The sequence below is a fragment of the Aquarana catesbeiana genome, linkage group LG04, assembly GCF_042186555.1.
Source record: "Aquarana catesbeiana isolate 2022-GZ linkage group LG04, ASM4218655v1, whole genome shotgun sequence".
Taxonomy (NCBI): domain Eukaryota; kingdom Metazoa; phylum Chordata; class Amphibia; order Anura; family Ranidae; genus Aquarana; species Aquarana catesbeiana.
This window is the reverse complement of record NC_133327.1, coordinates 611,474,823-611,763,180: the sequence shown is the minus strand read 5'-3', so window position 1 is coordinate 611,763,180 and position 288,358 is coordinate 611,474,823. Positions and strand designations below refer to the sequence as shown.

The following is a 288,358-nucleotide window of genomic DNA, read 5'->3' as shown; positions in this document are numbered from 1 at the left end:
TCAGTGAGATAAAACTTGACAAACAGAGAAAAACTTTGTCAAATCCTCCCCCTTGCTGTGAGTGACAGGTGATTTACATATCTCGTGCACTAGCCTAAGACATGCATTATTTTTTAATTCCCCCCCCCACTCCTTTCTTCAGCAGCTCTGCAAGGATTGGCTGTTCCACACCTCAGCATGATTTGGCATGCTGAAGTCATGTGGTTACTTCCCTGTCTTTTCACTGGATGTTAGAGATCACAGCAGAAGTTCAGTGTAAGAAATACACAGGAGAAAATGCATATTGACAAGGGGAGTGTAGAGGTGGGCGGGGAGTCTACTGACATCACGACTCCACCCACTGAGCTCCAGACAACAGACCCGCCCACAGAATCTGCAGTTTTTCGGGTCTCATAACAGACAGAGGGGAGACATTTGACAGGTAAAGATACATGCAGGAGGCATGTATATCCTTATAGATAACCCCTATGGCAGTAGTTTAGAAAGGATGACATTGGGTTTACATCCACTTTAAGGATTTAGAGAAGATCTGTAAAGAAGAGTAGACCAAAATCGCTCCTGAGATGTGTGCAAACCTGGTCACCAACTACAAGAAATATCTTACCTCTGTGCTTGCCAAGGATTTCTCCACCAAGTACTAAGTCATGTTTTGCTTGGGGATCAAATTATTTTACTCACTGAACTGCAACTCAATTTATAACATTTGTATCATGTGTTTTTTTTCTGGATTTTTGGTTGATATTCTGTCTCTATCATTTAAAATACACACACACACACACACACACACTTGTGCTCATAAGTTTACATACCCTGGCAGAATTTAGGATTTCTTGGTCATTTTTCAGAGAATATGAATGATAACACAAAAACATTTCTCAAGGCCCGTACACACGATCGTGTGTACGCTCCATCGGACAAACTTTTTCTGTTTTCATCGGACTTTTGTTGGCTGTGCGAACGCACAAACTTTCCGGCAACAAAAGTCTGATGGAGCAAAGTCTGATCGTGTGTACACAAAACCATCGGACTTTTGTACAAACTACAGTACACAGCCGCGAGAATGTTTCCAGCGTGATCCCATCGGCGACAGGGTACTGTACATCTCGCGATGGCTGCAATAGGTAAAACACATTTTTCTATTGCAGCGAGCGCGAGGGGGAATTCCCCTCTGGGAGCATACCAGGCCCTTAGGTCTGGTATGGATTTTAAGGGGAACCCCCTACACCGGAAAAACGGCATGGGGTTCCCCCCCCAAAATCCATACCAGACCCTTATCCCAGCACGCAGCCCGGCCGGTCAGGAAAGGGGGTGGGGACGAGCGAGCGCCCCCCCCCCTCCTGAACCGTACCAGGCCGCATGCCCTCAACATGGGGGATGGGTGCTTTGGGGGAGGGGGCGCCCCGCGGCCCCCCCACCCCAAAGCACCTTGTCCCCATGTTGATGAGGACAAGGGCCTCTTCTCGACAACCCTGGCCGTTGGTTGTCGGGGTCTGCGGGCAGGGGGCTTATTTTAATCTGGGAGCCCCCTTTAAAAAGGCCCCAGATCCCGGGCCCCCACCCTATGTGAATGAGTAGGGGTACATCGTACCCCTACCCATTCACCTAGGGAAAAAAGTGTGAATAAAAAAACACACTACACGGGTTTTTAAAGTAATTTATTAGGCAGCTCCAGGGGTCTTCTTCCGACTTCGGGGGTCTCTCCGGCCTCTTCTCCCGGTGTCCGGCTCTTCTCTGCTCTCTCTGGCCTCTTCTCCCGGTGTTCAGTTCTTCTCCCAGTGTTCGGTTCCAGCATGCCCCGGGTGGTGACGTCATAAGGGACGTGGTCACCGGATGACATCACCCGGTGACCACGCCCGATGCCTATATAAGTCATTGCGAGGCGCTCACACAGCATTACAGCGGGAGAGAGCATTGTGTCAACATCGGAAGAAGAGAAGAGGGAAGAAGACGACGAAGACCGGGCCACCGCTAGCAAGAGAGTGGCAAAAGAGCAGAAGATAGCGGAGGAGCCCGGCAGAAGAACCGGACACCGGGAGAAGAGGCCAGAGAGAGCGGAGAGGAACCGGACACCGGGAGAAGAGGCTGGAGAGACCCCCGAAGTTGGAAGAAGACCCCCAGAGCTGCCTAATAAATTACTTTAAAAACCTGTGTAGTGTGTTTTTTTATTGACACTTTTTTCCCTGGGTGAATGGGTAGGGGTACGATGTACCCCATACTCATTCACATAGGGTGGGGGGGCCGGGATCTGGGGGCCCCCTTATTAAAGGGGGCTCCCGGATTCCGATAAGCCCCCCGCCTGCAGACCCCGACAACCAATGGCCAGGGTTGTCGGGAAGAGGCCCTTCTCCTCATCAACATGGGGACAAGGTGCTTTGGGGTGGGGGGGCCGCGGGGCGCCCCCTCCCCCAAAGCACCCACCCCCCATGTTGAGGGCATGCGGCCTAGTATGGTTCTGGGGGAGGGGCACTCGCTCATCCCCACCCCCTTTCCTGACCGGCCGGGCTGCGTGCTCAGATAAGGGTCTGGTATGGATTTTAGGGGGGCCCCCACGCCGTTTTTCCGGCGTAGGGGGTTCTCCTTAAAATCCATACCAGACCTAAGGGCCTGGTATGCCCCTGGAGGGGAACCCATGCCAGTTTTTTATTTAAAATTTGGCGTGGATTTCCCCCTCATGATTCATACCAAACACAGTGCCTGGCATTGGCAGGGATCCAAATCAGATCCCCGCACCAGTGTGAACCCGGCTCAATCTCGCCGATAAAAGCGGCGAGATTGACAAAATATCCTACAATACAGAAGCTGACCAAAGGGTGGTGATAAAGAGCTGAAAAACCACGTGATTTGGTGAAAGTTGTCTGAAAAAGTTCTGCCGTGTGTATGCAATACAAATTTATGGCCAATGCCCTTTGTACAAAAAGCCACGGGAAAGTTTGTACAAAGTCCTATCGTGTGTATGAGGGTTTACACTCATGGTTAGTGTTTGGCTGAAGCTATTTAGTATCAATCAACTGTATTTTTTATCTCATAATGGCAATACAGCCACACCACATGTTTTCAGAGAGTCCTGTATTTCACTTGAAGTTATTTGTGGTTTTTTTTTGCATCCCAAACAATTGTCCTGGCAGTTGTGGCTAAAATTTTAGTTGGTCTACCTGACCGTGGTTTGGTTTTAACACCCTCATTTTCCACATCTTGATTAGAGTTTGAACACTGCTGATTTGCATTTTCAATTCCTTGGATATCTTTTTATATCCCTTTCCTGTTTTATACAGTTCAACTACGTTTTCCCGCAGATCCTTTGACAATTCTTTTGCTTTCCCCATGACTCAGAATCCAGAAACATCAGTGCAGCACTGGATGAAAGGTGCAAGGGTCTGTCAGGAGTCCAGAAACTCATTGACCTTTTATACACACACACACAAATTACAAGCAAACATTTTACAGGTGAGGATGGTTACCTTTAATAGCCATTCAAACCCCTTTGTGTCAACTTGTGTGTATATTATCAGGCCAAAATCACCAGGGTATGTAAACTTTGATCAGGGTCATTTGGGTAGTTTCTGTTGCCATTATGATTTAAGAAGAGCAAACACAATTGATTGATAATAAATGGCTTCAGCCAAACACTAACCAAGTTTTTTTGTGTTATCATTCATATTCTCTAAAAAATGATCAAGAAATCATAAATTCTGCCAGGGTATGTAAACTTATGAGCAAAACTATATATCTATCTATATAAATATATATATCTATATATATATATATATATAGAGAGAGATATATCTATATATAGAGATATAGATATATCTCTATATATAGATATATCTCTATCTCTCTCTCTCTCTCTCTCTCTCTATTATATATATATACTGTGACCATATAACCTTTTTAAAGAGGTGTAACACCCAAAATCAAAAATGTAATATAATGCAGCTTACCAATCGTTAAGGTCTCATGCACGGGGGGGGGGTTGTTAGCTGAAAACACCTCAAGCATAAAATACCTGGATCTTTTCTGTGCCTGGGGAGCCGCAGGTGCTGCATACAGCTACTAATACAAGTGAATGGCTGTATACGGCTGTACTTGTGTAAACGCTGATTGCTTCTACGTCAGAATTTACTTGTACGTGCATGTATGGCGAATTTTCCTAAACATACCACTTTATTGTTTGGGGAAATATGCCATAAGCATGTGCAAGTGAATGCAGATGCAAAAGAGATCTGCTTTTACACGAAAAACAGCCAAAAATAGCCATTCACTTGTTTTGGTGGCTATGTGCGGCACCTGTTGCTCCCAGGGTGCAGAAAAACATAAGGCATTTTACACTTGAGGAGTTTTTGGCTAATCAATGTCCATGTGAGTTCGTTTTTTTTTAGGCATTTTTTCATTAATTTTCATCTGGTAATTTGGCCAGTAAGGCCAGGTTCACACTGGTGCAACAAACGCTCCGACATTGGGAGCTCATGTTGCATGACGTGTGAAAAAACGGCGTGGGGGTCCCCCCAAAATCCATACCAGAGTGAAGGACCTGGTATGCTCTTGGAAGGGGAATCCATGCCGTTTTTTTATTTAAAATTCGGCGTGGAATTCCCCCTCAATATTCATACAAAACACAGTGCCTGGTATTTGCGGGGATCCAAGTTGGATCCCCGTTCATTGAAGTTGGACGCACCAGTGTGAACCCAGCCTAACTGTCGTAGGGCGGCTTCGCTCTGGATGGAGAAGCAAAGAAGACACATTTGGATAGCAACTTTGTCAATCTAATGCCCCGTACACACGGTCGGATTTTCCGATGGAAAATGTCCGATCGGAGCGTGTTGTCGGAATTTCCGACCGTGTGTGGGCTCCATCGGACATTTTCCATCGGATTTTCCGACACACAAAGTTTGAGAGCAGGCTATAAAATTTTCCGACAACAAAATCTGTTGTCGGAAATTCCGATCGTGTGTACACAAATCCGACGGACAAAGTGCCACGCATGCTCAGAATAAATAAAGAGATGAAAGCTATTGGCCACTGCCCCGTTTATAGTCCCGACGTACGTGTTTTACATCACCGCGTTCATAATGATTGGATTTTCCGACAACTTTGAGCCAACATCCATCGGAAAAAATCCTAGGATTTTGTTGTCGGAATGTCCGAACAAAGTCCGACCGTGTGTACGGGGCATAAGGAGACGGTAGTGTTAAACTGGGTGTACACTAGAATTTCAAATAAAATTCGTACAAAAATTCTCAGAACATTCCAATGCTGTTCAAAGTTCAGATTCAAGTTCAGTTCAAGATTTAATTTGCTTTTAACATTCAATTTTGGAATGAATGGACTTTACCAAACAAATACCACATTCACTATTAGAAATTTCTACATTTGACAAAAAATGTTCATCCTGTTCCTTTGACCCTCCGGTCAAAAACGAACATTAAGCTGACCCTACTAATGATTAGAAAAACAAACGTTCTTACAACATTTTTACAACGAAAAATGTCAAACAAATTTCTACTAGTGTACCCAGCTTTAGATGTACTAGCAAATTTAGATTTGACTTGACATACTGCCAAACTCCAGCTAAACCTTTTTAAGCAGTTACAGCTACAGTTTTTACCTTTGAGATAAAGATTTTACAAGAATGAATAACACCCTATTCACACTTGTGTGACTTTTTATGCAACTTTGGACATCAAAGTCGCATCACAAGTCGTACCCATGTTTTCAAATGATAACCATTCATATATGTGCAACTTAAAGTCGCAGCGACTTCAGAGTAGTTCATGTACTACTTTGATCCGACTTTAATAAAACATGATGGCCATAGACTTCAATGTTAAACCTCAAACGTTACATGAAAGTCATACTTGAATGTTTTACATGCAACAGTGGGTCCGACTTTGCAGTGGGACAACATGTAACATTCAAGTTGCACCCATCCAAAGTTGCATCAAAGTATGAACAGAGTCCAAAATAGGGTGACCAGACGTCCCCAGACTGAGGTCACTGTCCCCGGAGCGAGTCTGTCCCTGTTTTTGTCCCCGGATTCAGGGCTGTCTTTAACAGCTGCCCATTGAGCCAGCGCTGTCACAGATTTTAAAAAAGCTGTCACGGACAGTGCTGCGGGTGCCTGTACAGAGATCTGGCTCTGCCACATTGGGGCAAGCATGACAGGAGCTCACAAACAGAACAGAAGAATTGTCTTGCCGAGAATGTTCCCTCGGCGGATAAGTTCCCCCCCTGTACTGCGCAGGCGCAGCACCTGCGCAGTACATACTACTCTCAGCTGCCGGAGATAGCCGAAGCTCAAATGCTTCAATCAGCTGTACACGGCGCCTGCGCTCTGGGTCCAGGTTCCTTCCCCACCATCCAAGTGGACCTAGAGGGGGAATCTAAAAGTGCAGAGCGCAGAGAGGCCGTGCCCGAAGCGTGGCGAGCGAAGCGAGCCCGCGAGGGGCCCTCTTACAGGCGCCGTGTCCAGCTGATTTTCAGCTGTTCTTTTTTCGGCTATTTCCGCCGATACCTACTGCGCAGGCGCAGTAGAGGGGGGAACTTATACGCCGAGCGGAACTTTCTCGGCAGAACACCGGAGACCAATCCCTCTGCCTACCCCTTCCCCCAGCAGCTGCTGTTCAGGCACTCTCGTTGGTGGGACTCGGGGAGGGGATGTGGCCGGCCTCAGTAGTGCTGCTGGTGTACATGTGAGGCTGCAGACTGAGAAGTTGGGAAGTAAGTTATTTCTGTGGCAGACTAGCCGTTGAGTGCTGGATCATTAGGTGCAGTATAGAGGAGGTGGGTGCATTATGGAGGTGGGTGCAGTATAGAGGAGGTAGGTGCACGATAGAGGTGGCTGCAGTATGGTGGTGGGTGCAGTATAGAGGAGGTGGGTACACTATAGAGGTGGCTTCAGTATGGCGGTGGGTGCAGTATAGAGGAGGTGGAGGTGGGTGCAGTATGGTGGTGGGTGCAGTATGGAGGTGGGTGCAGTATGGAAGTGGATGCAGTATAGAGAAGATGGAGTTGGGTGCAGTATGGAGGTGGTTGCAGTATAGAGAAGGTGAAGGTGGGTGCAGTATAGAAAAGATGGAGGTGGGTGCAGTATAGAGAAGATGGAGGTGGGTACAGTATGGGTGTGAGTGCAGAATGGAAGAGGTGGAGGTGGGTGCAGTATGGATGTGGGTTCAATATAGAGGCGGGAACAGTATGGAGGTGGGTACAGTATGGTGGTGGGTGCAATATGGAGGTAGGTGCAGTATAGAGGAGGTGGGTGCAGTATGGAGGAGGTGGTGGTGGGTGCAAGGTGGAGGTGGGTACAGTATAGAGGAGGTGGTGATTGTTGCAGTATTGAGGTACTAGGTGCAGTAAGAAGGATTTAGGTGCAGTATGGAGGAGGTGGGTGCAGTATTGAGGTACTATGTGCAGTATGGAGGTGGGTGCAGTATTGAGGTACTAGGTGCAATATAGAGGTGGTGGGTGCAGGATAGAAGTACTAGGTGCAGTATGGAGGATGTGGGTGCAGTAGAAAGGTACTAGGCATAGTATAGAGGAGGTGGGTGCAGTATAAAGGTACTATTATTATGTATAATGCAGTCCTGTGCCCTGTGCTCTGTGTATTTTGCAGTCCTCAACCCAGTGCTCTGTGTATTATGCAGTCCTGAGTAAAGATGTAAAATTTCCGGAAATTTTGAAGCTCGGAAAAAAAACTGTTTTTTTTCCGTTTTTTGGGGGAATAAAAAATGTAAATTTTTGGAAAAATTGAAAAAAATGCTACATTAGCACTTTTTTGTCTTTTTAAGATTGAAAGTCATTCTGTTACTTTAGGAACATAAAATATGACTATGGACAATTTGCCTTGGCATAAAATTATCACAACTAGCATATTAAAAAAATAGTGTAGCCAAACAATTATCACAAACAGAATTTACTTTTTTATAATATTTATTTTTAACAAAGGGAGCAACAATCTCCTGAACTGCTTACTAGTTTATGTGGAACAGCCAAAAAGCCTCCACAAAACAATTTTCAAAACCAAAAGTAACAATTTTTCATATTTCCTCTCCACAGTATTAAAGGGGTTGTAAAGGTAAAAGTTTTTTCACCTTAATGCATTCTATGCATTAAGGTGAAAAAACATCCGACAATACCAGCCCCCCCAGCCCCCTCGTTTTATTTACCTGACCCCTCGAAAGTCCAGCGCTCGCCCCGACATCCTCTTCGCCGCTCAGCCTGGCTGTTGATTGGTTACAGTGGATGGATTGAAAGCAGCGCAGCCATTGGCTCAAGGGGGCGCCGTGGCGGGGCCAAGTGATACAATGAGCGACTATGGCCGCCGGTTGTATCACAGGAGTGCGCCCGCAAGCACTAAACACCATGCGAGGGAGCTCGCATGAAGGTGTTGAGTCCTTGTGGGGCGGCAAGACAGCCACAGAGGGACACCAGAAGAGGAGGTTCGGGACCACTCTGTGCAAAACGAGCTGCACAGTGGAGGTAAGTATAACATGTTTGTTATTTAAAAAAAAAAAAATTATCTTTAGTGATCCTTTAAATAAAAATCCCATTCTCATAAAAAGAATTGAAGATGGGGGGAGTGTTAAGAAGAAATGTCTCCCCTCTGTCTGTTATGAGACCCGAAAAACTGCAGATTCTGTGGGCGGGTCTGTTGTCTGGAGCTCGGTGGGTGGAGTCGTGTTGTCAGTAGACTCCCCGCCCACCTCTACACTCCCCTTGTCAATGTGCTTTTCTCCTGTGTATTTCTTGCACTGAACTTCTGCTATGATCTCTAACATCCAGTGAAAAGACAGGAAAGTAACCACATGACTTCAGCATGTCAAATCATACTGAGGTGTGGAACAGCCAATCCTTGCAGAGCTGCTGAAGAAAGGACTGGGGGTGGGAATTAAAAAATAATGCCTGTCTTAGGCTAGTGCACGAGATATGTAAATCACCTGTCACTCACAGCAAGGGGGAGAATTTGACAAAGTTTTTCTCTGTTTGTCAAGATTTATCTCACTGAACAATAAAAGAGGATTGCTCAGAGCTGTGTGGCAAGACTGGGCTCAATTGATAAGAAATCTTATACTCTACATTATGACATCAAAAAAAATGTTTTTTCCGGGTTTACATCCACTTTAAGGTGAACACCTTGTCTTAAAATATTTTATTCATCATGTTAAAATAAAATATTCCACTATTTTTTTTTTCTTTTTTCAATTTTTCCAATTTTTTTGGAAAAAAACAAAAAAGCCTTCAGGAAAAAAAAAACAGAAAAAAAAAAAAGTTTTTTTTCCGAATTTTTCTGTTTTTTTTCCGGGCCTTCACATCTTTAGTCCTGAGCCCAGCGCTCTGTGTATTATGGAGTCCTGTGCCCAGCGCTCTTTGTATTATGCAGTCCTGAGCCCAGCTCTCTGTGTGTTATGCAGTCCTGTGCCCAGCTCTCTGTGTGTTATGCAGTCCTGTGCCCAGCGCTCTGTGTATTATTGCAGTCCTGTGCCCAGCGCTCTGTGTATTATGCAGTCCTCTGCCCTGTGCTTTGTGTATTATGCAGTCCTGTGCCAAGCGCTCTGTGTATTATGCAGTCCTGTGCCCTGTGCTTTGTGTGTTATGCAGTCCTCTGCCCTGTGCTTTGTGTATTATGCAGTCCTCTGCCCTGTGCTTTGTGTATTATGCAGTCCTCTGCCCTGCGCTCTGTGTATTATGCAGTCCTCTGCCCTGTGCTTTGTGTATTATGCAGTCCTCTGCCCTGTGCTTTCTGTATTATGCAGTCCTGCGCCTTGTGCTTTCTGTATTATGCAGTCCTGTGCCCTGTGCTTTGTGTATTATGCAGTCCTGTGCCTTGTGCTTTCTGTATTATGCAGTCCTCTGCCCTGTGCTTTGTGTATTATGCAGTCCTCTGCCCTGTGCTTTGTGTATTATGCAGTCCTCTGCACTGTGCTTTGTGTATTATGCAGTCCCCTGCCCTGTGCTTTGTGTATTATGCAGTCCTCTGCACTGTGCTTTGTGTATTATGCAGTCCCCTGCCCTGTGCTTTGTGTATTATGCAGTCCTCTGCCCTGTGCTTTGTGTATTATGCAGTCCTCTGCCCTGTGCTTTGTGTATTATGCAGTCCTCTGCCCTGTGCTTTGTGTATTATGCAGTCCTCTGCCCTGTGCTTTGTGTATTATGCAGTCCAGTGCCCTGCGCTCTGTGTATTATGCAGTCCTCTGCCCTGTGCTTTGTGTATTATGCAGTCCTCTGCCCTGCGCTCTGTGTATTATGCAGTCCTCTGCCCTGCGCTCTGTGTATTATGCAGTCTTGTGCCATTTGCCAATAAGAAGAAAAAAAAACCTGTCCCAGATATAATTTTAAAAATCTGGTCACCTTAGCCTAAAAGCTGACCATTATAAGCACCAGTGGTGACCCGTAATGCAGGGCGCAGGTGCGCCGCCCCCCTAGTCCATGTGTCTGGCCTCCTAATGTCCCCTATTTTGTATGTGTGGCACCGGACGCAATGATTTTAATGATTTTAATGTTTTTTGGGGTTTTTTGGAAGCATGTGATTAGAGCCTGAGGCTCTAATTGGCTTTAAAAAAGGGTGGTCTCAGGGCACAGAGCACTGCGCAGATTGTGAGTTCCTACTAGCTAGGAACAGCGATCTCTCATCTCCTCTAGTCAGTCCCATCCCCAATACAGTTAGAACACACACATAGGGAACACAGTTAACCCATTGATCATCCCCTAGTGTCAACCCCTTCCCTGCCAGTGAAATTTACACAGTAATTAGTGCATTTTGATAGCACTGATCGCTGTATAATTGTCAATGGTCCCAAAAATGTGTCACAAGTGTCCGATGTGTCCGCCATAATGTCGCAGTCCCGATAAAAATCGCAGATCATTGCCATTTCTAGTAAAAAAAATAGTAATAATAGAAATGTCATAAATCTATCCCCTATTTTGTAGATGCTATAACTTTTGCACAAACCAATCAATATACGCTTATTGCAATTTTTATTACCAAAATTATGTAGAATACATACATCGGCCTAAACTGAGGAAAAAATATAGCAAAAAGTACAAAATATTGTGTTTTTTCCAAAATTGTCACTCTTTTTTTGTTTATAACGCAAAAAATAAAAAACGCAGAGATGATCAAATACCACCAAAAGAAAGCTCTATTTGAGAGAAAAAAAAATTTGTTTGGGTACAGCGTCGCACGACCACGCAATTGTCAGTTAAAGCGACGCAGTACTGTATCGCAAAAAATGGCCTGGTCATTGAGCAGCCAAATCTTTCGGGGCTGAAGTGGTTAAGTGTGTCTCTAGTGCCTTAACATGACCATTGTCCATACACTAGCCAGTGACGGCTGGTGGTCATTTTTTTTGGGGGGGGGGGTGGCAAACAGTACACCCAACAACCACCCCCCCTTGGGTTGGGTCGGTCTGCTCGGTTGGTGCACTTACCTCAACCATGGGCGGCTTCCCAGGCTCTCCTTCCTGGGCATTACGAGCAGGCATCTCCTTCCCCTACTCGGCAGCTTCCGTCTCCTCCCTCCTCCTCGGCGGCCAATCAGCACTGATAAGTGACACTGATGGGCACTGAAAGGCTGCACTGATGGATACTTATGGGTGGCACTGATGAGCACTGATAGGTAGCACTGATTGGTGGCACTGATGGACACTGATGGGCATCACTGATAAGCAAGCACTGGCAGGCATTAGTGATGGGCACTGATTGGCATCATTTGTGGGCACTGATTGGCATCATTTGTGGGCACAGATTAGCATTCCTAGTGTATGACCATTGTCCATACACTAGCCAGTGACGGCTGGTGGTAATTTTTTTTTTGGTGGGAGGGTGGCAAACAGTACACCCAACAACACCCCCCCCCCTTGGGTTGGGTTGGTCCGGTCGGTTGGTGCACTTACCTCAACCATGGGCGGCTTCCCCGGCTCTCCTTCATGGCATTACGAGCAGGCATCTCCTTCCCCTGCTCGGCGGCTTCCGTCTCCTCCCTCCTCCTCAGCAGCCAATCAGAATGCTTCTCCTTTCGGCCAATCGAGAAACGCGTCTCACACCCACACTTTCTGATTGGCGGAGATGCGATTCAGTGCTAGAATAGCGAACATTCATTCGCTATTCTAACACACCTGGGTGGGCTCCGAGCACAATGCTCTGCGTCTGGAGCCCACCCTATTTTGAAGCCTCTGGCTCTAAAAAACCCCGCCACTGTAATTCATGCGCTCGGCATCCTGAAAGGGGCAGGACGAATGAATAGGGGGTGGTGGCGGCGATGGAAAGTGGAGGCGGCGCCCGTGCGCCCTTAATATTGGCCTCCCCTGACAATAGCTGTACCTTTATCAAAGCTTCCCTTCCCAGTAAATATGCCAAGTGTCTGCAGTATATATAAATTCAATGGGCCAAAGGCAATACCAGGCACTTCCTGTCCAAGCCAATTTTCAGCTTTTAGTGTTATTGCTTTTTAAATGACAATTGTGCGGTCATGCTACACTGTACCCAAACAACATTTTTATTATTTTGTTCCCACAAATAGAGCTTTCTTTTAGTGGTATTTGATCACCTCTGCGGTTTTTAGTTTTTGCTAACCAAATAAAAAGAGGCCGAAAATTTTGAAAAAAAAAAAAAAAGTTTTTTTTTGTTTCTGTAATAACATTTTGTAAATAGGCATGTTTTCTCCTTCACTGATGGGCACTGATGAGGCTGCATTGACAGGCACTGATAAGGCGGGACTGATGAGGTGGCACTGATGAGGTGGCACTGATGGGCACTGATGATGGGCACTAATATGCAGCACTGATAGGTGGCACTGATGGGCACTGATATGCAGCACTGATGGGCATTGATAGGCAGCACTGATTGGCACTCATAGGTGGCACTGATAAGTGACACTGATGGGCACTGAAAGGCTGCACTGATGGGTACTTATGGGTGGCACTGATGAGCACTGATAGGTGGCACAGATAGGTGGCACTGATGGACACTGATGGTCATCACTGATAAGCAAGTACTGGCAGGCATTAGTGATGGGCACTGATTGGCATCATTTGTGGGCACTGATTGGCATCATTTGTGGGCACAGATTAGCATTCCTGGTGGCCATGGGTGGCATATCTGGTGGGCATCTCTGGTGGTCCTGGGTGAGCATCCTGGGGGGGGGGCTGCGCTGATAATCAATCAGCGCAGAACCCCTCGGTCAGGATAGCAGCCGATCGGCTTTCCTCTACTCTCGTCTGTTAGACATGATAGAGGAAAAGCCAATATGTGGCTTTTCCTGTTTACACCGGGATCAGCTGTGATTGGACACAGCTGATCACGTGGTAAAGAGCCTCCGTCAGAGGCTCTTTACCTAGATCAGAGTTGCGGTGTGTCAGAGCGATCGCCGCACTGCGTGTCCCTACGGGCGCGCACCCTGAGTCTCTGTGCCCTATGGCCCCTGCATTTGTTTTATTATGAAGCAGAAACGTAAAGCTCTCACTACAAGGGAAGACAAATTTTCCTTGGCATTGCGGAGTAGACAGAGTTCTCTTTATTCTTTGGATGACAGTTAGCCATTACTGGAAAGTTCCTGAACGAGTTGATCCTGAATTTCTCTAGTAGTGTGTTTACTGTTACTTCCCTAATTCCAGGTAAAAGAACAACAAATCAATAGATAAAACATCTGAACACCAATTGTTTTTTTATTCTTCTAAATATAGATCTCTAAGTCTGTCATCCCCATTACAAGAATAAAGTCAGAGTTTAGATTTGGAACTGGAAATACCTGTTCTCCGTCATGTGATAAGGGCAGGTTTACACATCATCCATAAACTTGTTGGTCACATGCACCTATCTTCCCTTCCATACAGCATGTTACTTCAGATAAGACAATCAATATATGGGACTCTTCAGAGATAGTAACATATGGACTGATATACACAGAAAAGGAGAGACTTATCTCTAACCTACTGTTACTTCTCCGCGTGATTTTCCGTTTATTATAGTCTGTCTAATCTATTATCCATTTTTCTTATAGCACAAGATGCACTATGTTAACCTCAAAAAGGATTTAACAAAATAATATATGTATGTTCATGTATGTAATAAAAAAACCTAAGGAACAAAAGCAAACTGTTCATAGGTAATGGATCTAGCAGCTAGCTGGGCTGTATGATCTGATGGTAATGATGGTAGTGGTAATAATGGTCTAATGGTCACGATGGCTTTAGCTGTAAGTTAACATTTAGCGAAGTTTGCTTTCTAAAAGGATAGGGCATGCGCTGATGATTGTGTCTACTGTTTTTTGTTGAAAAGCCACTGAATGTAAAATGGTAACAGACATACACTATATTGTCAAAAGTATTGTGACGCCTGCCTTTACACGCACATGAACTTTAATTGCATCCCAGTCTAAAGCCTTGTACGCACGATCGGATTTTCGACAGACAAAACCTCGGACTTTTGTCCGAAGGCATGTGCCTGGATTTTGTCTTGCATATAAACAGTACACAATTGTCAGCCAACAAACACGAACGTAGTGACGTTCTAGATGTACTACAAGCCGAAAAAGAGGAAGTTCAATTATCAGGTGCCACCCTTTGTACTCCATCTGCTAATTTGGTGTTAGTAGAAGTTTGGTGAGTGTTGATTCGCGCTTTTCATTTTGCACTTTTCGTTTTGCACTTTTTCAGTTAGTTTCTGAACAGCCATTCGTCAACCAGACATGTTGCGGAATCGGAGGAGATAATGTGTTATTTATTATTGGCCTTGGAGTTATTGCTTTGACACAAGTCCAGTCCAGGAACAGGAGGAGGAGGATTTCTTGAACCAAAAATTGGTTGCTTTATTAATCGTGACCAATTATGTCATATGCCTTTGCTGCGGGAGCTCCAGGAGAATAATCCAGATGAATTTCGGAATTATCTCCGGATGAAGGACCCCTGCTTTCACCAACTCTTGGCAATGATGACCCCCTATATTAAGAAGCAAGATACATGCATGAGGCTTTTATTTTATTTTTTGGTTGAATAATAATGATTTGATTTGGTATATTTTCTATATTTTTGGATGCATAGAATGCATTTTTGGTTAAGTTCTATTGGCAAATAGCAATTTTATTTGTTTTCTTTTTTAATGCACAATAAAAAAATTTTGGTGAATACTTGGCTATGTGTTTTACTTGAAATGACAGTTTGGGAGTAGGCAGTTACATTTTAAAAAATACAATGTAAAATTAACAAGGGACACCAACATAGTTGTGTACACTATTAACATAGATGTTAATTCTCCATTACGAACGCTAGTTTACAAGACCGACCACTTCTGGCTCATCCTCGCTTCCGAGCATGCATGTTTGTACTTTGGACTTTTGTCCAACGGACTTGTATACACACGCTCGGAAAATCTAAGAACAGACATTTGTCCGCGGAAAATTTTAAAGCCTGCCATCCAACATTTGTCCACAGAAAATCCGACAATTGTCTGATGGAGCGTACAAACCAGTCATATTTTCCACCAACAGCCTTTCATCCAACATTTCCCATCGTGAAATCCGATCATGTGTACGGGCTTTAGTCTGTAGGGTTAAATATTGAGTTGGCCCACCCTTTGCAGCTATAACAGCTTCAACTCGTCTGAAAAGACTGTCCACAAGGTTTAGGAGTGTATCTATGGGAATGTTTAACCATTCTTCCAGAAGCGCATTTGTGAGGTCAGGACTGATGTTGGACGAGAAGACCTGGTTCGCAGTCTCCACTCTAATTCATCCCAATTCATGTGCAGACCCGTCAAGTTCCTCCACCCCAAACTCGCTCATCCATGTCGTTATGGACAAGATAGTTACCACCGCTCTAGGTGACCGGGTTCAAGCTTCCCGTCCTCCGCTGTGTGGATGATTGTGAGAGTCCCAGGTGCCGGCAATTGCTATTCCAATGGTATGTGTGTGATGGAAAAATCTGGACAGCCGCACTCCGGATTGGAAAAGTGAAAAATAAAATCCTCTTTATTGAAAAAGTAATAACATGATTAAAATCCGTACATGGCTTTGTTGGGATAATGCAGCATAACCGCTAACGCGTTTCACGCTTCCATAGAGCGCTTACTCATAGCTGGTTTGTACAAAAGTGATCACGACTTATATACACATAATTTGTCTACCACATGACTACATATTGATTATCTGATTCTAAACAGCTGGTCGTTAGTCTGTGTGGGATTTTTTTGGCATAGATGTGATTGGATGTGCATCCTATAGTGGAATCACTAATGAAGACATGAATATATAAATGAAATGTGTTCATGTTGACAAATGTCAACATATATGAATGATAAAAAATTCTTTTCAAGGTTTTCGAAAAAACATATTTGTTGTTTTCCAAAATCACAAGAATGAGATGAGTGCTGGAATTTGACGTTCAAACGTATAAATTATCATACGGATAGGCGCAAGTATGGGCAAACTATGTGAACTGGTGGCTGTGGTATAATGTAAATGGTGTATAGAGTGAAAATTGGGTCTATATGCATGTGGTAAAAAAAAATGTGCATCCAACACCACTAGCGGTGTCAAAAAAAAAAAAAAAAAAACTGAATATGTGTGTATGGTGCATATATGTAAAAAATTAAACCACATAAAAGGTAAAAATATAAATAATAATAAAAAATAATAATAAAAAGCAATTCTTTATATATGTGTATGTGTACGACGATTTCAGCTTTCAAAAAACGTGATAACGTATGTGAATTGGAAGTTGGACAGAAAACTAGCGTCCTGTCACAATGATGCGTCCAATAATCTCCTGATTTGCAGGAGTCTATGTGTGAATAAGTGCTTTTGCTTCAATTCCTACATGTGTGAATTTTAATCTTTGCAGCATATAAAAGATTATGAAACTTATCACTCACTGATAACCCCGCCACTCCAGTTTCACAAAAGTGCTCATTTAAAACCTTGCATCATTCCGTATGGGATGCATTCATCCCAATCAAGCAACAACATTAACGTTGCTGAACGTCTTTCTTTGAAGCAATCACATCTCTCGATGAATTGTCTTCAAGTGTATGGGCAGAACTATATGAGGTGGATAAAAATGGGACAAAATACAGTGTTTGCGCACCAGTCACTATTCTTTATGCATAGTATAGTATTGGCAGTAACCATATGACCGGTTCATCCAATATATGTGTTTATATCAATGGATAAGTTACAATCTCACTCAACCAATTATTATGTGAAATAAACAACTGATCTACCCCTTTGAAGACCACAGCTCTTAAATCAACTCAAAACACATGAGAACTTTGCAGAGAAAGTAATAAACCATATACACATATGGTAAAAAACATTTGTACAAACATTTGTGCAAAGTTGGTGTTGTGGTCTACCTACAGCTGCCATCAAACAATAATGTCTAATTAGAGACGAGATTCAAGTGACAGTAAATGCGAAAGATATAATAAATTGTTTCTTTTTTAATGAAAGCATATATGCATATCACTAGTCATTTGCTCGTATGAGTGGGGGGATGTGTGGCCCAATAAAATGGATCGATTACTGGGGATATGTGTAAACTCAAAACACATGAGAGTTCAATCAAACCACAACATTAACGTTGCTGAACGTCTTTCTTTGAAGCAATCACATCTCTCGATGAATTGTCTTCAAGTGTATGGGCAAAACTATATGAGATGGATAAAAATGGGACAAAATACAATGTTTGCGCACCTGTCACTATTCTTTTATGCATAGTATAGTATTGGCAGTGACCATATGACAGGTTCATCCAATATATGTGTTTATATTAATGGATAAGTTACAATCTCACTCAACCAATTGTTATGTGAAAATAAGCAACTGATCTACCCCTTTAGGCCCCTTTCACACGATCGGACCGTTCAGGTCCGCCTGTCAGTTTTGACGGCGGACCTGAACGGGCGCTCCATGTTAGCCTATGGAGCCTCGGATGTCAGCGGAGACATGTCCGCTGACATCCGACCCCGTCCGATCCGCTAAAAGCAGACGTATGGCTCTACGTCCAGATCCGTCGCTGGCGGATCGGATCGGGTGAGATCTGACGAAAACGGACACGCTGTCCGTTTTCGTCCGATCCCTCCATAGGCGGCAGCGGCGCCTGACAAGCCCCTCCCCGCTCAGTGAGCAGAGAGGGACCTGTCATCCGCCGGCTCAGTGGAGATCAACGGACAGATCTCCCGCTGAGCCGGCGGACCGAGGCGGGCTCCGTAGAAACGGAGCCCGCCTCGTGTGAAAGGGGCCTTAAAGACCACAGCTCTTCAATCAACTCAAAACACATGAGAACTTTGTTCATGTCGTTATGGACCTTGCTTTGTGCACTGATCCAAATCATTTGGTGGAGGGGGGATTATGGTGTGGGGTTGTTTTTCAGGGGTTGGGCTTGGCCCCTTAGTTCCAGTGAAGGGAACTCCTAAGGCGTCAGCATACTAAGATATTTTGGACAATTTCATGCTCCCAACTTTGTGGGAACATTTTGGGGATGGCCCCTTACTGCTCCAACATGACTGCGCACCAGTGCACAAAGCAAGGTCCATAAAGACCTGGATGAGTGAGTTTGGGGTGGAGGAACTTGACTGGCCTGCACAGAGTCCTGACCTCAACCCGATAGAACACTTTTGGGATGAATTAGGGTGGAGCCTGCGAGCCAGGCCTTCTCATCCAACAAATGCGCTTCTGGAAGAATGGATAAACATTCCCATAGACACACTCCTAAACCTTGTGGGCAGCTTTCCCAGAAGAGTTGAAGCTGTTATAGCTGTAAAGGGTGGGCCAACTCAATATTGAACCCTACTGACTAAGACTGGGATGCCATTAAAGTTAATGTGCGTTTAAAGGCAGGCATCTCAATACTTTTCACAATACAGTGAACATTTTGAATGTTTTCTGTACAAATACATTTAAAGGACAATACTGATCGAAGGACAAGAGGCCTTGGACAATTTAGAAGGAGACGGGGTGCAGATAGGATATGACCTGAAACCTATGCTGCTTATGTGGTTTATTACTCATGATGGGGGGGGCTCACTTTGGCTTTATTGCTCTATGTATAACCACGCTTTTTTGACATTAGACAATTTGTCAATTTTGTTACCATAGGGAACTCTCAGACTATGGTAGAAAATAATTGAAGCTGGCACATCTCATTGTTTACAAACCCATTCTTACCATTCATGCCACTACTGCCAGCACCAGTAGTTTTATATAACTAGCAAGGGTCCATTCCATGCCAAGCTTTAAAACATATCTAAACTCAATAACTAAAACTGTATATATTGCAGCTTACCAGTCCTTAAAGAGTCTATATATAAATGTTTTCACACAAGATTCACCCAACTTTTACCCAGGATTCACACATGTTTTCCAGCTGAATTTCATTAGAAAAATGTTTTATTCTTGGGTGAAAGTTGTGGGACTTTTGTGTGAAAAACATTTATGGACTCTTAAATGTTGTGAGAAAAGAAAAAACCCAAACTTGGCAGCGTGGGACTTTGTGGAGCTTATTATATTAAAATTATTGTATGACAACAAAGTATGAGAAAATAAATTATTTTATTACAACAACATGAAAAAAAGAGACATAGACAATGGTCACACTAAAAAGGACAAATGTCACTTGTTCCATACAGTGTATCCAATTGTATGTTCAATTTTCCACACATGAATTCAACATGTTTCGCCATATGGCTTCCTCAGGAACATGCATGGACATTTTTCTCTAATAAATAGATACAAATATATTAATTATGCAAATCTCCAAAAAAGATACAAAAAGTAATTTGAACAAATTACATATATACATACATAGGTGCATCCAGGAAGTGTGACTAAGAATTCTCAAACAGTGGACTCTGACTCCAATGTTTCCAACGAACTGGACCCGTAGAAACCACCCCCATTTTCACAGGAGCACTGTGGAGAACAATGTGCTCCCGTGGAGATGGAGGTGGTTTCTGCAGGTCCGGTCCGTGGGTGGCGCTGCCCTCTGGGATCCAGCCCTGTTCAGGAGCACTGTGGAGAACAATGTGCTCCCGTGGAGATGGAGGTGGTTTCTGCAGGTCCGGTCTGTGTGTGGCGCTGCCCTCTGGGATCCGGCCCTGTTCTCTCATGCCTTAGTATCTGTGTGCGGGCTTTGGGGATCAGACGGGGTGGTACTGCAGCCTTCAGGCACCTCTCTATGGGTGCGTCCCTTGCTGGGTCTCCGTGATTCCCTGCACCTGAGTGGGCTTCTGGTGGGGTGGAGTGGTAGCTGCCTCCCACATCTGTGGCGCCATCCGACAACGTTCGTTTTGCGTTGTGCAAACTGTTTGCGCTATATAAATCCTGTCAAATAATAGCAGCAGTATACTGTCAAAATGCATATATACTTATAACCACTATGTGCAACAATCCAAAAAAGAAGCAAATATGCAATGTGCTAGTGAGAGGGTTTCACCACCCCTGCAATGCTGTAGTGTATAACACACAGTCTTTAAACTCACAGCAATACCTTAATATTTTATTGAATATGTGACATTTTCCAAATAAAAAAATAATAATTAATAAATAATATAATTGAATATTTATATTCAATATGCAAGTGGGAGGGTTCCACCACCATTTCAATATTGTATATGTAACACGCAGTTCAAAAATTCAAAGCAGTTCTTTGGCTACTAATACACTTGTTGCACATGTTTTCTTTGCACATCTACATCCACCAATGGGATCACTCTTCAGTGAATACCACCTCCAATTACTCTTCGCACTCACCTTATTGTTTTGACCTGATATAGGTCACCACGCGCTTTCCCCTTTCAGGGGTCTTATTAGCCACTCCGGAAATCCAGGTACTTCAGCTAAGCCAGCGCTCCAACATCAATGCCACGCAAAGGCAATAGAAACTACACATAGTGTTTTATCACTTTAAAATGACCATAAATAGTTATTAAAGTGGATGTAAACCCAATTTCATCCTTTCTAAACTACTGCCATAGGGGTTATCTATAAGGATATACACGCCTCCTGCATGTATCTTTACCTGTCAAATGTCTCCCCTCTGTCTGTTATGAGACCCGAAAAACTGCAGATTCTGTGGGTGGGTCTGTAGTCTGGAGCTCGGTGGGTGGAGTCGTGATGTCAGTAGACTCCCCGCCCACCTCTACACTCCCCTTGTCAATATGCATTTTCTCCTGTGTATTTCTTACACTGAACTTCTGCTATGATCTCTAACATCCAGTGAAAAGACAGAAAAGTAACCACATGACTTCAGCATGCCAAATCATACTGAGGTGTGGAACAGCCAATCCTTGCAGAGCTGCTGAAGAAAGGAGCGGGGGAGGGAATTAAAAAATAATGCATGTCTTAGGCTGTCACTTACAGCAAGGGGGAGGATTTGACAAAGTTTTTCTCAGTTTGTCAAGAATTGTTTAACTGAACAATAAAAGAGAATTGCTCAGAGATGGATTAACTCTGTGTGACAAGACTGGGCTCAAATGAAAGGAAATCTTATACTCTACAGTATGATAAAAAAAAAAAATGTATTAAAATACACTCACAATGTTGGTGCAGTAATCCTCAGTTGTGCACCACCTTAACCATAATTTTTTATATACAAGGGGTCTTCAAAAAGTTTCCACACTTTTATATATATAACAGAGTTTTAAAAAAAGTGCGTAAACTTTTTGAAAAACCCTTGAATATAGGTACATGTTCCCTTAAGGGTAAGACCACAGAATCACCAGTCAGTGTGAATCCAAGGAAATCCTTCCTGGTGGCATAATGAGGTCATTAAGCTCCGGATGCTCAGGATGCTTCGTATTTCTGTTACTCTTCACAGGGCTTTGTCACTAACACCAGGAGGAGAGTCGCAGTACCCAAACGTGGCTTACAGTTTCTAATTCACTTTCTCAGCAAATAGCAGCATAGCTTATAGCATATCCTTTCCCAACTAGGGGCATAGCAGTTCACTATGCCACTACGTAGTAGTACTTTCCTAGAAATGTGGATCTTCTCTGTTTTTGATGGCAGCCATTCTGTCTGAACCACATCTCCTCTTGCCAAAGAGCCTTATATTCCCCTAGGGAGTGTGGCTCATTGGCCTAGCAACCCCTGGCAGGAGTATACTATAAAGGGCACCTATATCCCATTACATGCAAAAACAGTTTTCCTGTTCTAGGGTGACAACACTCACACACTTCATTTATCTACAGCAGCATTATCAACCTAGGTTGATCTCCTGATTTGGATTTCAACACCCTCCTGTCTGCTCATCTCCATTAAGTAGGGAATAGTGGAGTTCAGCACACAGAAAAGTACAAGGATACAGGATTTCTTTCAGGATCATCATGTATTTTTCTGTACTCAGCCAGATAAAAGAAAACATAGACCTGGTAAGCTGCAACATTTTTGTTCTTGGGTTTAGATAAAATTCAAGTATCCCTATTGGGGGTGCAGAGAGGATAACTAGTCAGAAGAAGAAAGAGCCCACCAATAATTGAACCTCTATGTCTTATATAATCCCCATCCTTCCCGTATTTTTCTGATTCTCCAACCTCCTTGTCATTTTTGGTCCTTAAGATGGTAATAGATGGATTGAAATTTCCTGGTAAGGAAAGGGTAAGGGGATTCCCCCATCCACCTCGCTTGTGTGAATAGAGGAATCTATGGCTAGCTTTACACAGCAGCACAAGCCCCGATTGTCAATGACTCCTTGCTAGGCACATACAGTGCTTGTGAATTCCTCCAATGAGTTCTGTGAGTTATCAGTTTCTCATAATACCAGCCCCAGGGATCATTTCTTCAAAAAAGTGGTACTGGAGTTCTTAAAAAAAGGAAGTATTGATAACCTTCAAACAAATTGTGCTGCAGTTCTCTAAAGCAGAGGAAGTATGTAGTTTCATATATACAGTATATTTCACTGGCAATATATAACATGCAAAAAAAAGTTAATGTATTTTATATTTAACAGATATAATTTGCTATAATCATAAACAATATACAATTATAATATTAAAGGAAACTCTACTGAGAGAAAATTGGAGGCTGCCATTTCTTACCTCTCTGAAAATTCTAGTTGCCTGGCTGTCACGCTAATCTAATCAATTCAATGCGTCCTAAATTACTAAACCTGTGATATCAATAATAATTTCTTATTTTACTGTGACTTTACTGACTGCATGCATGTTTAGGGTCAATGACTAAGCAACTAGCATTTTTAGAGCAGCCTTTACAATTCTCTAGGCATAGGTATCCTTTAATTTATTAACCTTACATAATATGTATTTCAAATATTAAAGAGATTCTAGTAATTGGATTTACATTACTTAAATGCCAAGGCGACACCAGGAGGGGCACCAGGGCAGATGCTGCCAACATATTCATACAACACACATTCACAAGCTAAATAATTTGACATTTGATTATTGATTTTCAAATATTCATCAATCAATATCTGGTACACATGGTGATTACCTGTGTTAAATGACACAGTCACCCATCAGAAAGAAAACAGTCAGGGGGGTTTCTGGAAAAACTGGCTTCTATATAAAGGTTCAACTGCCATTTCACTTCCATTTAAAGTTGGCCATACAAAGATGGTAGAAAAATATAACTATCCATCCATCAAGATTGTTTTGTTTCCATTAACTACTTCCGGACCGCCCACTGCATATATCCTTCAGCAGTGCGGCTGAGCTGTGTGAAATAATGTACCTGTACGTTGTTCGCTTCTTCCGGGTCTGGGTGCTTGGACACAGTGGGAGCCAATCATTGGGACGCGACGTCAGCCGTAAACACGATGATCGTTCATAGGGAGGCAGAACGGCAGTGTAAACAGGAACACAAATCTCGCTCTTCCTCCAGTCAAACCATCCCCCACGCACTTAGCAAGCACCACCTAGGCACATATGTATCCCTTTGATCGCCCATGATGTTAACCCCTTCCTGGCCAGTGTCATTTATACAGAGACAAGGCATTTTTACTAGCACTGATCACTGTATTGGTGTAACTGGTCCCCAAAAAGTGTCACTTAGTGTCAGATTTCTCCGCCGCAATGTCGCAGTCTCGCTAAGAATCGCTGATCGCCGCCATTATTAGTAGAAAAAATAAACAAAATAAAAAGTCCATAAAGCTATCCAATAGTTTGTAGACACGATACCTTCTGTGCAAACCAATCAATATACGCTTATTGGGATTTTTTTTTACCAAAGAATACATATTGGCCTAAATTGATGAAAAAATTTGATTCTTTAAATTTTTTTATTGGATATGTTTTATGGCAGAAAGTAAAAAATATTGTTGTTTTTTTTTTCAAAATTGTCGCTCATTTTTTGTTCATAGCGCAAAAAATAAGGTGAGGTGATCAAATATCACTGAAAGAAAGCTCTGTTTGTGGGGGAAAAAAAGGACATAAATGTTTGTTTAGGTACAGCATCACACGACCGCACAATTGTCAGTTATAGCGAAGCAGCGTCGTATCGCAAAATGCTCTGGTTAGGAAGGGTGTGAAACCTTCCAGGGCTGAAGTGGTGAAAGAGGAATTTCACCACCCCCCAACCCTTCTTATCGGTTATGCTGGGTTCTCTACAGAAAACATACTCACCTTCCCAGGCAAATCCAGCGCTGTCCTGTAGCAATCCACTGTTCTACTACCACAGCAGGTGCCCCATGCCGCCATCTTTGCCTCTTCAGTCACTATATAGTAAAACCTGTCCTGATAGTTATGGTGAGGTGCAGTGCCAATCCTGAACTCCCTGGGGCCCTAAGCAAAATTCTGCTAAGGGGCCCTCTACCTGACCCGTGATACCGTGAGCTATGTAAACCATTTGCCATTGCCACACAGTCACACCTGACAGAGTCTCCCCCTACATCATGGTCCCCATAGAGCCTCCCCTTACATCAGGGCCCCAGAGAGCCTCCCCTTACATCAGGGTCCCCAGAGAGCCTCCCCTTACATCAGGGTCCCCAGAGAGCCTCCCCTTACATCAGGGTCTCCAGAAAGCCCCTCCTTACATCAGAGTCCCTAGAGAGCCCCCCTTACCTCAGTGTCCTCAAAGAGCCCCTCCTTACATCAGGGGCCCCAGAGAGCCTCCCTACTTACATCAGGGTCCCCAGAGAGTCTCCCCCTCCATCAGGGTCCCCAGAGAGCCTCCCCTTACATCAGGGTCCCCAGAGAGCCTCCACTTACACCAGGGTCCCCAGAGAACCCCCTTCTTACATCGGGGTCCCCAGAGAGCCCCCCCTTACACCAGGGTCTCCTGAGAGCCCCCCTTACACCAGGGTCCCAAGAGAGCCTCCCCTTACATTAGTGTCCCCAGAGAGCCCCTCCTTACACAGGGTCCCAAGAGAACCCCTCCTTACACAGGGTCCCCAGAGAGCCCCCCTCTTACGTTAGTGTCCCCAGAAGGCCCCCTCTTACATCAGTGTCCCCAGAGGGCCCCCTCTTACATCACTGTCCCCAGAGGGCCCCGTCCTTACATTAGTGTCCCCAGAGGGCCCCCTCTTACATCAGTGTCCCCAGAGGGCCCCTTCCTTACATTAGTGTCCACAGAAAGCCCCCCTCTTACATCAGGGTCCCCAAACAGCAGACTCCCCCCCCTTGCAGAGGTTCCCCTGTACCTGGCTGGTGGAGGTGGAAGGCGGAGATCGGCAGCTCTATGGTGTCCACAGGCAGGGGGATCACCCTGGGGCTAGTAGTTATATCTCCGAATGTATACAGCAGAGAGGGGAGGGGCCTCTGACCCGGCCATCAACAACAGTGTTCAAGCAGAGTGAAAGTGAAACTGATACCTGCCGGGTCAGAGGCCCTCCCTTCTCCTCTCCACTATATACATTGACACTCGAGGGAGTACTACAAGCCCCAGGGAGATCCCGCCGCCCACACAGGCACCATAGAGCTGCCGATCACCGCTTTCCACCTCCTCCCACCTCTCCCTACTGCACTCTTAACGGCCAGCCAGAGGTGCAAGGGGGGATGCTGGGTCTTGGGGTGCCCCCCCACAGTGGTATAACGGAAGGGCCCAGTCGCAAATGCGACTGCAGCTATCCCTAAAGTTCCGCCACTGGATGTTGTAAACATTAATTGACGCACTATGACATAAGGGGGGGTGGGGCCTTGAGTAATTTGCGGGGCCCTACGCAGCTTGCGTAGTGAGCGTTTAGGGCGGATCGGCTCTGATCCCAATAATCAGTCTGTACCTGATACTGGCTTCTGGGAGGGTATATAACTTCTCCCCTAGTTTCTTTTAGGGCTTCAGTGTTTTGCCTGTTAGCTATACCTGGTTGCTGATTGTTCCTGATTCCTGCTGTGATCCTGTTCATGTCCAGTACCTGTATCATGTACCCCGCTACCTCATGTCTGCTCCCCTTGTTCCTGATCCCCTTCCTAATTCCTGTGCAACTTACCCTGTTTGTCAGTGCTTCCTATTTGTTTCTATAGATTATTTATAGTTAGTTGGCTAGTTGGGTTTTCTGTCATTTGGTTCACTGTCCATGTCTTGTATACTGTTAGATGGTGCATAGTTGCCAACATTGTAAAAAATTAGGGACAATTTTTTGGCTGTAGGCGGAGTCTTATTATAATTAGGGGGCAGACCATGCATTTGTAGGCGTGACATAGCGAAAAAATAAAAATGCGGCGCGCTAGGTGCCGTGCGCCGAAAAATGGGTGTGGTTTGCATGGGATAGTGGGCGTGGCTTATGTGGGAGTGGTTCAAATAGGTTGGTTAGAGTCTGAGATGAATTAGAGAGGGAGAAAGAAAGGGGAAAAAAGGGCGGGTGAGAGAAAGAAGGAAAGAAGGAGGGAAGGAGAGAGAAAGAAGGGGAGAGAAGGAAGGAGAAAAGGAAGGAAAGAGGGATGGAGGGACAGCAGGCCCAGATCCTACACCACAATAGAAATGTGTATTCCACAGTTTAACAATCAGCAGATAAAGATACTCCAAACACTTGGTGTTAGCGCTTCAATCATCCAGGCACCATGGTTGTTGTGGTGTCAGGATGACTGAAGCGCATTATTACTATTATTACATTGTAAAATAGAATGAAATCATTCGGAGATGCTTGGATGTTGGGTGGCGGAGGGAGGAGCCGGATGTGGGTGGCTAATTGGACCAGCTGCTGATCCCGGGATGCCGGACGTCTCCTCCTCCAGCTCCGGCGTGCGGCTGAGAGCAACCCTGTCCCCTCGTTAGATGCGTCCACCCCCCCCCGTGTTGGAACCAGGGAGCCCCGGAGCTCGATGACCCTCGCCGTGCTGCCGCTTATCCCCCGCTTATCCCCCGCTAATCCCCCGTAGGATACCGGGTACGAACCCCCCAGCCACACCAAAAGCACCCCTGGCAAGTGCAGACACGCCGGGAGGCAAAGGAAGCAGACAGTAGCCAAGCTGGGGGAAAACCGAACTGAAGGGCTGCACCGCTCGTAGAAGCAGCTGACACAGGAAAAAGGAAGAAAAGAAAAAAAAAAAAAAAGAGCTTGGTAAGACCGTTTAAAAACCGACTGAGGGGGTAAGTGCCTTCCTTCTTTTCTCAAACAACCTGTGAGATCCCCCCTTTCTGCAGGGGACTGGGAACTATAGACTAAAATCGTGAAAAGTAATATTATAACTCTGTGAATATGCTAATGCAAATTATCCCCTCTGTTGATGGCAATCACTTTTCTATGACTTATAATTGATCTTATTCAGCGACAAAACATCTGTAGTTAGTCTCACAGTCATACATATGTTTGATAGAACGGGCCCCCACAAGCTGTAACTAAAGCCAACCTGCCCCATGCAGTTTAATAGTGGACATGTATTGCAATCTTTGTGTATGTCAGTGCGGCCAGCCCATGCATAAAACGCACCCCTGATGATAACCGAGAACGGGACTTGCTGGGATCGTGGTGGTTGAAGGTGGCTGACCGGCAGGTCTTGTAGACTTGTAGAAATTGCCTACTGAGAGGGTCACCGAGTTGGAGGGTCTTCCCCCCTCTCCCTCCTGATCGCCCCCCCCCCCCCCCATCTACCTCTCCCTGGGCCTACCGCTCTCTCCTCTTCAGGAACTTAAAATTATAGTAAGGGTACTGCCCCACCACAGGGAGTAAGAGCTACCCTTAGAAGGAGCAGGGGCATACGAAAAATACCTGTCCCGAAGGGGGAGGGATCTCAGAAGAAAGCAACCCATCGGTGACTGCAAACTGTACCGGAGAGGGGTGGAATATAGAGTGTATCAATACATAGGGAAGTACACCGGAAGGACACATATACTTACCCCGCAGGAGCCACAGGGTTAACAGCATAATGAAGGGAAGGGGAGGGAAAGCGGTAGCGGCCAATATGGCTAATAGTAATAGTAGTAATAGAACCAGTGTGAGCCCGGGCACTATAAGGAAATACATGGTCCAAGATGGGAATAAAGGGAGCCCAGGGAAGGCTGGCGGTTCTAAATGCAAAACCCCTGAACCCTTACCCAAAGTCAGTACACGAAGACAGTTAGCGGAGATGGAAACCAACACTCTAAGTACAGAGACAAGGGCAGAGACCGCAGAGGCCCCCCAGGAAGAGAACCAAATAGCAACAAAAAGGGAGATGGCAGAAATGTTCGCAAGGCTAGAAGCAATTATCAAAAGTGAGATCGGAGCAATCCGACAGGACATGGGCCATACACTAAAAAGAGTGGAAGAGCTGGAAACAACAACAGACACTCAGGGAACGGAGATAAAAGTCCTCAAACAGCAAATAGAAGAAATTCAAAGAGAACAAAGGAACCTCCGGTACAGATTGGAAGACCAGGAGAACCGCAACAGGAGGAAGAACTTGAGGATAAGAGGTCTGCCTGAAAAGGAAGGGGGGAAAGAAAATCTCCAAGAAATAATAGATCAAATTTTTGGAGATCGCTTGGATCCCACTGAAAACAGATCTAAGATCAAGTTAGATCGGGCCCACAGGATAAGGAAGCCAGCGGAGATCAGGGGAGATGCCCCACAAGATGTAATTGTCCGATTTCACAATTTCCAAGACAAAGAAAAGATCAAAGCAAGTATAAGAGCAAACCAACAAGTGAAATACGGAGAGGAAAGCCTACAGATCTTCCCGGATTTATCTGCAGAGACTCTAGCCAGGAGAAGAACTCTCAAGCCACTTCTAGCCCATCTCAAAGCAAATGACGTTCAATACTCATGGGGCTTCCCGGCATGTCTGACTGGACACAAGGAGGGCCGCTCGGCGACACTTAGGTTCCCAGAAGAGACACAAAAATTCTGCCAACGCCTGGAAGTGCCACTGGTGGAAATTCCGGGGTGGTGGGAAAAATCCAAAACTCAAGAGAATAGGGAGGGGATACCTGTCTGGAAACCAGTTACTAATATGAGGCGACCGTAATTAGGAGACACAGGATTGTAATATGCCCATAAATAAAAAGAAAAAAGAAAGAAAGGAGAGAAAGAAGGGACGAAGAAAGAAAGGGGGGGGGGAAGGGGGGAGCGAGAATGGCGGGGGGAGGGTTGGCGGGTGCGGGTTCTAGGGGGGGTGGTGAGGGGGAGTAGGGAGGAGGGCGGGAGTCGGGTACTTAGGGGAAAGTAGGCAGATCCAAGGATGGTACCCCCGAGCTCAACCTCTAGGGGGAGAACCGGGGGGCCAGGAGGAGTTAGTGGGGCCACGGTTAAAAGGGCCAGGCGAAGGTCCGTTACCCCAAGGGGGGGGGGGGGATGACAGGGGGGGGATGGGGGAGGGACGGGGGGGGAGGGGGGTAAGGGCAAGACCGGTTGGCGTGACACTGCTCCCCGCTCTCCAGATCTGAAAGAGAGGTTCAGCCGACGAGGAGGTGCGCCAATAGGATGGCCGGGATAAACTTAATCTCATATAACGTGAGGGGCATCAACTCTCCCGTGAAGTGCGCAAACATAGTTGGGGAGTTGGGGTTCCTCAAAGCGGAGGTAGTCTTCCTGCAGGAGACGCACTTCCTCGTGGGTAGGAATCAAAGAATACGTTCGAGGGACTTCCCAAACTGGGAATACGGGGACACCCCAGTTAAGAGCTCAAAGGGTATAGCGATAGGCTTTGCTAAAAACATTAGGTTTGGTGTAGATGAAAGAATGATCGACCCCGAGGGACGGTTCCTATTCCTCAGGGGCAAGTTTAATGGGGTGGAATGCACGCTGGCAAACATCTACTGCCCAAACACCAATCCCGGGCGGTTGCTATTGGGCACCCTTTCAAAACTGGAAAGCTTTAAAAAGGGGAGGACCATCATTGCAGGAGACTTTAATATATGCCTTGATCCAGGGAAGGATAGTACGTCGTGTGTCCGTGGGACCGGAGGGACATGGATGAACAAACTTAAAAGGAAGCTGCATCAATACCAACTGTTAGACATTTGGAGGCTGCAGCACCCGAATAATAGAGATTACTCCTACTACTCCCACGTACACTCGACGTACTCTAGGTTAGATTTCTTTTTGGTGGAACACAGGCATGTGGACGAGGTAGAAGCCACAAGAATAGGGTCGATTACATTTTCCGACCATGCGCCAGTGAGCCTTCTGTGGAAAGTAGTTAAAGGAGGTCAGCCTTCCAGCAGCTGGAGATTAAATGAGGACTTATTGCACGATAGAGACATAGACCAGCGCATTAAAGAAGGACTAGAACTCTACTTTAAAACTAATTCGGTTGAGGAAACTTCAGAAGCTGTAGTTTGGGAGGCCCATAAAGCCTTTATCAGAGGCATCTTAATAAAAGCGGGCTCAGAAAGAAAGAAAAAGGAGGCCAAGGAAAGAATAGCCATACAGAAAAGTATTCATGAGTTGGAACAACGACATAAGCAAACGGGAGAAGAGGAGATATTGGTAGAATTAAAAAATAAAAAAAGAGAGGCCATGCGAGAGCTCATAGAAATAGACAACCGTAAGGTATATAATCGGGTAAAGAAAGAAAGATATATAGGAGGCAATAGACCCGGGAGGCTCCTGGCTAGGGTCCTAAGTAAAAAAAAAAATAATAATTATATCGAAAAAATAAGAACTAAATCAGGTGAGACGGCCTATAAAGACAAAGACATTGCTAGGACCTTCCAGGAGTTCTATGGGGGACTGTATGCTATAAATAAAAAAATTAGCACTGAAGAGAGGGTAGAAAAGCAAGGGAAAATCAAAAAATATTTAGAAGACAGTGGCCTGGCTAAACTTTCAGAAAATGAACAAACTAACTTGGAAGCCCCATACACGGAACTTGAAGTGAGGAAAGCGCTTAAAGGGTTGCAAATGGGAAAAAGCCCAGGTCCGGATGGACTGACGGTGCTCTACTATAAAAAATACCAGGACCTCCTAATACCAAAAATGTGCTCCTATATGAATGACGCCGGGGAAAAAGGGGAACTGAGAAAGGAAGCCTTAGAAGCTATAATAGCAGTTATCCCAAAGGAAGGCAAAGACAACACAGTATGCTCAAGCTACAGGCCGATCTCTCTCCTAAACGTCGACACGAAAATTTATGCTAAGGTAATCGCGGACCGACTAAAACCCATAATAGAAAGGATAGTGCACCCAGATCAGGTCGGGTTCGTGTCAGGCCGACAAGGCAGGGATAATAGCATCAAGACCCTCCTGGTGGTACAGCAGATGAAGAAAAATGGAGTCCCAAGTCTACTCTTGTCAATAGACGCTGAAAAAGCGTTTGATAGGGTAGACTGGGACTTCATGATGGGTACACTAGAAGAGATGGGTTTCGGGATCAAGATACAGAGAAGAATAGGGGCATTATATTCGGGACCCACTGCTAGAGTAAGAACAAACGGAGTCCTGTCAGAGCCGTTCGAGATGCATAATGGGACAAGACAGGGGTGCCCGCTCTCCCCCGTCTTGTTTGTATTGGCCCTAGAGCCCCTATTAGAGATGATCAGGCGGTGCCCGGACATTAGTGGGGTAACGATAGGTAAGGACCAATACAAACTAGCCGCATTTGCGGACGATATCCTCTTATACATATCACGCCCAAGGATATCCCTTCCGAATATAATGTCAACCCTATTAGAGTATGGTAAGCTCTCTAATTTTAAAATAAACCCAAATAAATCGGAAACACTAACCTTTAACACCAGTAAACTCAGAGATCATTCATATCAGAAGCACTTCCCCTTTTTATGGGGGCAAAAGGAGTTAAACTACCTGGGGATTAAGATCACAACCTCGTATGAGACGCTTTTCCACGCCAACTTCATACCACTTCTTAATGAGATTAAGCAAGAACTCAGTAGAATTCACCTAGGACAATTGTCCTGGGGAGGGAGAATAAATATATATAAAATGGTCGTACTGCCAAAAATTACCTATATAATGCAAATGTTGCCAGTGGCACTTCCAAAGGCATACTTAAGAAAACTGCAATCAATTTTTCTAAGGTTTATCTGGAGAGGGAAAGCACCACGTTTAAAATTTACACAATTGACAAAAGCGAAGGGCCATGGGGGATGGGGAGCACCAGATGTGTGTAAGTACTATGAAGCTATAGCTCTAGCCAGAGTAATTGATTGGGTAAAAAATAAAGCAGATAAACACTGGGTGAAAATGGAGAGGGAGATTAGTAATGCAAGGTTGAATAGAATAATCTGGATACCCCCACACTTAAGAGAATTCAGTTCCGAAACGCACGAGATTACTAAACACGCACTAAAGATATGGGACAAGGTTCACAAGAGGGAGCACTGGGGATACAATTCCCCTTTAATGTCACTTAAGGATTCAGCATACTTTGCACCAGGGAGGGGGGAGTGGTTTGGGAGTTGGCTATTAGATGAAAACATACAGTTAAAAGATGTTATGCAACAGAACAAAATATGCACATATCAAGAATTAAAGGAAAAAAGAAGTTTGCTGGTAATAAATACCTGGCGGTACAACCAACTGAGTCAGTTTATCAGATCCCTCCCAAAACCAATTAGATCAATGGGAAACCTATGTCCACTGGAGAAAATTTGCCTGGACAAAGACAGGAAGGGGGGGTTCTCCCAGACATATAGATTACTGATAGGACTAGGGAACACGGAAACCCCCTCTTTTATAAAGAAGTGGGAGAAGGAGCTGGGGAGGGAGCTTACTCCCCCAGAGGGGTCATTGATCCTAAGCAGAGCAACAGCTACGTCAGTCAATAGTAAAATTCTGGAGTTGAACTATAGATGCCTAACCAGGATGTATTTGACTCCAGAACGCCTGAACAAATTCCAGAACGGACCCCCACAATATTGTTGGAGGGGGTGCAAAAAGGTGGGATCAATGACCCATATCTGGTGGCAATGTCCGATAATAAAAATATTCTGGACAGAGGTGAGGGGATTTATTAAAGACATAACAGGGATCAACATTCTAGACGACCCCTGGGTTTGCCTATTTCACCTGAGCGAAATGTCCAATAAAGCCTATTTGAGATCGTTACTGCCGCATCTTTTAGACGCGGCTAAAAGCTTGATACCCAAATATTGGAGAAGAACAGAGAGACCCGCTATGAAGGATTGGCTAGAGAAAGTTAATGAAATACACAACCTAGAATATTTAAGATATAGTGAGGGGATGAAAATGGGCGCCTTCGAGGAAAAATGGAAAAGGTGCGAAGAGTTTAAAATGTCCCTGAGAGCGGCAGAAATATGGACAGCCTAGGTAGGAAGAAAAAGAGATAAAGAGACCCAGAGATAAATAGCTAATTGACCTCGGAAGCTGAAACAGAGGGATAGGATAAAGACAGGGAGAGAAGGGGGGGGCAGGAGGGGACGCACGGTCTTGGGGGGGGGTTAGGGGGGGAAGGGGGGGGATGGAGAGAAATGCATAATGGTAAAACGTTTAAACACAACGGAAACAAGCTTTGCAAGACAAAAAAAAAAAGTACAATCAGCATTACCACGATGATGAGAAGCAGGAACGGGATGAAGTTGGAAGTACTGATAACTGAAAAACGATTCCCAGACAAATAATCTTGCTGAGTGGAAAAATATAATCCAGAATCAGTGAGACTCCTGAGCGTGTCACCTGCCACCAGATGCCATCAGGTGCCCCCAGCAGAGTCCGTCCTTACATCAGGTTCCCCCAGAAGCAGAGGCCCTCCTTACAGATCTGTGTCCCTGGCAGCGAAGCCCTCCTTTACATCTGGTGTCCAGAAGCAGTGGAGCCATCCCGGGAAATTATTTGGGACGAGCTCTGATCGGGACAAGGCAGGGCAGTGTACGGAGGTCAGCAGGTTGCAGGGCGGTGTACGGAGGTCAGCAGGTTGCAGGGCAGTGTACGGAGGTCAGTAGGTTGCAGGGCGGTGTACGGAGGTCAGTAGGTTGCAGGGCGGTGTACGGAGGTCAGCAGGTTGCAGGGCGGTGTACGGAGGTCAGCAGGTTGCAGGGCGGTGTACGGAGGTCAGCAGGTTGCAGGGCGATGTACGGAGGTCAGCAGGTTGCAGGGCGGTGTACGGAGGTCAGCAGGTTGCAGGGTGGTGTACGGAGGTCAGCAGGTTGCAGGGCGGTGTACGGAAGTCAGCAGGCTGCAGGGCAGTATATGGGGGTCAGCAGGTTGCAGGGCAGTGGACAGAGGTCAGCAGGTTGCAGGGCAGTGTACAGAGGTCAGCAGGTTGCAGGGCAGTGTACAGAGGTCAGCAGGAGGTCAGCAGGTTGCAGGGCAGTGTACGGAGGTCAGCAGGTTGCAGGGCGGTATATGGGGGTCAGCAGGTTGCAGGGCGGTGCATGGAGGTCAGCAGTTTGCAGGGTGGTGTATGGAGGTCAGCAGGCTGCAGGGCAGTGTACGGAGGTCAGCAGGTTGCAGGGCGGTATATGGGGGTCAGCAGGTTGCAGGGCGGTGTACGGAGGTCAGCAGGTTGCAGGGCGGTGTACGGAGGTCAGCAGGCTGCAGGGCGGTGTATGGAGGTCAGCAGGCTGCAGGGCGGTGTACGGAGGTCAGCAGGTTGCAGGGCAGTGTATGGAGGTCAGCAGGAGGTCAGCAGGTTGCAGGGCAGTGTATGGGGGTCAGCAGGTTGCAGGGCTGTGTATGGGGGTCAGCGGGTTGCAGGGCAGTGTAAGGAGGTCAGCAGGTTGCAGGGCAGTGTATGGAGGTCAGAAGATGGTTGCAGGTCAGTATATGGGGGTCAGCAGGTTGCAGGGCAGTGTATGGGGGTCAGCGGGTTGCAGGGCAGTGTATGGAGGTCAGCAGGTTGCAGGGCAGTATATGGGGGTCAGCAGGTTGCAGGGCAGTATATGGGGGGTCAGCGGGTTGCAGGGCAGTGTATGGAGGTCAGCAGGTTGCAGGGCAGTATATGGGGGTCAGCAGGTTGCAGGGCAAGTATGGATGGTGTTGGATTGGGTTTTGTCATATTATTATTAAATCTTATTTAATCGCACCCAGTCTGGTCTCTACTTCCTTAAGTGCAGAAAACCGATCTTGTCACCCTGCTGTTGCAGTATACCAGCACTCGATATCCTAAAAAATGTAGCCACCCTTGCACCGTGCTAGGTGCTGCTTGGGAATGGGGATCGTCCGAGCAGATTGGAGCTCTGGGGTTCTGCCGAGAAAGGTCCCCCCGGCGGATAATGACCCCCCTGTACTGCGCAGGCGCAGCGCTTGCGCAGTACTAACAACAAGGGAGCCGCCGAAAATATCTGAAGCTGAACAGCTGTGAGTCAGCTGTACACGGCACCTGCACAATGAGCAGGACATTGTGCCCGATGCTGCCGCACGCTCCTGATGCTCGTGCTACTCTGCAAGGGGCGGGTGTATTACTGTGATATTGTGTAAGGGGCGGATGCTACAGAAGAGGCCAAATATGAAATTACTGGGCAGAGCTGTTTGCGGGGTGTGTTTAAAGAAATGAAGGATGGGTTTTGCAATGTTGATGGGCGGGTTTACCTGCCCCTTGCAGATTAGCAAGAGCATCGGGAGCGTGCAGCATTGCCTGGTAGCATCGATAGCGTGCGACATTGTCTGTTAGAATGTGGTGTTCAATGTGGTCTTCATTGCACAGGCACGGTGTACAGCGGACACACAGGTGTGTATGTTCGGCTATTTTCAGCGGCTTGGTAGTGCTTCGTACTGCGCAAGCGCTGCGCGTGTGCAGTACAAGGGGGGAGTCATTATCTGCCGGGGGACCTTTTTCGTCAAGACACCCAGGAGCAGAGCCGATCCGCCCTTGGGGCCCCCCCCCCCACAGCAGGGGGGCCCTACGCAGCTTGCGTAGTGAGCGTATAGGGAGGATCGGCTCTGGTGAGGTGGGCTGAAAAGAAGAAATAATCTCTTCTGTTAAACAGAAGGTATTTTATGTTTCATTCCATAACCCCCCCACACACACAAATATCGGGATTCTTCTGCATTTTGGGATAGCGGGCAGAGCCATGCAAATGAATACTTTATGGCCCTGTGGCCAAATGCACATCCAAACCTGTTGGTTTTGTAGCAGAGCGTTCCAGAGAGAGCCAGGAAAAGTCCTGTTTGGGGTTTATACGTCTCCCAGGCTCCTCTCATACACGTTCAGGGATCTCTGATCCATGGTCCAGTTCAGGTCTTGGTCCTCTCCCCCAGGCTAATTTAAACTCACCTGAGATAGACAGCCAGTGCTCTTGGCCTAGGAACCTCAGACAACTTCTCTCTAGGAGAGCAAAATGTTGGTAAAAGCTATGTATGTGGAAGCTGACAAGCTGTAGGCTTGCTCAGCCTGGTAGTTAGAATCTGTAAATATTGTATAGTTAGTGCCGAGACACGGCTAGGTTTTTGTTTTGGCTATTTCTGTTCCTGCACCTGTACAGGGAGTCCCCAAGTTACAAACCTGTTAGGGACTGCCTGCTTGTTCTTAAGCCGGATTTGTTCATAAGTCGGAAGTGCATGCGCAGAACGACAGAGATGTCGTTTTGTGATGTTCTGTTAAGTAGCCGTGCATGCGCAGACGTCGTTTTCCGATGTTTTCCAATGTGCCCGCCATCGAAAAGTGGCCGCATTGCACAAAATGTCACCTGCCTCCTGTTCGTAAGTAGGAGTTGTTCGCAAGTCGGAGGTTCCTAACTCGGGGACCCCCTGTATATAGACTTGTATATATCACAAATAAACACCGCACTGTTTGTCACTACTTCACTGGATTTGGTATCTGTGCCTGAAAGACTGCTCATCCCAGGGAGCTTTGTACCTGCTACCTGTCCCCCAGGTTACATATGGTGGAGGCTGTGACCAGCAGTAGTAAGTTACTACTTAAAAGGCCAGTACCTAAAGTGACAAAACATGGAGGAAATCCTCAAACAAATGGTGTTATCCAATGCTGCACAACAGCAAACTAATGCTATTATACAGGCGCAAACACAGAGGCTGTTTGAATAGCTAGCCAAAGGCCAAAGGCAAAAGCAGATATAAAAACCCTGACTAAGGTTGTGGAGATGCCAGCACAGTGGTCACCTGCTAAAAATGATGTTGGAGACAAGCCCTCAGTCATCCACGTGGGTCGATTACTTTCCAAGATGACTGCAGATGATGATCCAGACGCCTTTCTGCTAATGTTTGAACGCACCTTTGAGAGGGAAGGTTGGCCTAAAACCCAGTGGGCAGGACTGGTCGCCCCCTTGCTTTCTGGAGAATCGTGGAAGGCCTACTATGATCCGGAGTCGGCAGAAGCAGGAGACTATTAAAAGGTTAAGCAGAAAATCTTGGCGTGACTCAGTGTCACCTTGGCAGTTCGAGCACAGTGGGTCCACAGCTGGTTCTTCCAAGACGAGAAGCCCCCAAGATCGCAGATGTTTGACCTAATCCACCTGGTGTGGAAATGGCTACAGCCGGAGTCCCTGTCTGGGCCACAAATAGTGGAGCGTGTGGTCATGGACCGATCCCTGAGGTCACTATAAGTTCCCCTGCAGAAGTGGGTGAGTCAAGGAGACCCCAAGTCGGCAAACAACATGGTGGGGCTCGTGGAGAGATACTTTTTGGCAGAGAGCCTGGTCACTCCCCCTACAGCTGCAAGGACTTTCCACCCAAAGCCACGGTCTCCCCAGACAACCAGTAAGACTGTTCCAGGGGAAGTGGGTGGTAAGTATGGCAAGGAGATGGGGGGGGGGGATTTTTGGTGCCAGGGCTGAAGTTTGGTATCCCAAACAAGGGAAGACACTGCCTGTCAGCAAATCAAACTGGGGCAACATCAGGTGTTTCCATTGCTAGGAATTGGGACATGTAGTAAACTGTCCATTGACAGATGAACCTATGCAGTGTGATGAATCTTATAGAAGGCAGTCTATGTTTGCTGCTGTTTCATGCGCTGCAGCGCCAAGTGTAGGAAAACACATGTGCCAAATGACTGTTAATGATAAGCCTATTATGGCATTGCTGGACTCTGGAAGTCTAGTGACTTTGGTTAAAGCTAGAAACTGTGAATTTTCATGAGAAAAATGTTGCTCTGATCTGTGTACATGAGGATACCTGAGAGTATCCTACAGCCACTGTTAACTTTAAAACTGACTTAGGTACAGTGACCCATCCGGCCAGACTTGTGCCCCACTTGGTGCATGAAGCCATCATTGGTAGGGACTTCCCTAAGTTTTGGTAACTCTGGGATAGTCCCAATTGCAGTAACTGACTCAGTGGCAGAGCCAGAACTCCTGGCCGGTGCCGACAATGTGGGTTCAGGGGTCTCCTCTCAGGGTTGTCCGGGTTTTCCTTTCGGGGGGAACTGGAGGAGCCTGAGGAAGTCCCCACAACCAGTGAAGGTGGACAGCGGTCTGCTGACTCTGAGGCTATATTGGAGTTTGCTGACCTTAATGTGCATAAGGAAAACTTTGGTACCAAGCAGAGAAAAGACCCTACCCTTGCCAGGGCGTGGGAAAATGTAGTAGTGATTAATGATGTACCTGTCGAACCAGGGGACAGGCCCTGTTTGCCTTATTTCAGCAGCAATGAGGATTTACTGTATCGTGTATGTAAAAAGAATGATGAAATTGTTGAATAGCTGGTGGTCCCTAAGCCATACATATGGGTGGTGTTGGAACTTGCCCATGGGCACTTTCTAGGAGGTCATTTAGGGATTGAGAAAACCACAGAAAGGGTGTTGCGCAGGTTTTACTGGCCCGGGATACAGAAATATATTGAGAATAATTGTCAATCCTGTCCTGTGTGTCAGCCCCACTACCCCACTTCCGAAGTCCTTTAGTTCCCTTACCCATTATCGAAGCACCCTTTGAGGGGATTGTCATGGAACTGGTGGGCCCACTCCCTAAGTCTGCCCAGGGTCATCAGCATATTCTTGTAATCATGGATTACGCTACCCATTACCCCGATGGCAGTTCCCTTACGCACTGCATCTGCTAAGAACATTGCCAAAGAGCTGTTCATGGTGTTCAGTCGTGTTGCAATCCCTAAGGAAGTTTTACAGACCAGGGCACCCCATTTATGTCACGAGTAAGCAGGGCTGGTGCAAGGATTTTTGACACCCTAGGCGAAACCTCATATTGCCGCCCCCTTGACTCCACCATCTTTGCCCTGCCCATGTATACGCATACCTCCCAACTTTTGAACTTGAGAATGAGGGACACCAGGGAGACAGTGACTTACCTACTGAAGGGGGCAGGCAGTGAGAAAGCCAGTATCACTCCTGATAAGGAATATAGAGAAATTTTCAGTTACCTGGCACGACTTCAGCAGTTCAGCATGATATTGTTACTGAACCTGGGGTCCGTGTCAAGCTCAAACTGTACTGAATTCCTGAAGCTAGAAGAAAGGACATCAGTGATGAAGTTAAAAGGCTGTTGGAGCTAGATGGTCTAGCCCCATCGTGTTGGTCCCAAAACCGGATGGCACATGGAGGTTCTGTACCAACCTCCGGAAGCTTAATGCAGTGAAATTTGACACTTAACCCAATGCCCAGGGTAGACGAACTTATAGACGGACTTGGCAAGGCCCGCTATCTGACCACTTTGGACTTGACAAAAGGGTATTGGCAAATACCCCTGAGTGGTAAATGCCTTTTGGGTTGCAAAATGCCCCTGCGACATTTCGGAGGGCCATGGACAGGACCCTTAAAACCCCACCGATGGTATGCAGCAGCCTATCTGGACGATATAGTGGTACATAGCACTGACTGAGAGTCTCACTTGCCCCGTGTCCAGGCTGTCCTTGATTCCCTCTTCAAGGAAGGTTTTACAGCAAATACAAAAAAATATGCCATTGGTTTAGAGGAAGCCAGGTATTTGGGCTACACTATTGGCCGTAGAGTCATTAAACCACAAATGAATAAAATAGACGCCATCCAGGAGTGGCCACGTCATGCAAACAAGAAGCAGGTCAGGGCCTTTCTTGGGATTGCGTTGTATTATAGAAGGTTTATCTTGAATTTTGCAACTATAGCTGCCCCACTGACAGACCTTATGAAAGGGAAAGACTCTGTAATGGTGAAATGGTCCCAAGTAGCAGAGGAATCTTTCCAAGTCCTGAAGAAGGCTCTTTGTGCACAGCCAGTAATGAATTTCCCTGATTTATCCAAATACTTTTTGGTTCAGATGGATGCGTCTGATGTAGGTATCGGGGCAGTATCGTCACAGGTGCACAATGGGGAAGAACACCCTGTTGTGTACCTAAGCAGAAAGCTCAAGGACCATGAGAAAAAGTATGCAGTCATTGAAAAGGAATGTTTAGCCATAAAGTGGGCCATAGATGCGCTAAGGTACTATTTGTTAGGGCGCCAGTTTGATTTAATAACTGACCATGCTCCCCTGAAATGGATGGCCCAAAGGAAGGAGACTAATAGCCGGGTGAACCAGTGGTTTCTGGCTCTATAGGATTATTCCTTAACTGTAAAATACAGGCCAGGTGTTGAGATGGGGAATGTAGATGCCCTGTCCCGTGTTCACTCCTGTTGGGCTACAGGTGTTCCAACCCTGGGGTTGAAACAAGGGGGGAAACAGGGGGGGGATATGTAGCAAAGCGTCCCAGAGAGGTTCGGGAAAAGTCCTGTTCAGGGTTTATTAGTCTCCCAGGGTCCTCTCATACACATTCAGGGATCTCTGATCCATGGTCCAGTTCGGGTCTTGGTCCTCTCCCCCAGGCCAATTTAAACTCGCTTGAGACAGACAGCCAGTGCTCTTGGCCTGGGAACCTCAGATTTGGTATCTGTGCCTGAAAGACTGCTCATCCCAGGGAGCTTTGTACCCGCTACCTGTCCCCCAGGTTACAGTTTGTAGTAGACATACAGCCTGTAAGGCCTCTTGCACACTGTTGCCTAAAAACTTGCCATTTTTAGTCATACAGGCTTTTTTTGCCTATAGATTAAAAAAAAATCTTAAAAATATTTTACATGCGTATGTGCGCAAATACACACATACGCACGTAAAATTTTAATTATGAAGAGGTTAACCACATGATCTCCGATTCACCATAGCAAGTCACCTAGGAAACAATACCAGTGATTAATTACACAAAATCCACTTCAGCTCTGGAAGATTTTACCCCATTCATGACCAGGCTATTGTTTGCTATTTAGCACTACTTTAACTGGCAATTTCGCAGTCATGCAACACTGTACTCATACAAAACTGATATAATTTTTTTCACACAAATAGAGCTTTCTTTTGGTGGTATTTATTCCCCACTGGGTTTTTAATTTATTATATTAAAGAATAAAATACAGAAAATTTTGAAACAAGAACCATTTTGTTTATTTTCTGCTATAAAACATATTTAATAAACAAAAATCCAATTTCTTCATAAATTTTAGGTCAAAATGTATTCTGCTATATGTCTTTGGTAAAAAAAAAAAAAAAAAAGCCAATAAATGTATAATTGTTTTTTGCGTTAATGTTATAGTGTCTACAAACTTAGATAGACAGATATTATATATACTGAAATTTTTTATTATTTATTTTAGTAATGGTGGCGATCAGCTATAGTGGGACTGTGATAGTGCGGCAATCTGACACTAACTGATACTTTGTGGCAACTGAATATCTGCCACTGATATTAATACAGTGATCAGTGCTAATACTATACACTGTCACAGAACTAATGACACTGGCTGAGAAGGGGTTAATATCTAGGGGCAATCAAGGAGTTATTTGTGTGCCTAATGCCCTGTACACACGATAGGATTTTCCAACAACAAAATCCACTTTTTTTTTCCGACAGATGTTGGCTCAAACTTGTCTTGCATACACACGGTCACACAAAGTTGGTCGGAAATTCCGAACGTCAAGAACGCGGTGATGTACAACACGTACGATGAGCCGTGAAAAATGAAGTTCAATAGCCAGTGCTGCTCTTCTGCTTGATTCCGAGCATGCGTGGAACTTTGTGCGTCGGAATTGTGTACACACGATCGTAATTTCCGACAACGGATTTTGTTGTTGGAAAATTTGAGAACCAGCTCTCAAATTTTGTGTGACGGAAATTCCTATGGAAAATGTCCGATGGAGCCTACACACGGTCGGAATTTCTGACAACAAGCTCCTATCGTGTGTATGGGGCATTACAATGTGTAATATGGGCTGCTTTTTACTACAGATCAATTTGTTTCTTTTTCCTGCTTTGCAGGTGTACATAAGTAAACTGAATTTTAGTTTTCAGAATGCAACTTTAACCACTTAAGAACCGAGCCTCTTTTTGAGATGTGGTGTTTAAAACAGTTAAAAACAGTTTTTGCTAGAAAATTACTTGGAACCCCCAAACATTATACTTTTTTTTTTCTAACACCCAAGAGAATAAAATGGCTGTCGTTGCAATACTTTCTGTCACACCGTATTTGCGCAGCGGTCTTACAAGCGCACTTTTTTTGGAAAAAATACACTTTTCTGAATTAAAAAATAAGACAACAGTAAAGTTAGCCCATTTTTTTTGTTTTTATATATTGTGAAAGATAATGTTACGCAGAGTAAATTGATAGTCAACATGTCACGCTTCAAAATTGCGCCCGCTCGTGGAATGGCGACAAACTTTTACCTTTAGAAATCTCCATAGGCGACGTTTAAATTATTCTACAGGTTGCATATTTTTTAAGTTACAGAAGAGGTCGAGGGCTAGAATTATTGCTCTAACGACTGCGGCGATACTGCACATGTGTGGTTTGAACACCGTATTTATATGCGGGCACTACTCACGTATGCGTTCACTTCTGCACGCGAGCTCGGCGGGACGGGGCGCATTTAAACATATTTTTTTTTTTTTTTTTTTTGCTTATTTATTTTACTTTTATTTTTACACTGTTTTTTAAAAAAATAAATTGTGTCACTTTTTTATTCTTTTCACAAGGAATGTGAACATCCCTTGTAATAGAAAAAAATCACGACAGGACCTCTTAAACATGAGATCTGGGGTCAAAAAGACCTTAGATCTGATATTTAAAAAAAATGTCATAAAAAAAAAAAAAGAATGGCCCTTTTAAGTGTTGTGGGCGGAAGTGATGTTTTGACGTCGCTTCCGCCCTGCATTGTTATGGAGACGGGTGGGGCCCATCTTCCCCTTACTTGTCTTCATGCCCAGCCAGGGTGAAGATCCGACGGCCCCGGTAAGCGGTGGAGGGCACCGGAGCACGGCGGGAGGGGGGCCATCTCCCGCTGCCGATAAAAGTGATTTTGCTGCGAATCCGCTGCAGAGACCACTCTTATCGGAAACTGGAATGCTGGCAGAAGAAGAGGATACTGGGGTTAGGGCAGCTAGCTGCTGCCATAACAACGATATCCCCCTTCAAAGTCAGGACGTATATCGACGTGCGGCGGTCCGGAAGTGGTTAACTGCTTGCTTACCTGTCACAGTAGGAGCTCTAGGAGCAGGCTGTATGACTGAAGGTGGGGGTACAGGTAAGTCCTTTGCCTGAATATTATGTACTGATATAGGTGTTCTTGTATCCCAATACAAGTAGGAAGGTGTGTAGAGGGACAGACAGAGTATGGTTAATGGATGATAAAACAGAGGGCAATTTCCACCCTCACTGAGCTATGTTTATGCTTGGGCTAATTTTTTACTAAGTAACATTACAAGGCTCATAGACAAGTATTCATTTAAAGACCTGAACTGTAGTTACTTTAAAGTTGGATTGCACCCAAAAGCGAACATTTATTATATTGCAGTATACCAATCGTTAGCTGTGGTGGCTGCATTTGTTTTGTTTTTAGGCTTTTTTTCTTTTACTTTCATCTGGTGATCCAGAAAGTAAATCCGTGTACACACGATCAGATTTTCCAACGGGAAATGTGTGATGACAGGCTGTTGGCGGAAAATCTGACTGTCTGTACGCTCTGTCGGACAATTTTTGTCGGATTTTCCACGGACAAATGTTGGAAGGCAGGTTTTAAAATTTTCCGTGGACAAATGGGTGTTGTCGGATTTTCGGAGCGTGTGTACACAAGTCCGTCGGACAAAAGTCCAAAGTGCAAACGCGCATGCTCGGAAGCGAGGACGAGCCAGAAGCGGTCGGTCTTGTAAACTAGCGTTTGTAATGGAGAATTAACATTCGTGACGCGGCAAAATATGAAATCTACAAATGCAGCGCACAATTCTCTTCTTCTTTAATGGGATAATAATGAAGCTGCTTTGCTGGTGATACTGATGGAGTTATTACAAACGAATTTTCAAAGGCTTTTTTTTTTTCTAGTGATATCAAGAATATTATTATTATTATTATTCAAATTATATATATATTTTTTTTTTAATTATTAATGTAAAACCTTTATCCAAAAAAACACTGTTGCCGAACTACAATTCCCATCATGCCTTTGCCTTGTCATGCTTGTAACTTCAGCCTTGTAACACCTCATGGGACTTGTAGTTTGGCACCTATGCATGTAACTGCTTGAGTAAATTCTTGTTACTGCATGTGTATCTGTCTGATTTGGACTTGTTCATTAAAGCAAAATGTTATATTCCCTTACACTTACAGTATTTACATATTCTTAACAAGTAGTAAAAGTTTTAAAACGAGACATCCCTAACTTCAGTAGCTGCATGTGTTGTGGAGTAATTTTGTCTCTAAAAGATAATTCCAGGTTTACTTTTGTTCACCTTAAAGCGGGGTTCCACTCAAATTTTTAACTTAATCTTACCCCCTTCAGTTAATTGCATAGATGTTCAAATGCCGCACGAAAAATTTTTTTTATCGCTGTAATTACCTTTATATTGTACTTTATTGTGGCACTTCCTGTCTCTCCTCCCATGGGAGTAGGCGTGTTTATTGCCTTTCCCCGGCGCCGCACTGTCTCCTGGGAGCTTAGTGTCAGGCTTCCCAAGATTCAGTGCGGGAACAATGATCATGCGTGTGAACAAGCTGTGAATGAACAGCATTCACCGCATCCAGGAAATCAATGCTTGTGGGCTTCACATGCCCACAAGCAAGATGGAAACAGCCAGCATCACATTTTTAAAGTTATTCTTCAGTACGAACACAGACAGAGGTGGAAATATTACACCCAAACTGTGAGTATTATTTTGGGATTAGCAAAGTGTCTCAATGACCTAAAAAAAAAAAGATTGGTCGCCGGACTCCCACTTTAAGGGGGATTAGTAAAGGCAAATATTGCAGAAAAAAAGAAAATGTAATATTTCCCCAAGGAGCCTGCAGAGCATTGCACCCACTATCAATGGATCGCAATTGCAATGTCAGGCACCTACAGACATGTTTGCGTTTTCAGCATCCTCGCAGTTCATTGAGAACCGAACAAGAGAATGGAGAAATCCCCAATGACAGCTATTGTATTCAAGCAGCCACAACCCCTGTAGCTGCCTAAATACCCAAACTGTGATTGCATCTGGTAGGATACAGTCATTGTTTGGCTGCCAATTTACCACCTGGCCCAGTCAGTTTATAAATTGGCTTTGGTTAAGCTTGGTGGGTGCTGGCAGGGCCACCCACATCCCAAATTCTGGTCAATTCAGTAGGAAATCTGATGAAATTACAGCATTTTTACACACATTTGATGGCTGGATGACAAGTGTAGCACATCAACACTTCTGATTGTTATAGTCAATAGTACTTTCATTTTTACAGAGCTATACATCAGACTATGCTTGCCATCTGTCCCTGTTTGCTGGAGACAGTCCCTGTTTTCTAGATGATGTCCCCAGCAGTGTAGTCCTATCACATTGGATTATTGTGGCACATGTACAATCTAAAAGCTGGAAAAGGAAAGCCAGCCCACCTCTAAAGATGAGTGTGCAACTGGCTCTAGCAATGTCATATTGGGGTGGCGCAGGGTAATACACTTTGGTCTACACTGCTATGGACATTGGAGCGGTGCCTATACAGTGCAATAGGACTACACTCCAAAGACAACATTTGGATGGGAGAAATGCCTTTATAAATGGAGTGGAGTGGAAATATAAGACATCATGCTAAAGAAATAGGCATGATTTTGATTCAGCCCTCTGATGAGCTCCTTAACACAGCCCAGTGACCACCAGCCTGTGCCCAACTCCAACATAGTGACCACTGGTCTGCTTCTGACCACAGCCCATTGACCACTGGTCTGCTCCTCAGCCTAGCCCAGTGACCACCAGTCTGCTCCTCAGCCTAGCCCAGTGACCACCAGTCTGCTCCTCAGCCTAGCCCAGTGACCACCAGTCTGCTCCTCAGCCTAGCCCAGTGACCACCAGTCTGCTCCTCAGCCTAGCCCAGTGACCACCAGTCTCCTCCTCAGCCTAGCCCAGTGACCACCAGTCTGCTCCTCAGCCTAGCCCAGTGACCACCAGTCTGCTCCTCAGCCTAGCCCAGTGACCACCAGTCTGCTCCTCAGCCTAGCCCAGTGACCACCAGTCTCCTCCTCAGCCTAGCCCAGTGACCACCAGTCTGCTTCTCAGCCTAGCCCAGTGACCACCAGTCTGCTCCTCAGCCTAGCCCAGTGACCACCAGTCTGCTCCTCAGCCTAGCCCAGTGACCACCAGTCTGCTCCTCAGCCTAGCCCAGTGACCACCAGTCTGCTCCTCAGCCTAGCCCAGTGACCACCAGTCTGCTCCTCAGCCTAGCCCAGTGACCACCAGTCTGCTCCTCAGCCTAGCCCAGTGACCACCAGTCTGCTCCTCAACTTTGTCCAGTGGCCACCAATCTGCTCCTGACCATTGTTTAGTGACCACCAGTCTGCCCCTGATCGTAGTGCAGTGACTACCAGTCTGCTCCTCAACCCAGCCCACTGACCACCTGACTGCTCCTCAACTTAGCCCACTGATCAGCGTTCTGCTCCTCAGTCTAGCCCTGTGATCACCAGTCTACACCTCAACTTAGCCCAAAGTCCACAGAGCACCAGTGTGCTCCTGAACTTGGTCCACTGACCACCGGTCTGCTCTTCAGCCTAGCTCACTGACCACCGGTCTGCTCTTCAGCCTAGCCCACTGACCACCGGTCTGCTCCTCAGCCTAGCCCACTGACCACCGGTCTGCTCCTCAGCCTAGCCCACTGACCACCGGTCTGCTCCTCAGCCAGCCCACCGACCACTGGTCTGCTCCTCAGCCTAGCCCGCTGACCACTGGTCTGCTCCTCAGCCTAGCCCGCTGACCACCGGTCTACACGACAACTTAGCCCAATGCCCACAGACCCCCAGTGTGCTCCTCAACTTAGCCCAGTGACCATCAGTCTGCTCCAATCTGTTGGTTGGAGTGTCACACATTATTTGAGGGGACATGATTTTGTGGGTAAAAGGTCATGAAGTGATGTGAAGTGTTGGGACGTCTGTCCCTGGATGAAGTGATTTGTCGGGACTGATGTCCCTGGAATGAGGTGTAGGGACTGATGTCCCTGAAATGAGGTGTCGGGACTGATGTCCCTGAAATGAGGTGTCGGGACTGATGTCCCTGAAATGAGGTGTCGGGACTGATGTCCCTGAAATGAGGTGTCGGGACTGATGTCCCTGAAATGAGGTGTCGGGACTGATGTCCCTGGAATGAGGTGTCGGGACTGATGTCCCTGGAATGAGGTGTCGGGACTGATGTCCCTGGAATGAGGTGTCCCTGGAATGAAATGATGTGTTGGGACTGATGTCCCTGGAATGAAGTGAAGTGTTGGGGGACTGATGTCCCTGGAATTTAAATGTCGGGACTGATGTCTCTGGATGAAGTGAAGTGTCCCTGGATGAAGTAAAGTGTCCCTGGAATGAAGTGGTGTTGGGACTGTTGTCCCTGGAATGAAGTGAAGTGTTGGGACTGTTGTCCCTGGAATGAAGTAAAGTGTTGGGGGACTGTTGTCCCTGGATGAAGTAAAGTGTCCCTGGAATGAAGTGAAGTGTTGGGACTGTTGTCCCTGGAATGAAGTGAAGTGTTGGGACTGTTGTCCCTGGAATGAAGTGAAGTGTTGGGACTGTTGTCCCTGGAATGAAGTAAAGTGTCCCTGGAATGAAGTGAAGTGTTGGGACTGTTGTCCCTGGAATGAAGTGAAGTGTTGGGACTGATGTCCCTGGAATGAAGTAAAGTGTCCCTGGAATGAAGTGTCCTCCTGAGCCGGGACTCGGGGGGTGTGTTGTCGGCACCCCCATGCCGGGACAGAGGTGACAAGAGGAGATCTCCGGTCAGTCTTGCCTGTAGAAAGGTGAGATATCGGAGAGGGGGATGAGGAAGGGCCAGTCCTCCTCCTCCTCCTCCTCCTCTTCTTCCTCCTCCTCCTCCCCCTGCCGGGCCCGCCACACCCTTCCCCGGATAATCTTGACAGACGAGTTGTCTACCTGTGTGCTCCGATCTATGGATCTATTACATGAGTGCGCTACAGCCTCTGCTGCCGACACCCTCTCCGCCATGGCCGAGCCCCGACCTCGCTCCAATCACTGTAATGGGACACACAAGTCTCCTCCATATCATCTCAATGGACTGACCAAGAGGAACGGCTTCTCCAAGACCGTGCAGGTGAGCCGGGCACACAGGTGTGGGCGGACTTCATGGATCGGAGTGCCGGGAGAAGTCTTAGGAAATCTGCTGTGCCAGATCCGGTGTACACTGTGCGATCTGATTGTACGATCTCCTCCATCCACCATTAACTATGTACTACAAGGCCCTTATGGGACGCAAAGATAATGGATTGTTTTGAGTTGTTAAGTAAATCACTATTCCTGACATTGCTTTGAATGTGAATAGATTGTACAGACACAGAAAGCTACTTTGTCATTGCCAAGCAGATGAAGGGCAACATCTGGTTGCCATGGGTTACAGCATCATAGAGAATATCTGGTTGCCATGGGCTACAGAAGCAGAGGGAATATATTTAGGACATATCTGGTTGCCATGGGTTTCAGAAGCATACCAAAATATCCCGTTGCCATGAGCTACCGAAGCAGTGGGAATATCTGGTTGCCATGGGCTACAAAAGCATACCAGAATATCTGGTTGCTATTAGTTACTGAAGACACCAGAGTATATGGTTGGCATGAGCTACAGAATAATAGGGAATATCTGGGTTACATCATCACTGATGGTTGAGCTCCCTCAACGCATGAAGCCATGATGTTAGCCATGGACATGAACTTTGTGTTCTGGGTGATCATGTGAGATAATGAGGAAGCTGTGATAAGTATTTTCAGTTTTCAGATGAGTTGATGTATGGAGAGTGTAATATAGGAAATGTTTCTTGTTGTCCATAGCAACCAATCAGCTGTCATTTGTCCAGGTGTGAAAATGGAACGCAGAATTTGATTGGATGGACAGAGCCAGCAGAAGTTTTCCTTTCGGCGCTCTTTTCATAGTCAGCCGCCAGTTACTCGGTTGTTGTTTGTTGGCATCAGAGCTGTGCGGTGGCGTCACTCTGCCAATCATGATGAATTGCAATTTACATAAACACGTGCTAAAGCAAATCTTTCTTTTTTTTGTTTTTTGTGTTGCTGTACATGTCTGCTGACCAGTGACTTGACTATGGTCCATAGGCACAGTATTTATGCGGATTCCAAACCACGTGGCAATCGCTGGAATAAGTGTTTGGGTGCCATTCTCTCTAAATGGCAGTGCGATTATGCTGTGATTGGCGTGTGACAGAAACGGGTATCAGTTGCTGCAAAACACGCCTTTAAAAATAGTTTTAAGCTTGTCACCCAGAAAGGAGCAGGAGCTTTTTTTGGGTGACAAGCACACATAGGGCAACCCATTGAAGTGAATGAGCTGCCCCATGCACAACATTCTGAATCGTGTTAAAATCGCCCCCATAAAATTGCGCGATTGACTTCCTGCTACATAAGTATGATTGGGGTCTTGTATTTGCCATCTACTATGTAGTGCAAGGCCGTCACTGATTTGATACAATATATTGCATAAACCCATCCTAAGGCCTGGTTCACATGATAAATTGCATGTGAATCGCACAGGAACCGCACCACATTTCTGTGTGATTCAGTGCAGTGCAATTGGAACCCATTCATTTTGAATTGGCTCAAAACGTACCGCATGGCACCAAAGACGTGGAATCAGATTGTGATTCCCATGTGACATATTGATTATGTTGTTGACTCAAATGATTATTCCTGGGGAGATATCAATCAGAAAATAAATCGATCATTTATTGCAGTGTGTATGGCCACCAGTCGCCATCACCTTCCCCTTCCAGAATGTAAAATAAATGTTTTGACTTTATATACACTTAAAATAGGGCTTTAATATACTCATCAAGCACCTGAAACAATGTCTAACTGGGTGGCTCACAGCCACCAATCAGAGTATCTTCTTCATTTTTCCAGTCTGTCTATCCGGATGAAAGGGAGCATCCAGTTGGTTGGTATGGGAACACAGTAGGGCTGATTTTACAAAAACTGCAATATTGCTGGTAGCAACCAATCAGCGCAAATTTTTCAACTAATGGCAAGAACATGGGCATCAGGAGAGGTTCCGAGACTGCGGACCTGGTACAGGAGAGGTTCAGAGACTGCGGACCTGGTACAGGAGAGGTTCAGAGACTGCGGACCTGGTACAGGAGAGGTTCAGAGACTGCGGACCTGGTACAGGAGAGGTTCAGAGACTGCGGACCTGGTACAGGAGAGGTTCAGAGACTGCGGACCTGGTACAGGAGAGGTTCAGAGACTGCGGACCTGGTACAGGAGAGGTTCAGAGACTGCGGACCTGGTACAGGAGAGGTTCAGAGACTGCGGACCTGGTACAGGAGAGGTTCAGAGACTGCGGACCTGGTACAGGAGAGGTTCAGAGACTGCGGACATGGTACAGGAGAGGTTCAGAGACTGCGGACATGGTACAGGAGAGGTTCAGAGACTGCGGACATGGTACAGGAGAGGTTCAGAGACTGCGGACATGGTACAGGAGAGGTTCAGAGACTGCGGACATGGTACAGGAGAGGTTCAGAGACTGCGGACATGGTACAGGAGAGGTTCAGAGACTGAGTCCCCCAACTGGAGGGGAAGTCGGGCACAGGCAGCCGCGGAATCGCATGGATCTCTAAGCCAGTCTGATGCCCCCAGGGTGGTGGGCGGTGGCCACGGGCACTGGAGAAGGTGGGTGGAGATTGAAGATCAGTCCCTCCCTGCCTGCAAGTTGCTGGGCTCCACGTCTGGAGAAGGAGGTGGGTGGAGGGAGTGAGACAGTCTCAGGACGCAGTGAAGAGTTATATAAATGCAAATACTCTTGCGCACAGGTGTGTAAGCTAGATGATCCAAAAAATTCAGAATGGCCAATGAGTTTCGGCCTTGCTGCCCTCCAGGACGGGGATATCCTAGTAGTCAAACAAAAAGAAAGAAAGAGGGCGCACCAGCCTAGTGCATTATCCTTTAGTATATTTATTTAAAAACATGATTAAAATCCCTTCTTTTTCAGAGCCTTAAGGCGTCAGCCAGCAGCGGTTCATACATCCTTTCCCTAGGACCTGGAAACTGCTACCAGTGGACTAACTGCCATAAGATTGCTATAAGCGCAACTTTCTTTCTACCCTTGTGAGTAGATTTTAATCATGTTTAAAAAAAAAAAGGATAATGCACTAGGCTGGTGCACCCTCTTTCTTTTTTTTTTGTTCGCAGTGCAGAGTGCAGCACTAGATGCAGGCCTCGCTCCACTCGGCCTCACTGAGACTCTGATTCTGACATCACTGGTTGCTAGACGCCAGGAGGAGCAGCCCTAGCAACCAGTGCCAAAACTTCCAGAAATCAGTTAGTAGGGTGTCCTGTGTCCTCTGTTTCATTCTGGGACACTGTATTGTCCCGGAATGAAGGTGCCCAAGACCAGGGACACGTGAATTGCTGGTGCTGCTGCTGAATGTAACAGGAAGTCCTGATCTGATCCCTCAATCCAGGAGAGGGGGGGGGGGCATTTGCCCCCCCTTGCAGACGTCCATGGCCAAGGAGCTGATTGGCTGCTATGGTCAACTGCTTCAGTTTTCTTTGCTCCAGTATTTTAAAAAAATCAGACTGTCGGCTCTTATTTTTTGGACACTTTAAAAAATCAGGCCGACAAATTAATTAAATTAAAAAATTTTGTGAAAATCATTGTCACTAAAGTGTGCGTTTTGACGCTTGAAAACTGATCGGGAGCTTGGTTGAAGTAAATCGTTATTTTAATAGACGTATTCTACGTGCCTGGAAGGCTTCTCTAGGTTCCTGTAAATCTGAACTTCTTGTGAATTGTTGCCATTCTGGTTTTACTTCCCAATTCTTTCCTCCTTTCAATTGGCTGTTTCCAATTGTGTACTGTTGCCATAGTGACCGTGTAACTGCCTGTCTGATAATGAGTATTCCTTTAGGCTACTAATTGCATACACTGACCTCCAAACTGCTTCCAGTATGACTGCTGTACAAAAGAAATGTGTTTGTCCCATAATATTGTGTTTTGCTGCAATACAAACAAACATTACATGTTTAAAGCAGCAAAAATTTCCAATGATTGTGTAATATGTATATGCATGATACAATGTTATAGTTTCTTTAGTTTATCTACACTTGCTGCCACCCATACTCATATTGACAGGCAGACAAAGCAAGTTATCAATGTCTTTATCTGTATAGTCCTGGCACACGCTGGTTACACTCCAGCTAGTTTTAAAGTATGTGTGTCTGATTATACGGCATACCTCCCAACTGTCCCTGATTTCGAGGGACTGTCCCTGATTTGGAACAATGTCCCTCTGTCCCTCATTCCTCCTCATATGTCCCTCATTTTGGTCTGATCCATATAGATGTATATAAAATGCACTATTTATCTTTCAAAAAGTGCTCCCCAGTGCTAAACCTTTCATTTAGTAACTAAATTGCTGCATTTGTAAACTTCACAAGCCAATATAAATGAATAGTAGTGGTAAAAATAAAGCACTTGTGGGTTTAACTAAAATTTTTTGTTCAATGCTCCTGTAGTCTCCCTGGCGGTATGATTATGTCCGATTTTTGCGTCTACTATTGTTTGGCATAGAAATTTGGCGTTTTATATTGTAGGCCGTTAATTCTTAGCAATAACACACTTAAATCTGTCCAAACAAGAGTCTAGAAAACATCCCAGGTATAATAAAGTTTGAAACACAAAATCATAAATTATAATATAATAAATAACTATAAATAATTATAAATAATAAAATAAATTTCCCCACGATTCACTATCGTTCAATTCTGCAAGTGTTCTGATTTTACTATCACTGTTTTTTAGCTGGTCTCAAACCACTTTTGACATAAAGGGACACTTTTTGGTTGCCATGGACAATCTCAAGTTTCCAGGCAGAAAGATCAGTATATATAATATAAAACTGCATGCAGGGCACCGGACAAAGCACTGGGGACAAAAGGGGTGTGAAATGATTTCATACAGTAATGTAATCTGTAAGATTACAGTGTACTGCACGTGTTATGTATTTTCAATTTTTTGAATTTGCCGCCAGGCTCCGCCCTTGTGTGTCGCAACGCTCGCAGGGAACGGAGCCTGGCACACAGAGGCATCGGGCGGAGGACAGAGCCCACAGACACAGCGGGGGACATCGCAGGATCCTGGGGACAAGGTAAGTATACTGTACCAGGATCCTGCAATGCAATCCCAAGTGTGGCTCGGGGTTACCGCTAATGGTACTGAAATTTAACCCCGAGCAAAGCTCAGGAAAACCACCAGGGAGGTTAAGGGGGCGTGGCAGGGTGTGTGTCCTATGCCTACATACATTTGCTAATAGGTGCCCCTCGCTCCCATCTCAAAACGTTGGTAGGTATGTATATGGTATAATGTCAGCCGAATGTAAAATGGGAATATTCGCGTGTGTAGTAAAAGAAATGGCACCTGGCCTTGTCCCTGCTAGGAATCAAACCCAGAACTTAAAGTGGTTGTAAACCTCAGACATGAAATATGAACAAAGCATATCCCTCTATAGCAGTGGTTCTCAACTTAGGTCCTCAGGACCCACTAACAGGCCAGGTTTTATGTATTACCTTGGGGAGATGCAGACTAGAATACTGCAATCACTGAGCAGCAAATGATATCACCTGTGATGTATTTCAGTTATCTTGCAAATCTGGCCTGTTAGTGGGTCCCGAGGACAGGTATTGAGAACCACTGCTCTATAGTGTGTGCTTGTCTCAATCCAGAGCATTTAGTGTCATTTCTGTCTGCTGCATCATTCCTCTGCTACCAGCATGAGTCACTTCCTCAAGTTTTGCTGACACCAAGAGAAAAATGGTGACGGAGGAGGGACCTCCAGCTGATCGACAGCCTCCGCTCTGTTCCCGTGTGATGTGAGGAGGGCCCCCCATTCAGCTGTCGAGCTCTCCTCACTGAGCTCTGCAGAATGTAACTTCAACTCTCTGTCCCCTTTTTTTCTGAATTCCCAGACAAGCTTATAAATTGAGAACTTTGAACGGATGCAGAGAAGACTGCAAATAGACAGGTATAACTTTTGTAGGAGAATTTGTTTAGTCTCTGTGTATCACTTGAGGCTATTCAGTTTACTGAGTATATGGAAGGGATTACAACTACTTTACAAGGTAACCTTTTCAGAACTCGTATGCCCCGTACACACGGTCGGACTTTGTTCGGACATTCCGACAACAAAATCTCAGGATTTTTTCCGATGGATGTTGGCTCAAACTTGTCTTGCATACACACGGTCACACAAAGTTGTCGGAAAATCCGATCGTTCTGAACGCGGTGACGTAAAACACATACGACGGGACTATAAACGGGGCAGTAGCCAATAGCTTTCATCTCTTTATTTATTCTGAGCACGCGTGGCACTTTGTCCGTCGGATTTGTGTACACACGATCGGAATTTCCGACAACGGATTTTGTTGTCGGAAAATTTTATATCCTGCTCTCAAACTTTGTGTGTCGGAAAATCCGATGGAAAATGTGTGATAGAGCCCACACACGGTCGGAATTTCCGACAACAAGGTCCTATCACGCATTTTCAGTCGGAAAATTCGACCGTGTGTACAGGGCATTATTCCGTGTTTGTTTTTTTTGTTTTTTTTGTTTTTTTTTAATGGTTGGGCCGGTTTCACACTGCTAAGCTGCGGCTTGGCCACAGCGCAGGTGTACCTGCTATTTTCATACAGTCATCCCGCAGTTTTCCAAAAGCTTTCTGTTAGGTTGCGTGTTTCCTGAAAGCGCACCAACAGTGCAGCATGCAAAACTTTTGGTGCGCTTTCAGAAAACACACCAAAAATGCACAACCTAACCACTTGAAAACTGCGGGTACACCCGCGCTGCGGCCAAACCACAGTGCAGCTGTGTGAAACCACATGCTTTTTGGCATTCAGTTTTGACCGTAGTGATGAGAAGATTGGAAGGAGCGGGATGGAATATTTTTCTCAAACAAAAATTAGCGTTGCACCGATACCCAGCATTTGCACGAGTACTTGTGCAAATGTTCCAATACTAGAACCAATACCTGAAGACTTGTTCACATATGTGCAGGCCAGTTTGCAGTGCGATTTCAATGCCTGGTCTGGTCTGATTTCGTTCCAGAGGTTCAGGTGCGATTCCAATGCAAATTGAAGGGTATGAAATTAGAAATCGCACAGAAATCTTTTTCAAATGGCACTGCGGCCAGTCCCAACATATGTGAACAGGCTGTAAAAACCCACTGAACTAGTTCCCTTTTCATTCTTTGTGAAAAGCTGAACTTTTTTGCCATTATTTGAGTCAAATAATTTAATTTGAAAACCCTTAAAATTTTGTCCAGACCTGCTTCAAGTGGAACCCCAGCTGTATTAAACAGGTTTCATTATAATATGTAAGATATTTTCCTGAACAATAGCCACATTCATAAAATTTTGTCCCACTGACACCAATGATGGGGCACTATTCCTTACACTGATACCATTGATGGGGCACTGGTCCTTCCACCGGCACCATTGATGGGACATGGTTTACTCCCACTGATGCCAGAGCATTTTCTACTCCCCCACAGTCCAGCCCCTAAAGCCTGAAGGACAGTGAACTGGCCCCTTGTTTAGATTTAGAAGTTCGGAGACCCCTGTATTAGAAAATTGAATGAACGTTCCAAAACCTAAAATTTTCTAACGCACTTCTACTGGTGTATGGCCAGTTTTAGAAGTGCAGAAAGTGTTATAAACCTGTTGCCACTCTGGCTAATATTTCCCAGACTGTAAGATCATTTATAGGCATATTATATGGTTCTACAACCATATAAAAGCAGATGACCTCAGTCTGGGTGATTTTCTATCGGTCACAGAACTCCAGGGGATTTTGAAATGTTCTTGTAAAATTCCGTAAAGCAAACACTTAACATGTATGTGCATGATAAACTCCAGTCTTAAAGCAAAACTTAATATAAGAAAATGCAAACAGGTAGGCTCCTTATTGTAGAAGAGACGTCCAAGGCACATCTTCGTTTACATTTCCGGCACAGTGCCAGTGTGTCGGGATGAATGTCCCTCCACTGGCTTCCGCTCACCCAACAAAATAAAATGTAAGATACCAACAACAAACTTACAAAGCCAGCCATGTCACTAACCTAGTCTCAAAATGCCAACCAAGTCATTTATTTTTTACCTTCCAAGACCTCCTGCTCACTTGTCACCTCCTCCCATGCTCACATCCAGGACTTCTCCAGAGCTTCTCCCATCATCTGGAACGCCCTACCCCAATCTGTCCGACTATCTCCTACTCCAGTGATGGTGAACCTTGGCACCCCAGATGTTTTGGAACTACATTTCCCATGATGCTCCACTACACTGCAGAGTGTATGAGCATAATGGAAAATGTAGTGCCAAGGTTCGCCATCACTGACCTACTCTGTCCACTTTAAGACGATCCCTGAAAACTCATCTCTTCAGAGAGGCCTATCCGGGCCCCACTTAACTGTACTTTTACAGTATTTTCTTTATCATCCCATCCCCCACAGTTATGACGTTTTATGTATCTATTGACCGTCCCTCTTAGATTGTAAGCTCTAACGAGCAGTGCCCTCTGATTCCTCCTGTAATAAACTGTATTGTAACTGTACTCTCTGCCATTATGTTGTCAAAACTATGTACAGTAAATCCTGAATAATAATAATGAATGACTCCCGAACATGCACTGGAGTGACATTTTCCGCACCAGCCAATCAAGACGGTTGAAGACCGGCACCCAGAAGAACCCGGGAAGATGTCGTCAGTGCTGGTGGTGGGCTTCGGACCGTTGGAGAATAGCTGAGTATTCCAACCCTTAGTTGAGCTTTAGTTTCCATCTTGCCCAGTTGTACAGACTTATCTCCTGAATTGAGTTTGCTCACTTTGAGCTTCTCACAGTGGGCATTAGAAGCTGTAACAAGTCAGAGCCTTATTTCCTGCCTGGAGGACATCCAGCATCATGGAAATCTTTACTTCCCAGCCTCATTGTGCCTGGTCCATTCCTTTCATTCATTGAATGTAAGCTCTTTAAACCATGGAGGCCAGCATCACATGTGGGTGTTACCACGGCTTGCCGCTGTCCCCACCCATCAGCTGTAATCTGCCTGCATTTTATAGAGCAGCACAGAGACCTTTAGACCCAGTGATGTAATTGGGTCTAAAATGTAGTATGCAATGAAAATGGAAATATTATTTAATAATTGTTTTACCATGTTAAAGAGGGCGAACGCAACAAATAAGCAGATTAAACTTTAGCTTTAAAGGATAAGTGCACTTTAAGTGCATTTACACTCTTATACTGTCTCCATCCCGCCATCCCCAACACTTCTGAGCTGTACTTATGCACTTGACTGGCTGAGAGTGGATTTCCATTAAAGAGAATGGTGACCGCAGCAAACATACAGTACATGAGTCCAGCCCAGAGGATGTTACAAAGATAACATCTGGGCAGCCCTGTTGCAAGTAAATAGTGCTAGATACTGAAAGTGCTGGGGTATAGTGTTTATAGAATAGGATATGTACACAAAGGAGCTGATTTACTAAAGACAAATAGTGCAGTTGCTCTAGATCTGAGGGGAACATGCAAGGCAAATAAAAAAAACGGCATTTTTGCTTGCACATGATTGGATGATAGAAATCATCAGCAGAGCTTCCTTTCATTTTAGAGCTTCCCCTCAGATCTAGAGCAACTGCACTTGCAGTGCACAGTATGTTTGCGTAAATCGATCTCAAAGAGTGCTCTAATCCTTTAAAGTTTTTATCTCTAAGCAGATCTTTTTTTTTTTCCTCTACTATTGTCATCTAGAAAGTGAGGGGAAATATTTTAAAGCTGTCCCCAAAGGAAAGGGGAAATCTTCCAGTGTTGCCACCTGCTCCTCACTTTGGGAGATTTTCTCTAACTTCCTGTTGTGTCTCTGGGACAGAAAATGAATGGAGATATTCCCAACAGTACACGGGCAACCAGAAAAAAAAAATACTGGCTAGGGTTTTAACCCATCTTTACTTAAAAAACATAGTATTTATTTTGTACATACATCTTTTACCTGCAATGGTATAACTATTAAACGGGATTCCACAAGACGTGAATATGGGATATTTGTGAGATATTTCCACAGCAATGAAATTGGGGGGGGGGGGGATGTAATTATTTTGGTAGGTGGCTGCCACTCAGAAGGCTTGAGGGGAAGATTTAAAGAGCCCATTCTTATGAAAAGGGGGAAGAAAAAAATTTGGCTGGACCTGTACTTGTAATAACTTGACTTTTTAAATTATTCAGCTGTATGCTTTCAAAAAGTGATTGTAAAGCTTCCATCTTTTAAAAAATTAAAGTAACAATGGCCAATGACTCCCGCTGCTATCAATCTGCCCAGTGAGGAAAGACAGAGCCGGGAGAGCTGCTGCTCTTGTGTACAGCGCATGGTGGAGGTCAGGCTCGGGTAAGTATAAAGGGGGGGGGGGGGGGATCCTTTACAATAGGGATTTTACCTTAACTACCTCAATACCGGGCACTTACACCCCCTCCTGCGCAGACCATTTTTCAGCTTTAAGTGTTGTCACATTTTGATTGACTATTGTACGGTCATGCTACACTGTAACCATGTGAATTTTTTATAATTTTTCTTCACATAAATAGAGCTTTCTTTTGGTGGTATTTAATCACTTCTGTTTTTTTATCTTTTCCTAAAAATAAAAAAAAAAGACAGAAAATTTTGAAAAAAAAAAAAAGTTTTTCTTAGTTTGTCAGTAAATTTTGTAAATAAGTAATTTTTCTCCTTCACTGATGGGCGCTGATGAGGCAGCACTTATGGGCACTGATTAGGTGGCACTTATGAGGAGGCACTTGTGAGCACTGATATGTGGCACTGGGGGGTGGCACTGATGGGCATTGATGGGTGGTATTGATGGGCAGCAGTGATAGCCAGCACTCACTGCTGGCACTGGTGGGCGCTTTATTGTAATCAGGCCAATGATGATCAGTGCTCTGATTACATGCCTTGATGTCCTCTGTGAGGAGATGCCGCTGGTCGGCTCTGCTCTCCTCACACTCTGTCAGTGTGAAGTGAGGAGCGCCGATTACCGGCATCTCCATGTTTACTGTGATTAGACACAGCCGATCACATGGTTAAAGAGCCGCGGCTCTTCACAGAGATCGGGGTCGCGCTGTGTCCTAGCAACACGGTCACCGTCATGTGACATCCACGCAGAAGGAGAGCCGCACCGCCCCGCCGTCATCTGACGGTGGGCGGGAGGCAAGGGTTAAAGCTAAACTCCAACTTTCTGTTCAATATAACTGAATGGAATGATCTGTCCCAGCATAAATCATACCTCTGTACCACGCTGCTCGGATGTCTGAAGATCCCCTGATATTCTGGGTTTAGTTGTGGCTTTGTACCATGTGACACTCTGAATGTACCTGCTGATAGATTCTGTCCCTTTCGTAGCAACTTCCTGCAGCAGCTAGAGTCTATAACACTCCCCTTTGTAGTCTTTCAGGCTCTGCAAATAATGTAACTTCCCTCACAGCTCTAATGGTGGGTGGGATTAAATACATCCTAATTAGCATTCCATCCCGCCCTGTCACACCTACAGGAAGATTTAAAACCTCTCAAGTCCCACCTCGCAGATCACGGCATTATTCAAGATGAAACTTCTTCATACACAGCCTGTTCTGAAAGCTAGCTGTGCTTCTGCTGGAAGGGATGAATAGATAGCCCTGGTTCACACTAGCACTACGTGAAAATCACATGACCTCCAGCACAACTATCGTTCCTATGCAACTTTGATGGGTCAGTGGTGTGGTGTTTGTTTTTTGTTTTTTAACCCTCACCTCCCTGGTCATTCTTGCTGCCTAAAAAACTTCCTCCCAGGCACATTCCATTTACATCGCAGCGTAGCAGAAACGCATGTACCCGCTCAAGGTTTCTTGCGCGCTTTTCAAGCGTGCACCTAAATGGGCTTCCCTACATGTGACAAATGCCCCGAAGTAGCACTAGAACATGCCCAGAAAATGCATGCTTTTTCTTGCAGGTTCCCCTGCGTTCAGAAACATGCAGATGTGAAAGAATTGAAACTCAAGCTCGATGCGTATTGCTGTGTGTTTTCATAATGCACACATTTTCTGTGCAGGCTGCCGTTTGTTTGGAAATGTGCAGATGCGAATGCAGCCTAAATGGTAACGCAAGCGTGATACACATTGCTACGCATTTTCAAAATACATGGCAAAGCATACATTTTCTTGCGGGTTGCTGTTGCTGTACGTTTTTGAAAAGCATGGTATGGTCTGCATTTTCTTGTGGGCTGCTATGCGCTTGGAAACACGCCAATGCAAACAAGTAAAAAAACTAGCGCAATATGCGTTGCCACGTGTTTTCCATCAATATTTTTTTTTTTTTTTTTTTTTTGCGGACTGACGCGTGTTTAGAAATGCGCGGGTGCAATGAATGGACTTTACCGGGAAAAAAAAAAACACACACACACACTGTTAGAAATTAGTTCATTCAAGAGCATTTTTTCATCCTGTTCTTTCAACTTTTCTTGTCACTGTAATCAAAAATGAACACTGACTCAAATGAGAGAACAATCAGATTTGTTTCGGGGGCCAATCACACACCCCGTCATCAGGCCGTATGGAATTTGGACTGTGCTTAAACAGACTCAGATAAGCAGATACCAAATTGATCTGCACTGTGATTTACGGCTTGGAACGGATTCAGGAGGGCAGGTTAAAGTGGTTGTAAACCTTTGTGTTTTTTCACCTTAATGCATCCTGAATAACTGACAGACCTGATTGGTCTGTCAGTGTAAAAGGGGCCCATCTTGGTTGAGCCAGTAAAATCCGTCCAAGAGCATTTTCTCAAAAGAGGTTGGCCAGCCCAGAGGTCTGGACAGGTCTGGATAAGCCCTGAGGCATACAGTAATTTTGTTATTTGTGTAAAATGGTCTTATATCTGTGTCGACCTGACTGTTGTATAACAGAGGTAACTCTACCACCACTTATATACCCCAACCTCTTAACCTTACCGTATTAATTGAGACCACACCAAGGTTGGAGTTAACAAGGCCGTAGCAGCCTAATTTATTTAAACAAATATATATATTCCAATTAACATAAAACATTGAAACATCTGTTAATCAACCCATCAATCTCCTAGCGTTGGTCTTTGCAGGAACTTCATAACCATCTGTGGAAAAACAATACTGCACTGCGGTACCTCTCCAAGTGTATTAATAGGCCTCAAGCCGACATGCTGGCTCAGAGACAACCACTAACCGCAGTGCCCCCATTAACACTTTCCAGCTAATCTCCATTAGCTGGAAACCACCATCAGGACCCATAGCAACGATAGTTCCTGAACTCTTCCTTCTGAAATATCTTCCTTCCCCTGCAAAGACCAACACCCGCCACTGCCACGACATTGCAGGATTCAACGAACCTGTCCGAAATGAAAAGCAAGAAATACAAAACAGCCAAAAACAATGAAACCAAAGGGAGGGTGGGCGGGAACTTTTCCCTAAACTGTGATGACTCATAGGGAGGGGCCTCCCTTTTATCTCCTCTCCAACCCCTCCCCCCAGCACCAACCTGATACACTCCCTCTCCTGATACTATTACCCTGTTTCCCCAGTCATGTAAGCCCTCCGCCTATGTCATTTCATTTGCTTTGCTCCGGGCTTTTCTTGACTGTTGTATAACAGAGGTAACTCTACCACCACTTATATACCCCAACCTCTTAACCTTACCGTATTAATTGAGACCACACCAAGGTTGGAGTTAACAAGGCCGTAGCAGCCTAATTTATTTAAACAAATATATATATTCCAATTAACATAAAACATTGAAACATCTGTTAATCAACCCATCAATCTCCTAGCGTTGGTCTTTGCAGGAACTTCATAACCATCTGTGGAAAAACAATACTGCACTGCGGTACCTCTCCAAGTGTATTAATAGGCCTCAAGCCGACATGCTGGCTCAGAGACAACCACTAACCGCAGTGCCCCCATTAACACTTTCCAGCTAATCTCCATTAGCTGGAAACCACCATCAGGACCCATAGCAACGATAGTTCCTGAACTCTTCCTTCTGAAATATCTTCCTTCCCCTGCAAAGACCAACACCCGCCACAGCACCCAAAGGAAACACCTTACCTATGGGTGCCCCTCCACACCCGAAGTGCTCTCTGAATACCCTCTTGTAATCCGAACACCCACATGTCAATACCCACCTCATGCAAATACACCCCATCTGCCCTCAGGTATCTCCCTTTCTCAAACTCCAATTCCACATGCCTAATAGCCAATCCCCCATGCCTAACCATGAACTTGCTCACATCCCTATTAATCTTTCTCCTGGCCCTACTAACCCTTTCCACCGACCTGGCCATCCGCCATGTTGTACGAGCCACCATGTCCGACCAAAACAATGACCATGCCAGGAAAATCCCTCAATAACCGCCGCACATCGAATTTGATGTCCCACGTAATGTCCAACATGGACCTCACCCCGAAACCGTTGCCGCCCACGTGCAAAAACGTCGGGCAGCCTGTCCCTTTTTTGCATACCGATGCACTTCAGTAACAATCCTACCCCATAACATCCCAGGGACTCCCAACCACGAATACAGCCTACCATCTATACAAACCCATATGCCTGCCTTCTTACCCAACATCACCCCTCCTGGCCCCCCAGAACACCTAGGAATGACCCATTATCCAGACCATTCCTGCCACCGATTCTGAAATTATAAGAGAGCAAACCCAACACCATGACCAAATAGTATTCCATACCACGCAGGGCCTAACATCAAACTCCTCCCCACCCTAATACTTCACAACCCAACCACAAGTTGAGGCCGAACTGCTGTCTGGGACCTCCTTGATTCCCACCACCCAATACGCTTTTACCGAATCCACATCCAGTCCACTTCTGGCTGCCTCCGTAGCAGCCCCTATCCAAAATGAATGAGAGGAAAACTCCTTCTCTACCCACCCCAATGCCCGTAAACATTTTCTTACAAAAAATCATCAACAATATGAAAGCGCGATACAGTAGATCCATCTACATGAGGCACAGCAGTGATCCTGGCACTGGAGCACCTGTACTGACCTCCCTTTTACCCATTTGATCGGTCTTCGATCTACGCAAAAATAAAGCCAACCCGTCATCTCCACATATAACCTCGTGACCCCCAATTCCCCCACGAACCTTTTTAAGGACTGACCAACTCCTCTATCCGAAACACCCCAAAGAACGCTAACAAAAAGGGCCACCTTGAACAAGATGGCCTGGTATTCAGATCAACACACTCCCCCAAATATGCTACCATACCCCGCATCATGACAAAGGTTACTGGTCTCCTGGCATCCCTGCGGGCCACCGATCGCCGGTAACTCTTAATCGCCCGTCTCACCCCAAAATCTTGTGTGAAATCAGGTTGACCTTGCAATTTGAATAGGAAAGCTAAACCAGCTAACTTCATATTCACAGCAGGAGTGGACACACCCTCTTCCCTATGCCTCACCTGAAATACAACACCAGTAAACGAACTGCCAGGCCAGCTGACCCTTCACCAGCCTTTTGAACGAACGCCAGCCCTTCCTTCCATCCCCTTCAGATCCCTGAACGAAGCACCCCACAATTTCACCGCCAGCCCCACCAGAAACAATTCCAGCAACACTAAATTCTTCCTAACTCCCGCTTCAAGCCATGACCACGGCCATGGTCCAGCACTCCACTGACCCTGGAATAAAAAACCCCAAAACCCGTAGAGCCAACAGTATCTGTAATAATTTCAAATGTCAAAATTGCTAACGGGCCCTAAAATCCATAGAGCCCGTCCGTGAAAGGATTCCCAAACAAAAAAGGTATGCCATACCCTCAAGTTCTCCCTGTGCGCTTTAACCAAGCGCACAATGCTCGTGGGAGACCTGATCCCGGCTGTACTTGCCAAAAACCAATGATAGAAAAACCCGCCCCCATTGGCCGAATGTGACATGCCAAATTCCGCTTACCCCCGAACGATTGCAGTACTCGCAGCTGACTTTGCGTAAACTAATCACACCTGCAATTTCTCCTTTTAAATTCGCCAGCTTATCTACCGTCAACCTGCGTTCCATTGCACCCGAGTCCAAGACAACGCCCAGGAACGTGATGACCACGCTTAAACCAATCACACCTGCAATATCCCCTTTTAAATTCCCAGCTTATCTACCGACAACCTGCGTTCCATTGCACCCGAGTCCAAGACAACGCCCAGGAACGTGATGACCGTGCTAGGCCCCCCCGTCTTCTCAGGTGCCACCGGAATTCCAAACCGGTCCGCTCTGTGTTCCCACGTAGCCAGGAGCCCCGCGCAGATTCTGGAAGAAGCTGGTACCATGCAAATGAAATCGTACAGGTAATGGATGATCGAATTCCCGCCCGACACATCCCTTACCACCCCTCCCACAACTGAGCTAAATTGCTCAAACAGTGCACAGGAATACATAGCAACACATCGGTGGGCATTGGACGACGCAAAATTACTCATTCCAATGACACCCCCAGCAACCGGAAGCTATCCGGGTGAACTGGGGGTAGCCGAAAAACTGATTCCACCTCCACCTTCGCCATCATTGCCCCCTTGCTGTAATGACGCACCCAACCCACCGTAGCAGCGAACGATGTACTACTCACCGAACATGTCTCCTGGTCAATGGCATCACTAACCGACCCCCTTTTGGAAAAGAAAGTGGTGAATCAACCTAAATTTGTTGGGCTCCTACTTTGGCACTACTCCAAAGAGGAAACTACCAAATCAGCGAAACAGTGCAGACGGAAAGGGGCCCTCCATGCGACCCCATGCAACTTCCCTACTAAGTTCCTCAGAAACTACATCTGGCTGTCGCATGGCCGATCACAAAGTGCAAGACACCGTGGAATCACCTCTAAAATACATGGAATCCTAACGCCAGCTGTGAAACCTGAATCCCGCAACTGAGCCACTTTCCAATCCGGATACCTACCGAGAAAACGGCCACATCCTTTTCACCATCACTGTGGTCCTCCCTCTTGTGTCCAGCCTCTCCAGCACGACCTATTCCTTGCTTGCAACCTCTGGACGACTGATGAGACCATCCACCCCTGAACACTAGTGCTTGTACCGGCACATCCCTCTGAACGTGCAGGTCCTAGCATTGTACTGCCAGCATACCCCTTTTTTGTTGCCGGCCGCCTGTCCCTGAGCCGAAAGTCCACCGGCCTCCCCTGAAAATTAACTGGTGCGGAGCCCACGCAGCCGTCCTCAAGCACAGTCACAGGCTGATGTCCTTATGGTCCCATCTCAACGCCGGCCAGATAACTCTCCACTGATGAAAATGCTCAACATACCTCAGCCACTCCGTGCCCCCATAAGCTTTATCCGCCTCCCCTATCAAATCCTAGTAACATAAGAGTGCCGAACAGTATTCGGGGTTCTTTTTCCCCACTCACCCTTGCACTGATGGTAAAACTCCTGTAGCCAGTTGGCAAATGTCGTCGGGATCAACCGGTATCCCCTCTACTCTCCGTCCTCCTTTGAATGATCCGGTTTAACCCTATCCAGGTTAAATTTTTGCTAACTGCAGCAGGGAAAAAATCTCCGCATACTCCCCCTACCACATCTTTTCTCATACTTCAGGCTTCAAGTGCGCACCCAATGGCCCCTCATAGTAAACATAGACCTCGCATTTTGCAGAACCAGCTAGTCTGATGACTTCCTGTCTGCCCGCAGCTTCCCCGCCACCACCACCTTGGTCGTCCCCTGCGTAACCCCACCTGTGTTACCTGTGACGGGCATGTTGTCAAGGCCGGAACTACCGGAGCTACCGCACCCCCCAGCAAAATGGCTTGGCCGACTACTTTTGCTGGTGGGACCCAGGCTGACACCGGCCCAGCGGGGGCTCTAGCCGCATGCCCCAACTTTTGCATCAATTCCTATGTCCCATCAAGAAAACCCAGTAACCCCGCAGCCCCCCCCCAGCTGCCTCAGCCACCGCCGTCCTTCCCGCCGGACCCATCTGTCCTGCCCTCTTGCCCTATGCTAACAGACAATCCCTCATGATATAAGTGTAAAGGTGACTTACCGGGCTGCACAGGAGTTGCCCCATCAGCCGACCATCTGCTTTCCAACGATGTTGCACTGCACTGCTGGAGGGGGGAGCAGCCTCTTCTTCCGACTCCCAGTTCTCCTGCCGACCTCTGTCCAGACCCCTCTTCCTCTTCTGATGAGAGCCCGCCAGGCATAACAGCACCAGCTGCCGATGGTTCCGCTGACCTCCGAACCCCCCCGCATTGCGTACCCGCTCACCGGCTTCTGGACGGCCTTACCAGGACCAGTGTGTGGGGCCTCAGTCCTGCTGGCCTCCGCTTGCCTGGAAGTCCTCCCCGGCTGTCCCCCACTGCTCCTCCTAAGGTCCCTTGGCGGTGCATAAGATAGCCCGGGAACCCCTTCTGCTTTGTTCCTCAATGGTAGGCCTCAGGCCGACTGACGTATCGCTAGGGGGCCTGTGCCCTCCTGTTTCCACCGCCTAGTAGGCCGCAATGCCGCCCCGGAGCTCCCAGACTGTCCTCCTGGTGACCTCCTGTGCTGGAGGGGAGACCGCACAGGACTCCCCCCATCCCGCGCTGTTGCCCACTAGGCCGGGGGTCCCGTCGGGAGTCCCTGACAGGGTACCCCCCGACTGACGCTGTGGCCTAGAGTGACGGTCCGGTGAGAAAATCGCTCCAGCGGCCTGGGCCTACACGCCCGATTGCCCTACCTCCCCCCTGTAATGTCACCTGCTGCTGTTCGTGTTAGAATAAGCCCCAAAGTGTCCTGCAGCCAACCAGAGACCCTGAAACGCTGCTTCCTCCCTGAGCTGGGCCAAGAGCTGCTCCACCTCTGACATGCTTCTGCTGAACTTTTCCCTAAACTGTGATGACTCATAGGGAGGGGCCTCCCTTTTATCTCCTCTCCAACCCCTCCCCCCAGCACCAACCTGATACACTCCCTCTCCTGATACTATTACCCTGTTTCCCCAGTCATGTAAGCCCTCCGCCTATGTCATTTCATTTGCTTTGCTCCGGGCTTTTCTTTAACCCCGCTACACTAGACATGAGTACCTCATGGAAACCGATCCCCGGCTTTATCATTTGTGAACACTATAAGACCCCTTTCACACTGGGGCGGTTTGCAGGTGTTATTGCGCTAAAAATACCGCCTGCAAACCGACCCAAAACAGCCGCTGCTGTTTGTTCAGTGTGAAAGCCCGAGGGCAGGAGAAGAAAAAAACTCCTGCAAGCCGCATCTTTGGAGCGGTGAAGGAGAGGTGTATTCACCGCTCCTAAACCGCTCCTGCCCATTGAAATCAATGGGGCAGCGCGGCAATACCGCGGCTATAGCCACGCTATGCGAGCAGTTTTAACCCTTTTTCGGCCGCCAGCGGGGGTTAAAACTGCACCACTAGCTGCCGAATACTGCCGCAAAAACAACGGTAAAACAGCGCTAAAAATAGCGCTGTTTTACCACCGACGCCCCCACCGCCCCAGTGTGAAAGGGGCCTAAGGCCTCATGCACACTGGAAAATGTTGATGCTGCTCCTGCAGCTGTGCATAGTAACCAATCAGCTTCTAGGAGTTAGCCCAGGTTCACATTGACAGCGGGAATGAAATTGTACGCTGAACTCGCACAATTTCATTCCCGCATGTCAGTCCCGACTTCGGCGATTTCAGAGACATCTTTGCGGGTTACTGCACAGATGTCAATGGAAATCGCATCGTAGTCGCCAAAAGTAGTACAGAAACTACTTTTGGTAATCGGTGCGGCGCTGCAGTGATTCAGACGGTGCCATTGCTGGCAATTTCCGACGATTTGACTTGTCAAATCGCTCCATTGTGAACCAGGGCATATTGTCAAAACTTGATTGAACAAGCAGATGTTAGAAGCTGATTGGTTACTATGCACAGCTGCATCATTTAATACATTTTCACCAATGTGCCCATACACACATAAGATTTTAGAGGCAGGGAAAAAACCCCACTGCCTGTGCATCCAGGAGCAGTGGCATTTTGGCAGAAAAGTGCTTGACTCGTGTGAACCATGTTATTGCGTCCAAACGCACGTTTAGCTCATGAGCACAAATTCATTTAAATGGCCAGAATAAATTATTATTCTGCCCAATGAAATTAATTAATTCCCAAACGATGGACACACCTACATGCGTTACACGTGTTTACAAGCACATGTTTTTTATGCCAAAATACCACTGCCAGGAGGAAAGGCATCTAGGAAAGATGGCAAAACTTCCCAATGTGCATGTTCGTTTTCTGTTCTGTTAGAGTATCTCTGGAATTGTTTGTATTGCACATGTTTCTTTTATATGGGTGCCTTAAGCTGGCCATAGACAGTACAGAACAGGATTGATCTGACCAGCCCCAGACAACACTGCTGGCCACTGGTCCTACAACATAAACACACATTAGACCATTCTTTGTGCTATGCTTGTGGAACCAGGAATGATACTATAGACACTAGCTTATCAGGGGCAAGACATTTTCTATCAGACAGGGTTTTTATAGACTTTTATACCAACAATTCAAATGATCTTGGACTCTTAGCTGGTTTTGGTCTGGCGCTCCTTTCTATATTTCAATTTTATTTTTAACCTGTTGGCTGCAGCCACAGATCAGTGTATTCTGACAGCTGTGCTTAGGCTTTGCCAGAGGTCGAGGTACCCAAATTGGGAGAAATCACACACAGTCCAGGATATTATATAGTTTCTTGCATACTGTAATATAATTAACATAAGTAGATATACTTAGTTGTTTCAGGCACTAGTATCCAAGTAACACACTGTTGGTGTACATGCAGTTTTAAGAGAAGAGTCAGTAATGGCACAGTGTTGCAGCAATAGTATATTCGGTAAAGCACAGTATTGCAACAGCAGATTACTCAACAATGGCTCAGTTTAGCAGCGGTATTTCGCTCAACAATGGCACAAGCAGGGCTTTTTTTCTCAGAGATTAGGTACTGGAACTCCCACCTACTGAGTCACTTCTTGTCTCTGCCCCCTACCCACCTCCAAGCAACATCTCTTGGTTCCACCCCTTACCCACCTCCCAGCACCATCTCATTCAGAGAATACAGAGCCAAGTATGATTATGTCATGCTATGCTAAAGTAATTTGTGTGGAAATTGGTAATGATAACAAGAAAAGCAGTACAATAGATCCCCTGCAGCCAGCAGCAACCCCCCCCCAACAACAATAGACCCCCCAGCAACATAGGACCCCTGCAACAAAATATCATCCCGGCATCAATAGACCCCCGGCAGCAAGACCAGATCTCCCAGCGGGCAGCATCAATAGACTCTCCAGCAGCCAGAAACAATAGACCCCTCCTTTAACAGTAGATCCCTTCCAGCAGCAGTTGCCCCACCAGCAACATAACCACCCCCAGCAACAATAGATCCCCCCACCAACAACAATAGACCTCCCCAGCAACAATAGGCCACCACACAAAAACAGATCCCCTCCAGCAACATTAGATCTTCCAGCAGCCAGCATCAGTAGACCCTCCAGCACACCGCAGCACCCCTTGCCATTAGATACATTCAGTGCTGGAGGTGCCAGAACTGCGTTCCCCAGCGTTTCCACAAAAAAAAAGCCCTGGGCACAAGTATTGCGATAAGGCAGCTTTTCCGGCTTAGCCTGATTTAATAGAGGACAGCATCTGCTGGAGGTGTGGAAGAATGTGACATAAGGTGGCAGCACTCTATTATGTTGATTAGATCTATATCTATTATGCGGACCAGATACCAGAATGCCTGAGGAGAGACCCAAAGTGTCCCTGCACTGCCTCTACTCAACCAGAAACCTCTCCCTGCATGGTTACTCTCCCTAAGAAACGGGCTCTTCGTCCCTCACCTAACCACTCATGCCAGACACACCTGAATGGGATGGGCACCCTAATTTATATAGTCCCATGCCAAAGATGGCTGCCAGAGGTCATCAGAAGTTGTAGCGTCCATTTAGACAGAGTCTCTCAGGGAACAATTTTACTTTAGATAGTTCTCTCCATCAGTACAGTGGCACAACACCACCTACTGGATGGAGGGCAAACTGCACCTGCCTACATGTGGGTGTCACAGTCAGAATACAATGATCCGGCGCAGGGATACCCCCCATCCACCCCCCTGGCTGAACAAAAAAAAACTGTGTATGACCAGCTTTAGCTTGTGGTGTCTGCAGGTACCTAAAGCCACAGGCCGAATGTTGGGCGACATCGTCCGGTTCTATAAAAACCATCTGACATTCGGCCTGACATTGGCCGGCTTCTGTCGGACGAGCATGGTGGAAAACCAGCAGCCGACTGGCGCCCGATCAGTGGTCTCCGCCAATGGCGGAGAGCGCTGATCAGAGTGTTCTGGTGGGGGGCCGTCCCCTGTTAGAACACAACAGCTCAGCAGGGGAGATCCTGCTGGGTTGAACAAAAAAATACTTGTAGTGTGTACCAGGCATAATAGACTTTACATTGTTACCTGATCTGCCCAAAAATCAATGTTTTTCTAGGCATCATTAATTATATAGCTGAAAGGGGTCCATTTCAATGCTTGTAGTAATGCTTGTAAGTCTCTATTCTTCACAGTGCATAGGAATCCGGAATTTGTATCCTAAAAGTTTCTTATCTCCAGTGGAATGCCCACACCTCTCCTGGACAAACATAACCGGGAGTTCCCGCAGAACAGTGACCTGACTGTGTTTGGGAGGGTAGTCAGTCTTTAAATCTGTCCAAACATGTGAGGATTGCTTGATAAGTCAGCATTATTACTAAACTGTACATCATTGGAGAACACAACCAATATAGTTTAACATTTTTTTTTCAGTCAATTTGAGCAGAACTTAACCAAACCATAATTTTGTGCACAAAAACAAAACACTCAACTCTAGAAGTGTATTTGCTAAAATTGGAAGCAGAAATTAGAGGGCGGTTGGAGATGATCTAATGTCTTTGCGGCATCTGGAGACCCCACTGACCAAGATTTGTCAAGACCAAAAAGTGATGGACCATGTTGCAAGTGTTTGCACAGTCTTTGTTGCTTTCTTCCTGATAAACTAGTATCAGAGGTGTCTACAGCACTCTTCCCAGCTGATATCATTAGGCCAAACACATAATGGCAGTGTTCGTGTTTTAGGGTCTTGCTGGCCTGCATGAATGTTTTTTAGATTCGACATGTGTGCATGTCTACCAACTGCAACTATGGTGTCTTTAAATCCTATATGAATTTTAAAAAAAATTAGATAATAAACTTGATGCATTACTAACCTTTTCCGCTGTCCTATTTCCCACTGGAGCCCTAAAAAAAAACAAGCCTTGTGTAAGGTACAAGTTAGTTTGGTCAGAACTTCTAAAGTGCTAAGGACCAGCCCCATGTGACAGAGAATGAGGCTGACGATTGGCTGCTTATGTGATGCATTGTGGGAGTCAGCAAAGTGAGTCACATGCATCCCCATACCTGAAAGTACAAAGTATTTCATGGAACTCTGGACTGTGATCATGGGGAAAGTAAGTATCCACAGTGGAGGGAGTGTACATGCCTGTAACAAAATGACTTCCCAGTGGTCAACTCCTGCAGGTATGCCCCAACTCCATCTCGTGTATGTAGCTGGGAAATCTCATCCTCCAACCTCTTTCTCCCTGTCCTCCACATCAGTTGTTATTGGTAGTGCTCAATTTGGATGTACGATCAGCCTTGGGTTTTTGTCCACATCTTGACAGATACATTTTAGTGGTGGCACATACAGAACAACTGCCATGCACCTCTGTGATAAATTTGGTCTATAGTGTACATGAGGTACAGTTTTATCACACTTATTTTTACTGAGATTTGCTACAATGCTGACCTGCTGCAATTGTTTAAAAGTTTACCCCCTTTCACACATAAGCTGGCCATACATGGATTGAAATGTGGCTGGTTCAGCAGGGACCAGCTGATATTCAATCCATGTATGGGTGAGCTGATTGTACCTGTCAACCAGCCTGACAGATTTTTCTACATGCAATTACTGTCAGCGGCTAGACCAGTAGCAGTATTTGTGTTCTGCCAGCCATGAAGGCTCCCTTTGCCCCCCCCCCCCCACGGCAGAACATAATAGCAATAGCGCTGTGGGGGGATTCCCCCATCAACACTTACAGCTTCATAGGAAGCCATCTTTGTCCTGCTTCCCCTGATTTCCTCCTGTATTGTATTTTTGCTGCTGTATACTCTGCATAATCCAGTAGAAAGGAGTTAGACGTTTGAGTAAAATGATTGAAATTTATTTTCTCAGTCACTATAAATCATAACTGTGTATCGTTGGACAATTGCCACTTCAATCTATGTCTTCCTTTCATCTACTTGTACTGGAGAGGAAAGGCCTTTTTTAGATTGCCTACTTTCGAAGCTGGATATCAACACCTTTTTGCTCTGCAGTTTGAGTATCACATGTTGACGCAGTGTGAAAATGTCCAGAGAAATAACAGGGATAACTAATACCTTGCAACAACATTAGGAGCTCAAAGTCTCCAGGTAAGAAGGAAATGTTGGCTTATGGTGAGAAATATTCCAATATGGGCCCAGTGGGTCTGGAATAGACCAGGAAATCTTGGTGGATTACTGTTCGATTGCAGTAAGGTCAGTGCATGATGGGAACCTTGTATTTTGGCATCAGAAACCGGTTGGGTGGTTTAGCTGATCAGCATCTGCCAAAAAACTGAGTTATCAGCTTCAGGGCAAAGTGACAGGTTTTCTTTAAAGCTCACTCCTAACCCACTGATGGAGCTCTCCCGCTGCTCTGTTCGTCAGTTGGTGCTCAGTGTCGGACCTTACACCGAGTAATGACTCTCTTGCCAGTGTTTAGGCCAGGTCATTGGCTGCTCAGGCATGAGCACTGTACCCTGGGAGTAGGGGGACATTTTTCATGCTTCCCTGTACCCATTAACACCTGTTATTTTCAATGTCCAAGGTGGGAGGCTTTTAAGAGAACCTATTGTATTACTCTAAATGGGAAAAGTGACAGATTTCCTTTAAGAGTACTGATCCCTTGCCACAGATATGTTTTACAGTCTTAAAGAGTACCGATTCTTTTATGTATACATCTCCTCCAGTGTATACTGCTCCATTTAAAAAAAAGTGAAATAAAAACTTATATATCAAACACACATATGTGAATCCACAGTAGTACAACAATATCCTAATTCCTTCAGTGCTCAATACAAAAAAAATGTGCAAAAATAAATAAAAAAAAAAAACAAAGAAAGAATTCCAATAACAGTCCTCTTTTGCCAATGACAATTTCATATAAAATGATAAATCCTAGTGATGTCCTATTAGGGAAAAAAAACACCAAAAATGATCCACCACTGCTGTGTGTCACATCTGACCCACTCCCATTAGATGGAAACTCACCAAAGGGCTGTTGCTCACCGTTCTCATGGTTAGACAAAGGCTCGATTCACACAGGGGCAACACGACTTCAGCGCGACTTTGCAAGGCGACTTCAACGCGGCTTCAGCGCGACTTTAAGCAATTTACAACGCGACTTCAAGTCGCCTCCAGGACAGGCGACTTTGGCTGTGGCCAATCACAGAATAATCAGCTCTCTGGGAGGGAGGGGTTTGCCTGGGCAAACTAATTTTTTTTAACTGTAGTCGCTTCAATATAGATGGAGATCCGACTTGGAGGCGACTTCCATTGAATTCTGTGGTACAGGTCGCCTAGAAGTCGGATCCAAGTAGTACAAGTAGTACGCTCTGAAGTCGGAGCGACTTCAGTAGTGTCAATTAAGACGCTCTCGTACACTGTAATGCAAATCTTACAGTAAAGCGACTTGAGGGCTTACAAGTCGGATCCCAAGTCGTTCTAGTGTGAACCGACCCTAACACGCTATAAGAGTCAGCTGTTAGAAGATTCCTTAGTAAGCCAATCCAGGTGTTAGGTGTTTTTCCTAATAGGAAATCACTGGGATATATCATTTTGCATAAAATTATCATTGACAAAAGAGGACTGTTATTGGACATCTTTTTTTTTTTGCACACTTTTTTATTTTATTGTATTGAGCCCTTTTCCGACCATTAGCCATGGTCTGCGGGGTATTCTCAAACGGAAGGTGGAGGAGTGCAAGGTCTCTAACATCTACCAGCTCCATGATGTCGTCATGGATGAGTGGAAGAGGACTCCAGTGGCAACCTGTGAAGCTCTGGTGAACTCCATGCCCAGGAGGGTTAAGGCGGTGCCCAATTGGGCCCAATTTGGACATTTTCACTTAGGGGCGTACTCTCTTTTGTTGCCAGCGGTTTAGACGTAATTGGCTGTGTTGAGTTATTTTGAGGGGACAGCAAATGTACACTGTTATACAAGCTGTGCACTCACTACTTTACACTATAGTAAAGTGTCATTTCTTTAGTGTTGTCACATGAAAAGATATAATAAATTTACAAAAATGTGAGGGGTGTACTCACTTTTGTGAGATGCTGTATGTGTTTTGGTATATATGTTTTTTTTATTTCACTTTTTTTGAAGTTTTATGTTTTTGAAGTAGCAGCATTTGTTATATTGCATTTTATATATTTATGTATTTTAATTATTTAGAGCACGGGAGGTTAATATATTATATACTGCTCCATTCTTCTTGTAGTCAGCTGTGCACTGATTTAGTACATAGTTACGTAATGAGTAAGAGTGAATAGGAGCAGGGTCAATCACGCTATGTCGGCCACTCCCATGTCACCCCACTGTTGACCTAGAAGAAGACTTCCCTGCTCTGCATGATATCATGTTACACAAGTCAGGTGGTGAGCTGAATCACAAATGTCACTGTCACTTTCCAGAAATCTCATATTTATACTTCCCCCAGAAAATGGGAGGAACAGGAAAAAAAAAAAAAACAAGATTTTCAAAGAACAAATCCACCCAGAATTGATATCCCAATTTAGGGTGGATCAGGACAGGATTCAGAACCCCACCCCTTCCATGTGAGTCTTCCATGCTGTCCAAACTGCCATTTCCAAACAGAAAAGTTGTGCTAGTTTCCATCTGTTTTTTTTTCTCTATATTTGGAAATAAACAGTGCTGTATGTGAGATGGGGTTCCCATTATAAAATAATTAAGAGGCCCCCTGTCTCTCTAATCTTGGAGGTAATCCCTCTGTGTTCCAAGGCAGCCAGCAATTTAGTCATGGCTGGTATGTTATGGCTTCTCTTTGTTGAGGGCTCAAGGGTAGCCCATGAGTTGGGTACAAAGCTCCATGATAAGTGGCTTGGATAACCTGAACTTCTGCAGGGTATCGGCATCCGTGCATTGATCCAGCAGTGTGCGCTACTTAAGGCTGGATTCACACCGAAGACGGATCCGTCGCACAGCAGGGGTCATAGAGAGCCAGTCTTCTGCATTGCTTTAAATTCCAGAAGACTGGATTTAAAGGGCTCCATCATCTTTGCTATGCCGTCTGTCAGCTTCCAGAAACAACTCCTGACTAAAATCTAGCTGACACCTGCTCCAGTTTCCACTTTTCCACCTATTTTGTAAACCAATCACTGGCCATTGCCATAGTTATCGCAAGCTTAGACCGGTACTTAATTACCGCATGCATTTATTTATTTCCTTTTGTAAATTGATTTAATGCCTTTTTATGCAGTATCTAATAAGCGTTTTTTGGTGTTTGCACTAAATACCGCATACGAGTAATAGTGAATTTACATTTTCATTATCAGTGATTATAAGTGGTCACGTGACCGTCTTAACGCAATACGATAGCCTTTAGTGAATTGTGCCCAGTGTGAGGTATTTTACTCATGAAAACATTTTGGTATCTTATCTCATGACATGCTATTCAAGTATCCCAACTCGCAAGTCAATTAGGTCCCTGCAGCATATGTATTAATACAAAAGAAAAAAAGGTAACTGGAACACCAGTCAAAAGGAAGCTGCTTTCACTGGACACACATGATGTATCAAAAACAACTAAGCTAAAAGAGAAGGCCAGCCTAACACTAAAATCGCTACATCCATAGGCATCCACGATCTAACACTAACCTATCTAACCCTGTAAAGAAGAAATCAGTATACATACCTTTTTTGGAGCCGCTCCATTCTAGTCCCCAGTGGCAGAAGCTCTGCAAAAGACACAGCTGACAACGGCTGTGAAATGAATGGGGAGAGATGTCACCCATAGACTTACTATGGGGCTTCCGTTGTCAGCTGTGTCCTCTGCACCCACCTACATAGCGAAGGCACGGCTGACAGCTCAGCATGGGATCGGGTCAGAACAGCTTCAGAAAAGGGGAATATATACTGATTTCTTCTTTACAGGGGTAGATAGGTTAGTGTTAGATCGTGGATGTCTATAGATGTAGCGATTTTAGTGTTAGGCTGTACCTCTTTAACCACTTCTCGCCCGGCCTATAGCAGAATGTCGACCGGGAAGTGGTTGTCATCCTGACTGGGCGTCATATGACGTCCAGCAGGATAAGCCGAGATTGCTCGCCCGGCGATCGGTGTTGTGGTGTGTCAATCTGACACACCACATCTCCGATCTAGGTAAAGAGCCTCTGACAGAGGCTCTTTACAACATGATCAGCTGTGTCCAATCACAGCTGATCAAAGTGTAAACAGGAAAAGCCGTGTATCGACTTTTTCTCTACTGGCACTGACAGATGCGAGTAATGGAGAGCCGATCGGCTGCTCTCCTGACAGTGGGGGTCTGCATTGATTATCAGTGCAGCCCCCCCCTCCGAGGATGCCCACCCATGGCCACCAGGGATGCCCACCCATGACCACCAGATAAGCCCACTAGAGCCCACCAGGGATGGCAATCATTGCCCATTAGGGAAGGCACTCTGTGCCCATCAGTGATGCCTGCTAGCCCCTCTGATCATTGCCGCCTATACGTGCCCTCCAGTGCCACCTATCAGTGCAGCCTCATCAGTGCCCATCAGTGAAGGAGAAACTAAGAAAAACTTTTTTTTTTTTTTTTTTATCAAAGTTGATCAAATACCACCAAAAGAAGCTCTATTTGTGGGAAAAAAATGATAAATTTTGTTTGGGTACTGCATTGCATTTCCACGCAATTGTCATTCAAAATGTGAAAGCACTGAAAGCTAAAAATTGGTCTGGGCAGGAAGGTGTATAAGTGCCCTGTATTCAAGTGGTTAAATTAGGTAAATACAAAATATCTTTGTAAATGTCAAATATTGAATGAAAATTGTTTTAAAAATCACACACACAAACATATAAATCCACTTCTTCTGCCAAAAAGAAAGACAGCTTTGTCATTGGGGAGATTTCCCTTCACTTCCTGTCCCATAGCCAAAACAGGAAGTGAGAGGTAATCCATCTCCACTGTAACCAAAACTTAAAAAAATAGAATAAAAAATAAAACGTTTTGCCTTTTAGTTATACTTTAGGTCAGGGATATGCAATTAGCGGACCTCCAGTTGTTGCAGAACTACAAGTCCCATGATGCATAGCAAGACTCCAAGCTACAAGCATGACACCCAGAGGCAGAGGCATGATGGGACTTGTAGTTTTGGAACAGCTGGAGGTCCGCTAATTGCATATCCCTATTTTAGTTGAATCAGCCTGACGATTCTGTGTTTTTCCATATTTAGGTTTATTTGCATTTCTGTTGAGAAACTGATCCAAAAAGGTAGAGGCTCCTCCAAATTGCCTATTATATTTTTACATTCCTTAAATACGTCATGCCTGGACCACTACTTAAAAAACATGCATTTTTTTTTATGTATTTCCTTAGCGAATTGACTAAGGGCTCATGCACACTGCAGCTCAAACAAGAAAGCTGCTTTTACAGGCATTTGAGTTTTTATTTCGGCTTGAAGAAGCTTGTGCTTTTTTTGTGCTCTTTTGTAGGTTTTTATTGAGCTTTTTTTTTGAGCTTTTTTCAGCAAAAGGCTCCATAGCACACTGGAGCTGATAAACTGCAGTTTATTGGAGTTTGGGATTATTTATTTAAAACCCCATAAACTCCACTGTATGTTATCCTATGTGTCCATGCACACATGGACGTTTTTTAGCTTTAATGAGCAGTGGAGTTTATGGGCTTTTTTCTGAACGCCAGAAATTCGCGTTCAAAGTGCTGTTTTTCTCACCACCAAAAAAACGCCAAACGCCGATAAACGCTCATAAACACATGTTAATTAGCGTTCGGCGTTCTATTTTTTCAATGCATTGTGGGAGTTTGGAATGCATTGTGGGATTTTTGGAGTGTCCTCTGTGTATTTTTATTAAAAACGCCCATAAACACTAACGCTCACAAACGCTAGTACAAAACACTGTTAAAAGCACGTTTTTCAACCAGAGTTTTCTGCCAGCAATCTGGCGTCCCGAAAAAGCTTTTTTGAGCTTCAGTGTGCATGGAGCCTTAGCTTTTTTATTTATTTATTTTTTTTTTTTTTTCACAAACCTTCCCCTCAGCTTTTTTCCTTTTTTTTTTTTCTGGAGCTTCTTTGAGCTTTTTTCAAGCTCTTTCATATTTTTCGTGCTGTTTCGCCCGTTTTTAGGGACTTGAGTGTCTTTTCTGCTTGAAAGCTCCTCTTAAAAACGTGAGTTTGGTGGGGTTTTTTTCTGCCTGTAAGGGCAAATGCCTGTAAACTCCTAAAAAAGCAATTTTGTGCATGGACACATTGACTAACATGGAGGGGAGCTTCTTTGAGATGCAGTGTACATGAGCTAAGGATGTTTTATGAGTTATTTACCTCATGTTTTTGGTTTGTGAGGTAAATACTGTAAGTCATGAGGTGATAGTGAATTGACATTTTCAGCATCTCATGAGATAATTGGAGAAAATGTGTTGTCACGTGATTCAGTTATCTCACGAGATATTCTTTAGTGAATTGAGCCCTCAGTTACAGTTGTCACAAGGGCTCTGTTCACACCTGAGTGTACTGGAATTGCGCAATTCTGCCTGAATCGCAGCAAAACATGGGATGCGTTTGCAATGCTATTATTATTTAATGGCACACCAAATGCGGTGCACTTTTGCCACGATTGTTGAGCGACAAAACGTGCTAAAATGGAGGCAAAAACCACAACGCCAAACGCTTCTGGCTCTGTGTCAAGATTTGGTACATGAGCTTCTTTGGAGCATGTTTAGAGCGGAGGGAAGCCCATTCAAATGTGACTGTCACCCACTGCTACAGGAGGCATTTGAACAGCGGCTGCAAACGAAGCTCCCGAGCTCGGCTCTCATCGGTCCATGGGCGGTGCCTGCGTCAGCGAGAGGAGGGAAGAGAGAGGTGGGCCCGTGCGGTGAAATGATTCCTGTGCATGTGCCGCGATTGGTTGCTAGGCTCGGCTAATTTGCCTAGCAACTGAGGGTATTGAGGCGGGGGCCACGTGATGTTTCTACGCATGCGCAGTACGGAGCCGCAGAAGAGCTGAGGTTCCGATCAGCTGTTTCGCGTTGCCGAGGCACGTTCATGAAGGTGAGGGGAGGATAGTTACATGATACATAAAGGTTCTATGCTGCCAGTGTGAATGAGGCCTACGTTTTCCATAGTAAAGATGTAGAAAAGTGTGCTGTTGCCAAGAAGTACAAAGCTGTGACTACACAGGGTGCTGGGCAAATAAGGGCAGGGTTTCCTTGTACTGACTCTCATTATTATATATTACTCAGTGCCAGGACATAAGCTGCACACATGGCACACCGCGCCATCACTGAACATGGTGAAGTCAGAGAGGACAAAAGAAGCCTGAGCCATGCCCCAGCTTCTCCGGCCATCCAATCACTGTCATACTCTTCTGTACACCCACCTCAATACGCTCAGTTGCTAGGCAAATTAGCCGAGCCTAGCAACCAATCGCTGCGCACGCACGGGAATGATTTCACCGCACGGGCCCGCCTCCCTCTTCCCTCCTCTCGTTGACGCAGGCACCGCCCATGAACCAATGAGAGCCAAGCTCAGGAGCTTCGTTCGCAGCCGCTGTTCAAACGCCTCCTGTGGCAGTGAGTGACAGTGCAGGCAGGCTCAGTCGGGAGATTGTGCCGCACTCGCGGGTGTCCGTGAGCCCACTGTCAAATGCGGGAGACTCCCACGAGTCGCAGGAGACTTGAGATGTCTGGACTCCGACATAGTCAGCAGGTAAGAGCTTATCCTGAGTGTAATGGTCTGTAGGTGTTGATCTTTTGAGGACAAAAAGGAGAAACTTTACTCGGCAAAGCTCCAGACACCAATCCAATCCATTATTTTAGGATGGTGGAATAGCAGGTCCCCACACTGGTTGCTCCAATTCCTCCTGTTTACCTCTTGTTACTGAAGGCCATGATAGTAATGTAGGGGTCAGCAGTAGAAACCCAAAAGTGGGGCTAGTATCGATATCAGGAACTCCGTTACACTCCGTTAAAAAATAAGACAACAGTAAAGTTAGCCCAATTTTTTTTTATCTTGTGAAAGATAATGTTACGCTGAGTAAATTGATACCCAACATGTCACACTTCAAAATTGCGCCCGCTCGTGGAATGGTGACAAACTTTTACCCTTAAAAATCTCCATACGTTTAAAAAATTTTACAGGTTGCATGTTTTGAGTTAGAGGAGGTCTAGGGCTAGAATCATTGCTCTCGCTCTACTGTTTGCCACGATACTTCACATGTGTGGTTTGAACACCGTTTTCATATGCGGGCGCTACTCATGTATGCGTTCGCTTCTGCACGCAAGCTCGGCGGGACGAGGCGCATTTAAAAAAATTTAAAATTTTTTAATTTTATTTTTATTTTTACACTTCTTTTAAAAAAAAAAAAATGTGTCACTTTTTTATTCCTGTTACAAGGAATGTAAACATCCCTTGTAATAGAAAAAAAGCATGACAGGACCTCTTAAATATGAGATCTGGGGTCAAAAAGACCTCAGATCTCATATTTAGACTAAAATGCAAAAAAAAAAAAAAACCCTTTAAGAACTTTGGGTGGAAGTGATGTTTTGACGTCGCTTCCGCTCTGCAATGGTATGGAGACGGGTGGGCTGCCATCTTCCCCTCACTCGTCTCCATGCCTAGCAGGAAGACGGCTCCGGTAAGCAGCGGAGGACACCGGAGCCCCCTCCCGCCACCGATAAAGGTGATCTTGCGGAGAGCGATCACGTGGTAAATGGCTGCTGTTAGCCGGGGGCGCGCGCGAGTGCAATTCTGGGGGGACGTCAATGTACGCCCTCCCAGAGTTATCCGACTGCGCTGCAGCCGTCATTCAGCTATAGCGCGGTCGGCAAATGGTTAAAGCCATATTTTGTGCTCGGCATTTAGAAGCAGGAAAAAACCTTCTGGTTTGCGTTTCTGGTTGGAGCGGCTAAATGCGCATTCACGCCAATGCAAAATCTAAAAACGCGTTTTTTCCAGCCGGTTTTTCCTGGTGTCGGTACTGGCTTTGCAGCTTGTTTGTTTAATGCCCTGTTTGCATGAAGCCTTAGAGTATATACTACATATAGTATCTCACAAAAGTAAGTACACTCCCCACGTTTTTGTAAATATATTATTATATCTTTTCATGTGACAACACTGAAGAAATGACACTGCTACAAAGTAGTGAGTGTACAGCTTGTATAACAGTGTAAATTTGCTGTCCCTTAAAATAACTCAACACACAGCCATTAATGTCTAAACCGCTGCCAACAAAAGTGAGTACACACCTAAGTGAAAATGTCCAAATTGCGCCAAAAGTATCAATATTTTGTGTGGCCACCATTATTTTCCAGCACTGCCTTAACCCTCTTGGGCATGGAGTTCACCAGAGCTTCACAGGTTGCCACTGTAGTCCTCTTCCACTCCACCATGACGACATCTTGGAGCTGGTGGATGTTGGAGACCTTGCGCTCCTCCACCTTCCATTTGAGGATGCCCCACAGATGCTCAATAGGGTTTGGGTCTGGAGACATGCTTGGCCAGTCCATCACCTTTACCCTCAGCTTCTTTAGCAAGGCAGTGGTCTTCATGGAGGTGTGTTTGGGGTCGTTATCATGCTGGAATATTGCCCTGCGGCCCAGTCTCTGAAGAGAGGGGATCATGCTCTGCTTCAGTATGTCACAGTACATGTTGGCATTCATGGTTCCCTCAATGAACTGTAGCTCCCCAATGCCGGAAGCGCTCATGCAGCCCCAGACCATAACACTCCCACCACGCTTGACTGTAGGCAATACACACTTGTCTTTGTCCTCCTCACCTGGTTGCCGCCATACACACTTGACACCATCTGAACCAAATAAGTTTATCTTGGTCTCATCAGACCACAGGACATGGTTCCAGTAATCCATGTCCTTACTCTGCTTTTCTTCAGAAAACTGTTTGCAAGCTTTCTTGTGCATCATCTTTAGAAGAGGCTTCCTTCTGGGACGACAGCCATGCAGACCAGTTTGATGCAGTGTGCGGTGTATGGTCTGAGCACTGAGAGGCTGACCCCCCCCCCCCCCACCCCTTCAACCTCTGCAGCAATGCTGGCAGCACTCATATAACAACAAAAGCCTGGGGAATGCCCAGGAAAAAACCAAAGCCTACTTATCACCAGCTCGCAGACAACCGAATAAAGCTGTATAAAAGTATGCGTTAAAAACAGGGGTTTAGTCTGCATGTATTTGCAAACGCATGCGTGAGCTACGTCACCGCACCCTGGTATCTGTGGTCCTAACACTAAAATATGAGTGTCCCCACAGTGGAGGCACATCCATTCTGATGGATAAATGAGGGCACTCATACATCTATTTTCCAAAGGCAACTTCTGGATATGATGCTGAGCATGTGCACTCAGCTTCTTATGTTGACCATGGTGAGGCCTGTTCTGAGTGGAACCTGTTCTGTTAAACCGCTGTATGGTCTTGGCCACCGTGCTGTAGCTCAGTTTCAGGGTCTTGGCAATCTTCTTATAGCCTAGGCCATCTTTATGTAGAGCAACAATTCTTTTTTTTTTAGATTCTCAAGGAGTTCTTTGCCTTAAGGTGCCATGTTGAACTTCCAGTGACCAGTATAAGAAAGTGAGAGCGATAACACCAAATTTAACACACCTGCTCCCTATTCACATCTGAGACCTTGTAACACTGAGTCACATGACACCGGGGAGGGAAAATGGCTAATAGGGCCCAATTTGGACATTTTCACTTAGGGGTGTACTCACTTTTGTTGCCAGCGGTTTATACATTAATGGTTGTGTGAGTTATTTTGAGGGGACAACAAATTTACACTGTTATACAAGCTGTACACTCACTACTTTACATTGTAGCAAAGTGTCATTTCTTTAGTCTTTTCACATGAAAAGATACAATAAAATATTTACAAAAATGGGAGGGGTGTACTCACTATTGTGAGATACTATATATAAACCCCCACATGAAATAAAAGTGCTCTTGAACAGTAGGCATGATGACAGTGCAAGAGTGTACTTGCATAATAAGGTTGTGGTAAATCTAGTAGTAATTAGTCACATTCAACTGGACTTTTGTAACTTCCTGAATATGACTTAGTAACAGCCTCTTGGAGTCCCAGTACAGCAGAACTGAGGCATGGCAAAGGAGAAGCAGCACAAGGAGCCAGGGCTGGTGCAAGGATTTTTGACACCCTAGGTGAAACCTCATTTTGCCGCCCCCTGCCCTGGCCCCACCCCCTTTTCCCTGCCCATGTATACCCCACCTTTTTAATAAAGCACCCATCAAATGCAGAACCACCAGTGCCCATCGATGCAGCCTCACCAGCGCCCCTCAAATCAGCCTCACCAGCGCTCATCAAATGCAGCCTCACCAAATTCAGCCTCACCAGCGCCCACCAAATGCAGCTTGCTGCAGAGAGAATAGAGTAGGAACACCAGTGGCCGGGCGCTCTAGGCAGCAGTGCACCCTAGGCGGCTGCCTAGTTTGCCTAGTGGTAGCGCCGGCCCTGCAAGGAGCCATGATGCAGTGCAAGGAGCATGCTAAAAAGAGGAGAGAGCGGAGAGGCAAAGCAGCTCCTCAGTGTGCTGCTTCTCCTTTCTCTGTCTAGTTGCAGGAAAGGTGTAGAGGAGACACCAGCAAAGAAACATCAGGTCTTTTCCTTAGCTAGGCAGGGAATGTGTTGTGTGCCAAAGTTGTGTTAGTTTCAGAACTGGATGGGCAGAAATACAAATCCAGTGGCAGGTAGAACAGCTACCTTATATGTATTGCATCTGCATAGCTGTTTGCTTGGAGTTCAGCTTTATCTGCCTTTGGGAGGGAGTGCATTGTTTCCAATAAGTCGGCCAACTTAAAGAACGACATTGTTTAAAAAAGAAAGCAAAGCATAACCATTGTGTAACTGCAAAGAAGGAAGCAGTTTGCGTAAAAAATGAGCAATATGACTACACCCATATACATATAGAATTACGAAATATACACATAGAAACATTACCACACATTGATAATCTAGTACCTGTATATCAATCTGATCTAGAAAAAGAAAACAGACAAAACTTAAACCACTTCAGCCCCTCTTAATGACCAGGCCATTTTTTTGGGATACGCAACTGCGTCACTTTAACTGACAATTGCACAGTCGTGCAACACTGTACCCAAACAAAATTGACGTCCTTTTTTCCCCACAAATAGAGCTTTCTTTTGGTGGTATTTGATCACCTTTACGGTTTTTATTTTTTAGGCTATAAACAAAAAAATACAATTTTGAAAAAACAATATTTTTTACGTTTTGCTATATTAAACATCCCCAAATTAAAAAAAAAAAAAAAAATCTTAATCAGTTTAGGCCAATATGTATTCTTCTTCTATATATTTCTGGTAAACAAAATTGCAATAAGCGTATATTGATTGGTTTGCGCAAAAGTTATAGCGTCTACAAACTATGGGATAGATTTATGGCATTTTTATTTCTTTTTACTAGTAATGGCGGTGATCTGGGATTTTTAGCGGGACTGCGACATCACTTTTGACACTATTGTTGGACCATTGACATTCATACAGCGATCAGTGCTGTAAAAATGCACTAATTACTGTGTAAGGGGGTTAACACTAGGGGGCGATCAAGGGGTTAAATGTGTTCCCTCGTGTGTGTTTCTAACTGTGGGGGGATGGGACTGACTGAAGGGAGACTTTTCTCTGTTCGTAATTACTACGAACAGCAGATCTGTCTCTCCTCTGTCAGGTCATGTTTACATACACAAATCCTCGTTCTGCCTCTCGTGCCCATGATCGCAGGTGGCTGGCGTTCATCGCGCCCGCCGGCCATGTGCATTGTGTCCCCCGCCGTGCAGCATGCGCCTGCTATGGCTCTTAAAGGAGCCAACATACCCATACGACGATTTGCGGGAACAAGCCACTTTGCCGACGTATATGTATGTGAGCTGCTCGGCAAGTGGCTAAAGCGTTTGTTACCCCAAAAGTTCATATTCCTAATATGTGCCTGCTGTACCATGTTCTTGTATGAGAAAATATCCTGTTCTCTGTATTGCTTCCTTTGTGTGAAAACACGGGTGTTTCTGCCAGTCCCTCTACTTTCCTATCAAACCCCCCCAAAAAAAAGAAAAGTTAGCCGCTACAAATACTGTAGCGGCTGACTTTTACTATTGAGGAACTCGCCTGTCCAGGCATCCAGCGGTGTTCTCACCCGAGCCGATTCTTGAATCGACTCTCGAGTGCTGCTGCCGCTATCTTGGCTAAGGTAGACAGTTTCCTACTGTGCATGCGCGAATGGTGCTGTGTTTTCTCAATGGGCTGGCTGCAGGGATGAAGGAGGAGGAGCAAACTTCTGGCGTACTACTTTGCCGCAGCAAAGTGAGCCAGAAGTGGGAGCGGGTAGCTGTCCCCCCCCCCCCCCCCCAAAAAAGGTGCCAAATGTGGTGGGGCGCAGACAAACGGAGCTTCCCATTTTTAGGTGGAGCTCCGCTTTAAGCAGGGAAACACACGGTGGTCAGTTCTCTAGCTATGCTGGGAACAAACCTGCTCTCCTCCAATGATCAGACTTGTCCCGATATGCCTCCGCTGCACAGCCATTCACTGGGAAGCTCAGTGTGCTGCTGCTTCTCCTCCCTCCAGCTCTTATGCAGCTGAGAACAGAGGGAATGTGATCACTTATAAAAAAAGGTTTTTATAATGTATTTTTATATCAATACACAAATGTTTTGTCTCATTTCCATTTTAAACTGAATGAACTGTTTTACGTGGTGATCGTTAAAGGTGATCGATCGTTAAAGTAATTAAGTACAAAGGTTGCTGTGAATTGTCTTCTGGTTTGTTTTTTTTTTTTGTTTTTTTTTTTAAGTGGTTCTAGGTTTTTAGTTTATTGCATTCTATTGATTTAAAGCAGAGTTCCACCCATTTAAAAGTCAGCAGCTACAAAAAGTGTAGCTGCTGACTTTTAATAATCAGACACTCACCTGCCCCACGGTCCAGCGATGTCGGTGCAGGAAGCTCCGCTCTTCTCCTTCTCCTCTCCACAGCGCCGGCATTGTGATTGTGGGTGCCCGGCTGAGGCTCCACAGCCAGGCGCATACGCGAGCCGCGCTTTGATTGGCTGGGAAATCTTCTAGGACCTGTGACATGTCCCAGAAGATTGCAGGGAGGGAGGGGGGAGAGGTGATCTCCCTTCCGGCGCCAGGGGAGGAGGTGGGAGCTGGGTGCCTGTAACAGGGTACCCGCTCCCCCCTCTAAAAAAAAAATGACATGCCAAATGTGGCATGTCAGGGGGTCACCATCAACTAAAGCGGAAGGTCCATTTTTGGGTGGAACTCCACTTTAAGGTAAATAACCTTCTGGGTGCAGCTTTCCAGTTCCCCCTTTATACTTACCTGAGCCCCATCTCGATCCAGCGGTGTGCATGGGAGCCTCGGCTCTCCTAGGCCACTCTGTCTCCTCATTGGCACACACGGCAGCGGGAGTCATTGGCTCCTGCTGCTTTCAGTTACAGCCAGTGAGCCAATGAGGAGAACAGGGGGTGGGGCCAAGCTACGCTCGTGTGTAAATGGACACACAGAGGGTGGCTCAGGAGTGAGCCTGCTTGAGTGCCCCCATAGCAAGAGGCTTTCCACTGGAGGCAAGAGGGAGGAACCAGGACTCCCAGTGGGGGGATCCAGCAAGAATAGGATCGGGGCTGCTCTATGCGAAACTATTACAGAGCAGGTAAGTATGACATATTTGCTGTTTTTTTATTTTTTTACTTACTTTAGATTTTCTTTAACTTTTATAAAAATACATGATAGCTGCTAAATATCACACAGGTCTTATCACAGTGGGGAATGGGCACTACATTTCTAAACTGGCCACATGGCCCTTAGGATTTATGTTTCACAGACGCACCAGGTAACCATAGAACAAAGGTGTTTATGTATTTGTCTCCTTGTCTCGTGATGCTTCTAAGTAACTTATGGAAATTGTTTTAATAGTGAGTGGATGTGAATCATAACTCCCCTGGTTTACCTTATATACGCAAGGTGTTTTTTTTTTTTTTTTTTTTTTTTACATGGTATGCCTGTCCCAGTTATCATTTGAGAATACAATTGATGGAATGTATAGGTCTGTTAGAGACATTTTCAACAAATCTTGTTTCAGACGATATTATACCTAAAAGCACTTATTGTAGTGCAGTTTACTGATTCTTAAAGTGGATGTAAACCCAATGTCATCCTTTCTAAACTACTGCCATAGGGGTTATCTATAAGAATATACAAGCCTCCTGCATGTATCTTTACCTGTCAAATGTCTCCCCTCTGTCTGTTATGAGACCCGAAAAACTGCAGATTCTGTGGGCGGGTCTGTTGTCTGGAGCTCAGTGGGTGGAGTCGTGATGTCAGTAGACTCCCCGCCCACCTCTACACTCCCCTTGTCAATATGCATTTTCTCCTGTGTATTTCTTACACTGAACTTCTGCTATGATCTCTAACATCCAGTGAAAAGACAGGAAAGTATCCACATGACTTCAGCATGCCAAATCATGCTGAGGTGTGGAACAGCCAATCCTGGCAGAGCTGCTGAAGAAAGGAGTGGGGGAGGGAATTAAAAATTAATACATGTCTTAGGCTAGTGTACGAGATGTAAATCACCTGTCACTCACAGCAAGGGGGAGGATTTGACAAAGTTTTTCTCTGTTTGTCAAGTTTTATCTCACTGAACAATAAAAGGGGATTGCTCAGAGCTGGATTAACTCTGTGTGGCAAGACTGGGCTCAAATGATAGGAAATCGTATACATTACATTATGACATCAACAACAAAAAAAAATTTCGGGTTTACATCCACTTTAAATGTGATGGCTGCAATTCTTCTTCTTTTTTTTTTTTTTTTTTTTTTTTTTAGGTTTTCTTTCTTTTCACCTGGTGATCCTGCCAGTAAGCTTATTGTTTTTCAGTAGGACAAGTTGTCCTGCAGATGTAGCAGTTAGAGGGACGAGACAAACCATTTACCACTGGCAAAGGTGCTTACAATGATCTGATTTTATTTATTTATGTAGAACCTTTTATCCCCAAAGGAATGACATTGTTACTGTAAGGCCCCATTCACACGATCGGTCCACCTGTCCGTTTTTCAGGCAGATCCATTCGGGCCACCCTTTGACTTCCATGGGCAGGGAGATTTCAGCGGAGATGTGTCTGCTGACACCCACCTGCCATCCAATCTGACAGGATCCGATTCGTTCGCCATCCATCCTGTGGGTCTGATGAGATGAAAATGGACAGGCTGTCAGTTTTCATTGGATCTCCTGATAGGAGAGCGGAGCTCTGACAGTGAGCGGAGACGAACCTGTCACCTGCCGGCTCAGCGGGGTTCAACGGAGCAATCCTTTGCTGAGCTAGCGGAGTCCGTCAAAATGGATCCCCTCCGTGTGAAAAGGGCCTAACTGCTTAAAAAGTGTGAGCTGGAGTTTGGCTTCAAATTGTTAGTTATCTAAATCTGCTCGTCCATCTAACACTCAATCCCCCAGACTGACAACGCTGCTGTCCAAAGGTGCCCCCTGTGCTCCTTTGTCCAAAGTGGGGGCACTCTAATACAAGAAGTGTGTTACTGGCCAGATCACCAGGTGAAAACAGAGGGAAAAAGCCTAAAAAATGACAACTACTGCAGACACTACCTCTAATGATTGGTAAGCTGATATATATTACATTTTTGGTTTTAGGTTTAATACCACTCTAATCTGAAGTTATCACTGTGCAAACGTCACTGTCATTATGTAGGTTAATATCTATGGACCCCAAGCTTAAAAAAAGGAAACAAATGCAGCCACCACATCTAATGATTGGTAAGGTGCAATACAGGCAGTCCCCGAGTTACAAACACGTTAGGGACTGCCGGTTTGTTCTTAAGTCGGAAGCGCATGCGCAGAACGACAGAGACGTCATTTTCCGATGTTTTCCGATGTTCTGTCAAGTAACTGCGCATGCGCAGACATCGTTTTCCGATGTGCCCACCGTCAAAGTGGCCGCGCATGCGCAGAACGGCAGAGACGTCACGCCGCCTCCTATCCCTAAGTAGGAGTCGTTTGCAAGTCGGATGTTCGTAACTCGGGGACTGCCTGCATAACGTTTTTTTTTGGTTTAATACCGTTTTAAAAGAAATATATAGTGTTTTGCATTCATTTTGTTTCTTTGTTTAGTAGTTATGTTCAGGGCGCAAAAAATAAAATTAATCTTTCATTGTGTGTTTAGTCAAGTGTGTGTTATATGTTTACCATTTGCAACCAATAGGTGGTAAGATTGAGGCAAACTGCCATCTTTTCATGACAATACTTTGTTCCTACAGTATGAGTAGTAAGAAATAAAGTTGCATACACACTGCTGAGGGACTCAGAGCTGCGCTTAACAGCCTCCTACAGTGCATCCGGAAAGTATTCACAGTGCTTCACTTTTTTCACATTTTGTTATGTTACAGCTTCATTCCAAAATGGATTAAATTTGTTATTTTCTTCAAATTTCTACAAACAATACCCCATAATGACAACGTGAAAGAAGTTTGTTTGAAATCTTTGCAAATTTATTAAAAATAAAAAAGGAAATAAATCACATGTACATAAGTATTCACAGCCTTTACTCAATACTTTGTTAAAGCACCTTTGGCACCAATTACACCCTCAAGTCTTTTTGAGTATAATGCTGCAAGCTTGGCACACCTATTTTTAGGAAGTTTCTCCTATTCTGCTTTGCAGGACCTCTCAAGCTCCATCAGGTTGGATGGGGAGCGTCGGTGCTCAGCCATTTTCAGATCTCTCTAGAGATGTTCAATCGGGTTCAAGTCTGGGCTCTGGCTGGATCACTCAAGGACATTCACAGAGTTGTCCCATAGCCACTCCTTTGTTATCTTGGCTGTGTGCTTGGGGTCGTTATCCTGTTGGAAGATGAACTTTTGCCCCAGTCTAAGGTCCAGAGTGCTCTGGAGCATGTTTTCATCAAGGATGTCTCTGTACATTGCTGCATTCATCTTTCCCTCGATCCTGACTAGTCTCCCAGTTCCTGCTGCTGAACAACATCCCCACAGCATGATGCTGCCATCACCATGCTTCACTGTAGGGATGGTATAGGCCAGGTTATGAGCGGTGCCTCTTTTCCTCCAGACGTGACGCTTGCCATTCAGGCCAAAGATTTCAATCTTTGTTTCGTCAGACCAGAGAATTTTGGTTTCTCCTTCAGGTGCCTTTTGGCAAACTCCAGAAGGGCTGTCAAGTGCCTTTAACTGAGTGGCTGCTTCCATCTGGCCACTCTACCATACAGGCCTGATTGGTGGAGTGTTGCAGAGATGGTTATTCTGAAAGTTTCTCCTCTCTCCACAGAGAAACGCTGGAGCTCTGTCAGAATGACCATCAGGTTCTTGGTCACCTCCCTGATTAAGGCCCTTCAACCCCAAACCCTCAGTTTGGCAGGGCAGACCGCTTTAGGAAAAGTACTGATGGTTCCAAACTTCTTCCATCGATGGATGGTGGAGGTCACTGTGCTCATTGGGACCTTCAATGCTGCAGACATTTTCCTGTACCCTTCCCCAGATCTATGCATCATTACAATCCTCTCTCGGAGGTCTACAGACAATTTCTTGGACTTCATGGCTTGGTTTGTGCTCTGACGTGGCCTTTTACCTGTGGGACCTTATATAGACAGGTGTGTGCCTTTCCAAATCATGTCAAATCAATTGAATATACCACAGGTGGACTCCAATCAAGTTGTGGAAACATCTCCAAGGAAGTCAGTGGAAATAGGGTGCGCCTGAGCTCAATTTTGAGTGTCATGGCAAAGGCTGTGAATACTTCTGTATATTGGATATTTTTTATTTTTAATACATTTGCAAAGATTTGAAACAAACTTCTTAAACATATAAGCAGGCAATGCTGGGCTTTTTTACTACGTCGCTTTAACTGACAATTGCGACGTTGTACACACACAAAATGTATGTCCTTTTTTTTCCCACAAATAGAGCTTTCTTTTGGTGGTATTTGATAACCTCTGTTTTTTATTTTTTATAAAAAAAAAAAGGGACAATTTTGAAAGAAAAAACCAATAAAATTAACTTTTTGCTATAATAAATATTCAAAAAAACCAAAAACCAATTTCTTCATATGTATTCTACATATTTTTGGTAAAAAAAATCGCCATAAGCCATATATTGATAGGATTGTGCAAAAGTTATAGCGTCTACAAAATAGGGGATGTATTTTATGGCATTATTATTATTATTATTATTATTATTATTATTATTATTATATTTTTTTTTTTTTTTTTTTTACTATTAATGGCGGTGATCAGCGATTTTTTTTTTTTTTCTTTCTTTCTTTCTTTCTTTCTTTCTTTCTTTCTTTCTTTCTTTCTTTCTTTCTTTCTTTCTTTCTTTCTTTCTTTCTTTCTTTCTTTCTTTCTTTCTTTCTTTCTTTCTTTCTTTCTTTCTTTCTTTCTTTCTTTCTTTCTTTCTTTCTTTCTTTCTTTCTTTCTTTCTTTCTTTCAGGATTGCGACAGATCGGACACTTTTGACACCTTTTTTGGGACCATTGACATTCATACAGCCATCAGAGCTAAAAATAGCCACTGATTACTGTATAAATGTCACTGGCAGGGAAGGGGTTAACACTAGGGGGCGATCAAGGGGTTAAGTGTTCCCTAGGGAGGTGTTTCTAACTGTGGGGTGATGGACTGACAGGGAATACAGAGATACTGATTATTTTTATATACTGCTTTGTATGCGCCGGGATTGTTTCCTCCCCCTTTTTTGCGGCGTGTTCCGATATACGTCATCTTCCGGGTATCCACCAGAAGTGACGATGTTTTGGTTTCACTTCATAGTGAGACCTGGTTTCAGTTTCTGGTCATCGACCGGAAGTGACGGCGCCCAGCCTCTTCTCAGAACGAAGCCTGATTTTGCCCCACTTCCGCGATCTGCTGCCAGTTGTTATGCTCTCGTGTTGCGGCGCGGATCGCTGCTCTTCTTTTTCTTTATTCTTCCAGCTATTGTCATTATGTGCCTTGATAGGTGTGGCACTAGTATCCGTTTGTAATACCACTGTTCGTAATATCACTAATATCACTGTTTTTCACCCAATAATTTTAAGCACCGCATTTTTTTATTCTAAGGGAGTACAGAGAGATCGCTGTTCCTGATCACTAAGAACAGCAGATCTCTCTCTATTTCCCTGACAGAACGGGGATCTGTTTGTTTACATTGACAGATCCCCGTTCTGGCTCTTAGGACCGATCACGGGTCGCCGGCGGACATCGGCCACACGCATCAGCTCTAGCGTCTCGCCGTGGGCGCACGCCCCCCTAGAGCTCTTAAAGCGGCCGACGTACACCTACGGCGATTCGCCCAGGCGTGCCAACCTGCCACAGTATGACGGCGGCTGGTCGGCAAGCGGTTAATGATCAGGTATTTACAGTAGTTTATTTAAAGATCGTTCATATACTCATACATTGAAAAAACAATTCAATCAGAATTTTAGAATCACCAAGGCTGTTGAAAGATTATGACTTCTGATTGTATGACATGGCTATGTATTGCTATCTTAACCACTTCAATACAGGGCACTTAGACACTTTCCTGCCCAGACCAATTTTCAGCTTTCAGCACTGTCGCAGTTTGAATGACAATTGCGCGGTCATGCTACACTGTGCCCAAACTAAATTTTTATCATTTTGTTCCCACAAATAGACCTTTCTTTTGGTGGTATTTGATCACCTCTGCGGTTTTTATTATTTGCTAAACAAATAAAAAAAGACCAATAATTTGAAAAAAATAAAAGTTTTGTTTCTGTTAAAATTGTAAATAAGTAAGTTTTCTCTTTCACTGATGGGCACTGATAAGGCGGCACTGACAGGCACTGATACGGCGGCACCGATGAGGTGGCACCAATGAGCGGGCACTGACAATGGGCACTGATATGCGGCACTGATGGGCACTGGTAGGCGGCACTGATATGCAGCACTGATGGGCATTGATAGGTGGCACTGATGGGCACTGATGGGTGGCACTGGTTGGCACTGGGCACTGATGGGCGACACTGATGGGCAATGAAAGGCGGCACTGCTGGGCACTGATAGGGTGGTGCTGATAGGCAGCACTGATAGGCGGCACTGCTAGGCACTGATGGGCACTGATAGGCGGCACCGCTGGGCACTGATACGTGGCACTGATGGGCACTGATCCGCGGCACTGATATGAGGCAATGATGAGCATCCCTGGTGGCACTGGCAGTGGTAGGCATTGAAGTGGGCACTGACTGGCAGCTGCCTGGGCACAGATTGGCAGCTACCTGGGCACACAGTGGCATTTCCCTGGTGGTCCAGTGTGGATCGCTTCCCTGGTGGTCCTGGGCGGCTTCCCTGGTGGTCCTGGGTAGGATCCGAGCGGGGCTGTGCTGCTAAACAATTAGCACAGACCCCCCCTGTCAGGAGAGCAGCCGATCGGCTCTCCTCTACTCGCGTCTGTCAGACGCGAGTGAGGAAAAGCCGATCACCGGCTCTTCCTATTTACATCGGGATCAGCCGTGATTGCTGATCACGTGGTAAAGAGTCTCCGTCGTCTGACTGATTAGCTATGTTTTAGCTATGTTATATTAGTTATATTATATATATATATATATATATATATATATATATATATATATATATATATATATATATATATATATATATATATATATAATATTATATATATTAGCTATGTTTTAAGTATTAGCTATGTTTGGCTTCCATGTGTTGGTGTGTTTAAAATCTGTTTGTATTTCCAACACTCCCTTCTCCCCAGATTGCCAATACTGCATTTCAAAGATGCCCTTGGGTTTAATAGCGCTTTAAATTAAATTGAGACCTAAATGTTCCTTTATGGTTGTGGTATGATACTGACATGCTTTCCTGCTTGTTAAAAAATAGTCAGTTTATAAGTGTGAAAGATAAAGCCGGTATTGTAAATATCATACAAAGCTCCTGGTACAGGTTTACCAACACAATTTTGTGCAAGGCCATACATTTCACCAGTCTGTGTAGGTCTGGTGTCACATTTGGCACCTTTTTAGGGGGGTGGGGGGAATGAGGACTCATTTGCGACAGGTCCCCTTCCCTACTTCCGGGGGATGGGCCGCGCCCCGATCTCCTGGAAGTTTGGCCCCCCTCTTCCTTCCCCCACCACCGGGCCAAATAGAAAGTGTAGTGCGCTTCGTGGATGCGCAGTGCCAGGAGTGAATGCCTGGTTCCTTTACCAGGAATGGTGGCGGCAGCACCCGGGAGTCGATCCGAAGATCGTCTGGGGTGCTAAAATCGCGGGCTCCCAGGACAGGTAAGTGCCCTAATATTAAAAGTTAGCATCTACAGTATTTTTATACATTTTGGACCTCCTCTTTAACCCCTTGCTTGCAGGGCACTTTCACCCCCTTCCTGCCCAGGCCAATTTTCAGCTTCCAGCGCTGTCACATTTTGAATGAAAATTGCACGGTCATGCAGCACTGTATCCAAATTATTTTTTTATCATTTTCTTCACACAAATAGTGCTTTCTTTTGGTGGTATTTATTCACTGCTGTTTTTTTTTTTTTTTTTTTTTTTTTTTTGTTAAAAATAAGACCGAAAATAAAAGTTTTTCTTAGTTTCTGTCAGTAAATTTTGTAAATAATTACGTTTTTTTTCTCTTTCACTGATGAGGCTGCACTGATGGGCACTCATGAGGAGGCACTAATATGCCGCACTGATGGGCATTGATGAGCACTGATAGGTGGCACTGATGGACACTAATAGGCGGCACTGGTGGACACTGATAGGTGGCACAGATAGGCGGCACTACTGATGGGCAGCACTGGTGGGCACTGATTGGTGTCATTGATGGGCACTTATTGGTGGCATCTTACTGGGGTGGGGGGCTTTACTGTAATCGGGGCACTGATGATCAGTGCCCTGATTACATGTCCAGGTGTTCCCTGCGAGGACATGCCGCTGAACGGCTCTCCTCGCCACACACTTTGTCAGTGTGAGGAGATTAGAGGCGATCAGCTGTGATTGGACACAGCCGATCACATGGTTAAAGAGCCGTGTGATCGACTCTTTACAGAGATCAGGATCACGCCGTGTCCAAGCAACACGCTGCAGCCGCAATACGCACAAGTGACTGTTTTGGGCGGCGTCCTATGACGTCCACCCAGAACGAGAGCCGCAGATTCCCTCCGTCATTTGGCGGTTAAAGTGGGACTTTAGTCAGAAAATTAAGTCCTGCTAGATCACTTCAGGCTGGCCCCTTTAGCAGGTATAGCTATGTAAAAGATTAAAAAGAAGTGCCTATACTGTTAAAGCAGGTATAATAAGGCTTACCTGTAGGTAAAATGAATATCTTCTAAACCTTCATGGTTTTTTGAGATCTTCATCCTGCATGCATCCGCTGATGTCTTTGGCGCATGCGCTCTGAAAGTCGGGCATACCTTCCCAAAACTTCAGAGCTCCTTACCGGAACACAAGATGGCAGCTTCCTTGGCTAAAAACAATAGGAGGGTTTACTTCCACTTTAAATATACCAGTGAGAACCTTTTGTATCTGTGCTCCCCGCCTCTGCAGACTGTTATCGGTTAGTCCCCATTCACACTTTCGAACGGGGCTGTTAGCGATTACATGCAGAAGACACAGCGGAGATTCCGAGCAATTAGCTGCACGCCGAAGCCCCATTGAATACAATACAATAGGAAGGGCTGCTCACAAGTAATCTTTCATGGAGTGATTACATGCAATGATCAGCCCTGGATGCTGACAGTGTGGCGAGCAGCTTCTGCCCCCAGCTAATCTATCGGAATCCCTGGCAAATGACAACCGGGGTGATTGTTTGAAGTTTTTGATGGTATGAATTAGGAAAAAATCTGATTGCAGAATGATATTTAACAAAATCTGAAGATTTCATATCCATCATATGTCTGTGCTGAAGGGTAATCCTCGGTTGCGAGGATGCCGGCACAGGAGAGGTGAGTATGTAAATAAGTAGAAAGACGCACGCATCCTAGCTGTGTAAAATCTGACTGTAGACATACCTAGAACTCAAATTTAGGTGAAAGGTGAACGTCTTAGTCACTTAGTAACAGTGATGTTACTACAAACTACAGTAATGTTTGTAGTAGAGTGGTTTCCAATTCTGTGGCTGCTATGTAAGCTACACACTAAACATCCAGGCTGAATATTCATACACAAAAAATAACCTTCAACCCACTGATTCCCCTGCTGCCTTGGTTTAATACTGTAATTGTGAGCTACAATAAGAATATCTGAAAATAACTATTTGTTTATTGTGATTTATTTAAAAAATAAATATTATCTTATCTATCTATCTATCTATCTGCAAATTAGTCATAATTCTTTCTAAAGACCACTCATCCCAAAAAAAAAGAGTTGAAAGGATGGAGAAAATAATCAGACCAACACAGAGATATTAATCAAGTGAAAATTAAAGCGGTGTTCCGCCCAACAAAAAAAAAAATTACAGATACTACAATACTAATACAATGCTACAAATACTGCTGGCTTTTAATAATAGGACACTTACCTGTCCTGGAGTCCAGGGATGTCGGCACCGCAGCTGATGTTTCTATCAGCTGTCGGGTGCTGCCACCACCATTGCAGTTAAGGGTACCCGGCAGTGTAGCCTTACAACTTCATGTTGGGAACCCTACTGCGCATGCGCGAGGCCCCGCTCCTCTCTCCTATATTGTGACTATCAATCACTGTAACAAGATAAGGGGGTTTATTTACTAAAACCGGTGCAGCTGTGCATGGTAGCCAATACGCTTGTTTAATTAAAGTGATACTAAAGTCTTGTTTTTTTATTTGTTTTAAAATAACAAACATGTTATACTTACCTGCTCCGTGCAGGGGCCCAGTCCCTCTCACTCGTCACTGACTTTGACAGCAGTGGCAGCCAATCAGGAGGGAGAGTCCTGGACAGTCGAGTCTCTCGTGCAACATCGTTGCATCTAGAGGGTTCTCGGGTAAGTCATAGGGGGCTGCTGCACACAGAATTTTTTTTTTTTATCTTAATGCATAGAATGCATTAGGATAAAAAAAAAAACCTTCTGCCTTTTAGAACCACTTTTAGCCTAGACAAAAAAAAAACCTGGAAGCTGATTGGTTTCTATGCAGAGCTGCACCAGATTTTTCACTCTAGTTTTAGTAAATCAACCCCATGGCATACCAGTCCATAGACTACATTATAAACATATGGGGGGTTATTTACTAAAGAAAAAACCACTTTGCACTTCAAGTGCACTTGAAAGTAAAGTCGCTGTAAAACCGAGGGGGACATGCAAGGAAAAATAAAAAAGATTTTAGCTTGCACATGGTTGGATGGTAAAATCAGCAGCGCTTCCACTCATTTCAGATCTACCCCTCAGATTTAGAGCGACTGCACTTCCAAGTGCACTTGCAGTGCAAAGTGGATTTGCCTTTCATAAATAACCCCCATGGTGTCTTTGCGATCAATGTGTCGGGATCCACGCCAACATCTGGATCAGAATGATTGATAGAACACTATGAAGAAACAAATCAAATTAATAAATACTAATCGTACAAATCAAAGGTTATCCCCCAAAACAGGAATGCAAGCAGGAAAAAAAGGGAGGGTTGTCATGGGATCACATGATTTTATTCAAGTTTATAGAAGCTACTAGATTTAGCATGATAGCAACAAAAACCTGGTAATGCCCAGGAAAAAACTCCAAGCCTACTTACCACCAGCTCGCAGACAACCAATTAACCTGTCTAACAGTATGCGTTAAAAACAGGGGTTCAGTCCGCACGCATTTACAAAACGCATGCGTAAGCCACAGAGCCACGTCACGGCACCCTGTAATCTGTGTTCCTAACACTAAAATTTAGGTGTCCCCACAGTGGAGGCAACGTATTCTGGTGGTTAAGTGAGGGCAGATGGACTGAAGGGCGCCTACCCCTTCTTACAGGTACAGGACACACCAAACACCCAGCAAATAGCACAATGGGTGCAAAGGTGCTGGTGTATTGGTGGACCAATACACACCTCAACGTGATTTCAAAAACATTGCCACTACCCTCACTTATAGCTGGCTATCGCAGTAAGAGGCATTGGAAGGCCACTAACAGATAACAACAATTTTATAGAAGCTACTAGATTTAGCCTGAGCATCTAGACCAGCCTTTTTCAACCAGGGTGCCTCCAGGTTTCTTCAGGGGTGCCTTGGCAAAATGCTTAAATAAATTGCCCAAAAATTGTATAAATACCAGGAGGTGGATCAAGTCTGCCTTTAGTTACCCAAAGCCACAAGTTTTCATTGTGTACCATTAAGACTATCTAGCTGCCGGCGTCCTAACAACCAATGACATTGATAACGAGGATGTCAGTCGCTTGCACACCGACCCTGCCCAGCTCCATCAGCACTGGGGTCACCTTAGTTGAGTGATGGGGAGAAACACTAGAATACTAGTCAATACCAGTGTGCAAAGGTGAAGAATAAATCACCTCTAACATTGGGTGTCCTATGTGTGTGGATGTTGCTGCATTATGTAAAACTATTAGAATTAATTTTAGAATGGGGTACCTTAAGTTCATAATTTTAAAGGATGCCTTGACTGAAAAAAGTTTGAGAAACACTGATCTAGGCTTCAATGAGATCAAAGAATTCTAGTTAAGTTAATGGATGCTTCTAAACTTATTTTTTTCATTTGGGATAGAGTAAGGGCTGGGGGGGGGTTGGTTAACTGCTGTTAGGTTTATTTTTGTCCCATTGGGGACCTTCACTTCCTGTCCCATAGCCAAAACAGGAAGTGAGAGGAAATCCCTGCAAATTAAGGGAATCTCTTGGGGACCCCCAGATCACCAGAACTAGTGTCACCATTGGAAAATTTCCCCTCAATTACTTTTCTGGGGACAACCCAAAATGTGGGATTTTCTTTTACTTTCACTTCAATGATAATAATAAACAGGACAAGTACAGAGGGTGAATCTCCCTAATGGGGACACAGACAGCAATAAAAAACTGACAAGCGTTTTAATCCATCTCGACTCTATCGAAAATTTTAAAGTTTTGCCTTTATACTTTAAAGTGATTGTAGGGTTTTTTTTTTTCTTTTTTTAAATAACAAACATATCATACTTGCCTCCACTGTGCAGCTCGTTTTGCACAGAGTGGCCCTGAATCCCGTCTTCTGGGGTCCCCCGGCAGCTCTCGCTGCTCCTCCCCACATCTGATAACCCCCCTCACTTCCCCGAGGGGGCTACCTTGCGGGCGCACTCCCGAGGCCATAGCCGCCGAATGCAGGACTTGGCACCGCCCCCGGCGCACCCGCGTCATTGGATTTGATTGACAGCAGCGGGAACCAATGGCTGCGCTGCTATCAATCTATCCAATCAAGAGCTGGGAGCCCGTGGAGAGAGAGACAGCACTTCCCCGCGACTGAATGAAGGGGTTCAGGTAAGTAAAACGGGGGGGCTAGGAAGTTTTTATTTTTTGGGGGGGTTTTTTTTTTTTTTGTTTTTTTTTTACCTTAATGCATTAAGGTGAAAAAACACGTACCTTTACAACCCATTTAAGCCTGGACATCAAGGCTTCAATGCGCTCTGGACACAGAAGGGTTAAGGTCATGTTATTTGGATATTTTACATGCTGATTGTGTTTTACCAGGTCTCTTATTTCCTTTTCTCTCTCTTTACAGAACGGAAAACCAAATTGTGGTCTGTACAACAGAGAGTTCAAGGAATCCTTTGAAGAAGCTCCATTGTACGTTGCGGTGTTCACCTACATAGGCTATGGTCTTGTCACTTTATTTGGCTACTTGCGTGACTTTCTGAGAGCATGGGGACTAGAGAAATGTCATATGGCAGAAGAAAGGGAAGAGCAAAAAGTAAGAACTAAACATGCCTACATGTAATATATTAGTAATTTTGTATTTCTTAGGCTTGTGTTGGTCATTAAAATCTGGAGAAGTGAAACATGTCTTTGCTGTCCATAGAAATCAGTCCAACTTTCGAAATTCTGTTAAAAATAAAAAATTATAACTGCTTTGATTGGCTAATATTGGCAGCACACTGGGGTTGATTTACTAAAACTGTAGAGTGCAAACTCAGGTGCAGATCTGCATAGAAACCAATCGGCTTCCATGTTTTTTGTCAAAGCTTAATTGAACAAGATCATTTTAGAAGCTATTTGGCTACCATGCACAGCTGTAACAAGTTTTGCACTCAAATTTCGGTAAATCAACCATTCAGTCTTTACCGGTTTTACATTATCGGCTGCATTGTTTGCATTGTTTTTGGGGTTTCAATTAATAGACACTTGCCTATAGCAAGCCCAAATATATATGTCCACCATGAAAGTCCACTAGTACATAAATTCACAGCAGCCTTTATTGTTAACTAAAGAACATGCATTTTTATGTAGGACTTTGTGCCTCTCTATCAAGACTTTGAAAACTTTTACACAAGGAATCTATACATGCGAGTCCGCGATAACTGGAATCGGCCTATCTGCAGTGTACCAGGGCCGCATTTTGACCTAATGGAGCGGGTGACAGATGATTACAACTGGACATACAGGTGACTTATTTTATCATTACCAGTCTATATAACAAACCACTCACTAGTCTCAAATACTATTTGTGCTAGAAAAAAAAAAGGTGATGTCCACAGTAACCAGCCAGTCTTTCTTCCATTATCACTTGAATGTAATTGATTTCAACAAACAGCACGTCCAAATGTATTTCCTCCAGTTATATACTGGATTTGTCCCTGAAAACATTTTCGGTGAAAAATTAGCATTATTTTAGTTGACTAAAATACAACTAAAACCAAAAAAAATTCAGGTGATTAAAATACGACTAAAACTAAAATGATATTTTAGTAAAAAGACTATGACTAAAACTAAATTGAAATTTGACATTAAAATTAACACTGGTTATAGGCATAAGATCCATTTTAAACCAAAGAAATTACCAAGGTGTGCTTCTTTCTTTTGTCATTGTCTTAAAGCGGGGTTCCACTCAAATTTTTAACTTAATCTTACCCCCTTCAGTTAATTGCATAGATGTTCAAATGCCGCACGAAAATTTTTTTTATCGCTGTAATTACCTTTATATTGTACTTTATTGTGGCACTTCCTGTCTCTCCTCCCATGGGAGTAGGCGTGTTTATTGCCTTTCCCTGGCGCCGCACTGTCTCCTGGGAGCTTAGTGTCAGGCTTCCCAAGATTCAGTGCGGGAACAATGATCATGCGGGTGAACAAGCTGTGAATGAACAGCATTCACCGCATACAGGAAATCAATGCTTGTGGGCTTCACATGCCCACAAGTAAGATGGAAACAGCCAGCATCACATTTTTAAAGTTATTCTTCAGTACGAAAACAGACAGAGGCGGAAATATTACACCCAAACTGAGTATTATTTTGGGATTATCAAAGTGTCTCAATGACCTAAAAAAAAAAAAAAAAAGATTGGTCGCCGGACTCCCACTTTAAATAAGAACTATCTGTATTGCCCTACAGCCACTCATCGTTTTCAGATGTACTCTGAAAAATGACAGTTGATGATAAATGTTTGAGTCTAATTGTTTGCTATGGGGAAAAAAGGACAGCTGTTATGGGTTTGGGTAAGCTTTAGCTAGTTTTATGTTAAAAAAAAATCCTGATGGATAGATTTATAGGAACTGTTTGTCCTGGTGTTCATATCTTGTTGAGCCTATTGACTCTAGGAGATGAGCAATAAGGTGTAATAACTACCATACTCCTCGCTCTGGCAGGCTCCCTTCATCTGTTTGTCCACTCCACCCGAAGCCTCTTTTTTTTTAAAGCTGGCTTTCGAATTTCTAAAGATCTGTTGAACGTGCATGCAATAATGCCATCATTGTTTTCATAATTAACAGATTATTGATGGCTAACGACATAAATGGTACATTTTTCGTCAATCTATTACACAATCTGGGGTTACATTTTAGCATGCGCTGTAGATTTTTTAAAACTGTTTTTTATTCTATTTTTTTGAAAATTTTTCTAACATCAATAAAAACATCCTAAAAAAACCCACATCTAACCCATGGTCACATCACAATTCTAAACAATTTCAGCATTAGTATACTTGATACAGCAACATCTACTTTACCCAAACTATTCCCAGATATTTAAAAATACAAAGATGCTCCGTAGCAAATAGTGTATGTATTAAAAAAAAAAAAAAAAAAACACTTTTCATTTAATTTTTTTTTCTTTGACAGTCCTTCCTCCACTAAGAAAAGGTTCCCAATCTCAAACATAGATTTAGAATGAAGCTAGAACTTGATGCGTCTAACTATTTTCTCCATATTTTTTTCAAACCTCTGAGAGTTATTGCGATGAGCATAAGTAATTTTTTTTTAAACGTACAGATTTTTCCAGGATGGTTAGGTGAAACCCAGCGAGATGCTATCAGCTTGGGTGCTGTAAATAGAGATGTTATAATAGCCACTGTCTGATCACAATCCAGACCACTGGAATTCACATAACCCAGAAGACATAAAGCTGGATCTGGGATCAGCATGGTATCATATACAGAATTTAACACATCCAACACTTCCTGCCAATACTGGAATAGCTTCGGGGATCTCCAAAAGAGGTGCATAAAGGAGCCAGGAAATTGAGAGCATAGGGGTGGGATAACCCCTATACAGAATGAAAATTTGGGTCACTCTATGAGTGGAAGATAATGAAATAAGCTAAACATTCTGTAATATTTGATCCCATACATCACCTAGGGTCACATCAATATCTGCCTCCCATCTTTGCCTAGATGGAACAGTAATGTTAGATCGCCTTTCAGATAACAATTGCGTATAGACCTTAGTAGTAAGGCCCTTCATGGTGTTTGCACTAATTACAGTGCCTTGAGATAGTATTCATACTAGGGTTGTCCCGATACCGATACTAGTATCGGTATCGGCACCGATACCGAGCATTTGCCCAAGTATTTGTACTCGGGCAAATGCTCCCGATGCTTCCCCCGATACCTAAAAGTCAGCAGTGATCGGCGCGTGGGGGAGATACAAGATTCTCCCCCAGCGGCTTTCAGCTGCTTTAGTGACACAGCGGTGATCGCTCACCGCTGACTGTCACTGCATTATCCTCCATGCCCCCTCCGTTCCTCTGTGCCTCTCCGCTGTCCCCCTCCGTTCTTCTCTCTTTTTCTGTCCCCCTCCGCTGTCCCTTCCGTTCCTCTTTCCTCCTCTGTGCCTCTCCGCTGTCCCCTCCGTTCCCCCCTCCTTCTCTGTCCCCCTCCGTTCTCCCCCTCCGTTCTCCTCCTCCGTTCCTCTTTCCTCCTCTGTGCCTCTCCGCTGTCCCCTCCGTTCCCCCATCCTTCTCTCTCCCCCTCCGTTCTCCCCCTCCGTTCTCCTCCTCCGTTCCTCTTTCCTCCTCTGTGCCTCTCCGCTGTCCCCTCCGTTCCCCCCTCCTTCTCTCTCCCCCTCCTCCTTCCTTTGTGAATAGACAGAGTCAGCTGACTCTGTCCATTCACATAACTGAAACATTGTAATCTCCTGTGATTACGATGTGTCAGTTTATGAATGGAGAGAAGCCGCTGTCTTCTCTCCATTCATTCTCAGTGCAGCTGAGGTTGCAGAGAAAGGGACTGGGGAATCTCTATCCTCTGTCTCTTTCTCTGTCTCAAGGGGGAGATATCAGAGGTCTGTTAAGACCCCTGATATCTCACCAAAGCCCCCCAACAGGGCTGATTAAAAAAAAAACATATTGCAATAAAGAATAAAAAAAAATTATTGTAAAAAATAAAAATTGTAAATTTAAAAAAAAAACAAAACAAAACACACACACACACATACACCGTTCACCCCCCCCCCCCCCCCCCAAAAAAAAAAAAAAAAAAAAAGCACTGTTTAAAAAAAATTAAAAAAAACACTGTCACGTGACATAAAAAAAAGTATCGGTATTCGGTATCGGCGAGTACTTGAAAAAAAGTATCGGTACTTGTACTCGGTCCTGAAAAAGTGGTATCGGGACAACCCTAATTCATACCCCTTGAAATTTTACAACCAAAAACTTAATTGTATTTTATTGGGATTTTATGTGATAGACCAACACGAAGTGGCACATAATTGTGAAGTGGAAGGAAAATAATAAATGGTTTTCAACATTCTTTACAAATATGTAAAAAAAAAAAAATGTAAAAAGTGTGGCGTGCATCTGTCTGGTGTATTCCTTGGCCTTCTCTAACAAACCCCTTAGGGCTTCAGAAAACAGCTGTATTTTATATTGAGATTAAAATACACACAGGTGGACTCTATTTACTAATTAGGTGACTTCTGAAGGCAATTGGTTCCACTAGATTTTAGTTAGGGGTATCGGAGTAAAGGGGGCTGAATACAAATGCACCCCACACTTTTCAGATATTTATTTGTAAAAAATTTTGAAAACCATTTATAATTTTCCTTCCACTTCACAATTATGTGCCACTTTGTGTTGGTCTCATATAAGCCCAATAAAATGTGGAAAATTTCAAGGGGTATTAATACTTTTTCAAGGCACTGTATGTTATTCAAGATGGAAAGAAAATGGACCATTGGAACCAAGCCTTGGGTCTTCAAGGCATGTCTTAGCTGTAAATAATGAAAAAAACATTTTTGGTCTAGATTATATTCAGTGCAAAGTTGTTGGTATGTTTCAAGACTATTGGAGTACAAATGTGTCAAAGTAGAAATCCCTGCACGAATCCATCTTGAAAAACCTGCCAATTGTTGAATTTCCAGAAATGCTCTGTTCACTATTAGTGGTGTAAATCTAGTATAACCCGAGACGCCCAGTATTTTGTTAGTGGACTTTAACCTCCCTGACGGTATGATTATTTCAGATTTTTGCGTCTCAAAGCGGTACAATTGTTTTGCATAGAAATTTGGCGCTTTTATATTGTAGGCCTCTAATTCTTAGCAATAACACACATATTATCTTACAAATCTATCCACCAAGAGTCTAGTAGATATTACAGGTATGATGAAGTTTGAAACACAAAATCATAAATTATAATAAATAAATATAAATAATTATATAAAAATAATAATATAATAATAATAAAATACATTTCCCCACGATTCACTATCGCTCAATTCTGCAAGTGTTCTAATTTACTATCGCTGTTTTCTAGCTGTTCTAAAACCACTTTTGACATAAAGGGACACTTTTTGGTTGCTGTGGACAATCTCCAGTTTCCAGGCAGAAAGATCAGTATATATAATATAAAACTGCATGCAGGGCACTGGACAAAGCACTGGGGACAAAAGGGATGTGAAATAATTTCATACAGTAATGTCATCTGTAAGATTACAGTGTACTGTATGTGTTATGAATTTTCACTTTTTTGAATTTGCCGCCAGGCTCCGCCCCTGTGCGTCGCGACGCTCACCGGGAAGGGAGCCCGGCACAGAGAGGCTTCGGGCGGAGGACAGAGCCCACAGACACCGCGGGGGAACATTGCAGGATTCTGGGGATAAGGTAAGTATACCGCACCAGGATCCAGAGATGTAATCCCAAGTGTGGCTCAGGGTTACCGCTAATGGTGCTGAAATTTAACCCCGAGCCACACTCAGGAAAACCGCCAGGGAGGTTAAGGATGCGCTCAGGTGTGTTTGCAAGCCGAGCCGCCAGGAAGTCGGCACTGCACAGCGCTAATAACAGGCAGTGAGACATTGTCCCGATGTGCGGCTGCAGAGATTGGGTAATGTCTCACTGCTTGTGATTAGCGCTGTCCAGTGCCGACTTCCTGGCGGGCTCGGCATGTGCGGCTTGCGAATACGCCTGAGCACATCCTTAGTGGACTTACAAACCTTGTATATCAAGTTTAATGTTGGATAGGTAAATTGATTAAAAGGTGGAATAGTAGAGTCTAAAACAACAAAGGATTACCATTATAAAATAGGTAAGTATTTTTATAGGAGGATACGTGCAACTCGCCCGTTTCCCATGCTGCAATATGCTGAAGTTGAGGCGCCAAAAAATATAGCCAAGGTTTAGTGCTGATAGCCTCCCTTGGTCATTTTGATATTGTAAAAATTCATATTTATTTCTAGCAGGCTTATTACACTATAGCTTATGAGTGACTCCACAATGGAATCACATGCATTCTGATGGATAGATGGAGGGCAGATGGACTGAAGGGAGCCCACCCCTTCTTATTGGTCAGGCAACGCACTGACACCTTTACAGCCTTTATGCTATGTACAGAGTGTTCAGTGTGCCCCTGTAACTTTAAGAAGGGCTGGGCTCCCTTCAGTCAATCTGCCCTCCATCTATCCATCAGAATGCATGTGCTTCCATTGGGGAGTCATTCATAAGCTAGTGATAGGACTACAGATACCAGCAGTGGCACAATTACCAGGGTCGCTACAGTCACACTTGCGACTGGGCCCTGGCATTCCACCAGTATGGGGGTCCCCAAGACCCGCACCTCCCCCTGAACCTCCGGCTGGCATCTAATTATACGGAGGAGGGGGGTGGGAGGGGGCGATCGGCAGCTATGTGATGTCCGCGGGATGTCCCCCAGCCAGCACAGTGTCACTGTATACAATGGAGAGGGGATGGGAGGGACCTCTGACCCGAGCAGGCACCAGATTCAGTGCACAAGTTTGTCCCTCTGTACACTCTGGGTCTTGCCGATACATACTTGGGTCAGAGGCCCCTCCCCTCTCCATTGTATACACTGACACTCGGGAAGTGAACTGTGCTGGCTGGAGGGACATCCCACAGACATCACAAGGAAGCATGCCGTTTCTTGCATTTGGGCTTATGTAAGGTAAGCCTGACACTGGCCCCCCACCTGTCTCCTGTGACACTGGCCCCCCACCTGTCACACACTGCCCCCCCACCTGCCACATAGCCCCTCTTTTATCACACTGCCCACGTCATACTATATCCCCATCACACTGCCCCCCACCTGTCATACTGCCCCCACCTGTCACACTGCCCCCTTGGCACAATACCCTCCTGTAACACTGCTCCTCCATCATTCTGCCCCCTCGTCACACTGCCCCCTCCTGTCATATTTACCCCCCTCCTGTCATACCCCCCCCCTCTTGTTACACAGCCCGCCTCCTTTCACAGTGCTCCCTCATTACACTGCCCCCTTCTTGTCATACTTCCCAGGTATCTTTTTCCTCTCACACTGCCCCCCTCTTGCCACAATATCCCCCTGTCACACTGCCCCCAGTGTACTGCCTCTTTTTGTCACACTGCCCCCCTTCTTTCACAGTGCCCCCTCTTATCACACTCCCCCCTCTGGTCACACTTTCCAGATACCCTTCGTTGGTCACACTGCCCCCCTCCGGTCAAAATACCCCATCATACTGCCCCTCATCCTTTCACAATACCCCCCCCCCATCATACTACGGATCAGGGGCCCTTCATGGTTTTTTGCACTGGGGCCCTGAAGGTTATAGTTACTCCTCTGGATACCAGGGTGCCTTGTCGGGGCCTGTAGCTTACACATGTATTTGCAAATGTGTGCAGACTAAACCCCTGTTTTTAACACATACTATTAGACAGGTTAATTTGGTTGTCCGCTGGCTGATCGGTAAGTGAGCTTGGAGTTTTCCTTGGCTTTGTTTCCTTACAATGCTACTTGCTGCAATGGCAAGTTATAGGTGGGGGGCAGTGGTTTTCTTTTCTTTTTTATTACACCATATCAGGTTTCGAAAAATCATAGTAAATTCTTTCAAAGTTTCAATTTAAACGGAATTCAACAGGGCGAGTTGTGTAAGTAAAACATTAACTATGGCATCCATATCATTTTTGAAGGATTAAAGGTTGTGAAGGCAGAAGCTTTTTTATCTTAAGGCATTCTATGCGTTAAGATAAAAAAAACTTGTGTGTGCAGCAGTTGTCAGTGAGCCAATGAGATAGAGGGGACGGGGCCTAGCCACAGCTCTGTGTATGAATGAACACACAAAGCTACGGCTCAGCTTGGTGCCCCAATAACAAGCTACTTGCTGTGGGGGCACTCGGGAGGGGCCAGGAGCACCAAAGAGGGACCCGAGAAGAGGAGGATTGGGGCTGCTCTGTGCAAAACCATTGCACAAAGCAGTTAAGTATAACATGTTTATTCTTTCTAAACACAATAAAAAATGAGACATTAGTATCACTTTAATTGTGACCAGCCACAGATAGTGGCAATTTACACCACACCCTACCCTGAGATTTTAATTTCTGAACTAATAGTGACAAGAGTTGAGAAAGATATAGATCAATAGAAATAATTATCCAGAGATATTTAATTTTAACATCTAATCAACTTTGAGTTGTCACACGGCCTGTGGAAGAGGGCCCTGCAAAGGGTCCAATGGGAGTTATACAGATTTATTCCCATTTATCATGATACCTGAGAAAGTACCAAACTTGTCTATAGCAGACGTTGCAGTAAGTAACGATCCCTGGGTATCAAACTGTTTTTGATCGATTTCACTACTGATGTTTAAAAAATCGATCGTTTAGGCTAAAAAAAATCTGACATTACAGTTCGTTTTTTTTGCCATAAAACTTTGCCATTCGATAATCTAAATTAGCCTAATAACGTTTCGAAAGTCAAACGACCGAGTGTATCGAACGCTTTTTCGAACGATATTCTATCCATGTATGGCCAGCTTAAGGCACTACAGGCCACAGTCACGTGATGATTTCTTAAAGTACAATGTAGGACCAATACCCTTGCATTGTACGTGAGAGTGACAAGGGACCAATGACAACCCATATCGGAGGAGAGCGAGATGTAAGGTGTACTGTATATTATACCGTATTCCTCATCCCTTAACCGCTTGCCCCTCACGCTATAGCTGAAAGACCGGGAGGGCATACATGGGCGTCCTTCCGTGATCACGCTGCCTGTGCGCCCCCTGCGGCGTGCTTTGTGATCGCCGAGTACTTCGGACTCAGCTGATCACAGATCGGGGTAAAGTGCCAATCGCAGCGGCCCTTTACCATATGATCAGCTGTCAGCCAATGACAGCTGATCACAGGATGTAAACACAAGCTGCTTATCGCCTTTTCTTTCCTCACACTGACAGCTTGAGAAAAGAAGAAGAGAGCCAATATATCCACATATAACCATAACCATATATCAGTGCAGTCCCATCAGGGCCCACCAGTGCTGCCAATCAGTGCCACCTCTCAGTGCAGCCTATCAGTGCACATTTAGTTAAGGAGAAAAATTGCTTGTTTGCAAAATTTTAGAACAAACTATGAAAAATGTTTTTTTGGGTTTTTTTTCAAAATTTTTGGTCTTTTTTTGTTTGTTTTAGCAAAAAATTAAAAAACCCAGTGGCGATTAAATACCACCAAAAGAAAGCTCTATGTGTGAAAAAAATTATAAAAATGTCATATGGGTGCAGTGTTGCATGACCGCACAATTGTCATTCAAAGTGTGACAGTGCTGAATGCTGAAATTGCCCTGGGCAGAAAGGGGGTAAAAGTGACCAGTAGGCAAGTGGTTAAGAAGCATTTTAGTCTTACATTGGAAGGGGGGCAAAAGAGGTTTTTTTTTTTTTTTTGTTTTTTTTTTTTTTTTTTAAATGTAATCCCTGGAGTTGGGCTTTAACATTTACTGCTGTAATAACAGGCAAATAGTAATATATTTTTACCCAAAATTTTACATGTGAGAATAAGCTTTGTCTACAGTGCTGTAATCCTAAGACCTATGCAAATCTAACTAAAGAGGCCAGTGTTGGCAGTCTGAGCTGTAACCGCAAGTTATATCTTCTTCCTCATACCTAATTCTCTGATATTGATCAACTTTGATCCTATACAACATGTGAATGAACCCAGCGACCCAAGTCATACCTTGCAGGAGTGTAGAGGAAGAAAAGTTACTTAATTGACGTCAGCAACCGCTAAAAGTTTACAGTTGACACTGCTCCAATACAATGAGTATTTCTTCCTTCCTAACAGAGGTGGGGGGGGGACGCAGACTAGTATTATATATGCAAGCATGTACCTGGGAAACCTCAGCAGTTGTCATAAAAAGTAATAATGATCTTTCTATATGTGAATAGTATCTCCTGCAGTGTTGATATACATCAGTACTTTACAGAAGGAGAGTAGTGAAGGCAATCGGAAATTGTTCCTCCAGTCGTGAAGGTTATATTGACACTTTTATTAAGGTGTAATTATGAGTGTCCTCTCCAGTGTCCCTCCACACAGACCGCCATGGCAGACTTGACAATTATCTTGCAGAAGCTTAGTTGTCACTTGGCTCCATAGAGAAGCACTGTGACAAAAATCTTTCAGCAACTTCCTTACAGTTGCCATATAAAGAGTAAGTGGTACTTAAAAATAGTGGTAGGCGATATTTAAAAATCTGTTTAAGTCTGTATTTCTAAAGTGGTTGTAAACCCTTGAGTTTTTTCACCTCATTGCATTCTATGCATTGAGTTGAAAAACCTCCTGTAATGCTGCACCCCCCCAGAGCCCCCGTTTTACTTACCTGTACCCTCCTATTCTCGCGCCGGGGACAAGCGCACCAGCAAAAGCCGGTGTCTCCGGTCCTGATTAGATGGATTGATAGCAGCGCAGCCATTGGCTCCCACTGCTGTCAATCAAATTCAATGATGCGGTGCCGGGGTGCGGGGCCAAGTCCTGCTTTCTGTGTAAGTAGATGCAGAAGCAGGACTCGGGAGCACGCCCGCACGGGTGTCCCGAAGGAGATCGCTTCTCCAATGGGGCACTCGAGAAGAGGAGGAGCTACTAGCGCTGCTGAGGGACCCCAGAAGAAGAGGATCAGGGCCACTTTGTGCAAAGCCAACTGCACAGAGGAGGTAAGTATGACATGTTTGTTTTTTAAAAAAAAAAAAAAACTGAATCTTTACAACCCCTTTAAAAAGTCCCTTCTATTGCTATTAGCCTGCTCCTAAATTCCAAATTCCTTTGTTTTTTTTTAATTTCAGTTACTTCTATAGCGCCGTCAATTTACGCAGCGCTTCACATATACGTTATACATTCACATCAGCCCCTACCCTCAAGGAGCTTACAATCTAAGGTCCCTTACTCACATTCATACATACTAGGGACAATTTAGAGGGGATCCAATTAACCTACCAGCATGTCTTTGGAGTGTGGAAGGAAACCGGAGTACCCGGAGGAAACCCACACAGGCACAGGGAGAACATGCAAACTCCAGGCAGGTAGTGTCCTGGTTGGGATCCGAACCAGCGACCCTTCTTACTGCTAGGCGAAAGTGCTACCCACTACACCACTGTGCCGCCCAGACTTTTCCTGTTAGAGGGTGGCTACGTACATTTTCCATGGTTCCACTGTATGTAGGAATGTAGCCATCCTCTCTTGCTCACCACCATAGAATTTGTAGTGTGCATAGAGCAGTGTACATTGTGGCGAAAGTGGATATCAGATTCCTGCCCTTCACACCAACTTGTGACAAAGGACTGGACAATCGCACACCGTGATGTCACTTGCGGAACAATGCCACTCTCAGCTGCACCCTGCACAAAGATTTCCCAGCTTGCGGGACCCAATCTAGGTTCCAGCATCCTGAGAGTGATTGTCACTGGGCTACATTACTTAAGCTATTACCCTTTAGGCTACCACCACCACCTTTTGACAGAGGAGGAGGAAATTTGCAATCTTAGCAATACCAACTATGATTTCAGAATAAACGTCTGTAACACACACTGTCACCACAGACGGGTATGTTCAGAGAATAGAGACACAGATTATTTTTAGTTTGCATTAAAAGTGCTCGAGACAATGTTCACACTTTCCAAAATAGGGTTTAATAATGAAAAGGTCAAAAATGGTGCAAATAAAATATTTACAGAAAAAGGGTGTTACAAAGAAATAGAGACAAAAAACAGAGAAATAAAGACGATTTGAAAAAGAATACTTGCAATGTTCTGGTTTCAGCAGAGTTTAGTCAATGGGCAACGTATTATTGACTCTCATAACTTGACAGATGTTCCTTGGTTGATGGTACATGAGAACTGTTAAACTGTCCTGGCATCTCCCTTTTCCCTGGGATCAAAGGTGTGTTGCCAGAGGCCATCTGACCAATTAAGTGCCTGAGGAGTGGCCATCGTGTTTGACTGTATCACGGCCCTCCCTTACACACTTTTATACGAATATTAATATCTTCCAATATGGGCAGGTTGCATTCTAGAAACTTGTAGATTATTATTCAGCATTAAATTTAAGGTCCAGTGATGCCAAACAAAGTGTATCAGATGGGCCTGTCACCCAGGAGGTAGGAGACTGCTATCTCCCCTTCTGTATGCTCTAGCGTAGTCATGTATGACCTTGATTTGTTCGGTATGATATTCCCCATTCAAATATATGCTGAATATTAATGTGTCTTGGTCCTGCTTGATTTTATGAATTGTGTGTGGATTTTGTTAAAGGAGTTGTAAAGTCTTGAGGTTTTTCACCTTAATGCATTAAGGTGAAAAACCTTCTGTGCTGCAGCAGCCCCCCAGAGCCCCTCTTTTTCTTTACCTGACCCCAATCGTTCCAGCGTCGGAAGAGCCCAGCAGCTCCAGCCACTGTCTCAGGTTCTAATTTTATGGATTGATAGCAGCAGGAGCCATTGGCTCAAATCAAATCCAGGGGCGGGGCTAAGTCCTGCTGTCTTTTTCAATGGACACAGCAGCAGGACTCGGGAGCATGCCTACACGGGTGCCCCCATGGAAATCTGCTCTCCGTGGGGGCACTCGATGAAGAGGAGGGGCCAGGAGCGCCATTGGGGGACTCTAGAAATCGAGAATTGGGCCGCTCTATGCAAAACACTTGCACAGAGTACATATAACATGTTATTAAAAAAAAAAAAAAAAAGAAAGAAAAGAAACCTTTAAGATTACTTTAAATTGTGAGTAGGGCCGAGGTCATTCCTGACTACTTTATGACATTTTTATTGCACGCTGCTATGTGTTCCTAGTGCTTTAATTGCCCTACAAACCATGAGTGACAGGACCGAAGGATCTGGTCATAGTTTTACCATGGGTCTGGTCAGAAGAAACGAACAGACATCCCGCCAGAACTTGGTTAGCTGATTACAGCTCCGCAAAGGCCCTGTGTGCTGGTGTCTGCTGCCCCAAAGTTGAGATAAGCGTGTGTTAAATTAAGCCTATGGGTTCCATGAATTGAAGGAGAAGGGAGGGATTAAGATCACTGAGCTATTATGACAAACATGGCTGAGATCTGAACAAAATGGATGTCGCATACAGCTTTTCATGGGCTCAATGCGCACAACCGTTACATACATGACCACAGCTAGGTTGCACTAGGGAGAAAAACACAAACAATTTTTAATGTAGAACTGTAGGCAAAAAAAATTTTTTTTTTAAATTTTGGATAGAGTAAGGGAGGATTATAACCCCTGTAAGGTTTATTTTGACCATCTTTGTCCCATTGCGGAGATTTCCCTTCACTTCCTGTCCCAAAGCCAAACAGGAAGGGAGAGGAAATCCCTGAAAATTAAGGGAATCTCTTGGGGACCCCCAGGTCACCAGAACTAGCGTCCCAATTGGAAGATTGCCCCTCTATTACTTTTCTGGGGACAATCCAAACTTTGGGATTTTCTTTTACTTTCTAGGATAATGGTAAACAGGACACATAGAGAGGGTGAATCTCCCCAACTGGGGGCACAGACAGCAATTAAAACTGACAGGGTTTCTAATCCCTCTCCCTTCTATCCAAAACAAAAAATAAAGTTTTGCCCTTAGTTTTACTTTTAATGAGAAATAGATTGCATCCATGATAGTGGATATGTATGGATTAATTTTGAAGAATAAGAATTGAAAACAAATGGCCAGTGTTCACTTTTCCATGACATTTATAATAAAAATTAGAAGCACATTTTATTGTCTGCCCCACTTCAATCATTTTCTGGTTGTATACTTGGACACAATGCTGTGCTGTCAGAATGCCAATAGAAATACAGTGCCTTGAAAAAGTATTCATACCCCTTGAAATTTTCCACATTTTGTCATGTTACAACCAAAAACGTAAATGTGTTTTATGTGATAGACTAATGCCGCGTACACACGGCCGGACTTCCCAACAGAAAAAGTCCGATGGGAGCTTTCGGTCGGACATTCTATTGAACTTTTTCTGTCTGCATTTCCGACGGACTCAGATATAGAACATGTTCTAAAACCTTCCGTCGGAATTGCCGATGGAGTTTAGCCCGTTGGTCCGGCCATGTGTACACGGCATTACACAAAGTGGCACATAATTGTGAAGTGGAAGGAAAATGATAAATGGTTTTCAAAATTGTTTACAAATAAATATCTAAAAAGTGTGGTGTGCATTTGTATTCAGCCCCCTTTACTCCGATACCCCTAACTAAAGTCTAGTGGAACCGATTGCCTTCAGAAGTCACCTAATTAGTAAATAGAGTCCACCTGTGTATAAATTAAAGCGGACCTTCAGTCATTTTTTTTCAACTTTCCATCTATTAAATCTTCTGCCCTTGTTGTTTTAACTTTGGATAGTAAAACATATTTTTCTGCCAGTAATAAAAAGCCTAGGCTTATGACATCATGCACAGATCACTCTCTCTCTTGTGAGAGTTTGCCAGGAAGGGGGAGGGAAATGAGTCATAAGAGGGCCAATGAGAGCTGCAGAGCTGGAGGTGTGCCTCTGTGTGTTTGTGTAAATCCAGGAAGTGAACAGGCAGCAGCTTCAGCTGCCCACAGTTAAAATGGTTGCAGCCAGACTCAGTGGAGAGAGATTTCTGCAGCATATTTGGCAAGTACAGAATCACAGTATATATAAATAATATGCAAAGTGGTTGGAGGGAAACTTTAGAATGGCAGATGTTTTTATTATATTATGTGAGCAGGCGGCAGTTCCTATTTAATCTCTGTATAAATACAGCTGTTCTGTGAAGCCCTCAGAGGTTTGTTAGAGAACCTTAGTGAACAAACCGCATCATGCAGGCCAAGCTACATACCAGACAGGTCAGGGTTAAAGTTGTGGAGAAGTTTAAAGCAGGGTTAAGGTTTTAAAAAAATATCCCAAGCTTTGAACATCTCACGTAGAACTGTTCAATGCATCATCTGAAAATGGAAAGAGTATGGCACAACTGCAAACTTACCAAGACATGGCCGCCCACCTAAACTGACAGGCAGGGCAAGGAGAGCATTCATCAGAGAAACAGCCATGGTAACTCTGGAGGAGGAGGATCCACAGGTCAGGTGGGAGAATCTGTCCACAGGACAACTATTAGTCGTGCACTCCACAAATCTGGCCTTTATGGAAGAGTGGCAAGAAGAAAGCCTTTGTTGAAAGAAAGCCATAAGAAGTCTGTTTGCAGATTGTAAGAAGCCATGTGGGGGACACAGCAAACGTGGAAGAAGGTGCTCTTATCGGATGAGATTAAAATTGGACTTTTTGGCCTTAAGCAAAAGCTATGTGTGTTGAAAAAATAACACTGCGCATCATCCCGAACACACCATCCCCACCATGAAACATGGTGGTGGCAGCATCATGTTGTGGGGTTGCTTTTCTTCAGCAGGGACAGGGAAGCTGGTCAGAGTTGATGGGAAGATGGATGGAGCCAAATACAGGGCAATCTTAGAAGAAAACCTGTTAGAGTCTGCAAAAGACTTGAGACTGGGGGTGGAAGTTCATCTTCCAGCAGGAAAACGACCCTAAACCTACAGCCAGAGCTACAATGGAATGGTTTAGATCAAAGCATATTCATGTGTTAGTATGGTCCAATCAAAGTCCAGACCTAAATCCGATTGGGAATCTGTGGCAAGATTTGAAAGTTGCTGTTCTGTGCAGCGGGAAACGTCTCCCTGCCTGTGATTAGCGGTGTGCAGTGTCAGTTTCCCAGTGGGATCAGGCAGGTGGATTGGGACTAGGCTCCCGAACATGCGGGCCTATCTCTATTTTTTTTTTAAATTCTCTATTTTTGAATAACATATAGTACATTCCACATAAAGTATTTCACATAGTCTTCATTTCCTCTCTTACGTCACCAATTATCGTAATCTAACAACATGATAAATTTTCTTTTTAAGTGGAACTGAATTACATCTACCTGATAAACATATATTATTTCCCTTTTCTCCCATCTTATACCTTATATCAACCCCCGCCCCCCCCTATCTCTATTTTTAAAGAAGAATGGCCAAAAATGTCACTCTCTAGATGTGCAAAGCTGGTAGAGACCTACCTAAAAAAAAAATTGCAGCTGTAATTGCAGTGAAAGGCGGTTCTACAAAGTATTGACTCAGGGGGGGCTGAGTACAAATGCACACCACACTTTTCAGATATTTATTTTGTAAACCATTTATCATTCTCATTCCACATTCACAATTATGTGCCACTTTGTGTTGGTCTATCACATAAAATCCCAATAAAATATACTTACGTTTTTGGTTGTAACATGACAAAATGTGGAAAATTTCAAAGGGTGTGAATACTTTTTCAAGGCACTGTAAGTTCTCATATTTTCTTTTTTTTATTTAAATACTTTTTATTAAGAAAATTCATTTGTTTTCCAGTCTCGAGATCACATTACAAAACCATATACAATAGCCATAGCGAGAATGAACATAAAAAAGGGAAAAAGACAGGAGCAAAAAAGGGTCACAATTTCCAGAGAACAAACCGTATTTCCCTCTTTATCATCCCGACCCACCCCCACCCCCCCCCATCCGTATTACAAACAACTTCCATTCACTACCTACTTCATTCATACTCATTCACATTCACCTGCCCAATTTATTCCGACTCTAACCACTGCTTCCATATTTTAACAAACTGCTTAAAATTCCTTCTTTTCCTGTATATATATTTCTCCTTCTCAATCATTTCATTCACCACTTTCTCCCATTCCGATACTGTTGGAGGTTTTTTTTTCTTGCCATTTACGTGCGATTAACAACCTTCCCTGAAACAGGCACCTAATCACCGTGGTCTGTACAGGACTCCGTACCCTTTCCTCCTCTATTAACCCCAGGAGGCATATCTTGGCCTCTGTACCCAGCGATGTTCCAAACACATCATTCATTTTGCTAATTATACCCTGCCAGTATCTGTACAGTTTGGGACATCGCCAGGTCATATGTACCAAGTCACCCCTCCCATCTCCACACCTTTGACATTCTGCGTTCGGTCTCTTCCCAAACAAAAATAACCTTGCGGGTGTATAATAGGATCTATGTAACAGGTATAGGTGGGATACGGTCTGTGATGGTGAGAGCGAGACCTTGGGGCCCAGGGCCAGTCCTTCTCCATTGTTCCTCTGTTATTGGCCCCACATCCCCTACCCACCTAATCCTGTTACTACGCTCCACTTCACCTTTCTGTGCTGCCCCCCTTATTCTCATACATTTCTGATATTAACCCTTTATATGATCCTGCCTTAACCAACCTCTCAAGGTGTGGGGCATTTTACTCAGTTCTGGTGCCTTCCCATTAAATTGTGTATTTAGAGCATTTCTGACTTGTAAGTAACTATAAAATAATTGGTTCGGGATTTCATACTCTACACTAATTGCGAAGTGCTCATATTTTCAAACATATTTCTTATGTACCTATGTATTTTTTTAGTGATAAGAGCTATATAGGTCATCAATATCTGGACACTTTAAGGTCTCATTGGTTGGGGAGGGTGTAAAATCACACGGTTTAGCTGCACATTTACTGGGCCTCAACCACTTCCTGCTTAGCTGGAAATGCACAGACAGGGAGTGTACACATGTTTCGGCTGTGATGCTTTGCCTCACGACCACAGCAGGTACTATACCCCCTGTCTCATTTTGGTGGGAACTACCACCCGCCAAAAGCAACCTATTCAAGTGAATGGTGCCGCACTGGAACCACGCACAATGCTTGTGTCTGTGGTGCGGTAGTGCAGCATTTAGCAGGTTAAATCAGGCAGTGAGAATGTGATACAAAGCCTCCTCACTGCCTGTCAAATGCTTTTTGAAGTGTGAAGAACACTGTTTCTTCATCTGGAGCTGCAGGCAAGCGGTCTGTGTTAATCAATAGAGATGCATGCAGGGGCTGTACAAACTCACCCGCACATGTAAGTGTGGCAGGTACGCAGAGATGGGTGCATTGACCCAACCATAGACTGTGCGCCTGGGGCCGTGCACCAGTATCTGCACACCTGTCTAGCTTGACTGTACAGGTGAGTTGTACAGCTGCTGCATCTCCATTGACCTATAAAGGCTCAATGCTGCTCCAGACACATAAGCATAAACTTCACATTGCCTAGGTAGGGGGTGCCTGCGCATGAAAACGCAGATTGCTATACAAGTTACATATTGCCACACACGCTGCAGTGAGTGCAACATTTCTAGCACCAGACCTTCCCCGTAACACTAAATGGATGATTTATATGAGGACTTTTAAAGTGTCACCTATGGAAAATATAGGGTATTAAAAGGGTTGTAAACCTTTGTGTCTTTTCACCTTAATGCACCCTATGCATTAAGGTGAAAAAACGCCTGTCAGTGACCAAAACACCCCCCCCCCCCCCCCCCCCCCCGTTTACTTGCCTGAACCCTCGAACTTCACCCACGGGGATGCGCTGTCTCTCTGCCCGGGGTTCTCGGCTCTTGATTGGATAGATTGATAGCAGCACAGCTATTGGCTCCCGCTGCTGTCAATCAAATCCAATGACGCGAGAGCCGGGGGTGGGGCCGAGTCCTGCATTCAGCCTCTATGGACACCAAATGCTGGACTCTGGAGCACGCCCGAAAGGTAACCCCCTCGGGGAAGCGCTTGTCCGAGGGGGTTATCAGATGTGGGGAGGAGCCGCCGGGGGACCCCAGAAGAGCAAGTTCGGGGCCACTGTGTGCAAAACAAGCTGCACAGTGGAGGCAAGTATGACATGTTTGTTTTTTTGTTTTTTACTTTTACAATCACTTTAAAGTTTGTCACCTTTCCTCGGAAGCACGCAGTTCTAAGGTTTGACATGTTGGTTATCTGTTTACTCAGTTAAACCTCATCTTTTATATTTCACCAAAAAAAAGGGTAATTTATTGCATTTGGGTGCCCTAAAATTAACTTTAGTATTTTTTTTTTTTTTCCAGACATTTTGCGTTTCCTAGACCTTTGCAGTAATAATGTGTGACATTAAAAATTGGAACTACCACTATTTTTATTCTCTAGGGTGTCTGCTTTCAGATAATACACAAAGTTTTGGGGGTTTTATGTAATCTTCAGGCCTAAAATGATTTTTTAAGCATATGTGCAAACAATGCAAAACAGTTAAAATTAATGTTTTGTATGTCTATTCAATAAAGGTAAAAAAAAAAATATGAACTGCCAGAAATTCTGTGCCGCCCTGTGAACTCTGCAGTGTTATCTCAAGCAGTCTTACTACTGAACACCTCACATATGTTATGGAGATGAGGAGGGGGGTGTTCTGTAGTCCTAACATCCTGTCCTAGGGAACAATGCTGCTTCTGCATTGATACAGCACAATAAGTGATTGTAGACACCTTAGCACAGGAAGCATGTTAGTGGCAGGATCACCAGATAAAAATGAAAGAGGGGGAAAAAGCCTGAAAAAAAAAAAAAAGGAAACTAATGCAGCCACCACATCTAAGGACTAGTAAGCTGCAATGTGTTACATTTTTGTTTTTGGGTTTAGATACTTTAAAAAATATTTTTTTGTTCTTTTAATTTTAGGTACACAGGAAAAGTGATTAAGGACGTGATAAACATGGGATCTTATAACTATCTTGGCTTTGCAGAGAACAATGAGGAGTCGCTGGAGACAGTGAAGGAAGCGGTGCTGGCATATGGACCTGGAATATGCAGCACCAGACAGGAAATGGGTAAGGAGGATGACCATGGGGCATGTGGCATGCCTGGTTACTGACTCGTGGAAAATAGCCATCACTAAGTTTTGTTCAGTATGTAAACTGCTAATTGACTTGACTTGCCATTCCTTGGCCCAAGGGAAAAGCATGCAATCAAGTCATGTGTACTCGGATGGACATTTCAGGTTAAATATTGTTATATACTGATACTGCTACATGTCATTCTGCACAGTTTACAGGCATGAATAGTTCAGAAAATAACAGCACCCTCTGATACTAAATAGATTTCATAGACATACCTTTTCCTTTTATGACGCTAGAAAAAATAAATTTCACATCATGTTATGGTTTTCACAATGTTACGTTTGCAGCAGGTTTCTGAAAACTGTGGAAAAACCTGATTTGCCGCGTTGAATGGTTTATCTTTGTATGACAACCTGCAAAAACTCATTGACCCAGGCCGTGGCTAGTCACGTGACCAACAATTTTAGTATATATACTTCTGGAGCTATGTAAAGCTACCAGGAAAAAAATAGTGTGTGTCAGCCTGTCTCAACCTTTTACCAGGTTAAGTAAAATAATTGCTTAATAATCATGAAATGAAACAAATACAAAATAGCCAGAAAACAAACAGAGAAAATTGTAGTGATCCCTATATTGGTGGCCATTCTGGAAGCAACCCCCTACATTGGTGGTCATCTTAGATGTGACCCTTACATAGATGGTCAGCATTGATGTGACCCACATTGGTGGTCAGTATAGATGTTACCCATGCAAAGATGGTCAGTGTTGATGTGACCCTTACATTGGTGGTCAGTGTTGATGTGACCCTTACATTGGTGGTCAGTGTTGATGTAACCCTTACATTGGTGGTCAGTGTAGATGTGACTTATACATACAGTGGATGCTCAATGTTGATGTGACTGTTAGATTGGTGGTCAGTGTAGATGTGACCCTTACATTAGTGGTCCGTGTAGATGTGATCCTTACATTGATGGTCAGTGTAGATGTGACCCATACATTGGCTGTCAGTATAGGTGCGACTCTTACATTGGTGGTCCATGTAAACACAAACCCTTACATTGGCAGTCATTGTAGACATGACCCATACATTGGTGGTTAGTGTGAATGTGACCCTTTGGGAGATATGTGTCAGCGTTGCGTCCCGCGATCCACTCGCGGGGGGGGAGGGATGGGGTTGTGTCAGCACTGTGTCCCGCGATCCACTCGCGGGGGGGTTGTGTCAGCGTTGTGTCACACGATTCACTCGCGGGGGGGGGGGTCAGGAGGCACACTGGTAGCCTTTGATGGGCTCAGTGGCAGCATTTGATGAACACAGTGGCAGCGTTTGATGATATTTTTTTTATATTTGATGTGGTTAGTAACTAATGCCAACCCCCATATTTATCTGATGACAGTTTTCCTTTCCTTGCCCGTAATTTTCTGCAGCTTTTCTTCCACAATATTACATTTACAGCAGGTTTCTGAAAACTGTGGAAAAACCTGTTTCGAGGTGTTGAATGGTTTATCTTTGCATGACATCCTGCAAACCCATTGACCCAACTGTTCTAGTATGAAAACTTACCAGGAAATAAATGCTGTGTGTCAGCCTGTCTCAACCTTTTACCACATAGGAAACCTTTAAATGGTTTTCAGATCTCAGGAAACACCCATTAAAATTATTAGATCTACATCCTGTGGTACGTTAGTGTGATCAGTATGTTGTAGGTTAAATAAAATGGTGTTTTCTTAATAATCATGAAATAAAACAAATGCAAAATGGCCAGAAAAAAAAACAGTGTGTGAAAACTGTAGTGATCCCTATATTGGTTGGCAGTGATGAAGCAACCTCTTACATTGGCGGTCAGTGTAGATGTGACCCTTACATTGATGGTCAGTGTTGATGTGACCCATACATACTGTAGGTGGTCAGTATAGATGTGACCCATACATAGGTGTTCAGTGTAGATGTGATCCTTACAATCGTGACCAGTATGGAGGCAGCTCCTATAGAGATGGTGTTCTTAGGGTCATAGTCAGCATTTTTCTTCCTCCAAACACGGCGAGTCACGTTAATGCCAAAGAGCTCAATTTTGGTCTCATCTGACCAAAGCACTTTCTCCCAATCCTTCTCTGAATAATTTAGATGTTTATTGTGATGACTGTACTTGTGCGTTCTTGAGGAAGGGGACTAGCTGTGTTTGGAGGGGAAAAAAATTCTGACTATGACCCTTAAATTGGTGGTCAGTGTAGGCAGGAGGTCAGTCTGACACTGCTCTCGTCTTGAGAAACCACTAGCAACTTCGGTAGATACCTCAGGGTTCCACTGAAGCCCGGTTGTGAAAGGCTTCCCTCTGTACTCTGCCTTTCCTGTTCTTCTGAAAATGCTAGTTGCCTGGAAACCTAGGTCAGAAACCTAGCATGTGAAATATTCTATTTCATAATTCTATTCTTCATAATTAGTCCAGCTCATTTCCTCAAAAATTACTGCAGTGCAGCTAGATGTTTTGTGCAACAGCCAAGAAAATAGTATTTTGGATGTGGTTAGTAGTGCCAACCCCCATATTTATCTGATGACAGACAGGTTTCCTTTCCTTGCCTGTGACTGCAGCATTTCTTCTACAATGTTACATTTGCAGCAGGTTTCTAAAAACTGTGGAAAAACCTGATTCACTGTGTTGAATGGTTTATCTTTTGTATGACATCCTGCAGCGTCATTGACCCAGATGCTGGCAAGTCACATGACCAACCGTTCTAGTATATATACTTCTGGAGCTATGAAAAGCTACCAGGAAACAAATATTGTGTATCAGCCTGTCCCTTGGTATATTGTGTGTTGTAGGTTAATTAAAATAGTGTTTTTTCTCTAATAATCATGAAATGAAACAAATACAAAATAGCCAGAAAAAAAAAACAAAGAGAGTGAAAACTGTAGTGAACCCTTATTGGTGGCCATTGTTGATGCCACCCCTTACATTGGTGGTCAGTGTAGATGTGACCCTTTCATAGATGGTCAGTGTTGATGTGACCCATACATACTATAGGTGGTCAGTATAGATGTGACCCATACATAGGTGTTCAGTGTAGATGTGATCCTTACATTGGTGACCAGTGTGGAAGCAGCTCCTTACATTGGCAGTCAGTGTGGAAGCGGCTCCTTACATTGGTGGTCAATGTAGACACGACCCATACATTGGTGACCAGTGTGGAAGCAGCTCCTTACATTGGTGGTCAATGTAGACGTGACCCATACATTGGTGACCAGTGTGGAAGCAGCTCCTTACATTGGTGGTCAGTGTAGGTGTGACTCTTACATTGGTGGTCCATGTAGACATAAACCCTTACATTGGCAGTTAGTGTAGACATAAACCCTTACATTGGCAGTTAGTGTAGCTCATGACCTCTACATTGGTGGTCTGTGTGAATGAATGTGACCCTTATGGGGCGTACACACGGTCGGACTTTTCAGCTACAAAAGTCCGACAGCCTGTCCGACAGACTTTCGACGGACTTGCGGCGGACTTTCTAACGAACAGACTTGCCTACACACGATCACACAAAAGTCCGTCGAATTCTTACGTGATGACGTACACCGGACTAAAAAAGGAAGTTGATAGCCAGTAGCCAATAGCTGCCCTAGCGTGGGTTTTTGTCCGTCAGACTAGCATACAGACGAGCGGATTTTTCGACCGGACTCGAGTCCGTCGGAAAGATTTGAAGCATGTTTCAAATCTAAAGTCCGTCGGATTTGAGGCTGAAAAAGTCAGTTGAAAGTCCGGAGAAGCCCACACACGATCGGATTACCAGCCAGCTTTAGTCCGTCAGCGTCCGTTGGACTTTTGTAGACGAAAAGTCCGACCGTGTGTACGCGGCATTAGGCATCATTCCCACGAGGGGGATCCGCTGCCTCTGAGTCCGCCTCTGTCCGCCAGCTCTGCAGGAGATCTCTCCGTTGATCTCCGCTGAGCCGGCGGATGACAGGTCCCTCTCTGCTCACTGAGCGGGGAGGGGCTTGTCCAGCGCCGCTGCTGCCTATGGAGAGATCAGACGAGAACGGACAGCATGTCTGTTTTCATCAGATCTCACCCGATCCGCCAGCAACGGATGCGAACGTAGGGGCATCCGTCTGCTTTTAGCGGATCGGACCGGGACGGATGTCAGCGGACATGTCTTCCGCTGACATCCGTCGCTCCATAGACTAGCATGGAGCTACCGTTAAGGTCCGCCGTCAAAACTGACAGGCGGACCTAAACGGTCCGACCGTGTGAAAGGGGCCTTACATTGGTGGTCAGTGTGAATCTGACCTATATATTGGTGGTCAGTGTGAATGTGACCTACATTGGGGAAGATAATTGATCCCCTGCAGATTTTGTAAGTTTGCACACCTACAAAGAAATGAAGGGTCTATAATTTTATCATAGGTGTATTTAAACTGATAGAGACAGAATATCAACCAAAAATCCAGAAAAAAAAACACATAAAACAAATGCTATCAACTGAGTTGCAGTTTAGTGGGTAAAATTAGTATTTGAACCCCAAGCAAAACATGATTTGGTACTTGGTGGAGAAACCCTCGTTGGCATGCACAGAGGTAACATGCTTCTTTTTAGTTAGTGACCAGGATTGCACTCATCTCAGGAGAGAGTTTAGTCCACTCTTCTTTACAGATCCTCTCTAAATCCTTAAGGTTTCTTAGCTGTCTCTTGGCAACTCGAAGTTTCAGCTCCCTCCATAAATTTTCTATAGGATTAGGTCTGGAGACTGACTAGGCCACTCTATGACCTTAATGTGCTTCTTCCTGAGCCACTCCTTTGTTGCCTTGACGGTATGTTTTGGGTCATTGTCATGCTGGAAGACCCATCCACGACCCGACTTCAGTGTTCTGACTGAGGGAAGAAGGTTCTCATCTAAGATTTTACAATACATGGCCCCGTCCATTGGCTCCTCAATGCGGCAAAGTCGGCCTGTCTCTTTAGCAGGGAAACAGCCTCAAAGCATCATGTTTATACCTACGTGCTTGACTATAGAGATGGTGTTCTTAGGGTCATAGTCAGCATTTTTTTCCTCCAAACACGGTGAGTCACGTTAATGCCAAAGAGCTCAATTTTGGTCTCATCTGACCACAGCACTTTCTCCCAATCCTTCTCTGAATAATTTAGATGTTTATTGTCATGACTGTACTTGTTCGTTCTTGAGGAAGGGGACTAGCTGTGTTTGGAGGGGAAAAAAATTCTGACTATGACCCTTAAATTGATGGTCAGCGTAGGCAGGAGGTCAGTCTGACACTGCTCTCGTCTTGAGAAACCACTAGCAACTTCGGTAGATACCTCAGGGTTCCACTGAAGCCCGGTTGTGAAAGGCTTCCCTCTGTACTCTGCCTTTCCTGTTCTCCTGAAAATGCTAGTTGCTTGGAAGCCTAGGTCAGAAACCTAGCATGTGAAATGTCCTATTCTTCATAATTAGTCCAGCTCATTTCCTCAAAAATTAAGCTAGATGTTCTGTGCAACAGCCAAGCAAATAGTATTTTGGATGTGGTTAGTAGTGCCAACCCCCATATTTATCTGATGGCAGACAGGTTTCCTTTCCTTGCCTGTGACTGCAGCATTTCTTCCACAATGTTACATTTGCAGCAGGTTTCTGAAAACTGTGGAAAAACCTGATTCACGGTGTTAAATGGTTTATCTTTTGTATGACATCCTGCAACGTCGTTGACCCAGATGCTGGCGAGTCACATGACCAACCGTTCTAGTATATATACTTCTGGAGCTATGAAAAGCTACCAGGAAACAAATAATGTGTGTCAGCCTGTCTCAATCTTTTATCCCTTGGTATATTGTGTGTTGTAGGTTAAATAAAATGGTGTTTTTTTCTAATAATCATGAAATGAAACAAATAGCCAGAAAAAAAAAAAAAAACATAGAGAGTGAAAACTGTAGAGGACCCTTATTGGAGGCCATTGTGGATGCAACCCCTTACATTGGTGTTCAGTGTAGATGTGCCCCTTACATGGGTGGTCAGTGTAGATGGGCCACTTACCCATTGATGGTCAGAGTTGATCTGACCCTTAAATTGGTTGCAAGTGCTGATGTGACCCTTACATTGGTGATCGGTGTAAATGTGACCCTTACATTGGCGATCAGTGTAAAAGTATTCACTCCCCCCCCCCCCCCCCCCCCCTTGGCATTTTTCGTGTTTTGTTGCCTTACAAACTGGAATTAACGTGGATTGTTTAAGGATTTGCATCATTTCATTTACAGAACATGCCTACTTTTGCAAGGCACTGTAGAAGTGACCCCTAGATTGGTGGTCAGTGTAGATGTGACCCCTAGATTGGTGGTCAGTGTAGATGTGACCCCTAGATTGGTGGTCAGTGTAGATGTGACCCCTAGATTGGTGGTCAGTGTAAATGTGACCCCTAGATTGGTGGTCAGTGTAGATGTGACCCCTAGATTGGTGGTCAGTGTAGATGTGACCCCTAGATTGGTGGTCAGTGTAGATGTGACCCCTAGATTGGAGGTCAGTGTAGATGTGACCCTTACATTGGAGGTCAATGCAAATGTGCCCCTTACATCGGTGGTCAGTGTAGATGTAACCCCACACATTGATGGTCAGTGTAGATGTGCCCCTTACATTGGTGGTCAGTGTAGTTGTGACCAATGTGGTAGCAGCTCCTTACATTGGTAGTCAGGGTAGATGTGGTTAGTGGCGTCCCGTCCATAAGGGGAGCAGAGGCACCGCCCCCCAAACTTCATCACCGGCCCCAACGTTCATATTCCTAGAAGGATTTATTTTTAAATAAATGATAATATGACTAACGTTTTTTAACATCTTAAAAGTAAAAAATGTCATAATGTAATTTATCTAAAAATAAATCGTTCCACTGTGCGGAGCTAATAGCAGCATATTAGCTCTGTCAGTTTTTAGCAAGCACTTGATTACAGCCTGATGCTGTAATTGGCTTGTTTAATGTTGTCCTCTCTGCTCCCCGAACACTCCCACTTTTGACTTTAGCGAATGAAAATTCGCCATCGTGTCGCTTACGTTTTCCAGGCCAGGCTGGAGGCTGCAGGTAGGGACCTGGACTGGAGGGGTTTGTTTGCGCCCCTCCCAAATAAATTATCACCAGCCGCCACTGGATGTGATCCAACCATTGGCGAACAGTGTAAATGTGAAATGTACCTCTTACATTAGTGCTCTGTGTAGACACAAACCTATACATAGGCATGCAAAACAAAACCAAAGAAAATTCCCAGGCCAACTCGCCAACCGGTCTGCAACCAACCAAATTATCCTAACAGTTTGCGTTAAAAACAGGGGTTTAGTTAGCACACACATGTATAAGCTGCAGAGCCGCTCCAAGGCACCCCAATATTTCTAAATACAATAATACTGTGCATGTGAAAAGATAATTCAGTGTAAAAAAAAAAAAAAAGCAGCACCACAAATGTGAGATTACCAAAAAAAAACAAAATAAAGGTGTGTTGCGCTTCAGTGATTGATATTAAAATTACTGAAAAAAATGAAAATAAAAAAAAGTCCAGAAAAATCCTTCTCTCAAATGGACCATATGGTCAAATGGAAAACTCCATTCAACTGTGGATAAGGTTAATCACTTCCCAAGTGAACACGCCACCACCACAATAGGTTGGACTCTTACCAGAGAGCCTGGACCCTTTATTTCGAAGGGTCAAACAGGCTTGATGATGAATATGTCCCGGTAGAAGTCCTTTTGTCAACGAGATCGGTTGGGCTGAGCTGTATGTTCCTGTTATCGCGTATTTTATATGTTTGGATGTTCTGTGGCGGCTGCCTTCCTTTTTTATCATGCAATGCTGTTTTTACTATGGATACGTGTAAGTGCAATACTTTATATTAAATGCAACCCTTAAGAGGTTTTACACTATCCAGCATTTTATGTTTTATTTGGATCTGACTACACAATCCTCGTTTGGGTGGAGTCCCCTGGATGCTCTGTCATGCGCAGTCCTATTTGTTTTACATTTATGAGAGCCTCCATAGTAGAAGCACATGTATTCTAATGGATAGATAGGGGGCAGGTGAGCCTGCAGGTAGCCCCCCTCTCCTTAAAGGCACAGGGGCACGCTGGACTCCCAACACATAGCACTATGGCAGCAAAGGTGTCCAGTGTGTCCCCTCACCAATATTACATCAGTAACAAACAACTGGTCACTGCCCCCACCTACAGCTGTACTCTGCCTTTCCTGTTCTTCTGGAAATACTTGTTGCCTGAATGTCTAGGTCAGAAAACTAGCATGTAAAATTACCTATTCTATATAATTAGTCCAACTAATTTCTTCCAAAATTACTGCAGCCAGATGTTCTGTGTAACAGACAGGTTTCCTTTCCTTGTCTGTGACTTTCTGCTGCATTTTTGTTCGCAAGGTAGCAATTCCTCATTTATCCAGCCAAGGGAGCAGTTTTGGATTTTTTTTTTTTTTTGTTTCTAATAATTTTTTCACTGGGAAGTTGCCAGTGACCATATTGCTAGTGTGACACGGCCCTAGCGATTGATCCATTTATTGTTGAGGCACAGGACAATGTGTTATTTGCATATTGGCGCTCTTTGACGCACACTACACAATGAATTTTACAGTATATGTAAGCCCAAACTGAATTATATTTAGTTTGCTAAATCACTGTGTATCATAAACAACTGGCAATATTTCTCTTCACCTCTTCTTTTTTTTTTTTTTTTTTTTCATCCTCTGTTGCATCTCAATGCTGCTGATCTCCCGCTCTTTGCAGCTGTTTCCTTTCTATATGTATTCAATTCAAGAATGGCCGAATGGCATTTCTCAGGGTTGGTAACAATAGTGAACCATATATGTTAAAACCATTTGTAGTCTCCATTGGAAGCCATTGTGACAGGTGACAACACAGGAGTATATCTGGGAGGCAGGGACAGTGTGGTGTCACTAGCAGGATTGCCAGTTCTAATTACTTATATGAGGAGTTTAGTAACTGGGTTTACATATGCTTTAATTATGGCTTTGTTGTCAAGCTGAAAATGTATAATTAAAGTTGATGCATTGTTAAAATTCACACCTTACACGACTCAGCAGGGCATATCAGCATTACAAAAGAAACTCATTCTTGCCGAGAAAAAACACACTGCTTCTGGGCTCACTCATGTGTTCTAATGCCAAGCTTAGGCACACTGAGTAAAATTGTGTTTTGTTTTTTTTTTAGATAATTTTAAAGTGGACCTGACATTTGCACTTCAAATGAATAAATAAGGCACATATCAGATTTGTATTTATTATTTTGGCAAAAAAAAAAACACTTTTTTCCCCCCAAGCTTCTTATTTAGGCCTAGGTAAACTATTAGGTGTATTGTGGATGCTTAATATCATTAGAGACTGCAGACGGTCTTCTTTTCTGGTCAGATAAACACTCTTTGGGAGACTTGCAGCAAGATAAGAGAATTAGCATGGAACACCTAGAAAAGCACATTCTGTACATGTAATGAGCAAATATAGGTATGTCCAACCCAAGAATATGGCGGTTAGCTCTTTCTGACAGTGAATACAATGCACCACATGTTTGGCTAATATCTTGTGTTAACAGTGGTTAAAGTGGAATTAAACCTTGTCATTTAAAAATAAGAAAAAAAAAAAGAAAAATAGCCCTCGGGAGCTTTGTGCCATAATGTAGTAGTATGCACAGCATATTATGGCAGACCTACTTGGCAAGTGATACTCTCCAGTGAAGAGGTGTCATGGGCGCTTCCATCTTGTTCTGGTCTTCCTTCTGGGTTCAGACTCTTCAGCCACTTGATTGGCTGGGCTGCGATGACTGGTGCACACGAGTCGCATCATCATAGCACAGAGAGGTTCCACCAATGTATGCTGAGCTGCACATGCACGGCTCAGTGTACATTAATACTGACAATCAGGGAGAAGCAGTTATGACAGAAGAGACCAATAGGGTCTCTTCTATCATAAAATTCCTTCCTTTTTTTTTTTTAAATTGAATTCCCCAAGTTAATTCAAGTTAGACACAGTTGTAGCTAGTCCAAGCTGCCCTCAGTGGGGTTGCAGAGGAGCACAGTAAAGGTAAAAGCAAGCACCTAAGGTTTCCAACCACAAAGCTTGAGGTGAAGGCAAAGTAGACTTTGTACTAAAAGGCATGTTCTGCCTATTGCATACTGCCCCTTGCCCTCCCCCCTTTACAAATCAGTGCATCAAAGTTGAAATTTAGTATATATTTTTGTCTGTATAAAACACATTAACCTGAGCAGCTATCTTCCATCCCTGTGCAGGTTAACAGCCACAGCTGCTACTGAGAAAAGTTGCACCACTCATCTGCTCTCTCTGCCATTCACAAAACTCATATTACCATTCTCACACACTGCATCACATTCTGTGTGCGGAGGAGGAACAGTAGAATGACAGAATCCCCTCCACTCATTTACAGAACAGGATGCATTGTGGGACTGTAGTAATAGTTGCAATATAAAAGGCAGAGTGGACAGAAGTGGGTGGACGAGCGGCGCAACTTTTCTCGGTAGCAGCTACTGCTGTTCACCTTCACAGAAATGGAAGACAGCTGCTCAGGGTAGTATCTGGTGGCTGTGAAAGAGACATTACAGGGAAGATTTTTAGCATAAGCAACCACATGCAGGGAATGGGATACACACCATTGCACATAACTAATGTGTTTGGCACTGTATCTCTAAAAAATATACTAAACTTCAGCTTTAAAGCTGTAAAAAAAGGCACAAAAGGGAGAAAATATACTCATCTGGAGAGGGTGACATCGCCATCCTTCAGGTGAGAACCCCAAGTATCTCTAATCTTGTATAAAGAAGAAGCTCTAGAACAGTGCAGGGGCATTTTATTGTAAGTTTTGGGATACTCCGCATTCCCAAGATCATGCTGGAAGGATTGTAAGTGTTAAGGGAACACCTATTTTCTAGTTTCTTTTTTCAGTCACAGCTTTAAGGTGGTGATTTGTAAAGGAGGGGTAGATTAGGGAGTGGTCAAAATCTTTATTTTACTTTTCTAACTGTTATCCATTTAAGATATTTCCCCTTACTTTCACTGAAGACACAGCATGAAATAAGACAAAGTCTCTCCAAAGTGCAATAAATTCCCCCTGGAACAAGTGTTCCTTTTGATTCCTCCTTTATTCGTGTCTTGCTTTCAACTTTTAAATGTTTTCATTGTTTTAACTAGGTATTAGTGTACTTCTATTCCCTGTGTTGTTTGCTTTATTTTGTAATGAGGAGCTCACATGTTGTGGCTGCATTTTGTAGTGTCATGGCTGATTGATTCCCCCCGTGTCCAGGTATTGCTTCAGCTAGCTGGTCCCTATGTCCCTCAGCAGTCATTCTCAACCAGGGTTTCCCCAGAGGTTGCCAGGGATTCCTTGAGCTGTAGCTGATTGACCATTTGATGGTGTCTGCATAATTCCTGGGTCAACGTTATACGGCAGAGCCAGCTGCATGAGCCCAATTAACTTTTTGGCTGTCCATAAGGGTGGCACCCCTGTATGGGAGGCATTCTTCCCCCTGATCACCAATGTAGGGCCATTTTTCCCACTCACCACTAGAGGTGCGCAGAATGGAAATTTCTTTATCGTACATCATGGGACACAGAGCCTTAAGTAATTACTTAATGGGTTCTAGGCCACTTTCAGGTTTTGACACTGGCAAACCCAATCAAAGAAAGTTTACTCCCCTATATAACCCCTCCTCCTTCCAGGAGCACATCAGTTTTTTCGCCAGTGTCTAAGGTGTTGGTGAGGAGCTCCAGGAGGGATCCATGCTGGATTTAATTTCATCCATAAAAAGAAGCCGGATCCATCCAGAAGTGCCACTGAGGCCCAAAGTGGATGGTACCTGGGACCTCGTTTCCGAAGCACGAGGTTTTGCCTGTAATGCCTCTTTGTAAGGCTGGACCCCAGGAACCCAGTGCTTAGGTCTTGTTACATTACCTCAAGCTTCCTGATGGGGTGCTTATACAAGGCCCAAGGCAGTTGGACCCCGTTCCTACAGACCCAGTCCTTGAAGGTTTGCTAAACGTAACCCGCCGTGATGGGTGAAAGTTGGATTTTCTGTTAATTCAGCAAAATCCTGCGGCAAGGACAAGGTAAGGGAAGAAAGCTTAGATATTAAAAACTTCTATGCATTTTCTTTCATTTAAGGAAAAGATGTTGTCATGCCTAAAATCTCCATTAGATTGAGTCTATGCACATACCTTACTCTGTTGTCTCACTGTTAGCTCAGTTCTGTGTCTGGCTGCAAAGCGTGTGGAAGGAGATTTTGCAAGGTAAAAAATCTGCAAAAAAATTTTTTTCTTCCCCTGAGAGGGTTAGGGGGACAGCGGCGCACCCTCTTACATTACCCCCCTGCCGTGGGGGATGCAGAAGGTCCCGCTATTTTACTGCTAAAGTCTGTTACTGTGGCTGTATTTTTACACATGTCTGTGCCTCACTGCAGGAGGCTCTGCCGCCCCTCAACCCCCACCCCCCACCCCCCCTTCGTGTTGGGTCTAGGACCCGAAAAACACCGCGCTCAGGCACCAGAAACATTGTAAATAAAAAAGGGGGCGGAATTATTTCGGAGGGGGTGCGGCCTAACGCAGGTGCTGTGAAACGTCCACGAGGACGCACGGCAGGCTAATAGCAGATAAATTCAGCTGTGTCAGTCTCTCCTCTGCTGGTGAGGAGGAAACAAGCTGCCTGCACACATGAACACACGAGCTGTTGAACACGTATGGGTTGCAAAACTGGCATTCCTGATACAGGAAGGACATTCTTTTCCAGCACTAGGCTTAACTTTATAGCAGCTTTAAAAAGTCATGACTATTTTCAGCGATTTAGTGCAATGTGTATAGCGCCTCTGTTTGTTTTTTGTACTATACTACAAAATATAGTACTATATAGTACATACTAGGACTATGCCTGCCAAAAAAGACACCACAAAAGCCAAAAGAGTAAAGGTTTCACCCCCAGGCATTGGGATTTCCAGCTGTATTTCCATGCTGTCATCCTCGCCTTAATTACCAATTATGGCAACTCAGGGTGAGCCATTGGAGCAAATTGATGGTGCAGCTGCCTCTTACATCTCAGCACCTGTATACATGACTAAAGATGCCCTTTACTCTTCCCTTCAGGGTCTGGAAGAAAGATTAGTGGCTTCAATCGCATCCTCCATTCAAATGGATAGGAAGCGTACTAAGTCCCCCTCCCCCATTTCAGCTTTGCAAGGGGAATGGTGGGCACATGATGAGGTTTTGCCCTCAATCAGGAAGAGAAACATACTGATGATTCTTCTGCAGAGGAAACAACGGTAGGTGAACCTTTTTTAGCTTCTTAAATCTGATAAATTGTTGATACAATCTCTTACAGGAATGGTTCATTCCACTTTCATGCTGCCTCTAACAGAGTCTCATGAAAACTTGGCTTCTTCCCTAGGTTCTTTAAAAACCTTCACATCCTTTGCATGCATTTCCTGCACATGCATTACTTGAACAGCTTATTTTTGCAGAATGGGTTAAACCGGATAAACATTTTCTCCCTCCTAAGAGGTTTTCAATTCTCTATCCTCTGGAGGAGAAATTCTCCAAAAGATGGAAAGTACCAGCAATTGATGCTGTGATTTCCAATGTGAATAATAACTTAACTTGTCCTGTAGACAATGCACACATGCTTAAGGATCCAACAGATAAGAAGTTGGAATCCCTGCTAAAATCTGCTTTTTCCATAGCAGGTGCCGTCACTCAGCCCGCAGTCGCTGCGATAGGCGTCTACCAATCCCTAAAGGACCAATTTAAACAGGCCCTTAGAGAGCTTCCTACACAACAAGCTCGGGATTTGGCTGAACCACCTAAGGCATTATGTTTTGCCATAGATGCCAGTAAAGACTCTATTCACCTGGCATCCCGCCTTACGCTTATGCTTGTACATATGCGCAAAATCCTGTGGTTGAAAAATTGGTCAGCTGAAACACCATGTAAAAACCTCCTAACTGGGTTCCCCTTTCATGGGGAGCGACTGTTTGGAGAAGACTTAGATAAATATATCAAGACAATTTCTGCTGCAGTCAAAAGAAAATATAAACGCCCTTCATTTAAACGGGCTCTTTCCCCTGTGCCAGGTGCTTCCGCCTCTAGGCATTGGCGACAGCCTTCGCCGCCAGACTCTAGAGGAAAACCTCAGGGTCAGACCCAGGCTCAAAAGAAGCCCTGGGGTGGGAAATCTGCAAAACAGAATCCTAAAGCCTCATCATGAAGAGGCAACCCCCCTCACCAAGGTGGGGGGAAAACTTCTGCAATTTTCAGAAAGTCTGGAAAAAGGAAATTCAGGATAAATGGGTCATCTCCATGGTAACGCTGGGGTACAAGCTGGAATTTCGGGACTTTCCACCGTCTCGCTTCCTGAGGTCAAGCATTCCCTAAAGATCCAGAGAAAAAACAGTCTCTGGTTCAGGCACTAGACCAATTAATATCTCAAGGGGTAATCATACAGATACCCACAAAAGAGCAAGGTCTAGGGTTTTATTCAAATCTTTTCATGGTACCAAAACCAAATGGAGATGTCAGACCCATTCTAGATCTAAGAAAGCTAAATCAATTCCTGAAGATCCGCTTCTTTCGCGTGGAAACAATCAGGTCGGTAGTTTCTATCCTTCTAGGAAGAGAACTTCTGGCGTCAATCAACATCAGGGATGCATATCTGCATGTCCCTACATTTCCTGCTCATCAAAAGTTTCTGCGGTTCGAGTTAGAACAGCAGCATTTCCAATTTGTAGCCCTGCCCTTCGGGCTAGCCACGGCACCTCAGGTGTTCACCAAAGTGCTGGCCCCACCTCTAGCCAGGTTAAGGGCACAGGGCATAACAATTGTAGCATACCTAGATGATCTATTACTTATAGATCAATCAGTGACTCGTTTGGAGCAAAGCGTATGCACTACAACCAACTATCTGAAGAGTTTGGGTTGGATTCTCAACCTAGAGAAATCTTCCTTAAATACCGCTAAAAAGGCTGGAGTACTTGGGTCTGATCATAGACACAGCCCAGGAAAGGGTGTTCTTGCCTCAAGCAAAAATCAATTCCATAAGAGAGTTGGTGCGGAGGGTCAGGTCAAATGGCAATCCCTCCATTCGCCTCTGCATGAGGTTGCTAGGAACCATGGTAGCTTCATTCGAAGTAGTTCCCTATGCCCAGTTCCATTCAACACTGTTGCAAAACAGTATCCTATCTGCTTGGAACAAAACAATTCAAGCTTTAGACTTACCAATGCGGCTGTCCCCAAGAGTGGCCCAAAGCCTCACTTGGTGGTTAATTAACCCAGAATCTGCTGAAAGGAAAATCCTTCAGACCAGTCATCTGTAAAGTGGTAACGATGTATGCCAGCCTCTCAGGCTGGGGAGCAGTACTAGAAGAGACAACTGTCCAGGGACAGTGGTCAAGAACCAAAAGAATCTTGCCCATCAATATCCTAGAGATTCGGGCAGTACATCTGGCTCTAAAGGCCTGGACTTTCAGGTTACGGGATTGTACTGTCAGGATTCAATCCGACAATGCCACAGCTGTGGCCTATATCAATTGCCAAGGGGGCACCAAAAGTCTCTCAGCACAGAGAGAGGTGAACCATATTCTAACTTGGGCAGAAAGGAATGTTCCATGCCTTTCTGCAATCTTCATTCCGGGAGTAGAGAATTGGCAGGCGGACTACTTAAGTCGCCAGCAGTTATTCCCAGGGGAATGGTCTCTTCACCCCGACATATTTCGGGCTGTTTGTCAAAGATGGGGGACTCATTTTTTTCACTGATCTATGCATTCCCCCCTATTCAGTTGGTATTGGTACGCAGAAATCGTAAAGATGGCAGTGGAGGGCCCATGGTCTCTCCCACTAGGACTAGATCTGCTCTCTCAGGGACCGATAATTCCATCCTTCCTTACGGTCTCTAAATTTAACGGCTTGGCTATTGAAACCCACATTCTAAAGAAACGTGGGCTTTCTGGGTCAGTTATCTCTACCCTGATTAATGCTAGGAGGGCAGCTTCCAGAACTATATATTATAAAGTCTGGAAGGCTTATGTTTCCTGGTGTGAATCCAAGGGTTGGCACCCCTGGAGATATATCGTAGGCAGAATTCTTGCCTTTCTACAATTAGGGGTAGAAATGAAATTGGCCTTAAGTACTATTAAAGGCCAAGTCTCAGCTTTATTGGTCTTATTTCAAAGACCACTTGCTATTCATTCTTAGTCCAGGGCTTTATACAAGGGGTGATGCGGCTTAATCCACCCATCAAACCTCCCTTGAACCCTTGGGATTTAAACTTAGTTTTGTCTGTGTTACAAAAACAGCCATTTGAACCAAGACAACAGATTCTCCTAGTCCTTCTGACAAGGAAGTTGGTATTTTTGGTTGCTATATCCCCAGCAAGGATGGTTTCAGAATTGGCTGCTCTTTCTTGTAAAGAGCCATATTTGATTTTTCATGCGGACAGAGTGGTGTTATGCCCTCATCCAGGCTTTTTGCCAAAAGTAATTTCAGGTTTTCACCTGAACCAAGATATTGTCCTGCCATCCTTTTTTCCAAAACCATGTTCCAGGGAAGAAAAGTCACTACATTGTCTTAAAATAAAAACAGAATCTGTTGCGCTTAATCAAACATATAGTAGAAGCTGCTGACACAAAAATTGCTGGATACAATTGAAGAGATATCAATAGGAATGGTGCAGCGCTAAAAAATATTAGTGTAAAAATGTCCCAATAAGAACCAAAATAAATGTGGTCAAACAAAAGTCCTCTCCATCATGAAGAAATAATACTCTAATCAGCGAGATCCATATTGAAAGGAGACACAGAAGAGAGATGAAAACAACGTCACCAACACCCAAACAAACTGACCCTTACCATTGCGCATCTCCATAAACAAGGAAAATTTTATTGAAAAGATAAAAACCACTCACATTTAGTAAAAGGTATACAGCAGTGTGAAGCATCCAGCGCTTCTAACCACAAAGATGACTGCCATGTCACCGTCACACCGCGTCCTGCGTCGCCAGTCTCTATCATCGCCTAACGTTTCGTCATCAACATGCGTCTTCATGCCCCTGATGAGCAATGAGCGTTTTCTTTTTATTCCCTACGTACCACGATCTTGAGGTGCATATGCATACTGGCGTATACTTGGTTTAATATCCAACTACCAAAAGGAGATCTAAAGCCTTCCATTTAGTTCAGAGGGGAATATGTTGGTGCTACTCCATTAGAAGATCGTTGGTTTATTCTATGAAGACTGCCTTTTTTCTACACACGTGTATAACCCATACACTGATGGTAAGGATAAGTTGGTTTGGGTGTTGGTGACGGTGTTTTCATCTCTCTTCTGTGACTACATTGTCTTGATGTGGTGAGAGCAGTGAAAATCTATTTAAAGAAAACTGCTCAGATTGGTAAGACTGATGTCTTATTTATTCTGGCAGAGGGTCCTAAGAAAGGACAGGCAGCGTCGAAATCCACTGTCATTAAGTGGATTCGGCAAGTGATAATTCAAACTTATGATCTAAGGGGTAAGATTCCTCCGTTTCAAGTTAAGGCTCATTCTACCAGGTTGGTTAGTGCTTCTTGCGCAGTGTGTCATCAGGCCTCCATGGCTCAGATCTGTAAGGCCGCAACTTGGTCTTCAGTGCATACATTCACAAAATTTTATCAGGTGGATGTAAGGAGGTATGAGGAATACCGCCTTCAGGCGCAGTGTGCTGCAAGCAGCAGTATAGATCCTCAAGTTTTGGTGTACCCTGCGGGTTGTTTTCTCCCACCCCTCATGTGGTATTGCTATGGGACATCCCATTAAGTAATTACTTAAGGCTCTGTGTCCCGTGATGCACCATAAAGAAAATAGGATTTTTATTACAGCTTACCTGTAAAATCCTTTTCTTGGAGTACATCATGGAACACAGAGGTCCCGCCCCTCTTTTGGGATACAAGTATATTGCTTTGCTACAAAAACTGATGTGCTCCTGGAAGGGGGAGGGGTTATATAGGGGAGTAAACTTCCTTTGATTGGGTTTACCAGTGTCAACACCTGAAGGTGGCCTATATCGCCTTTGGATATCGCCTTTGGGCGTAGTGCACTGCAGGCAGCAGTATAAGTCCTCAAGTGTGTGGGTACCCTGCGGGTTGTCTCTCCCTCCCCTCAAGTAGCATTGCTATGGGACGTCCCATTAAGTAATTACTTAAGGCTCTGTGTCCCATGATGTATTCCAAGAAAAGGATTTTACAGGTAAGCTGTAATAAAAATCCTATTTTTGGTGGCGAAACCAGAAATTCAGGATGCACTTGGCCAAAATCGAAACCAAAAATGACAAAAAAAAAAAAAATTATATATATATATATATATATATATATATATATATATATATATATATATATTTTTTTTTTTTTTTAATATTTGTATTACATTCAACTTTTTAATTAATATCTTGCATTTATATGAATTTGTTGGCCATTATTGCCACCTTTAGCACAAGAAAAGCTCAAGAAAAATGCATCCCTTTTAAATTCTATGTATGTCTTCACACTGGTCTGTTGCGCCGCTTCTGCTGTGGTGTTAAAAATCTTGCTTGCTGCATTTTTGGTCAGTTAAAAAAAAAAAAAGCACTGAAAATGCACCTCCCCATTGAAAACGCAGCAAGAGCACATCAATAACACACCCGTGTTACATTTTTGATGCAGTTTTTGAGTCGCATGACCTATGAAAAACACACCATAAGCACAGTAAAAATGTGGTTAAATCACAGCAAAACCTTGTGCTCTTTCGGTGGCATTATTGGCACCTTTTTCTCTATCGGCAAAAGGCCAAAAACACAATTTTCAGCTGTCAAAATTTCGGTGCATCTCTACTCACCACCAGTGAATTGGTTTTAGCAAGGGTTCCACAAGTCCTGAAAGTTATTTCAAGTTTTCCTCTGGGGTACAAAGGTTGAGAAAAGCTGCTCTGAAGAGCAAACAAGACAACTTCCTGTTCTAAATCACACAGCATCCAATGCATGCCTTGTCACATGCTTTGTGTTGCATCACAAATATGGGAGTGCTAATATGATCCATAGTTGCCAACATTGCAAAAAAAATATGTGGGACACTTTTTTGGCTGTAGGCGGAGCCGTACAATAATTAGGGGGTGGGTCATTTGTAGGCGTGGCTTAGCAAAAATACAAGTGTGACTCGGCGAAAATGGGTGTGGTTTACGTGAAATAGTGGGCATGGCTTAAATGGGTGTGGCCCAAGAGGGTGTGGTTAGAGTCTGAGATGAATGAGGGATGGAGAGGGAGAGGGAAAGGGGGAGAGGGGAATGACGGGACAGCAGCCCCAGATCCTACACAATAAAAATATGTGTATTCTAGAAAGTTTAACAATCAGCAGATAAAGATACTCCAAACACCTGGTGTTAACGCTTCAATCATCCCGGCACCATGGTTGTTATGGTGTCAGGATGATTGAAGCGCATTATTTCTATTATTACATTGTAATATAAAATTAAATCATTCAACTCACAATAATGCCGAATCAGTGGGATCCCTGAGCATGTCACTAGCCAAGTTGCCTGCCCCCGGCAGAGTCTGTCCTTGCATCAGGTGCCCCCGGCAGAGTCTGTCCTTGCATCAGGTGCCCCCGGCAGAGTCTGTCCTTGCATCAGGTGCCCCCGGCAGAGTCTGTCCTTGCATCAGGTGCCCCCGGCAGAGTCTGTCCTTGCATCAGGTGCCCCCGGCAGAGTCTGTCCTTGCATCAGGTGCCCCCGGCAGAGTCTGTCCTTGCATCAGGTGCCCCCGGCAGAGTCTGTCCTTGCATCAGGTGCCCCCGGCAGAGTCTGTCCTTGCATCAGGTGCCCCCGGCAGAGTCTGTCCTTGCATCAGGTGCCCCCGGCAGAGTCTGTCATTGCATCAGGTGCCCCCGGCAGAGTCTGTCCTTGCATCAGGTGCCCCCGGCAGAGTCTGTCCTCGCATCAGGTGCCCCCAGCAGAGTCAGTGCAGACCCCCCTCCATCAGTGCAGACCCCCCTCTGTGCAGACCCCCCCCTCAGTGCAGACCCTCCCCTCATCCAGGAGTGGCCGGTGTTCTGCCGAGAAAGTTCCCCTCGGCAAGTAAGAACCCCCTGTACTACGCAGGCGCAGCGCTTGCGCAGTACGAGCCGGCGGAAATAGCCGAGCTGGGGAACTTTTCGGCAAGACACGGCGGCGCCGTGTGTTCAGTGGAGAGGGGAGGGGCCGATCCGTGCAGCTAAAGTAGCCGATTCATTGGCTGCACGGATCGAGCCCCCTTCCTCTCTCCACTGAACACTAGGGGGAAGATCGAGCGGCGGCGCCGGCGGCCATTTTGCTGGAGCCAGCTGCTCCAAAAATGAAAACAACATTCCCGATTTTCCTGATGGAAATCCCGATTCGGGACAGCCTCCAATCGGGACGAGAGTCCCAAAATCGGGATTGTCCCGGGAAAATCGGGACTGTTGGCAACTATGTATGATCAAATACATCATCTTCAAACTGCAAATGTGCCCTCTGTGTGTCTGTGAAATTCTCTACCTGCTTGTGTCTGGTAGATATTATTACTGTTTTAGCTCTTACCTGCACCAATGGTATACTGAGAGACCCAGGGATTGTGGGATATGCAAGTTATTCACAGGAAGTTTCAGTTCTTAGACTACAGACAAGTCATGCATAAACCTATACAGTGCAATGCTGAATGTCTCCTGTTTCATTACAAACTGAAACTGCCGATGTAGAAATATGAAGATTTTCTGTAATACAGGCAGGCACTGTGTACAGGGCAAAAAAAAAATAAACTAAACAATCAATGTACATCTTATGTAGGTGAAAAACACAATGTACAGGTAGGAAGGTTTACGCAGTGACAGTGGTCACCAGGGCAAATAGAATGAATCCCCCTAGCAGGAACACAGACGGCAATATAAAAATTATGGCAAGGGTTCTAACCCCTCACTTCCCCATCCAAAAAAAAGTTTGGGTATAGATTTACTTTAACGGAGAAGTACAGCCAACACTTGTTTGGCTGTACTTCTGTGGATCACAGGAGTGCAGTTCGTTTTGTACTCCTGTGACCCTTTTTCAGCAGAGGGCTGAAGTCCGCTCTCTGCTGACGTCACAGTTGGTCCAGGCTTGGGCATCATCACAGTCATAGAGTTGGTATCCACCCAGTTCCCTGGACCTGCACCCAGGTCAGCCTCTGAGAGCCTTAGCTGGCGGCTCCCGCCCTCGCCACAGCCCAGTGCTCCAGTGAGCGGTTGGGGGGGGGGGGGGGGGTGACTGACATTCAGCAGCTCTCTGCTCACGGAGTTGTGAGAGGCGAGCAATCGGCGGTGTTTGATCGTTCGGTTCTCAGTGTTAGAGCCAGCAGGGCAATGCTGCATACACCTAGGTAAGTATGATTCTAAAAAAAAACAAAAAACATACTTCTCTTGTAAGTTGTCATTAGTTGTTGGAAAGCATTCATATTTAGACAGTTAATTCCCTTTGCCTATGGTTTTATGGTATCATCCAGTTTAAAAAATATTGTTTGTGCAGTAGCGAATCAAGGATCAGCTTACAGCAACCCAGAGTGGAGATGCTTGTGTCTTGTATGATAATTTCTGATTGGTCGGTTCATGTTCAAAGTTGCCCAATTCATAACCTACTTTGAGGCCTTGTTTACATCTCCTCCCACAGTACGTTTTTAGCACGCCTTTTCAGCGTGTTTTTGGAGCAGCACCATTCATTTCGATGAGCCTCTGTCTGCCCCAAAAACACGGCAAAGAAGCCCGAGTACCAAATTTTGGCACTGAATGAAGTGCGTTTTGTCGTGGAAAGCGCTTGACTGCAACACGTATGTGGGGTAACAATAAAAAAATAATGGCACCAAAAGTGCGTTTGCAGAAACATGGGCAGACCCTCTTGTTTCTGCCTGCGTTTCTGCTACACTTGTTGTGAACAGAGCCAGAGATGATAGTTTGTAGTTTGAATTATTGAAGCAATTATTCTCCTGCCTATTCTTGATCCAGATGTAACACTATACCAATATTGCAATGCAGTAAAACAGCTCCAGATTTTCACAAGGGTCATAGGAGATCTATATGTGTCTCTGTGCTAGACAAGACTTGTTTCCATATACACCACAACTACTTATAGCCCAAGGGACTTTGTGAGTCACATCACAGAAAATGTATTTTGTTTCCATACATTTTCCTCATACTCTGAATTCCACCATGGGCTAAGTGACAATCTGTTAGGTGAACAGACTGGATTACAGTATGCTTGCATAGGGGACATCCATTTAAACCGTGACAAATTTAGTTCACTCTTGGGTAATTAGGTGAAGGGTATTTGTGATAATCTTCCATGTTCCTATTATCCAGGATTATTAAAACACATGTTAATTACAGTATTCCTTTTCAGGGCATTTGGAAAAACATCAAGAGCTGGAGGATTTGGTGGCGGAGTTCCTCAACGTAGAGATGGCAATGGTCTTCAGTATGGGCTTTGCCACAAACTCTACAAATATTCCGGCACTTGTTGGGAAGGTAATTTATTTCTATTTCTGTTTATGTTGGTAATAATTGTGTATTCTTTAGGTACAAATCGCATGCTCTTGCACTTATTTAAAGGGTGGCTGTCAGTAAGGCACACAGGGCATCTGCCCACCTCTCCTACATGCCTTTCCCTCCTGAAAAAAAAAAAAAAAAAAAAAACACTTGATGCTTGTAAACGTGGGTAAACGCACCTAGGTACGTCTAGGCATGTCATGTGCTTGGGCATTAATTCATTCCATTGACTGGAATAATCATTTATTCTGGCCATTAAAATACAATAGTGTTGAAGCACCTAGCATTAATGCATGTTTAGGCCACATTCCCACGGGCGTTTTAAAAATGGAGTTGTAAAACCATTGCCAGGAAAAAAGGACCCTGTGCGCGATTTTATCCGCATTTTATTTTGCATTGCCCTCAATGCGTGTTTAGCCACACTACCTTTCAACCATGTTTCTCTGTCTCTATTCAGAATCAATGGTTCCCTATAGGAGCCCATTGATTTGAATAGAAGTCGCACCAGAAGTTGGATCAAAATGATCCAATTTGCGGTGCGACTTGTGTGCTGAGAATCTTGAAGGGGAACCCCGCCAAAATGTAAAAAAAGTGGGGGGGACAAGCGAGCGCCCCCCCCCCCCGGACCATACCAGGCCACATGCCCTCAACATGGGGGGGGCCCTCCCCTCTCTGGTTCTTCTCCTCTCTCGCTCTCTTCTTGCTCTTTTGCAGGGTCTTCTCATTTTTTTTGCTGGGTACACACTACACAGGTTTTGAAAAGTATTTTATTAAGGCAGCTTTGGCTCTTCTGGCGATGTCTTCTCCCTCAGCCGGTCCTTCTCCCCTCTCTTCGCTATCTTCTTGCTCTTTTGCAGGGTCTTCTCCCTCTGTTCTTCTTCTGATGTTGACTCAATGCAATCTCCCAGTGTAATGCTGGGTCCGCCGTGTGCAATGACTTATATTGGCATGGGGCGGGGCCATCTGCTATAATTTGGAGGCCACGCCCCTTGTGACGTCATCACCCCATCATGCCCTGGGCGGTGACGTCACAAGGGGCATGGCCTCCAACTTGCATCATCGGGTGGCCCCGCCTCATGCCAATATAAGTCATTGCACACGGCGGACCCAGCATTACACCAGGAGATCGCGTCGAGTCAACATCGGAAGAAGAACAAAGCGAGAAGACCCTGCAAAAGAGCAAGAAGATAGCGAAGAGAGGGGAGAAGGACCGGCTGAGGGAGAAGAAATTGCCAGAAGAAGAGCCAAAGCTGCCTTAATAAAATACTTTTCAAAACCTGTGTAGTGTGTTTATTTTTGACACTTTTTTTTTTTTTTTTTTTTAGGTGAATGGGTTGGGGTACCATGTACCCCATACTCATTCACCCACGGTGGGGGGCCGGGGATCTTGGGGGGGGCCCCCTTTTTTAAGGGGGCTTCCAGATTCCGATAAGTCCCCGCCCGCAGACCCCAACCACCAGGCAAGGGTTGTCGGGAAAAGGCCCCTGTCCTCATCAACATGGGGACAAGGTGCTTTGAGGTGGGGGGCGCAGGGTCCCCCCCTGCCCCGAAGCACCCACCCCCCATGTTGAGGGCATGTGGTGGCCTGGTATGGTCCAAGAGGGGGGGGGGGGTGCTCGCTCGCCCCCCCCCCTTCCCCTTTCCTGACCTTCCAGGCTATGTGCTCGGATAGAGGTCTGGTATGGATCTTCGGGGGGGGGGGGCATTTTTTTGGGCGTGGGGGGTTCCTCTTAAGATCCATACCAGACTGAAGAGTTTGGTATCTTCTTGGGGGGGACCGCACGCAAATATATATATATATATTTTTTTTACATTTTGGCAGGGTTCCCTTTGAAGATTCTCAGCACACAAGTCGCACCGCAAGTTTGATCATCTTGATCCGACTTCTGGTGCGACTTCTATTCAAATCAATGGGCTTCCATAGGGAACCATTGATTTTGAATAGAGACAGAGAAATCCTGAACTAGGCTAAACGCTGTGTATACAGCGTTGAGGCTAGTTAAATCATGTTTAACACCTTTTACCGGCGTCTGGCGTTTTTACAGCTCTAGCGCTGTGTGTGTGTCACAAAAGTAAGTGAATACAACCCTCAAATTTTTGTAAATATTTCAATATATCTTTTCGTGTGACAAAGAAGCTGAGGGTAAAGGTGATGGACTGGCCAAGCATGTCTGCAGACCTAAACCCTATTAAGCATCTGTGGGGCATCCCCAAACGTAAGGTGGAGGAGCGCAAGGTCTCCAACATCCACAAGCTCCGTGATGTCGTCATGGAGGAGTGGAAGAGGACTCCAGTGGCAACCTGTGAAGCTCTGGTGAACTCCATGCACAGGAGGGTTAAGGCAGTGCTGGAAAATAACGGTGGCCACACAAAATATTGACCCTTTGGGCCCAATTTGGACATTTTCACTTAGGGGTGTACTCACTTTTGTTGCCAGTGGTTTAGACATTAACGGCTGTGTGTTGAGTTATTTTGAGGGGACAGCAAATTGACACGGTTATACAAGCTGTACACTCACTACTTTACTTTGTAGCAAAGTGTAATTTCTTCAGTGTTGTCACATGAAAAGATACAATAAAATATTTACAAAAATGTGAGGGGTGTACTGTATATATAGTTATTTTTTTTCTTTTTTGTGGGACAGCTAAACCTAATATTGAAATCTCACCTGGAAATAGTTATTTGTTTTTTTTGTAGAGTTCCACATTTGTTTAGAGCGTTTGGTTTGCCAAACTTCTGCTGTCTGTTATTCTAAGAATTAGTGAATGTACTAGTCTATAATTGCTTGCTGCATGTAGGATTAAAGAGAAAACCAGGGATGGTAATGTTTGTTTATTCCATAATCCATCCAACAAGTCAAACATCAGCTTTGTGTTTACATCCCTATTACCTAGTAATGTGTCGGTGTGACCAGGCTGTGTTTGTCAGCAATCTCTCGCGCACACGTTCTGCTACCAGGGAAATCTCTGCTATATTTTTAGATCGATATCCCCAGATGACACCATTCTAACTTCACCACATGTGCTCCTTCTACACTACCTTTTCACTTCGCTACAAACTAAGCAATTGTTTCTGAATTTAAGAAGATCTGAGCATTTCTAGAGATAATTGATTAATAAAGGTTTGCATTCCAGCTCAGAGTGAGTTCTCAGGGGCAGCATAAACCTGTAGCTTAGGTCAAGCACAGGTTTGCCAATCCATATCATTTGTTTTTTATTCTTTCAAACTGAATTACAGGTATTGTTAAAAACCCTTTGCCTGGCACTTTAAATAGAGCAGCTCTTAATGCAATACTTGCCTTCAATCTGCTGCTGTTCCCCATGCCCCATAGAAAGTTTTGTCCACCAGAAGATGGCGCTCCTCGTTCAGGTTTATGACAGCCGTGTCCTTTAGCCCACTTCCTGTGAGTCTGGGCTGTTGTGGACACAACCCCTGGGGAAATCACAACGATGGACTGCACTCATACTACTGCAGCACAGAATGTTGATCGCACATCATTACATGAATATTGATCAGTACTGCAGTATGGACTGCCATCCACTGCTTCTGGAGCAGACAATGAGGGACCTCTGATGTAAATGAACTGGCCGGAAGAAGACATCTGAAATTAAAGTAGAAGTATGGCCAGAGCTCTTTAGGCCCTACTTCTCCTGTTGGTCACAGGAGTGCACTTTGTTCCGTTTTTAGCTGACAGCGGGCCAAAGTCCCCTGTCGGCTGAAGTCACTCAGCCAGTCCAGACTCTGAAGAGATCCTGACTTTAATGTTGGGATCCATTTAGATGCCTGAACTGACAGCTGGCGTATCCTCTTAGCGAGCTTTCTAGAGTCCGGCGCTCCAGTGAGGGCTAGAGGTGCAGAGTAGAGAGCCACTGACTGCCAGGTCAGCTTTTTAGGTGGCATCCCTCCCCCTCATTCTTCATTTGGCAAGATCTGGGGACCGTAGATGCTCAAAATCTTGCAAAGAGCACATTCCCAGCACTGTGCTGCAGTGTCTTCTGGCAAGATTTGGAGTGCACATCATTCTCTGGGACCTCACTGGCAGAAAGTTAGCCTGCACCTCAGAAGCTGAAGGAAAGGTGAGTTCAATACCTTTTTTGTTATGAGTTTTTTTTATTTTTTTGTCTCTATATCTTATGATGCCTTTTAGCAAGGGGGAGGGAGGGCGCCTGTTTAAAAAGTGAACCTATTCTGTATATATCATTGAAAACACAAATTTGAAAAAAATGTGTAAGATCAGCAATAATGAGAGCATTGTAAGTTTTGATAACAATCCTGACTTGTAAAGCATACAAAGCTAAAACGTTTGGCAGCAGTCAAAAATTTTGATGAAGTCTAAAAAAATAACAAAAATGTTATACTTGCCTACTCTGTGCAGTGGTTTTGCACAGAGCAGCCCGGATCCTCCTTGTCAGTGCTCCTGGCCCCTCCCTCCTGTTGAGTGCCCCCACAGCAAGCAGCTTGCTATGGGGGCACCCAAGCCAAGCTGCAGCTCCATGTATCCATTCAGACACAAAGCCGTGGTTCGTCCCTTCTTTCGCCTCATTGGGTAACTGACTTTGACAGAAGCGTGAGCCAATGGTGTCGCTGCTGTATCTCAGCCAATCAGGAGGGAGAGTCCTGGATGGCTGAGGCACTCGTGGATGTAGCTGGATCGAGAGGGGGCTCCGCTAAGTATTACGGGGGGCTGAGGGGGGCTGCTGCACACAGAAGGCTTTTTCTCTTAATGCATAGAATGCATTAAGAGAAAAAACCTTCTGACTTTACAACCACTTTAAGCCACTTTAAGCCTAGTACACATGGGCCGAATGTTAGGCGGCATTGGACGGTTCAAAAAAACTGGCCGACCCGTGTGTATGGCAGCCAGTCCGACAGCAGCCATGACCGAAAAAAGACTGGCTCTCCGATCAGCCCTTTTGGGTGTTCTAGCGGGGGGGGGGGGGGGGTTGCACCCTATCAAAACACAATAGCTCATCAGGGGAGATCACTGTACTAACTTGAGAATGTTAGTATAGCGGCTCCCATCTGAGCTGTTTCGTTCAACCCAACTACCTTAGTAGTGTGTACCAGACTTTAGAATGGCGACTTTTTGAGACCTAAAGTGGTTGTAAAGGCTAAGGGGTTTTTGCCTTAATGCATTCTCTGTATTAAGGTACAAAACCTTTTAGGTGCAACACCACTCCCCCTAAATACTTACCTGAGCCTGATCTCGATCCATCCCTGTGCCCAAGAGCATTGGGACACAATGAGGACACAGTTGGCAATAAAAACCTGACTGGTTCTAATCCCTCTTCACTGTATCCTAAACTAACAAAAAATTTGAATTTGGTTATACTTTAATAATCCCCTTTACAGTAGAACTCAGACTGGCAGAGGAAGCGCCATTAAATCTCCGAACTAGAGATGAGCTGACTGTACCTGGGATTGTTTCTGGGTAGGTTCATCAAACATTACTGAAGTTTGGTTGTTGAATCTAATGGCTTTTCTAGGCTAATATATATGAGCTTGTCAAACAAATGGCCGAGCATTTTATTTTTAATGTTGCCCCTTAAGAAATATTAAAATAAAGTATTCCTTTAAAAAAAAAAAGTTGGCGAGGGTCCTGTATGGAAATCTAGGGGAACCCCATGCAAGAAAATAAATAAAACTGCATGCTGTCCCCCAAGTTTCAGGGGGACAAGGTTTGAAGGGAGAACCTAAGCAAAAAACAAAAAAAAAAATATAGGGACCCCTTAAAAACTTGTACCAGACCCATGTCCAAGCATACGGCCAGAAAAGGAGGATATGAGCGTGTGCCCCCCAATCCCGAGTCTTACCAGGCCACATCTTTCAACATAGAACTCCCCTGGCAAAATACTTTGTTCTCATGTTAAGGACAAATGTAATGAATTAACTTTGGAACTTTTTTATTAAAGGAAAAAAAGACTCTCTATATTTACTAGTTACATTTTTAGGGGGATTTAGCAGAAGTACTGTGTAGGGGAAGGCAGTATCTGGAGACCCTTTATTTTTAAAGGAGGTACAGAGTGCTTGGTACTCCCCTCATGTTGAAGGTATGTGATCTGGTATGGTTAAGGAGGATAAGGGTCTGGAATACTGGACCCTTTTTTAGGGGGACTGCATGCAGTTACACTATCACTTTGTTTATATTCAACTGTCAGCCAGGGAGTCCCTGGCTGACAGCTGAATAGGCCTGGCTGGGATATATCATTGATTGTTAAGATGGCTCTCTAACAACCAGGAGCCCTGAGGAGGAAGCTGCCACATTTAGCATTAGTAGCAAAACGTTCCTCTGCAGCCAGAGATTTGTCTCCGCCAAACATCAATTTGGTTTAGCCATTCACTGAACCTCTGAACAAATTTGATTTTAACATGGATTTGCACCAACCCGGCAACTCATCCCTACTCAGGAGTGATTGACAGAAATACAAATCCTTTGGCAGTACCCGATCAGTATTCTATCTCATTAAGCTATGTGCCTGAGGGCCACATTAAACTGATCCATTATGGTGTGCATTAACTGGCATTATAGCATGGCATGCCCTGTTGTGAGGGCAGCCCGGTCATTAGAAATAAGCAGCCATTGCATGACAATGAATTAAAAAACATGCATGACGTTTTTTTGAATGCACAGGGTATCACAACGAATGGTATTTGCGTTATGAGCTCAATCTCCATGTAAAAAAAAAAAAATATATGCAATGTATCCTTAGATATGTTTATAAGGGGACCTAGTGAAGTATGCCCCGTACACACGGTCGGATTTTCCGATGGAAAATGTCCGATCGGAGCATGTTGTCGGAAATTCCGACCGTGTGTGGGCTCCATCGGACATTTTCCATCGGATTTTCCGACACAAAGTTGGAGAGCAGGAGATAAAATTTTCCGACAACAAAATCCGTTGTCGGAAATTCCGATCGTGTGTACACAAATCCGACGGACAAAGTGCCACGCATGCTCAGAATAAATAAAGAGATGAAAGCTATTGGCCACTGCCCCGTTTATAGTCCCGACGTACGTGTTTTACATCACTGCGTTCAGAATGATCGGATTTTCCGACAACTTTGTGTGACCGTGTGTATGCAAGACAAGTTTGAGCCAACATCCGTCGGAAAAAATCCTAGGATTTTGTTGTCGGAATGTCCGAACAAAGTCCGACCGTGTGTACGCCCTAGTAGTCTGACAGATGTAACAATATCGAAAACAACTTTAATTAACACCAATTATCTAAGCAACACAAAACCCACTACCCAAAAATAAAATCATAATCGGCCAATTAATACAAACACAGCCATAGCAGCTGCAGGGAAGTTATGTAAACCCCCCCCTCCCCAAAGAGGGAGACAGTTGCCTCTGAAGCAGTCGGCTTGACTGGCGAAACAGTCAGGCTTCCAGCTTTGCTTCCATGTTGCCAGCTTCTGGGATACCTCCTTCCCTATCTCCTTCATTCTTCTAAGGGACTAAGATCTCTCTGGAAATGGACTCATAAACTACCATTTGTTACAAGTACAGCTTGGATCCTTCAAGAACCACATGGATGGCTTTTTCTATTTGAGTGTTTTATACGGCTTGGACATTTTCCTTTGAGTTAAACTGATGGCTCCCATATTGGACAATGGTGTTGGAGGAGTTCTACTGTGTCTATCTAATTCCCAACAAATGAAGGGCAGAAGATGCCATACTATAAGCTATAAGCTACACACGTGCCAAATGTGATGACAGGGGCACCTCTCCCTGGGAGTTTTTCAGTTATATCTGACGTCGGATACACATGCCATTATTCACTCTGACTCCCTGCTGTTTATATGGGGGTTGGTTTTACACAGGACACCCTCATGGACTTTAAATTACATTAACCACATATAGTTGCCCATCACATCATTTATATGGGTTGATTTCATGCTACAGCCCAAAGGTATTATAATACTACTGGCCATACGGGGGCGATTTTGTCCATATGTGGTTTGGATTTATGTAAACCCATGAGAAGATCTTCTAATGGACTTGGAAAAAATTAAACTTTAAACCAGTCCTGGAATATATTTTACCAAAGGATCCCTTTCTAACAATCCCCCAAAAACATCAAGTTATACGTTATACATTATAATATCACAAAAGGGAAGAGATGACTTTATGTTTATGATTTGGTCTATGTAGACTGTACCCCCCATTGGGGCTCATACACTTATAAATACATGTTTTAATACCCCATTTTTTTCTCCCTCTTTTTTTTGGGGGGGGGGCATGTTTACATAACTTCCCTTCAGCTGCCATGGTTGTGTTTTCAATAATTGGCCAATTATGATTTTATTTTTGGGTAGTGGGTTTTGTATTGCTTAGATTATTGGTGTTAAAGTTGTTTTCTATATTGTTACATGTGTCAGACTACTTCTGTAAGTCCACATCTATCTAAGGATACGTTGCATTTATATTTTTTACATTGGGGATTGAGCTCAGTCTGCTTTTTATTTCCTTTTTTTTCTCATATATGAATGCACCGACAGTTCCCTCACAATAGAACTTAATTTAATTTCATCCTTAAAGCAGAAGTAAACCCATCTATAAAACAGATTCATTTCCGGCACGTGCCAGAAATGTAACACTCCCATTGGTTGTGCTCTCAGCCAAACTGTCAAACCATCCAATGGCTGGGGTCATAACCGATCACATGTGCAGCATCATGGCAGTTGTAGATTAAACAGAGGCAAAGATGGCAGCTTCCTTGGCTAAAAATGATAGGAGGGTTTACTTGCACTTAAATGGTTTTTCCTTATTTTTTTTTTTTTCTCTACTCCCCCCCCCCCCCCCCCCCCCCCCCCCCATTCTGTCTTGAGGACACATTTTATCTCCTTTTTTCCTTTATTTGCATTGCTGTGCATTGCACTCTACTGTACAGTTCATTGGGGTTCGGTTCACAATGAATTGCACCATAATACACCACACACAGAGCTGGTATGTTGGCATGCATTTCGGCAACATCTGCTGATGCAACACACAAGGGTGACTGGGCCATGAAATTGTGTGCTTAAAAAGTTCCAGTGTATTGGAAATGTTTCCTTTACTCTATAATACTGCAATAAAGTCACTTAAAAAAAAAAAGGAAGACTATATAGGTTTCAAAGAGTGTCCAATCTTCGGTATCCAACATGTGATGATGTACAATGTTTGTTTTCTGCAGTGAGGTTCCCTTTTAACCAAGTGAATCCCTAATTAGACATAAACAACTCTATTACGAATTGCATTAATTAGTGACAACACTGCCAAGCAGAGTTTTCCCAGTAAGCCCAGTGATGTCTATAGAGACTTAGGAAAAATGACTAAGCATATGAAAATAGCTCCTCTAATGAAAACAGATTACTGTATTTCTAGACATACGTAGTTTTAAAAGAGCAATATACAGTATATACTGTGAACACATAATCTGTTATATCATGCAACAGCAAAGCTTTACTTTAATTTAAAAATCTCTAGAAAAATATACAATATCCATGTTATACTGAGATATCCATGCATTTGCAAGTGTCTCAGGGAAATTCTTCCTTCTTTTCCAGTGTAGGTTTTAATCGGATTGGCAAAGCAGACTAAGATGCAGAATCACGCTTTTACTTGGTTGTAAACCCTTACATATGCTCTGTGAAGTGACTGGCCTCAGGTGATACACAGCGATGAAAAAAATCCTCCTATATAAGGCGTACAGGTGTACATGTTTATCTGCAGTCCTCTCTTCTCTACAGGCAAAGTCCAGATTTTATAAAGCTTGTGTGAGCATTCAGAAAAAAGTGGGCAGGGAGCTGAAGTTACACACTGGAGAGCTTTGAGAGCTGATTGGGGGGAAGGGACACCCCTCTCCACACAGTATACAAGAACAGAGTTGAGGCTGTCAATCTGCTGAAGCTCCCTCCCCTGTCACCTGTTTTCACTTGGTGTCAGAAAAACTTGTAAGTAGTGATTTATGCTAATAGCAGAGGAACGAAGCTGCAGACAGAAATGACACTTACAGGGTTGCTTCACCACAGAGCCTGGGCTAACAGTATAATCCTACAGAAATCACCATTGACATCAGGGCTGCTCTCAGCAGTATTGAAGATTGCCCACCACTGATGCTGGCGCTAAAGAGGGAGGACTCAGGAAGGTTTAAGTATAAGAACAATTAAAAAAAAAAAAAAAAAAGGGGTGTACCAGGTGGGGGAGATTTGAAAAACTGGATATGTACTATAAAGTATATCTAAATCCAAAAACAAATGTTTGATATATTGCAGTATTACCAGGCTAGATAAGTCGTGTTAGATTTATTTTTCCAGTCTAAGTACATTTTCTGCAGATGCACAGAATCGTTTTTGATCTTGGCTGAAATGCAGTGTTCTAGTAACATCCTGTGACTTTAGACGGAATCTGAAACAGTGTTGCCTTACTTCCAAGCTACCACTCCTTTTATGGTGATGAAGAGAGGAGGACATGTTTGTAGACCAGATCAGGAGAGCTGCTTTGAGTGACAGGGCTGTTCCTCCTTTGATAGAGTGGAATGAATGAGCGTTGGCACCCTAGAACAGGAAATGTGGCATTGGCAGGATCACTGGGTAAAAATAGTGTGGAAAAATAGTCTGAAATAAAGAAAACTGTGATATACTGTATAATATATTGTTCTTCGGTATAGATACGCTTCAAGTGTGGCTGAGAGAGCCAAATAGTGACCAATCTTTCCTTGCAGCTCTGAATGCTGGATTTACCTCCCACCAGGGATGTAGTGTCCATGGAGTTTACATGTTCTCTCAGGGTTTGAGTGGCTTTCTTTCAGGCCAAAAACAAACTAAATCCTAAGTTTACTCTGGAGCGTGGGTCTTTAAAGGTTCAAAACAAAAGGCCTAGTTTACCGTCTTTCAATCTCTAGGGAGGCTGGACTGTGGCCAGTGGGATTAGTAAATGCCCTGGCATTGGTGTGAGTAAACAAATCCATAGGCTTGGTGGTCAGTCGGAGTAGCTAATTACACCATTGGTTTCAGTGGAGGAATAGTGCTCTATCTCTGATGTCAGTGGGGGAATTGGTTCCCATTCATTGGTGTCAGTGGGAGGAATAGTTCCTCGTATCAGTGGAAGGAATAGTGCCCCAAGGGCTGGATAAAAGCACGCACAGGTCCACAGTTTGTAGACCCCTGTTCTAGAGCAAGGGTATGCAACCTTGCCACTCCAGCTATGATGAATCTACAGATCCCGCCATGCCTCTGCCTCTAGTCATGCCTATGGCTGTCAGTCTTGCAATGCCTCGTGGGTAGTTCCACAACAGCTGGAATGCCAAGGTTGCCTACGCCTGCTCTAGAGTATGCATGCGCTTGTTAGAACATTAGATTGTCAGTTCCTCCATGGGCAGAGACTAAAGGAATGGTTCCATGTACGCTGTAAAGTGCTGCATAATATGTTGGCTCTATATAAATATGACAAATAAATAATATAAAGGTGTAAAGCACTGGAGGATACTGCTTAAAAGAACCATTGCTCTGTGCAATTGTACAATAATTGACAATATTACATAAACATAAATATTTTTCTGCATATGAAAGGATTTTGGATCAAACAACACAGTAAGGAAATACGCAGTTATTTTAGGAATGTCTCAGTATTTGGGCAATCATATTTCCTGCAGAACATTCCTGATGTGAATCCCCAGTGTGAGATTTCCTTTAATTGTATTGCTTTTGCAGCAATAATCATTTTTGTGCAGTCTGTCAGCGTTTCTCGGTGAATTATACACAGATTTTTGTTTTCTCTCTTTCTCTGCAATTCTCTGATTACTTTGTGCATCTCCTGTCTGCAGGAGATAAAAATGAGGCTACTTCTGCTCTACTGATCAAAGATCTTTGTGACCACATGGTTTTGTATTCTCTGTATAAAATATACCGTATAACCATATTTTGCATATAGCTGAATTTATAGGTTCTTGCTGATGTATTTACAATTAATATTTTCCCCACCCAATCTGCACCTTTGTAAATCTGCACAATCTATTTTAAAATCCTAATCTGCTAGAACACACTTGCTCATCAATTGCTTCTGTTATCGATGGAAAGTGGAAAAAATTCTGCACAGCCTTTAGTTTGCTAAGACCAGTTCATTTATCCCTGCTGTACATCTAATACTTAAAGTGCACCTAAGCACAGACAGTTGAAATTTACATGTTTTAAGGTGCGATAAAAGAACTTTACAATAACCCCTCTGTAGCTGCAGGCGCTGTGGAGAATCACATACTTAGAATTTACAACAGACGTACCAAAATTTCAGCATCTCTTCGCTTGCCTTCTTTGGCTTCAAGGACTTGGCTGCCTCCCAGCCTTGTAATGCAAACACCACTTGCTGTAGGTTCATTGAAACTTGACTTTAAAATCTCTGATTTTGAACATGATTTAATTCACAGTGCCTGCAGCTACAGAGGACAGTTAGGGCTTGCTTTAGGACTCGTTCACGCTATGTGCAGAGACCTGCATTTTCCTGTACTTTAAAAAACGCAGGTCTCAACAAGGACACACAGAAAACATTTTTTTTTAACGTGCCCTGTGCACACCACAATAAAGTGTAGAAGTGTAGAAAATTGCAGCATGTCTGCGTCCATGCCTGTCAAAGGGATCCATAAGCTGCGTAGCTCCATAAACATTGCACTATGTCTTCTGTGATGTGATCATTCTTTATGTGCTGCTCCTAAAGCTTTATCCAGGAAAGTGTGCGATGGGACTATTGATACTGCTTTTGGGCTCATTCACACTATGCGCAGAGACCTGAATTTTTCTGTACTTAAAAATCGCAGGTCTCAACAAGGGCACACAGAAAACATTTTTTTAATGTGCCCTGTGAACACCAAAATAAAGTGGAGAGGTGCGGAAACATGCATTTCTGCGTTTTTCCACACCACACTCAAGCTCCCCTGAAGTCTCCATCTGTCTGTGCATTTTTATGCACTGCAGCTAAGCTACAATGTGTAAAAATGAATAAAATGCCACTATGTAAAATGGAAGGCATTGCCCATGCAGAATGGAAACCCATCTGCACAGTAAACAACTTGTTTTTTAGGGCAGGCTGGTATGAATAAGCCGTTTAAAGCTCTTTTACAGATTATTAAGATATAGAATACTTTGTAGGATAAGTTCACCTTTAGGAGCATGTTACATGTTACTATACACCCACCTTCTGCCACCAGCGCTCCAGGCTCTGTGACAGCAAGCAGGGGATCTTCTCTCCACACCCGCTGTTACTTTTTGAAAACCGCGAGGTTCCGTCCACACAGCCACATCATTCATTCAGAGTTCTGTCAATGAAAAAACTACAAGTACTGCCTGCCAAGGTGGCAGACATAGTTGTGATTTGAATGGACTTCAAGCGCACTGCTCACCATGCTTGTAGTCTATTCATTCTTCCTCTAGTTTTGTAACTGAAAGCCCATTCAGGAATACGGGCACAAAACTAGAGGAAGACTGTGCAAGAGCCTGGCATTTCATCCACAATCTGCTGATCAGGAGTGCAATGCTCTGCAGGCTCCAGTACAAAAAATAATAAATGCACTTTTTAAAAAAAATTTTTACCTGCAAAAATGTGTGCATTTATTTTGAAAGATGAACGTATCCTTTAAAGCATAACTCCACTTTTGTTGAGAAAAAAACGTTCCCTTCTGGGTGATCTATGTACATTACAAGGATTTAAACACATTTTGTTGCAGATTTCTACTTTTTGTTATTCTGAAGAAATCCCTGTTTGTTCCTCTGTGCCCCGGTACTGAGTGAGTCTGTTGGGAGTGATTTTATAATTATTAATCAGTTGTGCACCTGAAGAGCTAAAATGAGGAATGCTGCTGGGCCTGCATCCCTTTATCACCTATTGGAAGTATCTCACCAAAAACAACATTTTTGTTGCAGGGGATTCCGGTAATCTGACTTGTATCTTAGTGCAGACTTCCGAGAAAATCAGTGAGCCAATCACATAAGCAGGAAATTATGTTTCTGGGGCACATTCTGTACACATACCCTCTGTACAGAACACCTTCAGGTAGCCATATTGCATTGCATTTTCAGAAAATTTACAGAGCTGTAGATTGAAAAGGAATGGTAATTTTTAATAACATTCAATTACACTTGTGTCGCAATTGTGTACGCTATATTATTTTTTTTCTTTATTTGATTTTTTTTTTTCCCCACGAAAATGGAGATACCCTTTAAAGGGTAAGTCCACCTTTTGTACACTTTTTTTCTTAATTCCAGCTCCCCTATGCACCAATATAGCATTTGTGTACTTTTTTTGCAAAAAAATCAAAGCTTTCCATTAAACCTACAGTGGTTTACTTTTCTTGTCCTAACCCATGTTTCTATTAGTAATGTCTTTCTTTCTGATCAGACTTTAGGTCATGACACACGAAGGAGTTGACCAGCTGATCTCATTAGCACACACACTGCATTATCACCCTCCCATTCCCAGGTGCACTATTTTTAAATGAAATGCAATCAATCAGTGTTCATCCTTCTCGCTAAATACACAATCAGATTGCATAGTGTATGGCCATCTTTTATACAAGTACATAGGAGGGAGTGGACAGAAACACTCAGTCAAGCCCCGTTCACAACTCTGCATAGCAGGAACTCGCATTCCCGAATGCGTTTTTTTTTGTTTTGTCTTTATCGAGGGGGGGGGGGTGTTTTGGCGCATTTTCACTCATCACACATGGGGCAGCCTATCCACCTGAATGGGCTGCCCTACACACAGCAATCGCCCCGAAGAAGCTTCAGAACTTTTTTTTTAGAGCGGAGATTGGTGCGTTTTTTACTGCGATTTTTGGTGCAGCGCATCTAGCATAGTGGGAGCGCACAATTTGTGTCTCGTTTTTCCTGTGACACGCATAGGGCAGCCCATTGATTTCAATTAGCTGTACTACATGTGGTTAATGGGGCGTTTTGTGGGTTGTGCGTTTTTTACAGTGTGTGTTGCAGAATTTGCACCTTGTTTTTTTTTCCACATGGCAAAATGTGTTTGCTTCTGTGTTTGGTGTGCCATTAATTAATGGCAATGAAAGCGCAACTAGTAATTTTAGGTGTATAAACATGGCCATACACTATGCAATCTGATTGTATATTGTGTATTTAGTGAGAAGTGTGATCTCTGATTGATTGCATTTCATTTAACAAAACGTACACCTGGGAATGGCTGGGTGGATGATGCAGGGTGTGTGCTAATGAGATCAGCTGGTCAACTTCTTCCTGTGTCATGACCTAAAGTCTGATCAGCAAGAAAGACATTACTAATGGAAACATCTAGAAACATGGATTAGGACTAGAAAAGTACGTGACTGTAGATTTAATGGAAAGCTTTGATATTTTTGCGAAAAAAGTACACAAATGATATATTGGTGCATAGGGGAGCTGGAATTTAGAAAAAAAAAGTGTACAAAGGTGAACTTACCCTTTAAAGTCACTTTTCTGGGCGCGGGTACACTCCAAAGCCAATCTGTTCACAAATACATATTTCCTTTCATTTAATCTGACACTGTTCAATGAAAGCAAAGCCCTGTGTAAGCTATAAGTTGTTGGAGTTGCAGCTCACACAGGGCTATGGAATCCCCGCACAATAGGCCTGGTTGGCCCAGTGCTGTCACATGGATGTGTCCTTCCATAAACAGAAGTACCAGGTATTTCCTTTGACTCCCAGCACTAAACAGAAGTTGTTGAAGATTGGATGGGGGATGTGATTAACCAAACTGCTGCTTTGCCCTCACTGGGCAAAGCACAAGCTTGTTTTAAGTTTTTACTTAAGTCAAAACTTTTTCTTTTTGAATAAAGTAGGGATTGACTTTAACTGGTGTCTGTGTGACCTTTGAGAGGACTTCCCCTAACAATATAAAACAGGAAGTGAGAGAGATCTACCCAGCTTGAAGGAATAAAACTTTTTTTCTTGTGAGAAGCGTAAGAGAGGCTTGAAACTGTCTGCTTTTTGTTATATGGAAATGATGAATATCTTTGGCGATTTCAGCTTACATCCTGTCCTGGTGACACCATTTAAATGATCCCCCAGGGTTCTGTGCTGGGACCAATCCTGTTTAATTTATTCATAAATAACCTGGAGGATGGGGTAAACAGTTCAATCTCTGTATTTGTGGACAATACTAAGATAAGCAGGGCAATAACTTCTCTGCAGGATGTGCAAACCTTGCAAAAAGAGCTGAACAAATTAATGGGGTGGGCAACTACATGGCAAATGAGGTTCAATGTAGAAAAATGTAAAATAATGCATTTGGGTGGCAAAAATATGAAAGAAATCTATACACTGGGGGGAGAACCTCTGAGGGAATCTAGGATGGAAAAGGACCTGGGGGTCCTAGTGGATGATAGGCTCAGCAATGCAATGCCAAGCTGCTGCTAACAAAGCAAACCGAATATTGGCATGCATTAAAAAGGGGATTAATTCCAGAGATAAAATGATAATTCTCCCGCTCTGCAAGACTCTGGTCCGGCCGCACCTAGAGTATGCTGTCCAGTTCTGGGCACCAGTCCTCAGGAAGGATGTACTGGAAATGGAGCGAGTATAAAGAAGGACAACAAAGCTAATAAAGGGTCTGGAGGATATTAGTTATGAAGAAAGGTTGTGAGCACTGAACTTATTCTCTGGAGAAGAGACACTTGAGAGGGGATATGATTTCAATTTACAAATACCATACTGGTGACCCCACAATAGGGACAAAACTTTTTCGTGGAAGGGAGTTTAACAAGACTCATGGCCTCTCATTAAAATTAGAAGAAAATAGGTCAAACCTTAAACTACGTAGAGGGTTCTTTACTGTAAGAGCAGCAAGGATGTGGAATTCCCTTCCACAGGCGGTGGTCTCAGCGGGGAGCATCGATAGTTTCAAGAAACTTGCTAAGATAAGCACCTGAACGACCGCAACATACAGGGTTGTATCAATGTAATACTGACATATAATTACACACATAGGTTGGACTTGATGGACTTGTGTCTTTTTTCAACCTCACCTACTATGTAACTATGTAATGTCTTGTTATTCAGTATGATTGTTTCAGGGATTTATGGTATACAATATCTGCCTGAGTATAGGTCCTCAATGTCTTTAGGCAAATGTAACCAACAAAAGAAATAGAAATAAGACCGTGAGACATAACAACGTATACAAGTACCATATTTGTCATTTTTGGAGTTAACGACAGCCATAGAAAACAGGCAGAGATATTTCAACATGTTGCGAAAACTCTGTAGCCAATCATTAATTGTTTCATTTTCTTAACAGAAAAGAGAACAAGTCTTATACCATGCATGCACAACATTTTGTCAAGTTGAAAAAAAAAAGACAGAGTGGGCCTTGATGGCACCCAATTCAAACAAGGATGGATGAACCATTGACTGCTCGTCATTCTCTGTGAGAAATGGTCTCATTCATCGTTAGTCTGTTGCCTCTTTGCGGTTTGCAGGTCTTGGAGATGTATCATCCAGTCATAGACCGATAGCCAATATGGATTTTTAGTTTGATTTATCCTGAACAGTTGATGTTTTGGAAAAATGTACCAAAATGTTAGCTGCTAAAGCCTGTTTTCTCTTCCAAGTAATGTTGTTCCTCTGTCCTAGCATATGCTTTTTGCCAACTGATAAAGACAAAATAGGAAGCATATCAAATTGCTTGTTATCTTTTCATGTCATAATTTATCTATTTATTTATTAATATCATTTCACTTTGCAGGGCTGCTTAATATTAAGTGACGAGCTAAACCACACGTCTTTGATTCTTGGAGCCAGACTTTCTGGAGCTACTGTTCGAATTTACAAACACAACAGTAAGTATCTTTAACTTGTGGTTCACTCTGGGGCTCCAGGGGAATTAGGTGTTGGCTTTTATTTTCCGTGTAAAATAAATTAGTGCTAGTTATTGCAATTTGTGTCCTGCCATTTCACAGAATACATATTATTTGTAATTATTGGCTTTATTCTTTTTTGTGCCAGTGCAATAAGTGGACAAATTAGTAGTCATTACAGGTGTGGTTAAAAAGACTTGCATATCAAGACACCTATTGGGCTCCAATGACAGAAACACTTTTCTAATATACACTATATTGTCAAAAGTATTGAGACGCCTGCCTTTACACACACACACATGAACTTTAATGGCATCCCAGTCATAGTCTGTAGGGTTCAATATTGAGTTGATCCGCCCTTTACAGCTATAACAGCTTCAACTCTTCTGGGAAGGTTGTCCACAAGGTTTAGAAGTGTGTCTATGGGAATGTTTGACCATTCTTCCAGAAGCGCATTTGTGAGGTCAGGCACGGATGTGGACAAGAAGGCTTGGTTTGCAGTCTCCGCTATAATTCATCCCAAAGGTGTTCTATTAGGTTGAGGTCAGGACTCTGTGCAGTCCAGTCATTCCTCCACCCCAGACTCGCTCATCCATGTCTTTATGGACCTTGTTTGTACACTGGTGTGCAGTCATGTTAGAACAGGAAGGGGCCATCCCCAAACTGTTCCCACAAAGCTGGGAGCATGAAATTGTCCAAAATGTCTTGGTATGCTGACGCCTTAAGAGTTCCCTTCACTGGAATTAAGGGGCCAAACCCAACCCCTGAAAAACAACCCCATAATCCCCCTTCAACTAGATGATTTGGACCAGTGCAAAAGCAAGGTCTATAAAAACATGGATGAGCGAGTTTGGGGTGGAGGAACTTGACTGACCTGCACAGAGTCCTGACCTCAACTTGATAGAACACCTTTAGTATGAATTGGAGTGGAGACTGCAAGCCAGGCCTTCTCCTCCAACATCAGTGCCTGACCTCATAAATGCACTTTTGGAAGAATGGTCAAACATTCCCATAGACACACTCCTAAACCTTGTGGACAGCCTTCCCAGAAGAGTTGAAGCTGTTATAGCTGCAAAGGGTGGGCCAACTCAATATTGAACCATACGGACTAAGACTGGGATGCCATTAAAGTTCATGTGCGTGTAAAGGCAGGCGTACCGATACTTTTGACAACATAGTGTATACTAGTACTAGGGTAGTAACCCAGTAAACACATTTAGTCTCAGAACTAGTGTTTTGCACCACTGAACCATTTAAAGGCTTTACAGCAGAAAGGTGCAACATGTATAATGGCTACCTGCAACTTTGCCTTGTATCTTAGTCATTGATGTTTAAAAATGGAGCTAGTGCAGGAGGAATGACCTGGAGATTGTCAACTAATAGTATGTTTAACCAAACAAGAAAATATTAAATTTGACTAATAATAATAAAAATATAAATATTATATATAATGTAACATTACTTAATAACCTATCCATATGTGTAGAGAAAGACAAATATGGATAGGTTGTTAAATAATGTTACATTTTTATATATATTATTAGTCATATGTAATGATTCCATGATTAGACCTCTCTATAATAGTTGTAACTTTTTTAATGTTCTAAAGGTTAGTTACTGAAATTAGATAAATATTTTTTTCAACAAATACTGATCGAAAGTACTGCAAGAGTTAATAATTAACCCATCCTATTTAATCTCTGGAGGCAAACAATTATGTCAGGCTGATAAAGGAAGCGATTGGCTCTTCCGAAACGCGTTCCGTGCTGAGTCTGCCAGATTTACCCCTGGTGTTTGCTCTGGGCAGTCACATCCCCTCCTTACGGTAGCTGGTACCAGCAGATTCTGGTTTGTGGATCGATGAGCGTCTGGAACCACACCTTACATCTCCACAGCTCCATCTCTGACAAGCTCACTGTACTGCTACTAGAGCTCCGGCTTTGTAACCCAAGCTGTCTGTCATCACCACCTGTCAGTGGCACACCAGAGCTCTGATCTTGTCTCGAGCCATCCATCCACATGGAACAAAGGATTATACATCACCTTGACATGCCTGTATATTACTACACCATGTGAAAGTACATCTTTATACGTTTTTACTGCTCTTCTATAATAAACCGGCATACAACACTATTGTGGGCCCTTGCCACTTCTCTCCCCTCTCCGTCTTCTTCTATGTTTAACCAAAGTAGTTGTTTTGACAGGTTTAGGATTACTTCTTCATAGTACAATTTACAGCAACAGTTTAACCTACAGTGGTCACATTAAACAACTTATCAATTTAGACAATATTGCCACAACCAGCAACAGACGGTGCACAGATGCATACAAACTGTTGAACAAAAAGGTAGCGCTCATTATAAATCTACCTGAATAGTTTATTGGTTTAAAGTGTATCTTCACTTTTGCAACCAAACTGGGATAACATCTACTTTTATATCACTTTTATGTCCCAATTCACATTGCATAACTTAATAAAAAATAACATTGCAGTTTACCTTTTTAGACTCTCTATTCTAGGCCCAACAGCAAGGAAAAATCATTCATTATCAATCGTAACTAAATTTGAACACTGTTCTCACAAATGGTAAAAGATGTAGCGCAAGGGTCTTCAAACTATGGCCCTCCAGTTGTTCAAGAACTACAATTCCCATCATGCCTAGCCATGTCTGTGAATGTCAGAGTTTTACAATGCCTCATGGGATGTGTAGTTCTGCAACAGCTGGAGGGCCATAATTTGAGGATCCCTGGTGTAGAGTCTTGGCCTTTTGAATTGTATATTAAAGTGGAAGTCCGCTGACAAAATCAAAAGCCAGCAGCTACACATACTGCAGCTGCTGGCTTTTAATAATAGGACACTTACCTGTCCTGGAATCCAGCATTGTCGGCACCACAGCTGATGTTTCCATCAGTTGTTGGGTGCTGCCATTGCAGGTACGGGAACCCTGCAGTGTAGCCTTACGGCTTCACGCCGCTCCTCTCTCATACTCACCCGGCGGCAGAGGAGGGAGGAGGAGGGAGCCAATCGGTGACGTCAACAGCCGCGGCTGTGGCTCCCGGAAGTGGGAACAGGATACCTTTCAAAGACATGTATCCGCTCCCCCCCGAAAGGTGCCAAATGTGGCACTGGAGGGGGGAGGAGACAAATGAGCGGAAGTTCCACTTTTGGGGGGAACTCCGCTTTAGTGAGGACAGACATGGGACAGGTTCACTCCAACAATCTTTTTTTTTTTTTTTTTTTTAAATTCAATACTTTTTATTCATCTTCATACAAAATACATCACATCTCATATTAAACAATGTACATAAAACCTCATAGCAATACAAACATCTACTTCACTACAAGATGTATATATCCGCACAATCTTTAAAGAAAAAAAACTTGCAGTCATCCATGACAACTCCTCTTGAGAAAAATCTAAAAGAAGTATTTCATTTTTGTTGTGTGAATGGGAACACATAACAAACATACTGAGATTTTGTCAAATTTGACTGCAAGAATGGAAATACATTTTAAGCCATGGCCTAATTTTTGCTCCTATGATTAAGGCTAGGATTGGTCGAAATACATCAACCTAGAGGTCTGTTTATACCCTTTTACACCGATCAACCATACCTTTATGACCACCCACCTAATATTGAGTAGTTTTCTATTTTGCTGCCAAAACAATCCAACCCATGAAGACCTGGACTGGGCCTCTAAAGGTCTCTGGCACCAAGCCATCAGTAGCAGATCCTTTAAAGGTCCTGTACGTTGCAAGGAGGGGTCTCCAGGCCTCTAAAGGTCTCTAGCACCAAGCCATCAGTAGCAGATCCTTTAAAGGTCCTGTACGTTGCAAGGAGGGGCCTCCATGGATTGGCCTTGTTTTTTTTCAAGCACATCCCACAAATGCTTGATTAGATCGAGATCTGGAGGATTTTGAGACAGTCGACACCTCAAACTCGTTGTGTTCCTCCAACCGATCTTGAACCATTTATGCTGTGTGGCAGGGCACATCATCCTGCTGAAAGAAGTCACTGCCATCATGGAATATCATTTCCATGATCAGGTGTACTTGATCAGAAACATGTTTAGGTAGGTGGTATGTGTCAAGTAACATCCACATGAATGGCAAGACCCAAGGTTTCCCAAAAGAACATTGCCCAAAGCATAGTACATCCTGGTGCCATCGCTTCCCCAAGTAAGGAAGCACATGCACCCAGCCATCCACATGATGTAAAAGAAAACTTCTTTCATCAGACCAGACCACCTTCTTCCATTGCTCCGTGGTCCAGTTCTGATGCTTGCATGCCCATTTCAGATGCTTTTGGCTGTGGACACAGGTCAGCCCGGACACCCTTACTGGTCCATGGCTACACAGCCCCATTCTCAACAAACTATGATGCCCTTTTTTTCGGCTTTCAACATATCGGGTTCAGGAACAACATGTTTACTTGCTGCATTAATAACCCACTAACTTTCAAATGCATTTTAATGAAATAATCTATGTTGTTCACTTAACCAATCAGTCGTCATAACAGTATGGCTGATCTGTGAATGTGACTAAAACTATTGACAAGATTAAAATGGAGCTGATGTCTAAGATTTCTAAAATTACAAGCAGACAGGCTCTTTATTGCAGAAAGGACTGCCTGTTCACAGTTTTCTTTAGAATGTATGCTGAGGTGTGCATGAACACCTCAAGGTACATTTTCAGCACAATACTAGTGTACTGGCATGAATGAACTGCTGCTCATTCTATGCTGGCTAACCAAGATGGTTGAAGAAGCTGGGAAGAAGATGCTAGCAATGGACCTCGTGAGTGTCAGACTGTTGGGGAGGAGGTGAGTGTTTTGGACTTTAGTTAGCTTTAAGTGCTGCATTTCTGGAACTACTTTGTAAGTCACTTTTAATAAAGCCCACTAAGTTCTTTAAAAATATTATAGCCTGCTTTAAAAAATTTTGAACACAAGTAAGGAGGTACTGAAATTTAATATTGGGGTCCAGGGTTACTTTTTATAAGCTGACTTCCACTAGGGTTGATTTCAAACACTGGCTTTTCAAGATGGGTTTTAGGATTTAGAAACACTGCCTTGGGGTATACGTTTAAAGAAGACCCCTTTGTTGTGCTTTACATGTAATAAATATACATCAAATCCACAATCTTGGCTGATAAAGTCTCCCAATTCAAAAGCTTATGCATATCTGCCATATTCAGATAGTGCTCAGTTCTATAAAACGTTGTCAGCCTGGCTGTACGTGGCTGCGTCAGGTGAACATTCTTTGATGTCCTTGAGAACCTTTTAATTATGGGTGCACTTCAGTACCAAGGTTTGCTGAGCCAATGTTTATGTTCCAGCCCTCACCATCGACCATACTCTATGTAATGTATGTAGAAAAGATAGAAGGAAAAAAAAACCTTTAGATAAGAGCGCTTGGTAATTAAGTCAACATAAATGACAAATGAATATTAATAGTTATTTCTCAGTTGTAGATATTAACCCACAGTAACAAAGGATTGCATTAAGAGTTCATCTGATAAACTGTGACATCTGCTAAATTCTTTTAAGCACACACTTTTGTTATGGGAGAGGGGTTCTGTGCTAATCAAGTAACATAAAGGTTTATAAAGATTATTCAAACAGTGAATTAGGTCATTGGCCTAATAAGTGAGCTATTAATATAGTGGAATTGATTGGTGATGCTCACAATTAAGTAAAATGTTTCACTCCTCTAACTGCTGCTCATTCTATGCTGGCTAACCGAGATGGTTGAAGAAGATGCTAGCAGTGGACCTCATGAGTGTCGGACTGTTGGGGAGGAGGTGAGTGTTTTGGACTTTAGTTAGCTTTAAGTGCTGAATTTTTGGAACAACTTTGTTAGCCACATTTAAAAAGCCTACTAAGTTGTTTAAAAATATTATAGCCTGCTTTAAAAAATTTTGAACACAAGTAAGGAGGTACTGAAATGTAATATTTAGGTCAAGGGTTACTTTTTATAAGCTCACTTCCACTAGGGTTGATTTCAAACGCTGGCTTTTCAAGATGGGTTTTAGGATTTAGAAACACTGCCTTGGGGTATACGTTTAAACTAGACCCCTTGGTTGTGCTTTACATATAATAAATAAACATGATATCCACAATCTTGGCTGATAAATTCTCCCAATTCAAAAGCTTATGCATATCTGCCATATTCAGATAGTGCTCAGTTCTATAAAACGTTGTCAGCCTGGCTGTACGTGGCTGCGTCAGGTGAACATTCTTTGATGTCCTTGAGAACCTTTTAATTATGGGTGCACTTCAGTACCAAGGTTTGCTGAGCCAGTGTTTATGTTCCAGCCCTCACCATTGACCATACTCTATGGAGTGTATGTACAAAAGATAGAAGGAAAAAAAAACCTTTAGATAAGAGCGCTTGGTAATTAAGTCAACATAAATGTCAAATGAATATTAAAGCGGAGCTCCGCCGAAATTTTTTTTTTTAAAAGTCAGCAGCTACAAATACTGCAGCTGCTGACTTTTAAAACATGGACACTTACCTGTCCAGGGCGCCCGCGATGTCGGCACCCGAGGCCGAACCGTCTCTCGGTCCTCGGGTGCTGCCGCCTCCATCTTTGGTAAGGGAATCAGGAAGTGGTTCCCGGTTCCCTACTGCGCATGCGCGAGTCGCGCAGCGCAATACGGATGGTCCCTGCTGTCTCTGCGACCCGTGTGTTTCCCAGCAGACAGCGGGGGGGGGGGGGAGCAGGAAGTGGTGTAAATAACCGCAGATTCTGCGGCTATCTATGCTGGAAGTGGGTAGAGATACCTGTAATATACAAGTATCTGCACCCCCCTCCCCCCTGAAAGGTGCCAACTGTGACACCGGGGGGGGGGGGATCCGATGAGTGGAAGTTCCACTTTTGGGTGGAACTCCACTTTAATAGTTATTTCTCAGTTGTAGATATTAACCCACAGTAACAAAGGATTGCATTAAGAGTTCATCTGATAAACTGTGACATCTGCTAAATTCTTTTAAGCACACACTTTTGTTATGGGAGAGGGGTTCTGTCCTAAGCAAGTAACATAAAGGTTTATAAAGATTATTCAAACAGTGAGTTAGGTCATTGGCCTAATAAGTGATCTATTAATATAGTGGAATTGAGTGGAATGCTCAGAATTAAGTAAAATGTTTCACTTCTCTATTGCCAACCAAGGCAGTCTCAAAATGATAAAAAAATATTGTTTTGATCTATCACATTTTTTAATTTAAAATCATATTGGCACGCTGAGAGCCTGAGACAGCTGCCGATCAAGCATCCAGGTGGGTTCCGACAACATGGTTGGGATTCTTCCACAGTCTGAAGTGGCTCTGTAATATCAGCTGACAGCAATTTTTTCCAACTGATTCTGGGTCACAGGAGAGCAAAAGTAAGTTTACTCCTGTTACCCAAAAGAGAAGTGTAGCCAAAAAAGCTTAGGTCATACTTCTTTTTTTAACTGGTTTCCGACTGGCTCCTGTACTTTTTCGTCAGCAGAATGGCACAGCTGCGCAAAGTAACGTACCGTACGTTACTTTGAATTTGCCGCCGTGTGCGCGCGCGCCTGCCGCGATCTCCGTGAGTCGGGTCGCGGGTCCCGCGGACTCGATCGCCGTGGGCATACCTGTGATCGCCTCACGGAGAGGAGTAAACAGCATCTCCCCGTTCTGCCTAGAGACAAGTGTCACTCGATCTCTGCTCCCTGTCATCGGAGCAGAGATCAGTGACGTCACACACCAGCCCATCCCCCTGACAGTTAGAAATTACTCCCCTAGGACACACTTAATCCCTCCCTGCCCCCTAGTGTTTAACCCCTTCACTGCCAGTGTCATTTATACAGGAATCAATGCATTTTTATAGCACTGATTGCTGTATAAATGACAATGGTCCCAGAAATGTGTAAAAAATGTCCGACATGTCCGCCATAATGTCGCAGTCACAATAAAAATCGCTGATCGCCACCATTACTAGTGAAAAAAAAATTATTAATAAAAATGCCATAAAACTATCCCCTATTTTGTAAACGCTATAACTTTTGCGCAAACAAATCAAACGCTTATTGCGATTTTTTTTTTTTTACCAAAAATATGTAGAAGAATATGTATCGGCCTAAACTGAGGAAAAAAAATGTTTTTTATATATTTTTGGGGATAATTATTGTAGCAAAATGTAAAAAATAATGCGTTTTTTTAAAAATTGTCGCTCTTATTTTGTTTATGGCGCAAAAAATAAAAATCGCAGAGATGATCAAATACCACCAAAAGAAAGCTCTATTTGTAGAAAAAAAAGGACATCAATTTTGTTTTGGAGCCACGTCGCATGACCGTGCAATTGTCAATTAAAGCGACGCAGTGCCGAATCGCAAAAAAACGCTCTGGTCAGGAAGGGGGTAAATCCTTCCGGGGCTGAAGTGGTTAACCACTTCCCGCCTAGCCTAATGTCAAATGATGGCTGGGCAGGACATTCGTTATTGTTGCGGCACACAACCGATGGCTGATCAGTGTACCAGCCCACTACCAGTACCATGTGATCGTTGTGACCAATCACAGTAGATCACATGACAATTGTACACAATGTCACACATTGATTCATGCCATTCATTGTGTACAATTGTGTTGCTAGCTATGATTGGTCAGAGTGATCACATGGCACAGACAGGGCCATCTGTAGCATGTGATTAGCTGTGACCAATCAATCTAGGGTTGGGCGAACGGTTCAGCCCGAGCAAGTCATTCGACCGTTCGTTCGGCACCCGAACTGACCACAATGCATTGTGGCGCTGAACAGTGCATTGCAAGCCTTGATGGTTGAAGCAGTGAAAGCTTCAGCAAATCAGGGCACAGAGCACTGTCAAAGTCATGATTGTACACTTCATCCAATCATGGCTCATTACCGCCCCACAGTATAAAAGTATTCTTTCAATGGCAGCCATTTTCAGTGTGATTTTGGCATGGAGAGAGATAGAACAGGGCTCTGTTCAGTGCTATTAGTTGGTGTGCTATACTGTGCTATTTTGCTTCAATTGTCAGTGTAGACTATTAGTTAAGTGTCAGTCTAGGGATAGTGTGAGTGTAGTGAGGAGGACCATCATTCAGCTTTGCATAGTGTGCAGCTAGAGTAGGGACAGCTCAGATAGTTTCAGTGTAGTGTAGTGTAGTGAGGCCATGTTAGTAATCTTTACATTAGTGTATAGCTAGAGTAAGGATAGTTTATTTGATTGCGTTACTGCCAGTTTATCGCCATATAGTTTTGTGCATTACTGCCAGTTTAACGCCATATGGTTTTGTGCGTTACTGCCAGTTTAATACCATTTACTTTTGTGTGCGTTACTGCCAGTTTAACTCTATATAGTTCTGTGCGTCACTGTACGTTTGGCTCATTATATTGCAGTATATTATAGTGTTCGTGGAGTGTGAGTACTCAAATTAAAGTGCACCAAACACCTCATTACATTGATTAAAGTACATTTACGTACAGATTTAACTTCTTCTTTACATTTGCTTATAAGCACTGCCCCCTCCCTCCCAATAATGTCTTGGAGGACAACAAGGAGAGGCAGACGTTCCTTTGGCACTGTAAGGGGGCCAGCAACAAGTGTGTCTACAGGCAAAGGTGGACATGGTGGTCAGTCCTCAGGCAGGGCATAATTTCCTCTGTTAGTGAGTTTGCCCATGCTATCCAGCTACAGCATTCAGAGGAGGTGGTGGACTGGCTTACTAAACCTTCCTCATCCTCCTCGTCCTCTGTCACGCAAGCAGAGACAAGTGTGCATTCCCCTGCAGTTGCCCAAGTGGATAAACCTGCCTCCATGTCCACTTCTATTCCTGCCATAGCCCCAACATCAGCCATTGAGGAGTCAGCAGAGTTATTTGACCACAGCGTCAGCCACTTGCTCCTTGATGATGCCCAGCCATTACTGGATTCAGATGTTGGTTCTGAGGTTGAGGATGACAGGAACATGAGCCTAGAGAGAGGGAGGAACACTGGTAGACAAGTTGGCATTCATGTTCCCCAAGCTGCAGCGTAATTTCAAGTTGTCTCCAGTGGTAATGATGAAGATGGAGGAGATTATGATGATGAGGTCACTGATGCGACTTGGGTGCCAGATTGAGCAGAGGAGGAAACTGAAGGTGAGGTGGCACAAACCCAAGGAGGCCGACATCAAGAAAGAGTAGAGAGCAGCCACCCTATTCCATCACATTCTGCAGCTGTTATCTCCCGGCCCACTCCCTAAAGCTCAGCTGTCTGGGCTGTTTTCAGCACATCTACAGCATATCGCACTGTTGCTATCTGCAAACTGTGTCTCAGGCACATCAAATGTGGCAAAAACACCAACCATATGCATATCATTGCAATTTTTTTGCCTTCATCAAGAGTACCTCTATAGGGTTACGGTGGGAAGACGCCCCCGACACCTAAAGAGTAATTTTTCTGTACCTGTTTAACAGGTGCATATCATTGCAATTTTTTACAGCAAGGCCAATTCTTGCTTTCATCAAGATTACCTCTATAGGGTTACGGTGGGAAGGCGCCACCGACACCCAAAGACCAATTTTTCCGCACCCGTTACTTCTATACAAAGTCAAAGTGACACCAGAATGTATCCAAAAAATCTCTAATCTTGTTCCCAGTGCACTACATTGTGGCCTCATCATACACACTGGCTCCCCAGCTGTTGCTGAGCAAAATAAAGGCAGCTTGCGGGGAATGTCTTTTTTTGCTTAGCTTTATAAATGCAATTATTGCTGCAGCAGATTCTAGACATGGTACAGATCTGCCACTTTACAGGTAGACTAAGGGAACCCCCCAGGCACTATATTGGAAGGAATTTTTCGGTTTTAGGCTTTTACTTTAAAAATCAAAAAATCACTGCTCATTTAAAAATTAAGTTTTTCACAAACATTTTATTTGTTAAAACATGTCCCCCAGGGCAGGACCCGGGCCACTATAATCATTGTATGCCCAATTGCTTGCATATAATCCTTCAAAATGGGCACTTTTGATTTTTGACATTCAGGTCCAATTGACTTTAATGGGGTTCATGTCCTGGCGTTTTCAGGCCTCAAGAAATCAGATCCGTCAGTACATCAGGATTGATCAGTTTTCAAATATATACCATAGTTTGTGGACTCTATAAATTTCCTACAGGCTAAATAACAAACACTGATTTGGGTTATTTTCACCAAAGAAATGTAGTACAATACAGTTTGGCCTAAATTTATGAAGGAAAATATTTTATGGGCAAAATTTTATAAAACGCATGGGTTTTTTTCAACATTTTCGGTCTCGTTTTTCATTTTATGAAAAAAAAAAAAAACAGTGCTGATTAAATACCATCAAAAGCAAACTCTATTTGTGGGAAAAAAATCATATGGGTACAGTGTTGCATGACCACGCAATTGTCATTCAAAGTGCGACAGCGCTGAAAGCTGAAAATTGGCCTGGGCAGGAAGGGGGGGAAGGTGCCCAGTAGGCAAGTGGTTAATTATGGCAAACACAACTCTTCAGCCCCCTCATAAACAAAGAGAATGAAGTAGGATTTTTCTAAAATAGTAAGCAGCAATTTTTTTAAATTTTCTTTTCCAGTTAAGCTATGTGAGCAAGAACATGTAACAAAATAAACTTGCTTTTATCCTAAATTGGCTGCAAAGTGTAAATACAGAACATTCGGTGTCAGATTGTGTAGTACAGAACTAGCAGATTATCCTGTGAAAAAAATAGTTGTGGTAGCCTAAATATTATACATCATATCAAACTATCACTATTCGGTGAAACCAAAATCTTCTACAACCTAAACTGCTTAAGCCATCCATACATGCATCAAAATTTGGTTGGTTCAGCAGGGATTGGCTGAATTTTGATCCATGTATGGTCAGGCTGGTTGTACACAAGTCCATATGTTCATCGACTTGTGTATAACCAGCCTGTCGGGGTGTTCCAAATGATCAATGCTGTTGACACTGATCATTACATTCTGATGGCAGAGATGTCTCCCCACTGTCAGAATACAATACCACAGTGGGAAGGATTCCCCCCAAACACCTCAAATGTACAAAAAAAATGGGGTATGGCTGGAAAAATCTCAAGGGACACGGCACCTCATCCCATTAAGTAAAAAATGGTAGGTAGAGGTAGAGGGGGATTATAGCGGTGCCAAATAGAAAGGGATTAACACTAAGTACTAAAATTGACTTTGTAAATAAAGTATATTGTCAATTTTAGTACTTAGTGTTAATCTCTTTCTATTTGGCACCGCTATAATCCCCCTCTACCTCTACCTACCTTTTTTTTTACCTCAAATGTGGGAATTGGGGAATTTCTTTTTTTCTTTTTTTTTTTGTTCAACCCGCTGGCTTTAGATATACCTTAAAGAGGTTGTAAACCCCAATGTAAAAAAAAAACAAAAAAAAAAAAAAAAACTGTAAGACAAAGGCATAATGAGCAAGTATGCATCATATACTAGCTCATTATGAAATGCTTACCTTAGAACGAAGCCCTGCAGCGGTGCCCGCACACCGCTGACACAGCTGACATCTTTCCCGGGGTTTCTTCCGGGTTCGTCACTCACGCTCATGCGCACGGGATCCGCTGGATACGGCACAAGCCCTAAAGAGAAGGCACGGGCAGCCGTTTCTTCAGAGTGCATGTGCTGATGATGTTTTATTAGCCAGTGTATACAGTAAATATCTCCTAACCGGTGCAAGTTTAGGAGATAGTACATATAGGCAAGCCTTATTATAGGCTTACCTATAGGTGAAAACAAAATAGGGGAGTTTACTTCCCCTTTAAGTACAGGGCTAAGCATAGTCAACATGCTAGTACACAAATTCTTTTTCAGCAGGCAATGCATCAAGAAAATTAAACAAAATACATTTCTAGGAATAAAAATAAAAGAAAGATGAACTTTTTCATTTCTTTGAATTTAGAGTATGGCAAAATAGTTCTTGATTGTTCTGTTTTTTTCTATGGAACACCAAGGAATGCTTTTGTTGTGGCTTTTTGATAAAACATTATTTTGGACCATTCCCCAAAGGGGTTCTGTTTTCTTTAAATAAGCACACAATTCCAGTTTGTCTATTAAATCTGCGAGTTACTGTTGTGCTTAGGCTGTCTTTCAGGCTTAAACTCTGGGTGACACTTGACATTTGACTGTTCCTCCAAATTTCAGGATATGCCATTTACTAGATGTGGTGAGATAAATTCTCGCCTTGTCTGTTTCTTTTTCTTTCCTCTTTCTTCACAACTTTGAAATTCTACTTATGTTTTGTAAGACAATATTTTGAGAATTCTTAAAAATAGCCATTATTAAACAGTGCCCTGCACTGAAAATGATCACATATGGGTTGAAGAATTTTCAAGTGTCGGTTATAGCAATCCACTAGAATTTTATCACTGAATTTTAAATACTGGAATAAATTGAATAGGGCTGTTGCCTTTTATCATATATTTTTAGATGCTAGTTGGTTGCTCTAAGAAAAATGTCTGCTGCTGTTCTCCAACCTTTCCTTTATACAGGATTAAGGAGTAAATTCAGTTAAAAAAAATATTAGCTTAGCTGCTGTGGTAAAATAGAGGGATCTCCATCTCCCACAGCCCTCCACTAAATCGGAAATGGACTAGTGAAATACAAGACCAGACAAGAATATAATACAATACTCAAGCGAGCAAAGCAGTATTTTATGGTTTGCACAGTGCCAGGTTTCACCAGTAGTTGTTACTACAAATTTACAATAACTTTCTTTCCTTTCCCCAAGCAAATAAACTTAGTGGTGGTGCCATTATCCTCATTATCTGCTCCCCAAAATAAGCTAAACAGTGCTGTTAGCTGTGTGTAGATTGTGACCTTTTGTCAAAAGTCAACAGGTAAATATTCATCTATATCTTACCCGTCCCCCTGCCACAAAGAGAGCAGTGATACATGGATGTCTCAAGAAAAGCAGATGTAGACATGCGGGCTGTAACTGACATTTTATCTTTGCTTTTTTATGTTATGTATGGGAGGCAAGATGGTGGCACCCAACGAGGACATAACTGGGTTTCTGGAGACAGACTAGAGCAAAGTTTCCCTTCACTGAATAGGCACCAGTGAGTTATTCATAGCTGAATAGTTCATATTTGGCTGCAATTTCCACAAACATTGACAAATTAAAAGACTGTTTAACCTGTAATTTTAGCTCTTTGTTCCCTGCGAAGATAGATATGTAGTAGCTGCCACCAATGACTTGTTTTAATTTAAAGAATATACAATGGTTAAATTGCCAAAATATCTCACGCAGGAGAATAAGCCAAAGAATCGATAAAGATCACTGAACTCCTGGGTGTCTGTTCCAACTCAGCGACTCACTACGTAGTACAGGCAAGTTTAGAATTGCAGCCCTGTGTCTACATGCTTTAAACTAGTTGGCAAGAGAAGTTCCCATGTTCTGTCCTCGATTCCTTTTAAAACAACCTATTTCCATATTGTCCTTCTCTTTAAAAAAAAAAAAAATCTAGTTTTAAATAACAAATTTATTATAGGACTTCACATTCCTTAAGTAGTTATTTTTGGCACCAGAAGATTCCTCTCCTTTTTTCTCTTTGCCAATACTGTCTTCCTCCAATCTCCAGTTTTTTCATTGTGGCTTTTGTCTGGAAGAAACATATCCAGTACATCTCTGTAATACATGCACATGCCACCAGGTTTTATCCCTTTAAAAATGCAATGACATAAAACTATTTGGTAATTGAAAAGGAACTTTGTACATTCAGTATAGAATTGCATTCTTTTTTGAATGTTTGCCTATGCATTGCACACCGCACTCACTGTACACACAGCACTAATAATGTTTTCATTACATGTTTGTATTCTTTCGAGTCTTGATTAGAATTGGCCTTTTTATGTTACACTCCTTGTTACCATAAAAGTACAATTGTAATATTAATGCGATACCTACGTAATCATCATTTTGTATAAAAAAAACTTCAATTGCGTTGAATAAACAAAACCATTATTTGAAAAGATGCTGAGTGTATCTTTTTGTGTCTGTTCCCTACTGCAGTAGTTGTTATTATTTTGGAATCACTAAGCAATATGAGGATTGAAGTTACCTATCTCCAGATCAGATATCCAGAGCCAATAACCAGAACAGTAATCTGGAAGAAATTCAGGGACCTCCTAAAGCTGGCCATAGATGGGTAGTATTTTGAACAAAAATTCATAGTAAAAGAAAGTTTGTTAATTTTTCTAATTATTAGTGGGCCAAATCAACATTTGTTTTGAACTGCAGTGACAAGAAAATTCAAATGAGCAGTATGGAAAATGTTTTTCTATAACATTGTAATTTCTAGCAGTGTATGTGGTTTTCGTTTGGTAAAATCCATTCATTCCAAAATCAAATGTTAAAAGCAAACAAACTCTTTCAGACAATGTTTGAATGTTCTGAGACTTTTCTTAAAGAGGAGTTCCACCCAGGGGGGCCGTCAAAAAAAAAAAAAAATTAAAAGTCAGCAGCTACAAATACTGCAGCTGCTGACTTTTAATTGGGCACTCACCTGTCCCTGGGTCCAGCGATGCGGGGGATCGAAGCCCTGCTCGTCCCCCCCCCTCTGCACGTCGACGCCGGCATTTCAACTGTGGGCGCCGGGCTGTGGCTTCACAGCCTGGCACCCACTGTGCATGCGCGAGCAGCGCCGCGCGCCGTGATTGGCCGCTCAATCACCTGGGACCTGTAATGGGTCCCAGATGATTGACAGGAGGGAGGGTGCAGAGCGGAGCCCTTCCTGTGCCTGGGGGGGAAGTGATGTCACCAGCCCAGGCAAAGGAACAGGCAGACTACGAGGGACCACCTAGCAACAGGCATTTAGAGGTAAGTGAAAAAAAAAAAAATATCCAAATTTTTTTTGTTTTTTTTTTTAGAATTTTTCCAGGTATTTTTGTTTTTTGGATGGAACCCCACTTTAAGTCTCAGAACATTGAAATTCTATCCATCTATGGCCAGCATAAATCTCTTTTATGCCTAAGCCTATTTCTGACATTTGTTGCTTACAAGATAAAATCCGTATTTTTTGCTAGAAAATTACTTAGAACCTCCAAACATTATATATATTTTTCAGCACAGAATCTAGAGAATAAAATGACGATTGTTGCAATATTTTATGTCTCACTGTATTTGCGCAGCGGTCTTTCAAACGCAATTTTTGGGGGGAAAATAGACAATTTCATGAAATAAAAAAAAAATAAACAGTAAAGTTAGCCCAATTTTTTTTGTATAATGTGAAAGATGATATTACACCGAGTAAATAGATACCCAACATGTCATGCTTTGTTAATTGTCCACACTCGTTGAATGGCGACAAACTACGGTACCTAAAAATCTCCATAGGCGCCGCTTTTTATATTGTGAAAGATAATGTTGCGCCGAGTAAATTGATACCCAACATGTCACGCTTCAAAATTGCGCCCGCTCATGGAATGGCGACAAACTTTTACCTTTAAAAATCTTCATAGGCGACGTTTAAAAATGTCTACAGGTTACCAGTTTTGAGTCAGAGGAGTTCTGGTGGTAGAATTATTGCTCTCGCTCTGACGATCACAACGATACCTCACATATGTGATTTGAACACCGTTTACATATGTGGGCGCGACTTACGTGTGCGTTTTCTTTGCAGCACAACCTCATGGGGACGGAGGCGCTTTAAAAAAAATTTCCTTTTTCTTATTTATTTTATTTATTTTTATTTTTTTACATTGTCTCTTTATTATAACCCCTTAAAGGCGAGGCCACATATGTGTGTACGGTCGGCGCTAAGGGGTTAAGTTCCTGTTGTTGGCGGACAATGCTGCCTTTGCTGCAGGTAAATGCCAAGCAGTTTTTTTAGTCCTACCCGAGTTCTCTGCTTGATTATACGGCATACATTGCTTTATTTCCAAGCAAAATAATGATGTTGCCTTGACTCCAAGGAACCTGTCAACACACTGTGTAGGGAAAGGGCTCTTGAGTGAGTGTAGTTTTTGGGGTGTAGGACACCTTGCTGATCCTTCCTCCCACCAGCTACCCCTGCAAGAATGTGTCAAGCTTGGAAATAAAGTCACAGGAAGTAATACAATTGGTTCCATGCAGCAGGAACATGGTAAAAATAAAAAGAAATGAATGCTCCAACAATCTCTAAATGGGGAGATGGAAGTTTGACAGTAAATTCGAACTATGCCTATACAAACCCATTAGGAAGAACTTTTGTCCTCAATAAAATTACAATTTAGAAGGAAGGAAACTGCATATAACTTGGTTTGGCTACTTCATTGCAATGTTTCATCAAACACTGTACAGGGCAGATAAGCCTTGTCATAAGCCTGGTACACCCAATGAGAATATCGGACAAATGATCGTCCTTTCTTTTTTTTTTTTTTTTTTTTTTGCATGCTAGTCTCGTATTAAAAATGAAGAGGTTACTAACCTTACAAAAATTCTGGTACAGATAACAATTTCAGAAGTCATGTAATGTGTTGTATTGTATTGTTATGTATTCTTTTGTTTCCGAACATGCATGGTCTTGCTCTTCCGATTTTTTTTTTTTCCGGACGAATACTGTACTGATTAAAGGAAAATCATATGATCTGGCATCTTATGAGAAACATTTTCGTGTTTGTCCCTTTGGATAATTTCAGATGAACTGTCATGATCGGCTCTCGAAAGCTGTGTGCTAAGAATCAGATTGTCGTACGATCGCTTCGAAAGTGGTATTTTCCGTCTGGTTTTCTGATTGTGTACTAAGCTTAACTAAGGGCAAGTAGGGGGTGTGAGGGGCTCCGAGCTAGGTTCATAGTGACAGAGGCTCGAGGACTCAAGTTTGCAATTTACATCCAAATTGCTTTTTCTGTCCACACAAGGCAATAGTCATTAAAAACAACTTGTGAAAGAACTCCTTGAGCAATTCAAAGGCAAGTCACACTATCTCAGAAGCACCTAAAAACATAGTTTTCTTGACCAAGAAAATTCTGAAGGCTAATGTACATAAGCCCAAAAATATTTGATTGTTTCTTCATGAGATCATGTAAAATCCTCATCATAAGACATGGTGCAGTTCTGTTACAGCTCCTCAAAACCTTTATGGTTAAGTACATTTAATCCAAAAGATAAATCAGCATTCACAAGGCTTGAAAGGTGGTGAAGTTTTATTTTGACGTTTCGGGAAGGCACAAGCTTGTGTTCCTTGTTATATACATTGGAGTAAAGTGCATTCTCTGACATACACAGTGAGGGGGAAAAATATTTGATCGCCTGCTTATTTTGTACGTTTGCCCAGGCACAAAAAAATGATCAGTCTATAATTTTATTGGTAGGTTTATTTTAACAGTGAGAGACCTGGGGGTTGATTTACTAAAAATGGAGAGTGCAAAATCTGGTGCAGCTGTGCATGATAGCCAAGCAGCTTCTAACTTTAGCTTGCTTAGTTAAGCTTTGACAATAAAACCTGGAAGCTGATTGGTTTCTATGCAGAGCTGTACCAGATTTTGAACTCTCCAGTTTTAGTAAATCAACCCCAAAATAACAACAACAAAAATCCAGAAAAACACATTTCAAAAAAGTTATAAATTGATTTGCATTTTATTGAGTGAAATAAGTATTTGACCCCTATGCAAAACATGGCTTTGTGATTGCCAACAAGGGTTTTGCCACCAAGTACTGAGGTCAGGTGTTTCTTGTAATTAACCACCAGGTTTGCTCACATTTCAGAAGGGATTTTGTCCCACTCTTTGTAGATCCTCTCCAAGTCATTAAGGTTTTGAGGCTGACGTTTGGTAACTCGAACCTTCAGCTCCATCCACATATTTTCTTTGGGATTAAGGTCTGGAGACTGGCTAGGCCACTCCAGGACCTTAATGTGCTTCTTCTTTGTTACCTTGGCCGTATTTTGGGTCATTGTCATGATGGAATGCCCATCCATGACCCATTTTTAATGTCCTGGCTGAGGGAAGGAGGTTCTCATCCAAGATTTGACGGTACATGGCCCCGTCCATCGTCCCTTTTGATGTGGAGAAGTTGCAGAAAAACACACCCAAAGTATAATGTTTCCACCTCCATGTTTAATGGGGATGGTGTTCTTGGGGTCATAGGCAGCATTCCTCCTCCTCCAAATACGGCAAGTTGGGTTGATGCCAAAGAGCTTGATTTTGGTATAATCTGACCACAGCTCTTTCACCCAGTTCTCCTCTGATTCATTCAAATGTTAATTAGCAAGCTTCAGATGGGCCTGTACATGTGTTTCTTGAGCAGGGGGATCTTGCGGGCACTGCAGGATTTCAGTTTTTCACGGCGTAGTGTGTTACCAATTGTTTTCTTGGTGACTATGGTCTCAGTTGCCTTGAGATTATTGACAAGATTCTCCTGTGTAGTTCTGGGCTGGTTCCTCACCGTTCACATGATCATTTAAAGTCCATGAGGGGAGATCTTGCATAGAGCCCCAGACCGAGGGAGATTGACGGTTATTTTGTGCGAATAATCGCTCCAACTGTTGTCACCCTCTCACCAAGCTGCTTGGCGATGATCTTGTAGCCCATTCCAGCCTTGTGTAGGTCTACAATCTTGTCCTTGACATCCTTGGACAGCTCTTTAGTATTGGCAATGATGAAGAGATTGGAATCCGATTGATTGCTTCTGTGGACAGGTGTCTTTTGTACAGGTAACAAGCTGAGCTTAGGAGCACAACCTTTAAAAATGGCATGAGGGTTCCCCTTAAGATACACACCAGACTGAAGGGTCTGGTACTGTCTTGGGGGGGGGCTCACGCAGTTTTTTTTTTTTACATTTAGGAGGGATTCCCCTTCAAGATTCTCAGCACACAAGTCACACGGCAAGTCAGATTATCTTGATCCGACTTCTGGTGCGACTTCTATTCAAAACTATGGGCTCCCATAGGGAACCATTGATTTTGAATAGAGGCAGAGAAACTTGGCTGAAAGCTAGTGCGGCTAAACGTGCATTGACACCAATGCAAAATGCTGATAAAATTGCGTTTTTAACGCTGGGTTTTCTCCTGGCGTCAGTTCTAGCTTTACAGCTCGTTTTGTAAAACGTCCCTGTGTATGAGGCCTAATTATTACCAAAATATAGTAGTTTTGAGATACTTTGATATTGTGTGTACACCGTATTGTGAGTTTTAAAAAATAGCCATTAATAAAATTCTATCCTGCATAGAAAATGATCACATATGATTTGAATGATTTTCAAAAGCTGGTCATAGCAATCCACTAGCATTTTACCACTAAGTAAAAAACCACAAGTTTTAAATGCTCAAATAAAATGAAGAATACTCCTGCCCTTTATCAAGTGTTTATATGCTGGTTAGTTGGTGTCAGAAAAAACTTCTGCTTTTTTTTTCTTCAACATTTTCTAAGTCAAGTCTACAAAGTAGAATTTAAAGTAAAGTAGATTTAAAAAGAATTCCAAGTAAAAAAAAAAAAACTTAGCCGCTGTGGTGGCATAGATGGATCTACAACTCCCACAGCCGTCCTCTAAATTGTAAATATACAGGTATATGTGTGTGTGTGTGTGTTACGCCGAGTAAATTCATACCTAACATGACACGCTTCAAAATTGCGCCCGCTTGTGGAATGGCGACAAATTTTTACCCTTAAAAATCTTGATAGGCAACATTTAAAAATGTCTACAGGTTACCAGTTTTGAGTTACAGAGCAGGTTTAGGGCTAGAATTATTGCACTGGCTCTAACAATCACGGCGTTACCTCACATGTGTGGTTTGAACACCGATTTCATATGCGGGCGCTACTCACGTATGTGTTCGCTTCTGCGCGCGAGCTTGTCGGACAGGGCACTTTAAACTTTTTTTTTTTCTTTATTTATTTAACTTTTTTTTTCGACACTGTCTTTTTAAAAAAAAAAATTTGGGTCACTTTTATTCCTATTACAAGGAATGTATACATCCCTTGAAAAAAAAGCATGACAGGACCTCTTAAATATGAGATCTGGGGTCAAAAAGACCTCAGATCTCATATTTACACTAAGATGCAATAAACAAAAAAATTAAAATAAAGTTTCTCCTTTAAGAGCATTGGGCGGAAGTGATGTTTGACGTCGCTTCCGCCCTCCAATGCTATGGAGTCGAGCGGGGGCCATCTTCCCCTCACTCGGTATCCAAGCAGTGAGGTGACAGTATGCGATCGTCTCCGCCGCTACCGACAGCTCCGGTAAGCAGCAGAGACAACCGGAGTGTGGCGGAAGGGGGGTGGGCACCTCTCCCGCCACCTGATTAAAGTGATCTTGTGGTGGATCCGCTGCAGAGACCACTTTTATCTTAAAGAGAAATGCACACCGTTCCTGAAAATACTGGGTTATTGCAGCTAGCTGCATCAAAGTACTGACGTACGTGAAGTGGTTAAAATAGAAGGGTAATATATTTTATTTTAAAGGAGGGTATCACATGAACCTATACCTATCTCGGATAGGAGAGGGTTGTGACTTTATATGGGGCAAATGAAACATAACTAGATAATTTAATCAAAAACATGATGACATATTTATTAAAGTACATAAACAGGTTAAAAAAAACAGGTACCTACCTCAGCAGCACCACAGGTTGTGACCATTCTCTACCTCCAGTCCAGTCATGGGATCTCCCCACTGCCGGTTTTAGGGAAGAATGATCAGACAACGGCTGGAATGCCGGTACGGTGACGTCACCCATAGGCTTACTTTGGGGCTTCTATTGTCAGAGCTCCCCCTGTTGTCCTCTGCAGCCACTGCTAGCTGACATGGGGAGCTAATCACGTGACCGGACTGGAGCAGCCTGAGAATAAGTACGGTAAGTATTAGAGGTCGACCGATATGGGTTTTTCTCTGGCCGATGCCGATGCCGATATTTAGAAATCGCGGAGGCCGATGGCCGATATGTGATGCCGATTTTTTTGGGCCGATATATTAGGCCGATTTTTTTTTTTTTTTTTCTTTTTTTTCCCCCCTTCATCTCATAAAATCTAACAGTTGGACCCCTTTCACACTGGGGCGTTTTTTTAGGCGCTTTTGGGCTAAAAATAGCGCCTGTAAAGTGCCTGTAAAACGGCTTCCCTACAGTCTCAGTGTGATATCCCGAGTGCTTTCACACTGAGGCGATGCGCTGGCAGGATGTCTTTGGAGCGGTGTTTACCGCTCCTCCACCACTCCTGCCCATTGAAATGAATGCGCACTGCTGCCGAAGCGGCTGCAAAGCGTTTCGGCAGCAGCACTTCAGGGGCTCATTTAACCCCTTCCTCGGCCGCTAGCTGGGTTATAAGCGCCCTGCTAGCAGCCGAATAGCGCCGCTAAAATGACGGTAAAGCGCCGCTAAAACTAACAGCGTTTTACCATCAACGCCTGCCCGCTCCAGTGTGAAAGCAACCTTAAGTAATAAGTGATACAGAAAATTTTTTACATTTAAACATTTATTGAACAAAACAAACCTCCAATCAGTTCACTTGTATGTATAATTTAGATTTAAAAAAAAAAAAACTATATCTTAAATATTAAATACACAAAAACAGGTAACCAAAACTTTTGGACGAAAAAAAATGGGCTAACTTTACTGCTTTTTTTTTTTTATTTTTAATTAGTGTATTTTATTTTTAAAAATTGCGTTTGAAAGACCGCTGCGCAAATACCGTGTGACATAAAATATTGCAACAACCGCTATTTTATTCCCTAGGGTCTCTGCTAAAAAAAAAATATATAATGTTTGGGGGTTCTAAGTGATTTTCTAGCAGAAAATACAGAATTTTTACTTGTAAGCAACAAATGTCAAAAAAGATTTAGTCTTTAAATGGTTAAACTGAGAACTTCTACACACGGAGTTCAGTCTATTGATAAAAGAACCTGAAAGAGATACAAATGTATCTTCTTATCACTTGACTTGGCAGGCTGCCCAGAGGAGGAGAGAAGAAACCTTCAGAAAACTTGCATTAACTTCTATTACAGAAGTCATTTGCAAGTCCCGCTGAAGTTATAATCGGCTTTTTTTATCAGCACAATCGGCCGATGCCGATTAAGTAAAAAAAGCCAAATATCGGCCGATATATCGGCCGGCCGATATATCGGTCGACCTCTAGTAAGTATACCGTATACATCTTTCTATTAAGGGTAGTTAGTATAGGTGTTTGAAGGTAGGTGAGAGCAATTTTAGGCTTAGTATTATCTCAGAATTCCAAAAAATATTTTTTGGGTTTTTTTAAATTGTACAATATTTCTGTGTCTCCCGTGCTAATTTCTTTTTGTGTTAAATGCCTTGGAGAGATTCTTTCACACATAAACTATTTAGGTCTGTTGAGCTTTCTGGAGTCCACATAGCACCTTCCTGAACTCTCAGGCACTCAATGATGTTTTACCATATTTAATTTAGTAATATTTACAAGTTTATACTGGGGGTATATAACAGGAAAACTTTTCCAGGGTAAAAAATCTTTTTGAAATCTTAATTTATTTATTTTTCCATTTCAGAGATAAGTGTTGTGATCTAGAATGAAAACTTGTGAATTTAAGCTGGAAGCGAACAAATATATTTTGGTCAAAACACGATAACATTTTTTTTTTTATAATTCATGCGGTTAATAACATCCATGGTGTTATATCTGGATTGATTTACTAGTTCATTGCTATTATTTTTCATATAGTAAATGTGAACATACATAGGGCTGTTACTGAACAACTAAGCAATTTAAATCTCCTATTAAAGAGTTTTGCAAATATTTTCTTTATTTTTATGATCAGAGTAAGTAATAAAAAATAAGAAAGTAAAAACTTTACCCTCACCCCCTTCTCCAGTGATGGCTGTAATGTATTGAATTTCCTCCTTTTTTCTATCTATTAAAATAGTCACCAGGACTAAGGGGTGAATTTCCACAGGGGGTTTTAAAAGTTTTTCATTGTATTTAAAACTAAAAAAAAAAGTTTTGTCCTGTTATTAGAGTTAAGCTTCATGCAGCTTTCTTGAAGCCCTATGTAACAGTCTTTCAGCCATCCATCTGATCCCTAAACATGGTTCCTTCTGTTTTTTATATATATGGTATATATTTTTTCCCCATTTACTTACCTTAGCATTGTGGTCACGTGACCACATGACTTCTTCGCTTCAAGGGACAGAAGTTGGGAGAAATTAAACTGTACACACGCCATAGAAATTGTGTGTGTGTGTGCCACTAATGAGCAACCTTTCCTGTCTTTTAAAGCTTGCACCTAGTGCTGAATATGTCTAGATGACACCACCTATAATCAAATGGCCTACAAGGGTGGCAGTGATTGTCTGTGCTCAAAGGAGAGGGCTAAATGGTTCTGTATAATAATCAAACCTAAACTGGAGCATTGACTTGGGATTTATGCCAAAGCACAGTAGCACACAGGAGTACCACATTTCTTTCATTTAGTTTTTCTTTCAATGCTTAGATCAGCATGGCTAAAGGAGCGTAAATTATAAGGGATCATGGGAAGGTGGAGTTGGGCTTCTAGGTGTGCTTAATACAGATTTTATGGTGGACTTATTAAAAAATCAGACTTGACATACAGTATCTCACAAAAGTGAGTACTACCCTCACAATTTGTAAATATATTATTTCTTTTCATGTGATAAAACTGAAGAAGTGAGTCTACAGCTTGTATAACAGTGTAAATTTGCTGTCCCCTCAAAATAACTCAACACACAGCCATTAATGTCTAAACCTCCGGCAACAAAAGTGAGTAAACTCCTAAATGAAAATGTACAAATTTGGCCCAATTAGCCATTTTTCCTCCCCGCTATCATGTGACTCATTAGTGTTACAAGGTCTCAGGTGTGAATGGGGAGCAGGTGTGTTAAATTTGGTGTTATCTCTCTCACTCTCTCATACTGGTCACTGAAAGTTCAACATGGCACCTCATGGCAAATAACTCTCTGAGGATCTGAAAAAAGAATTGTTGCTCTACGTAAAGATGGCCTAGGCTATAAGAAAATTGCCAAGACCCTGAAACTGAGCTGCAGCATGGTGGCCAAGACCATACAGCAGTTTAACAGGACAGGTTCCACTCAGAACAGGCCTCGCCATGGTCGACCAAAGAAGTTGAGTGCACATGCTCAGCATCATATCCAAAGGTTGTCTTTGGGATATAGATTGCATTGCTGCAGAGGTTTAAGGGGGAGGTCAGCCTGTCAGTCCTCAGACCAAACACCGCGCACTGCATCAAATTGGTCTGCATGGCTGTTGCCCCAGAGGAAAACCTCTTCTAAAAATGATGTATAAGAAAGCCTGCAAACAGTTTGCTGAAGACAAGCAGACTAAGGAAATGGATTACTGGAACCATGTCCTGTGGTCTGATGAGACCAAGATAAACTTATTTGGTTCAGATGGTGTCAAGCGTGTATGGCAGCAACCAGGTGAGGAGTACAAAGACGTGTGTCTTGCCTACAGTCAAGCATGGTGGTGGGAGTGTCATGGTCTGGGGCTGCATAAGTGCTGCCGGCACTGGGGAGCTACAGTTCATTTGAGGGAACCATGAATGCCAACATGTACTGTGACATACTGAAGCAGAGCATGATCCCCTCCCTTCGGAGACTGGGCCGCAGGACAGTATTCCAACATAGCAACCCAAAACTCTCCTCCAAGTCGACTAATGCCTTGCTAAAGAAGCTGAGGGTAAAGGTGATGGACTGCCAAGGATGTCTCCAGACCTGTTGAGCATCGGGCATCCTCAAACGGAAGGTGGAGCTCAAGGTCTCCAACATCTACCAGCTCCGTGATGTCGTCATGTAGGAGTAGAAGAGGACTCCAGTGGCAACCTGTGAAGCTCTGGTGAACTTCATGCCCAAGAGGGTTAAGGCAGTGCTGGAAATTAATGGTGGCCACATAAAATATTGACACTTTGGGCCCAATTTGGACATTTTCACTTAGGGGTGTGCTCACTTTTGTTGCCAGCAGTTTAGACATTAATGGCTGTGTGTTGAGTTATTTTGAGGGGATATACAAACTGGACATTCACTACTATTATAGCAAAGTGTCATTTCTTTAGTGTAGTCACATGAAAAGATATAATAAAATATTTACAAAAATGTCAGGGGTGTATGCACTTTTGTAAGATACTGTAACTAACTGCTGCACGTATCATAATTACCAAAGCACATTTTCATTTTGAGTAAAAAATTAAAAATGACCACCTATGTAACCAGGCTTAAAAACTGCTGCCTCTGAGCTACTGTGTGTCATTTGATATAGAGGTTGATTTACTAAAGGCAAATAGGGTGTTCAGTTTGCAAGGGAATTTTCCCATAGCCTAGTGAATGACGTCAAGCTCTGCTAACTTCATCCAATCACTTGCAAGCAAATATTCCCCCTTTTTTGCCTAGGGTATTCTTTTAAACTGAATTTTCAGCACATTCACTAAGCTAAGTGAAAATTCCCTTGCAAAGTGAGCAGTCTATTGCCTTTTATTAAATCAGCACCATAGGCAAATGTCCTATGTTGTATGTGAGCATTGTCAGTGTTTTGTTTTATTAGAGACTGCAGGGACTCTGTCTGTCAGTCAGATGGATCCTATCTGATAAACGTATTGCATTAACGTCTATAGATAAATGCAGTTGATGACAAGATAACGACAAGATAACGTTTACTTAAGCGAGGGTACTTTAGCGTTTACCTTGATGTTTTGAAGTGAGACCGGCAATGAGCGTTCTGATATCCTGTTCCTTTTGCTTGACGTTTAGTGCCATCTAGAGGCTTTATCACTTTACTAAATATCAGCTTACAATTTGGATTGCTACAACTACTACTATTACAGGTACTAAAAGGTTTAATTGGTGCTAGAAATAAAAAAGACAGACAGATTTATTAGCTCTTGCCTTGGTTACAAATGCTGAGCAAATGTAGCTTAAATAGTAGTCTACTTACAGTAGTTACATTTTTAAAATGGACCATAATTCTCTTATTTTTCAATACAATCCATTATCCTCCAAATTTGTTTAGTGCAAGCATTTTGGTTGCATGCAATCTGTTTTGAGCTTATGGACAAGTTATTTTAGTAGTGCTCAGATGATGCATTAAATGATAAGTTCACCTGTGCTAGCCTTGTTACACTTGTATTTAGGGCATAATACGTTACGGTTAAGCACCCCCCTCACCCCCTTTTGATAGCAGCCAGGGGGTCCTCTCTCCACATCCACTGTCACTGCAGCAGATGTACTTGTAGTTTGAAAGGGCTGTGGGCATGATGATCAGTATCTTCATAGTTCATTCATTCTTCCTCTAGCTTTGTAACAATGGTGTAGTGGTTAGCAGTTTCACCTAGCAGCAAAAGAGTCGCTGGTTCGAATCCCAACTAAGATACTACCTGCCTGTAGTTTCCATGGAGGTTAATTGGTTCCTATCTAAAATGGCCTTAGTATTTATGTATGAATGTGAGTTAGGGACTTTTTAGATTGTAAGCTCCTTGAGGGCAGGGACTGATGTGAATGAACAATGTATATGTAAAGCGCTGCGTACATTGACAGCGCTATATAAGTACCTAAAGTAAATAAGATCATTTTATATTGCTCATTTTGTCAGTAGAGTGTCTTGGAAGCATACAGAAGAAACTGTGCTGAAGAGGAAAAAACAGACAAAAAAAATGTTTTTAGATGTTACATGAAATCGCATTCTTTTATATGTGAATCATTCTTGCTCATGTACCAGCAAAGAGAACACATGTCAAAATAATATTGGGGATGCTTTCTTTGTTATAACTCTATACAGAGAGGCTTGCAGATCATTTAGAAGTTTAAATTTGAGCTAAGAGAACTGTTGATGATTCAAGTGCAACTTTTAGAGGAAATCAAGTGAAAGGGAAAAAAGGTTAATATTAGCAAAATTGCTTCAATTACCTGTATTGATGATACAAGTGCATATATTAAAACAGAAAGTGGAAAAGAAAAAAGTCAAAGGTAATATTTGCAAATTTAGCTTAAATTACCAGGATATACACGTGAAATAGCTACAGTGTTTTAAAAGTAGACTTCATTCTGTTATGTAAGGAAATTTTTATATACATTAATTCATCTCTACTTGTACATTTATTACATTGGAAACGTAAAGCACAGATAGGTTGCAGTGATTTAAAGGTATAAATCCTGAGATTCTAAGGTGTAATTTCTGTTGAACATAAATAAATCTTTTGCTATTTACTGACGTGAGCTAAAATTGACAGGTTTATTTTAGGGATGACTGATCTTACAATAATTCTAATGTCCCAACATATACATGTAATGATTAGAAATTGAGAATTATTCCCTGTAGGATAGTTTATTGAATCAAATTCCTTGATCAAAGCATTTTTGGTAATTACAAGCAGATGATCATGCTGAGTGAAATCCAAATCCTTCTAAATTAAGACCCTTCTCCAAGTCAGTATTGTGCTTTTGTCTAACCAGATGTTGAACAAGCCCACCTTTTAATGGACTTGGATGTGTGTACTTGAGTTTATTATAACAAAGATCATTGAAGTCTTCTGTCTTGTGAAATTTAGTTTCATATTACCAAGGATGCCAATAGGTATATCATCCAAGGATGGCCTTGCAAAAGCCTGAAACCTTGACCACTGGGTATAGCTGCTAGGAGAATGTAAGGAATTTCCAGATATATTTTTCTAATAAATATAAGGCTGCCTACTCACACAATGATTACTGACAGTCATTAGACTTAAGGTAGAGATAAAGTGTCATGATTATCTTGGCAAACAACTTGGATAAATTTAAGTTTCTTTCATCCAGTATCATTTTCACCTTTTTTTTTTTTTTCAATTCGTTTAAGACCTCCGACAAAGATTGTAGGCTCTGACTGTAATGTGATTAATACTGTACATTTGGATTTCTGTAAAAGTTTTCTATGACCTTTACAGAATGGAGAAAAAGTGGAAAAAAAACACCTTCCTTTCCTGACCTCCTAACCTTAACATGAACCTGAACCCTATGCTCTAGGGAACATCTAGTAATGTTAACTGTGCCAAAGCGCTACCCTGAAACATAAACTTCTCCGGTTACTGCTTGAATATTCCCCCACCATTCATCTGGGGGACAGCTCTATAATGATGGCTCCTCCCACACAAAACAGTGCAGAACAAGGTATGGTAAGTCAATAAGAGGGAAAAGATCAGCTGCAGGGTCCATGAAGGCAATACTGGTGGCTAGTTCTTTGACCTCTGCTTGTGTTTTTAGGGCACAGCTTTCAGTGTTCAAGTACTCTTTAGGTTTTTTCCTGGCTGTTATGCTGATCTGAAAGAAGCATACACATTAAGACTTTCAACTTAATTTGCTGCCGGCTTGGTCCAGGTCAGTAACTCCAAAAGTATTAATGCTTAAGGACCAGCCAGTTTGTGGGCAACTAGCATTTTCAGAAGGCGGCCAGAAATCAAATTATGTTCCTCACATCACAGGCTTTTGAAAACACTTAACATTGCTATAACCTTAACCCTTAAAGTAGTTCTAAAGGCAGAAGGTTTTCTACCTAAATGCATTCAATGCATTAGGGTACAGAACCTTTTTGGTGCAACCGCCCTCCCATATACTTATCTGAGCCTCATCCCATGCAGTGTTGTGCTTGAGAGCAGCGGGTCCCCTGGATTTCTCTCTCTTCATTGGCTCACACAGCAGCGGGAGCCATTGGCTTCTGCTACTGTCAGTTAAAGCCAGTGAGGAGAGAGCAGGGGCGAGCTTCGTTTTGTGTGTAAATGGACAATGTCTATTTACAGGAGCTTGGCTCAGGAGCGAGTCTGTGCAAGTGCCCCGTAGCAAGAGGCTTGCTATTGGGGGCACTCGGCAGCGAGGAGGAGCCAGAACCACCAGTGGGGGACCCAAAAAGAAGAGGATTGGGGCTGCTCTGTGCAAAACCATTGCACAGAGAAGGTAAGTATGACATGTTTGTTATTTAAAAAAAAACCTTTAGAATTACTTTCAAGTAGAACTAAACCCTCCTATCCTTTTCAGCCAAGGAACGTGCCATCTTAGTCTCTGTTTGAACTGCCATGGTGCTGCACATGTGATCAGTTATGACACCAGCCATTTGATGGTTTTATAGTTTGGTTGAGAGCAGAAGCAAATGTGACAGCATTCTTGGCATGCCTAGAATGTAACTGTTTTTTGAAACCATTAAATGAATAGGTTTAGAAGCGAGCGAGGTGGATGAGGGAATCCTTACAGCTGTGCTATTGTATTCTGACAGCGGGAGCTCCTCCTATTGGCTGCAGTGCTAATGAAAGAAGAAATTTCCAACAATCCTATTCATGAGAAGTTGATCGTTAGATTGACTTCTCATGAACAGGAACAGCCATAGATGGATGGAAATTCGTCCGGTCCCTGCTTTACTGGCCAAATTTCAATCCATCTATTGCCAGCGTTGGACTAGCCCCAACAGTCCATATCTAAACCTAAAGTGATATTAAAGGCTATCGTTTATATAAAAAAAAACTGTCATACCTGCTCTGTGCAGTGGTTTTGCATAGAGCAGCGCTGCCGGTGCTTTTGGCCTTTCCCTCCTGCCAAGTGCCCGCAGAGCAAGCAGCTTGCAATGGGGGCACCCAGGGAGGCTTTCTCCCGAGCCACTGCTCTGCGTGTTCATTCACACACACAGGTGCAGCGTGGCCCCTCCCACTCTCTTTCCTCATTGGCTCACTGGCTGTGATTGACAGCAGCAGGAGCCAATTGCTGTCTGAGCCAACAAGTTGGAAGAGTCCCCGAAGAGCCTCAGCTCTCATCCACATCACTGGATTGAGAGGGGGGCTCAGGTAAGTATTGGGGGGGAGGGCTGCAAAGAGAAGTTTTGTTACCTTCATGCATAGAATGCATAAAGGTAAAAAAAAACTTGAGCCTTTAGAGCCACTTTAACTAATCCAACAACTGGAATCCTCTGGATTCTTGCGACAGCTGGCAGATAAATGCTGTGTGAAATGAGGCCTATTATTAGTCAGCTGAGGGTAGCTGGATTGTGCACACACACAAGTGACCTTTAAAGTCTCTGGCCAGCTTTGGAGCAGCCCATCAGATAGATTTTCTTCAGTACAGATTCAGTCATTTCCAGCACAATATAAATTGTTCATTTGTAATTTTACTAGAAATATTTGACTTTTAACACACACACAATATTTTAATGTAATATTTTATTTAAAAAATGTTAAATTTAATTTAAAGAGACACAATTTAAAATGTTTCATCTGACAGTCTGTAATGTATTGCTTTTCAAGAACGACTTGGAAGAATATTGCTGTATGTCTCAAGTTACCAAAGTTTAAAGGGGAAATTACAGAGTGCCGCCTTCCTTTTATCAGAAACCCACCAAGCTAGCAAGTCAGTCGGGAGACCCTGTTTACCAGACAATTGTCATCCTTTTCAAGATAATTACAGATTGTTTGAAGTACATTGTAGCTGAAACCTGATTTATCCTGGCATTTAGGATAGACGTTTTCCGCTTTTTGGATTAATGTAAAGAAACATTTCACTTAATGAACCTCTTAATACCATATGGGAGGGATTGTTTATGGTTCCCAACTACATCCTTGGTAGGTCAGTCCTCTATTCTCACCCAAGTTCTTTACCACTTTTCCCATGCTTTTAGATCTGATGTGTACCTTTTTATAAATGTCCTGCCTGAAACACCTACCTTTAGGCACTTGCATTGCATTCGTGCATGCGTGTTAACCTGCATTGCATTAAAGTAGCCCATTAATTTGAATGGGCTGCCTAGTGCACTAAAAAGGTACATGTACTATTTCTGGCAGCTTATCATAGCACGAATGTACATGCAGTTTCACAGAATGAATAGCTCTGCAATTTTTCTTATAAATCCATCCCTATTGGCCTCATTCACATGGGCGTACCAATCTGTACACCCACGTGAAGTGCTGTCTTCATCTGTGCTGGATGCACAGGAGTTCCATGCAGGCAACCTGTTCATATCAGTGATAGGTGGTCGGCTGCATGGACCTGCATGAATCTCCAAGCACTATACATCGGTGTGGATCTGATGCATGAATTAGGACACAATTGGGTCCATAAATTGAAGGAGCAAGGCAGATAATTCTTGGCTGACCAGTGACTGCAGCGAGTCAGCATCTTCTATCAAGATACAGTTGCAGTTCTTACTGTTTAGCAAGGATGGTGGACTATGTTTTATTTATTTTGTTCAGCCTGCGGGGACGAAAAAAAAAGTATTGGTTTTTGGAAAGCTTGAAAACTGGGAATTCCCAGAATGCACCTAAAATTATACTGTATGGTTCACATGCAGCTCCAGCACTATTGGTATTTACTCACGAGAGAGAAAAATGCACTAGTTTATTCACACCTATGGGAATTATTCGTTTTTATTAAATCTACTATAGTGTACAACATACCATGTTTTGTAAAATGTGCTATGAAAATGCTAATATTATAATAACATGCCTATACCTGTCCTAAGCTGCCCATAGATGGGTTGCTTGTCTTTTGATCGACCAGCGGGCTGACCAAAGAAAACAGAATGGATTTCCCCATCCACACATTTGAGGTGGATAGTGGAATCCTCCCCGCTGTGTTATTGCATTTTGACAGCAGGGACTCCTCCGTTGTCAGAATACACTGATTGAAGGAAACATTTCCAGCATTCCCATTCGGGAGAATGGATTATTAGATCAACTTCTCTTGAGTGGTAACGGCCACAGATTGAAATTTGGCCAGTCCTTGCTGCACCAGACAATTTTCCATCTATCTATGGCCAGTTTTAGAACTGGTATTTTGACATCAGAAGGCATCTATTGAAAAACAAGTTGGCAATTCTCATAGCTGTAATTTATGTTTGTTTTTTAGACATTAAAAATTTGGAAAAATTACTACGAGAAGCTATTATCACTGGTCAGCCACGCAACCACAGAGCCTGGAAGAAAATACTGATCCTTGTAGAAGGAATTTACAGGTAAGGAGATAACATAAGAAAGAAGGAATGACTTTTAGCTTAATATGGCTGATGACTCAATAAGGAAATGAAGACCCAGGAACATTTATATACATTTTTAAAGCATACCTGTGGGCATAGAATAATGTGCCACGTTGGCACTTTAATGTGTATTCTTTTTCTTTTTAAGGCACAGTGATGTACTTAGCACTCCACTAGCTTCAGGAGCCTAAAAATGTTTGGGGTTTTTTCAATACACTGTACTCCCTTCTTTAAGAAAAATGTCTAAAAAAATAAAAATCTATTTTTCTTGGCAAAGCCAGTGTACAGCCAAAACACAAAGGGAAAGAAATACTCTGACATCTGTCAGTGACAGCTGTTTACATACAAAGCCATGTGATCACCATATCATGGTTTACAAGGTGATTGCCTGTTTAGAAACCTCACCTTTTGGTTCCTGATTGTTTGTGATGATATGGAACTGTCTGTAACAGCGTAGGTGTCAGAGGTAGTAGCATGCTCAGCTGTATGCTCCTAGCACTAAAAGGGAATGCAAAGTAACATTACCATTGCACAGGGAATTTTGCAGGGTTGCATCAATCAATGGAAGGGGTTATGGACAGTAAAAAAAACATCCTAGCCAGCTCCTGCACCCCACCTGCCGCCTTCATTCCTATGGCTGGTCTGTGCTCATGATGGCCACCATCCATACAGGAAAAGTACTGGCCAGCTAATGAAATAAGAAAAATAGATCATGCACTTGGCCAATAATATGAACTGCTGCAACTCAAAATCGTAATATTAGACTACTAAAAAATGTGTACAAAATTTGGTGCACTGTTCCTTTAAAAAACAAAAAAAACAAATTCATAAGTAAATGTGATTATATATGAGTATTCTGAAGGTCACTCTAAAACATTAATGAGAAACTGAATGAGTTATCAGTGTTCACCTTAAATAGACAACATAAACCAATAAACATATGAATGTAAAAAATAAAGTGCATGTGCTATAAAAATATATATAATGTAATATGTACATCAATACATGATCTAAACATGAAAGTCCATTGAAAATCCTGTATTTAATCAAAAAAATCCATATGAACATTTAAATAATAAGGTGCTCAGGAACTTTTTTTGCACGTTTCTCACGTACTCATGACGTGGCCACAATGCTTTGCTTCCTGGCCTCAGCAATTTAAACTTTGGGTGCAGAGTTTGACAAGCAGCACCCTTTGAGTTCAGTGGGGCCAAGCCGCAACCACGTGCAATACATGCACTGCAGTGTAGTTTTGCAGCATTACAGGGTTAAATCAGTCAGTGACGTCTCCTCACTGCCTGTAAAATGCCATCTGAAAAGCTTTTTGAACAAGGATCCTTCTTCAAAGGGCACCACAAGTCTGAAAGAGCCCTTATGGAAAGGAAAAATGCTGCAAATAACCATTTAGAATACTAGCTTTTTCTGTGCATTTACCTGCAATTGTTTTTAAGTTAATGATGGAGTCTCTTAAAAATGTGCCAGGAGCTGAGAAGATGGGAAAGAAAGAGGCTAGATTTGGTTTGTAAACAGCCTTTGATTTTTAATCATGGGATTTTAAGAGATTTCCTTGTACTTTATCTGGAACATATTGAATCAATAGTGCATCCTGTTCAGCCTCTCAATTATATCCATCAGTCAGGTTGTCTAACTGCTGGGATCTGCTGACATTTTGAAAGTTTCTCAAGGCCATGACTCCACCAGCAGCATCTGAAGTGTTATCTGCAGCAGACAAAACTCATAGACTGACCTTTATCTAAACACCTGTCAGTCAATTCTAGCACATTATTACCACACTGACCTGCTGCTTCTGAGCAGTCTGGACATCCCCTCTCTAATCAGATTAAACGCTAAATAAACATCGTTTGGCAAAGCAGAGAAAAACTTCAAGTCTTCCAAGTCCTTTGATCATCTACAGATTCAACAGACCACCAAAGTCTTAATGCTAAATATTGCTGTCTATTATATGGCACCCAGGCTGCTGCACAGCTGCTGTTTTCTTAAGAACTGCCAAATCCCCATAATGAATGCAGTGGACACAGTTTCCTCCTAGGCTTGCTGACTCTACGCATCTTTCATCTTTTAGAAATGTTTGGGAAAACAGTATAAATCTTGGACATTTATTCAGTGTTATTAGGCCACTAACATCCAGCTGAATTATCAACGATAATTCATAATAGTGAATGAAGGAGGCTGATTAATATACCTCATTAGGATTATGTACTCTCAGTAGAAAGCAGCCTACTTTTGGCCCAAGGGGAAGATCCTTAATAGCTGCCCATGGAACAACAGCAGTTACAAGTTTGTACTAATTTATAAACGCATTAGGCTATGAAGGCACTAGGCTAGGCTCCAGCCAGATCAGGATGCAACCATCATTGTGTCCTTTAAAGGAAACCTGTCATGAAAGAAGTATGGCTACCATTGATGAAAGTAAACATGCACTACACTACTTTAGTAAGTCAACCCCCAAATGTCCACTTATTTTGCTTAGCTGATTCCCTCACAGTTCAAATTTAACAGTCTGCTCAGACTGCTGCAAAGCACTCAATTTTGTTTATCTGATAGGCAGGGCTAAATGCCACAATATATTATGAAAACAGAAGAGAAAATCACATAAAAATTCTTTTCCCATAAAAGTTAAAATAACTCAAAAGAACTCAAAATGCATACTGGCTAAAACTATACTGTTGTTCCTCTAAACCAGTTGTTGGGTTCCTCCAGGGGTTGCTACAGGTAACTTGAGCTGTGGCTTTTTGATGTACCATCTGATTGTTCCAGGTCCAAAGCTACTTGGCAGCGTCAGTTACATGACTTTATTAAATGTTTAAGTATTTGTAGGGTGGCATTCTGACCACCACTGTAACAGAAATTCTTCTGAACAATTAATTGGTGTTAGCATTAGTAGGGTTTACCTGACATTCTTGAAATAAACTTTAAGGGTTCCTTGGGGGTAGAAGGCTGAGAAAGGCTAGTTCCCCTAGAAGAATGTCCAGTAATGCAGCCATAAGGGGTTCACTTCAACTTTTAAACCAATAGTACCATTTTTGTCAGTCTTTCCCTGTGTACACCCTACTATAACAGTAGTGGCATAATACAAAACAGGTATATTCACTTCCTTTGGGGTTGAGGCGGTTACTGCATTAATTGAACTATACAAACCAAAAGAAATTTCATGAATGTCTATTCTGGCTGAAGCCAGCAGTACAAGATGCCGCAGCAGCAGCTTTGTTATTTTTTGGGGGACATGCATTTAGTACAGATTGGCTTAGGAGGTATGGTGTTCACTCATAATGTAGACAGCTTTAAACACTGGTTGTGTTTTATTTATTGTATATACGTTAGTATTAAAACTGGCCAAGGCACTTGATGGAGGCAAACACATTACTCATATCATGGCTTGAGTGATGTAAGCATTTTTGGAGGTTGGTCACAGAAGAATCCTATAACTATATGAAAGTACAAAGCAGCAGATTACTTGGTTTTATATAAGCCATGGGAATGTCTAGGTGGTCTTAAAATAATTTCTTTTCTACAGTGGTACCATATTATTTCCTACCATACCAGCTGCTTGCCATGGGTAATATGGACGCCTTTCAGAAATTCTTTTAGTATTTGGAAATTGGTTTTAAGGTTCTCTTCCAAAGTGCCAGCCAAAAAACATTGTTGAACCTCTACTCCTACTCTTGGCCAAGCGGACCTCTTTCTGGTGGAGCATGATTGACAGTGTTTTTTTGGCATCAAAAACCCAAGTATGTTTTCACATGGTCTGATACTGGCACATTTATTAAAGCTTAGAGGAAAATGGGTGTCTTTATCAACAGTTCTAGGAAGTGCAGTCTGCCAGTGCTGGAGTTGTTATTTCCACAGTAATACATCTGGTCCTTGTAATGTTCTTCGTATTTTTCTTCTTCGTATTATAAGCTAAAACCGCTCAATATAAATAACTACCCATGACAGATACTGGTCAGAGGTTGTCAGCAACAGGAAACGCTACAATGTTCCCAATTTGTTCCTGATCAATATATATCAATCAGAGGAAAAGGAAGTCCTCCACAATTGAGTCTGTCTGGGTGTTAGTTGGCAAACTTTCATAATATTTGCTTATGCCTGTCCCACACTTTTTTTTTTTTTGTTCTTTTGGTCAGTCAGGAGCATATAATGTAAATGATTAAGAGCATTGCTTTGATCTGCCAGGACAGCAAGAATTTGGTTTGATCTGCGTTGTCTGGTTTTATTTAAGACCATTTTAATGCAGAACACATGAGGCCACATCTTAGGCAGTAAGCATTTATAATGATTAATACTAAATAGGAAGAACCAGATCAATTATGTTGTAAGGCTTCTTACAAAAAATTAAAGTATGGCAGCCTGAGCAGACCAGTAATGGATGTAGTCAAGATAACGATTTGGTAAAATAGTTCTTAAGCTTCTAAACCCACATGCAGTACCTCCTGAACTCACTGGTCACTGCCATTGTCCCCTTATAGCATAACTCAATAACTGCTCCTCATGCCAGGTTCACATACTACCTTAAAAAGAGGAGCAGATTTAACAATGCAGCCCATTGAACTATTGTTCTGATTTACATACACAATACATACGTAGAATGGTTGTGTTTCCTAAGCATGCCCTACAGGACAACTGTGCTGAGAGAAATAAGTACATACTGTAAATACTTGGGCTAGGCACACTTGGGCGATTTTTGCTACAGTCATCGTCTTCTGTGATCGCCCAGCTACTATTTGCTATAAATAGGCAACAATGAAGTGCAGTATGTAGAAGTGATCAATCGCCCACATTGTGTGCTACTAATAGTAATTAATTAATTAAGTAATTAATCTCTACTAATGGCTATACTTTATTCTTGTCTATGTGTAGCTGGGGGTTCACAGACATTGGTCAATGTACCAGTCATCTGTGTGTGCCCAGTCTTAGATCTCTTCTACGGTGACTGTTTTTATTTTTCTTTGTGTTCAATCAACAACAGTCACCTCAAGTGCAGATAGAAAGCAATAGTTTGCTATGTTTCTTGTTCACACTGCAACAGTGCCCTTGGGTGTCAAGCAGTGTGGTGCAGAAAAATACTTACAGTATGCATCTGTTCCTACCACACAACCAAGCTGTGGTGTGTGAAAATCTATGAAATATAATGAAAAAATTTCAGCTAAATTGACGGCAAAAAAGTGCACCGTGCGGGATGTATAAACACACATCACACCGCCCTTTGTCAAACGTCACAATAACTGCCCATGCAGTAAAGCCCTGCATTTCACCATGTAGGCCATTGTGACTGAGCCCTTAAAGTGGAACTTTACCCATAACAACTTGATAAAAAAATAATGTTCTTTAGCAAGGAACATACATTCCACATTAATAATTATGCTACCAGAATTGGCGTGTACTGTAAATTACCTCTAGCATTTCTCCTGTTTTTTCTTGCTGGGGCTGCCATTTTGCTGAAACCCAGAGCCCCTGAACAGCAGTATGCCATAAAGAACTAAATCGATTTAACAGTTTCAAAAAACAGTTACTTTCCTGGAATGTTGGGATTGCGAACTGCCACATTTGTGTGGGTCCTCAACTAAACTGTCAAACCATCAAATGGCTGGTGTCATAAGTGATCACATTTGCAGCACCATGGGAGTTGCAGACCAAAAAGAAGCAGCTTCCTTGGCTGGAAAAGATAGGAGGGTTTACTTCTGATTTAAAGTAACATTAAACTTTACTTTTGTTGTTTTTTTTTTTTAAATTAAATCAGCAAACATGGTATACTTGCCTGCTCTGTGTAATGGTTTTGCAGAGAGCAGCCCCGATCCTCCTTTTCTAGGGTCCCCCCGGATCTCTAGGCCTCTCCTCTTTGGCAAGTGCTGCCATGGAAAGCAGCCATTCATGGGGCCGCCCAAGTAGGCTTGCTCTCGAGCTGCCCTGTCTGTGACTATTGACACAGACCGGGCAACTCAACCCCGCTCCCTCCTCACAGCATTTGATTGACAGCAGTGGGAACCACTGATTACTCTGCTGACCTATAGCGCTGCAGGGCCAAGTTTACTGAAGTGAAGAAACATCTCTGCAGATATGTCACCTTTGCTGTCTTGTATCCTGCTAAGTTTAGAATTGCAGCGAATGGTGAGACGCAATTTTTTGATAATCCTGTTAATGCGTCCAACTGGCTGGATCGTATGGAGCACACCCTTAAAACAACACTAGCACCCATGGCCTGATTGTATTATTTCTTACTACTGCTTAATGAGGATACCTCAGGAGAAGATCTGAGTATGCTGATCTCTTTTCTCAGTCTTTCTTTTAAAGCGGAGAGGAATACATAAGTTGTTTGAACTACATTCTACCAATGACTTGGATTCGCAAGTCCCTTTTGAATCAGAGTTGAACTGAGATGATGGGGCCCCCCTAACATTGTCCTGTGTGGACATGCACTATGTTAGCTGTCTCCTTAACTGTTTAGAGGATGCAGAGACCTTTTCTTTTTTCTCTTGGTTACTTACTGTCTTTCTTTTCCACCACTGACCCCGGCTGGTTGCAGGGAGGGAGTTCTGCTTTTTTGTGGTTGTCCAGCTGGAATTACCTTTTACTTGGCAGACACTATCACCCATTCACCTAGACTTTGGAGAATACTTTTGCTCACAGCTACTAAGTGGAGATGTGAGGAGTCCCCTGATGACTTTCTACACCTGGAACTATGCCTACAAGTTACTTACCATTCCGTTGCCCTATGTCTAATGTGTGTACTTTGATTTTGTGGAATGTGAGGGGGCTGGGTGATGGAGTGAAGCGGGTGGCATTTTTCTCTACGGTGAAGGCCCACAAACCTGCTGTGGTGTGCTTACAGGAAACACACTTGCAAGCTAATTTTACTTTTAGTTATCCAACCCACTTCCACTCCACTCACACAGCTTACTCCAGGGGTGTCGGCATACTCATTTCACATGCTGTCTCCTTTCTGTTACTGCACTCCCTGACTAGCTCAAAAAAGGAAAATTTGGGACTTTATATGAAGCATGCGATAACATGGATAGCAAGTATGTCTGACAAGTAGCTTATAAATAGTATAACCGCTATAAATCAAGGTAAACAAAGCATGACTTGTGTATAAAACAAATCGATTTATTCCATAAATGTAATACATAAAAGCATCATAGCATAATAGTAATACATGATAATAACACTCATTTGATCCATGTGTTTTGTGGAATAGCTCCACTCATCAGGAGCAGATGCATTGTAAGAATCTAATGAAGGTAAAAAATAATGGTAGTTATCAATGGGTCTCAGCATGGGAGAGGGGGTACAAAGAAAAGGAAAGTAGTGGAAAGAAACCCACCCTGCTATGGATCAAGTCGGAGTCTGGGCAAGTAGTGACGAGGGCCGAAGGCCAGCCAGGGTACGCGTCAATCTCGGGAGCTGAGGTGGTATATCCCAAGGCATATATAATGACGGACCATTAGGGAAAAATAAACAAAGAAAGATGGTGTCCCATAAAAGAGGGGTGATATAACGTCACCATATACACACAGTCCATTATTTATTATTTTTCTATCATACAACATTAATATGGTAGTAGATTCCTTTTTTTTTTTTTTTTTGCCATCAAACCTTCCCCTTTGGTGTGTCAGCATTGGTTAGGTTTATTAGATTGTAGTCTGTGTTACTATATTGAGTCCCACCCCCTTTTTGCGTATGGTCCTGCTATGGTTGCCTGGCAGTGATGTGGCTGGTTGGTTCGGCTGGTTATTCACAGGCTGGGGAGCTGCGACGCACACCAGATACTTTCCCCTTTCAACCTGCGCCTTTCTTGGATGCGGGGGTTCGGGGTGCTGTTCCGCTGTGCGTTGACGCCACGCCCCCAGTGTCTTGCGCATGATGTTGGCTTTGCTGACATCAATGCGCCAGCTCTGAGTACTCCCATCGGCGTTATGCATGAGGCGTATTGGCGCCAAGTGCCTGGCGGATGTTTCCGCTCGGGTGTTGGCGTCTCTTCTCCCCTCATGCGCCTTGGTGGTTACCCATTGACTGTCTTTGAGTATTTATACTCCCCTCAGTGTGTTCAATCACTCCTAGTGGCTGGTTGTGTGGACACTATGCAATTGTAGTCTAGTACAGCGATCTAGACTTTATGGTAATAATGTTGACTTTTCTTGTCCCCTTCTCTGTCTTTTCAACCTATGGGTCTGCTTCTCGTTTCGTTTCTCTTCCTTGTTTTATGGATTTATTGTATCACTTCTTGCAACTTCTTATTTTCTATTTACATGTAGGCTTATCTTGAACACACTGTTGCTTGAACTCTTCACCATTGATTGGAACCATTATTGGTCCGTATGCACATGGACCACTTGGTACATTATACTGTGCTTTATTCAATTATATATATTTCTACATAGGTTTATGGTGATGTTGTATCACCCCTCCTTTTACGGAACACCACCTTTCTTGATTTATTGTTCCCTGGTGGCCTGTCATCATATGCCTTGGGACATACCACCTCAGCTCCCGAGACTGATGAGTACCCTGGCTAGCCTTCGGCCCCCGTCATTACTTACCCAAACTCCGACTTGATCCATAGCAGGGTGGGTTTCTTTTCACTACTTTATTTTCTTTGTACCCCCTCTCCCATGCTGAGACCCATTGATAACTACCATTATTTATTACCTTCTTTAGATTCTTATGTAGCACTAACTCTCGGTGGAGCTGCTGGTTTAAAGCGGGCTGTTACCTTCACTCTCGATACCTCTGTTTCACCGGCACCGGGCCTAGGGTTCCGTTGAGTTTACCACTGGATGATATAAGCACCAACACTTGAGTACGTTTTTAATGCTTTATTGAACCAAGTAACTAAGGAAGTAGCAGGAAAGAGGCAGGAGGAAAACTGCAGGGAAGCTCCAATACCTTTCTTTAGGTTTCTTTAGAACATCCTTTAAGGTTGAATACTGTAATTGAATGCAATCCCCCTTTTTGTGGAACACGATCTTTGCTCGCCTGGATAGGCCTCTCTCACTTGCCTAGCAGCCAGTACGTAGCACGAACAAAAGTCTCTGCCACAGACTTGCTTGAAATAAACCCGTACGATCCTCTGCCACAGGATGTATTGGTTCACAATGAATGTCAGACACAGTACTTGGACCTCTAAGCCAACCCGGCAGTACCATGTAATAAGACTACTTCAGGATACATCCTCCAACCGAGTCACCAGGCCCCTCTCCAGACCAGCACTCTGCATGATCCTTCCATGACGGGTCCTCCCCTGGGATCTTCTCGGTTGTCCAGCTTCTTCACTCTGGATAGACAGCTCAGGACCATTTCTCGGCTGCTGTGGTAGGCCCCAGACAGGCTTCTGGGCCCACCCACACGCCGCAGCAACGCGGGCCTCCGGAACGGAGGACCACGAGGTGGTACTCTAACACATACCTGTCGGCCAGGAGGGCCAGCAGGTGGCTGAAAACGAACATGGCGTCTATCCCATAAATACCCTCTCCCAGAATGCAACTCGGAGGACCACCTCCACCGAGTTCTCTTCGGGACAGAGGAGCACTCATCCGCTTTAACACGTTGCTTTTCCAACACCCGCCGATGGTGACAATGACACCCACCGGCACAATGTGGAACCACACGCAACGTCAGCCAAGCTGGAACAGAGGCAAATCTAACTTCCTATAACGAGCAATTCACTAAATTTACCTATTAAATGGTAGATCACAAATCTACCAGTGCTACACTTACAATGCATCTGCTGCTGATGAGTAGAGCTATTCCACAAAACGCGTCGAGAAATTGGATGCTAAATACGTGTTTACACCGGATGAACATCTTACAAACTCATATTGTATTATGCTGATAATATGAGGTATGGCTCTACTTTTACTCACATGGATCAAATGGGTCTGTTATTATCATGTATTACTATTTATTATGCTATGATGCTTTTATGTATTACATGTATGGAATAAATCAATTTGTTTTATACACAAGTTATGCTTTGTTTACCTTGATATATAGCAGTTATACTATTTATAAGCTACTTGTGAGACATACTTGCTATCCATGTTATCACATGCTTCATATAAAGTTCATTTTCCTTTTTTGAGCTAGTCTTGCAATTTTGGGATTAAGGTTATGAACTATCTTGTCCTACACCTCATATAAAGTCCCAAACGTTTTTAATCCTTTTTCTACTGCACTCCCTGGTTGATGATCAGGGACGGCACATTTTTTTTTATTATGCAAGCTAGCAGGGTAGACATGCACTTTAGTCAGGGTACAGCTAGGTCCACGGTGGTTTGGGGTGCCCTGCAGGCTCATATACAGGCTTAATTATCAAACAGATTACCTCTATTAAAACCAAAGAGTGGGAGAATCTCGTAATGAGTGAGGCCGCCAGAGCAGAAGAGTCATACATTGCTGCCCCCACCTCAGAGTCTGAACGTAGATGGCTAGAAGCTCAGGCCCTGTATCAACAGGTTTCTACTACTGCAGCGGAGAATAAGAGATTCTTCCTGCAGCAAAAGTACTTTAATGATGGGGAAAACACAGGACACTTGCTAGCAATGATAGCTAAAGCCCAGCAGGAGATGACCCATATAGAAGCCATCCAAAATGTAGAGGGGGAAACGGTTGTTGACCAGACCCGAATACCTGAAGTTTTCTTACATTTTTTCTGGGACTTGTATACATTCAAAGTGCATCCTACACAGGAGGAGCTGGGTCATTTTCTGGACCAGTGCTCCCTTCCATGTATATCGAGGCAGGGCCTTAATAGCCCACTAACACTAGAGGTACTTTCATTAGCAGTAGCACAGATGGCCAATAATAAATCAACGGGAGCTGACGTTTAGCCCTGCTAAAAACCCTAAACAATGCCCTACAGGATGGTGGTTTGTCCGCCTCTATGAATGAGGCTATCATAGTAGTTATCCCAAAGGGTGGCAATGACCCTTTACAGCCTGACTCCTATAGGTCTATCTCACTGCTCAACGCGGACGTTAAATTGCTTGCACGGGTGTTGGCCACTAGACTGTCGGGAATTGTGGCAGACCTGGTCCATCAGGACCAGTCTGGCTTCATTCCTGCCCAGTCTACTGTGCTGGATAACCCGGAAAACAGAGCTATATTTTCCCTCGACGCTGCCGAAGCTTTTGTGAGCTGTGAGTAAGCACTCGTTATGAGTGCGAAACGCGTCAGCTGATCTCTGTACACTTATGCTGTAGTGCTTTGTATATTTCTGTGATCCAGCTTTTTATGAATAAAAGCACTTATCAGACCGGTGTGCGGCTTCCAGATTTCTTCGTTTTTCCTTGCTTTTGATAGTGTGGAGTGGAACTATCTATGGGAGGTTCTGCATCGGTTCGGTCTGGGTGACGGATTCATATCTTGGATACAACGTTTATATGCTGCACCTATGGCGAGAGTAAGGATTAACGATACCTTTTATCGGAGTCTTTTTCTCTGTTTCGAGGCACGAGGCAGGGGTGCCTATTGTTGCCCCTGCTGTTTGCCCTTGCATTGGAACCCCTGGCAGCTATGGTGTGGGCCTCCCCCAACATCGTGGGCTTCCGAAGGGGACAGAGAAATCTCCCTGTATGCAGACGACATTCTGTTGTATCTGGGAGATACTGGGGACTCTTTAAGGGCAGTGATGTGCCTAATCAATCAGTGGCTCTTCTCCCGTTGGATCTTCCTCTGGCACCTTTGTCGGAGGATGTATCTCAAATACAGGTAGTCACTTCATTCAGATATCTGGGTATAATGGTAACCGGGGACCCACGGGAATCCATAACATTGAATCTGAAACGAATACTTCAAAAGTTCCAACACAAACATGCCAGTTGATGTAAGTTACCGCTGACAGTAACTGGACATGTAAATCTCATAAAGATGATTTGGGCCCCGCAACTACTGTTCATTCTGCATAATGCCCCGATCTGGATACCGCAGTATTGGTTCCAGCGTATAGACTTGCAGGTCTCTTATCTGGAGGGGTGGAGTGGCTCACATTAAACTTGCCACTCTGCAACTTCCCAAACATCAGGGTAGACTGGCTGTTCCACATCCACAAATGTACTATTTGCAGCCCAATTACAACACTTTACAGGCTGGGGTCTTTCGACGGCTGCAGACTCTTCCAGGGATCTACTCCTTGGCCCTGATGCAGGATATTTAGCCTTGTCCCATATGGAAATGGGCCTCCCTATGGTCCCATCTCATTGCCCCACAGTTTAGCTTTAATCAATGAAAATCTGGAAAGGTGTCAAAAATAAATTGGGACTGACTGGGTTTCTTCATCAAACACGCATTTGGCAGAACCACTATTATACAGATTTAGCTAAAGTTGTCAAACACCCGATCTGGGATAGGGTGGGGATTAGATACATCAATCAAGTACTAAATTACTCTGTCATAAAACCATATATCCAACTTCTGCGGGAATTCCCAGAGCTGAAAGGTCATCATTACTAATACATACAGTTACAACATGCCATGCGTTGCCAGAGTAGACACTCTAATCTGCAGTTAGAGGACTCCACGTTCTTGGAATCCATATACACTGACCCCGAGAAAAAGGGTATCATCTCTAGGATCTATACCCATCTATTATCACATATACAAGCCCCTGACCTTTTACCCTGCAGGTAGGTATGGGAGAGATGTTGGTCCAATTGATGGTGAACAGTGGGATCAGATTCTTATTGTTATTGCAATGATTCTTATTGCACCGAGTATATCGTACACCTATACAGTTACATAAATGGGGTTGACAAGAGACTTCCATATGTCCGAAATGTCAGGCTCATCCGGGTGACCTCATCCACATGCTCTGGAGATGTCCCAAGTTGGTGCAATATTGGAGCAGAATTGTCGCCAAAATGAACAATGTATACCAGGTATAGCTGGCAATGGACCCACTGACGTGTCTGTTGGGGAGTCTCACTGAGGAACTGTGCCCCCCTCCGGTGTACATCGCCCTCACGAGGCTTTTATACCTAGCTAGGAAGCTGATTGCCCAACTTTGGCTTTCGGCACAGGTCCCGACAGAGGCACAGTGGATCCAAATGGTTAATACTATCCTTATCTGAGAAAAAACACCTACTATCATAGGAAATCACCTAAATATCTGGCAGAGTTGGTTTATCTCCCCAGAGGTGGCACCCCCACAGCTGGCTCTAGACGGATTATTAATGGGCTAGCTGGTTTCCTGCACTAACTCCAGTTAAGTGACTGTATGAGACTATTTGTGTTCTGTCAGCGGTAATTTGCCTTATACGATATCAGACATTAGTGTGATGTATTGGAATCTCTATAACACAAAGTAACTTCTGTATACTTCCAGTTGGACTGTCCTCTTCTTTTTTTTTTTGTTTTTTTTGTTTTTTTTGTTTTTTTGTTTAATTGTTTCCATTTTTCTTTTCAATAGTGCTATGAACTCAGTTACTACCAATCATTTATTGCTATGAAGATTGCAGCTCCTGGTTTCTATGGATTGTATGCCTATGCAATTGTACCATGTAATGCCTTGCGTTCTATTTAATAAAAATCTATTTTGTTGTTTAAAAAAAATGTTAGTTGTCTAGCTGTCCTGGTAATCCACAGGCTACATTGTTTTTTTAATTTCACACAGATATAGGAACTAGGCAAGGTAGTAGCTTTGCCTCCCATATTACTTTGTGACAGTGATAGGATTTCAGTAGGCACAGCGAGGCTGTCTCGTTTGTATTTTATGTACAGGCATTGCCCATGAGATGCCAAATGCATCCTCCAGCTTTCACCAATTGTGATATTCACCTGATTTACTGCAGGAGCATGAAGTTGAGTCCTCTGGACACCCACCGGGTTGCCTTTTGAAAAATGTGGCTATGGTCTGGGACCTAGGGCAAGTATGCAAAGAGTGAAGTAAGTTAAGTGCTCCTGAACTGAATTCTTGTTCTGGGTCAGCAGATCAGAGCACTGAAGATATTGGATCATCGTATCAAGTCATAAGTATTATCAGAAGTAGGAGTAAGCAAAGGCAGCACATGGGACATTACTTACTATTAATCCAATGTGTCCCTTGTGCTGCTGGCTCCTATATTCCTTGAAACCTTTATCCTCTGATGTCTCCTACCCACCATTCATAGATCGTGTTTTATTCATACAAGCTATAGCATGGCTCTATGAATGGAGGAGTTGGCCGGAAATGGCAGACATTGTCAGGCACACTCGACAAGTACCTGACACAGCTCCTTCAGTTCTTTTCACCCCCGCAGCACCAGAAGGGGGGGGGGGGGGGGGGGCATTTGAGGATGAAGATTTCAAGGAATACAGGGGCCAGTAGCGCAAGAAAACCGTCAGATTAAGCGATCAAGTAATGTCCCTTTTCTTCTTTTTTTTTTATTTACTACATTAAAGGAAAATTGAGAATCTTCACAAAGGAAAATTGTGTGAATATTTATTCACTTCATATTATCCAGTTATGTGAAAAGCGAATTCTTGTTATTTTATTTTACCTGCAGAAGATTAGATAAATGAAGTGAATATTCACACAATTTATTGTGCAAAGATTCTTAACTTCTTTAGCTCAAATATGTCACAAAAAATAGTTGGTATTGGGTAAAGTGATGTCCATCCCTTAGAGTAAAGGGTACCTACAGATTACCCCATTAATATCACTGGAGGTTTACTGGGCCTGATTAAAATACACCGGTCTGTTATTGTAATGCTTTTTTTCTCTCTTGCTTGTTCTAGCATGGAAGGGTCTATTGTTCGTCTACCGGAAATTGTGGCCTTGAAGAAGAAATACAGGGCTTACTTATATTTGGATGAGGCACATAGTATTGGGGCAGTGGGACCTACAGGACGAGGAGTGGTGGAATATTTTGGGATGGACCCTACAGACATTGATGTAATGATGGGAACGTTTACGAAAAGTTTTGGAGCTATTGGCGGATACATTGCTGGGAAAAGGGTAAGACTATATTGTGGGAGAAGCTAGACAAAATGACGAAAAAACATGTTAAGAAGAAATATTAATATTCTCAAACAGGGGCACATTTATCAAAAATGGAGCAGACAGAATCTGGTGCAATTGTGAATGGTAACCAGTCGGCTTCTTTTATTCATTTTCAAAGCATATCTGAACAATACTGGTTTAAAGTGTAACATATGGATAAACTTTTTTATAGTTTTGAATAGAGTGCAGAGCGATTAGTATGCTTGTCAGTTTTTATTTCTGTCTGTCTCCCGTTAAGGAAATTCACCCTCTATATTTGTCCTGTTTACCATTATCATTGCAAGTGAAAGTAAAAGAAAATTCCAAATTTTGGGTTGTCCCAAGAAAAGTAATAGATGGGTATTCTTTCAATGGGGACCTGGGGGTCTCCAAGGAATTCCCTTAATTTGCAGGGATTTCCTTTCACTTCCTGTTTGGCAATGGGACAGGAAGTGATAGCAAATCTCTACAATGGGACACAGATGGTGAACAAATCTGACAGAGGCTATAACCCTCCCTTGCTCTATCCAAAATGAAAAAAAAAGTTTTGCCTATAGCTCTACTTTAAACCTCCCCTTCTCTCCCTTCAACCTGCTGTCTGTAAAATGGGACACTCAGTTTGGTGAAATTATGAGTGGTCTTTGTAGTTAAAAAAAAAAAAAAAAAAATACTATATTGAGCATCATACAGTATGTGATTCTTTTAGACTTTTAAATTATTATTATGAAGTGAGTAATAAATTGGGAAATATACTTTTTTTACCTATGTTTTAAATGTATGTCCCTTGGTGCCATACTAGAAAGTCCCTTACTGTTTACCTTGTTTTAGTAATTTTTTGGTTTGGGATGATAGCACTCTAGGTCCTTTGCCTAGTGTCACTATGCCTCCTTCCCTTCTCACTATTGAAACTATTGTATAAACACTGATGCATATCTGTTCCAAGCAGAAATGCAGAATTTAGCTTACTATTAAAACTTTTATAATCTACTATTAGGCCCTCTTTACAGCTTTGTGGTTGAAAGAGGTGAGTTAAAATGACAGCTTCAACATTTTGCTGTCACAGAACCCCAAAGTGCATGGTAGTGCCTCGCCATGCGCTGTGGTTTACTGTAATGTAGTTGCACTGCTTAAGTGTGTTAGGGTGCCATTCAAAATGAATAGCAATGCAATGCCCTGTGGTAGTTAGTTAGAAACCAAGTCGTCACCAAAACACATAGGAGTGAAGCCATCTTCCACATGGCAAGATGGCCAAATCTTCATGAAGTCCATCTTTACATCAGAGCTCTACATTGCTGTCTATTAAATGTTCTTTACATTATTGTTTATGCTTCTTCATTTTCTTTAAGTAATTAACTGTAAACTAGCCTCTAACATGTGGACATGTTTTACCTCCAGGAACTAGTGGAATACTTGAGAACACATTCGCACAGTGCACTTTATGCAGCTTCACTTTCTCCTCCTGTAACAGAGCAAATCATCAGGGTGATGAAGTGCTTTATGGGGCGTGATGGGACACAGACAGGTAACATTTCTTGGTTCATCCTATTGACCAATTTGTTTTGAATGCAGTGAGCCATCATGCCATAGCTGTGATTATGTGACAAGAAGTTGGCTGTTGTATTGGATCATATTTTCTTCGGGTATCAGTTTATCTACAAGGGATCTAGATTGAGACTGAAATCTCTATCGAAGATCAACAGAATGTATCATATTTTATACAAATTAGCATCCCACATATAGCAAATAATTGAGCTGCAAGTTTAAAAATTACTTGCTAAGCTATTGCTAGACTTGCCGGGCTTCTCAAATTTGTTGCACAATTGAAGTCTGCATTGCATGACTCCAGACCAACTTTCTTTGCAAACAATCTGCAAGTGTGCTGCAGGTTTTGGTTCAGTTATGATGTTCAATAGTCATCCCACCACAGAGGTCACTGTGACTTGCAGAGCATTTGCTGTAGACTCACCTTGGCAACTTTGGTCTTGCTAGAGACTTGCTATGCAAATTTGCTACAAATTGGAAAAATGTCAACTAGAACTTGTGCTTCAAGTGCTCTGCTAGTTTACAACTTGCCAGTGAAAATGTGCAGTAAGTTAACAGATTTTCAATTCAACACCGCCACAAATATGTGGCAAGTTATCCTTGCTATCTGGAATCTAACATAGTGCTTCATAAAACTACAAACCATCAACTCTGTAGGTGAACTTTGACCTTATCAGTTGTTGGCTCTTGTAATATATGGGAGACTATCAAGCCGTTCATACATTAGAAGAATTTTTTTCAAAACTGGTCATTTTTCGGTCCGTTCATTTGATTTTGTAATCATGGAGTTAGAGCGATGATCCTTTTCAACCTTTGTGACGTGAAAATGTGTTTGTTTGTTTTTTTAACAAATGTCTAATGGTCCATGTGGTTTTGCTATGGAAAATTCCATTTGTACCATAAATAATGTTAAAAATAAACAAAATTATGAAGTACTTTTGGGTGACATTTATTAAATTTCTGTTGGCTTTATCCACTGTTGATCTCAAACATACTGATTTTTCATATGGGCGTTTACACTTAACGACCAGCCACTGTATATATACGTCATTACTTTAAAGATGGATATCTTGGTAACGGCAGCAGCTGCTGCCACAACCGAGGTATCCATCTTTAGGGCCGGCGTTTCTGTACACGATAATGGTGGTCTCTGCGGCGGGTGCCACCCACCGCTCTCCCGTGCCCTCCGCCGCTTACCGGAGCCGTCGGTAGCGGTGGAGGCGATCGGGTCCTTTCTGTGCCTGGGTATAGAGACGAGTGAGGCCAAGATGGCGCACACCCGTCTCTATACCATAGGACTGCCGGAGCGATGTCATTACGTCTGCTCCGCCCACTTCTCTTAAAAGCACAATTTTTTGTGTGTCATTTTTTTAAACAACTTTTTTTTTTTTTTTTTTTGCATTTTAGTCTAAATATGAGATCTGAGGACTTTTTTACCCCAGATCTCATATTTAAGAGGACCTGTCATGCTTTTTTCTATTACAAGGGATGTTTACATTCCTTATAATAGGAATAAAAGTGATCCAAATTTTTTTTTTTTTTTAAAACAGTGAAAAAATAAATAAAATAAAGTAAAATAAATAATGAAAAAATAAAATAAAATTTTTAAAGTGCCCTGTCCCGACGAGCTCGCGCGCAGAAGCGAACGCATACGTGAGTAGCGCCCGCATATGAAAACGGTGGTCAAACCACACATGTGAGATATCGCCGCGACCGGTAGAGCGAGAGCAATAATTCTAGCCCTAGACCTCCTCTGTAACGCAAAACATGCAACCTGTAGAATTTTTTAAACGTCGCCTATGGAGATTTTTAAGGGTAAAAGTTTGACGCTATTCCACGAGCGGGCGCAATTTTGAAGCGTGACATGTTGGGTATCAATTTACTTGGCGTAACATTATATTTCACAATATAAAAAAAAATGGGCTAACTTTACTGTTGTCTTATTTTTTTTATTCAAAAAAGTGAATTTTTTCCAAAAAAAGTGCGCTTATAAGACCGCTGCGCAAATACGGTGCAAAAAAAAGTATTGCAATGACCGCCATTTTATTCTCTAGGGTGTTAGAAAAAAAACAATATATAATGTTTGGGGGTTCTAAGTAATTTTCTATCAAAAAAAACTTTTTTAAACATGTAAACACCTAAAATCCAAAACGAGGCTGGTCCTTAAGTGGTTAAAAATTTACCAGTATATGGCCAGCTTTAGAAGGGTAAGTCTACCCAAAACTGAAAATCGATTCAGGTGTGTTGCCAGGGGAGGTTATATGATCCTGGGCTTCACACATCTATTGGACACTTGGCAAGATTTCTGAACCTGGCTTTGTAGTCGTGTCAACTGCTGCAGCCATTGGAACGGAGTCTGTAATCTCCCTATTGGACTTCCTATTTATATTCTGCAAAACAAACAGGGAGGAGCATACATTTATAGAGAAAAAGAAACCTAACACCAAAAAATGTAAACCCACCAGGGGCCATTAATACTTTCAAGTGGACTAAACTTTTAAAGCAGACCTAGCCTCATGCATTAGCTAAGCATAGTTGTCAGTAATCTAGTTTGTATAAAAGAATATAGAATAAAATCCATAATTGCATAGCTGCCAACTCATTCTGTTGAACTTGACACACTTCCCCCGTTTTTGGTCATTGTATTCAATTTTGACTTCCAAAGTCGCCCGACAGCATTGAACAGAAACACTTTGAGAAGATAAGTCTTCTGGTTTCTTTTGTGAAGACGTCAACAATCCTGAAAGTGTCCCACAAATAATACAAAAGATAATTGCTGAGCGAGTTCATCCTTTTGAATTAAAGTCACTCCCATTGACTTGTTGGGTGAACTTATGTATTTGTGAAGCAATTACTTGCCAGTAAGCTCCTCTAGATTAGCATGTATAACACAGAACTGTCACCCAAGCGTTACTTGACTCCTTAATGACCAGTTACTTTGTAGGATCATGACCAGTGACTTTAGTGTTTTTCGTTACGTGCTGTTTAAACAGAAATAATAGTTTTTTTTCACAGGTCCAGGTAAAATGCATGCTCTTTGGTACACAGGCATAATTTTAAAGAGCATTATGAGCAGTAAAACTTAAAGTGCATGCCTGGACAGAATACAAAAAAAACATATTCAATACATCACCACAACACATGAACATTTATCCATGTTTTATCCTTTCATAAATTCTGCAAGTACAAAAAAATACCTGTTAATCTGCCAGAATCCAGTGCTTCTATCCCATTTAACCTGACAACCCAAAGCCTCTGCTACAATAACATCCAAAGCAGTATTGTCAGCCCTGGCCAGCCATAGACTGATTGATTGAAATTCGTCCAGTTCAGCAGGAATCAGCCGGATTTCGATCCATGAATGGGCAGGCTGGTTGTAATAAAGTCAATCCATCGATCGACTTCAGTACAACCAGCCTGTTGGATTTTTGTCATGCAATCACTGCCAGCAGCTATATCAGTAAGCATTGATCATTGTATTCTGATGGCTGGGAAGCCTCCCGCTGTCAGAATAAAATTGCTCTGAGGGAGGGAACGAGCAACTTTCTTTCCTTCAACCTATGGTTAAAAAAAAAAGAAAACTTGGTTATGTATGGCCTGGCTTACACAGATAGTAGCTTTCCTTTCTGCAACATAATGCAGGGTTCAAGATATTATGCCAGTGCCGGAGACTAAATCTGGGTATAGTGGTATAGGACTCCTACGAAACTACACAGACAATTTCCCAATACCATGGATCTGTGCTGGAGGTGTAAAAATGCTGCTGACATGACCATTCACATTTTTTTTTAGTCCTGCCTACTACTACAGCCATTTTGGAAGTAGGTCAGACAGATCGCTCAGAAATGTATAGACTTCAGTGTTCCCGATTGCCCAGCGTTCTTCCTTCTGCACCATTTCTCAATACCCTTGAAGACATATAAGAAATCTGTTCTTCGCCATCTTTTAAATGCTGCAAAGGCCTTCATCCCTCTGAAATGGAAGGACCCTATCCCTACCCCCATAGCCCTCTGGTTTTGCAATATTAAGGATATAAACCACATGGGGGACTTGGTCCTATCGGGCCAAAATAAACCTGAAACCCATAGAAATACCTGGAATTATTCAATTTTCTCAGACAAAGGGAAGGCCTGGGGACCTCATTGCCCGGGCTGGAGACACTGCACTTAACCAGTCTGATGCTCCCTGAGGGTGAGGCGAGGGGGTGTCTCCCCCCCCCCCCCCCTGCTCCTCTCCCACCCCCCTCTATTCCCCTGCCTTTACTATATCCCGCCCCCCCTTTACAATAATTTGAGAAGATGGAAAAAAAACAGAAGAACACTCAGGGCTTGTACAGTGTCGGATTCTTTGTTGATCTTGCTCATTTCACCAAAGGTCATAGAGGTCTATAGCCTTTTGCTAAATTTACTTTTCTGATCACTAATCGAGCTTTGTTAGACGATATGATCTCCTCTTTCTGTATGTACATGCTCTTGTATGAGTAAAAATAAAGAATAAAAAAAAAAAAACGGTATAAATGGACAGTTTTATTTGATCAACCAGCAGGTTGAACAATAAAAAAAAAACTTGACAGTTCCCTGAGAAATAAGCAGAAGTTGCTTATTGCTTGAGGAACAACTAGCAACCTCTGGAGGAACCCTAGTTAAGAAAGGCTACTTTTATAGTGTGTGTAATACTAGTATTGAATAAGTAGGGCTTCTGTAACCTTTCCACAAAGCAATAAAGCGTGAGTGCTGGCATACTGGAACAAGGTGATATTCCCTCATTACTTGTGCCTATTGCATTGGGAATTTACTACACAGCAGTGAAACACTGAGAGAAGTATGTAGGCTGTCATTGCTGAACTCTCCCATGCTAGTCGTCTGGCATGCTAATCCAAATGTTTAGAGGAGAAGTTCACCTTTTCATGAAAAATGAAAAACGGAACTAACTCCAAATATTCTAGGCCTCCCCTCCTGACCCCATTGCACATAGTGGCCATGATGTCCTGTGCTGCTGATGTAGCAGTCTGAACACCCTACACAGCAATACACAGCCCCAGAGTGAGTATCTATCATAAAGTTTGGAATGGCAAGCACTCATTTGTCAGTGCGACCACATGACTGCACTAAAACGCTTCTTTCTTCTGGAACATATTACTAAAAAGTGCCTCAGATGTGCCTCTCATTGGTCAGTATGGTCACATGGCTGCACCGCCCAATGAAAAAGTGCTTGCAATTGCAAGGATTATGATGGATATTGAATCAGGGGCTATGTTTTGCACTGTGGGGACCGCTACACTGACAGCCTCCTCTAACTTGAGAAGGATATCCTAGGAGGCTGAAGGAGAAGGGATGTATCATTTTCACCTAGGTCAAAATGGAGGCAAAAAATGTAAACAAATACAAAAAATCCTATTTACTTTATTCGGTAATTACCGTACATTTCTGAGAGCCAATTAAAGTTCCACACTAATATACAAAAAATATTTTTGAGTCCTGTAATTTTTATAAATGTATGTATTTGTGGGTCTTTTCCTACTAAAATCAGAAAGCATGCATAAAACAACCATTAAATCTGTTTACAATTTGCATTCTATTCCAGGATCAGTTGCAGGGGAATATGTATAATAGCCGTACAGCAGTAGCTGCTGCTGCTTAGTGAATTTCCCTTTTAGCGTGTTTTAAAATAGTGTAGAGCTGACAGCAGTGATGTTCATGTGAGAGTCTTCGTTCACTACATTCGCTTGATATATAAACTGGAAGCATATGCTGTCCGTAGCCCCAGGCTGCTGCCGGCTTATAATCAGTGGCTGCAGCCGTGCCTCTGTCTTCAGGGGAAAAATACACCAGTTTTCTTGACCTTTCTTTATTTCAAACACAATTCTGCAAGTGCGAATATTGCTAGCACATGTGTGTGCCCTGAATCCCTTTTTAAAAGTGGCAGCTTTTGTTCATCTAAAGCTGAACTCCAGGCAGATAAAAAAGTGTCAAATTTTAATGCAGCTCTGTATTCATTAATTATTAAATACATTTTTTGAAATGCAGTTTATTTACCTGAATTAGATTTTGTATCAGACTCCTGTAGTACCCTATATAGTAGAGCTCGGGCAGAAAGACACAGGGGCAAAACTAATCAGATGTGCTGCATGTAAATGATTGAGGGCAAAGTGAGTAGGAAGATTTCCTTATCAGTCCCCTGCTGTTCCCTCACTGTCCAATCAGCAGGCTTAGGGCAGAGTGGTGTCAGTAGTGTATTCCTTAAAGTGGTTGTACGTACAACCACTTTTACCTACAGGTAAGCCTATATTAACGTGACACTAAAGTTTTTTTTTTTTTTCCTTTTAAATCAAACATGTCATACTTACCTCCACTGTGCATTTCGTTTTGCACAGAGTGGCCCGATCCTGGTCTTCTGGGGTCCCTCGGCCGCTCTCTCAGCTCCTCCCAGCATCAGATAACCCCCTGGGAGAAGCGCTCCCCTGGGGGGGTCACCTTGCGGGCACACTCCCGAGTCCAGCTTTTGGCGTCCATAGGCGCCGAATGCAGGACTCGGCCCCGTCCCCCGGCGGCCGCATCATTGGATTTGATTGACAGCAGTGGGAGCCAATGGCTGCGCTGCTATCAATCTATCCAATCAACAGCCGAGAACCCCCTAGCAGAGAGAAGGCGCATCCCCGTGGGACAAGTTTGAGGGTTCAGGTAAGTAAAACGGGTGGGCTGGGGGTCGTCACTTACAGGTGTTAGGATGCATTAAAGTGAAAAAACACGAACCTTTACAACCCCTTTAAGGCTTACCTGTAAGTGCTTGAAATATCACCTAAACCTCCACGGTTTAGGAGACATTTATGAAAGACCCGAGCGCCGATGGCTACGGCGCATGCACCATTGTCATCGGCGCATGCGCACTTTAGAAAGGGCACATCGTACCGTTTCTAATAGGGGTCATGTCGTGACTGGCATCAGTGACATCACGTGACTCCGGCCCTTCCGGGGCCGCAAACTCCAGCTCTGTGACTGAAGAGGGGTGAAGATGGATGCTTCCAGACAGCGGTGACATTGCAGGCTTCAGTTTCAGGTAAGTGACACATAATGGGCTACTATGCGATGCATAGTAGCCCATTATGCTTTACCTTTGCAGGGAAATAAAGAGGAAGTTAAACCCACCAGGGTTTACTTCCTCTTTAATTGTATCACAGTGGTGTCACCCTCTTGACTGTACTAAATCTTGGCACTGCATGAATGAAAATCCTCAACAGCTCAAAAAGTATTTTATCTGTGTACGTAGATGTTTGCCTGGAGTTTAACATGTAGTTTCATGCTATGAAAAGGAGAAGGGGGGGGGGGTGTAAATTGAATGCATTGTGTATCTGGTCTCATCATTTGATCTTTTAAATATGCCTACATTTTCAGCCTGAGAGAAAGTGTAGCAGACCTAAAGGTTTTTTTTCTTCATATATGGTAAAGTAAGCAGTGTTGGCAACCTCCCACAGCATTTTTTACTAACAAAGCATGGGAAATTTACTGACAGAGCACCTTTTTTTTACTGGCAACCTGAAAAATAACAGAACGTATATTAAAAACTAAGCCAATCAACATGTAAACAGTATAAACACAATATGGAAACACTGACAATACCCATAACCAGTAATTTGGTTTACACTTAAAAAGTTATCACAACATGACAAATTATAAACCCCTGGTCTTTACAGAAAGTTGTAAAAATCACTGTTTTTTGCAAACTGTCCGTAAATCTACTGCCAAATGGCAACCCTAAAAGTAAGCAAACATAATTATGAGATGCAGAAAACCTCCTTCATCAGGGCTTAAATCTCACAGTTGAGCTATGACTCAAAAGAAATAGTAATTAAAGTGTTGCTATACTCAGAACCATGCATTCAATATATCTGGTCTGTCACAATACACAGAACATGGAAATGCAAATATTTTAGTTAATATAAACTACTAAATACCCTTTCTCATCAGCAGTATATACCCTGTTTCCCTGAAAATAAGACCTAGCGTGAATGTCGGTGATGGCTGCAATATAAGCCCTACCCCCCAAATAAGCCCTTCCCTGTTTCCCCGAAAATAAGCCCTACCCTGAAAAGAAGACCTACAAGGACTTTAACAAGGGCTTATTTGGGGGGTAGGGCTTATATTGCAGCCATCACTGACAATCACGCTAGGTCTTATTTTCGGGGAAACAGGGTAGCAGTCTTGTGACGTCTATCAGTGTCCGTCCGAGCACTGGTTAAAGCTTGTAGGAGTTTTTATTCTGCTCTGTCTGTCCTATGAGGCTGCATGACCCCTGACTTTCTGTCTGGATAGTGCTGATTGGCCCTGTGCTGATCACAAGCACCCCCCCCACCTAAGAAAAAAACACTCTCTAAAAATACACACCAAACTAAGCATGTGTAGAGTACCTCCAAGGCTCTGTTCTATCAGCAAATGGATTAAACACAGTAAAAGAAGTGGAGGATCAGAGAAGACAGGACCAAACATCCTTTCTACACAGTGCAGAGGATTACCCCTTAGGTTCCACAGTGAATATACAGAGTGAAAAAAAATCAGATTTTCACAGCTATCAAGGTTTGTGTATAAAAGCAATGATTGCCTGTGTGGCCAATCACCAAGCACATGTGAAGAAGGGGAGTGCATGCAGGCTTCCCCATACCAGATACCAGGTGTTTTTTTTTCACTTCCAATGGCTGAACAGAGGAGTGAAGGGTAGTAGATATGTGCTGCAAGGAAAGGCTGCTGTTAAAAAGTGTATCTTACCCCAATTTTTTAATTGGGTATACTGTATGTATGTGTATTCACCCTTGTCATCTTTTCATTGCCTTGTTTCCTTAAGTTGGCCATAGATGGATCGAAGTTCAGCAGGGCTGGTGAGATGTCAATCCCATGTGTGGCCATTCCCACTTGACAGAAGTCGATCGTTGGACACTAATGTTGGAAATTTTTTGTCAACCAACAGCTGCAGCCAGTCAGTGTCAAAATTGCTGTCAGAATACAATGATTCAATGAGGATTCCTCAATCCACCTTGCTGGCAGAATAAAAACGAGTCATCTACGGCCAGCCTAAGAATAACCTGGTGATCGGAAAATCCGATCGTTCTAAACGCGGTGACGTAAAACACGTACGTCGGGACTATAAACGGGGCAGTGGCCAATAGCTTTCATCTCTTTATTTATTCTGAGCATGCGTGGCACTTTGTCCGTCGGATTTGTGTACACACGATCGGAATTTCCGACAACGGATTTTGTTGTCGGAAAATTTTATCTCCTGCTCTCCAACTTTGTGTGTCGGAAAATCCGATGGAAAATGTCCGATGGAGCCCACACAGGGTCGGAATTTCCGACAACACGCTCCGATCGGACATTTTCCATCGGAAAATCCCACCGTTTGTACGGGGCATAAGACTGGGATGCCATTAAAGTTCATGTGCGTGTAAAGGCAAGCGTCCCAATACTTTTAGCAATTTAGTGTATATAATCTGAGAGCGCAACTGGTGTTAATTCAGAAGGGGTGAGAAGTGGAGAGTGTGCTGATGCACAATTAAAGGCACGGAAGAAACAAATGAGTGACTCTTGTATTTGGACATTTTTTCTTTGTGTATTAGGAAATGTTAGCACCCCATTGAATCTGAAGGTTTCCTAATACAAGTTTGCATTATTTTTTTCTACTTTCCGATTCAATAGGAGAAACGTATACAGTTTAGACATTTGTGTGTTTTTAGGATAGTCATTAGGATGCAGTAGTGTTGATTTGTTATTTTAAAACTTAAAATATGGTGGGATTGTCTTTAAAATGGAACACCATAATGGCCCCACCATTTTGCGCTTTGCCAGGAAATAAAGGATAAAGTTATGGTTCTAAGTTATTTTATTAGCTGCAGCTTGTTTTTCCATTGACAAATACAATTTCTAAAAAGAGTTTTTCTCTGAGCTGGTGCCATGGTATGTTTCTCCACATGTGTTTACAGCTTGGCACACAGGGCAGATAGAACAATGTGATCATTATTGTTTTTGTAATAATTTATTCTTCGAGTCGAGAGAGCCTTCAGAATGCCTTCATTGACTGTTGCTCATGGGGAAGTGTAACTGGCTTGGGGATGAAAGTCTATCATGCCTTCATTTGCAAACCACATAGAAGATTTTGTTTTTATTTAACTCTCGGCTTCATCTGGTAATCTGACATTGTAGATATCTCGCCAGACAAGCCCGCGTGTGCCATTTCTGCACGCCATGGTTCCGTGGCAACTCTTTGTGTATTCTAGTAATGGGGTGCTTTGTTTAGTTTGTTTACTTGATTGTATTGCTATAGTTTTCTTTTCTTTTTCCATTCTAATGTTTAGGGAACATAAAAACTATACGATAGCTGTACTGTGGTAGACCGGTAATAGGTATCGGCAGAGCTTTTTTTCTCAGACAATAGGTGCAGGAACTCCCCTTTTCCGAGTCACCCCTTTTTCCCGCCCCTACCCACCTCCGAGCACCGTCCCTTGGTTACATCCCCTACCCACCTCCCAGTATCACACCTTTTAGACAATACAGAACCAAGTATCATTTTGTGGTGCTAAGTAATTTGTATGGAATTTGGTAATGATATCAAGAAAAGCAGAAAAAAAGATCCCTTCAGCCAGCAACAATGGATCCCCCTAACAACAATGTACCACCCACAACAAAATCCCTCCCCAGCAACAATAGACTCCCGGTAGCATCAACAGATCTCCGCACAGCCAGCATTAATAGACTCTCTGGCAGCCATCAACAATAGACCCCTCCCCCAGCAGTAGATCTCCTTCAGCATCAACTGACCCCCCATCAATATAGGACCCACCCCTAGCAACAATAGGTCCTCCACCAGCAACAATAGACCTCCTCAGCAACAATAGACCCCCCTGCAAAAATAGATCCCCTCCAGCTAGAATAGATCCCCCAGCAGTGAGCATCAATACCCTGCAGCACACCCCAGCTCCCCTTGCCATTATATACAGTCAGTCCAGGAGGTGCCGGAACTGCGTTCCCCCGCGTTCCCGCTGAAAAAAAGCCCTGGGTATCGGGAAGCACATTTCATAAATGTCCTGATAGTTCAATGTGCTAATTTCGTAAGCAAAACATCCTTCTCCTGGTCAGACCTTTGAATGACCGAACATTACCAAAATGAATAACCAAAATGAGTGCAACTACACTTTGCGTAGAAGACGGTTTTATTTATTTTTGTGCTGTTTGCTGATTCTGTGACGTCTCTCATGTAATATTAATGTCGTGTCAATTTTTGTTTTAAAGCAGTTTAAGACTCAAAACCAAAAATGTAAGATATTGCATCCTACCAATCATTAGTTGGTGGCTGCATTTGTTTTCTTTGTTAGGCTTAATGTACACGGGACGCTGAGGCAACCTCCTCAGAACGATTTTTTTTGACAGCTTGAAACCGGCATTTAAAAACGCCCCTTTTAGCCGCTGTGTTTTGCATGCCGCGTTTAGCGGCGTTTGCATCTAGGGCCATTTATTTAAGATAACATCATAGGACCCCCCCAAAGCCCAAAAAACAGTATTATTTAACTATTTCAGCCATTCTGTGAGACCAGAGTGAGTAGCAGCAGCTGAGAGAGCAACAGTGTACTTGTATCTACCTCAATTTCAATGCTTTTACTATGGATCTCATAATGAGCATATGTGAGGAAAGGCTCCTGACGTTGCTGTTGATGAGGCTGGAAAGAAGTCGGAAATCGCGTGCGAGGACCAGAAACCCTAATCCTAACCGAAAACCCTAATCCTAAACTTGTTCTTCAAGGGGAAAACCCTAACCATAATCCCCTAACCGTAACTTGTTCTTCAAGGGGAAAACCCTAACCATAACCCCCTAACCCTAACTTGTTCTTCAAGGGGAAAACCCTAACCATAACCCCTAACCATAAACCCTAACACTAAACTTGTTCTTCAAGGGGAAAACCCTAACCATAACCCCCTAACGGGAAACCATAACCCTTACCATAACTCTAAACTTGTTCTTGTAACTTGTTCTTAAAGGGGAAAACCCTAACCCTAATCATTGTCGAAGCTACCTAGAATTTAACATGAGGGAAAAATACAATTTAAAAAGCCAGATATTAAATTTCATGCAACTGTGTTTGATCGAGTCGGGGGTGAAGCTCAATGGTGGGGTCATCTGGTTGAAATCTAACAACATATAGGTCAAATTTCAATTATACTTTGGCTAATAGCAATGCTAGTGGTGTATTGGATTGGATCATGGGCTCATTAGGGCTATATAAATGGTCTATGAAGCATAACAAGCAATTACAACTTTTTTAAAAAAAATTTTAGTGGTTTTTCATCATTTGCTATAATTTTTAAGTTTTGTAATGTTAAAAAAAAGGGCACCTTTAAAAACTCTTCCAAACGAAAACGTGGCTAAACGCCGGTACCGTGTTTAGCTGCATTTGGCGTCAGAAACTTGAACTCTGAACTCTTTTTTTTGCCTTCAAAGAAAAGCCTGTAAGGCCCCTTTCACACATGCGGACCGTATGTCCGTATTTCATCCACCCGTTTTCGGATGAAATACGGACATACATGCATCCCTATGGGATAGCGGGTGTCAGCGGATGTACATCCGCTAACACCCGATGTCGTCCGCCTCCGCTCTCGTCCGATTCTGCGGACGGAAGAAAATCCTATTTTTCTATCCGTCTGCAGAGCGGATCGGAGGAACACGGACAGACGGTCCGTGTTCCTCCGATCCCCCATAGGGGAGAGCGGAGATCTGACAGGGCGGTCCCTGCACAGTGTGCGGGTCCCGCCCTGTCATCTGCCTGCTCAGCTGGGGAAAGCGGAGCGATCCCCGCTGAGCAGCGGATAAACATGGGGCGGATCAACACGGATCCGTCCCGTGTGAAAGGGGCCTAAGGCCCCATGTACACTGCTGCTGCTAAATGGACGTTCAGAGGCAGTTGGACACTTTTTTCAACTGCCCCTGAACTCTTTTAATGTTATCTTATGTGTACATGTACACAGGTTCGTTTACTGTCCTTTTTAGGCAGTTGCATTTATAGGCCTTTTTTTGAAGGCAAAAAAATGAGTTCAGATGCTAAAGTTTCCGACGTTTCAGGCTCCAAATGCGGTAACCTGCATTTAGCCGTGTTTCATTTATAGCTGTTTTTCGTTTTTGGCCATTAAAAAAAAAAAAATTTTTTTTTTTTTTTTTTAGAAAATGGACGTTTTAAACGTGGGTTACTATCTGTCAAGTTAAATCGTTCAGGAGAGGTTGTAAAAACGTCCCGTGTACATGAAACCTAAACGCAACTGCCTAAGGGCCAGTTCACACCATAGAAACGCAGTCCGGATGCGCTCCAGATGCTTTTTTGCATGTGCGTTTTTGATGCGTTCCAGTGCGTTTTTGATGCAGTCCAGTGCATTTCCCCCCCCCCTTTTTTTTTCCTTAACCTTAAATAAGAACATGAGTGTTCCAGTGCATTTTGGTGCGTTCCCGTGAGTTTTTGATGCTTTTTACAGCGTTCCAGTACAGTCCAGTTCAGGAAAAATGCAGCATGTTCTACTTTTTTTTTCTGGAGCTGGAACTGCAAGCACTGGTGTGAACTATGCCATTTAAAACCATATAACCTACTTTCTATGCACTTTTGATGCAGAAAAAAAAACGCACTGGACTGTATGTGGTGTGAACTGGCCCTAAAAATGACATTAAATGAACCTGTGTACATGTACACATAAGATAACATTGGATGAGTACAGGGGCAGCTGAAAAAAGCATCCAACTGCCTCTGAACGTCCGTTTACCAGCAACAGTGTACATGAGACCTTAGGCTTTTTAACTTCTGTTTTCAAAGAAAATATAAATAACACTGCGCTAACCCAATGTGAAAAGCAGCTACATAAAATATGACCAATATTGTAAACAGAAGCAAAAGTGAAATGCAGCGCTAAAAATGATAACCAATGGTAAAAGACACATCAGACATGGTGACCATTACCAATATATACATAGCTGAAACACATGAAGCATAATACCAAAAAATTGAATATTAGACGGGATATAGTAAAGTCCCAATGTATGGCTATGAATCTGATACAAGAGAGTCCCAAACATAGGCTAAATACGAATGTTGGACTGATGTAGAAATCTTCTCTTGTATATCATGAGTTGTACGATCATGGGAAGTGAATAGATGGAATATGCTTACCAGCAGGAGTGGAGTCAGATGCCGGTGACACCGAATCAAACAGGCTCTGAGATCCTTAATGGACGATGGTTGGACGATGGTTGGTCCTGGAAATCCCGGATCTCGAGGGGGATCTATCCTCTATGGTCCACGTCATGACTGTCCATTCAGAAGCCCGAGGGGGAATTCTCCGCCACAAACAAGTCTCCAGAGCATGGATGGTTCCCAAAAAGATAGATAGGACGCCAGTAGTGCAGATCAAATGACGTATTTTATTGGATATAAACAATAATCAACAAACGATATAAAAACGTGATCCCGTGTAAAACAATAAAATCAAGTGTAGGAAAGAGTAAGGCTCACCCGACGCATTTCGTCCACATGGACTTCAACAGGGGCAACAGGATGATCTGATACTTCCCTGAAGAGTATCATTGATTACTGTATATGTTGATCTAGAATCAGTATAAAGACCAGTTCTGATTTTTTTTTTTTTTTTCTGGTCTGTATGCCCTTTTGGGTCAATTTATTAAAGTGTTATTCAACAATTTGCATCATTCTTCCCAGCTGCCTGTGTGGATTACAGAACAAGTTCCCCATTGTTATGGAAATTAGGCTAGGGGGATGTTCTGTATTCCTTACACACTTCCTGTCTTAGGTTTTCTAAACTTCTACTTATGGAAACAGTACAGTGAATGAGTGTTGTCATCCTAGGACAGGAAATGTGTTAATGGCAGGTAAAAATAGGGGGACAATAAAGAAAACCTATTCACTCCCCATATCTACAGGGGGATCAGCTACAATGTATTACATTTTTGTTCTCTGGTTTAGATACACTTATAATGTGAGGCGTGGCATTGGCAAAGTGAAGACATTGACCCACTGGGGCAAACAAATGTGCGCTTGAGCTTGATTAGCTTTTACATGTGTTTGAAGCTTTGTAAAGATGACAGCAGACAGAATTGGAATCCCAAACTTAGAAAAATATTCCAATTCTACTCTTTAATTTGTCTGAAAATCTGGTCTTGTGTTTTGCTCCACTTGCTGTCTTCTTGTTGAGCCGTCTGATGGTCTGTTGGCGCTAGATGATTTTTGTGCCTTTTTTATCTATCCAGCTGGCAATCTGTTATCAGTTTCAGAAAGTAAAAGAAGAGAACTTTTCAAATGCTTTGAGATTGCTGGCATTTCAATAATATGTAACACACAACAGATGGAGAACAATATGTGCTGGCTTTTTTTCTTCTTAAGATCTGTGGCCATCTCTGATTAATCACCTGTACACTGCAAGACCTGCAGAAAATGTTTGATATGCTGACAACATCTTTCAAATATGCGCTTTCCAATTCTGAATTCCATCTTATTGAATAATAGTCTATTGTACCAATAGTGGGGACTCTTCTAAGTTTACATAACCAGAACCTTTATGTATTCACACAACCCCTGGCACCCTACTCAAGTGTTTCTGAACCTTTTTATCAGTCATGGTACACTTTGAAACTACAGTGGATAAAAAAAAAAAAAGTCTACACACCCCTGTTAAAATGTCAGGTTTCTGTGATGTAAAAAAATGAGACCAAGATAAAAAATTTCAGAACTTTTTCCACCTTTTAATGTGACCTATAAGCAGTACAACTCAGTTGAACAACTAACTGAAATCTTTTAGGTGGAGGGAAGTAAAAATAATTTAAAAAAAAATGGTTGCATAAGTGTGCACACCCTTAAACGAATACTTTGTTGAAGCACCTTTTGATTTTATTACAGCATTCTGTCTTTTTGGGTATGAGTCTATCAGCATGGCACATCTTGACTTGGCAATATTTGCTCACTCTTATTTGCAAAAACATTCAAAATCTGTCAGATTGTGAGGACATCTCCTGTGCACAACCCTCTTCAGACCCCCCCTCTCTGGGCTCTGGCTGGGCCATTCCAAAACTTTAATCATCTTCTGATGAAGATATTCCTTTGTTGATTTGGATGTATGCTTTGGGTCGTTGTCATGCTGAAAGATGAAGTTCCTCTTCATGTTCTGCTTTCTAGCACAAAACTGAAGGTTTTGTGCCAATATTGACTGGTATTTGGAACTGTTCATAATTCCCTCTACCTTGACAAAGGCCTCTGTTCCAGCGGAAGAAAAACAGCCCCAAGCATGATGTTGCCACCACCATGCTTCACTGTGGGTATGGTGTTCTTTTGGTAATGTATAGTGTTGTTTTTGCGCCAAACATATCTTTTGAAATTATGGCCAAAAAGTTCAACCTTGGTTTCATCAGACCATAACACATTCTCCCACATGCTTTTGGGAGACTTCAGATGTGTTTTTGCAAAATTTAGCCGGGCTTGGATATTTTACTTTGTAAGAAAAGACTTCCATCTTGCCACTCTACCATATAGCCCAGACATATGAAGAATACGGGAGATTGTTGTCACATGTACCACACAGCCAGCCAGTACTTGCCAGATATTCCTGCAGCTCTTTTTAATGTTGTAGGCCTCATCCCTCTGATGCTTTGGAAGCTCTCTGCGGACCATGGCTTTTGCTGTAGGATACGACTAAGAAAATGTCAGGAAAGACCTACTAGAACAGCTGAACTTTATTTGGGGCTAATCAGAGGCACTTTAAATGATGGCAGGTGTGTACTGACTCCTATTTTACATGAATGTAAATGTGATTGCTTAATTCTGAACACAGCTACATCCCCAGTTATAAGAGGGTGTGCACACTTCTGCAACCACTGGAAACATTTCTGAAATGATTTATAAATGTCTAATTTTTTACATCACAGAAACCTAACATTTTAACAGGGATGTATAGACTTTTTATATCCACTGTATGCAAAATCTCAAGGCATCCAAGCCTAAAAAATGTAAATATTTTATAGATGGGAAATCTGAGCTTGGAATGATGCACACAAGTGTTGGAAGGTGAAAGGCAGTGGCACATAGTCCACTCCAATAATGCTCATACGCTTGGTCAGTGCCTGTGCCTCCTTAAAACCTTATAATTGTGGTTACTCTCTGTAACCCCTTACATTGGTGGTCAATGTTGTGCCCCTTACATTGGCAGTCAGTATCTCTGCCCCGCTACATTGGTGATCACTGTGCCCCCTGTGTACCCCCTTGATGGTTAGTGGTGGTCTTTGTGGCCCTACCTACTGTTTTGGTGGTGCTCAGTTTGTCCCCCTTCCTTTGGTGATCATTGGGAGTAGTGGCACTTACAGGATAGGCATGAAGTGATGGCAGAGGAGGAAGAAAAAGGATCAGCATGAAGTGCTGGCAGAGGAAGATGGGGAGGGTGCTAAAATTTAAACACAAGCTTTGTTTACATTTGCGACCACTGCAACTGGTCATTACAGTGGCTACAAGGCACAACGCCACTCTGATAGACAGTGGTTAACAGATATTGTGTGTGGGGGCATTCTTGATCCCCCAGCACCTCTGATGGTACCCCAGTCAAGAACGTCCTATCCTTCTGTGAGCATGTTACTTGTCAACTAGTGTTTGATCAGAACCTGATTGGCTCTTAGTGCCGTCCCTCTATCGCTTAGTCTGATTTCTACTATACAGAGAATTATGAGACACATTCAGGTGCTTAAATAACCTGCATCTAAAGCACATTTAATTTTTTTTAATGAATACATAATTGTATTTATTGGTGTTTTTGTTTCTGCCCAGAATTCAGATTTATAGGGAAGCTTTCATGAAGTTACTAAAGCCTTATTTTTAAAGGTGCAAGCACTAAAGCGCTTACCCTACTGTCAGTTCTTGCTGAGTCACGGATCTGGAGAAACCACGTGTATATGAGGGGTCAGGATGCCTGATCTGCACTGATATGTCTTGGGCCAGGAAGTACATACAGTAAGCAGAGATGAGGATGATGACCCAAGTCAGAAATGGCAGCTCTCATATTTATATCAAGACAGGGACCCTTCCTGCTCTAATTAAACAGAGCTTAGTAAATGAGGTAAAGCTTCACTTTGCAAAGGATACCCAATCACATGCAAGGAAAGTTTAAAAAAACTGAATTTTTGCTTGGCCATAATTGGATGATGGAAAGCTGAGAGCTTCCCCTCTAGAGCAACTGCAGTTACAGTGCACAGTATATTTGCCTTTAGTAAATCATCCTCCCCATATTCTTCTAACATGAGGAAATAGGGATGGCCATTTACAAGTTTATTTCCTTTTTCATTCAACCAGCAGGTTGAATAAAAGAAAATGACTTGATTCCACCATCCACACACTGGATATGGATGAGGGAATCCCTCCCACTGAACTATTGTATTCTCATAGCGAGGATATTTCCCCACTGTCAGAATACACTTATCAGCACCCAGTGGCTGGTGGGTTTCTTTTTTGATTGGCCGATGCCACCTCTCCCCGCTGTCAGTCGGGTCATCCGCACTACCCATCCCCCTGCGCGTGGGCATTGTCAGCCATCCAGCCCAGCACTTACCCAATCTAGGTTGCTCATCTCATGGGCAACGGCGGATTGTGACTTCCGTCGGGTCTTCTCCTCCTCTGCATCACAGTGGGTTCCGCCGTGCGTCTCCACCCTCCTCCTCTTAGGCGTCCAATTGCCCGTCCTTGCAGCCAATCAGGTGACGGGTCTCAGGACCCGCTTCCTGATTGGCTATGAGGAGGATCAGTGTTTGAATAGCGAATATTCATTCACTATTGTAACACACCTGGGTGGGCTCAGTTCGCAGTGCTCTGTGCCTGGAGCCCACCCAATTTTGAAGCCTGTTAGAGCCTCTGGCTCTAATCACGTGCTTCAAAAAAACATCCCCTCCCTCCCCCCTCCATTGGAATCCCTGCATGGGGGCCAGACACATGGATGGAGGGGCAGCGCCTGTGCGCCCTTAATGGACAGGCTGGTTGTACACAAGTCAGTGGACAACCACTAGAATTTCATTTGCTAATCAAATTAGTAAAGGATAAATTCTGATTGTTTTTTGTAGGTAAGCACATTTTGCACATTGTTGGCTTTAGCAGACAAATATGTGTTTTTGTTTGGAGGCTTTAAATCGCAAACAGCAAGGGAACATTTTGTGGCATTAAAATCTTTTATCCTGAAATGTTTTTTATTACAGATGGCTGTGCTGTAAAATACCGAAGGGACAATTTTGCCAGTACATGCGCTACTAATTTTGAGCGAATGATTTGTCACTTTCTTTGGCTCTTGGTCGAGGCTTTTCATGTCTTTCCAATCTGCCATAACTGTTCTGAATCCTTTTATCAGCTAAACTTCATATAACTGGAGAAAGCTTTCATGGCACAATATGAAACTTTTCAGCAATTAGCTTTCATTGTGGGCAATGCCGCCTCTCAGTTTCGGTCAAGGGCGAGGCTAGGAAATTGTTTGCATCCATTAGAGACCTAGTAAACACACTGAATTTTGTTGCATTAGTACTCTGGATAATACATTTCTTATGCTTTAATTTAAAGGGCCCAACTTAATTTGTTTCTTATGTATTTGGTATACAGTACACGTCACGTATTGAAGTCAATTTTGACTGATATTTAAAGCGATATTAAACCCAAAACCAAAAATGTAATATATTGCAGCTTACCAATCATGATGATGGATGCTGCATCGTTTTCCTTTTCTTAAGCCTAGTATACAAGAACTGAATGTCAATAAAAACCGGCTGAAATTCAGCCCATGTGTATGGCAGCCGGTCTGAGAGAAGCTGGCCGTTCAGCCAGCTTCAGTCGGATGTGCATGCTGGAAAATCAGCTGACTGCCTCCCTAATATTAATAAATATTAACTTTTGGGTTTATTACCACTTGGTCACCAGCAGGAAGCGAAGAGACTTCACCCAATGCATGTTGCGGTGAATGCTTTGTGGGGGGAGGGGGTTCTTTTCACTATGGGTATCTTTGGGACAGGCAGTGAGAGGGAAAGCAAAAAACATTTTTTGGAATTTTTGACTCCCCCCTGCTATATTTAAAGCTTGGTTTTAATTCCACATTAAAGCCAATTTACAATTAAATCAAAGCCCCAAAAAAACCCAGTGAATAGCAAGTGATTAACTTAGTTTCCCTGAACCCTGATCCAGCATTCCTAGGCAAGTTCTGATCTTATATACCTGTACACTGACCAGTACGTCCTGCCACTTTTTTTTTTTTTTTTTTTGCTATCTGCATTGCTTTGGGGAGATTTCCCTTCAGTTCACAACAAGAAGTGGGAGGAAATATCTCTAAAGTGAGTGGAAATGTCCTCTAGATCCCACAGCAATTGTGCTGTGATTTTTTTTTTTTTTTTGCCGCGATTTCGACTGGAAACAATGCCTGTGTATTCTTGAGGTCTATGGACCTCAAGTCGCATCAAAGTGGGACCAAAGTAGTGCAGGGACTATTTTGAAGTCGCACAGATATGAATGGTACTCTTTGGAAATCATGGAGAACGACTTGTCATGAGACTTTGCAGTCCCAAGTCACATGACAAGTCGCACTAGTGGAAACAGAGCCTAAGGCTTCATGTACACTACAGCTCCTTAACTTGAGTATAGGCGCTTTTGCCATTTTTTTTCCTAAAGCTCCTAAACTCAACTCTATAAAAGCCTATGTGTCCATGTACACATAGGCTTTTAGCAGCGTTTAGGAACTGCTGCAATTGGGGGAGGCTCAACCTCCCTCTCCTGAATGCGGAAGAATTATAGGAACGTTTTGACCGCTGGCCATGGGAAACAGCAAATGCAGCAAAATTGCGGCAAAATCACAGTGCAATTTTATAGCGGTTTTGCAGCACTACATCATGGCCAAGTGTGCATGAAGTCCAAGTCTTGGTGCTCTTGGGGTAAGAGAGGATGGATCTAGCATATAGCCTATAATCAATATATACATACCCTTTTTAAAACAGTATTGTGTTTTTGATATTGATTTGTATTTTACTGTAGACTCCAAGCCTATCCTTTAAGCCCCTTCCACTTTAAGTTCCACTTTAAGTGTAATTTGGCCACAAACACCATTTGGCATGCGCAAAAATTTTTTTTTTTTAATCAGGGAAACCGTTTATTAAAGAAATGCGTAATATTCCAGAGTAGAAAAGTAGCCATAAAAATCCAAACAATACATCTCAACTTAATACAGTCAAATAGTAGTCATCATAATCAGAATTATAGTAGAGCCCAGAGGTGTAAAGCAAAACATTGACGTACAAATACAGCAAAACAGTCTAAAAGTGCAGTTGGGAGCAGCAAGCAAGGAGACATTACAGCCAGTATTACACTGTCATCTTCAGCAATATTAGATCTAGTGGTGAGAGTCTGGGATTATTCAACCGGTCATCAAATTAATCTGGGCGTCCCCAGGGTTGATAAATGAGGAGCTTAAAGCGCAGAGTAGTACCTGTGTGATTGACCCAATCCTGGACAGTTGAGGGGTTTTTCGGATTTCTAGTTTGGTGAGATAAACTTTTGAGCTCCGGAAACCACTTCTTTAGTATGTGCCTGTTTTCATCTAATATACCCAATATGCATTGCTTAGGCTCAATTTTGACAGCAGTCTAGAAAGCTTTGTTAATCATGTCCACAACAAAGTTCCCAGGTATGCCCATAACAACCAATGCATTTGTTCTTTTCATCTGGCTAGTGTAAAATAAAACCTTTCCATTAAGAATCCTGTTGTGCTGGCAGTTCTCTAAGAGGGGATATTCCTTATGTAGCAAAGTCCCGGACCTCTTAGGCCTAATAGTTACCTTCAGGGTTAGGAAGAGCTGACATCCTTCAGTGTATAGTGTTTTACAAGGCATGGTGGGTGTAATGCAAGATGAACTGGTGGGTGCCAGACACTTATTGAATGCAAAGAGATTTATTGTCTCTTAAACAGAACTGTGGGAGAGAGGGTTAACGACAGGACACCCTTAGGTAGATGCAAAGATAATTGGCAGATTCCGAGATTTGTATAGATAAACAGGTGAGGGCCTCCAGCCGGACACCACTTCTGTATAGGTAGGATCACTGTCTCCTATGGCAACGATCTTGTAGCTGTTACTAACTGTAATGGTATTCAACTATTTTGCAACACAAACAGTTCTCTTTACCCCACACTCACTCACTGTGGGTCTTCACTCAACGAGCTCTCAGTCTCTCTCCCTAGACTTTAGAGCCACTAGCCACTGGATCCCCAGAGCTCCTTCACAGTAGCACTCAGTATTTTTCTCAAGCGTCACCCCCGCTGGGTCCCTGGCCTGGCACTCAGATACTCTTCAAACTTCACCCCTGCTGACGCGTTAGGTCCCTGGCTTGGCACTCCACAAGCATCACCTTTTCTGTCCCGCTGGGTCCCTGACTTGGCACTTGCTGAAGTTTTCCCACTTCTTCACTGTCCCGGGCTGGCGAGAAGTTTTCTCTGGTACTGGCCTCAGCTTACTCACAATGGTCTCCGGTAGTAAGGTGGATGGTGTCAGAAACCATGAATCAGACTGAGACAGAAGTAGAGTTAAATCACACTTGTTTAATAATAAAAGGTAAACAGAGTAAACGTAGTCAAAACATAGCCAGAGTTCAGGAACCGGAATGGATAGTCAGACAAGGCAAAACGTCAGGGAGCCAGAGAACAGCGTAGTAGAACAACGAGCGAGATCTGGAGCCAGAAGGAATGTCAACCAAGCAAGTCTTTAACAGGAACACAGGAGAGCATCTCTAGAGATGTGACCAAGGCGAAGGCAGAGATCATCTGGACTGGACGGCTTAAGTAGGCGGGACTGATGAGCAGGGAATCATCAACAGGTGAGTCACTGTGGAGAGATAGGAGCTGGCAATTAGCTGACAGCTGAGCTGCCAGCTCAGAGAAGGAAGGGCTGAGCCCAGCCCTGACAGATGGTTCCTTAGTGATGACAGCTTCCTTCTACCTCCGACCACGACTGGTTCCCCGGCCGGCGGAACCGTTACTTCTGGTTGACTACAAGCACGCAGTCCCAACCCTACGCTGCTTTTTCCTGCTTCTGGATAGGCCCTCGGACAGCCTAGCAGCCAGATGTCCCTGGGATAGGCCTTAGGTTTCTGGCCTAGCAGCCTGGGGCAATACGATACATGTCCACCCAGACAGCCGTCCAGTTGGCACAGAACCCCGATCACCTGACTCCACCCAAATAAATAGGTTCTCCCAGCAGGCCAAGGGACCCAAGAAAATCCCTGCCCATTGGCTGAGACACCCCATTCATTCCTAATCTGTCTTTGCAATGTCCTTGTCTTATCTAATGTCACCAGACACCCGGCCATTTAGTGACAGAAGAGAGAAGTGCAGCAATTCCAGAATTAGAGCGAAATCAATTGACCTCCTAACAGTTGGCCAGGGCAATTATCACTTGGCAACTAAATTTAATAGCAACCCTGCCTAAACATCAGGGTGCTACACCTAATTTTGGGGACATCTCTGCTTTTTCCGTGGGACAGAATGTAAAGGGAGATTTCCCCAACAGGACTCCGACAGAAAAAAAAAGCCTGATGGGTCATAATCATTCTCTATTCAAAGCTAAAATAAAAAAAGTTGTTCAATAAAAATAAGTTAAATAAAAATCTATGTAATCTGCATCTGCCAATAAAAACTGCCTTTCCCAATTCTTTACGTCTACTTTCTCAGGTCATGTGTTGCTTCACAGGGAAAAAAAAAGTTTGTATACTTTGGACTATCAAATACTCATTCGAATGTACTGTAACTGCTTTCTGTGGTCCAGAATAAACAGGCTGTATATTAAAACAGAATGTATATATAGAGATCCCATAACAGCGATTTATGATCCAGGTTGTTCCATATGTTCAGCAATGGTGCTTAAAAATGACATTCCTAAATGAGAATTAAGTTTTCACTTCACTATCTCTTCATCATGCCGAGTCTCAGGGGGAATATGCGGCTCTCATTTCCACATAAAATAGTGGTGGTGTCTTCAAAATATCAAATATGGATTTCTTTGATTGCGTGTGTTATAACGGGACAGTTACATAATTACCTTTCCATTCTTCACCACAACTTCACAGTGACCTTTTTTTTTTGCCAAATCAAACACAGTGATCAAAGGGAAATAAGAACACTTGTTCAAAGTATAACCACTAAAAATGGGTTTTGTTACCCAAGCTGCTGGTGGAAAAGTGGACATAAAGCTGAACTTCAGGCAAATATAAAAGACACAAATTAATGCAGCTCTGTATTCATTAACACATTATTAAATGCAATTTGTGTGAGTATATGAATTCGATCTAGCATTAGCCTCTTGCAACACCCCGTACAGCAGGGCACAGACTAGGAAAAGTAGTGGCAACAGAGTCAATCGGGTGCGCTGCATGCAAATGTGGTGACAAGAAGCATGATGATTGGAGGATAGAGCAGAGTGACATAGAGAATAGCTAATAAGTCTACTGCTTCTCTTTCCAGTCAGAGTGGGGGAGGGACCAGACCTGTAAGTGTAAGTGGAAAATCAGGTCTTCTCTTCTGCCAGACAGGGTTGGGTTGTGTGGCAGGAAAATCTTAGGACTAAATGGATAGAAACACAAATTCTTTGGCAGGTAAAACAACTCACAAAATATGCATTTCATCATTGTATTTAGCTGTTTTCCTGGAGTTCAGCATTCTCTCTGATCAAACGTGATATTTGTATATTTATTTTAATAAACTGTGTTGCACTAAACCCCAAAAAAATTAAGACAAAAATTTAAAACAAAAGTAAGTCAGTAAGTCCACATGTCAATTGCTTGACACTAACAAAAAATCCCAAAACCATGGAAACGGATTAAATCAATTTTAAATTCCAAGATCCCAAAGTCCACCTTTGTGTATTCACTGCCACCACATATACAGTATCTCACAAAAGTGAGTACACCCCTCACATTTTTGTAGATATTTTATTATATCTTTTCATGTGACAACACTGAAGAAATGGTACTTTGCTACATTGTAAAGTAGTGAGTGTACAGCTTGCTGTCCCCTCAAAATAACAACACACAGACATTAATGTCTAAATTGCTGGCAACAAAAGTGAGTACACCCCTAAGTGAAAATGTCCAAAATGTCAATATCTTGTGTGGCCACCATTATTTTCCAGCACTGGCTTAACCCTCTTGGGCATGGAGTTCACCAGAGCTTCACAGGTTGCCACTAAAGTCCTCTTCCACTACTCCATGACGACATCACGGAGCTGGTGAATGTTAGAGACCTTGCGCTCCTCCACCTTCGGTTTGAGGATGCACCACAGATGCTCAATAGGGTTTAGGTCTAGAGACATGATTGGCCAGTTCATCACCTTTACCCTCTGCTTCTTTAATAAGGCAGTGGTCGCCCTGGAGGTGTGTTTGGAGTCGTTATCATGTTGTAATACTGTCCTGTGGCCCAGTCTCCAAAGGGAGGGGATCATGCTGTGTTTCAGTATGTCAAAGTACATGTTGGCATTCATGGTTCCCTCTATGAACTGTAGCTCCCCAGTATATGGATAACAATCATTAGTAAGTCAGGATGAATGCGATGACACGGATCTGTGCCTCCACCCAACCGGTTTCATCACAAGGAGGACTTTTTCTGGGGCATCATGCCGGGGTCCTCTTTGTGAAAAAAACGTGATGGCCTTCTTGGAGGCTTTACACAGCAGTTGCGAATTGAACAATTGAAGTTTACAGTGCATTGTGCCTCTTTAAAGGAGAAGTAGGGCCACCACTCCCACCCCTTCCACAGCGCAGCACTCCAGTGAGCTCTGGAGTAGCAAAGCAGAGAGCCCGCGACTGACAGTCACCGGCTCTTTGCTCACTGAAGACCGAGATCTGAGCAGTCAGTGGTCTTTGATCACTCAGTTCTTGGTCTTAGAGGCTGTGGGGGACAGTTAACATCAGACCAATGTTCCATCCACCTAGAAGAGTATAACTTTATTTTTTTTTTTTCGTTTTTCAGCTCCATACTTCTCTTTAAACCAAATCAAATTGAAGATGAGAAACACAGAGGAGTTGATTTTCTAAAACTGAAGAGTGCAAACTCTGGTGCAACTGTGCTTGGTAGCCAATCAGCTTCTAACTTGTTTATTGAAGCTTTGACAAAAAAAAACCTGGAAGTTGATTAGTTTCTTTGCAGAGCTGCACCAGATTTTGCACTCTCCAAATTCAGTAAATCAAACCCATAGTTTTAGTAAATCAAACCCATCAAACCTGCGAGAAGTTTTGGCAGATTCCAGAGTTCCTGGAGGACCACTCCAGGTCGTATGTGTTTGTATCTGGCATGTCTTTTTAGGCTTTCCTAGATTCTGGTATATGTTGGGTTTGTGACAATGTCCACCTTTTATTTGTATTCAGTTACAGTTTCATGAATTTTACAAACTATTTTAGACCAAGTATTGCAGGCTAGGAAGTAAACCACCAAACACCAGAACAAACCAGTTGGTAGCTGTGAGGTCTTTGGATATTGGGTGCTGCCAAGGTCTGTCAGTGTATGTGTAACGCTGTGCTGTTTCTTAAGTATTTTGCAAGGGAATTATGGCTAGAAAATGATCACCTTGCCACATACTGTATATAATTCTATAATATTGTATGAGGTGTAAAAAAACTATATAGTCACAGAATGAGGGGTTATGAGCAGCACAGTAAAAGTGACCTGAGGGGAACATAATTGAAGTGTGGTCCTGCCTCTTAAGCTAGTCATACATTGATAAATATTTCAGCCAATTTGGGCTAAATCGGACAAAAGTTGTTCCATGGGTGGCACTGTTGGCAACATCTGGTTTAATAAAAAACATTTTTTCAAGTTGAGGGAGCCATGAGGAAAATTTTAGCCTGAACAGTGCCTCCATCCAATTAAACAAAAGTGGAAATTGAGGTGCCACACCACTGCCAGAAGGTCCAGGTACAACTGTATTCCAATAAAAGTCAGTGGGACAGTCCAAAGAGTAGCCAACATGTTTTGGGACTCCAAAAATGGCCCTTCATCTGGGATTGATTTAAAACAATATGAATGGACTAGATGCGAACTGGACCTTTAATATTTTCTCTTCCAGTGTAATTACAAGCACAGGCCTCATCAGCAGCTGGTTTGGCAGAATCCATCCAATTAATTGCAGGCCCTGTTTGGGTATTCTGACAGCTGCAGTTGCTCGCTGTCAGAATACAATAGCTGACACTGCAGATGATCTCATCCACAATGTTTAGGGTGGATGGGGGAATCAAATGATTCCGTGAATCTGAATGAGAGAAATCTTAATGTGTATGGCTAGCTTTTCATATTACTATTTTCTTTTTTCTATAAAGAACCACACACACACACACTAGGGCTGCTTTGGTCAGAGGTCAGTTATAACCTTACCAGTATATTGTTATGGCTAAGGTAGGAATCCATTAAATATGGAGGGAATATACAAACTCCTTGCTAAGCATTGAACTCAGGAACCCTATCCACATAGACATCATGCTTAGACCCACAGAACCTTTGGCAATAAGAGGAAATGAGAGACTAGTCAGATTGCATTTTGGAGGCCCAATAATGAGTTGGATGCTTGAACCATCTTATGGCTTAACAGGGTGGAGAAAAGTAAAGTTCCAATGAAAATGTGGAAAAGCCCCTAACAAATCATTTACTAAACGTCAAAAGTCCTTTGAACAGTTTCTAAACAGGTTCCAGGAGTTGAACCCCCTAAATATCTTCCCTGCCGGGGCAGAATGGCCCAGGGAGAGCTCAGATGTCCATATAGCCCACTCTTTCAGCCATAGCTTTTCCTTCAAGCAACAGATTGTTAAATGCCTATTCTTTCCAGCATTATAACACACCACCATGACTGAACATAAATTATCCATAAATCTGTGTTTTTCTGCACAAATGTTTTATTTCTTGGCAAACATCATTTTAATATGTTTAAAATGGTTGACACATGGATATGTTTGGAAACCGCTGCAGACAATGTTCCACATCTGTTTGAGTTCTCATTGTGGAAACCCCAAGTCTATGGAAAAGCATTTTTATTTTGTTGTGTTTTTTGAAAAGCTGTAAGTGCAAGGGTGGATTTCTGTGGAGATAGAGGTTGCCAAAAATATCCCTTTAAAAATACCACAGTCTTCCGCTGGTATTAAATCCTGGAGAGAGTTGTAGTAAAGAAACTGGCTTAATTGATTTTGTGTTGTTTTTTTCATCTGTTACTGTACGGATGCTTTATTTTACATGGTGAAAATCATATTTTGTGGTTGTGTCTTGTCAACTTTGCAAAATTAGCTGATTAAACCCAACTAAACACAAAAGCTTACAATATAGACTGAAAAACGTAGGCAAAATAACTTTATTTAATAACGCTAACTGAGTAAAGGGCTAGTAAACCTATGAGTTCACACTTAAAAAAAAAAATAAAACAACTTTGCTTTCTTAAAAAACTTTAGCCTCTAATCATTTCAGAGAAGGTAAAAAAAAACCTTTCTAAAGGGTGGATCAGTTTGCTTTAATAAGGAAAAAAATAAATAAATAAATTCCAGACCCTCTGAAGGCAATCGGAATAACAAGCTGCTATATATTTCTCATACATATAATAGCCTGTTATATTTTGTGCTTTTGGAAATGCATCCAACCCCATTTTGAAGCAATCTACTGAGATAAAAAAAAAATAATGGTCAGTTCAATGTGGATAGTCCTCAGCAGAGTCCCTTTTTTAAGGCCCATTTCCAGATTTTTTTTTTTTTAATGTTGCCCAGGTTTTTTCAAAATACTGTAAATAAGCAGCTTTTGCTGCAATACTTAACATGCCTCAGACGCTGCCCCTGCAGGCTCACTGCTCGGATACCCAGAAGATGGAATGGGGCTTTAAAGAGCATATCTAGACATCATGTAAAATCATTTGACAAACTTCTAATGCTAATAGAAACATGTTAAAATGTTTCCCTGCATCCAATTCGCATAGCAAGTGATTGTGACCGGCTCTCTATGGAGCCGGTTCACACATCTCTGCAGCAGCTCCGGTGCAAATTGCACAGGAGCCCTGTGCATCTTTTGGTCCGTTTCAGGTCCGAATTCAGCCCAAAATTCGGACTGAAATCGGACCTGAAGCGGTGAATGGGGACACACTGGACCGCTGCTGTGAGCCGCTTCGTGCTGCAGTGTGAACCCAGCCTTATACACCTTTCACACCGAGCCACCTATAGCGTCGGCGGTAAAACACCGCTATTTTTAGCGCGTTTTACCGTCGGATATGCGGCGAATTTCGGCCGCTAGCGGGGTGCTTTTACCCCCCGCTAGTGGCCGAGAAAAAAAAACGCCCGCAATGCGCCGCAATAGCAGCGTTCTGCCGGCGGTATCCCAGCGCTGCCCCATTATTTTCAATGGGGAGCAGCAGGTGGAGGAGCGGTAAACACACCGCTCCAAAGAAGCTGCTGGCAGGACTTTTCCTGACGTCCTGCCAGTGCACCACTCCAGTGTGAAAACCCTTGGGCTTTCACACTGGAAACAATGGAGCAGCTGTTTGAGGGGGGATTGCAGGCACTATTTTTAATGCTATAGTGCCTGCAAAACGCCCTTGGTGTGAAAGGGGTCTTAAAAACAAAATCTCATTTTTTTGGAGTATATATGGTATACATATTATATCAATATTATCTGTATATATTCTCTAAAGCAGCGGTCAGCAACCTTTTTCCACTTAAGGGCTGGATTCATTGCATGTGAATGCATGGAGGGCCCCATTCACCTGCTAATAAATGAAGATAATAATCTGGACCCCTTTACATTACACAGCTCTGCACCTCTGGACCCCTTTACATTACACAGCCCCCATACCTCTGGACCCCTTTACATTACACAGCCTCCCGCATATTACACAGCCCTCCCCTGCACATCACACAGCCCTTACCCTTCCCCCCTGCATATTACACAGCGCCCCCCCCTTCCCTGGGTAATCAATGCACCCAGGCATCCACAAGATGTCAAATAAAACCTGATTCATCAGACCAGACCACCTTCTTCCATTGCTCCGTGGTCCAGTTCTGATGTCCACTTGCCCATTGTAGACATTTTTGGCTGTGGACACAGGTCAGCATGGGCACCCTGACCAATCTGTGGATATGCAACAAACTGTGATGTACTCGCACCTTTCTATCAGAACCACACTCAACTTTTTCAGCAGTTTGAGCTATAGTAGCTCTTCTATTGGATTTGACTACAGGAGCCAGCCTTTGCATTTTATGTACATCAATAAGCCTTGGCCGCACATGACCCTGTCGCCGGTTCGCTGGTTTGACTACTTTTGCTCGGTCTTGACCATGTCAGACCAGAAACATCCCACAAGAGCTGCAGTTTGGGAGTTGCTCTGACCAAGTCATCTAGCCATTACAATTTGTCCCTTGTCAAAGTTGCTCAAATCCTTACACTTGCCCATTTTTTTCTACTTTCAGCACATCAACATCATGGAAACCTATTCATTTACTGCCTAATATATCCCATTCACTTTCATTTGCCATTGGAAACAAGATAACCAATGTTATTCACTTTAGCTGTCAGTGGTCATAATGTTATTGCTGATCAGTGTATATCAAGGCTGTCTTACCACCAAAAGGATTTATATCATTGTCCATCCAGTCATGAGATTTATACAGCCCTATCACACAACACAGCCAGTCTGGTGCTCTTATTTTTCTGTGCTGCAGTTTAGCGACACAGTTAGGTCACTGTCCTCCTTTTTTTTATTATCTTTGTTTTCATGATGGTTTCATTAATAGATGTGGGAATTCATATTAAAACGTATTATAGTTATATGCTGAGGATTTAGTACTGCTTTACATTTCATCATTGTATTGGAGCTGCATAACTTTATGTTTGCTAGCAGTTTTATTCTTGTTGTAGATTTTCAGAAGAACAGTCCGAGAGACGCTGGCATGTGACAGGGTCATCTGGCTTGGGATGGCTGCCTGTTCCCGAGATTCAGGAAGCATGGCCTTGTTATTGCAGGAAAGGGTTCTGCTCCTACGCACATGAATAGAGTAAATGTCCTGAAGAGCACTGGATGTCTAATATATATTATATAGAATGGGTGTCTTTTTAGAGACTCCAATGGGCTGGAACATCCTGGAAAAGGAACTGCTTTCTGCCTCTCTCCAATACCCTCAGCAAGGGGTCTACACAAAGCTATTGTTGATCTTCACCTATAGGATCTGTGATCCATAAAGATTACAACACACTGCACGCACTAACACAAAAGCAACAATTTGTGCTCCGAATAGGCAGGGGTTCCCATCTATACAGTGAGACCTACAGATTGCTGCCTTTTTAGTGAATCCACATTCCCAGTCCTTCTCATTAGCTGTCAAGCGTGTACTATTGCTGTGCTCTATTCTCCAGTTATTGTATTGAAACGTTTACCTTTTGAGAAAGAAAGTTCCATTTATTCCTATGGAGCTAAATTTCCCAAGGTCTGGCGCTGACACTTTGTCCTGCCGGCAGCCATTATACCTGCACAGTGGCCCTCTGCTGCTAAAGCAATTCAAGAGAAAATGATTTTTATTCTCTTCTCTGTGCCCAGCACAAAATATGAACAAGGTGCTTAAAGCATCCCATGTTAAAAACACCTAGCATAAACTTAAAGTGGTATTAAACCCAAATGCAAACCTGTATTATTTTGGAGCTTACCGATTCTTAGATGTAGTGGCTGCATTAGGTTTGTTTTTTAGGCTTTCTTTTCCTTTATTTTCACCTGGGGATCTAGCCAGTGTGTTGTTTTTCAACAGAACAAATTGTCCTGCATATGTAGCATTTAGTGGGTTCAGACAAACCATTCATCTTTGACAGGGGTGCTTACAATGATCAGTTTTTATTTATTCATCAAAAAATAAAAAGATATTTTGCGCTCAGTGAAAATATCTTTCAGAATGTGAACATTCTCACCAATTTAGACAGCTGCACTCACTGTATTTTACATAACAATAAAAAACACGAATAAAAAGGGAAAGGGGTGTGTTGCGCTATCTATTAACGTGCATATAAGTGCCTTCTAATTCATGAGTGAATCCAATAAAAAACAAATAATCAAATAAATAAGTTAATTAGGTGTGAAGTGTCAAAGTCTCTCTCTCTCTCTCTCTCTCTCTCTCTCTCTCCCTCTCCCTCTCCCTCCCATATTCCCATAATTCCTACAGTGCCTTATAATTCATAAATGAAGATAAAAAATATCAAATAATTTGGACAACAATAATCACAAAATTCATAAAGTCCATGTGCCACTATCAAGCAAAAAAGAAAAAAAAAACTACCTAGCTCAACACAGTTATGCAGCCATGGGGCAGTAAGGGGGAAGCACCTGTGACTATGTATTAGGATGAGGCCTCTCAATGGCTCAGTACAGCTACTCTGTCTATTGACAGTACTAAGCCACTGGTTTGGCTACAGTGCTGTAGGAATCACAAGAGGTAATCTTGGTGAACCACAATAGACTGGAATTTGAATATATTTGTTTAAATATAAACCCAAGGAATACATTTCAGCTTACCAAGTCCTTAGATGTAGTGACTGCATTCATTTTCTATTTTCACGCTTTTTTTCTTCACCTGGTGATTTTGCTTGTAACCCATTTCCTGTCCTAGAGTGACAACACTAACCTTACTGTATCTATGAAAGAGCAACATTGTCACCATAGGCTGCTCCCCTGATTGATACTACAAACACCTGTCCCCTCCTCATCGCCATAACAGATGCTTTGTAGTTCACAGTAAGTAAAGACTGATAGTTTAACCACTTGCTTACTGGGCACTTTTACCCCCTTCCTGCCCAGGCCAATTTTCAGCTTTTAGCGCTGTCACACTTTGACAATTGAGCGGTCATGCTACTCTGTACCCATATTCAATTTTTATTATTTTCTTCACACAAATAGAGCTTTCTTTTGGTGGTATTTAATTACCACTGTGTTTTTTATTTTTTGCTAAACAAACAAAAAAAGACTGAAAATTTGGAAAAAAAAAAAACGTTTTCATAGTTTGTTATAAAATTTTGCAAACAGGTAATTCTTCTCCTTCATTGATGTGTGCTGATGAGGCTGCACTGATGGTCACTGATAAGGCGGCACTGATAGTTGACACTGATGGGCACTGATCAGGAGTCACTGATGGTGCGGCACTGATAGGCGGCACTGGTAGGTGGCACTGATAGGCAGCACTGATATGTGGCACTAATGATGAGGCACTGATAGGTGGCACTGGTGGGCACTGCTTAGCAGTACTGATGGGCACTGCTTAGCGGCAGTGGCTGTCGGTGTGTGGGACCGATGTCCCTTTTACATGAGCCAGTAATCGGCTTGTTTTTTATCCTCACGCTGTTGGCGTGAGGGGGAAAAAAAGCAGATTACCGACTTCTGTTTACATCACAAGATCAGCTGTCATTGGCTGACAGCTGATCACATGGTAAAGGGCCGGGATCTGTGATCAGCCAAGTCCCAAAGACTCAGTGATCACAGAGTGCGCCACCCAGCATGAGCACAGGCTGACATCCATGTACGCCCTCCCAGCACTTTAAGACCGCGCTGTAGCCGTCTTACAGCTAAAGCATGGGCATCAAGTGGTTTGATTCTAAAGTCAATTTTTTTAACTCAGTGCATTCTCTGCAATAAGGTAAACTGTCTACTATCTTTACTGCCCCCCTCCCAATCTCCAAACACTTAACTGACTCATGTCACCGCTCCAGCGTTGTCCCAGCTGCAGCACTGCTTCTCTCACTTTTGGTCTCACAGGAGACACTGAGATCTGCAGGAGCCAAAGACTCCTGCTGCTGTCAGTCATACTCCTGGGAGGTGGTAGCAGGGGTTTGGCTTCTGGTGCTGTGTGTGTCTATGGAGCAGGGGTGCCTCCATAGCACCTGTCTTGTTAAGGTGGCACCTGGAGGAGGGGGGAATTGACAGCATCGGCAGGGGACTGCCAAAGTGGAGATAAGGGACTGCTCTGTGCAATATCGTTGCCTAGAGCAGGAAAGTGTAACATCTATTTTAGTGTAGGAAAAAAATACCAGTTTAAGATGTCAGTTAAGTTCACAGAAGGTTACAAGGACAATGGGTTTCTGGCAGGCTCATCGGGTATTTTTCTGTACTAAGACCCCTTACTAAGACCCCTTTCACACTGGGACCGCTTTTGCGGTAAAACGACGCTCGTTTTAGCTGCGCTTTACCGCTGTTTAAGCGGCGCTTTTGCTCTGCTTTTTGGCCGCTAGCGGGGCGCTTTTTACCCAAAGGGGTTAAAAACTCCCATGTTGTGGCGCTTCGGAAGCACAGCCTATTCATTGCAATATACAGCGCTCCCAACCCGCCCCAAAGATGCTGCTTGCAGGACTTTTCCTAACGTCCAGCAAGCGCACCGCCCGGGTGTGAAAGTACTTATTGCAGAGCATGGAAGGCAGTTTTCAGGCGCTTTACAGGCGCTATTTCTAGCTCTCAAAACGCCTGAATACTGCCTCAGTGTGAAAGGGGTCTTACAGAAAATGTACATAACCCGAAAAAGGAAAGCAATGCAGCCACCACATCTAAGGACTGCTAAGCTGCAAAATATAACACTCTTCTTGCATCTAGACATTCTTTATTCTATTTCCAGGTTTTGCTTACAAATTGCAGCAGGAACTGAATGTCACTTCTGTCAGTTTAGTGAACAGACTGTATGGCCTGTATCCTGGTTGCTTTTTACCTACAGTATATCACATTACATTTGTGTGCTGCGGTATCATTTCTGGCTTTTACTCCATATCCATATAAACCACAGTATCATTCACTTTGATTGACACAGGGGCCTTGTGGCCTGATGATGAAAGGCTTGCGGTGAGTTCTCTTCGAAGAAACAAGTATATTAATAGGGCTTGATATTGCATGTAATCTATTTTGGTAAATACCAGGGACAGGGATTTCACCTTTTGATACTTCAAAGGAAGATACATGTTTGTTAGAATGAATTGACTGGTATCATAGTTCAATGAGCAGAGCAAGAGCAAGAAATCTTATAAACAAGCCACACAATATATCACACGGCTTCCAGGCATGTTATCAGTTTACCATATTGTCATTTTCCCAAATGGAACAAAGTCTATTGATAAAGGTTTTCCCAATGAATCAATGAGAATTTGTCCAACCATTAAAATTGCAGCTGATAAGGCTGTACTGATCTGTTCAAATATGGGTGTTCAGAGGTTACCAATCCATTCCCAAACAAAGGTATCTCTTACATGAATAACTAAAAAATATCCAAGCATGTTTAAAGTTCACCTGTCATGATAGATATATGTTGGTTTTTGAGTACCTTTTGATAATGTTACCATTGTGATTGCTTTGACTTCTTCAGGTTGGGTTGTGATCACAAAGTATTAAAGCTATAAGCAGCCATGTAACTAGCATTTTGCAGACAGCAATGACAGCCCCCCCCCCCACACACACTTCTCTTATGACAAGTATACTTTAGCAAAATACTGATCAAAAGTGGTAAGTGCACTTCTGGACAAAGTACAATTATCTTTTTTGCCCCCACCCTTCCTTGCCCCAGTTGCTCCTACTTACCTCAAACACACAGCTGTGGGCCACTACACTGCAAGCAGTAAACAATTGGTAGGCGGCCCCTTAGAAATCTGAGGAGCAATTACACAGATGTAGCCAGAATGAAAAAGATTGAAGCAAACATTGTGACGAGTCATTGGCTTAGAGGCAAGTATGCACATAAGGTGGGTTACTTTAAGTCTAGGGGGAACAAACAGAATAAGAGCTCTATGTCTCAAAGTAGAATTCTAGCCAAACTATTTTTGTGTAGTGGAAAAAGTTTTGGAGCCTCAGAGTCAGGTTATGTTTGCTGTATGTAGTACTCCCCTATGTTCTGTCTGTAATACGTCACTTTACTTTCTGTCCTTGTAACATTCAGGGCATTGTTGTATTGTAAATTGTTTCCTTTCTTGTAGCGCTATCTTCATACTTTTCCTTTGGCAAATGGGTGATGTATTTCTTTTGTTTTTAATTTTATAGGCCTGAAAAGAGTACGTCAGCTTGCAGAGAACACACAATACTTCCGACAGAGGTTACGGGACATGGGGTTCATCACTTATGGCAATGAAGATTCTCCAGTTGTTCCAGTCCTTTTGTACATGCCAGGCAAAGTTGGGTAAGAATGACTGTAAACCACTTAAAGGAGAAGTATAGCCAAAGCTGTTTTGGCTACTCCAATTGATCACAGGAGTGCAGTTAGTTCTGCATCCTGTGACCTGTTTTCAGCTGACAGGGGGCTGAAGTCCGCTGTTGGTTGATGTCACAGAGCTAGTCCAGGCTCTGGAAACATCATGACCATATGGTCGGGATCCACCCAGAAGCCTGGATTGGCACATGGCTCAGCCTCTCCGAGAGCCTGAACTAGCTCTCCCCACCCCCTCCATAGCCCAGCACTCCAGTTAGTGCTGGAGGGGCAGAGCAGGGAGCCAGAGACTGATAGTCATGGCTCTCTGCTCAGAGAGGAGGGGGAGAGCTGAGTGACCAGTGGTCTATGATTGCTCAGTTCTCACTTCAGAGCCGGCAAGGAAGAAATGCAGCATTGAATCGATGCTCCATCCACCTAGGCAAGACTTTTAAAATGCTGGTTGTTCCAAGTATAAAAGTATATAAATATTTGTCAGCCAACACACTCATGCTGTGAAAAGGAATATAAACGGGCCCCAAAAGGAGTTCAGCTTGTCAGAAATGGGAGTGACATGTCTAAATATGATCCTGGTGCTGGATAGTTAAACCGCCTGCCAGTTTAGTGACTCTGTTGGTGAGATGTCTGTGGTTAGGTTCCTGGGCCTTTTTATGTACTGTGGTCATTAAGAAGGGTCCCACTCTCTGCTGAATTCTTCATATAATGAATACTGCAAAAAGAGAAACTGAAAACATGGACTTAAACACCCAAAACTTCCAGCACATAAAGTTGGAAAATGTGGCAGAGAAATCTTGCTGTTGCAGTTTCCAGGTTATACAAGAAGCCAGACACCTCCAATAATGTAAATGCCTTTTTCTGGGTGAAATGATCCTTTAAAACTTGTGCAAGCTTTAAAGATTTTTTTTACTCTTTTATAGCTGAAACAAAAAAAGGTTGGCATGTCCACTTTTTAAAGGGAAACTAAAGCCTGGTACACACGATCGGATTGTTGGCCAACAGAGCGTCAGACTTTTGTCCAAAGGGCATGTGCCAGGATCTTGCAAACTAACGGTACACAATTATTGGCCAACAAACACGAACGTAGTGACATACTATGAGGAATTTCAGCTCTTGAGCGCCACCCTTTGGGCATCTTCTGCTAATTTCGTGTTTTGTGAGCATTGATTCCGTGCATTCGTGTTTGTACTTTCAACTTTTGTGTGACGGACTTGTGTACAGATGATACGAAAATCTAAGAACAGACTGTTGTCCGCCAAGAATTTACTAGCCTGTCATCCAACATTTGTTGGCTGAAAGTTGGACAACAGTTGTCTGAAGGAACATACTAATGGTCGGATTTTAGGTCAACAGTCTGTCAACAGACAATCCCCTGCCAACAATCGGATGGTGTGTACGTGGCTTAAGAATAAATACATTTACTAAATTAACAGCAGTAGGTAGTTGATAAGATCTTTCTCCCGGAATTCTCAGTCTGAGAGACATGCAAAGTTGTCTATGATTACCACAATAAATAGAATCCACTCATTCTTGAACAGCATTACACTGACATAGTCTACAGTATAAAACGATATTGGTTTATTTATTTATTAAAAAACATTTGGGATAAAATCACTTAGAAACAGACCCATGAATAGGCAAATATGCACATAAAATATCTGAAACTCATGGCATTTTCTGATGCAGCTTTAGACAAGGCTTCTCATACAGTTTACGTTCAAACAGGCTTGACCAGAGCATAAAGATCTGGATTACATGTATGTGAATGAGAGGCATAACTGTATGCTGAAATTTGAGTTTACTTTTTTGTCTTTAAAACATTTTATTATGATAGGTAAGCCAACCCTACCTGTATATTACAAAGGATAATGACAGACAGCCCTGGGTACACCTGCAGAAAAAAACTATTTGGGACTTATTGTACCTTAAGGCCTAATTACCATTGCCTACTGGGCTTGGCTTTTGTCTGTATCAATATACTGCATAAACATTCTGCTTCTTTCCATATCTTGCTCCATAATATTTAATAGAAGTATGGCAAATCTTTTTTAGTCTTACTTCTCTTGTGGATCACAGAAGTGCACTTACTTGTGCTCTCCTGTGACCCAGAATTAGTCGACAGTGGGCTAAATCCTGCTGTCTGCTGACATTACAGAGCCACTCCAGGCTTTGGAAAGATCCTGATCATATTGTCTGGATCAACCCAGATACCTGATTGACAGCTGGCTGCAACAAGAAAGGCTCAGCCATGTGTCCAGCAACATCTTGACCATTGAGAGTCAGGCTTTCCAACAATACGACTTTCTGGAAGGAGGTGGGAAATTTAAAGGATAGCTAAGCATATATAGGCAGTTATCAGAAGCATTATCAGTTGCATCACTCCCAGTAAACTGGTACCCATGATTCATCTTTGCTGGATTCGTGGAAGCAATTACTGACTGCTCTATGTGAAGCGATCCTGGGACAGTACCTTGAGAAGCACTTCAAGTTGTTGCTAACTGGTCGTCCATGAAGGAGGTGGGTGTTTCCTCTCAGCAGTGTCCTCTGGAGTATACCCTCAGTGGTCTACATCTTTCTACTAAGCCTGTTTTGAACCCCCTGAGTAAGGGCGGTCACAGGCTTTCTGGTAAGCCTCCACTACTTCATCATCAGGTGGTGGGCAGCACTAAATGGTGCATTACTGACCCCGGGCCTCATATAGAATACCAAATATATCATAATTTTGGACTTTATTTCACTTTCATTTTTTGATTTATTATTTTTCTTAAATACATAATTTTTAGTAATATTTATGAGCACTCAGTTGTTGTTGATCTGTTATCAATGATTGGAAATCATTCACTGTAGTTTGTTATCTGATGAATTGATTTATTCACATATTTATGTCACAAGTCCAGCGCTGCACTTTCTATTTTTACAGCTGGCTGCAGCTATTAGCGCTCAGCTGAGATCTGATGCCGGCTGCACCTGCCCCCTCTCCAGCCCGGCGCTCCAGTAAACGCTGGAGGGGCAGAGTGGAGAGCGGTGACCAACAGTTACTGCTCTCCACTCTGAGAAAAGCGATAACTGAGCAATCAGCAGTCATGTGCTCAAAATTGCCTTTGCTAACAGTTTCAGTTCAATCATAACTTTGCTAACCATTAAAGCCTAACTCTTCTATCAGCCTCATGACCACCCCCTCTATCCGATTGCTGTAAAGGAAGTGTAAAATAAATTTAAAAATGACCTATCCAAAAGGCCCATTTATTTAACATAAGCGGTTGTCACGTGAAACCGCATCCCCAAGCCGCTTCTCTTCTCTGTATTTCCTGGAAGGGTCCCTCTTTGGGTGTGCACATCAGTGCCTGCATGACATAGACATTTCCCAATTGGATGTCTCAAGCTCAGGGGGAGCGTGACAATGCTGGATCAGCGGTAACCCCACATGTAACTGGTGGTGACGAGGCACCTGGAGGCAAACTTAGTTGAGTATATCCGCTTTGACAATTTAGGGTGGAAATTATGCTTAGTACCATGGATTGGAGGAGGGTGAGAGGGAGGTTTTGTGAAAAATGTTTTAGCTCTGAGTGGGGCTTTAATTACAATATTTTTACCCTAATGGCAACCTAGATGGACCCTTTGTTCTTTGGGGTTCTTCTTGTGCAATGCCACATGCTACAAAGGCTCTATGTCCACCTCTGATGATAGATATTAAGGATGGTAACAGATGGAAAGCTATCCAATATGAGTCTCCAGTAATCCTTTTGTAATCCCACTAAGTATGATTAAGTCTGTGGAGATTTAACTCTCGTTGACATCAGTAAAACTAATCTTAGCCATGCATGTTACTCCATTAATTACACATAGCAAAGGTTTAGCATCCACGACAAGTTGAAAAGATGTTTCAAGTGGCACTGATCTAAGATCCATCCCGTCTATGGATAAGCAATGCTATGGATAAGCAATGCCACTCATTTGCTTTGTTGATTTGAAAATATTTAGATGTATTATTATAGTTATATACTTCTTTGTCTTAATGTGTCTAATTTGAATATAAACCAACAATAATACATGGTTATTCAATTTTTTATAAAGTTTTTGGAAAGCTTGTGCATGTAACTAGTATAAATGCTTCTACCAATTAAATGACCAACAACAGGATTTGCTCCATTAATGCTACAAAGCGAAGTATAAGCAGCATTCTTTGCATGCCCTAGGCATAAGCAGTGTGCCCTAGGAAGTATTCCAATTCGAATTTTTTACAGAAAAATTGGTGTATATCGCGCTGACATATAAACATATGTCTAATAGCAGCCAGCACAACACTAAGACAAGTGTATACCAAGAAATTTGTACAGTGCTCAAAAATGTTACAAATTCATAAGTACCACCTAATAAATAATGTGAATTGACCACAAGGTTAAATGAAAACAATGAAAAGTGATGTGAAATTCACACTCAAACTAAAGTCCGTGTTCCATAATATAGAGGTTTTTAAACCGTGAATACAACAGTCCATGGATAAGAAACTATATATCCAAAAAGGGGATTCCATGTGCCATCCGTACTGGAGTGAAGACACAGACAATAAAACCACCACTGGTTAGTGAGGAGGCTTACCGGAATAAGGAGACTCAAATGGGGATATGCTCAATGAGTCAACAAGGCCTCCACATCCAGGCTCCAGTTCAGGATGGAAGATGGTCCAATTGGTCAGGAGATATCACAGAGAAGCAGTCCTCAGATGTAGCTGACTTGTCAGACCAAATCCTGACAAGTGTTCAAAATAGCACAAACGAAAAAGAAAATACTCCACATAGTGTGAAATCGTATAAACAGAGAAATCTATTGAAAGTTGGAAACACTCACATTTCGAATGTAGATCAAGCGCTTGAACAATAATGGTTTTGAGTAACGCAGTGATGACAGTAGGGCTTGTCCCAGGACGAGCCCTGCTGATGTTTCCAGCTGGCATAAAGAAGAAATTAGTATTTTAATGCAGTGAAAGATTAAAGAGAACCAGTTGGCAACCAGAATCTCTAAAAATCTTAACAGCACACACACCTATCCTTGAGGGGTAAGATTGTACTACTACAACAAATGGGCAAAGTGTGACATGCTTGTAAAGGCCCCAGACTACGTATGTGTTTAAAAAATAGCAGTCCAGAGTGCTGAAAGTTTATACTTTTTCAAATCTGTTCGTATTTATTTACCCTTTTATCATTTTTTCCTATTTTTCTATCCATAGGGCATTTTCAAGGCACATGCTGGAGAAGAAGATTGGAGTTGTTGTAGTTGGATTCCCAGCCACTCCCATCACTGAAGCACGAGCGAGATTTTGTATTTCGGCAGCACATACAAAGGAAATTTTAGACACTGTAAGTAAATTAGGTTTGTTTGCTTACCTATAAATAGGACAAAGTTAGAAATAGTATTGAATGGTATTAGTAGTAATCGTTTTTTTTCCCTTACAATAAAAAATGGCTGCCATAAAGACTGTTAGCCTTTTTTGTTCTGCTCCTAGGAAATAAATAGTGTTATCCTATTGTCCATGCACACTACTCTACTTTAGGATATTGGCATTTTTTGAGCTTCAGCATCTAGAAGCAGAAAAAAAAAAAAAATTGTAGAGTTTTTTGGAGTATTTTCCCAGTAGAAAAAAAATGCTGAATGCTCCTAAACTCCTAAATGCTCCTAACTGCTTCACTGAGCTGCGGAAATGAAGCCGTGTGAGTTCAGATGAACTCGCACGATTTCACTCCCGCATGTCAGTCCCGATTTTGGCTGCGATTTCACAGACATCTGTGTGGATTTCTGCACAGATATCAATGTAAATCACACCCCGAAATCACAAAAAATAGTACAGAGACGCAAATGCAGTGTTGCAATGGTGCAGTTGCCGCCGATTTGACATGCAATGTGAACCAGGGCTCAATGCTACTAAAATGCTACTAACAGCTCTTTCTAAGGTTTTTTTTTCTTCATATACTGCAAAAAGGCTAATAAAATGTTAATGCTCCCAAAAGCTTCTAAATGCTTCTAAAAGCTACTAAAATGCTAACTAGAAGCTGGCACAAAAATGCTATTATCAGCATTTTTCATCCAGCACTTTTTTCTAGCTTTTTTGAGCTTATGAAAAATGCCAGTGTGCATGGAGAAAGAAAAGTCAAAGTATGTCATTATTATAATTTTACTGTGCATTTGAATTCTCTGTCTGGTGGCTAGATTCTATGAGAGGTGGCACACAATATATATCAGTTTATAAATATAGAAATTGGTTACATAGTTGGGGCCCTTTCACACTGTGCGTTTAAAAAAATCTTCCCTTTAAAATGAGTGTTTTTACACTGGGGTGGTGCGCTTCCGTTGGGGTGAAAAAAATCCTGCTTGCAGCATCTTTGGCGCTTGTTTGGGGAGCTAAAAAAAAATGCACCAAACACACTCCTCCCCATTAAAATGAAAAAATGCCCCCGCTAAGTGTTTTTGGTGCAGTTTTTGAGTCATATGTCCTTTAAAAACAACACCGCAAACGCAGCAAAAGCGCTTCATTAATGCATAGGCATTTTACTAGCAGTTTTGAAGCGAACCAGTGTGAAAGTGCCCTTAATCTGGTTGAAAAGACAAAAGTCCAACCAGTTCTAGCCACAGAAAAAAAAACACAGAACACACAAAAATAGAAAACCTTCATATTCATAGATCGGGAAGGAAAAAGAATCCAAACAAAGCATGATTTCCCAAGACGCAATCAAATCAACTCTACCTATAAATATTAGTATCTAGTTATTATTTTGTGCATTTAGGAAATAATCCAAGCCTTTTTTTTAAATCTCTTAAGCTTGCCAGATCCATCTCTTGAGGGAGTCTATTCCACATTTTCATAGCTCTTACTGTGAAGAAGCCTTTTCATATTTGGAGGTTAAATCTCTTTTCCTCCAGTCGTAAAGAGTGCCCCCTTGTCTTCTGTGATGACCTTAAAGTGGATGTAAACCCTCACATATACCCAGTGAACTGAACAGCCTCGGATGATACACAGAGATTAAACAAATCTCCCTACATACAGTAAAGTTTACATATATATCTGCTGTCTTCAGCTTTATATACTGTTTAGAAAGTGCACATCGTGTTAGAATTTTCTCTTCCTGATTAACCTGCGGGAGGGGACTCTGGCCATACACTGAGACAGCTGATTGGAGGAAAGACACACATTCCCTCTCCACCTAAGCAGAGCTGTGCTGTGAATAGAGCAGCTCTCTGCTAATCTATTTATAGCACCCACCCTGCCACAAAATTCAGCCTGGTTTTATCACAGTTGACAGAAGTTATGCTGATAACAGAATATTGGAGCAGGAGAAAGCCACAGGACTTAGGGCTTTCAAGAGAGATAAGAAAACACTACAGATCTATGTTCCCAGCTCAAATTTCATGAATCAGGTTTACATCCACTTTAAAGTGAATAACTCAACATCAAGTTCACGTTATGTGTTTTGGTGCAATCCAGTATCAATAATTAATTTTGGATGGCTTTTCAATGCACCCGTGTTTCAGTGCACTGCATTACCAAAAAATGAGCAGGTAGTATGTTTGATCCATCGTAGTGTGCTGGCCTGCCCATTCTAATGAATAGGCTGCTTTTCTGCAAGGCACATTAAATGCACCCTGCTGCTGATCATTCTGGTGTAAATGGGTCTTTATTATGTTATCCTGAAATGTGAATAGATGAAATGACTTCTAAATACCATGTGTAAATGGATAAACATAGGCATCACAAAGAGAGAAAGAACAGTTGAAACAATTTCCATTGCTTATATAAATTGTGACTTTGAATCTCTGACACTCATTATGCTTCATAATTGCTCCCCTACATGAAAAGGCCTCTATACACCACCATGTTTACCTTTTTTATATTTTTAGCATTTGGTTTGCTGAGTTTAAAGTTAACAGATCATGCCGCATTCCTCCGTCCCCATGTCAGGTCTCCCTGTCTTCTAAGGCTATACTTTTCCTTGGTCTAAAATGGACAGATGAAAAGAATCTTGCTGCCTGTGAAATCAGAGAACTCTTGCTCTAGAAGTCAACAACTGTGTTCATAATATACTTTAATGAGCTGTAAGCATTTGGAGTACAATGAAAGCCCCTAGGCTTTCTGAATTAGCAAGAGATTAGAATATCTCACTTGTTAAGAAAAAAGGTATACTGTAACTTTGACAATTATTTTTATTGTGGGCATTGACATAAAAGACCGCACTTCATAGTTATTTTTAATCCCTACTAGGCTTATTTAATAAAGTCCCGCTAAGGTGATGTGCAAACAGTTGTAGCCTATAGTGTTTAATAACATTTTACTTTCCTTTTCCTGAATCAGATTGAATTCAGTTTGTTATGGGTTACAGCACTTATGACTTAATGAATGTCACTTGCAAGTACTTAAAGCAGAGTTCCACCCATAAAACAAACTTTGCAGAAATCAACAGCATTATGCATCAGGAAAAACATTTGGATTTTTTTTTTTACTCACCCCTTCAGTACTGTTGCTATGGGGTCCTTTGTATTCTGCCACTTCCTCTCCACAGCGCCTGACGTCATTTCCCTCAGCGCCTGTGCTCGCTAGTGCCCCTGGGAGATGCTTGTCATCATTTCCCAGGAGTCCGTGGGCAGCGCCGAGGGCTTCGATGCCATCACAACGGGGCGGGCATTTCCGATGACGCCACCCACTGTGATGGCAACGTCAGAAGTGTACGGCGCTGCGAACTGTACCTCCTGTGTGACTGACAGTCACCAGCTCTCAGCTCAGGGAGCTGTGAGAACTGAGCGATCTCTCGGTTCTCAGTGTTAGAGGTGGACCGATGCTGCATCCACCTAGGCAAGTATGATTCTTAAAAAAAAAAAACCCCACATACATCTCTTTTAAAGCGGTGTTCCACCGGCAAAAATAGGATTTTTATGACAGCTTGCCTGTAAAATCCTTTTCTTGGAGTACATCATGGGACACAGAGCCTTAAGTAATTACTTAATGGGTTATAGGCCACCTTCAGGTGATAGACAATGGTTATACCCAATCCAGGAAGTTCACTCCCTATATAGCCCCTCCTCCTTCCAGGAGCACATCAGTTTTTTCGCCAGTGTCTAAGGTGTTGGTCACGAGCGAAGATGTGCTCTGAGGAGCTCCACTGGAGGTATCTATGCTGGATTTAAATAGCCTCCATAAAGACCAGATCCATCCAAAGTGCCACTAAGGCCTAAAAGGATGGTACCTGGGGCCTCGTATCCGAAGCACGAAGTTTTGCCTGTAACGCTTCTCTTTGAGGGCTGGACCCTAGGAACCCAGGGCTTTGGTCTTGTTATATTACCTAGCTTTCCTGGTGGGATGCTTTACAGGTCCAAGGAAGTTTGAACCCTGATATCTAGGGACCTGGTCCTTGAAGGTTTGCTAAACGCAGCCCGCCGTGATGGGTGCAGGTTGGATTGTCTGTTAATTCAGCAAATCCTGCGGCGGGGCTAAGGTAAGGGAAGAAACTTGGGTGTTAAAAACACCTATGTATTCTACCATTAGGGAAAAAATGTTGTCATGCCTTAATTCTCCACTAGAGGGAGTCTATGCACATACCTCACTCTGTTGTCTTCACTGCAAAGCTCAGTCTGTGTGTGGTTGCAGCAGCGTGTGCAGGGGGATTTTTTCAAGGTAAAAGAAATCTGCAAAATGCTTTCTTTTTCACCCCTGAAGGGACCAGAGGGTTAGGGGGACATCAGTGCTGTACCCCCTTTACATTACCCCACCTCACCGCGGGGGGTGCAGAGGTCCTGCTAATACTGCTAAATTTATTACTGTTGGCTGTTTTTACTGTTGTTTGTGCCTGCTGCTGGATGGATCTCTGCCTCCCCTCCCCCATGTTGGGTCTATGGACCCAAAAACGCCGCGCACAAGCGTGGGAACATTTTAAATGTAAAAAGTGAGCAGAATTTTTTTCTCTGAGGGAGCGGGGCCTAAGCGCGGTGCCGTGAACGTCCACGAGGATGCACAGCAGGCTAAAACAGATAAAGCTACAGCTGTGACAGTTTCTCCTCGGCTGACGAGGAGGAAACAAGCAGCCTGCAACACAGGGACACAGGAGCTGTGGGACACATATGGGTTGCAAACTGGCATTTCATGACACAGGAAGGACATTCTTTTCCCAGCACTAGGCTGAACTTTATAGCGGCTTTAAATGTCATGACTATTTTCAGCGATTAAGTGCAATTTTTATAGTGCCTCTGTTTTTGTACTTAGGACTATGCCTACCAAAAAAGACACCACAAAAACCAAAAAAGTAAAGGTTTCACCCCCAGTCGTTAGGATCTCGAGTCACATTTCCACACTGTCATCCTTGCCTGAATTACCAGTTATAGCAAACCAGGGTGAACCATTGGAACAAATTGATGGTGCAACTGCTTCTCACATCTCAGCACCTGTATATGTGACTGAAGATGTCCTTTCCTCCTCCCTGCAGGGTCTGGAAGAAAGATTAGCAGCTTTAATCGCATCCTCCATTCAAATGGATAGGAAGCATGCTAGATCCCCCTCCCCCACTTCAGAACCTCTGCAAGGGAAACAGTGGGCACAGGATGAGGTGTTACCCTCAGTCGATCAGGAGGAAAAACAAACCGAGGATTCCTCTGCAGAGGAAACAACGGTATATGAACCTTTATCAGCCTCTCAATCTGAGAAATTGCTGATACAATCTCTTACGGAGATGGTTCGTTCCACTTTCATGCTACCCCTAATGGAGTCTCCTGAAAGCTTGGCTTCTTCCTTGGGTTCCTTAAAACCTTCTCAGCTTTTGCATGCGTTTCCTGCACATGCATTACTAGAACAGTTTATTTTTTCTGAATAGGATCACCCGAATAAGCATTTTCTCCCTCCTAAGAGATTTTCAATTCTCTATCCCCTGGAGGAGAAATTCTCCAAAAGATGGAAAGTACCTGCAATTGACGCTGCGATTTCCAGTGTGAATAATAGCCTAACTTGTCCTGTAGACAATGCACAAATGCTAAAGGATCCAACAGATAAACAGTTGGAATCCCTGTTAAAATCTGCCTTTTCCATGGCAGGTGCCGTTACTCAGCCTGCAGTTGCTGCAATAGGCATCCCTAAAGGTCCAATTTAAACAGGCCCTTAGAAAGCTTCCTGCACAACAAGCTTGGGATTTGGCTGAACTACCAAAAGCATTATGCTTTGCCATAGATGCCATTAAGAATTCTATTCAGCAGGCATCCCGCCTTACGCTTATGCTTGTGCATATGCGTAGAATCCTGTGGTTAAAAAATTGGTCAACTGAAGCACCATGTAAAAACCTCCTAACTGGGTTCCCCTTTCATGGGGAGCGACTATTTGGAGAAGACTTGGACAACTATATCCAAACAATTTCTAGTGGGAAAAGTACTCTTTTGCCAGTCAAAAGAAAGTATAAGTGCCCTTCATTTAAACGGTCTCTTTCTCCTGCGCCAGGGGCTTCCACCTCTAGGCAGTGGCGACGGCCCCTGCCGTCAGACTCTAGAGGAAAACCTCAGGGTCAGACCCAGGTTCAAAAGAAGTCCTGGGGCCGGAAACCTGCAAAGCAGAATCCTAAAGCCTCATCATGAAGAGGCAACCCCCCTCACCAAGGTGGGGGGAAGACTTCTGCAGTTTTCAATAGTCTGGAAAGAGGAAATTCAGGACAAATGGGTCATCACCACGGTAACGCTGGGGTACAAGCTGGAATTTCGGGACTTTCCACCATCTCGCTTCCTGAGGTCAAGCGTTCCCAAAGATCCAGAAAAATAACAATCTCTGTTTCAGGCACTAGATCGATTAATTTCTCAAGGGGTGATCATACAGATCCCCACAAAAGAACAAGGTTTGGGGTTCCATTCAAAACTTTTTATGGTACCGAAACCAAATGGAGATGACAGACCCATTCTAAACCTAAAAAATCGAAATCAGTTCCTGAAGATCCGCTCCTTTCGCATGGGGACGATCTGGTCAGTAGTTTCTATCCTTCTAGGAGGAGAACTTCTGGCATCAATTGACATCAGGGATGCATATCTGCATGTCCCTATATTTCCCACTCACCAAAAGTTTCTGTGGTTCGAGTTAGAACAGCAGCATTTTCAGTTTGTAGCCCTGCCCTTTGGGCTAGCCACAGCACCCCGGGTGTTCACAAAAGTGCTGGCCCCACCTCTAGCCAGGTTAAGGGCACAGGGCATAACAGTTGTAGCGTACCTAGACGATTTATTACTAATAGATAAGTCGGTGGCTCGTTTGGAGCAAAGCATACGCACTACAACCAACTATCTGGAAAGTTTGGGTTGGATTCTCAAACTAAAGAAATCTTCCTTAATACCGCTAAAAATGCTGGAGTACTTGGGTCTGATCATAGACACAGCCCAGGAAAAGGTGTTCTTGCCTCAGGCAAAGATCAACTCCATAGGAGAGCTGGTGCAGATCGTCAGGTCATTTGGTGATCCCTCCATTCGCCTTTGCATGAGGTTGCTAGGAACCATGGTGGCTTCATTCGAAGCAGTTCCCTATGCCCAGTTTCATTCAACACTGTTGAAAAACAGTATCCTGTCTGCTTGGAACAAAACAATTCAAGCTTTAGACTTGCCAATGCAGCTGTCCCCAAGAGTGTCCCAAAGCCTCACTTGGTGGTTACTAACCCAGAATCTGCTGAAAGGAAAATCCTTCAGACCAGTCATCTGGAAAGTGGTAACAACGGATACCAGACTTTCAGGCTGGGGCGCAGTACTAGAAAAGACAACTGTCCAGGGACAGTGGTCAAGAACCGAAAGAACCTTGCCCATCGATAACCTAAAGATTCAGGCAGTACGTCTGGCTCTAAAGGCCTGGACTTTCAGGTTACGGGATTGTCCTATCAAGATTCAATCCGACAATCCCACAGCTGTGGCCTATAGCAATCACCAAGGGGGCACCAAAAGTCTCTCAGCGCAGAGAGAGATGAACCATATTGTAACTTGGGCAGAAAGGAATGTTCCGTGCCTATCGGCAGTCTTCATTCCAGAAGTAGAGAATTGGCAGGCGGACTACTTAAGTCGCCAGCAGTTATTCCCAGGGGAATGGTCTCTTCACAACGACATATTTTGGGCTCTTTGCAAAGATGGGGGACTCCGGACGTAGATCTTCTAGCGCCCAGGTTTAACATGAAGTTAGTCAACTTTGTGGCCAGAACAAGGGATCCACTCGCATGCGGAATGGATGCGTTGGTGACCCCATGGGATCAGTTCTCACTGATCTATGCGTTCCACCCCTATTCAGTTGCTGCCTCGACTTCTTTGCAGGATCAAGTTGGAAAGAAAGATGGTAATTCTGGTGGCACCAGCATGGCCCAGAAGGTCATGGTATGCAGAAATCGTAAAGATGGCAGTGTAGGACCCATGGTCCCTCCCACTACGGCCAGATCTGCTCTCACAGGGACCGATATTCCATTCTTCCTTAACGGCTTGGCTATTGAAACCCACATTCTGAAGAAACATGGGCTTTCCGGGTCCGTTATCTCTACCCTGATTAATGCAAGGAAGCCAGCTTCCAGAACTATAGAGTCTGGAGGGCTTATGTTTCCTGGTGTGAATCCAAGGGTTGACACCTTTGGAGATATATCATAGGCAGAATTCTTGCCTTTCTACAATTAGAGGTAGAAATGAAATTGGCCTTGAGTACTATTAAAGGCCAAGTCTCAGCTTTATCAGTCTTATTTCAAAGACCACTTGCTACTCATTCTTTAGTCCGGGTTTTATACAAGGGGTGATGTGGCTTAATCCGCCCGTCAGAATCTCCCTTGAACCCTTGGGACTTGAACTTAGTTTTGTCTGTGTTACAAAAACAGCCATTTGAACCAATACAACATATTCCCCTAGTCCTTCTGAAAAGGAAGTTGGTATTTTTGGTTGATATATCCTCAGCAAAGAGGGTTTCAGAATTGGCTGCTCTTTCTTGTAAAGAGCCATATTTGATTTGTCATGAGGACAGAGTGTTGTTACGCCCTCGTCCAGACTTTTGCCAAAAGTGGTTTCAGGTTTTCACCTGAACCAAGATATTGTCCTGCCATCGTTTTTTCCAAAACCATGTTCCAGGGAAGAAAAGTCACTGCATTGTCTTAATGTAGTGAGAGCAGTGAAAATTTATTTAAAGGCAACTGCTTAGACTCGTAAGACTGATGTCTTATTTATTCTGGCAGAGGGTCCTAAGAAAGGACAGGCAGCGTCGAAATCCACTGTCGCTAAGTGGATTCGGCAAGTGATAATTCAAACTTATGATTTAAGGGGTAAGATTCCCCCTTTTCAAGTTAGGGCGGTTAGTGCTTCTTGGGCAGTGCGTCATCAGGCCTAGATGGCTCAGATCTGTAAGGCCGCAACTTGGTCTTCAGTGCATATATTCACAACATTTTATCAGCTGGATGTAAGGAGGTATGAGGATATCGCCTTCGGGTGCAGTGTGCTGCAGGCAGCAGTATAGATCCTCAAGTTTGGGGGTACACTCCGGGTTGTCTCCCTCCCCTCAAGTAGCATTGTTATGGGACGTCCCATTAAGTAATTACTTAAGGCTCTGTGTCCCATGATATACAATAAAGAAAATAGGATTTTTTTAACAGCTTACCTATAAAATCCTTTTCTTGGAGTACATCATGGGACACAGAGGTCCCTCCCCTCTTTTTTGGTATTTAAGTATATTGCTTTGCTACAAAAACTGATGTGTTCCTGGAAGGAGGAGGGGTTATATAGGGAGTGAACTTCCTGGATTGGGTATAACCAGTGTCCATCACCTGAAGGTGGCCTATAACCCATTAAATAATTACCGAAGGCTCTGTGTCCCATGATGTACTCCAAGAAAAGGATTTTACAGGTAAGGTGTTATAAAAATCCTATTTTTGCCGGTGGAACGCCGCTTTAAAAGAGATGTATGTGGGGTTTTTTTTTTTGTTTTTTGTTTTTTAAGAATCATACTTGCCTAGGTGGATGCAGCATCTGTCCCCCTCTAACACTGAGAACCGACAGATCGCTCAGTTCTCACAGCTCCCTTAGCAGAGAGCTGGTGACTGTCAGTCAGCAGCTCTCTGCTTTGCCCCCCTGTGCTCACTGGAGCGCTGGGCTGTGGAGGGGGTGGGAGTGGCCATCTCAGGCTTTCAGCGGCTCGCTGAGAGGCTGAGCCGGGTGCTGGTCCAGGCATGTGGACGAATTCCTGACTTAATTGCCGCGATCTTGCCCGAGCCTAAACTGGCTCTGTGATGTCAGCCGACAGCGGACTTCAGCTGAACAAACTGCACTCCTGTGATGCACAGAAAAAGTACAACCAAACAAGCTTTGGCTGTACTTCTTTAAAAAATGTTTGCTTTTAACATTTGATTTTGGAGTGAATGAACTTTCCCAAGCAAAAAAAAATATTCATGGTTAGAAAGTCATTAAAGCGGAGCGCCGCCGAAAAATTTTTTTTTAAAAGTCAGCAGCTACAAATACTGCAGCTGCTGACTTTTAAAACATGGACACTTACCTGTCCAGGGCGCCCGCGATGTCGGCACCCGAGGCCGAAGCGTCTCTCCATCCTCGGGTGCTGCCGCCTCCATCTTCGGTAAGGGAATCAGGAAGTGAAGCCGTGCGGCTTCACTTCCCGGTTCCCTACTGCGCATGCGCGAGTCGCGCAGCGCAATACGGATGGTCCCTGCTGTCTCTGGGACCCGTGTGTTTCCCAGCAGACAGCGGGGGGGGAGCAGGAAGTGGCGTAAATAACCGCAGATTCTGCGGCTATCTATGCCGGAAGTGGGTACAGATACCTGTAATATACAGGTATCTGTACCCCCCTGAAAGGTGCCAACTGTGTCACCGGAGGGGGGGAGGAATCTGATGAGTGGAAGTTCCACTTTTGGGTGGAACTTCACTTTAATTTAAGAAATATTTCTGTCTTGTTCTCCTGTTCTTTTGAATCCTCTTGTCACTATGATCGAAAACAAATCGAACTGTGTTCTTAACCACTTCAATACAGGGCATTTTCACCCCCTTCCTGCCCAGGCCAATTTTCAGCTTTTAGCACTGTGACATTTTGAATGACAATTGCGCGGTCATGCAACACTGTACCCAAATTTTTATCATTTTTTTTCCCCCACAAATAGAGCTTTCTTTTGGTGGTATTTGATCACCTCTGCGGTTTTTATTTTTTGCGCTATAAACAGAAAAAGACAATTTTGAAAAAAACACAATATTTTTAACTTTTTGCTATAATAAATATCCCAATTAAAAAAAAAAAATGTTTTCCTCAGTTTAGGCCGATATGTATTTTTCTACATATTTTTGGTAAAAAAAAAAAATCGTTTGCGCAAAAGTTATAGCACCTACAAAATAGGGGATAGATTTATGGCATTTTTATCATTATTATTTTTTTGTTTACTAGTAATGGTGGTGATCTGCGATTTTTTTTTTTTTTTTTTTTTTTTTTTTTTTTATCGTGACTGTGACATTGCGGCGGACACATTGCACACTTTTGACACTATTTTGGGACCATTGACATTTATACAGCGATTAGTGCTATTAATATGCACCGATTACTGTGTAAATGTCACTGGCAGGGAAGGAGTTAACACTATGGGGCGATTAAGGGGTTAAATGTGTTACCTGTGGGGGGATGGGAATGACTAGGGGAGGAGACCGTTCGGTGTTCCTATATACTAGGAACACACGATCTGTCTCCTCTCCCCTGACAGGTCATGGATCTGTGTGTTTACACACACAGATCCACGTTCCTGCTCTGTCACCAGCAAACGCGGGTCCCCTGGCGGACATTGCGGCCGCCAGGCACGCGTATCGGCTCCTCGGTGACGTGGCGGGCGTGCGCGCAAGCCCCCTATACCTCCGGGAAGCCGAGGACATCATATGATGCCTGCCCAAGATGGGAGATCCCACCTGCGCACATCATATGTATGTGGGCATTGAAGTGATTAAAACTGAAAATTCTCATTGTCTATGGCCAGCTTTATTCTCTGTACTCTGTGTCTCTGCTGAACCAGCCAAATTTTGATCCATCTATGGCCGGGAACCATGAATGGCAACATGTACTGTGACATACTGAAGCCGAGCATGATCCCCCCTCCCTTTGGAGACTGGGCAGCAGGGCAGTATTCCAACATGATAACGACCCCAAACACGCCTCCAAGACGGACACTGCCTTGCTAAAGAAGCTGAGGGTAAAGGTGATGGACTGGCCAAGCATGTCTCCAGACCTTAACCTTATTGAGGGGCATACTCAAACGTGGAGGAGCGTAAGCTCTTTAACATCTACCAGCTCCATGATGTCGTCATGGAAGAGTGGAAGAGGACTTCAGTGGCAACCTGTGAAGCTCTGGTGAACTCCATGCCCAAGAGGGTTAAGGCAGTGCTGGAAAATAATGGTGGCCACACAAAATATTGACACTTTGGGCCCAATTTGGACATTTTCACTTAGGGGTGTACTCACTTTTGTTGCCAGGGGTTTAGACATTAGTGGCTGTGTGTTGAGTTATTTTGAGGGGACAGCAAATTTACACTGTTGTACACTCACTACTTTGTAGCAAAGTGTAATTTCTTTAGGGCACTTTCACACTGGGGCGGGCGGGCGTTGGCGGTAAAGCGCTGCTATTTTCAGCGGCGCTTTACCGTAGTTTTTGCGGCGATTTTCGGCCGCTAGTGGGGCACTTTTAACCCCCGCTAACGGCTGAAAAAGGGTTAAAAGCGCCGCTGCAGCTGCCCTTTGCTGGTACTTCAGCAGCGCTGCTTTCAATGGGCAGGGGCGCTGTAGGAGGGGTGTATACGCCGCTCCTACAGCACCTCAAAGATGCTGCTTGAAGGACTTTTTTGGGCGTCCAGCCAGCGCACCGCTCCAGTGTGAAAGTCCTCGGCCTATCACACTGGAGTGAGAGGAGAGGCGCTTTGCAGGCGCTATTTTTAGCGCTGTAGCGCCTGTAAAGCGCCTCAGTGTGAAAGTAGCCTAATGCCACGTACACACGATCGTAAATTTCGAAACACAAAAGACCGATGAGAGTTTTTCGTGGGAAAATGCGACCGTGTGTCTGCTCCATCGGTCTTTTTCAGAATTCCAGCCAGGAAAAGATTGAGAGCATGCTCTCAATTTTTTGGTCAGGAAAAGTTCCTATCCGAAAATGCGATCGTCTGTAGCAATTCCGACGTGCAAAATCCCTACACATGCTCGGAAACAATTCGACGCATGCTCGGAAGCATTGAACTTCATTTTCTCGGCTCATCGTAGTGTTGGCGGTCATAGTTTCAGCAAACTTTTGCGTGACTGTGTGTATGCAAGGCAAACTTGAGCGGAATCCCGTCGGAAAAGCCGTCATATCTTTTTCCGACAAGAAATCCGCTCTTGTGTATGCAGCATTAGTGTTGTCACATGAAAAGATATAATAAAATATTTACAAAATTGTGAGGGGTTTAATCACTTTTGTGAGATACTGTATGCATTGCTCTGTTATATCCAGTGTCCAGCTGGTAGTCGCTACAGCACCCGCTACTCATGAGCCTAGTGATCCAGGAATGTGTGTGATGGGAATATAGACAAGGCAGTAAGTGTAAGCTGTCTGCCAACATTATACGGCTAAGCAGTTTCACACTAACAGGAACAATCAGTGAGCTACCACAGCGCCCTGATAGTTGATTGAGAACTGCAAGCCGACAGTCGCAAAGGCTGTTGGTAGTTGTAGTCCATTCATTCACAGAACACCCGGACACTTTTTCTTTAGATTGACGCAGTGAGCAGAGGGAGAAGATTCCCGGATCGGGGGGGCGGTACATTTGTAACGTTACAAAAGGTGAACTCATCCTTTAAAAGGTACTATAATGGAGTATCAGGAGACAATATGAAATCAATAAATAAAGCTGCTCTTATGCCCTGTACACACGGTCATTGATCGGACATTCCGACAACAAAATCCATGGATTTTTTCCGACGGATGTTGGCTCAAACTTGTCTTGCATACACACGGTCACACAAAGTTGTCGGAAAATCCGATCGTTCTGAACGCAGTGACATAACACGTACGTTGGGACTATAAATGGGGCAGTGGCCAATAGCTTTCCTCTCTTAATTTATTCTGAGCATGCGTGGCACTTTGTGCGTCGGATTTGTGTACACACGATTGGAATTTCCGACAACGGATTTTGTTGTCGGAAAATTTTATAGCAAGCTCTCAAACTTTGTGTGTTGGAAATTCCTATGGAAAATGTGTGATGGTGCCTACACACGGTCGGAATTTCCGACAACAAGGTCCTATCACACATTTTCCATCGGAAAATCCTATCGTGTGTACAGGGCATAAGTGTTATGACTTGTGGCAACTTAGGGAATGGCTTTGTATGTTTTCCATTTGTCTTACTAGTTGATATTACTAGATGGTTAGAAACAGTTGCACTTTGCTGCCCACCCCTCATCAAAAATCCCAAAAACCATAAAGACATCAGATCCACTGCTATGATCTCTCTGGTGCTGTCTCTGTGTTTTGTGTAATATTCCCAAAGCAGCCAATGCATGAATTTGTGGTCTCCTTAGTTGAATATGAGCTTACTATACTTTTATTCTACAGGTCCTGGATGCACTTGACGAGCTGGGTGACTTTCTACGGCTAAAGTATTCAAGGCACCAAAGAGCAGACCGTACTGCGACATATGATGAGCCAAATGTTGAACTTGATGCATAACAAAATTGTTGCTGGATACCTTCCTTCCGTGGAACTCCCTGACTTTGGATCCCAAATGCAGCCCTGATTGAGTTCAATGTAGTACACTTTCTCCATGGTAATTCAGTCCTGCTGTGTGGAGTATATAGTATAGCAGTTTTCCAAGTTTGAAAGCTTCCTTGTATGCTTTATGGTAAATAATGTTAGCCATCGGCACAATGGTATATTGGCTAATGCTACAAAGAATTGTGTGTGTAAAGAATAATTCCAAACAACAGATTCTGGACAGCAGTAAAGCAGCACCATTGAAAGAGCCTGTTGGACATTTGGCTGAAATTTAGCAAATGGACTGAAATTGGCCATAGTGCAACATTTATCTGCACAGATGATAAACCGATAAATGCGGTGGTTTGTAAATAAAGCGTGCGAGGAAGAAATGCATTGACGGAAAATTGTAAAATCCTTTGTAACTCATTGTTTGGATAACAGCTGATTATTTTATCTAATGCAGCAGGAGAATGAAGACAGAGCTGTGCAGGCCAAGCTTTAGCACATTCAGATTGACATAATTTCTTTTCCTGTCATAAAACAAGGTGGGAGATTTATCTCAGGTGGTTATATGTAGAGGTGTCAGGACACAGGAGTCCTGATATCTCCAACTGGCTCCTGCTAGTGTAGACATGGGGGAAACAGTAGAAGTATGCACATCTCCAGTGTTTATTTGGCATGAACTTAAGACGTGTCTTCTTTTCATCCCGACTAACTATGGACTTAGTAAAACAACTTGAAAATTACAACATTCATCAAGACTGGTTTCACTAAACCTAACATAAGTTGGGTTTCCTACAAATATATATTGTAACTGTGTGCCATGTTCAGTTTTCGTAAGGTAATGTTCATTGAGAGCCTAGAAAAGTCAACATTTGGTTAGTGATAATTAAAATTGTTGAGCAAAAGTACTCTTGTCGACAGTATATGCTATAGCAAAAACAGAAGAAATGTGTCTTTATAGAAGAATATTTAAGTAGCAGCCAAATGAAAACGATTAAACTCCTAGGCTGGCCATACGTGGATCGAAATTTGGCTGGTTCAACAGGGACCAGACAAATTTTGATCCATCTATGGCCATTCCCATTTGAGAGGAGTAAATCTAGTGAACGACTCCCTTCGAAAGAGACTGCTGGTGTATTTTCATTCGATCAGCTCCTGCAGCCAATTGACTGCAATGCTGATCAGTGTATTCTGACAGCAGAGGAGTCCCACTGTCAGAATACAATAACACATGAGGGAGAATTCCTCCATCCACATTGACTGTGTGGTTAAGGTTATCTGTTCAGGTTTTTGGCTGATCGAAAAAAACAGAGTCATCTATAGCCATCTTTAAAGTCACTAAAATAAAACCAAAAAATTGCTGCTGGTATTAACTTCATTCACCTCTCTATGCATACCTTCAGCAGCTCCAAAAGCCTCTCATTACAGTTGAACACCAGCCCTTTGCTTGCGCCATCTTACCTCCTGAAAATACCTACGGGCCAGAGGGGCTGCCCATCATGATGATGGGGCCAGTAGAAATGTGCGGAGGTGGAAGGTAGCAGCAAGCTCTGACAGTACCTGTAGATGTTGGAGATTCGCCTGTCCAGCTGTAAACCCTCAGATTCAGCTGTAGTGGGAGGAATTTTGACATTGCTGTGGGTATATGCAGATACTTCTAGGTGGCTGCACTTTATATCTGCAGCAGGTTTTGCTTAGCAACCTAATCACATAAAGTCAAGCTGAAAGTATATATTTTTGTGTTTTTGGATGGTGAGAGATGGGGCAGTCTTAAGGTTACATTATGCTTTCTGAAGCCTAATCTATTAGGGCCAGTGTTGTTCTAGTAATCTTCTACTGTTTCCACCAGTCTTAACTAGGTATTAGAAGCCACTCCCTGACTTTAACCCTCAAGAATTATCTTTTGATAAATACTAGATCAATAACCTAAATCTCCGAAGAACATTGATAAACCATCCAGAAGTCAGTATCTCATGATTATTGAAAAGCTGGCCGAATATCAGAAGAGAATTCCATACAGACATTCTGAAACATTATTTGTCAGAGCGTTTAATCTTGCCATTGTTCAGTCAACTAATTTTAGTTTAAAAGCCCTTACCATTTAGTTCAGACCTGCTACTTGAATGGAATCCCAGGTGTATTAAACAGGTCTCTTTTGTGCCTAGAACAAGCACATCATAATATGTATGATTTTTCCTGAATGCAAACCCAATTTACCTGTAGAACTTTGTTCAAAAAAATTATTTTTGCATCATGCATGAATCCTGCAGTTTGCATGAATTTTCACAATATTAGGAAGGGGAAAAGACTTAAATCTGACCCTACTAACCATTAGAAAATGGCATGAAATTTCCAAAAAACTAAAATGTTTAAACTAAATTATATTGGTATATGGCCAACTTTGCATAGTAATTGGCTGGGAAGGTTTGCTGCTATTTGTCCTTCCACAGCACCTGAAGTTTTATCATTTATTTGCACTGTAGTACTTCTATGCAGATTAACTTGTGTACATAATAACTTTTGTAGAAAATGTTATTTGATGTTGTTTGATGCACTAGTAAAGACTACAAGCTGCTGTTTAGCTTAATTTATTGACAGCTCTCCATCGTCATCTTCTTCCTGATGACCAGTGTTGATGACAGATGTTCACTGGCTCCGTCATTGTCAAAGGCTAATTCTACCCAAAACTATTATTTCCGTTTTTGCAACTTTTATGGAGAGTGATCTATTTTTTTTCACCGTGGTAAAATGTATTTTTAATTTATTATACAGTGGGGAAAATAATTATTTGATCCCCTGCAGATTTTGTAAGTATACCTATTTACAAAGAAATGAAGGGTCTATCATTTTATCATAGGTGTATTTTAAATGATGGAGACAAAATATCAACCAAAAATTCAGAAAAAAACACATGATACAAATGTTATAAATTGGGTTGCAGTTCAGTGAGTAAAATAATTATTTGATCTCCAAGCAAAACATGACTTCGTACTTGGTGGAGAAACCCTTGTTGGCAAGCACAGAGGTAAAACCTTTCTTGTAGTTGGTGACCAGGTTTGCACACATCTCAGGAGGGATTTTGGTTCGCTCTTCTTTACAGATCTTCTCTAAATCCTTAAGGTTTCTTGGCTGTTGCTTAGCAACTCGACGTTTCAGCTCCCTCCATACATTTGCTATAGGATTAAGGTCTGGAGACTGGCCAGGCCACTCCATGACTTTAATGTGCTGCTTCTTGAGCCACTCCTTTGTTGCCTTTGCGGTATGTTTTGTGTCATTGTCATGCTGGAAGACTCATCCACGACTCATCTTCAATGTTCAGGGAATAAGGTTCTAATCCAAAATTTTACAATACATGGCCCCGTTCATTGGCCCCTCAATGCGGCAAAGTCTGCGTCTACCTTTAGCAGAGAAACAGCCCCAAAGCATAATGTTTCCACCTCCTTGCTTGACTGTAGGGATGGTGTTCTTAGAGTCAAAATTTAGCATTTTTCTTCCTCCAAACACAGCGAGTCGAGTTAATGCCAAAGAGCTTAATTTTGGTCTGATCTGACCACAGCACTTTCTACCAATTATTCTCTGAATCATTTAGATATTCATTGCCAAACTTCAGACGGGCCTGTACATGTGCCTTATTGAGGAGGGGGCCTTGAGGGCGCTGCAGGAATTCGATGCATGGTGGCGTATTGTGTTACCAATGGTTTGTTTGGTGACTGTGGTCCAAACTTCCTTGAGATCCTTCACAAGCCTCCTGTGTAATTCCAGGCTGACCCCTCAATTTTCTCATGATCATCCTTACCCCATGAGGCGAAAACTTGCATGGAGCTTCAGACCAAGGGTAATTAATAGTTATTTTGTATTTCTTCCATTCGCAAATAATCACTCTGACAGTTGTCTCCATCTCACAAGGCTTCTTGCTGATGGCCTTGTAGCCCATTCCAGCCTTGTGCAGGGCTACAGTCTTGTCCCTGAAGTGTTTTGACAGCTTTTTGGTCTTGCCCATGATGGTAAGATTTGAATGGAAGAAAGAGATTCTGTGGACAGGTGTCTTTTTTTATACATAATGAGTTGTCGTTGGGAGCACCCTCCTAAATTGACAGGACTAATCTGTGTACCACATGAGCACATACTTTAGCCAGTCTGTGGGAGCCAGAATTATTTTTGGTTGATAGAGGATCAAATACTTATTTTACTCACCGAACTGCAACTCAATTTATAGCATTTGTATTATGTGTTTTTGCTAGATGTTTGATTTTGTCTCTGCCATTAAAAATACACCTATGATAACAATTCTAGACCCTTCATTTCTTTGTAAGTGGGAAAACTTACAAACTCTGCAGGGTATCAAATATTTATTTTCCCCACCGTATAATGTATGTTGTTCATGTTCTATTATGAAGAATACAGGAGGAATTGGAACACAACTAGTATACTACTAGTAGCTGAAGACATTTCAATGTTCCCAAGAGATGTAAGAAGCCATTGGGTAGCCCAGACCACCAGACTCTCTCACATTTAACTATAATACCACTTTTCAGTGGGCAAACCTCCTAAATTTCCTTATAATGTTGCAATTTCTGTCTTTATGGTGTTGTATATGAATAGTCCTGTATAAGAAGACAGAAACTACAACAGAGGTCAGCTCAGACCACAAGACTCTTATTTATAACCATAAAACCACTTTTGCATATACAGCTCATACCACCAGACTTCTGTAAGAGGGCTGTACCATAGTAATACAAAACTGTGCATAATTTATTTATTGAAAGGGTTGTAAACCCTCTTTGTTTTAAAAAAAAATGTCATATTTACCTCCACTGTGCAGTTCGTTTTGCACAGACTGACCCCGATCCTCGACTTCTGGGGTCCCCCGGTGGCGCTGTTGGCTCCTCCCCGCATCGAGTATCCACGTTGGAGAAGGCTCTCCCAAGGTGGACACCCGTGTGCGGGCGCGCTCCCAAGTCCTGCATCTGTGTACATTCACACAGAATGCAGGACTCGGCCCTGCCCCCCGGCACCTGCGTCATTGGATTTGATTGACCGCAGTGGGAGCCAATGGCTGCGCTGCTATCAATCTATCCAATCAAGAGCCGAGACAACGGGCAGAAAGGAAAAGTGCGTCTCAGCCGAGGGTATGAACGGGCTCAGGTGAGTAAAATGGGGCAGCTACACAAGGGTTTACAAACCCTTTAACTTACAGGTCATTTAAATTTCACATGTTGGTAGAGTAACTCTTCTTGTTCTTTGCAGGTAAATCACGGATTCCAAGCAGAGGCAGTGTGCCATCATTGACTTCTTAATAAAGGAGGGGGTGCAGAATGTCCGACATCCACAGAAAGCTACAGAATGTTTACAGAGATAACTCCATTGACAAAAGTCACCAATGACAAGACATTGCTCTTGTCAATAGTGCCATCACTGTAAACATTCTGTAGTCTTCTGTGAATGTCAGACACCCTGCACCCCTCCTTTGTCACAAACCCAATGACAGCACATTGCTTCTGCTTGGAATCCATTATTTACCTGCAAAGAAAAAGAAGAGGAGTTACTAAAGAGAGTTACTCCATCAACATGTGAAATTTGAACGACCTATGTAAGTTAATATTTTTGGATTACTTTCAGTACAGCCCTTGCATATAGCTGCAATATCACTTAACTTAATGGACACGCCTCCTAAATGACCTTATTGCAATATTACAATATAATAATATATTGCAATGTCTTTTTTCTTATACTGGACTATTCATATGCCAGAAAGTTCATGAAAAATAGTTTTTGCTACACTCTTAGGATGCAAACATAACCGACACAGGAATTCTAAGCTGTAGTTTGTGATATCTAATTTTATGCAATCAGAATCCAACAGTTGCCAAATCAAAAAATGTCAAGGATTAGTATGACAAGCGTAGGGTACGTTTCATTATTTAATAATTAAAGCAGTCACTGCATAGGGACACCAAAGTAAAAACATGTGCCTTACCCTAACAAAAAGACATTTCAGCTTTAAGATATTTTTCTCTTAAACCATTTTATTATGACATTTCCAAAGAGGAGGAGCATAGCCAAGTATATCTTAGTTCTTTTTAAGCTCTTTTTATATTGTGAAACCAGATATTATTCAAATGTTTTTAAGTGCTTAATATTACATCTTTTTAATACACATTGAACAAGTTATTTTTGTTGTACAGCAAATAAATATTTTTAATACTAAAATCACACTAACCTCAAAATCTTTTTTTTTTTGTGTAATTACAGTATCTGGCTTAAAGGAATGTGTACTAAAGTTGTTATTATTATGGTTTTTTTTTAATTATACTTTTGTACAGTGTCTATTAAATTTTGGGAGCTGTAAACCCTAAAATGAACCTCTCTGATTTGCTTCATTTTGCTCTGTTAAATATACCAATGTGTTTTTTTTTTATATCTGTTCAGTAAATGCAAAATAGATATCAATCATTTAATCCAGCCAGATAAATTGTGAGCTGACAACTATCTAAGCTCTCTACATCTGTTGACTGTTAACATTTCCATTGTTTCCAGTTCTGTCAGTGGACTAGAAAACAGGGGGGGGGGGGGGGGGTTCTGTAGTCCTGTCCTTAAGTGACAATATTACTCCTCGTAGATATGGTATGGTTGGTAAGTATTCTGATACTTGGATGGGAAATGTGTAACTGGCAGGATCACAAGTGAAAATTAAGGAAAAAAAAGGCCTGCAAACATAATGCATGCAGTCAGCACATCTAACGAATGGTGCATGTGTGTGTGAGTGTGTGTATATGTGTGTATATATATATATATATATATATATATATATTATACTTTTTGTTCAGAATTGCTTCATTATTTAAACCTAGATCAGGCCAGATCAGACCAATAGAGACATTATATAAACCCAATAATTAAAACTCAAGCTTGACAAAATCCCATTGTTTAATCAATTTTTGTACAAAAAAATGTAGCGCTATTGTATCAAATGAACAAAAAAGGTGTATTGTTACATGCACAGAATGTGATGAAAAAAAGGGGAAAAAAGGAAGAAAAAAAATCTTTTCCCATAAAACACAAAATAAAGTCTCTGGTGGTCTTCAAGTGTCACTTATGTGCAATAATTATTCATAGTCCAATACTTGAATGAAACAATCCTGTTCACCACGTGAATAATCAATATGAAAAGCTAGTGTGGTGGGACCTCCACCCAGAATGAATGCAGGCTTACCAGAAGGGTTGGACTCATAAGAACATACACTCAGATAAGTAAGAAGGGCTTGTATTGCCAACAGGCAATGAAGGAGGACCTTTAAAGTAAATGGCAATGGAACTCCAGAGGCATCAAAACTTTAGGGGAACCTCTTCTGATAGGTAGTTGCCCGTCTCAGGAAGATGGCCCATATAAGATAAAAAGGAGCCACATAGCATAATTCCGTATGTAAAACACATTTATTGAAAAAAGGTAAAACACTTACATTTTTTGTAGTAAAAAAGCGCTTAGTATAAAATTATGGTGGCATTGGAGTCCAATTTTTGCCAAAAGAAATGTCCAATCAGATGCAGTCACTTTTTGGTATTCTGACAGCCACAGCTGCTGGTGTCTTGCCGAATAAGTTCCTTCGGCGGATAGGTTCCCCCCCTGTACTGCGCAGGCGCAGCGCCTGCGCAGTACGTACTACTGTCGGCCGCCGGAGATAGCCGAAGCTCAAAAGCTTCAACCAGCTGTACACGGCGCCTGCGCTCTGGGTCCAGGTTCCTTCCCCTCTATCCAAGTGGACCTAGAGGGGGAATCTAAAAGTGCCGAGCGTAGCGAGGCCGTGCCCGAAGCGTGGCGAGCGAAGCGAGCCCGCGAGGGGCCCTCTTACAGGCGCCGTGTACAGCTGATTTTCAGCTGTTCCGCTTCGGCTATTTCCGCCGGCTTCTACTGCGCATGCGCAGTAGAGGGGGGAACCAATCCGCCGAGCGGAACTTTCTCGGCAGAACACCGGCTCTCAGAATACATTAGCCGAGGGTGTGGCAATTCCTCCATACACCCTGCTTAGCTTGAATTCAGGAACCTGTGTGTATAGTGAGCTTTACCTCTTAATTTGATCTCCTTTTATTTTTGGAACCTCCTTTTTTTTTTTTTTTTTTTTCTTTGCTTCTGAATTTCACATCAAATGATTTTACTGTATGATCTTCTGTGTGCCTTAGGTATTGTCACCAAATGCTTGTTGAATGTTATCGTTGCTTAAGATGTTTGCCTTAGCTTCTAACTTTCTAAACGTTTCTGAAGATCAGATACATGTATTTGTATAAGTTTTGCACTGTAACATATGTATGTTGTTTTATTGGGGGTAGATAAGACAGTTTTGCCTATTTGGTCCATACTCTAAAGTTTGAGTTTTTTCATGAGGATTGTTGACTTAAGGATACTATGTGGCTGCTAAGGAGGCATGCTGTATGGTGCTAAAGAGTCATTTGTCTTTGTGTGATCCTGCAACAGATTAGTTGCTATAACCTAAAGCTGTGCATGTTTCTCTGTGAGCCTGTGCCATTTCCCTCCACTCCACTCCACCATATTACACTTAGCTCTCCACTTTATGTTGTGCAGTATATGACATCCGTAATAGGTAATAAATACAGTACATTTACACATTACTTAGTATGCATATTTTTTTGCTAGACAAACAAAAAAAAACAAGGGGGGCGTGTCCGAATGGCGAGGTGAATGGACGCACTGCAGAGGAGCTCTGTCTAGCCCTCTGCAATCCACTGCCATCCGGCATCCACAAACATCAAAAACTGCCCCAAAGCCTATCTAATAACCACTGGGCACTAGGAGAGCCTTTTACTGAGGACATTGGAGCAGATTAGCCGGCGGACTACTTTGTTTTCAGGCCGCGGCCGGCCTTCTACAATCTACAGCCATCCGGCCTCCACAGACATCAAAAGCTGCCCCAAAGCCTATCTAATAACCACTGGGCACTAGGAGAGCCTTTTACTGAGGACATTGGAGCAGATTAGCCGGCGGACTACTTTGTTTTCAGGCCGCGGCCGGCCTTCTACAATCTACAGCCATCCGGCCTCCACAGACATCAAAAGCTGCCCCAAAGCCTACCTGGTAGCCACTGGGCACTGGAGGAGTCCTTCCCTGAGAATATTTAAGTAGATTGGCTGACGGATTGCTTGTTTTCGGGCCGCGGCCGGCCTCACTCCACAGACGCCGGCCGCCATCTTGCGGCCTACGAGACACACAGAATCCCCGGTCTCGGGTGCCGCGGAGGGCGATCGGGGGCCCTGGGGCCGGGAGGGCTGTATCCGGAGCGGAGGGGACACCAGACAAGGCAGAGAAAGCAGGCACTGGATGCTTGCGGCAGGCCCGAGGCCTGTGAGGCCCCCAGCATCACCGCATCTTGGCGCCACGACCGGAGGTAAGGGGGTCATATAATTCACCCTCACTTAAAGTGGCCCCCCCTGGGCATATCTGACAAGTTTATAGCCAGCTCAGACCCATCGCTGACCCCGGTAACACTAGAGACTTCCAGTGACGGCCGCCATCTTACCATCTTGCGGCCTAGCTTACAAGACGGGCCCGCACTATCAGAAACTGTGCCCTGGCTGGACGGTGCTCTCTCCCTCGAACCCATACGGTATCCCAGCCTTGCGCCCATGTTAATAGGGTGACACCGCTGCTCCCGCAGGCCTGGTCACCCTCCCCAGTCCCCCTCATCTCCGTGGAAGATAGGTTTTGATGGAGAGAGACTAACTATGGATGGCTGAAGACCCGCACCCCTGAGTCCCGTGCTATCCCGATAGCTACAGGCTATTTACATAGCATAGCACACCCACATAATACATGGCGGCAGCTAGCTCACACTCCACGGAGCTTACCGACCCCCAACAAGGCACCATACAGAGGTATCTACTTAGAACTACGCCGATTGATCCCCGAACTCCCAAAGACAAGATGGCACCCGGCCGCAACCCGGGGAAGACCAAGCCTCCCGCCTCAGCAGCAGCTCACACGGCAGAGGACAATAATGAGAGACTTCAGAATTCTACGGGAGAGCCCTCAGCCTCCTCCACAAGGTCAGTCTCATCGTCCGACACAGGCACCGGGGAATCCCAGTCTGCTACGCATCCCCTATCAGGAGAACCCATTAGATCGGAAGCTGCTGCCCTCCTCTCTGCCTTCAGAATGGATTTCGAATCCTGGGCAAGCAAAATGGAAGATTCCCTCCACGTGGAGCTGAACGCCCTGAGGCAACAAGTCACAGCTAACGAGGAAGCAGTATCGGTCTTAACCACGGCTCAGGATGACCACGAGGCACGTATAACAGCCCTTGAATCCTCATCCGCGACACATCTTAGGCGCATACGTCACCAGCAACTCCGCATAGAAGACAGCGAAAATCGCAGTCGCAGAAATAACGTTAGACTGCAAGGCATACCGGAGGCAACATCTGGAGCAGAATTGAAACCCACTGTCATAACTATCCTCAATAAAGCACTGGGAAGAGAGGCAACATCACCAATTGAACTGGATCGTGTTCACAGAGTAGGAGGACCAGGGGGGGCCCGAGATGGTCGCCCCCGCGATGTTCTATGTCGGGTCCACTATTACACTTTAAAAGAAGAGATCATGCGAAAGGCATGGAACTTGGGTCCTGTTGACTTCTTTGGTGCCCCTATTCACCTATACCCTGACTTATCTCGCAATACGCTGTATATGCGTAGAGTGGTGCGCCCTCTACTTGACCTTATACGGCAAGCTGGAGCTACCTATACATGGGGTCACCCCTTCAGCATCAAGGTGACACGGGGCGGCAACAGGTTTACGCTCTCTGATCCAGACCAACTGCCCGACTTTTTCCTCTTTATCGAACAAGATCCAGTGGAAGTTTTGAACTGGTTAGACCCTCCAGAGGATAGATCAGGCCAGGTGGGACTTGGTCCACTTCCACAGCGCCACAGACGTCCTAGGTCCAGATCAGTTTCCTCTGGCCCAGGGATAAGAAGACCTACTTCCCCAGAAGATTAACTCAACAGTTAATTAGAGACTGATGGCTTGTTTTGTCTCCACTGGTTCTTTCCCTGCTCTTTGCCAATTTACAATTTGGCTGGGGTTCGGGTGAGAACATAGATTGGAGTCAATCTTATGCCTCTCATTATGAAGAGCGTCAGGTAATGCGAATGTCTACCAATGCTATGTTTTTGTGTTTTTCTTTTTTCCTTTTTATCTGACGTTTTTCTAAAGATGTTTTGCATTGTCTCAGATTGATTCCTCTCACCTTCCCATGATGATATATGCAGTGGGGGAGGTGTAGCGGGAGTGGGGGGATACCTTCCTCGGAGGGGGGTTTGGTACCCGGTTTTACTCGGTCTCTGCTACAGAGAATATAGGGTTTAAAGGACGTTACACATGGAGCAGAGGATTGCCCCCATGGAGGGATCCCCCGCTCTCCCTGCCCTCCATATACCCACCCAATTGTCTTGGCGCAATAACTTTCTTTATATACATGAGACAATGCAATAGTTTTATATATACCTCAGGGTTACTTATTTAAATCCAATGCACACACTTGGTTGATTGTTATCATTTGTTGTGGTTAAGCTGCCTTATGCCCCACACTCGTTTTAAATATCAAGTGTGCCACACATACTACTTGCATGCCTGATATGCTGTCGGGAACACGGCTCAGACCCATTCATCTCGACTTTTCCCCCACAATAGGACAGGCACGGTTTGTGCCTAAAACGTGAATTTTCACGCAGTGTTCTGCGTTCGCGGACACATTAGTTTTCCAGACACATCTTTTTAGGTGTCTTTTCATTTATATCGTATTTCTTCCATTATCCTCACGCTCCTTTCATTTTTCTTCCTCCCCTCCCTCTCTTCCCCTCCTTTGTCTGTTTATCTTTTTCTTCATCTCTTCTTTCTTTTTCTTTCCTGCTCCCTATACCTTTCCTCCATATCTTAATACTTTCTCCCTTTTACAGCTTTTGGCACTCCAGCATGGCTCACACGGTGACTTTGCGCCCACACCTGAAACTTTGTTCGTATAATGTAAACGGACTTAACATAGCGTCGAAACGTGGGCAAATTCTATATCAGATGCACAAAAGACAGGTCAGCATACTCTTGCTGCAGGAGACCCACTTCCATTCTGACTCCACTCCTTCCTGCTCCAATAGATATTTCAATAGATGGATACACAGTACCAACCCGACACAAAAATCTAAAGGAGTATCTATTGCGTTTCATAAAACACTCCCTATTGAGCTGCTTGATCAGGTGACGGACCCCCAAGGCAGGTATGTCTTTGTAAAAATTTTATTATGGGGGACTAAATTTACAATTGCCAACGTATACTTGCCTAACACACACCAAGTCCCATCAGCCTTGCAATACCTAAAGATTTTGGCGGGTTTCACGGAGGGCAAGCTCATACTCGGAGGGGACTTCAATACTCCCCTGGATCCACTTTTGGATTCATCGACATCCCGTTCGTCTATATCCTTTCCAAAAATACGGGCCCTAAAACGTACCATCTACAATATGCATCTCATAGACGTATGGCGAATACTGTACCCGGACTCACGAAACTACACACACTTCTCCAACATCCACCAATCATACAGTCGTATAGATTATTTTTTAGTCGAGCACGGCTGCTTAGATTGGTCCCCCAATTGTGAAATAGACCCTATGGTTTGGTCCGACCACTCACCCATATTCCTGACGCTTACAATCCCTTCTACACCAATAAAAGAATGGACATGGAGGTTAAATGACTCTCTCTTGACTGAACCAGGGTTTGAAACACAGATAGCAGAGACGATATCAAACTTTTTCACAGATCACACATCTGATGACACCTCACCACCCATGAAATGGGAAGCATTGAAGGCGGTATTACGGGGTAGGTTTATTCAGATGGGTGCTCGCATGAAAAAAGAACGTTCAACTGCGATAGTTACGGCAGTACATAAGCTAAGGACACTAGAAACTACTCATAAACGCTCCCCGACGGTTGAACTGCTTACGGAGGTTTCTTCTGCTCGCACCCAGCTTAGAGAGTTATATGAGGCATCAGCCCGCACGTTTGCGAACAAACTAGCTTTTCATCAATATAAATTTAGAGATAAATGTGGTAGATCCCTGGCTCGCACCCTCCACACCAAACAACCTAACTCCTTTATACCTCATATACGGGACAGCTCTGGGAAAACTGTCTCATCACCTTCCGAGATGGGACAGGTGTTCCGGGACTTTTATCAATCCCTATATAATATACCTGCAGCGAGCTCCACTGATCCTCCCCTCACTACAGCGGAAACACAAGCCTTATACATCGAGCAAACTGCATTACCCACTCTAGATGGCGAGACGATAGAGGACCTTGAGGCCCCGATTTCGGAAGACGGGGTTGCCCGCGCCATTACTTCTACCCCATCTGGTAAAAGCCCGGGTCCTGATGGCTTTACTCCGAAATTCTATAAACAATTTGCTACCCTTCTTACTCCCTTCTTGACAAAAGTATTTAACTCCATCTCTGAACGATCAGTGTTCCCACCACAAACCTTAGAGGCACATATTACCCTCATCCCCAAACCAGACAAAGACCTGAATGTTTGCGCTAATTACCGACCTATTTCGCTAATAGGAGTAGATCTAAAGGTGTACGCAAAAATTTTAGCTAATAGGTTGCAACCATTGTTACCCCGTTTAATACACCTAGATCAGGTTGGCTTTGTGAGTGGAAGGGAGGCGCGTGACAACACCCTAAAAACACTCCTCATTGCTGATTATGCTCGGGCCCACAATATCCCATTGTGCCTTCTCACAGTCGATGCGGAAAAAGCCTTCGACCGTGTCGACTGGCAATTTCTCCGCTTATCATTACAACAACTAGGTCTAGGCCAAAACATGATCTCCAGAATAATGTCCCTCTACACATCTCCTTCCGCTAGGATTAGACTAAACGGCTCCCTATCCCCTAAGTTTACTATACACAACGGAACGCGGCAGGGGTGCCCCTTGTCCCCCATTCTTTATGTAATTGTCATGGAACACCTAGCCATTGCCCTTAGAAACAATCCGGCCATACATGGCGTTAGAGTAGGCCCACTACACACTAAAATTGCCCTATTTGCTGATGATCTACTCATATTTGTAACCCAACCACAAATTTCTCTACCCTCCATTATGCAGGAGTTTCAGAGGTATGGAGAGGTTAGTAATTTTAAAGTTAATCTAAATAAGTCAGAAATCCTCAACATTTCACTCCCAACAGCGGTTCTACAACAGCTTACGACTTCCTTCCCTTTTAAGACAAGCTCCACATCTATCCGCTATCTAGGAATCCATATTCCAACAGTCTCATCCCAACTATTCTCCAGCAACTTCACCCCTTTACTTACCAGAACTCAAGCGGATCTGACCACATATGCCTCTAAACAGCTCTCCTGGCTGGGTAGGGTGAATGTCTTGAAGATGGATGTTCTCCCTCGATTCTTATACCTTTTCCAGACCATTCCTATCTATATCCCCACCTCGTTCTTCAAAAGGCTCCGTCAGATCTTCTCTAAATTTATATGGCAGGGACGTCGCCCCAGGATAAAACATGACACAATGATTCTCCCGAAAGTCAGGGGGGGTGCGGGGGTCCCAGATGCCTCTATATACCATAAGGCAGCGGTACTCGTGCGTATAGTGGATTGGTTCCACCACTCTTCCTCCAAACTTTGGGTTCAACTAGAGAAATATCTTAATGAGGCTGATCTTTGCGCCCTGCCATGGACCCCTATGGCTGGGCGTGGGGACGGCTTATTCTCCACTGCTCTTACTCGCCAAACTCTCCAGATTTGGGACCGCATGATCTCAGCGAGTAAATTGTCTAAAATCCAGGGCCCAATGACCCCTCTCTTCGGGACTCCGGCTTTCCCCCCAGCAGCGAACAAGTTAAGATTTGGACCCTGGAGTAGGGATAGCCATAGACGTTTAGCACAGGTCTTACGCGCTGACCCATCCTTGAGAACGGACATACCCTCTCGGACGGAATTAGGGACCTCAACAATGTGGTTACAAAGGGGTCAAATAACGTCATACATACGCACTTTCTCATCCATCTCAGAGATACTGGCCGACCCATCAGACTTTGACGAACTGCTTTTACAACCAGACCCACCAATACATGTAGTATCACTGTTGTATTCCCTACTACTGAACGAATATGCCCCTGACCTTCCAACATATACACAGAAATGGGAAGCGGAGCTGCAACACTCCATCTCCCCCACTGATTGGCAAAAAAGCTTTATCCTAACGCATAGGATTTCCCTGGCAACCAAGAACCAAGAAAAAGGGTTTAAATTATTAACGAGGTGGTACAGATGCCCAGTAGATATTAAAAAGTTTAACCCCTCTTTGACAGACGTGTGTTGGAGATGCCTGTCCTCTAGCGGGACAATGCTTCACATCTGGTGGGCTTGCCCTCCAATCTGGAAACTATGGCAAAAGGTCTTTGATCTTTACAGCAGGCTGATGGCGACATCAATCAAACCCACACCAGAGATAGCCCTATTATCTATACTCCCAGGCCCCCTCAAGTCGATTAAAAAAGATGTACTGCGCCACTTTCTGGCAGCAGTTAGGACAGTGATCCCCCGACATTGGAAAACGACAGATGTGCCTTCCTTGGGAGAATGGGTGGTTGAAGTGGACCAGATAAGAGATCTGGAGCGCCTGTTGGCGGAGGAAGTGGGAAAGGAGGAGCAGTTTACCGCCACCTGGACCTCATGGTCCATGTTTCGCTATTCTGATGAGTTTTCCCTTTGGGTCAGAGATACCCCACCCTTACCCGCCGATTAGCCATGCTGGAGTGCCTGGTGCCTCAGGTACCATCCCACACTTCTACTCATGTTCTTATTTCTGACTTTTTCTGTCTCCTCTTTGTTAAGTACTGAACCGACCACTCACATATATAGTTAAAGATCATATCTTTGGACTAGCTAAATGACTTGATTATCTATAATAGGTGAATAAAAGACTTCTACAGCAGTCTAATTCGTTGAGAGGGAACCCTCGGATAACACCAACCCGCGAAACTACAAGGTTCATTATATGTTGGCTCCCACCCGTATATTATTCCTCTCTTAGAATAAAGATTTCAATATACAATATGATATACCAGTAGTTCACCGAAAGCTGTATGTTAAAATGATCACTCCTGTTTATACATGGGTAAAGTACACCTCACTATTCTATGTATACTATATGTGTTGCCAAACTGTAAAGAATGGTATTTTTCTGTTATATTCTTTGTGTTCTTACTTTTGAAAATAAACTAAGATTGAAAACAAAAAAAAACAAACATTTTGAAGAAAAAAAAATTTATTTTCATAGTTTGTTATAAAATTTTGCAAACAGGTAATTTTTTGCTCCTTCACTGATGTGCACTATTGAGGCAGCACTGATAGGTGGCACTGATGAGGTGGCACTGGTGGGCACTGATCAGGAGGCACTGATGATGCTGCAATGATATGTGGCACTGATGGACACTGAGAGGTGGCACTTATAGGCACTACTAAGTGACACATGATGAGGCACTGATGGGCACTGATTGGCAACACTGATAGGCACTGATTAGCAGTACTGATGGGCACTGATAGGTGGCACTGGTGGGCAATGATTAGCAGCACTGATAGGTGGCTCTAGTGGCCACTGATTGGCTACACTGGTCGGCAATGTCTCTGGCATTGTAAGCCCACACTGTAGCTGTCTTTCGGCTATAGCGTGGGCGGGAAGGGGTTAAATAGCCGAAAGGGGCTGGCTGTAGGTTGGACTAATGAGGCAGGTAATGGTAACCAGGTGAGTCACTGTGGAAACAACAAGTGGCTGGTAATTAACTGACAGCTGAGCAGCCTCTGTGCACTAAAAGAAAAGAGCTGCTCGTAAATATCAGGAGCCCAGTCCTGACATTAATCCTTCACATTGTGTAAAAAGACTGATGCTGTCTTCTCTGATCCTCCCCTTCTTCCACAGTCTCCAGTCCATCTCCTGATAGCACAGAGCCTTGCACATGCTCACTTTGATGTGCATTGCTAGATAGATTTTTTTTTTCTTGGGAGAGTGCATGTGATCAGCACAGGGCCAATCAGTACTGTCCAGACAGAGGGTCAGGGGTCCCTCTGCCTCATAGGACAGTCAGAGTAGAATGAAAATTCTTCCTACAAGCTTTAACCAGACACTCAAAGAAGTCATAAGATATATACTGCTGATGAGAAGATATACCAGTATTTAGCAGTTTATATTTAATAAAATAATTGGGTTTCCATGTTCGGTGCACTGTGGGAGACCAGATATAGTAAATGCAGGGTCCTGGGTTTAGTAACACTTTAACATGAAAAAATAGGTCTGATGCTAGGAATAGATGTGATGTCTGGTACACTTTTGGATTAAACAATATCTTCTGCTCAAGGACACTACCACAGCTTTTAATAACAACAAAAAAAAGTTTTACCTTGACTTAAACACAATCCAGAAAGCAGTACAAAATAACTAAATACTGTAATGTAAATATCATGTAGGGTCACACAAAGCAAAATTACACCACTGCGTCTTAACAGTTTCTATCCATTACTCCTGCCTGCCACCCTAATCCACAGATTTAAGCCTCATAAAGAACTCAAACTTTGAAATATGGAACATACAGTATCTCACAAAAGTGAGTACACCCCCTCACATTTTTGTAAATATTTTATTATACCTTTTCATGTGACAACACTGAAAAAATGACACTTTGCTACAATTTAAAGTAGTGAGTGTACAGCTTGTATAACAGTGTAAATTTGCTGTCCCCTCAAAATAACTCAACACACAGCCATGGGAAGCAGGTGTGTTAAATTTGATGTTATCACTCTCACTCTCTTACTGGTCACTGGAAGTTCAACATGGCACCTCATGGCAAAGAACTCTCTGAGGATCTGAAAAAAAGAATTGTTGCTCTACATAAGGATGGCCTAGGCTATGAGAAGACTGCAAAGACCCTGAAACTGAGCTGCAGCAAGGTGGCCAAGACCATACAGCAGTTTAACAGGACAGGTTCCACTCAGAACAGGCCTCACCATGGTCGACCCAAGAAGCTGAGTGCACATGCTCAGCATCATATCCAGAGGTTGTCTTCAGGAAATAGATGTATGAGTGCTGCCAGCATTGCTGCAGAGGTTGAAGGGGTGGGGGGGTCAGCCTGTCAGTGCTCAGACCATACGCCGCACACTGGATGAGGAGTACAAAGACAAGTGTGTCTTGCCTATAGTCAAGCATGGTGGTGGGAGTGTCGTGGTCTGGGCCTGCATGAGTGCTGCCATCACTGGGGAGCTACAGTTCATTGAGGGAACTGTGATGTCGTCATGGAGGAGTGGAAGAGGACTTCAGTGGCAACCCATGAAGCTCTGGTGAACTCCATGCCCAAGAGGGTTAAGGCAGTGCTGAAAAATAATGGTGGCCACACAAAATATTTACTCTTTGGGCCCAATTTGGACATTTTCACTTGGGGGTGTACTCACTTTTGTTGCCAGCGGTTTAGACATGAATGGCTGTGTGTTGAGTTATTTTGAGGGGACAGACAATTTACACTGTTATACAAGCTGTACACTCACTACTTTACATTGTAGCAAAGTGTTATTTCTTCAGTGTTGTCACATGAAAAGATGTAATAAAATATTTACAAAAATGTGAGGGGTGTACTCACCTTTGTGAGATACTGTACATGGCACTTAGTTGTCTGTAGCATGTCTGCCTTACCTGAAAACCAGGTGTTGTATTACTGAAAAAAGCATACACACCCTTTCCCGTTTGCTTTGTTTATTCTTACCACTCTATTGACTACAAAACATGATGGGGTCAGTAGGGAAGCAGGGAGAGCAGGAAGGGGTAGACTACACAGCTACCAGTAATAGATCAAATCTATAGAAGCAAATATACCGCGCTGTCTAAACACATACAAGCAGCCAGCACAGTGGTGTATAAATGGACAAAAAGAAAAATAGAAAATGTGCAGTGCTAACAAACGACTATTATCAAAAATATAAAATTAACATGTGAAAATTGACATTTGCAGCAATATTATATAGTGACATATACTCAATAAAGAATAGTGTCCATAAGTGAATATAAGGGACCTTAAAAAGGTCCTAATAGGTTCCAAAATATGTGATCCAATGAAATGAATGACAGTCACTAAAATCTTGAATGTGCATCAAAAAGTATTGTGAATGACATAGAGAATCCACCACCAGTCGCTTACCTGAAAGATTGGACTCATACAGGTATACACCTGATGAGTCAATCAAGTTTTAAGGGATAACCCGAAAGGCACAGGTTCATTGCATGGACGCAACCTCAGTAGGCAAGCAGGGAGAGCAGGAAGGGGTAGACTACACAGCTACCAGTAATAGATCAAATCTAATTTCTGATATACCCAATTCTTCCCGGAAAGACAAACTCTCTACAGAAAAACTAAGCATGCATGTAGGCACCAGGAGGCGCATGCACTGTCATGCTTCTAGCGCATTCCTAGGGCCTGATCGACCCAAAGTTTCTTTCTGAGTAATGCAATGCTGTGCACTAAGGAGCTGTCCAGCACATCAGTTGTGCTCAGTGTTTCTGTACAAAAAGCACAAGGTGTATATTTTATTAGCAAATATAGTAATCACTGTGTACATATATTAACATACGTTGACAATATTATTTACATTTATATGTAAATTTTACAGAATAAAAATGTAATATTCTTATATAAAGTAATACTACTAATAACGAAACTGATAGCCAATGAATTATTTCTTTTTTACTCTTGAATAGTTTTGCTCAGGGGTAGACAGCAGAACCAAAGGGCTGGTCATTTTGGTAAGAGTAAAATATTCTAATTTTAAAAGAACTGTAATTCAAGAAATTCTATTTTTATTTAATGTGGTTAATTTTTTTAAGCAGTTTGTATTTAAAACAAAACAAAAAAAAAAAAAACCCACCTTACCTATGCAGGGAAAAGAGACAATGTCCATGCAGCGATCATCCCAACCCCCTCTGTATTAACTTAATTACCCCATTCCTTCCTCCTTTTCAGCCATCAATACTACCTCGCATCTAGGCATGGTGGAGCATGTAACCATGTGTCTAGCAAGACTGGGGTCACCCCTAACCCAGGTCACAAACACCAGTCATTTCAGTGCCACCTTCAGAGAAGCACAGGCAAGGTGGGTATAAGGGGTCAGGGAAGGGCTCTTTGCAGAGAAACTGCGGTTGATTTGCTAAAAGAGAATAGCCTTTATGAAAGGGAATTTTCACATTCTAAGAGAATTTTCCCTTAGCTTGGCAAATGAGGTGAAGTTCGGCTGCTCTCCATCATCCAATGACGTGCAAGCAAAAATAGTTTTATTTTTATTTTCCCTGCTTGTAATTGGGTATTCTTTGCAAAGTTGATTTTCACCACATTCACTAAGATGAGGGAAAATTGCCTTGCAATCTGCACAGCCTATTTACCTTTAGTAAATCCACTCCACTGTCACACTGCCCTGCATTGGCATAGTGACAGAGCCTCTTTAAAGGAAACCCAAAATTTTGGAATAGATAAAATAAGGTATAATGGGAAGATCCACAAAGAATCTATACTTGCCTTTATCATGCAGCTTTACTGCCCCAACTCACTGATGAATAAACTGAAAAACATTGTGCAAGCTTCATAAATTGAACCTTGCTCATGGCTATCCATGCTTCCCCTTGTTGATATGGTCACTCGGGCAGGGGGCACTGCCCTTTTGGAAGGAGAAGATTGTCACATGTTGCCCCATACAGTGTTTTTTTTATTGTGCTGTGGCCCCCAGAGTTAGCATGACCTCTGACCGTTCCTGCTATGAACCCTTTACTTTACCTAGTCTGAAAGCCCAGCTGAACATATTTTTAGGGTGTACTTTCCTACTTGTTTCTCTTTTCGTGAAACATTCCCCAAATTGTGTGAAATTAACCCAGTGACAAATAGGCTGTAAAAAAAAAATCATATTCACACACAATGGGGTAGATGGCCCTAAGTGTTTTAGAACTGAGCTGTTATGCATTTGACATGACGTGTAATCCTACGTTGTTGGATTAATTTTGTGAGGAGGAAAAAGGACTTTATAATAATAGAGGCTTCAACAAAAGTTTGTTTTCCAAGTCTCTCAAACCACAAAAGATTTTCATTTTCAAGGCTCTATATTTCTTTAACCACTAAGACACAGTAACATATCATTAAATGTCAGAACCAGGGTGGCCTACGTAAAAAGGGACAAAAAAATGAATACTCACTAGTGGAAGAAAAAGTTATCATAGAAATTATAGGGGAAAAAAGTCACAGTAAGGTGGAGCCAAGTCTATTGTTATATCCAGAATGGTTAAGCGAGTTAATTTGTTTTTGTTTTTTTGTATTATAAATCTTTTGTTTTGAAAAATTATAAAAGAAATAAGGTACGAGAATCATATCTTCAAATACTGCACTGCAAAAACAATAAGAGTGCAAGTTAGATATTTAAATGTGGAATCCATGGATTGATTTAAAATATGATACATTTTCATTTGTGCATGTATGTTTTAAAGTAAAATTTCAGCGAACTAGCTAACTAAACCTAACTACTGTTAAAAATGTCCCCTTCCTCTGATAACTCTGGTGCACTTGTCATTTGTTCACGCTTCCATTCACAACAGGGCAATAGTAACTGAGCTATATGGCAATCCACTTCTCAGTGTAAAGGGGGCCAAACTTGGATCAAAATTTGGC

At 43.2% G+C, this 288,358-nt stretch overlaps 1 protein-coding gene across 1 annotated transcript; it reads left to right on the top strand.

Moving 5' to 3' along the window:
- The first annotated feature begins 48,485 nt into the window (after window positions 1-48,485).
- On the top strand, window positions 48,486-272,791 carry LOC141140773 (serine palmitoyltransferase 3-like). Its single transcript, XM_073628260.1, has 12 exons — window positions 48,486-48,728; window positions 100,719-100,907; window positions 101,444-101,598; window positions 120,678-120,826; window positions 143,236-143,360; window positions 161,092-161,185; window positions 193,993-194,098; window positions 208,847-209,066; window positions 210,486-210,612; window positions 246,705-246,840; window positions 252,092-252,221; window positions 266,433-272,791. Exons 1-12 carry the CDS (start codon window positions 48,567-48,569, stop codon window positions 266,544-266,546), a joined length of 1,707 nt encoding a protein of 568 aa, XP_073484361.1. The 5' UTR covers window positions 48,486-48,566; the 3' UTR covers window positions 266,547-272,791.
- Window positions 272,792-288,358: the final 15,567 nt, after the last annotated feature.

Excerpts from the sequence above, each read along its gene's own strand:
- LOC141140773 (XM_073628260.1), top strand. The coding sequence starts at position 48,567 with ATGGATCTATTACATGAGTGCGCTACAGCCTCTGCTGCCGACACCCTC. Across the intron at positions 101,599-120,677 it reads GATTACAACTGGACATACAG|GTACACAGGAAAAGTGATTA; the intron begins GTGACTTATTTT and ends TTTTAATTTTAG. Across the intron at positions 246,841-252,091 it reads TACATGCCAGGCAAAGTTGG|GGCATTTTCAAGGCACATGC; the intron begins GTAAGAATGACT and ends TTCTATCCATAG.